Raw genomic sequence first — 286,493 nt, 5'->3', positions numbered from 1 at the left:
GAAGATAACTGTAAATGTCACTTCAGTCCCATCTCAGGCAGGTTCTGGGGGTGCCCTGTCCTGGACATGGGCACAGGAACGGCAGCAGGTGGCTGTGTAGTAGGGGTAGACGCAGAGGCGAGCCTGGACCACGAGGGGGCAGTGTGGGGAGTTGTCCTGGCAATGGTCATCTAGGGAACAGAGGGATAGGCAGTGGGTCTGAGGAGGTCACTGGGATGCTTTCCATTCCTCAATGTTTATTTGTTAATTCTGGTTCCTCTCTGTAGATGCATTGTTTTCCCCTCTTTCTTGTTCCCTCCTCTCCTGTTTTCTTCCTCTCTCAGGTCTATCTACCTCCTTCCCCTTGTCCATCCCCCCCACCCATTCTGGCTTACCTGGGTGCTGAGTACAGGGTTGATTGTTACATGGTCTTTTCCTGGAAGGTCGAAGGCTAAGCGGGCATCGGGTGCTGAGAGTATGGTTAGCACTCAGACACTGAACCTCCCTCATTTGGACACCCCCCAGACAAGTCCTTGAGCACTAGAGCAAGATACATGGGACAGAGAAAGAACAATTAAGACCACTCTTTCTCCTAACAACCCACAGCTCCCCACTCATCCCTTTAAGGACGAAGAGATAGAACCCTGGGAACACTATGAAGGGAGAGTCTGGAGGAAGGGGATTTGCCTTTTCCTTCCTCAAAGATGAGTGAGAGGAAAGACAATGAAATTGAAGGAGTTAAGATCTTTAGAGTTCAATGCGTTGGGGATTTTCCAAACAGCCAAAGAAACAACAGGAGGCGGTGAGCTGGGGTATTGCTTCTTCATAAGAAAATAAGGGCCAATAGACTCAGTGATAGAGACACAGCTAATGGGGGTAGGAAAAGAGGTAAGGTCACTCACGGTACTCCAGGGGGTAGAGAACCATCGGTCTTGACAGCCATCCCCCCTGCAAGGTTGCAGGATAGGTGGCCTGGGCAGATGGGTGCAGTTACCAGGAAAAGTAACATTGAATTCGGTTCCTAGTTTGGTCACACAGATCACATCTCTGCGCTGCGTCCCAGAACCGCATTCTACAGAACACTGGGCCCCCCCAAAAAGGACAGCATGTCCTTAATCAGTCCTAGGATCACCACTGATGATATTTTGTTCACCTCTCCCAAGTTGCTGCCCGATTTCTCAAACTCCCCCATTCACCTCACTCCAGGGCCCCGTGTACCACTGCCAGGTTGGCTCACAGGGCCCCAAGCTGCAGGCCCGCATATCAGGGGGACGGTTTCCTGTGGGGCAGCTTCTTTCTTTGCCCTGGAGCCCTTCCTCCTCTTCACCAATCCCTTGGGACTCTCCACTCCCCAAGCAGATCACAGTGCGCCGCTGAATTCCTGTCCCACACTCAGCTGAGCACTGTTGGGATACAAGGCAAGGCCCTGTGAGACGGGACAGAATTCGGGCAGAATAACAGAGAGTAAGGAGTTTAGGCAAGGAAGGGCCAGATTTGGGACAGATTAAGGAATTTCTGTTGGCCACACTGAGAAAGCTGCCAAGGAATCTTAGAGTTAGGGTTCTTCTGAGGTACCTGGGTTTGGAAAGGTTTTAAAAAGTCTTGGATTTAGAGTAATTGAGGCTGTTAGATTTTAGTGGCCTCTCAGGATTAGCATCTCTACCTTGGAGCTCCAGTCACTGTGGAACCAGGCGATGGTACAGGGCCCCATGTTACAAGCTTCTCTGCTGGGGGGTCTTGGAGGCCCCGAAGTGCATTCCCGTTCACTTACTTCATCACCATGGTTACCCACACATCTTACTTGCCGACTTCGCTGGCCACGACCACATCGAACAGAGCACTGGGAAAGACGGAGAAAATCATCAATGAAGAGATCCATGATTCTCAAGCCTAGACTTCCCCTCCAGTCCTCCAGTTCATCTGGCTTCCCCCTGCAGTTTACCTGCTCCCATTCACTCATCTGTCTATCTCTGTGGCTCACCTGGCTCCAGGCAGAGCGTACTTCCCAGTGGCCACAGAGGCTCAGCTGGCAAGTCTGGGTGACATTGGGTCGAGGGAGATGGCTGCAGCGCTCCAGGGGCACTGAGGAGCCGCCCCCCCCAAACTCTTGTCGACATCGGAGCTGGCGGTGCTGGGTGCCTGGGCCACAGGAGCGGCTACAAGAGGTCCATTCACCTGCCTCCCAGCTATGGTCACAGATGTGGGAAGACAGGGGTAGGACAGGAATGGCAAAGACATGGGAAAGGGGGAAGGGCAGAGTCAGACACAGGTGGAGCAAGAGATGCTTGGGGATGAGGGAGTTCTAATTCAGAGACATGGTAGGAATTTGAAGTCTTGGTATCATTTGTGATACTGCTCTTTGTGGAAGTAAAGATGGATGTGGAAGTGAAGGGGACTCGGGAAAGGATTCAGCTTTTTCCTCTCTATATAGTACCAAGAATCCTGATCTCTTCTCTTCCTACCTTGGGGACCCCTGACCCATGAAGAGTCCAGGTGAGGTCAGAAGATATTGTAGTAGGTGCCCCAGAGATGGTGTGGGCCATCCATACTCACTAAGGGGGACATGGAGGGCCATGACATGGCTCTGGTGGGGTAGGTGGCCGGGCACCTAGGATACAGCTTTCTTCATCCATTTCGTCTCCAGAATCACGGGACACACAGCGGAAAATTGGGCGCCAGACACCTGAAGAAGGAACAAGGGCCTTCTAGGCTGACACACTGAGGAAAGAATAGTTTTGCTAGAATCCTATGGATTGGGTTTCAAGGATGTAAAAAGATCTGGCTCAGTGAGTTTACGAAAACATATGCAAGAGGGCTGGGTTGAAGATCTAGACTAGTTTTCCAGGGTTGGGAAAGCCAGAGAGTGGGCTCTGAGGCTGAGGGATCAGAAGTTGAGGTTTGGATTGTGGAATGGAGGGCTCACCTTTTCCACAGGATGCTGAGCACTCTGAATATCCCATTCGTTTCCAGTATCCCACTGAGGATGCCAAGGGAAGCCTGGGGTGGGGTGGGGCAGGCAGAGGAGGAATCCGTATCTGACGCTGCAGAGTTCCTGGGGTGCGAGCTGATCGGGGAGGTGCTGGGGGCTCCAGTTTTAGACCCTCTGGGGGAAACTGAGTAGGCACATTATAATCTGGTCGTTCTATTGGCCGCCCTAAAATCTCTCCTCTTTGCCTCCTCCCCCATCTATTTCTTTCTTCTCCCCAGGGCTTCACACCCTCACCAGACAGGTGTTGGGGAATAGGAGGTAGGGTTGGGGTAGGGTTTCCAAGGTTCGGAGAAGGTGAAGAGATGAGGTATTGGTAGGAGACACCAGGGTTTTCCTCTTGAAAGATCATCTGGGGGAGTAAAAGAGAAGCAGTGTTTCTACGGGAGAGAGGGATTCTGTTTCAGTCCTCCCCCCAGACACAAAAAGACCCTTAGCACCATTGGTCCTTTCTTTAGATTGTTGGCATCCTTTACCATCTACTTACGTAGACATCCACAGGCTGTGTTGTGGGCCCTTCAGCTGTCAGACTCTCTCCTGTCCCTTCCTCCCGGGGGGGCCGATTATACTGGAAGACAGTGCCGCCAGCAGTATAGGTCCCAGGGGGGTCAACAGCCCAGTTCCCATTAATGATGGACTTGCCCCCAGGACCACGAAGTGCTGTGGGGGAGGGGGGGGTGGTGAAAAGAAGGGAGGACATTTTATTCCTCCCAAATTTCACTTCCCTCACAAGTTCCCCCAAATTTTTTCCACTCTGAGGTTCCGAGGTCAAACCATGCTTCTCTCTTCACCCCCCACCCCTCACCCCGCCTCTGCTATTTCTTCAGTGATGTAGAAATGGATGTGTATGGAGAAACAATGCAAAAATTTAGAGAAGTACAGACAAGGAAGATTAGGCAGGGAGGTGGGCCAAGAGTTCTCACCAAGGTAATTGGAGCTGGGTCGAAATTGAGCAATTTGTAACTGAGAGGCCCCGGCTGGGATGAGCAGAATCTTATGGTAGCCCAGAAGACCCCCTTGGTCAGTGAAATTCCCCGAAACAAAGTGGCAAGTGGAATTATCTCCCCCACAGACACCACAACTATCTGGGTGTCTGCCGGAGCCAAGGATGCCATCGCAGCCAGGGCTCTGAGAAGGAAAACAGATACGTAGGTGAGCTGCTGGGGAAGACCCCTATACACACACACACACATGTTCCCCAGTCTCATCCCACTGAGAACCGACTGCTCTTCACATTCCAGCCTTCACTAGAGTGGATATGAAAACCATATCTTTTTTAGTTCCTTTTGTCTCCCAGGAAAATAAAACCCTTCTCTTTGGGATTCTCATCTCTCCATCTCTGCCCACAGCCTTCCTCTCTGCGGTCTTAGGACTTAGCTGCCTCAGTGAATGGGTGGGTCTGTATAGTGTTAGTTAGGACCTCTGGCTGGCCTCAAAACCCACCCTAGACCCTGGCTAACAGTTTCTCACCAGACACCGTCCAGCCACACAGATGTCTGGGGCTCCAGGCTGGCAGGGAGTGCCATCTTGGACCTTCTCTGTGTGCCGGACGTAGAATCGGAAGCCACGAGGTCGGCAGTTCAGTTCACAACGTTGGGAACCCTGGACTGGAAGAGGAGGATGAAGGGAAACATCATTTGGGGACACATATCCAATAGACTTGACATGGGGGTCAAAAGGGGTTTGCCTAAGTTGGCTAAGAATCTATGAAGGCTATACCTGCATCAGTATGGATCAAAGAAAGCAATTCTGAATTCTGGAGAATCATTGAAAGTTTGGCAAGGAGTTAGGTCGGAGGGACCAATAAGGGGCTTTGGAGAGGGGTGGTCACCTGAGATTAATCACGGTCATTTGAGGTCATATCTCGAGCACTTGGCTTTACTTATGGTCAAATAAGCCTAGAAATGAATTTGGACTTTTTAGAAACACTCAAACGAAATGCTGAGGGCAGCTGAGGTCATCTGAGGACATCTGGGGTCTACAAAGCAAACCCTGACCTGCTGAGATTCCCCCTTGCCATGCCCATTCTCCACCTCTGGATACAGCTGACCTCGCCAGAGGGGACAGTGAAAACCATTCAGTTGTAGGGGGCTAGTTTCCCTCAGCATGATTCCATCGTTTTCTAGTTGCTTTGCTTTTTTGAGAAGATCAGGCATCATACAGACCTAGTTTCCCCTAAAACACACAAGGCACACACACGCACACACACATCCCCTCCCTCTTTCCCTCCTAGGTACTGGCAGAGACCTCTGAAGCACAAAGAGCCATCTATATATACCCCACCTCCCCTCCTGCCCCCTCGCTCGCCCAGCCACTCAGGCTAAGTAAACAGCACAGACTGCCTGATGGGGAGGGAAAGGCGGAAATTAAGGAATTCAGGGAAAATATATCCCCTTTCCCTGTCCTGTAGGGAAGGGGACTCTCCCACATGGGCATATAATGCCTCAAAGAGAGAAACTAAAGAAAAGAGGGGATAACTGAGGCAGGAGATACAGTTAGGAAAATAATGCACAAATGGAAGATTTTCAGGGCTAGAAAGGGGCCAACGTGTAGCCTCCCTAGTCTTGGGGTCCTGGGTTTCAGTTCTCACCCTCTGTGAAGGGCTCCCACTGGTAGAGTCGGCCCATAAATTCCTGAGGATCAAAGGCGGCACACTGCAGGGCCCGTGGATCTGGCTGTTCAGGGGGGCAAGGCTGAAGTTGGGGGAAACAGAATTGTCAGGGCTAAGAAAAAAAACAATAGGAGGGTAGCAGTTGAGGATTGGGATGGAGTGATTTGCAGAGGGGAAAGAAGGAATCAGAAACTAGGAGAGTATGCCCTTTGGCCTCCCGACAAAGATCTAGGAGATGATAACCCAGGGAGAAAATGGAGGCCTACAAAGGAGGGAGCTAGGGCTCAGACATGAGGGTTATCTATCCTCAGGACTAGATAAGATAAATTGGGACCTTAGATCCCAATTTAGATCCCTCACTCTTTTCCAGAACAGTTTCCCCCAAATTATTGGAGCACAGCTTTGGTTTCTATGCAAATTAGGAACATCTAGAAGCCTAGATGATCCAGGATCAAGGCAGAGCTCACCTTCTGGATACAGGCTCTCAGTTGCTCCTTCTCTCCAGGACAGTTCAGGGCAGAGGCACTGGGGGCAAAAAGGCTCCAGAGGGGACCTGAGTTGGAGCCAGAGCTGAGTAAAGGCAGCCAACTCTCTGAATGGTGAGGGGGAGTTTCAACAGCCTGTTGATGGGCATTTCTGGGTGCCCACTGCTCTCTCCTTCTCTGATGACCTTGGCCTCGGCCCTGGCCCCGGGGGGCAGAGGAGGAGGGATGGGGGGATCTTCTCCATTCTGGTCCCATTTGCTGGGAATGATGTGATCTCTGTGGGTGGACCTGATTAAGGGAATTGCCTGTTCTGGGGGATGGGGTGGGGGTGGACTTTGCTTTGAAGTTGGTTGTCTTTGGGGGTATCTGCGACTCTAGAAACTTGGTATTAGGAGGTGTTTCTGTCCCAAGATTCTGGGGACTGTAAAGGTCTTCCTGGGGGGGCAGTACTGTAGAAGAGATCTGGGTTTGGGGGAGCTGAGTATTAACAGGCGGTTCTGTTTTGACAGTCAGAGCTCGGAAATCCTCTGTTTTAGAGTCTTGGAGGAGTTCTGCCTCTGGAAATAGAGTCTGAGGAGCCTCATCACTGGGGAATTCCGTTTTGGGCTGTCCATGTGGGTGCCTCCGGTTCCGATGTAGGGGAAGAGCAAAGGGAACTCTCCCATAGCCAAACATTCCTGGCTTGATAGGATCTCGAACACGTGACCTAGGAAATTGTTATAGTTACAGAGTTATGGTTCTGCTTACTTCTCCCATATAACTAACATTTTGAATCTCTTCTGTTCCTCACTCCTGTAATCAACTTCATTTCCTATCCCAGTTTCTAGTTTCCTCTTGTTCTAAGGCTCACCTATTCCATTCACAATCTTATCTACCTGCTGAGATATATCACCTTCAATTCCCACCTCATTTCCCTTACCTCCTTAAGGCTGAGGTCTCTCTAGCCTCCTCTTGTTCTAGAGGGCCACTTCTCCCCCTTGGCTCCGGCTTGTAGAGAGGGAGGGTCTCCCTAGGGGTTTGGGGTCTGGCGTTCCGGGATCGAGCAGTCAAGGGTTCCGGATGTCGAGGTGGCCTGGGTGGTAGAGGCAACCCGGTTTGGAGTAAAGATGTAGGTGACTGGCAGATTCGACTCCGGCGTTGTATCCCAAGCCCACAGGGCTGGGAGCAAGGGGACCATGGACCCCATGAACCCCAGACACCCTCAGGGATTTTACTTTCTTCAGGATGTGCTTGTCGTGAGTGGCGAGGGGATATCTATTTGGGAGAAAAAGAGACAAATCAAGGAGGGATTGGAGTAACCTGCATGGGAATGGGGGGAATGACTGGGGCATCAAATAGGGAAGGGCCTGGGGAATTAGATGAGGAGGGAGACATGGGGTGAGCAAAGGGCTCTAGGAAATTCTTGGGGAGACAGGGTTCTAGAAGGTTGGTGAGCAGGCAAAACCTTCCAACCTCTTCACTGACCTTCTGGTCTAGGCTGAGTTGAGGAAGGAGCAGGAGCAGCATAAGAGGCGGTCTTAGTCTGAGGAGCCAGAGGCAGTCAGTAATCAAAGTTAATAGCTAGAATTGAGGTCACAATCGTTCTTATACAGGCTGTCCCAGAAGTCTTAGTACAGTTGTAAGCTTTCATATCTATTGCAACTTTAGCTTTATGAAAGCTTAAAATGGCACTAAGATTTCTGGAACAGCTGGTACAAAGCCTGGCCCCCTACATCTGGTCTCACAGCTTGTCAGAAAATAGAAGGGGTTACTTACCCATTCTTCCACCCTTGCCATCTTTCTGCTTTCTTCTCCTGTACCTCCCAGGGATAGATCCCACTACCCCTTCCCATTTTCACCTCTTACCTGCTTCCCCATTTCTCCATCGTTCTCCCTAATCTCCCCAGTCCTCTGGAGATAACACACTACTCAGAAATCTAGAGGGCTTAGGATGTGAAGAAAGACCTGAAAGAAAGGCAGGAATAAAGGTTACCCTGACTCTTCTCTAGACACCTGAAGGGGTTATGTCCCCTCAATAAAAATGTTCAAGGTTAAGGACAGAAGTTAGGACATAACACTACCTAATACCTCCTCCTCTTCTCTGTCCCTATTTTGAGAGACCAGGATTGCTGTCTTCTTTCTTTCCCTTGGAAAGCTGAGGGTCCCAATGCTCTGGTTTTCCCAGTCATCCCTTTTACCTTCTCCTCACTGCCCCCTACCAAATCCCTCAATACCCTAATTAATCTCCCTTTCCTAATCTCTGGTTTCTGGTATTTCTATCCCGGCTCAAGTACCAAGCTCCATCCGTCAGGAGTCCTCTTGCTTCCAGGGCACATTCTACATACCCACCTCAGCAGGTACCAAGAGAGGGTACATACCACTGGGTTCTCTCTTCTCAGGAGGTCTCCTACTTTCATATCCTTTGGTTCAGCTTTTCCTTTGGACTACAGGTCCAAAGATTAGAAATCTCTTGTCTTTTTCTTGCCTCCAGTTCAAACTGTAAATCAAGTAAACTGGCTGATGGTTTAAATAGCAGTAGCACAATTCTGTAGCTGGATGTGAACCACTGGCCCAAGCAATCCAGAAGAAGCCCCTGTCTTAGCTCAGTCACTCATCAATTTGCCCAACTAAGATAATGTGCTAGGTGTTGCAATGAGAAATCCTAAGCAGCAAAGAGCCTTTGGCTCCCCCTTTTTTGGAAAGTAAGGAAGTCCTACTTAAAATCTAGTTCTGATCCTATGTAGACCAACAAGAGCTTTCAACTCCAAGCCCTGGTGAAGCTGTGGATTTGCTACTCCTCTTTCTTGCTCCCTACCTCCCTCCTTTGCCTAGACTCTGAGCCCTGGGCCCCCTCCCCTGTTCTCTGTTCTGCTTTCCAGGAAAAAAAAAGTTGTTTCTGTTGGAGCTAAGAAGCACCCGGGAGAGGAGTCCAAGGGACCAAAACAGAACTGGGCCAACCATGGGGTTAGGGAAAGAATGAAAGAGACAGATTTTGGATGGAGGTGCATAAAAAGGATCTGTGCTCATCTTTACTGTTCCTCCCTGCAATTACCCATTGACTTGAAAATGTGGGGGAGGGAAATGACTGGTCAGATCAGAACTGGCTGGGGTCATCTCTGCCTGGGCCTGGCAGCCCCTTCCTCCCTTCCCCAGGGTTTGGGTTGGCCCTGCTGAGGTCAGCAACAACGCCTATGGGGCAGGGGGCCATGGTGGGGTTCCAGGCAGGGTGGATGAGAGAGGGTTTCATACTTTCACATAAATGTCTACTTGTCTGCTCCTAACCCTTTGCTCACTTAGGGAAGAGATAAAAGCCCTTACCTTGAAGCAGAAAAGAGATGATAACCAAACTAACTTCCAGTTGGAGGAGGAATGGTCTGCTGGCCATTTCTCTATCTCTCCCCCAGATCTATATCCCTGCCACCCCAGGTCTATGCCTATGGCTCCCCAGGTCTCTACTTAGTACACATAATCCCATTCCTAGCTCGATTTGGCTCTGGCTGTTCCCAAGAGAAGTGGGGGCCAGAGGGGTGGGGGTGACGTGAGCTCCTGGGGCTTGGGCCAGGCCTGGCTCCCTCTCTGGAAAAGTCCCCGGCCCCACCCTCCCCAACACAGCTGGGCAGGGGGCCGATACCTTCTCCCCCCTTGCAGGGAGAGACAGAGACAGATATAGAGGCAGTCTGTACTCCCCTCAGTTCTGGCCTCTCTAATCACTTGGTACCTTTCTGCCCAACCTGGGGGTTAGCAGAGGTCATTAGAAGTTTCCCTGATTACAGAATGGGCACTGCTATCTGACCATCCCGAACTGACCTGTTTATGGCCACACCCCCTCCCCAGTCTAGTGGAGATCAAAGAGCAAACCAGAAACTAGAAGAGGAATAGCCCTTTCACCCTTGTACTTCCTCCTAGGGTTTTTTGGAGATGTTGGGATGGAAAATGTGTTGATGGGGGGTGGGGTGCACTTTAATGTCCAATTTTCTTGAATACCCTTCCCCTTTTGCTCCCTTTTCCCTTTATGTTGGAGTCTGAACTGTTATCCAGGATGCCACCCCTATCTCCCACCCTTAGGGGTCTGAGGCAAAAAAAAAAAGGATTGCCAGCCACCTGCATTCCTTTCCCCCCCACCCCCCGTCAGTTCCTCAGAGACAGAATTCCAAGTCGGACCTGGGAAGCCAGCGTTGGGGGAAACAGAACTGTCCTGACTGGAGTGAAGATGGAGAGAAGGGGCGCTGTGCATGTATTGGGGTGGGGACGCTGAATCTGATCATGGATGGGGAGAGGTGGGCTCCCTTTGCCGGAGAAAGTTTGGGGGGGTCCCCAACAGAGTTCGGTTAGGAGCGAGGATACTCGGGGGCGGGGCGCTCCAGGAAAGCGATCTAACGGGATTCCGGGGGAGCGGGCCGGGCAGCGGGGGTCCTACCTGCGCGCGGCTCGTGGCCCCTCCGCTCTCCGGCTCCCCGTCCGAGCTCCGTTCCACTCCTCTCCGGCCGCTCCGGCCCGGCCCCTGAGCCGGGCTCCCGGTCACTGGCGCCTCCAGCTCGGGCTCCGCCCCCGTCCGAGGCTCCTCCCTCGCTCCTCCCTCCGTCTGTCCGTCCGTCCCTCCCGCGTGGGCTCCCGTCCCACCAGATCCCTGCTCGGCTGCTCCAGCCAGCCGGCCCCAGCTGGGACGCCCCGGGTGCCTGGGCAGGGACTCCGACCCTCACCGCCAACCTGGGGTCCTCTGGACTGGACAGAGCGTGGGCGGGGCAGTCCGGCCAGGTGGTCAGGACCCTCGGACGGCTCTGAAAAGGGCGATGCTCTGAGGCGCCTCGCCAATGTCTGGAATGGTGGGACCCGCCCCAACTTCCTTTTTAAGGATAGACGGGACGGGCCTCAGGTCCCCGCCTCCCCTTAGGTGCAGCACCGGCTGCCCATCCCTCCCTTCTTCTGCTGCTTGGGGCTATCCAGGCAAAGACTCCAGGAGGGCGGCTGGCCAGGCTGGGGGAGGCCCCGTCGGGAAACGCGGGGGGAGTGGACAGCTGCCGCACCTGGACTGGAGCCTGGGGCCCTGGTGTCTCTCCCATCCGCGTGTGCGTGGGGAAGATGGGGAGGAGGCTTGTGGAGGGATGCTGAGTTGGGTGGTCAAAACTGTGAGCGCTGTGAGGGCTGGGGACCCTCTCCTCTCCTCCTCCCCACTCCTCTTCCTCCTCTATATTTAGTATCTCTCCACTCCCACTAGCACCTGAAACTGCCCTTTCCTTCCTTTTGCGCGCTCCCTCCTACTTCTCTTCCCTCCCCTCTTCTCCCCTTCCTTTCTTCTTCCCTCCTCCTGTTCTCCCCCCTTTCTCTCCTTCCTTCTCATTCCCTTCCCCTGCCCCGCTCCATTCCTCTCGGATGCCTCTTCTGTACTTTGTCTCTCCCCACTCCCACTATCGCCCCACGCCGTGCTCATCAGTTTTCTTCTGTAAAATAAAGGGGTCGAACTCTCCGGCCTCTCAGCTCCCTTCTGCTTCTAAATCTGTGATTCCATAATCCCAGATAAATTCCATAAAACCCAACATCTCTGTTGAGATGCTTTGCAGAAATGCTTTGAAACCTGTAAAGCCACATCAGAATATATTATTATATTTAAATGTTTGACTGATTGGATATTTTGTATCTCTAGCAGGATGCCACTGTTCTAGTATTCATTGTGTGTTACAGCCCTGCCAAATTGAACTACTTTTAAAATTTACTGTCTCAGGTCCAGCGCAACACCTTTTCGTTCACGTGAAATGTCTCCTTCCATTGATTATCCATTAAAATTTTACCTAATTTTTTGGGGAGAGATTCCAGGTCTCCCTACCCCTGGTCCTATTTCATTGTTTGTCCTTTGTTCTAGAAGAGGACCATGAAATCAGGAAGGTGATATCCTGACTTGCAAGTGAATTGGATTTAAGTGAGGGAGGGCTCTGCTGATGGGGATGGAAGGCTTGATCTGCTCTGCTTCCAGCCTATATTGCTTCACCCTCTTTAAGGAAGCATGGTGGCATTCTGTTACCAGGGGCCTACCAATAGTGCAGACACCCAATCAACTTGAGCCCATTTGCAGTTCAGAACTCCAGAGCTCAAACAATCTACCAGTCTCAGCTTCCCCAGTAGGGAGCTAGGTGGTTCAGTAAATAAAATTCTGAGTCTAGAGTCGGGAAGACCTGAGTTCAAATTTGACCTCAGATACAAATTTGACCCTGGATAAATCACTTAACCTTTGCCTGCCTCAGTTTCCTCAGTTGGAAAACTGGGACAATAACTCCCAGGGTTGTTGTAAAGATTAAATGAGATGCTATTGTACAGTGTTTAACTCAGTCCCTAGCACATACATTCTTAATAAATGCTTGTTTCCTTCCTTCCTTTCCTGACCTCAGCACAGTGCTCTCTGCCTAGAGAGATATCAACTGGAGCTTTGATTGACATAGAGACTTATTTGCACATGGCAGGCCTTAGTAAATGCTGAATTTCATTATCTCCCTAATAAGATGGTAAACTCTTCAAATGTCATTTACTTTTAAAATATTCCCTCTGTCACTTATGACAATGCACTTAGAGATTGTTCATTAATATATGTTACGTTGAAATGGGTAACAGGATTGACGAAGCTTGCCTTTTTACTCGGATACTTACTTTTTGTGTTCAATTTTCTCCTTTGCTTGGTTGCCTCCTGCAAGTGCCCAGTACCAGGGTGCCCCTGATAACAGCATGGAAGTCCTGCATCTAGATCTATTGTACCCAGGGATCCAGGAGGTAGGCCTCCTATGGCCAACAAAGCTTTTATCCTCTGTCCATTGAATTTTGAGCATCTAATCCAACCCTCCCATTTTACAGATGAGGAATAGATTAGGCCCTCAGGTCAAAGAATTAAAAAATAACTTGTCCAGATCATATAGTCATCCTACATCCTGTGGACCTTGCAAGCTCTCTTTTCCAAGGAAAATTAATTACCCAATAAACAGAATTTTCTGATAAATTAACCATCTTAAAGGTGTTCAAATGGCTGGTAGATTAATATTCTCTAAGGATTATTTCTGTTTTAACAGGGAATCTCAGTCTTGTCCCAAAGAACTATTTAAAAATCATAACATTTTAGAGCTAGAAGGGATCATAGAGAAAAGCTAATTCAATTTTAATAGTGAAATGTCAAGCTTCTTGATAGGTCATTGGGGAGATGAGTCAGGGAGCCTTTCAGGGCCCTAAAAGTTAAATCATAGGGACTGATGGGTAAGAATGGAGGCTAGAAAGAGGGAAAATTAATTGTCTGATCAAATTATTTTAAATTGTCTTGAAATGGAGGAGAGGAATAATACTTTAAACTTAAACTTTAAACATGTAAATTTCACTATAGATGACAAGGGAAGTCCTTCAGAATGCTACTCTGCACCAAAGTTAGATTTGTGGATCTTCTCTCAGGGGAAAATAGAACTAAGAAATAATGGATTAGATATATCTTCATGTAGAATGAGGATTCTTGACCTCTTGTGTGTTATGGATCCCTCTGATATTCTGGTGAAGTCTATGGATCTCTTCTCAGCATCATGTTTTTAAATGCATAAAATAAAATACATAGGATTATAAAGGAAACCAATTATATGGAAAATTTCAAAATATCATAACAACAACAACAACTTTACAGATTCCCAGGTAAGAACTGTGGAAATAGAACCTCTTCTAGTATAGATGAGGGAGAAAATGAACAGGGTATATGTTAAGTTGACTTTAGGTTAATCCAAATAAGTGGTGAAAGAACAGTTTAATATGCCTATGTGCAAATCTTTTGATTTTCAGAAAGTTGGATTTAATAATCAAAAAGCATTTAAGTACCTTCTGTGTGCTAGGCTCCGAGGATCATTGTTGTTCAGTTGTGTCTGACTATGACCCATTTGGGCATTTTCTTGGTAAAGATACTGGACTGGTTTGCCATTTACTTCTCCCACTCATTTTACAGATGAGGAAACTGAGGCAGATAAGGTTAAATGACTTCCCAGGGTCATAAATCTAGTAAGCGTCCAAGGACTTTTTTGGACTCTTCCTGACTCCAGGTTCAGTGCTTGACCCACTGTGTCACCTAGCTGCACATTTCTGAGACAAAAATTAGTTCCTGCCCTTATGGAACTTCCCTTCTATCAGGGGAATGTTATATATACACACACATGTACACAATCACAATCAATAAAATACCTACTATGTTCCAGGCAGTATGCTAAGCACTGGGGATACAAAAAGAGGCAAAAGACATCCCCTGCCCTCCAGACACTAGTAACCAAGGACATGAGGAAAAGCCTCATGTAGGTGGTAAGCTGAGCTGAACTTTGAAGGAAACTAGAGATTCTAAGGCGGAGGTGGGGAGCATTTCAAATACAAGGGAATGCTACGTGCAAAAACACGGAGACAGGCAATGGAATGTCCAGTTTGAGGAGCAGCAGGACCTGTTCAGTGGGGGAATGACACTTTGGAAGTTGGGTGGGAGATTGATTAGAGAAGAGAGACTGGAAGGCAGGGAGACCCATTGGGAGGGGGCCACTGCAGGAGTTAGGGCCTGAATTAGAGTGGTGGCTATGGCAGTGGAAAAAAGGAGATGGAGATGAGAAATGTGGTAAAGTGAGATTGACAAGACTTGAAAACTGATTGGATATGCAAGGTGAAGGAAAGTTCAGGAAACCAGGATGACTGTGAAGTTATAAAGTAAGATGACCAGGTTAGTCATCTCCTTGATAGACATAAGCAGATCGAAAGATGAATTCTGTTGAGTTTAAGATGCTTACAGGACATCCAGTCTGAAATGTAGTTGGCAGTCCAGGATGGGAGCACAGACTAGGACTAATCTGATAGATGGCAGATTTGGAGAACTGCTAAGGATCTCAGCACTACCCAGTCCAATCTGTACACTAAAAAAATCCCCATTATAGTATAGCCAACAAGTGACCACCGAGTCTCTGCCTGAAGACCTTCAATGAGGGAAAATCTACCCTTCTCAAGGCGGGATAGCTCTAGTTGTTAGAAAGTAATAGTAGTAACTGTTCTTGAAATCAGGCTTTAAATGACTCTGTAACTTCTAATCACTGTTTCTTGTTCTGCCCTCTAGAGTCAAACACAATAAATCTAGTTCCTCCAGGGGCAGCGGGGTGGCACAGTGGATAGTACTTCTGCCCTGGAGTCAGGAGGACCTGAGTTCAAATTTGACTTCAGATACTTACTGGTGTGTGACCCTGGACAAGTCACTTAACCCTGACTGTCCTCCCCCACAATCTAGTTCTTCCTTAACATGCTTGAAAACAACTAACATGACTGCTCCCCCTGCCCGGTCTTCTTTTCTCTAGCCTAATCCCCAGGTCTTCCATGTAGTCCTCATATGTCTTAGATTCAAAGCCCTCTACCACCCTGATTGCCTTTTTCTGGATATACTCCAGCTCATCAACGTCCTACTAAGTATAATTCTTCAGCTAATGTCTGATGAGGGCAAAATACAGCAGCAGAATATCACCTCCCTGTTCCTGGAATATTCCTTAATTAATATATCTCTTACTATATCCCAAGATCACATTAGCTTTCTGGGCTGTCATACTACTACTGAACTTGCAGTCCATTAAAACCCCTAGATATTTTTCAGAACTGCGGTTCTATCCAAAGCTCTGCCATCTCATACTTTGGAAATTGATTTTTGTACCCAAGTCCATAATCTGACAATGATCACTATTAAATTTCATCTATCAGTCCGTTTCGCTTTTGGATCCCAACTGTCATTTTAGGTCTCAGGTATTCCCAGCTGGTATCATTAGTAAATTTAATTACATGCCATATATCCCTTTATTCAAGGCACTGATAAAAACGTTGAACCCAAGGCCCAATTCGAAATGACTAGGATTCTCCACTGGAAAACGCCTATCTTGACACTGAATTATTAACAGCTACTCTTTGAGTGCAGCCATCTAACTATTTCTGAATCATCTGATTGTATTATTGTCTAATCTAGTCATTCTTGATCACAAAAACCACACTAGTGTTGTTGTTGACATTATTATGCCTTTTGAGAATAGATACTTGACTTTTCAATCAGCCAGAGATGCCAGATTTGGAAAATCCCTGATACTGTGCCAGCATCTGGCACAGGAAGGTTTGTTGTTGTTCAAGCATTTTTTTTTCACTTGTGTCTGACTCTTCATGATCCCATTTGGGATTTTCTTGGCAAAGATATGGAGTGGTTTGTTATTTCCTTCTCCAGTTCGTTTTACAGATGAGGAAAGTGAGGCAAATAGGGTTAAGTGACTTGCTCAAGATCACACTGCTAGTGTCTGAGGTCAGATTTGAATTCAGGAAGATGAGCCTTCCTGACTCCAGGCCCAGGGCTCTCTGCACTATGGCACCATCTAGCGCCCAGAGAGGGTAGGAGAGTTATATAATTACTTCTATGTTACATATATTATATAATAATGCATTGAGGCTGGTGACCTTGCATAGCCCTCCCTCACTCAAAACAAAGTCAAGTGCAAGTCATGTCATCATTTCTTTGATGGTATGGTCTTCTTCAGCAACAAAGGACGAACACATTCCTGTGAGTAGATGCAGCTGGCTGAATGCTAGCTGGGTAACTCACCTCCTCCTCACCTGTCTGCCTCCCCCTACCCTTCCTTCTCCTCTCCAAAGGAAGGTAAACTTGGGTGGCCAAAAGATGCCCAGTTGACTTGGGTTTTACTGGCTCCTTTCCTATTTTCCTTCCACTCCCCTCCGCTGCCCTCTCTTCCCCATCCCTCCCCTCTCCTTTCCTCTCTCCTGTTCTGCCCCCTGTCCTGTCCTCTCCCAAACCCTTAAACCTACTGCACTCAGAAACTGGGACTCCACTGGGGCCTTCTTCTAGCTTGAGAGTGATTATCAATAGTAACTGTTGCTGTTTTCCCCCCCAGCCTGATGTCTTTTTCTTGACTTCATTAAAGGGGCCATGCCCTGGCTACTTCTTAAACAGGCTTGTTCAATGAATGGGCATTGCCTCACCCTAAGTGAGTACCTGCAAAGACCTTGGTATAAAGGGCCCAAGGTCTCCCAGTGTACCCTGGGTCATCTCCAGTCATCCCGAGGAATATCAGGTCTCTGGATTCAGATGACTCTGGAGGAGAAGTGAGGCTGGTGACTTGCACAGCCCTCCCTCACTCAAAACAAAGTCAAGTGCAAGTCATGTCATCATTTTTCTGATGGCATGGTCTTCTTTGGCAATGAAGGACGAACACAATTGATAGTGGGGGGTTTTAGGTTGGGATCTGGTCATTGACTGTATTATTGAAATGGAAAATCAGTCAGAGGTATACAAATCTTATGAGGAAACTAATAGTGTAGGACTTAATCAGGTGGAGTACATCAAACATTACTGGGGTAAGACAGGATACAGAGTAAATATAAATTAAAGATGATGAGTATCTTTTATTTGTTGTTGTTCAGTCATATTTGGGTTTGTTTGTTTTGTTTTGTTTTCTAGCAAAGATACTAGAGGGGTTTGCCATTTCCTTCTCCAGCTCATTTTACAGATGAGAAAACTGAGGGAAACAGAGTTAAGTGACTTGCCCAGGTCACAGTCAGTAAGTATCTAAGGCTAGATTTGAACTCAGAGAAGTGAATCTTCCTGACTCCAGGCCCAGCACTCTTTCCATTGTGACACCTAGCTGCCCATTATTTTTAGCTATCTTATTTTTAGTAGGGCATAAATAACAATCTTCTTTAAATCTGAGAAGTGAGCAATAGATTTCCTTTTATGGGCTCGAGTATAAATTATCTTGCTTGTCTAATCTATATTTCTCTATAAGAATAGTATGAGATGAGCTTTGCTAAAATCTAGATAGAGTCTATCTGTATCATTCCCTTCATCCACTAGTTTAGCACTCATGTCAAAAGAAGGAAATGGGCTTAGCCTGGCAAGAGTTTGATGGCTCTCGCCAATCACTGTTTCCCCTTCTAGATGTTTGCCAGTCTTCTCTTTAATATTTTGTTCTGCGGTTTTCTCTGGAAACAAAGACAAGGACTCCACTTTATAGTTTGCATACTCTGTTCCCTTCCCTTTTTTGAAAATCAAGACAGGATTTACCTTTCTCTCATTTTGTGATACCTCTCCCATTTTTTGTGATACTACCGGTGCTGACTCAGCAGATCCGTGTGCCAGTCCTTTCAGGAGGTAGTACATCTGGACCAGATTGGAATTAATTGAGGGCAGTTAGGCACTCTCTTACTATCAATTTCCTTGCTTATCTTGGGTAGCAATACCCTGTTAGCCATTTCTGTCCTGTCATTTTCAGTTTAAAGATCAAATTCCTTTATAGAGAAATAAAAATCAATTAAGCAGCTCCTCTTTCTTTCCGTGGTCAGTTATCATCGTTCCATCCTCACCAAGCAAAGGTCCTATCCCTTCTTTGAGCTTCCTTTATCTCCCAATAAAAACTAAAACAAAACCCTCTTATGTTAGCCTCATGAGACCAGCCTGACCTCATTCTGAGCTTTAACATTCCTGACATTGATATTGGGGAGGGTGGGGGTGGAAAAGTGAGGTGATTGGAGTTAAGTGACTTGCTCGAGGTCTGACAACTAACAAGTGTCTGAGGTCACATCTGAACTCAAGTCTTCCTGACTCCAGGGCCTCTGCTCTATCCACTGTGATACCTAGTTGCCCCTCCTGACTTTATTTTTACAGAAACATGTCATCCTTTCACTTTCATCTTCTGTTAGCTTGCCTTGCTTCCATCTTCTGTATATTTAAAGCTAAATTGACTGGTGGGTTCCTTTTGCATCCATATTGTTCTTTCAGATGAATTCCATTTGTCTTCCTCATTGGATTTATTTCCCTTTGTGTCTTCAAAATCTAATTCTTGAGCATCTCCTATCCCTCCTGGATTGGCCTTTCCTGAAGTATGAATTTTTTTTCCTCTCTGAATCCTTTGGAAATCAGCTTTCCCCAAATCTAGGGTTCATTTAAGACTATGCGTAAATTTCTTTTGCTCTCTCACAAATGCCTAGCATGATGTGGTCACTTCCCTCCAAGGTTCCCATCATTTCACATCTAGGAGTCATCTGCATTGAGATAATAATTGAACTCATAGTGTAACTGAACTCATTAATTACTAAGAAGTATATTTTCTGTCATTAGACTAGGGAAGTTGGTTGTTATTTGTGTTTTAGGTAAAAGAACACTTTAATGAATAATTTGTATGCTAGATATTGAATGTCAGTGCTTCTGCTCATAAAACTGTGTGTACAGGTGTGGCTCTAGAAACAAATGTGCAGCTATTTTCAGAGAGCCTGATGTTTATCTTTCTGGCTCTCAGAGTATTGTGGTTTGCTCAAATCTTTTATTCCAGAAGAACCACCCCATTCTTGATTGATCCATAACCAGACTGGTCTCCCATGCTGTTGTTTCCTGTAGTCTGTGACTGTGCAGCATTATTTCACATTGTTTCCTTGAAGTATTTATTTCGCTGCCCTGCCTGTGGTTACCCTACCCTCGTGGTTCTCCGAATGTGTTCTTCAGGTCAGGGGCTATGCCTTACACATCTTTGAATCTCCCACAGAACTCAGCACAGTGCTTTGCTCGGTAAATATTTGTCAAATGAACGAATGAATGACTGTCATTGCTGTAGTACCAGTAGACTGGCTACATTCCAGGACCTTGTTGATCCTTCCTGCCATTATCTTGTCTCATAAGTGATGTATGATTGGCCAGGCTGACTGTGATGTCTGTCAAAGGTTTAAGACTCCCAACCATCACTTTATAGACTTTTAGCTTGATTGAAAACCCCACCCCCTATGCACATAGGGCTTCTTGATTTGTTTTCCCACATCTTAATGTACCATTACCTGGAAGCTGATCCATTGATGGCTTTTGGCTCTGTATTGCCTTATGTCAGGTTTTTCTGGTATTAGTGTGAGATTTTAGCCTTTGGGCTTATGGCTAGCCCACAATACTTCAACAGTCATGTTAGGTGGTTTTTAATGTTCTTGTACGTGTGCTTTGAAAACATTCATCAGCATAGTATACCCCTTTGTGACTGTCGTCAGATGATGGTCCTATATGATTGAGTTACAAGAGTTTACAGATAACTGGAAGAAATTTATTCTTCCAAGTCCTTAGTGTTCTTAAGCATGGCTATACAATATAGGTTGAACACTGTACTACTTAACTCATTGGTGATGGAGGATGAATAAGAAAGATACCACTATTTATTCTGTTGTACCCCATACCATTGTAACTTTAGGATCTTGATCAACCTCTCGAGGTAGCCATATTGGTAGGGGTAATCATGCAGTGCAGAGGCTAGAGTACTGAAACTGGTATCAGAAAAACCTGAGTTTAAATCTGACCTCAGATAAATCTGGCCTTACTAGCTGTGTAACTCTGGACAAGTCACTGAACCTTGTTTGTATCAGTTTCCTCATCTATAACATGAGGACAATAATAGCACCTACCTTAGAGTGTTAAAATGAGATAAAAATTGTAAAGCATTTAGCACAGTTCCTGGCACATGGTAAGCATGCTACAAATGTTAACTATTATTAGTGTTAGTGGCTACTAGACCCCAGATCTACCAGTAGAGAAATACAGCATAGGGATGCTGCCAGGACTCTGCTGGAAAGGGTCTCTACAAGTGGAGAATCAGAGTGATAAAGGATTTTATAAGATGGAGGTAAACACCTCTCTAATGGCTGCAGCATCTGGGGAAGCTGACCCCATCTCCCAGCTTCAAGCTCTTCATTTCCTTGATCCTTCCTTAATTGAGTTTCTTAATCTTGAGTCCAGGGAGAGATGGCAATCAGGAAGAACTTTTGTGGTAGTGAGGCTGTGCCTTCTTTCTCTTTCATGGTTCTTGCCCCATTAACCTTGGCTAACTTCTACCACTTGTCTCTGCCAATTCTACAACCACAGAAATATAGGATGTACCACTGCTGTAGGAAGTCATAGGGCTTTAACTTTAATGGAATAAGAGATTCAAAAGAAAGCTCAGAGATCATGTAGCTCAACTTGTATCTAATCAAGATTTCCCTCTATTTCATGTACAATCCTTTTTTTCTGTTCTACGTAATAGGAATGTTCATTTTATTTGGGATGTGTTAAGTTTTGAGTTATTTCAGTCATGTCCAACTCCGTGAGCCCGTTTGGGGTTTTCTTGCCAAAGATGCTGGAGTGGTTTGCTATTTCTTTCTCCAGCTCATTTGACAGATGAAGAAACTGAGGCAAACAGAGTTAAGTGACTTGTCCAGGGTCACACAGCTAGTAAGTGTCTGAAGTTGGACTTGAACTCACAGAGATAAGTCTTCCTTACTTCAGGCCCTGGAGTGCTCTATCCACTCTGCTCTATCCTCTATGGTGCCAACCAACTGCCCATGGGTTTAGTTTAGAATTAAAAAAAAATAAGCAACCAAAGAAGGCCCCCTAGAGAACTTTCAATTAAAGATCATCTTTACTGGAATACCTTTAGTGAGAGAAGACTCATTCCACTTTTGGACAGATCTAATTGTGGGGAAGCTTTCCTTTATAATGAGCCTTTATTTTCCTCTCTGTCTCTTCTACTCATTGCTCCCAGTTGTCCTCTCTGAGTGGAAGTCTGGTACAGTGGAAAGACCAACATCTCTAGATGTTCAAACCTGGGTTCAAATCTCTCCTCTGATGCTTACTACCTGTGTGACCTTGGAGAACTCATTTATCTACATGGGCCTGTTCCCTCAGGTTTATCCACATGACAATCCTTCAGATACTTGAAGGCAGCAATCATGTCTCCCCACCTCTAGTGTGCATCCTTCAAATGACAGGTGCATGACATGATGTCAAAGACCTTTAGCCATCCTAGCCACCCTCCCCTGTATGACATCTAAAATGTGGTCCCCAAACTTGAACACTGTGCTAAGATTGGATCTGATTAGGGCAGAAAACATTCAGACTGTTTCCTTAGTTCTAGACACTCTTCTTCTCAATGCATGTTAAGAAGTAAGGGAAGAGAATAAATACTTATATAGTACCTACTATGTGTCAGGTATTACCTCATTTGATCATCACAACAACCCTAGGAGGTAGGTACTATTATCATGGTTGAGGAAAGTGAGACAAATAGAGGTTAAGTGACTTGTGCCCAGGGTCATACAGGTAGTAATTTGAATTCAAATTTGAACTTTGATCTTCCTGGCTTGAGGCCCAGTTCTCTATCCATTGAGTCACCTAGCTGCATTGGAAAATGGTTTGAGGTTTTTTTGGCTAATGTACTACATGGTTGATCTCTATCGAGCTTCCAATCCACCAAAACCTTCAGATCTTTTTCAGATGAACTGACCAGGTATCCTCTTTAAATCTCATTGGATTAGATTTCACCCAACATTTGCCCATCATTGAGCATGTTGGCTTTGCTTCCCAATTTTGCGCCATTTGCAAATTATATAACCATGCAGTCTATGCCTTTGTGTGGTCGGGGCTGGACAGGCTTTTCGTGAGTGGCAAATGGAGGGTACTGGGGGCTAGTGGTAGAAGTGTCTTTGCCCATCGGAGCCATTTCCTTCTCCTTGCTTTCTTATCTGCTGTCCTTGCTCTTCCCTCCCCTTTTTGATGGCATGGAGCATCCCATGGAATGGGCAGTAGCTCTAGAAACAGGTGAACTATATTGATTCTTAAAGAACCTCTTAAAGAAGGTGCACTGGGTAGTTTTTTTTTTCCTGATTGAAGTATAGAGACTTAAACGAGGGGGAAATTTTATTAGAAGTGATTTGAAGGTTGTCTTCCTGGTAACTATTGAAGGGAGTAGCATTTTACATCTCTCTTACTTTAGAAGTTTTGTTTTTTTTTAATCTAAAAGATAAAGTTGCTTTAAATTCCATTTTATTTGTCTAAGAGTCCAACCTTCAGGCCTGAATCGTCAGACTGGCCCTTCTTAGGTCTGGCCCAGAATAGCTTTTATCCAGAGTCTTGAAAAAAATCTAATCAGCATAGATCTCTGGAACACTCCACTAGAGATCTCCTTCCAAGTTAATACTGAGTCATTAATGACCATTCCAGGCATTCAGCCAATTCAAACGTAGTCCCCTAGGTCCTCAAGTGTGGCCTTTTTATTGAATCCAAACTTCACAGAACAAATTCAAAAGAATTTTGAGGCCGCAGGTTCCCCACTCCTGAACTATACTATTGTCTAGTCCACATCTCTCCAACTTGTCTATAAAGAAAGTTTGAGACACTTTATTGAATGTTTTTCTAAATCTAGGTAAAGTATATTCATAGCATTCCCTTGATCTACCAGTCTGGGAACTCTATTAAAAAGAGAAATGAGATTATCTGGCCTGACCTGTTCTTGAGAAAGGTGCTAGCACTTTTCAATCACTGCTTCCTTTTTTTAAAAAAAATGTTATTGACTAACTTCCCTCTGATAATATGACACAAAGTTTTGCTAGAAATCAGCATCAATCTTATTGGCCTATAGTTGGCACTCTCCACTCTCTTCCCTTTTTGGGAAATTGGGACATTTGCCTTTCAGATTTACAGATGCTTTAATTTTCCACAATTTTTCTGTAGGAAGTCTTCCTTAGCCTCTCTTAATTCTAGTGTCTTCCCTCTGTTAATTATCTCTCATTTATCCCGTATATAGCTTGCTTTGTATATGAGATGGTATGATGCTATACTAAGTACAAAAAACCTCTGTCCTGTTGCGTTCCTTTATAAAATGTGAAAAGGTTTCCCTAATTTAAGGAAAGGGAAACAACCTAGCTCCTAATGAGACTCTAATAGTGGAAGATTAGGAATCTGAAGAAAGGAGGCTGAGGGAAGCCACATGAAATGGAAGCGTGGAAATATGAATGGAGGCAGCTGCTAGGAGAATTGAGCATCAGCATGCTGGGAGCATGGGAGGTCATAAATGACCCCATAGGCATGAGGTCTGTTACGAGAGGTGCTGTGTCACTGAGCCACACCCTCTCCTACACAGGGGGCAATTCTTTATTTCCTTTCCCCCCTTGGATTGCCTCAAGAAAGTCTAAATCCTTTTCCTTCTCAGCACAGGAAAAGTCCGTTTCTTAAATGGTCTTTTTTTGTTGTTGTTTGTTTTTCAAGCCAGCAGTTTTAATAACGTGTTAAAACACAGACATTTACTGGATCTAAGACAACTCCAAAAGACTCACGATGGAAAATGCCAGCCACATCAGAGAAAGAACTTTGGAGTCTAAATGCAGATGGAAGCAGACTATTTGTTCTCTTTTTTATTGTTGTTTTGTTTTGTTTCTTCTTTCTTATGGTTCCTCCCATTGGTTCTAATTCTTCTTTACATCATGACTAATGTGAAAATATGTTTAATATGAATGTATATGTAGAGCCTATATCACATTGCATGGTGTCTTAGGGAGAAGGGAGGGGAGGGGAGGGAGGAGGAGAAAATTTAAACCTCAAAATCTTATGGAAGTAAATGTTGAAAACTAAAAATAAATTAATTTTTAATAATATAGGCATTTGCTAATCAAGATGCATTTATTGGGAATGCAGTTGGGAAGAGGTGATTGAGGGAAGATCTTAGGAGAGGAGAGAGAGAGAGAATGACATAAAACTATGGTATTTTGCCTGAATACTGTCTCTGGATGGAGACTTGGAAGAACTTAAAAAAGAAAGAGGAGAGAGAGAGAGAGAGAGAGAGAGAGAGAGAGAGAGAGAGAGAATGAGAATGAGAATTAGCTTCACTTGTTTCAACTTTTCAGAGCAGAAAGAATGCTAATCCTGGGAAATCTATATAGATAATGAGTTAGTAATGGGAAAATAAGCTCTCAATGGCCCCCTTCCCTCCCCCTTCCTATCATATTCCACTACTTTTAGGTTTCAAAGTTCACTGGGAGAGGCCCAACAACTCAGTTGTCTCCCCTCCCTCCATAACACCCATGACATAACACAGGATCATAGATTTAGAACTGAATGGGATGTTTGCAGTGATCTAGTGCAGTCCAATCAACTGAAGCTCATAGAGTCTGAGTTACTTGCTCAAGGTAACACAGCAAACTTCATTTAAATGGCAATTGAAATGAAGTCTTGTGACTCTGGATCCCTTTCTTTTTCCATGGTGCCATGCTATCTCTCATGCAGTCCTTTTCTTAACCTCTCATTGACTCTCAGTCTCATTCACCACTGCACTTTTATCTTGTAATCCCCAACTTTACTCCCACCTCCTCTCTCATTTAGCATATGACCCTGCTTTACTTTACTGAAAAGCTCTGGAAGGATTCTCGGACGAAGGCAAACATTGAGAGATCAGCATCTCTGTTTGCTTGTATCTAGGAGGCATGACCACTTCTTAGCAGAATGACCCAAAGAGATGCTGCCATGGTCTTGATAGGGCTCTTATTCCTTTGCTTTCCACTTATGTGCTTGAGTGTCCTACCAAACTGCCTCTTTTGGTGTCTCTAATGCTGGGCATTCCGTTTCCTCTTTGTACTGTCTTCACTGACTTGTCTCCTGTGATTAGAATGCTCTCTGTTCTTATTTTGTGTCTTAGAATCCCAGTTTTCCTTGAATATTAAGTTCAAACTCCCAAATGAACTGAGGCAACCTGGTGCTGCCAGATCCAGAGTCAGAATGATCTGAGTCCAAATTCAGCTTCATTTATTTGCTGTGTGATCTTGGACAAGTCCCTTAACTTCTGTCTCCCTCAGTTTCCCCAAGTGATAATAATAGCAGTGCCCAGCACAAAGTAGGCGCTTAATAAATGCTTGTTCTTTTCTCCTGCCTTCTATATGAGATCTTTCCTAATCTTACCAGCTGGTAAGCAAATCACCTTATTTCTGTTTTATGCACACACACACACACACACACACACACACACACACACACACACAGTTGTCTTTCCCATTAGGATACTGAATGGCAGAGACTGTCATTTTTGTCTTTATATCCCTAGTATATTACCTGGCACATAGTGGTTGCTTAATAAGTGTTTATTGATTGATCAACTGATATAAACTTTACTGTTGGTTCTAAATCACTGTGAACCAAAGCAGAAGAAAGAAGGAAACTGCAGCTAGATGGAAGGATGGATCACAATTATTCCCTAGAGGACAAACGGAAGAGTTATTGGAGTTAGCGTTAATGTGAACCAGAAGGAAACAGAAACATTATTTCATGGGACATTTGTTCATTTTACATTGCATTGCCCTCATGACAAATATTTGGAAAAAGACTGCCATAAAAATAATTATAGCTTATAATGATAGAGGTTACAGAGAATGAAGAGGTAGAAAGATTCCATGAAGAGTTCAATATACTAATAATTAGTGATGCCTACATTCTAAGACTCAATGACTGAGGCAAAGGTGGGAATAGGTGATGATAGTGAAAAATACTTTCAAAGGAATGAGTCAGAAAGAAGGAATGAAAGAGATCAAAGACTGACAGTGCACAGAAGCCTCACAATTTTATGTCATACATGTTTTCTTAGAAAAAAAGGATTTGTAGGCTCTGCATGTGGGAGCACCAGATAACAGAAATGACCATATTTCAACAGACAGGAAAAGACTTACTCATGTAGGACTCACTTCTAATTCATCTGTCAGATCATCAGTGTGTTAGAGTTAAAAATAAGAATTAAACAGCTGGAAAAAAATTATAATTTGGGAAGGATATGGCAATGCAATCAAAGCAACTCAATTCTAAATTATTTAAATGAATAGTTTGTAATAACAAATAGGTAGTGGATAGGAGAAACTACATCAACACAGATTGGAATAATTTTATAAAGAAGTTTAACTCATGTAAATCAGTTGCCTCAACAAGGAAATGAAAAAACATAACCGATGTAGGAATTGGTTTTGCTTGACTATGCAATTGTTACAAGAGTTGTCTGTCTCTGTCTCTCTGTCTCTGTCTCTCTCCCTCCCTCCCTCCCTCCCTCCCTCCCTCCCTCCCTCCCTCCCTCCCTCCCTCCCTCTCTCTCTCTCTCTCTCTCTCTCTCTCTCTCTCTCTCTCTCTCTCTCTCTCTCTCTCTTTCTCTTCAATATCATGGGAAAGGAAGGCAGGAGAGAAAGAAGGGATAGGATAGAGTTTCTCTCTCAAAGAGAAGAGAACATAAGAAACAGAAAGAAAGAACATAAGAATCAGAAAGAAATCTCAGACAAGTAGGGCGGCTTTGAAAATTAGATGCTGAATTTATTATATATTTAAAAGAAAAGCAAATTCTATATATTAGAGTTTCACACTTTCATGTACAGTTCTTTCCTTTTGTTCTACTATGGGCAGGGAAATTCTCGTTTTATTTGGTTTTTGTTAAGTTCAGAATATTTTTTTATTAAATGAAAATTTTAAAAAAACCCAAGGAATAAAAAAAGGCTGAAAAAGCTCCTCAGTCAGTCAATACTAAGCTCACTTGCCAAGTGTAGAGACATGGTGGCAAAACTGCTTAGTTTAGAATAGAATAGTTTAAAATAAAACTTGTTTGTAAAAACTTTATGAGGAAAAGTCATGAATGATTCTAAGAAGCTATTGCCTCTTAAGTAACAGAGAAACAATATAGGATAAAATCATTTTAAAGAAAGCTTCACAAGAGATCCAACCAAGCAAAGTCATCTTGATGACACATCAAGATGAAAATGGAAGGACAACACATAAAAGAAAAATGGAAAATATTTGCAAAGATTTTTATTAAAAAATTGTTTTCATCATCAAGGAGAACAGAGCAACCACACTAGGTTTCTAATATTACCACCCCAGACATAGTTATAAAAGAGGTAGAAATAGCACTAAGAGAAGAAATAAGGGGAAAGCAGCTGGCCGATGTATACAGAAGAGATTGTGCTAGAAGTGGCACAAATTTTGAAGGGTCAATTGATGGAACATGAAATGAGAAAAAAAATTCTCACACCTTAACAATGAGAATTAACAACTACCAACCTTTATGCCTACTTTTCCATCTGTAGGCAATCTATTTGAGAATCATCTACATATGCATTGAACACATCCATTAGTTCATTAGTAGGAAGCAGTCAGGATATCAAAAGTAATAGTCCATAATGGACCATATTTTTTTTTTTTTTACCATCATACTGTTGACTGAATGTTGTAGAGATGTAGATGTAGAAAAATGTAGAGAATATAGGCTTCCACTGTGTTGAAAGATTTTTGATCCCTGAAAGACCTTGGTTCAATGTGACCCTGGGCAAATCATGTAATTTCCACAGTGCTCCAGTCAACTCTCCAAAGTTTTAAGTTGTAGAGATAGTACCAACCTACATATATTGGAATTTTCTCCCCTAGGAGTTCCCTATACCAATTAAATCACATATCAAGGTCCTTTCCCTATCCCTCCTTTATGTCTTGTTGCTATTCTGAAGTTACCAAATATTTCAAACAATTGTTTAGTTGAATTTCTAGAATTCTCTAAGTAAACCCTATGTTTATTCTCCTCCTTTTGTTTTTGTCTTGTTGCAAGACCCTAATGGACAATAATTGTCTGTAGCAATAAGATGACATTTCTTTTTTTAGTGGCATTGAAATAAGTGAATTAGGAAACATTTATTAAATGCTTACTATATGCCAGGCATAGGACTAAGCCCTGGAGTTGCAAATATAAAAAATGATAGTCCCTGCCCTCACGGAACTTAACATTCTGAAGACAGGATATATAAGGGAATAGTGTGCCAAGAAGGAGTTTTGGTCAGTGGGATCAGAGAAATGGTGAGCTGATCCATGTAGCCGTCAAGTGATGTGCTCTTTTTCCAGAGCAAGGTCATAACCTTTGACAACTTCTTTATTAGGAGAAGGATTTTGGTCATATATTTCTGTTAGCTGCCCATATATCTTGGTTACCAAATTCTTATCAGAAATATTTTATGCAAAGTTTTTTCTTTTGCAGTCTTTTTCTTCCTTATCCTAGATACATTAATTTTGTAAGTGCAAAAGCTTTTCAATTTCATGTAACCAAAATGATCAGTTGTGTTTCTTGTACTTGCCTCTATCCCTTGTTTAGTTTATAATTCATTTTCTTCCCATAGCTATAGATTGTATATGATTTGCTTTTCTTCCAATTTTTGGTGATATGAACTTTAATACACAGGTTACATATCCATTTTTAATTTCTTCAGGAATATGGTATAAGATATTATTCTAAGCCTAATTTCTGCCAGACTGTTTTCTAGTTTTTCTAGCAGGTCTTATCAAATAAGGAGTGATCCACATATTCTTTAGAACTATGTTATTTAGCCTCCTTTTAAGTTTCGATTGTTTCTTCAAATGCCTTTGTTATAATTTTTATTATATTTTGGTCAATAAAGAATGTATTTACTGTTTGTGTTTTTTTAATTTTTTTAATATGCTGTAGCATAAAATCTGACTATGTGAATAGTCTTTGAAAAGTAACATGAAATGGTGAATTAATAGATGTTTTCTTTTTGATTCCCATTCAGAAATTTCCAGTGATTTATGTCTCACTTTTCTAAAATTCTACTTAGGTCCTTAACTTTTCTTTTTTCTTTTTTTGTTAAATTTGTTTAGGTCTGAAAGGGGCTTATTGAGATCTCTAGATTAATTGTTTTACAAATGTCTATTTTCCCCTGTAATTAGATTATTAAGTGTTTAGATACTGGGCCATTTGATGCATATATATTAAATATTGAATTAGCTATGTATTTAATATCTACATAATTATCTAAATACTTAATTTTCTATGGTGCCCTTAAGGATAGTGTAGTTTCCCTGCTTATCCCTTTTAATTATGCTTATTTTTACATTTTCCTCAACTGAGATCATGACTGCCACTCCTATTTTAAAAACAAATTCCCCCAAGGCATAATCTATTTTGCTTCAACTTCTTATCTTAACTCCATGTAAATCTTTGTTTGGAAGTATGTTTCTCATGTAATGGGAGACTAGCCAATGAACATAATCCCAACAAGCATGCCCAGAGTGCTGCTGATATAGCTCTCCACATGGAAGAGGTACTTAGAGGAATTGCCTTGGAAAGACTCTGGGACATTTGTGGACTTTTTGTAACCATTTAAGGTTGTGTTAACTACAAACCAAGTGCCAGCCAGTCATGCCATCATTTCTCTTATGTCATGGTCTTCTTCAAAAATGAAGGATGAACACAACAACGAGACCCTCCAGACCTGTTGTCACTGAGAAGTTGCATTTGGGGTGGGTGGGTGGCAGGGAGGGCATTCAGAATCTTTCGGTTGGTCTTGAGTCCTCTTACTCATGGTTTGAATTTTCTTTGACTTCTTCCTTTTTGTTGATGTGAGAGAAGGATTGCTGTAGGGAGAGAGGGCTTTGTCACTCCTCTTCATTTGAGGCCATGAGCCTTGGTCCATTTTTTTTAAGCATCTGCTCCTTTGTTATAGGTGAAGGAAGCTGGAGGTTTTGACATTGTGAAATTTGAAAGGTCAGGAGAGTGAACTGTTCAGAAGTCTAGGAGCCTGGGAATTGAGTTCATGTTTTGTAGAATTGATGCCCTGAGGACCAAGGAGTGACCTTGGTCTGACCCAGTAATAGCTAAGGAAGGACTCATCCTGTGGCAATGCTGCAGTTGAACATGAACTTGGTGGGACCAATGTAGAAATTGTGTTAAGTCTAAATCTACTCTCCCTAGAGACAGATGTGGTATAGGGAAGAGACTTCCCCAAAAGGTGTTGGGGAAGGGGTAAATGCTTGAACTTCAGTTCTGGTTATATCTTCTAAGTAAACATCCCATTGTAAAAGCCAATTGCTATTCATTGTTTAAATGGAGCTAGATCACAGATGGCCATCAGTAGGGACACCCCTACCAGAATTAAGGTTTGAACTAATGAGATTAGAGAATTATCACCCCAACCCCAACCCCTCAGGAATACTCTGAGAACCCTGAGAGAAAGATGTAGTTAGCCTCACTTGCTGTACTTGTAAATAATGTATTATTGGGTTTTGCTTTCAAATCCATTATGTTGCCCTTTTCCATTTTATGAGTAACTTCATCCTATTCATATTCATGGTTAGGACTGTTAATTGTATTTTTTCCACTGCTGAATCCTCTTAAAATTTTTTTCTTTTTGGCCCTAATTCCTCTTTATGGAGAAGGTAGGGAAAGGAATGTGATCAACACTAGTAATCCATAATTGAAGAGGTGTGATTCTGCCCCTCTCTTTATGCAGCCTGGACACTGATCACTAGCTCTTGTACTTTCCTTCTTTTTAATCAATCCACCCTCCAAAGTTGAAATCTCTTTTGCTTTAGGTTGAAGTTAAGGTCTGAGGTTATTAAGAATGTGAAATATCTGTTCCGTTGTACCACAAAGTTGTCTTTGCCTTCCAAAGATAGTTTAAGAATAATTTTTTCTTAATGACTTATGTCTTAAGTACTTTCTGTTGCATGAAAGAAAAAACAGTTGCCTTATACCCAATAATACAAATTATAAATCATACATTTTCTAGAACAGACCCTATTACCCAATTTTCGGGAGATAGTAGATGAGCCAAACTTCAGCTTTGCTTTAAAACCACAGATTTGACTCCTGGGTGGAGGTAGAGTCAAAGAAAGAAACCTGATTCCCCTCTCCTCTCCCCTCATTTCTCAGAAGTGACAGGTTGCCCAGGGATGAACTTGACTCCATGGAAGCCTGGAGCTAGTCCCCTTTGGGGGCTACTTGGGCCACAAGGTACACTCACATCAGCTAGCTGACAGGGAAAGAGAGGCTCTCTCAAAGAGAGGGCTCCCATGGCAATTAGACCCAACTCATAACAGGAAATCAAAGAAAAACATATCAAAAAAAACCTGAGACTAGCAAGGACCCCATCCATGAGATAAGGAATGCTTGCTTATTGTGGTTAGGGAGCAGAATAATTTAATATACTCTTGGCTACAGAAATACTGTAGAAGTAGGCAGTAGGCCTCCTCCCATGGTGGGGAATGGGAGGGGAGGTTGCTGTAGCAGGCCTGGGACCTGCCTCCCAAGAATGGCTATTGCCTGTGGATGTATATCACCAAGAGCAAATCCCTATGAACATAGGGATATATATTTAGATAAACATGCAAATCCCCTATAAACTGCCTTAACAGTACTGGTTATAGAGGATTTCTCCTAAACTGCCTTAACTTGCTCCTGTGACCAGAAGTTTTGCTGTTTATCTGAAGAAATCCAGTTTGATTTCAAGGTAAAATAGAATTCCAACATGTTCTTATGGTCCCAAAGAACCCAGAAAAGTAGGCAGGCATAAAGGCTATATACCAGAAGGATAAATAATAGGTACTAGAACTGGAACTGGAACTGGAACTACAGCCAGAGGGAGAAGCAAAAATGTCATGCATACCAAGGACCTGAAGTCAGGGCATGCTGATGGAGAATCACAAATTTAGGCAGCACAGAACACAAGTATGCCCCTTCAACCAGACAGGAGAGGAAGCCCCTGTTCACAATCCCCAGTTATATTAGGCCTGTATTTTCTAAGCCAAAAACTTAGAACATACAATTGGGCAAAGGATAATCTTTTTGTAAAGTCTCATAAAAATGATATATTCAAAAGATGTCCCAGAGAAGAGATAGGAGAAGACACTCCCAACCCACTCCTTTGCAGAAGTAGGAGGTTCACAAGTGTGGAATGTAGCATATATTTTCATACTTTTTGGATGTATAGATTGGTTTGATTGATTTTTTAAAAATCTTTTTCCTTCCTCCCTCCCCACCCCCTTTAAAAATATTTGTAATATGTGATAGTTATCTAGGAGTGGAGGGAAGAGAGAGATACTGGAAAAAATCCTCCTGATGTAAAAAACAAAAGATGTCAATAAATGGAGTTTAGTAGTAGTTTAAAAAGCATGTGTGTAGTAAGGGTAAAGATAGTCTCACTTGTAGAATTATTCCCACATTGAAAACCCAGGAGACTGGTCAGGAATTTCCACATGTGAGGGCTTGAGGCAGATAATTCAGAAGTTTTCCCAAAGGCAGAAGCACTTGGCCCACAAGCCTCTTAGTTCAGTCTAGGGTTAACAGTGTAATATGATTCATATATAATATTTCATCAATTTGTTACAAATTGGCTTGTTATGTCTCTTCCAGCATTCTGGGAAAATTTTCAAATTTAGTTTGTATCTCATTTCTAATTAAGATTCTTATCTCTTTTGTGATTTGATGTGATCCCAAAGGAAAACACATTCATAATTTAGCTTGTACCTCATTTCCCAATAAGATTTTTATCTCCTTTGCAATTTCATGTGATCCCAAAGGAAAACATACTTACTATAGTTTAGAATACATGTGATAAATAAACTGGTTAATAACAGACAGTATTCAAACTCTGAATCTGTTGACTCATTGATGTTTCTAAAAAGGATTGAATTCTCAATTCACAATTTCACTTTTCGCAAGAGAACTTATGCTCCCAGAGGCCTTTGGCTAAGGAGAGCTATTTTGTTCATTCCCCTCTTCTCCCCCAATATCACCATTATGGAGTTGAAGCATATAGTGTCTCACCCTTACCCTGAGTGTCTTGTTATATGTTTCGTCAGAAGCCTGACACCCCATTTCTGCCTTCTTCTCTATAGCCCACACTGGGTTACAGTGTGTCTCAATTTGTATCTCCAGAGTATTTAAGAACATAGACACTGATTTGCCCAAATGCCTGAGAAAGAGACAGAGAGACAAAAAGTACAATTCATTCCATTGTTTTTTAGAAGTTGCAAGTATTTCTATTTTTTTCGTTTTTTAAAACATTTTTATTTAGAGGCATTTCTATTTTTTAAATTTTATTTTTTATTCTGAAATTAAACACCAAAACGAGATCATTTTCATACCCACAGCAGAAATGCAAAGAAATGAAACTGTGAATCTCCATTTCGCCCTGCTTAAAAAAAAAAAAAGTATATAATAAATCCTATACTCCACTTTCAAAGTTTCTGCTTATTGGTGCTTCCTGAATTTACATTCTCTTCTGTACATTTTAAAGTGTGTTTCGATGGCCTTTTTTGGGGATACCAAGGTAATCACTATTGCTAACCCTGCCTCCCCTGCTATGAGTCCTCCAACTAAACAGAAGAAAGAAAAAGAGAAAAAAAACAACAACTCTAGTAACAAATAAACGTAACCAAGCAAAAGGTATCCACATAATGGTCATGCGCAAAAATGTATGACTTGGTACCTTCTGTCTGTCTCCTCTCTGTCGGAATGCGTGTAATGTCCTTCAGTTCGTCCTGGGTCCTATGGAGACATTAGTTGTTGGTTTGATTAGCATTTCTGATGCCTTTGAAATCATTTTTCTTCTTCATGTTGTTGTCCTTGTATAAAGGGGGTTCCTAATCTGAGATTTTTGGGGTCTTTGTCAGGGAATAGATTTCAGAGGGTTCATGACTTTGGATGGGGAAAAAATGTATCTTTATTTTTCATTAATCTCTAACTGAAATTTAGCATTTCCTTCAATTATTTTAAAACATTATCCTGGAGAGGGATCCATAGGCTTCACCACTGCAAAAGGGAAGCCATGATAAAAACCTCTGGTGTATAAAATGTTCTCCTGGCTTTGTTCACTCTACTAGTCAAGAGTTTCTGAAATGATTTGTCATTTCTTATAGCATAATAATATGCCATGACATTCATATACTACAATGTGTTTGACCATCCCTCAACTGAGACAATCTAAGATACCTCTCCACCTTAAGTTCTAGTTCTTTATTTCCCTTTCCCTTCCTCCCCTTTTTCTACTCCATTCAGAATCGGGAACTTTGCTTAGCTTTTGTCTATACCTTCCCAGGTATTATTCTCCCTCTTAGTATAATCCTCTATTCTTTGGTTTCCCTGTTGAATTTGACGTATTTTTATACCGAATTGTGTGTCCAACTTTCTTTTGTCCATTATGAGTGAAGTTCATCAATGTTTACTCCCCCATCCCTTCCTCTCTGTTTTTATGTTATTTCTTTCAAACACCCAATTATGAGAAAAAGCAAGTTCCACTTCCTTTCTTCATTTCTACACAAGTATATTCCCCTTTTATCCTACCTCATATTTTCCCTCTTAAATTCCTCAGAAGATAACTATTTTGCTCCCAGGACCCCTTTTTTTCTTAATACCCTCAATATTCTTTGAGGAACAGTGAGGTTATGAAGGAATACTTGTGTCTTCTCCAGTTAGAATGTCAGCACCACATCATCATAAATGTCCTTTGAATTGCTCAAACAAATTAACCTTTCTAGCTTTCTCTTGTCTCCTAGGCTTACATTTCAAAGATCTTGCTTGGTTCTGGTCCTTTTACTTTATTTTTTAAAATTAAATGATTTTATTTGTTTTCAGTGTTCTACAATCACTTCCATATATCTTAGAATTTTTTCCCCTTTCTCACCCTCCCTAATCTTTCCCTGCAATGGCATACAATTTTATATAGGTTCTACACATACATTCCTATTAAATACTTTTCCACCTTACTCATGTTGCATAGAAGAAATAAAATGAGTGGGAGAAATCATAAAACAAAACAAAACATAATACCAAAGAAAATGGTCTGCTCCATTCTGTGTTCTAATTCCATACTTCTTTCTCTGGACATGGAAGGGATTTTGCCTCAAGAGTCCATTGAAAATTTTAAAGTTCTTGCATTGCAATGAAGTACTAAGTCTACCAGAAAAATTCCTCACACATTGTGGTTGTTGCTGTGTACAAAGTTCTCCTGGTTCTGCTCCCTTCACTCAGCATCACTTCATATAAGTCTTTCCAGCCCTCTCTGAAGTCTTACTGTTCATCATTTCTTATAGCACAAGAGTATTCCATAACATTCATATACCACAATTTATATAACCATTCCCCAATTGATGGGCATGCCCTTGATTTCCAGGTCTTGGCTACTACAAAGAGTGGTGTTATAAATATTTTTGTATATGTGGGACCTTTTTCCATTTTTATGATCTCTTGGGGATATGGTCCTAGAAGTGATATTCCTGGGTCAAAAGGTATGCACATTTTTTTACCCCTTTGGGCATAGTTCCAAATTGCTCTCCAGAATGGTTGGATCAGCTCACAGCTCCACCAACAATGAATTAGTGTTCCAACTCTCCTATATCTTCTCCAGCATTTATCATCTTCCTGTTTTGTCATGTTAGCCAATCTGATAGGTGTGATGTGGTATCTCAGAGTTGTTTTGATTTGTATCTCTCTAATCAATAGTGATTTAGAGCATTTTTTCATATGACTATAGATATCTTTAATTTCTTCCTCTGAAAACTGCCTATTAATATCCTTTAACCATTTATCAGTTGGGGAATGACTTGTATTCTTGTACATTTGACTCAGTTTTCTATATATTTTAGAAATGAATCCTTTATCACAGACACTAGTTGCAAAAATTATTTCCCAGTTTTCTGCTTCCCTCCTAGTTCTGGTCCTTTTATAAGAAATGTTTAAAAAATCCTCTAGTTCACCAAAAAAAAGTTAAGAATATCAAGGTAATCAAAGAAAAAAAAGTGTGAAGGAAGTGGGTCTAGCAGTACCAGGAATCAAACTATACTATAAAACAGTAATCATCAAAGCATATTGGTACTGGATAAGAAATAGAGTGGTTATATACAATATATAAATACAAATGAGGATAGTAACCTAGTGCTTGATAAATTTACAGATCTCAGCTCTTGGGGCAAGAACTCCCTATTTGACAAAAACTATTGGGAAAAATTGAAAGTCTGACAGAAACTAAACATGGACTATCATCTGACACTATATACTAAGATAATCGCCAAATGGGTACATGGTTTAGACACAAAGTGCAATATCATAAGCAAATTAGGGAAACAAGGAAAAATTTACCTCTCAAACTATGGACAAGAGGAGACTTCATGGCCAAATAACAGACAGAGAGGTTTATGGGAGGTAAAATGGATAATTTTCATTATGTAAAATTAAAGTTTTTGCACAAACAAAACTAATGCAGAGAAAGTTAGAAGAAAAGTGGGAATCTGGGGGAAATTTTTACAACTAGTTTCCCTGATAAAAATCTTATTTCTCAAATATATAAGAGACTATCAAATATATAAAAACCAGAGCCATTCCCCAATTGATAAATGGTCAAAGGATACAAACAGTAAAGTTTTCAGCTATCAATAGCCCATATGAAAAAATGTTCCAAATCACTAATAGAGAAATGCAAATTAAAACAGCTCTGAGGTACCACTTCACACCCATCAGACTGCCTGAAAGAAAAGAAAAACGACAAATTCTGGAGGGGATGTGGGAAAATAAGTACAATCATGTACTGCTAGTGGAGCTGTGAATTAGTCCAACTATTCTGGAGAACAATTTGGAACTATTTCCAAAGGGTTATAATATTATGTGTACACTTTGATTCAGCAATGTACCACTACTAGGTCTATACCCGAAAGAGTTCAAATGAAAAAGGAAAAGGATGCACATGTACAAAAATATTTGTAGCAGCTCTTTTTGTGGTGGCAAAGAAATGTAAAATGAGGAGACTCCCATTAATTAGGGAGATAATAAAAAAAACTTGGGAAGACTTATATGAACTGATGGAAAGTGACGTGAGCAAAATCAGGACAATCTTCATAGTGACGGAAATATTGTAGATAATCAACTGTAATTCTGACTTTGTAATCTGAATGATACAATGACTAGTTACAGTTCCAAAGAATTCATAATGAAACATACTATCCATCTCCAGACAAAGAACTGATGAACTCAGACTATACCTTGAAGCATATCTTTTTCCCTTTATCTTTCTTGCTTGGGGAGGGGGGGGGGGAAGAGGGAGAAGAGGGGGAAAGACATGGACAGTGTAGAAATATGTTCTACATGTTTTCATTTGTATAATGGGGATTCTATTTCTTGCTTTCTCAGTGAGTAGGGGAGTGAATGGAAGGAGGGAGGGAATCTGGAAAAAAATTTCAACTTAAAACAACTCGAGACATGTAGCATGGGTCTACTATATAGGAGGTAAACAGCATGAGAGAAGGATTTGAGCCTGTGGAGTCAATTTACAGGCCAGTAATATGCATTCTGCTTTCCCTATAGTGGTAAACCAATTCATCTCTGCTCATTTAAAAATCATACATTAAATATTAAAAAAAATTTTGAGTTCTCTGTTGCAGTTCAGTTCCATCATTTTTGCCTGTAGTATTATACTCATCTCTTCATGATAATAGGAAGTTTTTCTTGATTTTTACATTTTGCCTTTTGGAATATTGTATTCCAAGATCTCCTTTCACTTCTAGTAGAAACTTTCAGAGCTTGTGTAATCCTGTTGGTATTTCCTTAATACTTAAACTGCTTCTTTCTGGATGCCTGCAGTATTTTATCTTTGACGTAGGGTTTTGGGTTTTGGCTATGATATTCCTGGGATTTTTCCTTTTGGGATTCCTTTCAGGAGATGATCAGTGGATTCTTCTTTACTTTGCTCTCTGGTTCTAATAGATGTGAGCAATTTTCACTTATGATTTCTTGAAATGTAGTGTCTAGACTTTTTTGAATCATGGTTTAATATAATTATTTAAAATATTAAATATAATATTAAGTTATGGTAGCATCAACTCTTAGAGTTGTGAGATTAAATGAGATAAAGTTTATAATTAATTTTGCAGAACTTAAAGCACTATATAAATCTTATCTATTATTGTTATTCTCTTTCCTTGACCTGCTCCTCAGATCAGTTGTTTTTGACATAAAGTGTCCTACGTTTTCTCCTATTTTTTCACTTTTTTGATTTTGTTCTAATATTGTTGTTATTTCATGGAGTTATTGAGTTCTGTGTAGTCCATTCCAGTTTTCAGTGATTCCATGTCTTGGGTAAAGTTTATTACTTTCTCTTCTGAGTTAATTATTGTCCTTACAATTCTTTCCTCAAGAGCTTTTATTTCATTTTTTATCTTTTGTTTTATTTCTTCCAGATATTCTTTTAGTCCTTGTGGGAAATCCTTTTCTCCCTCCTTTGATTCTCTGCTTGCAGTTGTTAAGGAAATAGATTTGTAATAGTCCTTGATACTGGCTTTCTTCAATTTATTCATCTATCCAGCTTTAGTTCTACATTGGGGTTTTGTGCCAGGGCCAGGCTTGACTCCAAACTTCACTTTTTGGTGCGAGGTGGTCTGCTTTACTTGGTCTCACCCAGGATTGCCTGGCCTACGCTGATCTTGCACTGACCTCTTCCTCTCAGGTTAGACTTTCCTAGATCTTTGAGCTTCAAAGCACTGCTCTACAGGGTCTCCTCTGAGATCTCAAATTAGGGGGGATCTTCCAAAAGACCCTGACCTCCTGTCTCATAGCTCCTACTAGCTATTAGGCATCTTGAAGCACAAGTCCTGTAGACATCTTAAATTCATCATGTCCAAAACTAACTCATTATCTTTCCCCTAGATATTCTACCCTTCCAAACTTCCCCATTACTGTTGAGGGTACCTCCATCTTCCCAGTTATGCAGTCTTACCACCAGGGTGTTACCTTTGACTCCTCACTCTCTTTAAATTGCATACTCAATTTGTGACCAAGTCCTGTAAATCCTACCTTTGTAACATTTCTCATATACACTCTCTTCTCTTCTCTGACATTGCATCAACCCTAGTGCAAGCCCTCATCACTTTACCCTAGACTATTACAACAGCCTCCAGGTGGATTTCCCTGCCTGAAGTCTCTTCCCATACCAGGACATCTTCCTCTTAGCTATCAAAGCAGCTAAATTGAAGAGGAGATTGGAATTCTGGACCTGGACTCAGGATGACATGAGTTCAGATCTGGCCTTAGACGCTTACTAACTTTGTGGTCCTAGGCAAGTCACTGAAACTGCCTCACTTTCTCAACTACAAAATGGGGATAAAAAAATAGCAGGTGCCAAGGTGGTTGTGAGGATAAAATCAGATAATATTTGAGGTGCATTATGCAAATTTTAAAGCACCACATAAATGCTAGCTGAATTTCTTTTTAAAAAAAGAAATCTTGTAAAGCACAGATCTGACTATGGTACCTCTGAATGTAATAAGCCACAGTGGTTTGTCTGTTTGAGTTTTAAAGCCTGGCATATCAGGTTTCTTCCTACCTTTCTAGTCTTTTTAGACCGTGTTTTCCTCTACAATCCACTGACACTGGCCTCCTCGAAGTTTCTCCTGTAAGAAACTCTACATTTTCATTGGCTGTTTCCCATGCCTAGAATTTTCCTCCTCCTTGTCTCTGCCTCCTGGATTCCTTCAAGTCTCAGCTAAAATTGTACTTCTTGCAACAAGCGTTTCCTAGCCCTCCTCAATCCTAAAGCCTTCCCTCTGACATTATTATCTCCAGCTTATTCTGTATAAATCTTATTTGTGTACAGTTGTTTACAGATTGTCTTCCTCATCAGACTATGAGACCTTAAAAGTAAGGACTGTTTTTTTTTACCTTTCTCTGTATCCCCAGGACTTAGCACAATACCTGACACATAGTAGAAGTTTGATAAATGCTTGTTGACCTGGATGTGAAGTGGCAAATCTCCATTACGTAGAGCTTGCTTTTCAAGAATGTAATAAATAAAACATCTTCATTTTCTTCAAGCCCTGCCTATGTCCCAGAAATATGATAAGACTTGTATTTGATAATTAAGACAATAGAAAATGAAAGATTTTTGATAACATCTCCACCAGGTAGGTATCCAACTCTGATACTCAATTGTGACCTAGGAGTGAATCTGGGCTAATCAAAGATTATGGCAATAGAGAGAAAACTCCAGTCAGTCCTCCTGAGCTGAAAAAGCCTTTAGGATGGGCCTGGAGACAGTCTGTGCAGCAGTTCCCCAAGGTTCAGCATAGATAACTTTAACCAGAAAGGTGGTTACACGTTGCTGAATTGGTTTTTGATCACAAAATCTCTTGAAGGATACTTCTTAAGAGACTGAGGGGATTTGGACTACCTGAACAAAAATTGATAAAATTACAGCTCTGTTGATGTATTGGAGTAAGGAGGACCTTGGGATAGTGGAATGCAAGGGAAGGGCCCTGATAATAAAGATCTCTTGCATCTGTCCAGCACTTTATAGTTTTCAATGTACTTTCCATCATCTCAGTTTTTCCTTAGAGTCCCATGGAAGTTGTGATTCACTCGAGGTCTCAAAATCAATCAATGAGAGCAAATTAAACACAGATCTTCTACTGCCCATTCGGAACTCTCTGTTACATCCCACCGTAGTCTCTACTTCTAGTACATTAGATTTTGATTTTTGTTGCTTCAGTTGCTAGACTTTAAAGAATTAATCTCAACACATATATTACCTACACAAGCAACTGACAGTAGCCCTATGTAGACATTCACTAAAGTGCTTCAAAGAAGTCTACATAATTTTACAACAGGCAGCAACTGGTTTTTGTTGTTGTTTTTCTTAGCAACCTAGGCAGCCACCTACATATCAGGAGGAATCTGTGCACTGTTATTCACTGTGATATGTTGATTTGGACATATAGTGCGTAACTAAATGATCATCCCCCAATGGTAGCCTCACAAAAGTTGTTGGGGATTAAAACATGCAGAGGGAAGGCTGCTGTCTTGTCAAGTGTCTTTGATGACTGCTAGGAACAGGTGGGTCCTTAAGGACAGCCCTGAGTGTACTTGTATGGGCCTGTAAGATATCCAGGTCAAGATCTATGGAATTGTAGGAAACAGAAGAGTATCCATGACCCTACACTCTTTACCCTTTATTTTGTGGCCTTCACGTACTGGGGTGTACCTCAGTGGTAACTGTGTCAAATAGGCTAAAATGCAGTTTGGATGTAGTAGAAAAGGACATTGGGAAGGTGGGGAGTCAGGACACTTGGGGTCCTAGTCTCAGCTCTGCTACTGACTGTTATTGTTGCTCAGTCATATTTGTGACTCTGTGACCCCACTTGGGGTTTTCTTGGCAAAGATACTGGAGTGGTTTGCCATTTCTTTCTCCAGCTCATTTGAGGAAACTAAGCAAACAGGGTTACTTGACTTGCCTAGGGTCACACAGTTAGTATCTGAGGCTGGATTTGAACTCATGAGGATGAGTCTTTCTGATTCCAGGGCTGGCACTCTATCCACTGTATCACCTAGCTGCTCATTTTATGTAGACTATATCTTAAATAATTTTGCCAGATGAACTCGCTGTATCCAGTTCTGAAACAATTTTGATTTGTTAAAGGGAAATATCTGGCGTTTGAAGTATTTGAATGAGAAACACTTCATTGTCTTTACATCAAAGGACAATGTAAATTACTGAAATGTTGAGTGTGAAAGATATTTTCCATGTGGCATACCTGCACTTGATGTTTCTTTTTAATAGGAAGCTGTGTTTGGCTTTTTCCTTAGAAAAAAGTTATTAGAACTTTAGGGTATGCTCATTAATTCAAATGACTGGAAGAAGCTACTTTAGCCTCAAAACAGATCCCAAATTGACTTCTTATTTTAAAATAAAATTTCATTTTTCTTCTGTGAAACTTGACATTGAAGAAATTTCAAATTGTGAGTGCTGAATTTTTTTTGTAAAAAAAGTATCTCTTGAGTGTCTTACAAATCTAATCTAAAGGTCTTTAAAAGTGATGGGGGGTGTCTATCAAGTGCAGAATTGCTGAACAAGTTATAGTATATGATGGAACACTAATGTGCTATAATAAATGAGGAACAGAATGTTTTCAGAAACACCTGGCAAGACTTGAACTGATGCAATGTGAAATGAACAGAACCAGGAAAACATTGCATACGGTAACAGAAGTATTGCACAATGGTCAACTGTGATTGACTTAGTTATTCTTAGTAATATAGTGATCCAAGACAATTCTAAAGGACTTATGGTGAAAAATGCTATCTACCACCAGAGAAAAAACAGATGGAGTTTGGATGCGATTGAAGTACACTTTTAAAACTTTATTTTTGTTGTTTTTTTGGAGGGCAGGAAGGTCCTATGTTTTCTTTTGCAATATGGCTAATATAGAAATATGTTTTGCAGGACTTTACAAGTATAATCTATGTCAAATTGCTTCCCTTCTCAATGCGGAGAATGGGGAGAAAGGGAGGGAGAGAATATGCAACTCAAAATGTTAAAAAAAATGAATGTTAAAATTTTTTTTCATGTAATTGGGGAAAAATAGAATAGTAAATAAAAGTTTTAAAAACGTGATGGGGGAGAGAGGGCAAAGACTACCTGTGCTTATTCTACAAACCAGATACTACACAGAGGAAAGAGAATAGCAGTTGAGACACCCAGAAATCCTCAGGAGACAAAATCCAAGAAAGGAGCCAGTAGTGAAATTTGTGGCCTCAGATGTCTATATACAAATACCAGAAGTTTAGTCAACAAGCAAAAAGAAGTAGAGGTCTTAAAACAAAGAGGCAAATTAGCTGAATGAAATCAGTCAGTGGACTATGGTTCTTGATGGTTATGCCTTCTTCAAAAAAACCCAGATAGTTAAAGGTGGAGTGTGTGGTAGAGATAGTATTGCATATTAAGATATGTTCATGTGAGGCAATCTTAAGAACCAGAGAAGAGGAAGCATGAGAGAATATTGGGGAAAATAAAGGGAGAAATAAAAGTGATTTTATTATTTGATTGTACTACAGATCACCTGAAACAGAGGAACTAGATGAGGAGCCTGGGAAACATCACAAGCTTGGCAGAGAGGCATGACATACCATAGTTGTGGTTACCCAGGAATCCACTGGAGTTATTTTTCTGCCAAAAGCAAAGTAGCTAGTAACCTCTTGACTTGGCTTAATCATAGTTTCATCCTCCAAAAGGTGAAAAACCAACAAGGGGAAATATTATTCTGGATCTGATTCTCATTAATGGGGAGGAACTGGTCTCTGGGGTGGAAGTGATAGGAATCCTGGGGAAAGTAGCCACTCCTTCCTAGAGTTTTTCATAGAGGAGAGAAAATCTGGGCATATCCTGACATATACCCTAGGTTTGGGGAGAGCAAATTTCAAAGTGTTCAGAGAAAAGTTAGGTAGGATCCCAGGGATTAAAATGCTAAAGAAAATGTCAGCCCAAGAGGTTCAGGAGCTGCTAAAGAAAGAAATTCTGAAGACAATTCAAATTAGAAGAAAAAAGAGAGACCAACGTAGAAGCACAGGAATCTCAACAACTGTTTTCTTAATTCAAGACAAGCTTTATGTCACCAATGAAAAAGCATAGAACATACAGGATTCGTGCTTGAACCTGTAAGCAGCCATAATAATTCTCCTTGTCCCTGTGAGTCACACTTCTCCCAGGGACCAAACCTTCAGACTTATATAGGATAATAGTACTCAGTTGCTGCTGTTTGACCTTTGTTTGCCAAGAGGACCATGACATCAGGGAGGTGATGCCATGATAAGCAAGTGAATTGGATTTAAGTGAGACAGGGCTGTGCAAAGTCACCAGCCTCACTTTATCCTCAGGAACCATCTGGGTCCATTGGTCAGATATAGATCAGGATGACTGGAGATGGACCAAAATAAAGTGCTTGGCCCTTTCAAGCTAAAGTCTTTAACAGGTCTCAGTTTGACTGAGTGTCCATGAGGAAGTGCCCACTCAGTGATTAAGGCTTAATAATAAATGAGGTAAAGAATGGCCTCTTTAAAAAAAAAAAATAGATGTGAGAGGGGAGGACCCTCAGGATTTCTGGCCAAAACCGAAACAATTATTTGCATTCATTCTGAGCCAATCATGGGTCAAACAATGACCAAGTTAGCCAATCAATGAGAGCCAGAGTGATTTGGGGTTAAGGTTTTGCTTTTTCTTTTTCTCTTAGGGAAGTATAGAAGGACTACATTAGCTGCCTCACAGCAAATTCAGTTGAATTTATCCTGGACTCAGAACAGTTGATTGATTTTTTCCACCTTCATTCAGGAACAGCATGTGATTCTACGACTTCAGTGGGCATGAAGGCGGCAGATGATGGGAGTGATTCAATTGGTTTTTGATGTTGAGTCATTTCAGTCATGTCTGACTCTTTGTGACCCAATTTGAGATTTTCTTGGCAAAAATACCAGAGTGGTTTGCCATTTCCTTCTCCAGCTCATTTTACAGATGAAGAAACAGTTACGTGACTTGTCCAAGGTGACACAGCTAGTAGACAGACTAGAGAGCACTGGACTAAAGTATAAGATGGGGGTGGGGAAGGGGAGGGAGATGGTTAGAGAACAGATGTTCTTAAAAAGATCTAGGGGCGTGTTTAGTAGACTACGAACTCAATTATGAGTCAGCAGACTAATGCTAATGAGATTTTGGGAAGCATGAAAGAAGGTGAAACTTCCATTAAAAGGGAGGTGATAGTCTCATTGTTCTCTGCCATTTTCAGATGAAGACTCATCTCCAGTGCGGTGTTCAGCTCTGGGTGGGCCCATTTAAGAAGAACATTAATAAATTGGGGAATAGAGGACAACCCTCTAGTAAAGAACAACCAAGGTTTAGGACAGAGGTTCTCAAATTTATTTGGCCTACCACCCTCTTTTCAAATACTTTCATGTTTTTTTTGAAATTTGAGTCATTTCAAAAAAATATAAAATATATTTTAAAAAATGATGCATCTTAAATTTAATAATTAATTGTAAATTTGTGGGATTTTTTTCCTGCATTGAAATATTGGTGCTGCAATACTGCGTCACGTAACCATATAGTGTCGTATTGTAAACAAGTCATTACACGTACATATTCCTGCCAATGCATGCTGGACTTCCCAACAATGTCCCACATACTTGCTTGCCAACACTTGCTTGTTAAGACCTGTTATTGAACTTGACCATTGATTGGTTATATCTTGCCTTTTGCGTGTATATTTGGAAAATAACATAATCACTATTACTTTAACTCTGTTACACAACAGGTGAAACATGTATGAAGGGCTTTTCAAAATGTTCTTCTCTTCTTATGCTTCCACAGCCCCCTTGTTTTTATTCGATGCCCCCCAAGTGCACTTGAGACTACCCCCTTGGGTTGTTCCAGTGCTCCCCAGGGAGTGGTATCACTCACTTTGGAAGCCAGTCCATGTCAGGGAAATTGACAGAAATAACTGAAGATATCTGGCCCCGAAAGGGGAAGACCCAGGGCACATAATAGCTGTCTCTGAAGTATCTGAAGAACTCCCTGGGAAAGAGATTATGCTTGTCTTCTTTCGCCCTAGGCGGCAGAACCTGTAATAATGGGTATAAGTTGGGAAGAGGTCAATTTAGGTTTAAAGCCAGGAAAATTTGCTAACAATTAGAGCTGCCCAAATGTGGAATGCCTGGAGAGGAGGTGGGCTCCCTTTTCTCAAGCAGAGATTAAAGGACCACTTGTGGGGCATGTTATGTTATAATGAATGTTCCTTTCTTATATGAGTTGGACTAGATGGCTGCTGAGGTCCCTTCACACTTTCTAATTTTGTGATTCGTTTGAGCCTCACCACAATTCTGTGAAACAGGTACTACATAGAGGTATCATTAACCCCATTCAACAGATGAGGAAACTGCTGCTCAGGGAGTTAGTTGGCTAGGGTCATAGAGCTAAAATATCTGAGAGGGGATCTGAATCCCAAGCTTTCCTAATGAGATCTAGCACAGAATCCACTAAGCTAGACTTGGCTAGAACTACATAAGTTCTAAAAAACTAAAGACTTCCAACTCTGACATTGTGGGAAGTAAGAAAGTTCTGTTGTCCACATTCCTGGGTGATGGGGGTTGTGACCTAGCATGGACAGATTAGAGGCCAGAGGAGCTGTGTGATGAAGGGCCTATCAGAGAGGAGAACATGGAGTCACATGGCCAGGGGACAGTGTCCTGGGAGATTATGTTCAGAAAGCTGTATAAGAAGCCCCATCTTCCTGTACGTGTTGTAGTCTTCTTGTAACCTTACTGGGGAGGCTACGTATCCGTTCAGGGGGAATGGATGTAAAGATTAATAAAGTATTTACTGATTTCACAACAAATATTGTTCTTTATTTAAGGTGAGCATGTTTCTCACTGTTGGGGGCTTGTTAGACTAACTCACTTCTGTTGACCTGAAAACTTGGTTAAAGAAAAGGCAACAGGCTAAATGCATACATTTTATGATTTAATTAATTAATTGATCAATTCCCTATTAAAGACAACGGTAACATAATGTATTATGGAGCCAGAAATGTTCTGGCTACCCAGTGCAGAAATCTTCTGGCTTATATACATTTTGCTGTGAGAAAGCGGCTCTCCTAGTTGAACAAATCATAAATTTAGTAAGACAAGACAATTAACAAAGTAATGTTGGTCAGGCCTTGGGATTCCAGGCTGGGTAAATGTATGTCTCAGTGATAAGGAAGGAAATCCCACCATTAGTAAGTGGCAGGCTTCCTGCCCTAAATAGATAACTGACATAGGAAAGGGTAAACAACGTTCAATAGAAATTACGACCTAAGATGTCTATATTTTCTTTACCACTAATATGCCATAACATAGTATGTGTCTATAGATAATAAGATATAAAGGAAAGTCCCATTATTCAAGATAGTGTCTTAGGTTAAAGGTCTCCTAAGGAATGTAGAGTCAACCTTGGCTGGCTTTTGCTGACATAGGAAGAGGCACTCTCTGAGTTTGCTTCAGAGAGAACAAAGAGATTATTCCAAAATTTTATATTAAACATTATCACTTCTAACAATTCTTGGGGGCTTGTCCAGGATCCTTAGCATCAGAAAGGTTAGGATGGCATCTTGCTGGTGAGGGATGGGAGCTTGGCTGTTGATTTTTCAATGACCCAAACACCCACAGGCACATTTCACCTCTTTTGACTGCTAACATCTCTAGGATTGTTTGGAATTGTTGTGAACTCAGGAACACAACTAAAACAATGAATTGAATGGGCAGCTTAAGTCAGGGACCTGAGCAGGAAAATCAGTGGCTAAGTACTACCTTGTGTGCCTTGGGATCTTAGGCACAACAGTCTTTTGGGGCTTTCGGAGTATTAAGTCCTCAGAGGGGAGTGAGTGCTTGGTACCAGGGAGGGGATGAATATATCCTCTGACAATTCCTTCAGAAGCCTGTATGAAGGAATGCTGGCTTTATTCTTTCCACTGTCTGCTCTGGAGAGAGAGAGAAGAGAGAAAGAGGGGGGAGGGAGAATCTAGATTCTCTAGATTCTGGGAAGGATCCTTTTGAAATTGGCTTGAAATTAGTAAGAGTAAATTGACATAAATAGTTGGATTTTGACCTGTCTAATCTAAAATTAGTTTATTTCTTAAAAAGAGAGGATGTGTATTGCTCTATCTGTTCTGTGTTTATGTGTTGGTGAAGTGTTTTGTTAAAAACTTTTAAGAAGTTGTTAAAAAAATCTTTCTTTCCACATTCTAAATTCTGGCCATGTTGTGAATATGAAAAGAAAGATTTTGGCTCTTTGCATAGTGTTCAACTTTAAAAACTGTGACTTTATTACTTAAATTGTTAAATTAATTTTTTAGGCTCTTAACCTCTAAGATTTCTTCTTAAGGAACAAAGAAGCTGGAAGAGGTGGTGAGTATTTGTTTCCTTTGAAATATAAAAGGAGGGGAGGAATATAGGTGGGATGTGCTTGGACCTTGTACTCCCTCCTTCCCCCATCCCAGTTAAGGAAATGTTTAGCCTGATTGGGAAACCAATAGACAAAGTTATGAAAGGTTATTACATTTTAAAAATTTTATATTGTTTACTGCGACTTATAATTATTACTATTAGTTATTAAGCTCCCAAGCTTTATGCTTGGAAGTCACACTTTGTCAGTATTACATTATTTAGACCCTTTTGCCTGATCTAGGAGGATCTCTTTTTGTAATGGAAATTAGCAAAGTAAAAGATAGGCAGTGTGGAGTGAAAAGTTGAGTTTGATTTAATGAGATCTCAAAGCTAAAATCTGTACTTTATGTTTAAGTAATTATATCTGATACCAGACTATGTGTGTAAAATTGCAAATTCACTTTATTTCTCTTAGAAACATTAACTCTGTCTGTGTGCTCAGACTACGTGGACAAGGCGAAGGTTACCCTCCCCCATATGATTTAAAGGCTGGAATGAAACTGGGAGAGCTGGTCTGCTGGGCCTGGGAGAGAGAAGGGGAGCTGGAAGAGGGCTTTCCAGCTCTTTAAGGAAGTAGAGTAGAGAGTTTATGGGAAGTTATAAATAAAGTTTTCTTTTAAGTAGCAAGAGTATTTTTTTAAAAAGGAGGGCTAAAATGTTTTTCATTAGTGGTTATAAATCCAGGTTTGATATGAGTCAAGTTAAAATCTGTCCCGAAGGAATAACAAGCAGCATCTGAGAATGCTCTTCCTAGCAGGATTAAGCAGAAAAAGATATTGTTATTTGGCATTTATGATTGTAAAGTGCATAACACAAGGACAGGCATATGATAGGTGTAACATTAATCTCACATAACTGTTACACAATTTTTAAATTTGGAGTTTGTTATATATAGATTGGGGTTTTAAAAAGATGTGATAGAAATTTGATAATTTGAAACTTATATTTGGTTATAAGTAAGCAGTGAAAATGCTGATGTTTGCTATATAATGGTAGAGTTAACTTTTGCTTTGTTTAGGTTAGAAAAGGATTCCAGTGCAGACAGTTATAGTTAAGATGTGGAGGAACTGGATAATCTGAGTAATGGGATTGAGACACTTGGAAAGATAAATGAGGTTTGAAGATATGAAGGGCAAATAAGAAGGTTTGAATAGTTCTGGATGGGTCAGTTTCAGAAGGTTTCAGTAAGTAGTGAGAGCGTGAGGAAGTATTTTAAGAAGAAAAAAAATCATGTAACTTGATTTGATAATTAATAGCTCAATCAAATTTGAAATGACTCTATCTGATCAGGGTGATAGAGTGTGCCCATGTGGTGGTACTATGTAAGGTGATGTGGAAATCCATTCACCTGAATGGGTAATGGCTCATTTAAAGTTTTAAGTAAACTTAAATAGTTTCAAATTTTTAACTAAATCTAAATGTTGTAATATTAGAATTAATGATGTTAAATTAATGATGAATTGGTTAAAAAAAGCTGTTATGAGTTCTGTGTAAGAGTTTCTGTGTTGTAGAATTCCTACTGAGAAAATGAGAATCCTTGGGAAAAAATACATATATATTTTATGGGTGTGATTTTCAAGCCTGTTCCATCTAAGGATGTATTAAGTATGTTAAAAAGTTTATTTCTGCTGTTAAGAAAGAAGTTTTAACTAAAATTGTTTTTGCTACGAATCAAGCATTTACAAAAAAATATATTTGTAAATAGAAGCTTATCAGCAAATGTGAAAAGGCCTTGGTTTTAGATCTTTTGTAATTTTTGCCAGGTAGGTTCATGAGGGTTTTGTGATAAATTATAAACTGTTCTTAGGAGAGGAAAATATTTGTTGTATGAAAAAATGTTTTGTAAAATCTTTTGTATGAAAGGCCTACCTACCAAATTTATATTTTAAAGCTAATTTGTTATAATAACTTCAGGTTTTATGGGGGATTGGAAGATAAGGACAAGATAAGGGAGACCAGGAATTTTATGGCTTCTGGAAGGTTTGTGATAATTTTAAAACAAAAAGTCTCCTGGCCCCATCCCCCTTTCTTTTTGAAGTCCAGTCATTACAGAAGGACTTCTTAAGATCTAATCTGAGCTGGAGATGCTCAGAGGAGAGATATTAATTCTTTCTATTGTGGAAGGAGAGGAGTGACCCCATCCCCACCCAGGGGCAGCTGAGATTTGGAGAGTTTAAAATGATTACCCAAGTGGTATGGCCCTTCACTTTGTTAAAGTTGTAATCTCTATGTAAAGTGTAAACTGTATATGGAATTCCTAAACCAGGAATTTCTTTAGGGGATAAATAATCTCTAGTGAATGGTTTTTAAGACAAATTTAAAATTTAAGATGTGAGTCCTGGTAAAATTTTTGATTAGTGAAACCTACCATCTAATGTACAAGCCTCAGGGGACAATTGTGTCCTCAACCTGTGAGGGGATCCTTCTGGCTCAGTTTCCCCATTGTGTTCCTTTGAAAAGGAACACTTCTTTTAAGGCTTCCCACTTGACTATTTCTGAGTCTGGCTATAAGGTGGAGATGAAACCAAAGTATAAAGGCGATGTTGTTTAAAGTTAACTGTAATTGTATCTTACCTACAGAGGGACTAAGGAAGGAATCTGGGGTGGCCCCAGGTGGTCTGGGGGTTCCAGGCATGGTCTTAATGGGAGTGGCCAGTAAACTGAAGAATTGGATTGATAGGGCATAATGATACGCCTCTATGGGCCTCTAGAGAGCCAGTTCATGTGGGACAAGGTGAGGTTTTCCAGGGCCCTTTTAGACAATTGGGACTAAAACTCTTTGGGGATAATGGACAAAGGTCCCAACTTGGAATAAAGTCTTAACCTGTTACAAAGATCAATTGGGTAAATACTATTGACTGAATAAAGTTACTGAGACTAAATCAGAGATATCTTTAGTTTGGGGAAAAGAATTTCAGTCTAAGTTTCTTAGAGGCAGGTAACCTCTGGTAATGTTTTACATTGATGGAAAAGTTAAATTTTTCTGTTTTGATTTGAATTCATTTCATGAACATAAGTTGAAGTTAGTGTTTGAACTTATCATATGTGTAGCTCATTCTTTTAGATTGAGCAGGGTTAGGAAGGGAAAGAGTAGTTTGAGAAACAGATATAAATCTACTAGAGCAAAAACTTAAGGTTTTAATGGTAAATTTGATTTTAAGATTGTTATTTAATCAGGAACTAGAACATGTATAGGAAGCATGTAGGCCACTTAAGACTTGCTTCAAAAGATGTTCCTTAGCCAATGTGAAATAGTCATATCTGAAACTGATTGTTGGAATTTGCTATTTTAAGATTTTATGGGACTATTAACTGACTATTCTTCTGAATCCAACTCCAGGTGTGGATAGCAAGAGAGATGATCTGAGCCACTAATCCATGATGCCAGGAAACCTGTGAGATGCTGGTATGAACTGCAAAAAGGTGATCTCATGGTAAGGTTGGGAGAATGGCTGTTCAGTCTGCCCTGAGGTAGGATTCTCCTGACTCAATTTCCCCACTGACAACTGGCAGACTTTAAGCTTGTCTGAATGCCATCTGACAAATCTACTCCTACCTGGAATTGACATGAAGTTAGGGAGATGTTGTTTCCTTGAAATGTCACTACTCTTAATGCATTTTCCTATAATTAAAAGCTTTATAAGCATAACACCACATTTATTAAGTAATAGACTGTTGGTAGGGGAACATCTGAGGTTAAGTCTAAAATTAAGCTATTAGGCTTAGAATTTCAGACCAACAACAATTAGTTAATTCTTAGTAATAGCATGGAAACTGTTAGATTGAGGACCTGTGAGGTTAGCATACATAGTTATTATTTTGTCTCAGTTGGTTAATATTAAAAGAGAAATGGTTTGTGCTCTATATTGTAAATGCTTTAGAAGAAGCATCACATGACCAGAAGTTGGAACTGTTTGATGATGTGATATGTGCTGTGTTAAAAATGATTATTTATTGTATTTATGTAAGTACTGGAGCCTGGTATTGACTCTAGTGAAATCTCATTATCCTGATGGGGGAAATGAAGAGTGAATTAATGTAAAATGTAAAAACTGGGTTCTAACGTGAATTTCTTTAACATGACAATTAGCCAAAGTTCCAATTCTGATTGTGTAAGAGTGATAGGAATGGTAATCTAAAATTGTAGTAAGGTCAGTTTTGTAGGAGAGTGGACATCTGGATTTCTACAAAAAGATAAGGGGAAGAAGATGCTGAGAGGCTGTGCTGAAGACAGCTTGAAGGAGCATCCAGACCAGAAAACTACATCAGATGATGTTCCTCCCTAGACTGCTGTATGAGATGGAACCTCTAAATGGACAATTCATTAATTTACCTTTTCCTTTGAATCTCTGTATCTGTACTTATAACAAGGGGACTGCCCCCTTGTAATTTGTCATTGTGTTGGTCAACTTTGCTCCCTTCCCATATTCATATAAAAGGGAGATAGATGAAGAGAAGAATTCATAGGGGAAAGAAAGTGAAGAGGTATTGTTTAGATTTAGGTGTGGAAGAAAAAATTTTAATAAAGAGAAAAGGAGGGAATTTGTGGGAAAACAGGAAGTTTTATTTCCACACTTTGATGAGGGGTTGTGACCTAGCATGGACAGGTTAGAGGTCAGAAACTAATGCACAGGCTCAAGGAGCTATGTGAGGAAGAGCCTATCAGAGGAGAACATGAAGTCACATGGCCAGGGGACAGTGCCATGGAAGATCCAAAGTTCAGAACTCTATAAGGGTCCTGCCTCATCCTGACCTAGTCTTAGTCCTTCTGGTGGCCATGCTGGAAGCTACCCGCTCCTTCAGGGGAAGGAACGGAGGCCTTTCCTCCTCTGAACTCCATTTTTAATAAATTTTTCTTAATACCCTTTTTTGCATGTCAAGTTTGTCTCTAACAGACATTCTATGAATCTACGAGATCCCTGACTTGCAAGAAACGAAACAGCACTAAAGGCAGATTTTCCCAAAGTATTCATTACAAACCTGGATATTTTGAGCAAGTTCCCATATACAAGTCACCCCCTATCACATCTTCGAGATTAGTAATAGATTTGGATGATGAAACCCTGTAAAGGTGTGTCGGGGGTGAGGCCTTAGAGATGAAGCATGAATGACTAAGAGGCTGATCGGGAAGATTGATCTCCAAAACACAAAGTTTCTAAAGGTCGAGGGAACCCAATGAAAGAAAAAAGAGCCGTGGGTGCAGGACTCCAATTAGACGTTGGAGTTGTGGGACTAGGACAGTCTCTGTGCTGATATATAGCAGAAAAGGAAAGGAATCAGTAAGCAGAGTCCTGAATTAAGAACAGAATAAGAAGTATTTATGACAGGAGAACTGAAGCCAGGTGGTGTTTTCTTTGTTTCTAGGCCTGGAAAAGTTGAGTTAAGCTTGTAGAAGAAGGATCGTGTCTCTACAGGCACAACTAAAATGTTAGCGCATTTACCTGGATGTATTTCTCTATAACCAATGATTTTACTTGGCCTTTTCTAGGGGATGTTACAATCAGTTTCTGTAAGGTGGCAGTATAGAGAGAGGAAATAGAGACTGGAAGAGGTTAATTATTCAAGGACATGCAGCTAATTTAATAACAGAACAGGATTTAGACATCCACACTTCGGGACTGCAATAGAGTTCCCTTCTTTTGTCCATACTGTATATGATTCTGACTCTGGGTCAGTCCAGGGGCCCTGTGCCCAGTCTTGCTTCTCTAGAAGGGTCCTTCCTCTCCCTGCACTTCCCGGTCACTATCTGTTGCCATTCTTTTTGCCCATAGACCTCTACTTCCTTTCCCAGAACAGAGCAGCTTCCTTTCCAATCAAAATATAACAAATACCCTTTTGTGATTCAATGCTGCAGGCCTAATCAGACCCAATCCTTTTCTTCACCAATAGCTCAATTCATTCAGTGGGGGCTGATCAGTTTTTCCAGTTTGATGATCCAGGAATCTTCTGTTATTTGAGGCTCCAAGAGCTCAATCCTCTCCCTCTTATCCCTTTCTCCCACCCCCACCCTCAACTGCCACAATCTTCCCCTCATTCTAAAGCCACCCTCTGGACTCTAGCTCTGTGAAAGGACAGCAGTCTCATCTTCCGTTACAATCTTTGCATCTTATCCATGGAAATCTGCAAAAATCTTGAAATAGAGTAGTCTCTCCTTTCAGTTATTTCATTTCATTTACTTATTTGAGAGAGCCTGCTCTGTGCATAGTCACTGTGTGCAGGATAGGATGATCCAATTCCCATCCTCCAAGAGTTTGCATTTTAGTTGGTTGGAGTGAGAAGATAGATGGAGAGATAAAACCTCAAAGAGGTTGTGAAAGAGTACGTTAAATGTAGTTGTTATGAAGGCATGTCATGTGGAAGAGGGATTAAATTTGTTTTGCTTGGCCTGGAGTGCAGAACTCAATATAAAGAAAACGCTTCCTAACAATTAGGTCATTCCAGAAATGGATGGGCTGTTTCACAGATAATGAGTTCCCTGAGACCAGAGGTCTTCAAGTAGAGCCTGGAAGATAATTTGTGTTGAGTATGTCAAGGAGGGAATTAATGATTTGAGTAGGGATTGGGTTAAAGGGGACTGAATATGTTGTCAGAAGACCTGGATTTGAATACCAGCTGATGTGACCTTTAAAATTTTTTTTCAATTAACAAGTCTTTATTTTTACTCTTTCCCACTTATCCTTCCCTTCTCCACTGAGAAAAAATGAAAAACAAAATTCTTTTAACAGTCAATAAACATTTATTATGTGTTTACCATGTGTCAGGCACTGTGCTAAGCACTAGGGATACAAAGAAAGGTAAAAGATAGTCCCTGAACACAGTGTAATGGGAGAGACAACACGTAAACAACTACGTACAAACAAGCTGGTTGGTTGGTTGTTGTCTTTCATGCTTGAAGAGGACCAAAATGGCATTGCTATGTTGGCTTCAAGGTAACAACGGTGGCTCATCAGACTGATATGAGCTCTGTAGTCTCTACCACAGGTTGGCTACAAATAGTCAATGTGAACGTTTGGAGTGGAGATGTCTCTAAATTTGTGCATCTTATGTTTCACTTGAGCTACTGCAATTCTGCTTTGCCCCTAGAAGACAGTGCCTTCTTTGATGTGGGCACGCAATGCTGGGTGGACCTTTGCCAGTGTCTACCATGTCATGCAATTGATTCCAAAGTTCTTCAGAGAGAGCATGTGAATGTCCTTGTATCACTTCGTCTAACCATGTGAGCACGTGCCTTGTGTAAGTTTTCCATAAAATAGTCTTTTAGGAAAATGTACATTTAGCATTTAAATAATGTGGTCAGACAGTTGGAATTGTGCTCTCTGCAACAGAGTTTGAATGCTTGGCAGTTTAGTTCGAGTAAGGACCTCAATGTCTGATATCTTCAGAATATTTCTAAGATCTTCAGAATATTCCTAAGACAAGTCAAGTGGAAATGATTCAGTTTCCTGGCACAGTGCTGGTATACTGTCCAAGTTCACAGGCATACAAGAGGTCAACACAAAGGCACAGTGCTGGTATACTGTCCAAGTTCACAAGCATACAACGAGAGGTCAGCACAAGGGCTCTGCAGACCTTTAGTTTGGTAGGCAATCTAATACCTCTTCTCTTCCATACTTCAGAGTCTCCTAAACACTGAGCTAGCTCTGGCAATGTGTGTGTCAACTTTACCATCTATGTGTACATACCTGGAAAGTATACTGCCAAGGTAAGTGAACTTATCCAAAGCATTCAAAATTCCTCCCTTTACTATAACCGATAGTTCCATGGATGGATGGTGTGGTGCTGGCTGGTGGGGAGCCTGTTTTCTTGGTTGTTGATTGTTAGGCCAAAATTAGTACAAGCAGCAGAGAATTGATCCATACTTTGTTGCATCTCAGTCTCAGAGGTTGCATTGAGTGCACAACCATTTTCAAACAAGCAAAACCATATACCAATTCTTCCTTCACTTTCATCTTGGCTTGTAGCCTTTTCAAGTTAAATAGTTTATCATCAGTGCAGTAACTTTGATGCCCTGTTAGTACTTGTTGAAGGGGTGTGACAACATTGCTGAAAACATGCTAAAAAGCAAAAAGTTATAGACAGGGTAAACAGGAAATCACCCGTTGAGGAAAGGTACTAGGATTAAATGGGAATCCAGAAAGGCTTACCGTATAAAGTAGGATTTTAAGTGAGACTAGCTGGGACAAGGAAGCTTGAAGCTTAGAGGGGGCAGGAGGAGGGAGTAAAGTATAAGACTGGAAAAATGTGTGTCTGGTGGGGGTGAGGACAGGTTATGAAAGGGCATAGTTAAGCTAAACAAATTCCCACTTTGGTCATGTTCAAAAGGGTGTCTCATACTGTCTTTTTAGTCCATCCCCTCTCTGTCAGAAAGTGGATAGCATTCTTCGTTGTCTGAATAGTGGTTAGTCATTGCACTGATCTGAGATCTTAAGTCTTTCAAAGCTGTTATAGTACAAAGTGTTCTCTAGGTTCTGCTCACTTGACTCTACATTAGTTCATACAAGTCTTTCCCGGTTTCTCTGAAACCGTTCCCTTCTTTTCTTATAGTATAACGATATTCCTTTACATTAATGTACCATATTTTGTTCAGTCAGTCCTTTGTTGACAAGCAGCCCTTTAGTTTTTTGTTTTTTGCCACTAGAAAAAGAGCAGCTATAAATATGGTTTTGTACATGTAGATCGTTCTCGTTTTTGAACTCATTGAGAGTATAAGCTCAGTAGTGCTATTGCTGGGTCAATAGTACTTTTGGGGGACATAGCTCCAAATTGCTTTCCAGAATGGCTTGTTCAATTTACAGCACACATTATTTAATATTTCTGAGCCTTTATTTCCACATCTGTAAAATGAATGTGTTGGAATAAATGGTCTTCTCAGGTCTAAAACCTTATGATCCTAATGACTTCTAAGGTCCCTTTTCAAATTTGCAGCGCTTTGATTTCAATCAGCTTTACCTAAGTGTTATTACATATAACTTTATCATTTTTATCTCATTTGATCTTTATGTAAGGGAAAAGGTTCCTTTCCACTTCCATTGAGAAGGCCCAGAATATAATCACAACTAAACAGGGTTAAGCCTCATCTTAAGGCTTATGAGACACATAATCATCTTATGAGATACAAACACCTCTCTAAACCAAGAAAGGAACAACGCTGCTAAGTAAACAAATTGTCCAAACTCCAGACAAATGTCAGAATTCCAAAGGTTTTGGAAGGGTTAGAGACACTGCAAACCAGAAATTGCCTGTGGAGGAGACCCCTTCAAGGTTAGGGGAGAGAATTTCTCTCTTCTTTTCCAAAAAGGAAGCTACTAGTCCATTAGGAGAAACCATATCCAGCCATGAGCCTCAACTCAAGACAAACACTTTGAACTGATGTGGATAAAGAGAGACAGTCACCTGAGGAAGAAAGCAGCCAATGTGAGATTACAAAAGGAAAAAGTCATCCAGGCTCTGTAGCACAGAAGTTAGAATGTACCTTTGTCATACATGTATTGTACCTATGTGACTCTACATTTGAGTCTACTCTTTCCAGGGATACTGTGTGTTCTTGTGAGATAGTGTGCTCCAAATTTATGGGAAAAATGTTTTGTGATTACTGTTTTTCCTCCTCTAAGTGTGAATATCTACTGGCTGATTGCTAATGGAAAGCACATCAGTGGGGGGCTACAGTCGGTCAACTAGCATTTATAAAGCAATAGTGTTAGTAATGCAGACTCACAGGGTTATCACCCCTTGATCTAAACTCACACTCATATGCAATAGTCCCTAGAAGGTGGCTGCTACCTTGGTTCAAGGTCTTTATAACATTCTTGCTTACAAGCTCCCATCAGTGTGTTCTCTAATAATAAGCCAGTAGACGCAATGAACTCCTAGTAAAGGCATTTACTCAAGATCATTAATCATGAAACTTCCCCCACTCTTAACTGAGGATACACTCTCTCACAAATACAACAACACCCATGAGAAGAGTAGGCTTGAACTCAGCATACGATGGTAGTGAAATACACACGTAGAATGTACTTGTAGCAAAAGCAACTCACAATGACTGGTACCTTAGACTTAGAATCCCATTCTCTCTTTGTAGAGTCCTTTAAAAGAGTTCCCCCCCAAAAGAAAGAACATATACAAAAAATATTTATAGCCACTCTTTTTGTGGTGGCAAAGAATTGGAAATTGAGGGGATGTCCGTCAATTGGGAAATGGCTGAACAAGTTGTGTTATATGAATATAATAGAGCACTATTGTGCTATAAGAAATAATGAGCAGGTGGCCTTCAGAAAAACCTGGACTTATATGAACTGATTCTGAGTGAAGTGATCAGAATCAGGAGAACATTGTACATTATACACAGTGATAGCCACATTGTGTGATGACTGACTTTGACAGACTTAGCTCTCCTCAGCAATGCAAGGACCTAAGACAACTCCAAAATACTCGTGGTGGAAAATGCTATTCACGTCCAGAGAACAAACTTTGGAGTCTGAATGCCGATGGAAGCAGACTATTTGTTCTCCTTTTGTTGTTTTGCTTTGTTTCTTCTTTCTCCTTTCTTCTTTCTTTCTTTCCTCCCATTAGTTCTAATTCTTCTTTACATCATGACTAACGTGAAAATGTTTAATATGAATGTATAAGTAGAACCTATATCAGATAGCACACTGTCTTGGGGCAGGTAGAGGGAAAGAGAATTTAACACTCTAAACATTATGGAAGTGAATATTGACAATTAAAACTAAATAAATAATACATATTTTTAAAAAAGCGTTCCCCCTGCTCTCCAGTGTTGCTTAGTTGGGTGAACCTAAGAACGATAGCCATTACTTATCCCCATTTTACAGATGAGGAAACAAGACACAGAGAGGTTAAATAACTTGCTCATGTTCAGACAGCTAGTGGTTAGATTCAAAACTAGATGTCTCCTTACTTCAAGTCCAACCCTTTTTCTACCTCTCTATTTTCTCTTTTCTCATATGAATGATGTAAAGAAGAAAAACAATAAATGCTATGGGAGTTTATGATAGTTGAGGTTTCACTGGGATGATTCCTTTAGGAGGCAGAATCAGAGTTGGGCTTTAAGATGAGTAGAACTCCAATAGAAGGGTCTAGAACATTCCTGGAAAGGTGGGGGGACACATAAAGATAGAGATGGAAAAATGAAAGGTGTTCTTGGCATCTGGTGAGTAGATCAATGCTGCAGATAGATGGTGCAACGGATAGATAGAGCTCTCTGCCTGGAGTCAAGAACACCAGAGTTCAAATTCAGCTTTAGACACTTACTAGTTGTGTGACCCTGGGCAAGTCACTTAACCCTGTTTGCCTCAGTTTCCTCATCTGTCAGATGAGCTGGAGAAGGAACTGGCACGCTTTTCCACTATCTTTGCCAAGAAAACCTCCAATGGAATCACAGAGAATCCAACCAAACTGAAACGACTGAATAATGAGGAGCAGATCTCCTTGGAATGGAATAGAATGGAATGGAATGGAATGTCAGTCAGTCAGTTCAAATTTAATAGGGACTTACTACATGCCAAGAACTGTGTTAAGTGTTGGAGATACAAATATGGAAAAAGAGGGACAGTACCTGCTGTTACAAAGCTTACAATCTAATGGAATGTCAGCATGGCGCAGTATGGACAAATATAGGTGGTTTGTCGATTATCTGTTTTATTTATTAAACTAGATTGTGAAGAGCCTTGAATGTCAGACTAGTTCAGACCTTATCCTGTGTAGGCAGCAATGTTGAAGGACTGAAGGTTTTTGAGCATTTTCCTGGTGATTGCTTTGCCCTTTCAAGCACCAACCACATCTTGGTGAGTGGCCTCACCACAGTCTACTTGTGCACAGACATTTTTTTGCCAATGATTGGAGGGAAGGGGAAGCGGACTCAGCCTACGGGGTTTATACAGGCGGCACTGCCTGTTACAAGGTAACCCTGGGGCTGGGAGGACAAAGCTTTTTCCCAAGTGCGTGGAAGCCGGGACACATCCCCACAAGGTGGCCAGCAGCCGAGCCCAGCTCACAACCTCGCACCTACTCCCAAACGCCAGAAAGCCGCGCAGCCGCACTCCAGCCCCAGAAAGCGAGCCAGACTGAGCGGCCGGGCCCGGGGCCAGGGTCCCTCTCCGAGCCAGGGCTACGGGGCTCCCCTTCCCTTCCAACACGTCCAGCTTCCCGATTGGTTCTCCTCGAGAAAGATGGGCTCTTTCTGCCAATACCGGGCAGCGTGCGTCTATCCTTGCACGCCTGTGGTTTTCCCAGTGTGGGCAGTGGGGCGCGGTTCGGAATATGTGAACACTTAAGGGCGGACCGCAAGTTCTGCAGAATTCGTGCCACGCCCTCGCCCTGGCCCAGGCGCCCCCACCCCCGTCTGAGGCAAGCCTGAGCATCCAGCAGCCCACTTCCACCTCTGTGTCCCAGGGAAGCCCACCCTGCCCCAGAGTCCCGGGCCCCCCACCGCCAACGCCTCCAAGATCCCCCTGGAGCCTGTCCAGCTTCTTTGGACTTGGAGCCCAGGGTACCGAGTGCGGGAGCGGTGGGGGTAGAGGAGCGAGGGCCTTAGGCTCCAGGAGTCCTGCCTGGCCCAGAGCCTCGCTAGAGGAGGAAAAAATGTCTAGGATCTGAACTCCTCCCCATTCTTCTTGAGACTGGGGCAATGGATAGAATTCTGAGGCCACAATCGGGGAAGACGAGTTCAAATCCAGGCTCAGTCACTCACTAGCAACGTGATCATGGGCAAGTCACTTAATTTTATTCTTCAGGGTCCTCAGCTGTAAAATGCGAATAATAATAGTACCAACCTCTCAGGGTTGTTAAGATCAAATGAGATAATTTTGTAAATCCCTTATCACATTTGTTCAAATGTGTCTGATTCTTTGTGACCCTATTTGATGTTTTCTTGGAAAAGATACTGGAGTGGTTTGCCATTTCCTTCTCCAGCTCATCTAACAGATGAGGAAACTGAGGCAAACAGGGTTATGTGATTTGCCCATGGTCACACAACTAGCAAGTGTCTGAAGCTGGATTTGAATTGGGGTCTTCTTGACTCCAGGCTCAGAGCTTTATTCACTGGGCCATCTATCTGCCTGAAGCACATAGTAGGTGCTTAATAAAGCCTTCCTTTCCTCCATCTGTTCCTTCCTTCCTTTTTTCTTTAACTCCCTTCAAGGCAAGTCATAGATTTGGAGTCAGGTACAAGCTGGGTCAACTTCACTTTAAATCACTTCCCTCTAAGCTTCAGTTTGGAAGTTGGCCCAGGTATCTAGGGTCCCTTTCAGCTCTAAATCAAAATGTCTGCAAAAGAAAAATAGCCCTGAAATATTTGGAAAAGATAAAAGCACCGGACACAGGTCAAATGGGATTATCTATAGAATTCTCTTACACATAAGTTTATACTCCTTTCTCTAAAGTCAAGGAAGAGGTGAGTGGATCCACAAGGGCTCGCCTCTGGAGGAAACAGGCACACAGAGCAGTGCAGTGTGGGATGGGGAAGAGATGAGAAATAGACACCAAATCCTAGACCAGTGTATTTATTAGAAAGACAGTTTGTAGGGGATTAAGGGTTTCTTTCCCTTTTCCCCTTTCTAGACCTCACTGAAGTTTAGCCAGGTGTGGTTCATTCTCCTTTATGTTCTGGGACAGGGCTGGCAGGCAGTAATTCAGTTGTCTTTGTCTCTTGCTGGTCCTTGGGTTTCTGGGCCACTCCAGCCACCAAAGCCACATTCCTTAGGTAGTGGGTATTGAAGCAGCTGGTTTGTCCATCCCCAGGGGTTTCATCACAACAGAAATTAATATCCCTCCATGAGTTGCGTCGGGAGCCACAAAGATCCTCGATGAAGGCATATTTCTAGGAGAGGGAGTTGCAGAGAAAAGTGTGGGTTCTGATCATTGGAAAATAAAGACACCTTGGTGCCAGTGCTTGGTTAAAGAAGATACATTTAGCTATGCAAAGATGTTGAAAATGCAGTTTTCCTAGAATTGTTCCTATTTCCCCCTCCTTCTCTCATCCCACACTCCAGGTCCCTGTCATTGTTTCTCCATCTCCCAGTGGTCCTTTGCAACCTCAGACCCTCTTCCTCTTCCATTGGAACTCTCCCTAGGGCCCTTTATGTGAGAAGATGCAAAGCCCCTTTACTCCAAAGCTGAAATTCAGATGACAGACAGCTGTGCAAATCTGGAAATGCTAGACGGGTTGGAGATAGGAGAAGGGGGTCCAGCTTGAGGCCCAGAAGAGGCATGAGAAGAATGGTGGTGGGGAGAATGGAGCTGAAATTTCTGAAGCGGAGAAAATAAATTCTTCCTCTTCCTCCTTTCCCCTAAAAAGGCCTCATCACTTCAGTTTGTGTATTCAGGGTACTAAAGAAGAGAACAACCCATGTGTCCAACCTACCCAGCATGCCCTCTGTCTCCCCCTCCTAGACTTACCTCTTCCTCTGCGCAGAACACTTGTTCTGAGGGCGGCAGCTTGCAGCATCGGGCAGTCACGTTCCGGATAAGCCCAGGAATCTGTTTACTGAATGGGGGAGAAAATGGCGTGCCTTGTGGCAACTTTCTTTTCTCCCACAGAAAATTCTCAGCTCAAATGATAACTCATGCCCTGGAGAGTCCTGCTTCACTTTCTTCATGGGATCATAGGTATTTGGGAGAAGTTAGATGCCTACGTACAAGGGTTTGCTTCTATTTCTCTGTGGGCAGTGTGGAAAGGGAGGGCAGACTTACTGCTTGGTGAGCACCTTTCGGTGTCCACAGAGCTGGTTCATGATATCAGGAGTGATCCGGCTGAGGTCAATGGTCAAGATGTCACGGTCATAGTTGGGGTAGGGAGCATGGCGAGCAAAGCAGTTATCACGGGCTGAGATGGATGAGAAATGGCAACACGTATGCTGATGGGTCTTTACTGCCATTTCCTCATCACAGTAAGTGTCAAGAACATCCTTCCACTGTGGGAGAAGGCAGAGAGAGGTCAGAGTGGTGGTGGTGGGACAGGGAAGGAGATAGGGACAACCCTCCCTCAGACTTTCAGCTTGGTATGTCATCAGAAGCTGGGAGGTTTGGAAGGTTAGCCTCATCTGAAGAAGGGACGGATCCTGGGCAAGGGTAGAGAGGAGCAAGGTTGGAACAGTTTAGGGGGTATATTCTCAGACAACTGTGGAAGGAGATAAAATGGGTCGGTGGACACAGGGTAGGTTAGAGATTGGTGGAATATATCAGAGTTATGGGTGGATAAGGGCCAGAAGTATTTGGGAACAGATGTTGGTGATGTTTGCAGGTTGGAGACAGATGGATGCATGCAGGAGATGGATGGATAGGCAGGATCAGAGGTCGGAGGTGGCTGGACTGATGAACAACAGGATCAGGCTGGAGGTAGATGAGCTGATGGACCGGATCAGAGGTCAGAGTCAGATGGCGGGATCAGAGATTGCAGGGACCTTCACTTACTGCCTGCTGGGCACAGGTGTGGTTGTCTCCGTGTTGGCAGCAACGCCTGAATTTGCTCTCCAACTGCATCAGGGCCTGGAGCTGCCTCTGGATGTTATCTGTTGTTTGGACTCCTTGGGGAATAGATCGGAATCGCCGTAGACCACAGATGTTCTTAACATTGTTCTGTGTGGGGACTCCCGGGGGAAAGGACAACTCCAGGCCAGAGGAAACCTTGGGAGTGTGATTGGGGCAGTGCCTATGGACAGGCTGGTAGTGTGGCAGGGGGGCATTCTCTTGGAAGCAGGAGAGGCGGGCCACTCCCTGAAGCCCACAGCATGAGTAGGCTCTGGTCTTGACTGAGACTTCAGCCTCACAGAACCGAAACAGGGCATCTGCCCACTAAAGCAAAAAGAGTTGGTCAATCCAGGACTCTGATGTCCACATCCCCTTCTCCTTTCAGATTCAGACAGACAGATATCCAGGATATAAACAGAACCTACACTCTCTATCTCCTTACTTGGGAGACCCACAGTAGAGGTACTGAGAAAGAGAACCGAGGAGGTCCATCACTTCCCATCTCAAGCTTCCTGTCTAGGTGTTTAGTTTGGAGCAGCCTCTCTTCCATCCCAACTTGGCCCTTGAGAATGCCAGTCTTACCCGTGTAATACTCACCACAGCCATCGCACAATCCAGTCGGTTTGTCTTGAGGTGACAGCATCGGGTATATCCCGTCTCCAGAAAGTTAAGGGCATGGCCCTGTCGGCTGAGGTGGGAGTAGCCAGTCTGAGGCAGGTTCCAAGGACCATATACCACTAGCTTGCGGTCAGAGAGGCAGATCCGGTTTATGTTGTCTGAGGAAGGGCGCCCAGGTGGGAAGCCATCTAGTCGATGACCCCATCCTCTGTTTTGGGAATCTTGCTGGCAGCGATGGGGGTGGGGATGTGAGGACTGTGGTCCAGGATGTTCGTTGATCACATGGGGAGTTGGCATTTCTGGATCAAGGAGAGGCGGAGTGAGACAGGGGATGGAAGAACAAAGAACAAGGCTACACTTTGAGGACGTGGGGGGTTGATAGGAAGGGGGAGAAGGGGAAGCTCAGGGAGAGGGTTCATTTAGTGGAGGCAGGTTATTGGAAGGAGGGGTTGGATTAGCACAGACCAAGGGATTCATTCTGAGGTCTTACCTTCTCTTTTGACAGTGGGGTGCCCTTCAGGGTGAGAAGTATCAACTGGAGACAGAGAAAAGTGGTCAGAGATGGGGACCCCTGATTTGTAAAGCCCTAGGGATCAACTCTTCTTCCCCTAGTCTCCTTGGACTGAAACAGGAGACTAAATAGGAAGGGGAATCTTATGAGGTAGCTAGCTTTGGAAAGAAGTCTGGAGATCTGGGTTTCAGTCCTAGTTCCACTATTAACTAGCAGGTCTCTCTGAGCATGTTATGGACATCCCTCATTTGTGCAGTGATGAGGGTGGACTAAATGATCTCTCAGATTCCTCCCAAGTCAAAAATGGTATAACTACTTTCTTTCTGCTTATGTTGGGAAAACCCATCATCCTTTGAAGGGTGGGAACGAGACTCCACTGTGGTGGGGAGAGAATGGAGTGAGTGTGAATAACTTCCTGAAGTCGAGAGAGAGTCATCTCCAGAGGAGAGGACGTGTTATTCCCATTCCTTGTGGGTGACAGGAAGAAGGGGTGGTTGTCTGACCCAAGAAGGGAATTTCTTTGAGGTTAGGAAGGCCAATGGATGACCTGTAGAGGCAGGTAGTTAGATAGAATGAAAGGAGTTACCTTCTTTCTGCTCTACAGGTAAATGCTGAGAGGACTGCACTTCCTCTTGAAGAGGTATGGCTTCCTTAGGAATGGGTTCTATTAGGAGAGAAAGAAGATAAACAAAATCCCTTCTCCCTTCACTGCACAGGATCCTAGGCTTAGAAGAGAAGGGGGTTCCCATGGAAAGTTGCTGCCATTCTCCATTCCCAATGAGAGCAGAGCTAGATGATACAACAACTGGACGGATGGGGGACCCTTCCAAAGGGTCAGGCAGTTCAGGCAATACAAGATGGAGCCTAACAGCAATTGTGATATGACTGCTGTCCTATAGAAAGGGGTAAGAGTTGATTTGCTTGACCACAGAGGGGCCAAACTAGAATTAATGAGAAGTTATTATATGGAGGTAATTTCAGTTCAAAGTGAGGAAAACCTTTTTTTAACACGAGTTGTTTAAACTCTAATAATTTAGGATGCTACAGTGAGTTCACCTTCAACGGAGGTCTTCAAGTGGAAATGGTTTGCCCACTTTTGGAGGGTGGGAGGTGGATTGCTAGGGGACCTCTGAGATTGCTTCCAATTCTTGAAATTCTACTACTCTGTGGGACTCTTTGTGCCTGGAGACAATTGGAGACCCTGCCATCTTAGGAGGTGGGAAGAGGGACAGGCTGGGGCATCATTCACCTTTTTCCTCCAGAGGGATCTCTGCGGGGATTTTCTGAGGGCTCTGAGCTTCCTGCAGAGGAAAGTCTTCAAAGAGGTAATCCGCTGTGGGGAAAAAGAGACAGCAAGGGGCTGAGGGGAGCTGAATGGCTCTAGAGGGACAGAGATTTCGCTTCACTTTTAGGTATTGGTCTGGCTACCCAGATCCCACCCAGCCTTTGAAGAAGGGAAGGTAGAACCAGACCTGAGGGTTTGGCAAATAGGCTGTAAGGGAGAGTACCTGCTTTCTGTCCCTCAAAGATATCCTGGGATATGATGGGGTCTTTAAGGATGGCTTTTTGGGGCTGGGAAGGGGCAGGGGGTGCTGCATAGCCAACTAGGAGGAAATAGTCCAGTCAATCATGATTTCCAGAACCCTTCTTTCTCCCCTCCCCCCATCTTCCTCCACACCTCCAAACCCTCCTCACCTTCTTTTTGGCTGAAAATGAAATGCTGTGGAATCACCTGTCTCTGTTCAAAAGGCTTGGGTCCTGAGGACAAGAACAAGCAGAACACTGGTGAAGAGGTTGCGATAGATTCCCATTTCCTTCCCAGCTCTTTGCCAGTGTCTTGTTTTCTAACTATGAGAGGAACAGTGTTCAGGCAAGAGGGAAGGGCACTTACCTCCCTGCCTTGCCTAAACCTGAGATGAAGAGACAGAGACGCTGGAAAGGAGAGAGCTGGCACCAGGAACCAATTCAAGTCAACCCAACTCACTGTTTGACCTGCTGTGAGTTCTATGAGGGCATGGAACCACATCTTAATTCACCTTTGTAGCCCAAAGAGTCTAGCACACAGCCTTGTGTACTGGGCACTCAAATATTAGAAAAAAAAAATCAGACTGAAGTTTTTGAAAGCTACTGACATGCATGGACAAACCCTGAGACTGCCAGAACCTTCCTCCAAGTTACCCTTGCCCTATTACTCGTCTCCTTCCTCTTCCATATGCTTTACTGAGATAGTCATCTGACAATGTGCCAGCGAGTGACCCCTCTATCCTGGCTCAAAACCTCACCCCAGCCTGGCTCGAAGGGAATGTGGCCAAGAGGTCGGGAGGGGTTGCTGAGTCATGAGGCTTTTGGTGGTGGATGGAAGAGGCCTGAGCCTTCCTTTGGGCTTGGAGCCCTGCCACTATCTTTCCTCAATGCCCCCTGGGCTTTCCTAGGTCATCTCCCTGCCCATGCCCATCGGAGTGCCTGCCCTATTTTCAGTGAAAGATGCTGTGGCTCCCTTCAGATCCCATCCCACTGTGAGCAGTGGTGCTCTTCTCCCCACCCCCCAAATTTCTTCTTTCTCTTCCATAATTCCTCAGTCCTTCCCTGATATGCTCAGCCCCACCCACCTAGTCTGCCTCCATTAAATAACCCATCTGGTGACTTGGATTAGTTCCATGACCCCCCCTCCACTTTTCCCCCTTCTTCAGGAAATGAGAGAACACAGAAGGCGGCTGGAGGAAGAGACAATAACCTAAGGGAGGACAGAGATATTTTGGGGAGTTTCTTTATCCCCAACATCAAAGCTAGCTAAAGCAGATGCATGTGAGATAATCCACCTATCCAGGAAAATTATAAAGTGCTTTGCAAACCTCAAGTTAGCTGTTATTATTACCTAGTCTAACTTTCTTAATAGATGAGAAAGACCAGAAAGGTAGATATGCCCAAAGTCACATGGGTAGGAAGTTGCATCACTGGGATTCAAACCCGGGTTCACTGACTTTATATTTAGCTTGCTTCCCACTGTGAGGGCTGTTTAATCCCTTTTGTTGTTTCTTCCTCCCCTAACTTCTCTCCTTTGGCAGAGGGTGTCTGTGGGACCGAAGAAATTGGTTCTGAGCAGCTCCTTCCCTCTCTGTCACTGGGCACCACCTAGATGTCAGTGTGAGCAGATGGCGGGGTGTAGTGGTGGCCTCATCCTTCCGCTTGGTGGTGAAGGAACAGTCTCAATCCTTCTTCACCCCTTTCAGCCAGCCCCACTTTACTCACTGATCGAGGAGGATGTTTGTACACACTGCCAGCCAGCCTCCCAGCCCCTACTCCCCAGTGGTACCCCTTCTTTCTGCAGCACCTCATACATGGTCTTTTCTTCTATGTCTCCAGCCTTTCCCCGGAGAGAAAAGGGCACAAGCCTGAGGGCAGATGGGATAGGAGGAAAGCTGCCTTTAGTCATCCATCAACTGTCAAACTAATCAGTTGGCATTGAAGTACAGAACCGTAGAGTTTATAACATAACTTTTCAGTTTACAGAGCCCTTTACTCATAAAACTTCCAAAATTCATCCAAGTAAAAATGTTGATAACTCCATTTTACAAATGAGCAAACTGAGGCTCTGAATAGCTTATTGGGGTCACAGTTATTGTCAGAGCAGAGTCTGAAGACCCACATACTATACTGTGGTTAGTAACTCAGTTCCAGAAATCTATTAAGCACCTATTGTGTACACAAGCACTGTGCAAGCTGGTGGAGGGGGTGGACCCTGGGACAGCTCCGGAGGGCATCCATTGAGGCATCCAAGGACTGGAACGCTCTCCATCCCCACCTCATCCCAGTCTTTGTCTCTGCCTCCCATTCAGGCTCCCTTCTCCAGCCCTGACTCACCTCCCCGAGAGGCTGAAGCCCCCAAAGCCAAAACCATGAAGACCAAAGCTGGTGCGGATGGGGACCCCATCATGGGGCTGTTCTCGTGAGCAGTTCTCAGGAACCAAGGCCTGTTTCTGTAGTTGCCGTTTCTGCTGTTGTGATTTCTGTGTGCTTCCTTCTCCTTTTATAAGGGCTAGGCCTGTGGAGTTCCCGCCCTCCCCCGGGGCTTCCCGAGGTGACTCATTCTAATCCCTGGCAACTTCCACTCCCCTCCCCCAGCCGAGGCAGAGGTCACAAAGATGCCTGTTCAAATTAGGTGACTCTTAACTAGCAAAATTCCAGGGGGCCCCTGGAGTCAGCTATTTGGGATTCCCTTTCTCTGACTTGGTGGGAAGTTGTGGCTTGGGCTGAAGCTGGATGTCCTTGGACAGAACTGTTTGGTTAACCCTAGTGAGGGGAATAGAGAGGCTGGGGCTGGGGAACAGAGAGCCCAGACACTTGGTGCTTGAGGATGAGTTAATTCACTTGGTATTTTCATGGCTGGGAGAGAACTTTAGACTTGGAACTCCCTCTTCCTTCTTGTACCTTCACTCTATCACTCCTTCCTTATACAGATGTGGGGGGTTCTGGGAGTCTGCTAAGCTGGAGGAGCTGGGGGGCTAAGTTGGGGAGCAGGACATGTTTCTAAGTCCCGAGCACTGTTGCCCTCATTCATAGCAAGCTGAGGATATTGTCTTCCCCTCCAAGGGCCAACAGGAGACTGCAGCCTTTTCCCCATTCCTCTTCCCCAGAAAGCTGATTGGGACCCAGACAGACAAGTGAAGGTTCAAGTTTTTATTGCCGTTTTCATTCTCTTCCACACTCCTCCCTCACTAGACCATCACACATTCCTCCTCCGAGAATAGCAAGCCCAGGCAGTTGGTTTTGTCAGGGGAGAGAAGGGTACCTCTCGGTACCTCTTCCCACCACCTCTAGCAGAGTTCCAAGGAGAATCCTGCCAAGTTTTTCTCTGGGAGGGAGGGCAGTGGCTTAGTCCCAAAGCCCCTCTACTCATACTCATGATGTGGCTCAAAATATTTCTTCAGCATTGTGGACCCTGGCATCCTGCAGCTCTCGAAGCCGCCCGATGGCCTCCGTGACATCTCGCTCTCCAAGTTGGAGACCGTCTCTGGTTCGAATGCTTACTGTCCTCTGACTCTGCTCTCTGGGACCTACCACTATTGGGGAAGGAAAAAGCAAGTTAGGTGCACAGCAGGATAAAGCCACGTTGGTCCACTGGGGGTTCCCAGAGACATCAGGCTCCCTGAACATGCTTGTGGCAGAGGAGGATGAGAGCTATATTTAGCTGTGCCCTGGCTCCCGGGTCCTCAGCTGGGGAGAGAGAAAGACTGAGATAAGAAATAACAGTTCCTTCCCTTTCCTTCCTTCCCAGCTTCTCCGCCACCGCATTATCATTTCCCGTCAGGAATCCAGGGCTAGTGTTAGCAGTCTGCAAGAGACTGACAAAGAGGGACGAGAGAATGTCACAAACAACCAAGGACACAGATCCAGGCAGACTAAAGCAGAAACAGGTTTTCTCTCTCTCTCTCTCTCTCTTCTCTCTGAACAAATGGGGAAGCCAAGGCACTAACAAGACCAATCTCACATATCTATAGCAGACACTTGATATTCATGATCTCAGCCCTGTGAGGGAGCTTAATGTCCCCATTTTGCAGAGATGGAAGCTCTCAGAGACTTTTGGTGACTTGTCCATGGTCACACAATCCTAAGGTTTCAGAGGCAGGATTCAAACCCAGGTCCTCCTGAGTCATGACTCAGCCACTATAGGTAATGTTACCTGCTGCAGAATTCCATCATCTGTGCCATCCATTCCCCAGGGCTGTCCCAGTCCAAGACAAACAAGCAAAGACAATTACTTAATAGCCTCATTAATCTTTCTTGTCCCTTTTTTTTTCTAAAGCTGAAGAAACCAATTAACCCCAAAGGTAAAGGAAGCTGGGTAGTAATAAGATGGGAACAGGCAGGGAAGCCTGGGCATTGGCACCAAACAAGCTGTGTTCCAATGAAATGATGAGCCTCAGAGAGTCTGAATGAGCTGACATGAGTTAATCGGAGAGAATGTCCAAGAACAGCTCTGCTTCCCACGAGGAACCACTCACCGAACTGGAAGTTATACTGGGAAAGCTGGGCACGCCGCACTCTCCGGCCGAGGGTCAGACTAGGGTCCTTATCTAAGTCACCCATCAGGCCTGCAGTTTGCAGGGCTCCCTGCACCTGGGGGAAGATTTGGAAAGAGAGGGCGAGAGTCACTGGAATGCCATGGGCCTGCCACACCACCCAGGGGCCTTGGACCATTCCTCTTCATGAACCTGACTGGAAGACTAGCCTCCACTCCCATCTCCAAGAGTTCACAGAGTCTACTCCTAGTGCCTACAGTCCACTCCCTCATCTCTGACTTGGAAGATTCAGGAAGCCTTCCCCATTCCCCGAGGTAATGCTCTCCCTTTTTGGATTCCCTTTAATTATGCAGATCTGGGTAGATGTTATATTCCCCCAACAGAATGTAAGCTCTCCAAGGGTGGGGACCATTCATTTTTGTCCTTGTAGCTCTACCCTGCACATAGTAGGTGCTTAGAAGATTTAAGATTTTGTTGCCCCTCCCTAGCTCCCTTCAGTCAGGTTCTCAGTCCCGACCCCCAAGCTCCCTCTAGGTCCCCCTCTCACCTCCCGTGCATAACCCTCTTGCTCAACTCCCACAGGGATGACCACAACCTGGAGTGGAGAGAGCCACAGTGGCCTGGGGTTGAGGGGAGAAACAGTGCAAAGAGTTATCCCTCCATGAGAATGGAGTGGGGACAATAAAGCCTGGGGAAGAGAGATGTAAAAGGAAAAGCTGGTGAAACAGTTTAAAGATTGTGGGGCTCTGTGTATCTGAGAGTTTCAAAGGATCACAGATTTAGAGCTAGAAAAGAACTTGGAGGCCCGCACCCCTCACCCCATTTCACAGATGAAGACCCTGATACAAGGTTATTTAACTAGGGTTAACTAGGCTAGGGTCACACAGCCAATAAGTATCTGAAGTGTATTTGAACTCAAGGTTTTCTATCTACCACATCACAGCGCTTCCATCAGGGTAAGGTGATAGAGGTCAGACATTAGGGCTCAGCAGTCTTACCATTTGCCTCCACAGTTCTCAGCCAGCACCCCCAACATTCTTTCCACTGAGCCCAGCACTGCTCGGTGAATGAGGACTGGGTGCTCCAGGACCCCTGACTGCCTGGATGGGTAGGAAGGAGAAGGTCAGAAACTGCAACACCCCAAGATTCCTCCCCTTTTCCAGGCCCAGGAATGCCACAGAATGCCCTACAAGGCAGAGGTAGAGAGAGGAGGGGCAGGTACCTTTAATAGTGGGTACTTAATGAATTTGTGTCAAATTGACCCAAACTGTTTCTCACACACAGTACTGATTTCTGGCAAAAAGGGTCAAGTCTAGGAGGACACAGATACTGTATCCCAGAAGCGAGATGCCCATGAGTACCAAGAAGAGACACGGAGCGAGGAAGCCTCCATACCCCATATACTGGAGGCCAAATCTCAAAGGCAGCTGGAAGTCGAGCTGTATTGTCCCACACTGATGGGGTCTTCCCAGGGCATCCTGGATATGAACATCAATCTGGAGGAAGATGGGCCAATACATGAGCTTGGAAACCAGGGCCCTCAATGACTCCAACCCTTAGATCATGGATCTGAGCTGTGGGGGACCTCAGAGGCCATGTAGTCCAAGCCCTTCATTTTAGAGAGGAGACTGTGACTTGACCAAGGTTGCACAAATTTTGCGGGGAGGGCCTCAGACTCCAGTCTGACCCCATGCTTCTGTCTCTCCCAACTCCCTGGCGTATCCCTCCCTCCATGTGGGCCACTCACCTTGGGTCCATAAAAGGCACCATCTCCAGGGTTCAGTTCCCAGGGCTCCCCAAATTCATCTAGGGCTTGTTGAAGGATCTACAGAATGGCAGAATAAAGTCTCTCTGGGATTCTAGGGGAATCCCCCTTTCCACCTTCAAAGAATCTCACCTAGTTTCCTCTGCCTGGGAAGCAATGCTGTCTCCTCCCAGACAAATGGGGAAGACGCCAGGCCTGTGAATCCTTCCCCAGAAATGCCAGAAGTCTGTGGCTCCTATTCTCATGTTTCCCTCTACTACTAACCTGTTCAGCCTGATCCCAAAGGTAGGACTCCCCTAGGAAAGAAGATGGCTTTGTTGACAGCACCAGATGAAAGGAGAAGCCAAGGACTGTGTAGACAGAGCGAAGGAAATCAAGGCATCCTTGGATCTCAGACTCTAGCTGGGGGACAGAGAGACAAGGGAAGGTGTTAATGTCCAAGGGCCATGTTGAAAAGGAGGGGGGACTGGAGGAGGATTAAGAGTGTGACCTTCAGGGTCATAGAGAATGGACAGGCATATACATAGGTATCTACAAAACTGGGATAATATGGTGCTTCAAAGGGCACATGTGAGAGGGTAAGTGAGTCAATGGTAGGGGTGCTAGAAGCTTATGGAAGCACAGGGTGTCATGCAAAGGAGGCGCAGGGATAACCTGATCTGGAGCACAGAAGATGTGAGCATCGTCCTGCTGGAACCTTTGAAGCCGCGTCAGGCCCCCCAGGCTCCCTGAGGCCTCAGTTCGGTGCAGGGCCCCAAAATCTGCCAGCCGCAGAGGCAGCTCTCGCCAGGATCGGGGGCGGTGTGCAAACATCAGGCTGAGTGTGGGAGAGAAGAGGGGAATGAGTCAGACTCCCTAGGAGACTCAGCTCCTCTCTACCAACCACACATCCTTCAAGACAGAGTTCAAGATGGAGTTCCCCAAGGAAGTGTTACCTAACCCCTCCTGGCTAATGGCTGCATTTTCACTCCACGGCCATCAGTGTTCATTTTGTGTTCTATTAGTTTTCACCTGCTGATGGTTCTGTAACTGTCATGTCATTTAACCAGCTAGCCTGTAGTGCTACCCTACATGCACTGACTACTCTGTGGCCCCCAGTGCAGTGGAGGAGCTCTCTAAATGCTCGCCATTTTGATAGTCATGCAAAGCGAGGGTTGGAAGAGATGTTTGAGAACATCTTGTCTACCTTTTTTTTTTTTTGGTTTACCTTCTTCGTTTTCCCAACGTGGCTTAGCTTGTTAGTGGCAAACCCAGGCCTCCTGACTTTCAGGGCAGATCTCTTTGTGATATCCCATGCGTAGCTACGCCAACTTACCAGTGTGCAGGGCAGTTCATAGGTTTGAGAGCCAGCATGCCTCTGGGCTGTTTAGTGGAATGGTCATACTGGTAATTGGTAGCCCCCTCAGACTCTGGGGGCTGAAGAACAAACATGTCCTCACTATAATGCTCCCAGTGTCCTGACTGCTCCCACAGCTTTGTAGAGAAGAGTGTAGGGGTCCTCACTTCTGAGAATCCTCGACGGGTGTACTCATCCTAGGAGACAGTAGAAGAGATGAGGAGGAAATGAGAACTCCCAGACCTCAGAGCCCTAATCCAACCCCTCCATGATCAAATTCTCAGAGTGTCTCACACCTATGTTCTTTCCCATGCTTCTCTATCCCCCATACACACAACACTGAGGCACCGTCTTGTTTCTCTGTTCTAGCTCCCTCAAGGGGGACCACTCTCTCCTAAGTGATCCCCCCTTTCCCTTGTTCTGCCCTTCAAGGTTCTGGTCCCACATACCCTGATGAAAGTCATCAGCGCATTATATACTCTTGTCCCCCGTGGCAGGAAAAAGCAGCTTCCAGGGCTCAGCTCATGGAAGAAGAAAAGCTCCTGGTCCTGGAGATCCACAAGTTAGGTCAGGGGTGGTCAGGGATCTCAGCTTCTCACAGTTCCCTAGTACTTTTCAGTCCACAGCCAGGCATTCCCTCCCTTCCACTAGATCAGTCCTTTCTTCCCAGTGTCCAGTCAAGCCCCCCTTCACGCTCTGTCCCTGGTGACCAACACTCATACTTTCCCAATGCGTCTGTGGTCCTTTGCTGCTGCCTCTTCCCTCTGCTTCTCCCAGGCTCTCAGCCCCTCAACGCTGGGGAAGGAAATGCCATACACTCTCTGCAATGGCTCTTTAGCCCCTGAAGACCCCACCCATGATGAAGATGAGTTCTGAGGGAGAAACAAGAAAAGAAAGGTAGAAAGGGCCCTAGAGCAACCTCCATTGTGTCCCCATCAGTGATGTGGGGAGCCAGTGGGGTTGCCTCCAATTGCCTATGAAAGCCTGTCTTGCCCCAATTCTTCAATTTTCCCTATCACCATCAGCAGTGGGATACTGTCATTCTGTGGGCTCCCGATGAACAGATCCTTCAAATTCATGTTTAATTCCTTTCTTTCTTGTGCCATCCAAACTTGGGTCTGAATCCCACTCTCCTGTTTTCACTGTCACTGACATGACTTAGATCACCCTTGTCCCCTCCATCTAGGCTTCCTCACGTCTCTCCCAGGCACCGTGCCTACTTGGATTACTGTAAGCTCCGATCAGGAGTCTAACCTTCCTTCCATTTATTTCAGAGTTTTAGTTTTCTAGCAACAACACTCCCTACAACATCACAGGGAAGCTTTTATTTCTATTGCTGGTGAATGTCTTCAACCACTTTAATAGTACTTTTAACAATTGTTCAAAGCACTTTTACAAAGAATTACATGTAAGTCATGCACATTTATATGCGATTGATATATAATCTATTATATGTAGTTTATTTTATCATATCTATACTATCTTTAAGAAGTGATAACATACAGCAGAAAAGAAAAATTTAAGTCACTAAGAGTCAAAGGAATGGTCCCAAGGTCAGGGTGAGCTAGCTGGGCCTAGAATTCCAATTCTGCTTCTGACTCTTGGTCCTGGATTCTTTCTCCATCTGGGGTTATCTGGACCTGGGCTCTATACTAGTTAAAGCTCCAAGTTTTCATTTCCCAACCTGCTGAGCCTTCACCTAGTGCTCTATGCTAAAGCCAGAAGCCCTTCTCCTCCTCTCTGCCAGCTATGTCTAACAGGGGTGGGGAACCTGGGGTCTTGAGCTCATAATGTAGCTCTCTAGGTCCCAAAGTGTGGCCCTTTGATGGAATCCAAAGTTAACAGAACAAATCTTTTATTAAGGGACAGGTTTCCTACCCTTCCTGACCTAACTCCTTATTCTGTCCCTGGCTCAGGAAAGCTTTTCTAGAATATCCCCCTCTAGCTTCTACTCATTTACACCCTAGCCTGTTCCTTCATCACATAACATACAGCAAACAGTCTAGTCTTATTTCTTTTTCCGTTTTGAAACATTTGCATCAATAAATGTCAATACACCCAATGTCACGACTTTCCAGTTTTTCCCTCTTAAATCTCCACTAGAATTGTCTATTTCTATTTTCTTCTGTGGTCATGGAGTGTACTCTGTTCTCATTCTTTTTTTCTCCCTCCCAATCTGCATTACTTCATGTAGGTCTTTCCCTACTTCTCTTATCACAGATATTGATACTAGCTGCACTATAGAATTCCATTCTATCAATACACCACAATTTCTTCAAGCCCTCTCCCACTGCTCAACATTCTCGTTGCTTCCATTCTTTGCAATAGCAAATAATGAAGCCATGAAAATCTTTGAACAGCCTTAAAAAAAGACCCCAACAATCCTCAGAGGATACTGCTATCAATGGGATTATTATTCAATCAAAAGTGCAATTATTAAAAAAAAAGTAACTATTTTTGTAACTTTTACTGTGTACTGCCAAGTTACTTTCTAAAACAATTCTGCAAGTCTGGAATTTACTAAAATGGATGAATATATTTTTGTCCCACTCCCAAGAACACTGATTTTGTCATTTTTCATTATTTTAACCAATTTGATTTAAAAAGAATTTCCAAAATTGGTTTAATTTGCATCTGATTATTAGAAAACATGAACAATGAACATATTTTCAGACTTTATGATATGTTGGTTAGTTCTAAAGCTTTTTTCTTTAAAAATTATTTATTATGAGAGGAAGTATTTTGTAGTGGTTGAGAGATGGCCTTGGAAACAAAAACTGGGTTGGAGTCCTGCTTCTGACACACACACTGTGTGCAGCCCAGGGTAAGTCACCTAATTTTGGACTCTGAGCTGGGGGGGTTTCCTCACATGGAAGCTCTCTATGTCAATGAAATCTAGGCCTAATCTCTATCCTTTCCCTTACCCCTGTTATAAATGGGGAGGACTCTGGACGGGCATGGGGATGAAGGGGGTATCAGTAGGTGACAAAAAAAACAAAGACATCAATGAAGATTTTTCTTAAGTTTATCTAATTTTGGCATGATATGATATCATGTGTATCACATTTCCCCAATTCATTATTGTTCTTTAAGTTACATTGTATAAAAGTTTAATTTTTATGTAATAAGGAAATCCACATTGTCCCCAGGACAATCTCTTCTCCCTTCCCCAATAGAGAGAACAGAAAAAACCCCCTTTCACTGACCGTCAGCAGCTTTAGTACACCGATCTGCCCTGTGTGTCGGAGGTGGGGACCCTTGCAAAGGTCAACTGATGTGCCACATCTGGGAGAAGGAAGGGGGTAAAAGGATCAGCATCCCACATTTCTGAGCCTCTAGTTTTCTTCTTTTCACAGCTTCCAGGCAGCAAGGAAAGGCTGTGTGGTGACTGAGGAAGATATGGGAGACAAGACCAGCCCCTGAACCTACTGCTTTGTCTTTTATTGTGGCACAAGTGGACTTTTCTTCCAATAAGTAGAATAAACTTTTAACTGTTCTTGGTCTCCATGACTTGTGTTCTTCTTACCCATACACTGTAGCAGTTGGCTCCTTTATTTTATCTGCAATCAGTTGAAGCTTAAAAGGATTATCCTGGTGAGAGGAAGTCACAGGGGAAACGTTATTGGGAGGAAGAAGAAATTTCCCTTCGGTCAAATTGATGTGGGAGAGTGCCAGCTTCCTGACCCTTTCTGACCTTAAAGAGCTGACAAAGCTGTTCCCTAGAGGCCTCCAGCCGCCGGAAAGGGTGAGCAGCGGTCACGATCTTCTGACATGTCTGTTCTAGCACAGGTAGCTCTGAGCCCCGCACTGTCCTAGGAAAAGAAAGGGTTAATCTACATAAGAGAAGGAGCTCTGCCAGTGTGCAGAAGCCGCAATGGGCTGTGGGAGGAAGATCCCAGAGGAAAGAAGACATACAGGTACTGCCTTTAAGTGATCTCTTAGAACCACTGAGGGAGACAAGACCCATTAGGAGAAGAGAGAGGGACAAATACAGAGGCTATCATGGGAGAGACAGTAAGAAACTGAGAGAAAGACATAGTACAGACAGTCCAGCTGAGTAAAGTTAAGGACAATTAGCACTGAGGAGAATGGTCAGGAGAGGTTAGGCCTAAAGCAAATTTAGATCAGATAAACTGAGAGGATCATGAATTGTAAGAAGTGAAGGGAAATCTTGAGATCTGGGGACTAGGGAAAACAATACCATTCATTCCCCTCATTCTATGCTTGGCAAATAAAATATTTTTCACTTAAATCCCACTCTCTCAATGAAAAAGAGAAAGCTTGGGAAAGGAGCACAGAGTGCAGAGGAACACAGATTCAAAAGAATCTTAACCTAGTCACTCTGCATTCTCCAAACGGAATGCTAATCTACCTCCAAAAAGTGCTTAGTGGAAAAAAACAACTCCCTTTGCTCTCATCCTCCCCTAACTCTTCTCCACTCACCGATTCCCTCCGAGGGATATGTCATGGTAGAATCCACCAAAGGTGCTGGGGCCACGGCAGAGCAGGGCACCCAGAAGATGTTCAGTAGCTGCCCCTAGAACATGGGCGCTGGAATGCCAGAACAACTGAATTCAAAAGAAAGGAGTAATCAGTATATCCCCTCCAAACCTCCTGATGTTTATCATTCTATATTGGATTAGCTCTTCTCCCTCTTAACTTCAGGTCATTTGGCAGAAGGACTGTAGGAGGAAGGAAGGAGATTAGACTCCAGGAATAAGTTAGATATGTAAAAGGTTAGAGCTAGAAGGCATCTCAGCTCCCTAACTTTACAGTGGAGGACAATAAGTCCCAGAAAAGGCCCGAAGTCAAACAGCTACTCAGTGGAAGAGTGTGGACTACTGGTTCTCTGTCTGCTATTTCTATGATCCACTCTGCTTCCTCCAGTAATCATGGATAAACGAAAAGGGATACGAGGAAAGGAAAGAACTGCATGTTTCCTTCTTTATTCCACAGCAGGAGTTACTCCCATCTATGTAAAATGTTAATTAAAGGGACAACTCCATTTGGCTTTTTGTAACCCCAAAACTTGCTAAATTTGCTTCTTATACTTAGGAAGCCTTTAGGGAGGGCTCTATTTTTTGGCACCAAAAATTCAGAATCCTCTGTCTTCCTCTCCTCAAATATCTCAGTGACAGTGGGTTATATCTGAGGAGAAAGTGAGGTTGGTGATCTTGCACAGCCCTCCCTCACTCAAATCAAAGTCAAGTGAAAGTCATGTTATCATACTGATGTCATGGTCCTCTTCAAGAATGAAGGACAAACACAACCTGTGAGTAAGTATTCTCTCCTCTCCTTGCGTGCTCTACCCAGGAGAGGGTACACTTCCATGGCTAAGTGCTCCCTTTTCTCCTTTGGAGTTATTGGCTACAATTCTTGCTCAAAGAACAAGTCTTAAGTCCAATTCACTCTGGAGCTCATAGATTGGGCAGAGGTCTCCACCCACCTGGCACAAAGGGAATGTAATTACTAAATAGTAACTGTTTTTCTTTCACCCAGGAATCCTGAGGGTCTTTCCCTGTTTGATTTTTTGGTTAGTTTTTTCTTTTATTAAAAGGGGCCATCCGTTGAGTAACTACTTAAAGAGAACTATTCATTGAATGGGCGTATCTCACTCAAAGTGAGAATCTGATAAGACCTTAGCCTAAAATGGCCAAGGTCCCTGTGTTGCATCCTGGGCCACCATCTCCAGCCCTCCTAAAGAGTATCAGGCCACTGGACCCAGATGATTCTGCAGGAGAAAGTGAGGCTAGTGATCTTGCACAGCCCTCCCTCATTCAAATCAAAGTCAACTGCAAGTCATGTCATCATCTTGATGTCATGGTCCTCTTCCAGAACGAAAGAGACAAACACAGCAATCTCAGTGACAAGGAGTTATATTTGCGTTAGATAAAAGTCAAGCTGCATTAGCTGAGCAAACCAGGATGGGGAAGATGTAAGGCAGTCTGGCTACAGGATAGACATGGTATAGAAGAAAGTTCAGAGGACTGGAGTTAGCGCTGAGCTCAAATCCTGGTTCTGCCACTTGCTACCTGTATGATCTCGAGCAAATCACAGGAATGCTGAGCCTTAGTTTCCTCATTTGTAAAAGGAGAGGCCTAGATTACACAACCTCTAAGTTCCTTCCCAGATCTAAGACTCTGATGTTTGGCAGAGAAGGCCAGCACACATTTAAAGATGTATTTCAGATACTCTTCAAAGTAGTTATGCTGGTTTAATGTCTTTACAGTGTTGTGTGCTATCTATCTGTCCTTTCTATCAGTGCAAGTGGATGCTGAAGAGACAGACAGACAGACACACTGGGCTGGAAAGAATACTAGTAGAAGACCTAGATTTTGGGCAAGACACTTGCGCAGTCTGAGGCTTAGTTTTCCCATTGTAATACTTGGCTGTACTCAACATGATGATTGTAGAAATCAAATGAAACAGGGAACTACATAAAGTCTATTTAACTTCCTCTACTCAACGCCCAACATAAACAGGTAAATAATAAATACTAAAGGAGATGGAAAAAGCACTGGATTTAAGGTAAGGAGAAGATTCTGTTGTGAGGATTAAATGAATACATGTAAATCACATTGCAAACTTTAAAGTGCTATACATAGATTTCAGCTCTTAAAATTAACAAACCTCAAGGCTTTATGAACTTAGTGATAGACAAAGCTCAATTCAGCTAAATCTGAAGAGAGTGGGTTAGCTGAACAATGAAGATTTTTTGGGGGTATAGCAATTCGCAAAGTCTCTCTAGAAGGTACAGAAGAGCTTCCATGAGCTTAGTATTGATAATAACGGAACCAAATGCTCGGGGTGGGGGTAAGGTGGTCAGTGGCCATTCCCTTACCCATATGGTGAAACTGAGGCAAATTAAAGCACTAGGATTAGACTTGGAATCCCACTGGAATGTTGTCCAGCTCAGCTGCCAACCTAACCTGGCTGTTGGGGGTCACTCACCGCTTTTCCTTCAGGAGAATCAAAAGTCAGAAAGTCAAGGTCAGCATCTCCCTCCAAGGGACGATCCATATCATAGGTGACTCCGTTTACTCGGGCAGCCACTGCAGTATCTGCCAAGGCAGAACTGGGACGGAGGGAGGGGAGGAGAGGACAGGGTCAGGATTCCCACAGGAGGAAGGGGACAAATATTTTGCTCTATTCTAGAGACTAGGGCATAAGAACACTGAACTCTGGGAGATTGGAACTTGTCATTTCACCTACAGAGAAGAACAATAAGGAAAAGAGACTGAGACGAAGACAGAGGAGTGGAAAATTTAATGGGAAAGGCTTCATTCTATGAGGGAAGAACCCAGGGCTAGATGGATAGGGCGCTGGGCCTGGGGTCGGTGACCCTGGGCCCGTCACTTCAAGCTGCCCGCCTCAGTTTCCTCGTCTGTAAGATGAAGGTGGTAACAGCGGCCACCTGGCGCACGGAGGGCCCTCCCACGCCCCGGGGACGCCGCTCCGCTGGGGGCCCGGGCCGGCCGCCACCTACCTGATCTGCAGGGCTACCTGGTAGGGCGTGGTGCTCCAGGCCTCGCCGTCCACCCTCCGGCCTCCGGGGGCTACGACCCGGATCGGCCGCCGCTCGCTCCGGGCCCGCTCCGCCCACCGCTCGGCCTGCGCCGTCCACAGCTCCTCAAAGAGGCCCGACCTCTCCGCGAGCCAGTGCGGAAGGGCCGGCGCGGGGACCTGGGGGGAGAGCGGGGACGCCACGCTAGGGGGGCGGGGGTCCCCGCAGCGGCTACGACCCCGGCGGGGCGGGGCCGCGTTTGGGGAGGGGGCGGGGGTATCCAGCCAGGGGCCCGCACGCACCGTGTGTAACCCGCAGCCCGGAGCCCTCCGGGTCCCGAGGGTCCGCCACGGCCCACGCATGCTTACGACCCCCGAACAGAAGCTCACGCAGCGCTGTCCCGGAAACAGCTCTTGCCGGTCTCCTTCGTGCCTAGCAGGCTTCCGGTCCTAGAGCGTCCTCGCCTATTGGCTAAGGAGGTCGTCACTCAGCCGTGCTGGGAAGTCTTGAAAAGGCGTACCCCGAGCAGCACAGGCACCGCGGCCGAGGGTTCCGCTTGCCCGGACGGTCCGGGAGGCAGCCCGAGCCTGGGTCCTTCAGGCTTCCCAAGTGCAGCTTCTAGGGGGCCGAGGCTCACCTACCTGACCCCCCGGCACCCTGGGAAGGCGCCTAGAAGTGTGCTCAGCCTTTTCAACCCCCTGTAACTCTAAATGACCATGCAAATGACCATGTGACAGCCAGCCCCTTCCAGACCCTCCCGGTCTGCGGTCTCCGCCTGCCCCACACCACGGACAGCAGCTCTCATCCTACAAAACCCCTTCCCTCCTCCCTCCAACCCCAGCGCCAAACTTCCCTTATCTCCTACTCTTTCCTTCCCACACTAAATCTGGACACGGTGCACTGGGGCTAAATGTGTTTATTGAATTAGTCACAATGAAAATGAGGGTGAAGGGTCGTTTAGGGAGGAATGACCTGAAAGAGACGAGTGTTCGTTCAGAGAAGGTTATTTGTTCTGGGCTGCCACGGAGGTCACAGCTTCCTGAGGAGCAGGGAGGGGGTGCTTGGAGTCTTTGGCCTGAGTCACAGATCCAGGACCCCAGCTCTTGGCTCTGTCTTCTGACCTGCTGAACAGCCTAGAATGAAGAAAGAAGAAGAAACATTGTGGGAAAGGTTACCCAAGAGCGCGAGCATACAGATTCAAGACCACAGGGCTAAAATAACTCATACTGGGCAGAAGTCCTCACCTGTTTCAGCCAGTGGGGAAAATGGGAAAGGGTGTGTAGACAAGCGTGATGCCCTAGACATCATATACCAATCACGCTGTAAGATAATAATGGAGACCCAAGCTGTCTACATGGACAGCTTCTCATCAGTTACCAAATCTTATTGATTCTACTTCCACAGGACCTTTCTTCTGCACTTTATTTTTTAAAACCAATTTTTATTAATCACTTGTTTTTCCATCACCTACGTTTCCCAATGTAGTTCCTCTACTCACCCTTTCCCAGAGAGTAATCCCTTATAACAAAGAACAAGGGGGGTGGGGGGGGGGGGAGGTTTAGCAAAACTAATCAATATTAACAGAAATGTCTGACATTGTACAGCACTATGAGGTGCCTTCTCATCTCTTCTTTGAGGTCAATTTCTGTACCCATCTGTTAATTCAAAAGGCTACAATCCTAATTCAAACCCTGTTCACATTTCACCTGGAAAAATGCAATCCTCCTGTTTCATCTTCCTGCTTCCATTCTATTCCTTTACAATCTGTCCTCTACTTTGCCGCCCAGCCAATAATCCTACAACACATCAGCCCTACTCTCCAAAACTGTCACCCTAGAATACTGTCTTCAGGATAAAATGCAAAATCTTCAGCCTGTCATTTTAAGTTCTCAACAATCTGGCTCCCTCGCATTTTTTCTCAATATCATTTCACATTATTTTCCTTTATGCAAGTTATTCCAAACTGGTGGGCTAGCTGCTCTCCCTACCCCCAACATTTCACCCACTCCATGTCATCGTATAAATGGTTTTCCATGTCGAGCATGTCACTCCTACTTTTACACTAAAGTTATAGAATCCCTAGTTTTCTTCAAAGCTTAACTTTGCTGCTTTCCTCCAGCACTTGGACTTTCCAGATATTAGCACAATCTTTCCCTTCTTACTTCGTATTTATTTGCATACAAGTTGTTTTGATTATACTGTAAGCTCCTTGAGAGTAAGGAAATTGTTTTGTATTCCTTGTGACTGGCACAGTGCCCTGCATATAGTGAACAGTAAAATTCGTTGAACTGAATCATTAAAATTGCTTTTCACAGAGCTTTGAGCCACAAGCAGCTGGGGGAGAAGGTTCTCATGTCAATTCCACCTCTACCAAACTGCCTAAGCTCTGAATCATCTAATTCCACAACCTCTGACTAGTGATTGGGACCAGCCTCAGCCCCAGGAAATTTAACCCCGTTACTCTGGCTGGGATATATCTACCCTCAGAGCTGAGATTTCTTCATTCCTCCTTGTCATTCAACATCTCTGTTTTTCAGTGTCATTTGTTGACACTGAAGAAAAAAGGTCAAATAGGGTTCCTTTTCCTTTCTGAGAGCCAGAGGCCCAAAACCCAAAGTATAAGACAGATAATTGAAAAGATATCTCACAAATGCTCCTAAGACTAAGGTTAGGAAAAAGGAGAGGTATGGTGAATTGAGGTCACGGACAGAAAATTCCTAGTACTTTTATTTTTGGGAGATCACCAGCTTCTTCCCATATTCGAGTGATTAGGCATTATTCCATTGCCAAAACCACCAGCCAGATCCCTCCCATCTAAAGGTTGAGTACATTTCTCATCTTCCAAGTACATGAGAAAAGGAGAGGGCATAGTAGAATCTTTTTAACCAAGAAAAATGATCTCAATCCAGTTTCCACCAGCATATATGCTCAAATTGAGCATAGCTCTTAATGAAGCAATTCATCAAAGAGAAGACAATGATTTGTAAAACTGACATCAATTTCTTCCTAAGATGAAGGAAAAATTAGGAGTAATGAAGATTAAACACCTCAAAGAACTTGGTCAATAGGAATTGAAGACAACAGGGACCAACAAAGTCAATTTTCCTAGAGACCCCTTAGTAGGAAACTCACTTATTTTCCTACAGACTTAAGGAATTTTTTTTCCAGAGAGGGCAGGCAAGTGGATAGATTGATCATTGGCCATCAGAAAGCACTAATTTCCTTTTTCAGGGAAACTCTTTCAGTGTCCTAAGACTTTAAAAGAAGCCAAGATATTAAATGTAATGAACCAAAGATAAAGGGGAAGGAAATGACATGACTGCCAAGAAAGGGATGGTGGGAAGCATATACAAAGAGTTTGCTATGTAGAGGTGGGCAAAACGGGGGCAGGGCAGCGTACTTAGCTTGAATTTGTAGGCTTTGAATATAGAAGGGTCCCTAGCCATCTTGCCCCTCTAGATAAACTGCTTTCTGGTTCTTTAAGAACTTGGACCTTAGAAGCACATTATTTGCCTTACAGGCATGCCACTGATTCTAGTTCCAGAATGACAAGGAGAGCAGACAGCCCTGAGACATTAGTATCATAGGAAAGGGAGAACTAGAGGTTTTCTACTTTTCTGTCTGGACTCAATGGATGAAGTGGGGGGAACCCAGCCTATGTTCCATTCCACAAGGGAAAACTGGATTTGCCAGAAGAGGAATTTAAGAAAATAATGCAGCAGACCCCAGAAGAGACCTTTTATTTAATATGAAGTAGAAGAGTTATGGGGTAGACTGGTTTAACCACTATCTTTTTCAAACAGAAAAAACTGTTTTTGTTTTGTTTACCTTGCTCCCACCACCAGGAACTGTTAGCTCCTCCACCCATTCTATCAACTTTTGACACCTAACTGGTAAACCAAAACAGCAGGAAACTGGACAAGAAGGGATTAGCACACTGCTGTGTGGCAAGGATTAGAAGTGCTTCTTTGTAGGCAAAATTACATTCTCTAACCCAAATAACTACATCCCAAATATGATTCTTCTGATCCCCTTGAAGGTGGGGGTGAGGTGAGAGTAACAAAGGGAGGAGCTAGAGCATTTATTTTATCCTCCCCGCCCCATTTGTTTTCTTCAGAGTCCCACTCAGGGATGAGGGCGGGGAAACCGGGCTGTTTATTTGGCTGCTCATAACTCTGTAATGAGTATTGCTCTCACAGTCCTGTCTATGCAGTCCCAATGAGTTATTACTCAGCTATTGTGAACAATAGCAGCTGACTGGGCTTGTCTATGCAGTTACTCATTAGAAAGTATGAGAAACGCCCCAATACCAAAAGTTTGTTTAAGCCCTTCTAGAATGTGTGTGACTGTAGCACTTCACAAGCTATTGAGCTTAAGCAAAAAGTAAACTGGGACATTTTCCCCCTTTTAGTGCTAAGGTTAGGGGTTGATGTAACAGAAAAACTTAGAAAGGGCAACAAACAGAATAAATTCCCTTTTCCAGGAGAGAAAGATGAACAGAAATTGAAAGAAAAAAAGTGAGGGGATACTTATTTTTGAAGTCCAGTGACACACAAAGGAACCTCAAGTAACCAGGGGGAGTGATAACCTTCCCCAGCCAGTGCCTCCATTGGGATGACCGTAGGTTACTTTTAACATCAAGGAATCATTTAATAGACTACACAGAGTTGGGAGGGAGAAAAGAGTTGAGAATTCTAAATGACAAAGACCATTCAGCAAATAAACAACAAGAAATGTGTGGGGTATGCTGCCCAAAAGGCTTCCACATCTTCCTTCATTAAGCTACTGCTTGCATGTCCAAATAGCTCTCTGGTTGCAAATTGCAGTTTTTCAGAGTTTAAGTAACAATCTAGACAGCCCATGTCTAGACAACCCCCCGTTGAGAATCCTTTGAGAACTACCTTTAACCTTCTACACCTATTATCCCTTCCTCTAAGTCAATTGTAAGAATAAGAAGTAAAAAAATGTCCCTATCTACTTTTCTTCTAAACTTCCTTTCCACCACAGAACTATTACTCTTCCATCAAGGCAAAGGAAAGTCCCAAGAGGGAATAGGAAGAAAGATGATGAGCAAAAAATGTACAAAGGCCCCCTTTGATAAGTAAACAACACTACAGAGGAGAGCATTCTTTATTAAACTGGAAAACAAAAATGATACTCTGAAGGAATTGAAAAATAGGGGAAAGGCCCACAGGAAAGGGATGTGTATGGTGGGAAAAGGGAAGGAGGCAGTGTAGTTTACGACAGAGGTGTCAAACTCAGACCACAAGACTCCAGAGTACAGCCTAAACCAGATTAAAATGTAATTAGGAAATGCTTAACAAAATAAAAATACAACCTAGATAATGCTAATTTGTGTTTTTTTAAAGTATGTATGTGTTTAGGACCTGTTTCTGTTTGAGTCTGACACCACTGGTCTACAACACCTCTTGTGTAGGTCTACAAGTGTGCACAATAACACATCTCTATAGCAAAAGGAAATGTAACCCTGTCTTCAGAGATATATCCCGGTTTCCTTCTTCTGATTTCCTGTTGTTGATTTCACCATTGGTCCTGGGAGTCATATGATGTCTGCTGGAAAAAAATCAGATTTGGATGACAAGCCAGCTCCTGGATAAGGTCGGCTGCTCTCCAGTCTCCTGCTCGCACTCACCACGGGAAACCTGAGGGCTTGCTCAGGGCCCAAAATCTCAAAGAAAAATGTCAAACCTTTAGAACTAGTTATTTTATTAAATGTTATCAATATACATTTCAAAGGATCTGCAGTTTCATTGTTGTTACCTTTAAATGCAGGTACTTTTGTTTTCCACACTGAACACGTGAGACTATATCAATCCAACATATCTATTTTTAAGCTTAACAGGCACCCCACTCCCACCCCTCCCCACCCCCCCAAAAGAAAAAAAGTAAAGCAGTCATTTACAGCAGTTTCAAAACAATAACAGCTGCAGCTTAATTCTGCATAGACCAGCAACTTCAGAATAGGACCAAGTCTTTTGTAATTAGAAAGTAAAGTGTATTCACATTCTCTAGATGCCGTCTTGCCTCCCCATAAATTCACCTCCACACTGCAGGCCTCACTTGGAGGGTAGGCTACCAGGCCTAAGACTAGGACATGGAGAAATGGGCCACGGATGAGCAGGTTTTGCAGTGACAAAAACACCAGACTTGCCAATGTTTAGGACTTCTACATCTGATTCTATTCACAAAGCTTAAAGTGAGGGTGGTGTAATCTCACTCTCTGCCCCCCTCCCTTCCCCCCAGTTCTCTGTCTGTGATTTCAGTGAGCAGTAAGGATTTCAGCAATGACTTTTTTCCTTTCATACTAATCATGTCTGTGTTAAGACACACGATGTATTTTCTTTAAAAATATTTTGTTTATTGTTATTTTTTAAACTGAAAGTAAGATACAAAAGTCAGAGCATGGTCAAGGAGGTTTAAATCACAGACACAGAAAGACTAAAACCTCTCAGTTCATGTTATGTATACCAGAAATGTCTTTTTTTTCTTTTCTTGTTATAACATACATATATACACTGGTATCTTCTGTTACTGTTGTAGATAATTTTTCTTGAAGGTAACAGCTGAGAGTTAAGTATTAACTCCCTTCTCCATCCCAAACACAAGCATGGAATATTTTCTGGCTTAAAAAAAAAAAAAGCCACCAAAAGTCTATCTTTTAAACTGTACAACAAAGTCTTCCTTTTAGGTATTAATCATCATGCTTTAATGGTACCCCCCCCCCCAAAAAACATTCAGGAGTCTACTTTTTGGGCACCTTTCAGGCCATCTTCTGATGAAATCAAATGGTGAGAGCTTTTTCAAGTAAATACTACACATAGTTTAAGCAAAGAGCAGCAGGAATAATTCACATTCTTATATTCCAAAGGGAAATACATCCCTTTTCTCCACTCATCCCCCTCCAAGTCTATTTCAGTATCAAAAATTAAACAAAACCCCAACATACTTTCTATGCCCCCCCAACACTGTCAGGCTCAATGTTACTGAACTGCTTCTTTGCTTACTAATCCAGTCATTCCCACAAGACTGTGCATGAATGTGGGGAGCTCTAGGGGACCTGGGAGAATCAGAAAAACGGAGAAGAGTTGGGCTAAAGACTAGACACACATTAGGGAGATGGATTTTTTTAAGCACCCTAATTGCACAAGACATGAACCCTCTAAAGCTCAAATAAATAATGTGGAATAAGTTACATGAAACACTCTGAAAAGCTTAAACATGGTTTCCTTTCTTTTATACCAATGTAAACTTGCTCTAACAAGACAGAACCATACTTCTGTAAATTTCTCTACTGTTCACCACCCCCTGCAAAACACCGCCCCCCCCCCCCCCCCCCCCCATCCAAGCACACTAGATTGTTCAGTACTCACACTTTTCTTATCTCATCCTTTTTTCCTGGCCTGGAAAGAAGTATAAGAAACCTGATGGAACTATGAAAACCTCAGCAGATCCTATTTCAATTACTCTGCTGGAGATTCTCAAAAGGATATTTCCACATTAGGTATATATTTTGGAGGTAGAGTAGGGGAAAGAAGGGCAGGGAGAGGCACTAAATCACAAAAACAAGGGAAAAAGCAGCAAAGCAAGGGCTGTTTCCCTATGATGCTAAATCTGACAGTGGAAACAAACAAAAATCTCACCCTCCCTCCCCTCCCCCAAGCTCTTAAAGCAATTAGATCACGTTGAGGACAGAAGACCTTTTCTTCCTGCCTGGAGACTGAGACTTCAGCCTTATTAGTGACAACTTACTGTACATGAACCCTAGAAACTGAGATTCATCAGGTCCTCCTGTAGCCACATTCCTCTTAAGAGGTAAGAAACAATACATCCCAAGTAGATATAGCACTTAAAAAATGCTACAGAAATTTTTTTTTTAGAAACCTATGGAATGCAAAATTTTTTTCCATTCTCCTAATTACTGTCATAAATTGCTGACATAGCCCAGAGGAAAATTTTTTTCTAGATATCAGGAACAATAACTACAGGAGACTCTAAATTCTGAGTACAGAAATGTCTAGGGAGGCAGCCTGAAGAACATAAAAACAAAAAAACTTTGGGAGTATTTGTTTACATTATAACTAGATCTCAACTGTAGTGACTTTCACTTTGGCCAAACCAAGAGTAGAGACAAAAGGAAATAGTAAAGACAAAGATAAAGAAGCAGAGGCAAAAATCTAAGTGCAAATGTGCGAATCAGTCACCTATAATCCTGATCCTGTCCCTAAACATGTTTTTGAAGGACAGAAACATGTTACAGCTAACTGCTCTACCTCCCATTTCATATATAATCTATCATCAATCTCTACTTTTACCCAGCTAGAAATGACCTTTCTCTAGCACTCCCAAAAATGAGAAGTTTAGATCCCCCAAAAAGGTGCTCATTCTGTCCCAAAGGTTACCTCTAAAATGACTGAGAAAGGATGTCTGAATTTTTAAATTCGACTTCAGAAGAGGTGAAGAGCAATGATACATATGTGCTCAGAAACTTTAATGTCTTTAAAAAAAAAAGCTCCCAAAACCAAAACTTCCTATTTCTTCCCAAGTTGTTCCCTTCCATTGTCAGCAGGACACAGACGGCCAGTGAAGACAGCTAAGCTGATTCTACATAGCAGTGACAATTATGGAGTGAGGGGAAGAAGGAAAGGGCAGAATACATCAGTTGGCCACATGATAAGTCAAGCCCCAAATAACATCCCAACATCGCACATATGTCATTATCTGTACTATTGGAAGTTTTATTTAAATGGCAATAGTCTTCATAAAATGGGGTCAGAACAGGTTTTGTTTTCCTTTGCTTCTGTTGCTCCATGACCCACAACCAAACTGGATGCTGTGTGTGTGTGTGTATGTATGCATGCATCTATCTATATATACATATACATATACACACACACACGCACACACACCCCCCACAAAAATAAATGAGGGTGGGAGGTTGGTAAGAAAAGATAGAAAATCTAGTAGAGTTGGGAGGTGCAAGCAGAGATCTCTTTTAATTTAGGAAGGTGACATGGGGGGGGCCCTTTATCACAATAATAAAAAAGGGGGAAAAAACAAGACGTTAGGGAAAAGAAAAAAAAACAACAAAAACAAAAGCACAAACAAAAAAAAAACAAAACAGAACAAAAAAACCAAAAAAAACCTACTTCCAACGCTCTCTAGAGTGTTCAAAATGCTTTCCCTTGGTCTCCATCAGTACCTGGGAGGGAAGAATGGGCGTTTTGGTGCAAAGAACGGAGGGCCCCTAGTAAAAGGTGGCCTGGGCCTCTTTAAGCTGTGAAATGGGTCTCTGTTGAGAAAAGATTCCCTAGGCCGAAAGTCTGGCCGGGGGTTCCGTAAGATCATTCCACTCCGGCTGATGGTGTCTCTGTGTGGGGGACCCAAGGCAGGGCCACTGCTGCTGCTGCCCCCCCCACCTCCTCCGTGGGTTGGGCCTAGGTGCTCCCGAGAATGTGTGGGCAGGCTTAGGCCCTCACGAACACGGCTGAGGCCAGGGCCATTGAGGTCCCTCTGTGTGGGGTCCCGGGGTCCTGGGAGCACTCCAAAATGCTCAGCCAGATTCCCTTGGAGGAGGGAGCTATGCTCCTTGGAGAACACTGCGACAGGCCCCGGCACTCCACTGTGCTCTGCCAAAGGTGGGGCTTGGAAGGAGACCACTCCTGAGTGGTCAACAGGGGGAGGAGGAGGGGGAGGGTTAGAAAAAGGGACGCCACTGCCACCACTGCTGCTGTGCTCCCCAGGGGGTGGCGGAGGAGGTGGAGTGGAGAAGGGAACCCCACCATGATCCCCAGGAGGAGGGGGTGGGGCACCATGGGCTAGGGCTGCTTCCTTTGAGAAGGGGTTCGAAAGATCCACAGAAGCCAGGTGGCTGGGAGTATCCCGAGAGAAGAGCCCTCCATGCTCCTTAGAAGGAACAGGTGGGGCAGATGACGGCCCCATAGGCTCTCTCTGGAAAGGTGCCCCATGCTCCAAGGGGGGAGGGGGGAGATGGTGTTCAAAAGTAGAGTTGAAGTTGCTGGAACGAAAGCTGACATTTTCCTGAAATGAGGGTGCCCGCTCCTTGTAGGCCGCTGTTTTGAAGCCAGAAAGCCCCCCTCCACTCCCACCCCCGAGGGGCAGCTCTGAGGCACTCGAGGGGCCATTGTCGAAGGAGCTGCCTGAGGGGCTCAGCTCAAACCAACCCACCCTGGAAGGCTCACGCCCATGTCCTCTAGTCCCTTTCCCCAGCACCCGGATGGACTCTACTGTCTGGATGGGCTCCCCTGACATCCTCCTGTTGGAAGCATTATGGTAACCCAAGGTTTCTATGGGGGCCCCTTTCTCCTCAGTACTATCAGGTAAATCTAAGCAGGAAGAGGAGACTCGTGTTTCTATGCGGTAGTGCTCCTCTGGCTGCTGCTGCTGCTGCTGATCACTGGAACTCAAGCTGGGCTGGACGAGGCTGGCGAGGCTGACCCCATCACTTGTGCTACCCTTGCTGGGGGCCTGGCCAAAATGCTTATCATCGGAGGGCTTTCGTGAGGCATTTTTGAGCATATTCTTAAACTCAATTGTCGAAGTGGTAGAAATGGAGGAGGCCAAGACCTTTTCCACGCCTGAAGTGGGTGCCCGGCCTGTGGGAGTGGCAAGGGTGCTCTGTGGAGAGAAAAGGGAGCGGTGTGGGATTGAGTGAGGAGAGTCTGGGTACTGTTTCTGGGGTAAGCCGAGATGTGCAGTGGCAGACTGAGAAAGGCTACTGTGGTTGGAGTCAGGAGAGAAAAAGGAATCATTCTTACTCGGGGATGGTGATCGGTCTGACCCAGACTCATTCCCTCTTAGGTTATAGGCACCATACAGGCCAGGAGAAGAGGAGAGATGGTCACAACTCTCACTCGGGTCCAGTAGAGCCCTCATTGCTGGAGGGAAGGCAGACTTCACACCAAATTCCTGTGTCCTATGGCTATAGCTGGATAGGATGGGTTGGTAGTCTGTGTCAGAAAGCTTGCTTGCTTTTAGGATAGATTTAGCTGGCTTCTTCTCTAGATTCATCATGGCTGATGGAGGGGGTCCTGAGTATTCAAAATCTCTGTAATCCTCATCCTCCTGGAAAGAGGTATCTGGGTAGAACTTTTCCTGTGGTGAATCCATGAGGGAGGATGGCCTCTCCATTCCATCAGAAGTTTGCTTGTAGGGGGATTCACTGCCTAGTCCAAAAGGCCGATAGGAAGATACAGAGTTAGATAGCTCTTGGGAATAGCTATCATCCCTCCCTGGGGGTGGTGACCTTGTACTGCTGGGTGTGGAAGAGCCAGGACTAATAATTTTAGACAGCAAGGACATAGTATCCACATTACTGGACGTGGGTTTGTCCATCATCTCATCCTGGGTAGGAGTCCCACTCCGTTCATCCCGGACAGGAGTTCCATCAATGTTGTCCATGGAAGTGCTTGTTGGGCCTCGCTGAAAGTCAGATGGATGACTCTCGGCTGGAATACTGGCCCCCAAACTGCTGAGAATTGGGATATTCAGGTTTAACCCACTGAAGCCAGGGTTACCTTTCAAAAAGTTATGGATCTTCATCTCTAGGCTTGGGGAGGTGGGCTCTGACTCTAGCTTTGGCTTAGAGATCTCAGAGGACTGTCCCATAGCAGGTTCGGTGGATGGAATAGCAGGATTTGCACTGTGGGAAGCAGAAAATCCCAGTGAGTTGGATGGTGGCTTAAAACTTGAGGTTGGGAGCCCTGGGTTGTGTCCTACAGGGACCTTGCTAGCTGAAGTTGAAGAAACCTCAGAAGTTGAAGAGTTAGGAGAATAGCTAAAGCTTTTGGGCATAAAGGATTGTGTGTTAGAGGGCAGACTCCTCCCTTTCACGCTGGAGACGCTGGTGTTGGCGGGGGAAGATGAAGTGCTCTGGCACATGGCTTCACTTGAAGCAACTGGGTTCCCAGTAACACTCTGAAGTAAGGATGACAGGCCTAGGGAAAAAAAAATTGGATATCTGAGAAATAAAAAAGACAAAGAATCTCTCCCAAACTCAACAAAAGTCATAGAGACTACTCAGTCACCCTTATCCAGTTTGATGGTACACTAAAAATGTCTGGGGGAAACAAAACAAAACACAAAGCTTTACAAGGAGTAAAGTGGTCAAAAAATGCTTCAATGTAACTTAAAATACTGAAGTTGTTTATAAAATATGAAAGAACAATTATTCATCAGCTGTGTGTAGCATGGTTGGCAACACAGTAGTCAGAAGGTATTTTCTACTGCAAAGTTTCAGATTAAAACGCCTGTTTATCTCTAAAAACTGAAACAAAAAAAGAATGCTTCTCTCTCTCTCTTTCTCTGTCCCTCCCTCCCCCCCCAGACTAAATAGGCACTGATTCCTACAAAGGAAAAAAAAAGGTTTTTGTGACCCTGAGCAAGTGGCATAGCTGAAAGTTCACCCCACTTGCTGAGAAATCAAGTTTTCCAGAATGTCTGAGAGGGCTCCAGGGAGGAGTTGTTTCCCAATTGAAAAGAGCTGCTCCTGTAAACATTTTGAAGAAAAACCCTCAATTACTGATAGCAAAAAATTCTGAAGAAACCAAGAGTTTTTTAACATAGCCTAATGTGTGCTAATCAATTCTCAACCAAACTTTAAATAGCCTTATGGAATTAAAAAAGACTAGCATCTTTTGGCATCAAATACATTAATTTAGGAAACAATTCCTTAGTAACATAGTTGAAGAGGAAATAAACTTCAATGAACTCATACTGATTTGATGACCTTTCTGAAAATTTGTAACCAATTGATAAATCTAAAGTTCTGAGAAGGATTAATGTATGGAGATTGTCCCAGTTATGCTAACCTTCCAACATTTCTAGTAACCATAATCCATTTTTGAACAACTTTTCTATAGCAATAAAAAACATTACCCTTCTGAAAAAAAGCTTCCAGAGAGTCAAACATGAGTCTCAAAAAAAGTATTTCCACAATTTAACTTTGTAAAGCTATTTTTCAACAATGGTATTAAGGCAGGATGAGATGAATTTCTCATGAGCCATACTTCATTTTCAGAAAAACAAAATTAACTGTCAGTAAAAGTTTGAGATGAGCTTCATATCCTCGTATCTGGAGATCTAAGTGCTCTTAGATATATTTGGTTTTGTGTAGAAACAATTCTACAAAAGTTGACAAAATTAATTCTCTTGTTAGAGAGTGAAGGCAGAGATTTTATTTTTACTTTTATTCCTTGAAGTTACCCACCGCTCATTCTATTAGCAAAAGAAACGTTTCAGAATGTCTTTTCTGTATCTGCAGGATACTTCCGCAATGGTTTACTATGGATTTTTGCTGCTGGGGTGTTTCACTTGTGTGTGGCTCTTTGTGACTCCATTTGGGATTTTCTTGGCAAAAGTACTGGAGTAGTTTGCCATTTTCTTCTCCAGTTCACTGGACAGATGAGGAACTAAGGCAAACAATTTAGTGACTTGCCCAGAGTGACATAGTTATTAAGTGTCTGAAGCTGAATTTGAACTTGGGGCTTCCTGGCTCTGGGACTGGGGATCTGTCCACTGTGCGACCTCTTACTGGCTTTAAGCGATAATCTCTTTCAAATGTGCTATTTCATAACACTTAGAATTAAGAAAAAATAAAGGACTCCAATACTATTAGTGTGCAATATGCAAAAAATATAGGTGTATTTCAGGACTTCACAGATAGAGATGAGAAAAGGAGTAAAAGGGAATTCATATCTATGTTAAAACGTCCAAATCATCATCGAAATTAGTACTATGACACGAGGTAACATTATCATTAATTTTACATGTTCTATGCCAGTGGAAAGGAGAGTAATTTGATCTTCATTATTTGGGAATGACCTACACACCCTGATTAACAGGAGCTACTTCTTATTTGGGCAATTGGTCTATTTCAACAGTGCTAACTAAACTGATCTGTTTATAATGAATTCTGTTAAAAGTCCAATCTTAACCAACACCCCATCGATCCTTGATCATGCAGCAATCAGGATAATGAAGACAATACTTTGGTACTTAGCACTGTTGCATAAACATATTACAATGCAATATAATACATTCTAATGTGAAGGGTTTTTACCAAAGGCTATGCTATACATCCTTTTGAGGAGTGATTATTAGCAAAGAGCTGAAGACTCTTCCCTAAAAGTTCTTCTTCTCATTGGACATGGATTCTCAAAAGCTATGTGAGGAGAACTCAAGCTCTGGTAAGTTCAACCAAGTTGTAAAAATCCTGTGAGTCAGGTCTGGGCAACAGATGTCTGCTGTCTGAGGACCAGCCTAGCTAAGTAAAGAAAGGCATGCCACAATAGGCCAGAACTCTTTGGTTGTAGTAAGCCACAAATAGATAAAAATACAAAATGACCTTTGGTCCAGTGTCATTTCTTTCTATTTCTGCAGTGATGGTAGTGATGGTGGTAAAATGGTGGAAAGAGAAGCAATGATGATAAGAAAGATACATTTTAACCTTAATTTAACTGCTTCTACAAAATGTGAAAGCTTTTTCCACCAAATTAATATAATTTTAAAGAAACAGAGCTATTCTAATATTGATGTTTTTGATATAAATAAAACTGGAAGCAAATAAACATAAAGCTGGCATGCCACCCACATAGCAAAAGGAAGATCGAATGCTGCAATGATACATACAAAATGTTAAAATCCCCAGAGGAAGTCCTTCAGCAAGCTGTTCTGTGGAGACGTCCCACAGACTTAAGAGGGCTTGGTGAAAGGAAAACCCACATCAGTGATATGCTGGAACCACTGTAGTATTGAAACAAGATGTAGAGAACTCACAAAGCTAGAGGGGTATAAAGAGGGGCACTAAAAGAAAACAACAGGATTCAACCAGTGTTCTGCCTCATCTGATCAACTACATGTATCTTTGTACCATGTGATGTTTCTATTTATTCAAAATTAGGATACAGTTGAAGTTTTCATGATCAAATTTGATACAACAGGGTTCTACATGTATATGATCTGTTACTAAAAGATTAATCTTTTGAGTTATGTTTTACTTCAGCTATTAGGAAAATCCACGATGGTGTGGTAGACAGACAGCATGCCTCAGAGTCAGGAAGGGCTAGGTTCAAGTGCTGATTCTGACCCTGGGCAAGTCACTTAATTTTTCAGTGATCCCTATGTCACTCTCTAAGATGATAAACTGCAGAATAGATGGAGATTTTCATCCATGGACATAATTTCTTCATCGAGAATTCCTTACATGGGGGTGGAGGGAAGGGAAGAGGAAGGGAATAAACATTTATATGCTTAATAAGAACCTTCTCTGTGGCAGGCACTGTGCCAAGCACCTTTGAAAAAATATTATCTCATTTAATCCTTACATCAACCTCACTGGTAGGTAATATTACAATCCCCAGTTTACAATTTGGGAAATTGAGGCAAACAAGTTAAGTGACTTGCCCTGGGTCACAAAGCTATGAGCCTAGATTTGAACTCAGGTCTCCCTGACTCCAGGCCCAGTTCTAATCATTATATCACCAGAACCATGGATTACATGGATGAAATGACAGATTCTGTAGGAAAAAAATGATTAGATTGAATTTATATTCTTTGAATCCACACTGACCAGAAATGTACATATGCAAATCTAAGTCCTTTGGAGGCCTGCTGTGTTACCTTGCAGTGCAGGGGCTGCTTGTGTCTGGGTTTTGGAAAGGGCAGAGAGAATGCTCTCTGGGGTGATTTCCACCTTTGAGAGGATGTTGGCCAGAGGATTGTGAGATGTTGTCGTAGCAGGAACAGGTGCTTTCAGGTTGCCTGGGAGGTGTGTGGGACTGGTAGGAGTGCCTGGAGATGGTCTTGATGCAGGACTGACCCCTGGTGGAGAAAGATCAAAGTGCAACTAGACATGACTTTCATGATTCATGAAATGCCCAAACTGAAATGGTCCTGAGAGGTAATTTACTCCATTCCCAATATAGCATCTCAAACATCTGCTAATCTAGGCTCTAAGGGAACCTACTATCTCCAAGAACAGCCTATTCCACTTTGGGACAGCTTTAATCGGACATTTAATTTCAAGACTAAAACCGCCTCTTTGAAATTTCCACACAACACTCCAATTCTGCCTTCTGGGCCAAGGAAAAGAAGTTTGATAACTTTTCACTCGATAGCCTTTTAAATACTTAAGAAACAGCCATTATGCCTCCCTAGTCCCTACAACTAATCCTCATATATTCTCCTCTGCTGAATAAATCAAGCATTTTAGAGGCTATCCACAAAAAAGTTCATCTCACTTTAAGCAAGAGACTGCTTAGAAAATAAGGTTCCTGGTAGTTTTCCCTTACTTGGCATCTCCACAGCCCTCTATCCTTAATTCATGATGTATGTATTTCATTTCCCCCCACTAAATTTTGAGTGGGACAAGGGTAAAGTCACTATACTTTCCCAGTGGATATACTGGATCCACACTACAGGGATCCATACATATTGTGCGCTCAATAAATGCTGTCATTTAACAACTAAACAGAAGGAGAGATGTTGCTCACAAGATGGAAAGTGTTTCGCTACTAGAGAGTTTATTATTGAAAAATATTTTTCCCTTTTAAAGACTAGTTAAGCAGTCTCCATTTAAATTATAATTACATTTTAAAAATATTAGCCTAACTTAATACTTGAGAGTGATTTTTTTCCCACCCTCCTCACTGGCACTTACCTGTATTCTTCATGACGGATGTCAGACTGCTAAGGATGGAACTGATCTTTGCCAGATCCACATTGGCTAGATTCGGCAAAGCCAGGGCAGGGGAAGGGGGCAGAACGGATGAGCTCATGGGTTTTGGTGGTGGTGGAGTTGATGTCACAGCCACAGAAGCTGTGGTGCATGGTGCTGCCTTTGGGACACTTTCTGTTAGTTTAGTGGGTGCAGACGTGGGTATAGTTGGCTTCTCAACAGGTTTTTCCTTCCTGTCCTCCACTGTTTAAAAAGAAAAAGGCATCCTGTTGATGGCCTGTTTTACTTCTGATAAAGGGGTACTATGTTTCTTTACTGATTTCTAATTGAATCTGTGACTGAAATTTACAAATGCTACAGAGAAATACTATCATGAGTTGTTTCCCCTTAATTCCTTAAATTCTTGTTCTACCATTTTACAAACTAGATCAAAATTTCATAGAATTTCACCTTTCACAGCACGTTTTCTAATTAAACTATATTCTTCTCTGACTAACAAGAATTTATTAAGCATTTTCCAGTACCAAGTACTCTTCAAGGTGCTAAGGTTAAAGATAAAGGGTCTAGATCTCAAGATTATATTCTAACATGGGAGACAGTCTGTAGCCAGATAAATACTACACAAATAGGAAACAAATAGAAAGCAGTCTTGGGCAGAAAGGCACTAGAGCTGGGAGGTCCAGGAAAGGGGCCATGGAAAAGGTGGTGCTTGAAATGAATCTGGAAGAAAATCAGACTACAAAACTAAAAGCAGAAAGGAAAAACAGGGGAAAACTAACGCAAAGGCAATGATTTAGGAGATAGTGTTACATGTGAGTAACAGCAAGAAATTCAGTATGGTTGAGCTGTGACATTTGTAGGGCACAATGCTTATTAACAAAGTAGGAAGAATTAGGGATGGGACTGGTTTACGAAGAGCATTAAATGACAAAGAGTGGGGTTTATAATTGACCCTGGACTTAACGGGGAAAGCCGGTGGAAGATTTAGAGGATGGTTTTCTGAGGCTTCAGGAAAATCGCTTTGGCAACTGTGATGACAGCCATGTGGGTGGAGAGGGGATGTGTAGGAGAGGAGAGATGTTGTGGGAGAGAAATGACAACACCTGGCAACTGACTGGATACATGAATTAAGAGTGAGGAGTCAAGGAGGACACTGAGATTGTAATCGAGGGTGACTGTTAGAGCTCTTGATAGTAATAAGAAAGACTGAGGAAGCTAAGGTTTTGGGGAAAAGATGAGTTTTGTTTTAGATGTGTTGGGTCTCTGGGACACTCAATTTAAGATGTGTGAGAGAGAGTTGATGATGGCAGACTAAAGATAGTAGGGCTGGATATACAGATCAAGGAGTCACCTGTATCAAAATGATAACTGAACCTATGCAAGCTGATAAAGCCAGCAAGAAAGACAGAAGAGTAGTAAAAAGGTCCCAAGACACAACCCCGAGGTATACCCATAGCTGTATGGGGGGGAATGCTGTGGGTGAATGAGTGAAGAAGACTGAGAAGGAATATTCATATAGGTAGGAGGAATACCAAAAGAAAGCAGTGTCCTAGAAACCCAGAGAAAAGAGAGAAAGAGGGAAAGCTGTTGTCAATAGAATAAGGATAGAAAAATCCATAAGATTAGGCAATTAACAAGCTATTGGTAGCTTGGGAGAGAGCAAGTTTCAGTTGAGCAATGAGCCTGGAAGGCAGACTGCAGGTGGTCTAAGAAAGAATGACAAGGTAGGAAGAGAAGGCAGGGAGGAGTGAATAGAGTCCTTTCTGATTCTTCTACATCCATTTCCTTAAGTACTTTTTACTTTTTAAAACCCTCCTAATTAAACTTAGATTTTAAAATAATTATACTCAGACTTCATTGGGAATATAACATGATATAAAATGTGACCCACTCGTAACAGCAAGAATAAGTGGGACTAGTATAATGTAATAATGGCCCGGCAGTGACATCCCGGCACCTCAAGCCAGTTTAGAAAAAGCTTCAGAAAACAGTCAGTCTATCAGTTCTTAAGAGAGAATCAGGAAGACAGCTCTAGTTAGTATCCTTCCTTTCCCAACTGTAAAGGACTAAGTAAGGTATCCGTAGAGGCTGTCTATGGGCAATCTACCATGAAACAACACCAAACTATTTTCGCTTTTCCTAAGTCCAAATCTGGTGGTAAAAAGAGACCAGCATTTCTTCCTTTGGAATACTAAAGTACAATGATATGCAAGTGTTTGCTTATCCCATACGGACATACCAATGATTTTTGATGTATCATCCTCCACATCTGAGAGTTCCATATCTTCCACATCTCGGTTATCTGTAGCAGGCTCTGGTGTGGCTGACTTCTCACTCTCCACAGCTGGTGACTGGGATTCCTCTCCTCCCATTCCTTGGAAAGGGGACTCAGAACCAGTCGGTGAGGGAGCATCCATGCTTGGTGAAGGGACTGGAGATTCTTCAGGATCAGGCAGGGTTGACTTAAGCTGATCCAGTTTCTTCTTTAAATTGTTCACTCTGTTAGCAAAGGTTTTATATGCCTGATGGAGAGGGACAGAACCATTCATTTTTCTAAGGAAAAAACTAATAGTTATTTTGATTCAGTTCAAATTAACCAAGCATGTCTGTAGTACATAGCACTGTGTACTAGCAATACTGAGTGGGATATAAAGTAAGAAAAGACTTTCCTTTCTGCCAAGAAGTTTTCAATTTTTCTCAGAAAGTAAATTCTAGCCAGTTTGAGACAATCTCTAGAAAGAATCCCAACGGCTAACAGGCAGAGTATTTAGTAGTCACAGGTCATCAGGGCTCTTTCCAAAGTGCAGGTTATCCCATAAGACAAATACCCAATGACCCACAAAGGTATTACCATCAGGATGTTTAATCACTTACATTGGCCACCACTTTGACTTCCTTGTACTGAGCTTCATAGAAAATTCCAGCATTCTCCAGTGCCTCTGTCAGTGAGGGCCCATTCTTCACCTGCTTGTCTAAGCCATTCACAAATTCTTCCAGCTTGGAGCTTGCCTCTTCAAATTCTTTGGAAAACTTTTTCCCACCAGTTTTATCTTAAATGATAGAGGCATTCAGATCAGGAATCTGAAAGCTAAACCTAGAATAAATCGTAAACTCCCAAAGGGCAAAAAATATATTATATCAATCTTTGCATCTTTCTCCGTACCCACCACAATGCACTGCATGGTGTAGTCACTTAAAAGAACCTATGCTAAATAAATGAAAACACTGTTGAGTTAAGTTCTCTCTCAAAAATCCAGGGACCCGCTTTTGTTGCCCCAGAGAATGACCTACTGCATGGTCCACAAGCTAACACCCAAAAGAACGTTCCCAATTCCTACAACCGCCAAATATGATTTAAATGACCTTGCTGGGGGAAGGGACAGAGAAAAGGGGGAAGGAGGCCTAGTGACTCCTTGAAAATAGCTGTAAACGTAACTAAAATGTGGCAACTGCTTCTTTCCTTACTGAACTCGATGTCAATGTGACATAACAAAACAAATTTCAACCCAATTTTTTTATACTCCTACCACAGTTTCACCTATCATATAAGTAGATGATTTTCAAAGATGAATCCTTAAATTCTGTCACATAATACCTGACTTAACAGTATGTGTATAATAAATGTTTGTTAATGCTGGATAGTTAGATCAATACCTCTTTATCCTGTAGAGGAAGAAGAGTAGCATGTTAAGTCTGAAAGAACTTGAATTATTAACAAGCTGTAGAGAGGAGTTCTCTCTGGGTCCTCCCTGGACAAGGTGGCAATTGAGGTCCCTTTTATGCTTCAGAGTACAGAAGAATACAAGCCCTAAGGAGGGTTACTTAGTTTTCTCAGTTCTGGGAAAGACCCATTTTCTGGGATCATTGTGTGCACTGTTTCATCTCAGAATCAGAACCAAAATGAGACACAGATGGCAATGATGTAACCTAGGTACAGCCTTCTCAGCAATCCTGTGCAGCATGTAGGGCAAACATTATTTTCTTTAAAGGTGAGGAAGCCAAGGTTCAAAAGGGTTAAGTAAGAGAAAGTGACCTCTCTGCATCACACTAAAAACATTATATCCTTCATATTTGAAAAAAACAAGCAAACCCCAAACTCTACTAACCTAATCCAGGTAAGGCAAGTACCTTGAACTATTTATTCAGCATATGGATTTACATAATCTCTTCTCCATTACCTTTCTGTGATCAATGACATGCATTTGGGATGAAGGTACATCTTGTAGTCACAGAATAGGGAGAAAACAACTGGATGATATGGGTGTCACTATGTTGTATCACTAGATCCTCACAGAAGTTAATCTCTATTTAGAACTCAGAGGAAAAGCTGATCTAACTGCCCTCATTTATAGAAGTGGAAAATGAGGTCCAGAGACTAAGTGACTTGCATCAAGGTCAAAGGGGGCAGGCAGGAAGTAGCAGAGCTTAGACTTAAAATTTGAGACCTGGCATCTTCTCCACCTCTCTTGTCTGCCACATGAACACATGCCCTAACTAGCTGAACAAAGTCTAACAGACAAAACCAAATAAGCTTAAGAAAGACTGTACTAGAGGAACAGGAAGGCAGGTAAGGTTTTATTTGCCATTTATATTTATTAAATCACAACTTAAGAAATTAATACCACGAACAATCTGTTTTCTAGAACCACAGGAAGAAATTAGTTTGCCTATCTCCTTAAAAATGTTACCTCTATTAAGAAAATGGATCACTCCACTTAAAACAAGGAAATTTTAAGCAAAAATAAATAAAAATGATAAAAACCCAACAGTGGAAAATCTATAGAGAAACAGATGCTTTCACCATGTAATTTGCATTGTCAAAACAGTTTGATGGAGCACCTTAGTAATGTGTTTAGTTATAAACCTGATCATGATCCCCATGATCAAATATTCCCACCACTGAGATAAACTCTAGGAAGGAAAAGAAAAAGCACAAACCTATTGTACAAACATATTTAGATTCTGCCACTTAGACTGACAGATATGAATTCTGTACATAATATGGAAAAATCTATATGAAATATGAAGAAAAATAATACCCCCCCCCAAAAACCCACCAAAGAAAGAAGGATATATACACTGATAATAATTTTCTGTTGGTTATTTCCCTGTTACCTATAAACATGCCCATGTCTACTCCATTCTCAAAAAATCCTCACTTGATTCAACCATCCCTGCAAGTTCTTTCTTCCCTTTAGTGGCTAAATTCCTTGAGAAGGCCACCTGTGAGAGATGCATCCACTTCTTTTCTTGTCACTCGCAATTCTTTGAAGTTTGGCTTCTAACCTCATCACTCAACTGAAACTGCTCTCTCCGAAGTTATCAATGATTGCTTAACTGCCAAATCATATTCTCAATGTTCATCTTTCTTAACCTCTCTGTGGCCTCTGACACTGTTATCACTCTCTTGGTTTTCATGACAGGGCACTCTGTGGGTTCTCTTCCTTCCTAGGTGGCCCCTTCTCTGCTTCTTTAGGCGGATCATCATCCACATCACATCTGCAAACAGTGGGGGTCTCACACAGCTTGTCCTGGCCCTCTTTTTTTCTCCCTCTATACTATTTCCCTTTGTGATCTTTTCAGCTCCCTTGATTAAATTATTAGCAGATGGCTCGAAGACCTACTTGTCCAGCGCCAACCTCTTTCCCTCCAGGTTCAATCTCAAACTGGATGTCCAATAGGCATCTTAAATTCAACATGAACTCATTATCTTTCCCCTCAAAACTATTCCCTCTTCCTGTTGAGGGTACCACCATCCTCCCTGTTGCTCAAGTTCACATTCTAGGGCTCATCTCCTCTGACTCCTTACATTCTCATCCCACATACCCAATTACTGGTCAAGTCCTATAAATTTTACCTTTGTAATATCTCTTATATAGACTCCATTCTCTTTTGACACTGAAAGTACCTGGTACAGGCCAACACCCCATGTCCTGATTATTTTAATAGCCTGCTGGTTGGTGTCTCTGTCTCTTCTCCCCAGTTCATCCACACACTTCAGCTATCAAATTAACCTTCTTAAAACATAGATTGGACAATATCAACCTAGTTCTCCCAATTCAAAACATCAGTGGCTGGTCCCCCATTAACTCCAGTATCAAATATAAAATCCTCTGGCTTATAAAGCTCCTAATAACCTTGCACTGCTCCCTCCCCTCCCATATATCTATGTGTACACACACACACACACACACACACACACACACACACACATACACACACAAACACATGTGCGCAGAGTTGAGTCAATGCACAATAAAAAAGACTTTTTAATTTTACCTTTTAAGCACTTGAGGGTCTCTGTACTGCACACATCTACTCGCATAGTGGCCAGCTGCTTCTCCTTCAGTTCAATCTGGTCCTCAGAACGCTTGTATAGCAGCAGTTCATCAATGAGAGCCTGGGACTGAACACAGCCACCACAGGATTTAGCATATTACAACATACTACAGTAGTGTACACTTCTCTGATTATTCTGTACCATACCTGTTTTCAGTCTAATATGGTCAAGGTTTAATAAAACTTTGAAGGGTAGTAGCTCCAACATTCCTTATCTAAAAATTCAGGGGATTCTATGCACATTATTGACCAAAACAACAATTTTCAAGAGAATATTTTCCTTAAAATTCCTTTAAGATGTTGTTCTCAATAACATTCTATACTTTAATTCCCAGACATACAAATTTGATTTTAACAGATTTTTCATAAAGGAAGGGACCTCCTTAGGATTCTTTTTTGGGGGTGGTGTGGTGGGGTTGGTGGAGGGAGGTGGAAAGGGTTGAAGGGAAAGAGTCAGACCAGAACTATGATTTCATCTCCGCAGAGAATTCCCAGTACGGAAACTTCTTCCACCAGTGCAGAATGGTAACCTCTCTACAACTTACAGAAGGAAAGTTGCCTGGGGCACTTGGAGATTAAGGGACTTGCCAAGAGATCATACAGAGGATCTGCCAGGAGCAGGACTTGGACCGAGATTTTCCTAACTCTTAAACCTGCTCTCTGTTCACTTTTCCATGCTGCCATACTCCTTTAGTTATCAGAACTTTAACATGTTCCTCTCTTGGTACCTTGAATATGTGCCTTAAAAGCATGTTCTCACTCAAATAAAATAATACATTAATAAATATCAAACTGCCTAGTCTGGGGGTGGGATTGGGATAGGGAATCTGCAGCCTTGGGGTCACACATAGTCTTCTAGGTCCTTCAGTGTGGCCTACTGAGTAGAAACTTCACACAACAAATCCCCTTAATAAAAGGGGATTAATAAAAATTCTGTAAAATGGACTCAGTTAAAGGGTTACACTTGAGGATCTACAGGGCCACATGCAGCTTCCCCAACTCTGGCCCTAATCTCACTGATTCTCCCATCTCTCAAAAGACAGACAGAGATATAGCCATGAATCTATATCTATCTATGGAAAATATAAATAAAATATAAGCAAGGAAAATGTTTGTTAAAAGTGACTAGTATACAATATGCTGCTTTGGCAAATTTCACTATTTTGTAACTTACCCGAAATTCGGCGACTATCTTAGACTTGAGAGCAGCTTTAGGGTTGGTGGAGGCTGTTGGAATCAAGCAAACAAATGAATTTAGAAGTCAAGGAAATATAGAGAGTTGCACCTGCAATTAAGAAAAAAACCCTTTTTTCTAAGTTCCATGAGACACGTAGTCTAAAAGTTTTTTCTTTGAATATATGTCAAACATGCATTTGCATATCTGTGTTGTGTCATTATTTTAAACATTAGGGATTTTCTGAAGGCAATGAGGGAAATACTCTTCAGAACAGAAATTTTGGCATTTTTAATGTAGCAAAAGAGAAAAATACATACTCTATTATTCAGTTGGCCTTAGCCCACTTACCTCCAAATATTCCCTGGAAACCCTACAAATTCTGAAATACTAAGTGGCAGGACATAGTTGTCCTATTCTGCTGTGCAGTAGAAGCATTTCAACACCACCTAATATAGAATCTGTCTCTTAAGTCAATTAATTGTGAATAGTGGCTGAAGAACATCCTTTATGGATGTCTCTTTTTCTATCCCTACATCTTTAGCCCAGTGTACCTTTACTAATAGCAGACGCAGGTAGAGAAAGTTCTAAAGATATCTATGGTTGATACTTTGTTGAAATTTTGGCTTTTACTTTTTTTTGCAAATTATGGACAAAATGATGCCAGTGGTCTCCCTAATTCGCAATGAATATTATATGGCTGCTGGAGCAAAACCATCTCAAGTTATCTTGCTCTTAGCTACTGATTTCCACTGTCTATTACCTTGATTCCCTCCATGCTTTCAAGTCTATCTCAATATTTCTCAGTTCTGGCTCACACTGGCTACTCCACGCAGTAGAATCCATTCCCTTGCTCTTTTGTTGGGAAGCTTTCATAAAGTATGGTAAACATAAGGAGAGCTCCAGTTAGAGAATAAGCTTCTGGCCAGGAGGGAGGTCCATGCCTACTCTGGTAGAGGGTGTCCCCCAATCTGATGGATTTCGTGGCTGTCTACAGAAACGCTTCTTATGTCTATTCTCTTCTTCAGCTCTGTTGTTTAATGCCTCTAACTTCATGTATCTTTGAACCTGAAAATAAGCCTGAGAATTACCATAATGAGATTATTTTCTTCTTTTCTTTTTAAAGTATCCCCCAACTACTCTTGAATCTTGGCATATTTAAACCCTTTTGATGTGTTTTCATTGCTTAAAAGTGGTTTTCTAGCAGCAACTCCTTGGTGCCTTCTAAGAGTATGCCAGTGGGAGCTTCCCAGACTTGAACAACAGGCTTGCCCATGGTTTATGCCAGGTGCGTTGCCAAATGGTTAACATTTTCTTCTGCTCCACAAAAAAGGAGGTAATTTTACATTAGTTGAGATAGGTCACTTTTGTTTCCTTACTTTGTGATTTCTTCCACAGCTTATTCGGTTGTTTGTTCAGATTTTCTTTCAGCTGCTTCTGAGTTTTGAAAGTGGTACCTGGAAAACATTTCAGTTGCTGCAGCCTGGCATTACGGGAAGCTGCTCTGACTCTCCACTTCAGTTTTGCCAAAGTTGCAGCATGATAAAAGAAAATCCACGATTGTGTGTGGTTTCTTTCTTTTTGTCCTCTGTCTCTCTCTCTTTCTCAAAAATGCCCACCCAAATCTAAGAAGCTGCCAAACAAAATTTTTCTAAAGTCAATGAATTAATGACCAAGAAGAATGGAGGAAGATGTAAAAAATTCCCTCTTAATGAACTGCAATTAGAAATTCAACAGCTTCTTAGAAAATATTTCTATTTTTAAAAATAAACTTATGTATAATTGCTGGTCAGTGTCAGAAATTACTGGCTCCTTCAGTTTTAATAAGTTATTCAACCAATTCACAGGAAGAAAGTAAATGGAGATTTCTCTGCTTCAAGTCAAGACAGTTTTAATGTAAATACTCATTATTTTAGTATCTAAACAAACCAAAGGTATGTGAAGAACAAGGTGTATGTGCTAACAATGAGAACTAGTACCCTCATTCTTGAATTCAACAATAGGTGACAGAAGAAGAGTAGATTTAGATTAATAATACAAGCACTGAGCAGCAAAAATTCTCTATTTCAGTAGTACCCAAAATGCTCTAACTTGCATTATTCTAGCAAAAGCAGAGGACACATTTGTCATTTTCGTATGTATGCATATCATATACTTGATGTACTCCACTTCAGCTGTATTTTTTCTACAGGCCCTAAGTTAACTTACTTAACAACCAAAAAAAGTATTCTTTGTAGGAAGTCCATCTGGGGGTGTCCTACCCCACCCCTTAAAAAAAGCAAAGACAAAAGGTAAAGAAACTGAGATTCAAAAATTTAAGAAAAACTAGATACTTACTCAAAGCTTCTTTTAGTACCACAATAGTTTCTTCAGGGTATACATTTCTCTCTTCCCAGATTTTAAAAATCCGTTCTACAGACTTAGAGACGGATGGATCCCTAATTGAGAGGAAAAAGATATTATAGTTTAATATTGCAAATTGTTACTCCAAAAATAAAACTCATGCTAGTAATGAAGGAAAGTTAAGTTTCATGATTTAAAAAAATTCATCTGGGAATACTTCTCTATAGTGTCTAGTTGCAGAACTTGCAATCTTAAAAAAATAAAAAACAGTTTTTTAAAAAAATCTTCTTGATGGGCATTGCATACTTTCTTTTCTGACAGATTTTTTTAAACCACTTTTCTCAGCTTCTGTCCTAAATCTTTTCTTCGTCAAGCCACTTCTTCTGCTCTTTTCCCCTCCCCCTCTTAGGAGACCTCACCAAGGATTTCATTGAGAAAACTGATACTATCCATCCTGAGCTTCACTTCATCCCCACTCTATACTTCAAATGGTCTCTAAGATACTTCAGACTCTCCTCCTATGCTCCAGGCTCTGAAGAGGAAGTAGCTCTTCTTATCAATACCAGCCTTTCTATCTGTGCCCTTATTACCATCACTTTTTAGCTCTTTGGTGGACCACCCCCTTTTCTCCCCAATTTTCAATCTCCCTTAATTTCTATTGCTGACAAACACACCAAGATCTCTTCCATCCTTTAAAAAAAAAAATCGGAACTTGATTCTAAAATTCCCTTAAGCTACATGTCCCTTCTCCCACTCATTTTACAGCCAAGCTAGGGAAAGCTGCTTACATTTACTGCCTTCACTTTCTCTCCTACTCACTACTCTATCCTTTGCAATCAGTATTCTTATCTCAGAGAATAAGCATTTATTAAGTGCCTACTACTTGCTACATAAAGTATTAAATACTGCAGAAAGACAAAAACAAAACAAAACCCAGCCCCTGTTCTCAAAAAGCTTAGTCTAATGGGTGGAGAGGGAAACAACATGCAAACAACATATAAACAAGATAAATTGAAGATTTTTATCAAGAGGAAGGCACTAGCATTAAAGGGGATCAGAAGGGGGATTAAAGAATTTAAAGGAACCTCATCACTCAGGATTTACTAAAGATCTTTTAACTGTCAAATCTGATGGATGACCTCAATGGAGCATTAAATATTGTTGACTATCCCCTCCTTCTGGGGTCTTTGTGTTCTCTTCGGCTTCTCTACCTACCTGTCTGGCTGTTCCATTCTCTATCTTCTTTGCTGGAACATTATCCAGTCCTTATATACCTTATGGCTTTGCTCTGGGCTTTCTTCTCTTTTCTCTCTATATCTTCTCTGTTAGGATCTTTTTCAGCAAAAATGTTTTCAACTCTCATCAATATGTACTCAAGCCTCACATCTAGAAATCAAGCCTTATTAGTTTCTTTTGTGATGTTTTGCATTTCCCACTGGCAGCTATCTCTAAATATCCCTTAGTCACCTCAAACTCAGCATGTTCAAAACAGAACTCATGACCTTCTCCCTCAAACCTCCTTCCACTGCAGGTTCACCCCTTATCCTTCACCCCTCATATCTAATCAGCTGCTAAGTCTTGTTGATTCTATTTCTATAATATCTCTCGAATCCATCACTTTATTTCCACTCAGCCAACATCCTGGCTAAAACTCTTATTTTGCCTGAAGATTACTGTAATAACCTTTCAAATGTTCTTGCTGTCCCTAATTTCCCCTCTTTCTAATCCATTCTCCATAAATAAATGTTAGCTGTTGCTGTTGTTGTTGTTGTTAGAGCTGCTAAATTGATATTCCTAAGGCATAGATCTGACCACCTCATTCGTACTTAGGATGATCTATCTCCCTCATTGCCCAGGCAGATCTTAAAAGCTTACTCAAAATTCAAGGAACATTTATTAAGCATCTATCAGGTACAAGGCTTCTTCAAAGAGAGTTGAACCAATCCCTGGCCTCAAAAAGTTTTACATTCTACTATCTACCAAAATAATAATAGATTAAAAAAAGGAATACTGGGCATAGTTTATTGTCTATCCTTGACTGCAAAACAGCAGATTTCAAGGAAAAAGGGATAGGTTGGATTCATAGAGTAATATAAAAGCCAGGTGAAAAGGCTTGGCTGCTCTAAAGAATGAAATCTGGTGAAATAAACACATACGTTTCCAGTGAACAAGAAAAGTAGAAATGATCTAAAAAAAAGATATGGCTACACAATTTTACTAATTCAGATTTTTAAAAGACATACATAGATGAAGGAAGGCTTTTGTGAAAAAAGCAAAAGTAAGTAACTAGGCAAGGAATAAGGACTTGTGAAGTCTTCTGGACAATGCTGAGGACAAGAACATCTTTAAGAAACTTTGTGACACAGAGATATTGGTCAGAAAGGTTCAACTACTCAACTCTCATTTTGTTCATTTTTGTTTTTTAGACTGGGGCACAGAGACCTAAAAGTCGTGAACAAAGATGTAAAATCCAAGATAAGTGAGGAGATGGCTAGGGCTCACCTAGCTCTCCTGAATGTGGTCAGTAAGTCAGCCACTAATTGATGTTGTGGTATTAGAGCTGCAGAAGTTAATGAGATTGTAGCCTACATTTAATAGAAGCATAACAGAATAACAACAGAGGTTATATTCCTGCTATGTTCTAAACTAAGCTAGTGTGTTCTGGCCAGATTACCACATTTTAAGAAGAGTACTGACAGACTTAATTGTGACCAGAGGACTGTGAGGAGAATCATGTCTTCCCAAGGATTTATTCAAGAAAGCGTTAAGACTTGGGAGACAGGAGCTGGGGGGAACAAGACATTTTCAAATATCTGAAGGACTGTCATGGGGAAAATGAATTAGACTTAATTCTACTTAATTCTGGAAGGCAGAGCTGGTATATGGCTATTTAAATGAATTTTAAGTGATAGAGACAGGTTTGTTTGACATGAAGGAAACATCTAACTTTGTCACACTCAAGAGGGAGTAAATTTCCCATTAGAAGAAGTCTTCAAGAGGAGGCTATGCAATCACTGGTCATATATGGAGAAGTCCAGATTCATGCTTTAGGTGAACGGTTGAGCTGCTGACTACATGAGACATCAAAAGAAAACAATGCCAAAAGAATGAAAAAAATAGAAGAAAATGTGAACTATCTCACTGAAAAAAACAAATAACCTGAAAAATAGATCAAGGAGAGACAATTTAAGAAATATTGGATTACCTGAAAGTCATGATAAAAAAAGGGGCTAGACATCAAATTTTAAGAATTGTTGAGGAAACAGTCTATCTAGTCTGTCTGATAGACTAGAATCAGAAGATAAAATAGAAACTGAAAGAATTAACCTATTACTTCCTGAAAAAAATCCCAAAATGAAAACTTCCAGGAATATTATAGCCAAATTCCAGAACTCCCAGGTCAAGGAGAAAATGCTGCAAGCAACTAGGAAAAAAAAGAACAATACAAAACCCCCCAAACAAGTTAAATGTTGAGGATCCAAAGTCAGGATAGTATAAGGTTTAGCAGTTTCCACATTAAAACATCAGAGGGCTTCACACATGATATTTCAAAGGCAAAGGTGCTAGAATTACAGCCAAGAATAACCTACCCAGGAAAACTGAATATAATCTTTCAGGGGGAAAAAATGAACATTTAATGAAACAGGACTTTCAAGTATTCCTGATGAGAAGACCAGAGGGAAAGAGAACATTTGACTTCCAAATATAAGATTCAAGAGCAGCATGAAAAGGCAAACATGGAAGAGAAACCATAAGGGATTCAATAAGGTTAAACTGTTTATATTCCTGTATGGGAGAATGATACTTGTTAACTCCTAAGAATTTTATCATTATTAAGGCAGTTAAAAGGAGTGTATATAGGCAGAGAGCACAGGTCTGAGTTGACTATGATGGGATGATTTAAAAAAATAATAAAAGGGATGAGAAAGAGGGATGCATTGGGAAAGGGAGAAGGGAGAGGAAGAACAGGGAAAATTATCTCACATAAAAGAGGCATGCAATAAAGAGCTTCTACAGTGGAGGGACAAATGAGATAGGTGGTAAGCAACATTTGAATCTTACTCTTATTGGAATTAGCTCAATGAAGGAATAACATACATACTCAGTTGAGTATAGAAATTTATCTTATCCTACAGAGTAGGTGGAGGGGAAGGGGGTTAATAGAAGGGTGGGAGGATAACAGAAAGTAGTGGTCAGAAACAAGACTTTTGAGGAGGGATAAGATAAAAAGAGAGAGAGAAAAGGATAAAAAGGAGAAAAAAGAAGATGGAGGAAAATACACAATTAGTAATAATAATTGTGAATATGAATATGAACTCACCCATAAAATGAAAGAAGATAGCAGAATGGATCAATAAACCAGACTCCAACAATATGTCATTCACAAGAAACACACTTAAAATAGAGACATACACACATAATAAAAATATGGGGCTGGAGCAAAATCTCTTAGGCTTTAAAAGCTGAGATAAAAAAAAAAAGAGGGGTAGCAATCATGATCTTAGACAAAGCAAAAGAAAAACAGACATATAAAACTATACTAGTGGAGAACCTCAACTTTTCCCTGTGAGAACTATATAAATCTAACCATAAAATAAATAAGAAGTAGAATAAAAGAATTTTAGAGATATGATAGCCCTCTGAAAAAAACTGAATGAGAATAGAAAGTCATACACCTTTTCCTCAGCTGCACATACCAGGTGGTTCAGGAGAAGAAAGTGAGGTTGGTGACCTTGCACAGCCCTTCCTCACTCAAATCAAAGTCATCTACAAGTCATGTCATCATCTTGATGTCATGGTCCTCTTTGAGAATGAAGGACAAACACATGGCAGCTACACAAAAACTGACCCCACATTAAGGCATAAAAACCTCACAGCCAAATGAAGAAAAACAGAAATATTAAATTCATGCTTCTTAGACCATAATGCAATTAAAAGTCATATTCCATAAAGGGCTGAGAGAAGACACTAAAAATTAATCAAAGAACAAATCACAGAAACAATTTCACTAAATAGAATGACAATGAGACAACATTCCAAAATTTGTGGGACACAGCCAAAGCAATACTTAAGGGAAAATTTATGTCTCTAAATGCTTATAGCAATAAGTCAAGAATGCTTACAGCAATAAGTAAAGAGCAGATCAATGAACTAGGAATGCAATTAAAAAAACTAGAAAATAAACAAATTAAAACACCTGATTAAATGTCAAAGTGGAAAGATTAACAAAACTGAAAGAAAAATACTGAACTAATTAATAATAAAACTAAGAGCTGGCTTTATGAAGAAATAAAAAAATACATAAACCATAGGTTAATTTGACTAAGAAAAATAAAGAAAATCAAATTACTACTATAGAAAATGAAAAGAGTGAATTCACTACCAATGAAGATGAAATTAAAGTAATTACCAGGAGCTACCTTGCCCAATTATGTCAATAAATCTGACAATCTAAATGAAATGGATGAATACTTATTTACAAAAATATAAATTGCTCAGATTAACAGAAGAAGAAATGTAAGATTTAAATAATCTTATCTTAAAAAAAAGAAATCGAATAAGCCATAAATGAGATCCCTAAGAAAAAGTCCCCAGGACCAGATGGATTCTGAAGTGAATTCTACCAAACATTTAAAGAACAATCAGTTCCAATACTATATAAACTATTTGGAAAAAGATGTGAAGAAGAAGTCCTACTAAATTTCTTTTATGATACAAATATGGTTCAGAAAGAATGAAATCAGAGAAAAAACTACCGGCCAATTTCCCTAAGGAATACAGAAACCAAAGAAATGAAATAAAACACTAGCAAGGAGATTACAGCAAATATATATCACAAAAATGATACATTACAACCAGGTAGGATTTATACCAGAAATACAAGGTTGGTTCAACATCAGGAAAACAATCAGTATAATTGGTCATATCAACTGAAAAAAAAAAGGCCAACAAAAATCATTATGATTTCAGTAGAACTGGAAAAAGCTTTTGACAAAATAAAACACACATTCCTATTAAAAATACTAGAATATGTAGCAATAAATGAAACTTTCCTTAAAATTAAAATTATAAAATTAAAAAAAAAAACTAAAATCATCAGCAAGTATTATCTGTAATGAGGACAAGCTAGAAGACCTCCTAATAATAATTAGGGGTGAAGTAAGTATGCCCCCATTACCATTATTACTCAATACTGTACTAGAAATACTAGCTATAGAAATAAGAGAAAAAGAAATTGAAGTAATAAGAATAGACAATCAGGAAATCAAACTATCTCTCTTAGTAGATGATATGATGGTATACTTAGAGAATCCTAAAGAATGAACTAAAAAATTGGTTAAAATAATTAACAACTTCAGCACAGTTGCAGGATATAAAAAAACCCACATATATCATCAGCATTTCTATATATTACTAACAAAGTCCAGCAGGAAGAGATAGAAGGAGATATTCCATTTAAAATAACTGCAGATAACAAAATACTTGGGAGTCTACCTGCTGAGACAAACCCAGGAATCATATAAACACAATTACAAATCTTACAAATCACTTTCACACAAATAAAGTCAGATCTAAATAAAAGGAGATATTTTTGTCTGTTTTTTTTGCAAGGTAAATGGGGTTAAGTGACTTGCCCAGGGTCATACAGCTAGTAAATGTCAAATGCCTAAGGCTGGATTTTAATTCAGATTCTCCTGACTTCAGGGCGGTACTGTGCCGCCTACTTGTCCCTCAAATGGGGAAATAAATATTCATTGCTCATGGGTAGGCTGAGCCAAAATTTTTAAAAATGACAATTCTACTTAATTTACTTATTCACTGCCATACCAATCAAACTACCAAAAATAATTTTATAGATCTAGAAAAAATATTAAAATTCATCTGGAAGAACAAAAGGTCAAGAAAATCAAGGGAATTAATGAAAAAAATATGTATAGGAAGGTGGCTGAGCCATACTCAATCTCAAAGCATCACAAAGCAGTAATCATTGATACAATTTAGTAATGGCTAAGAAACAGAGTAGCAGATTAGTAAAACAGGTTAGCTACACAATTATGTTTGTCCTTTGTTCTCAAAGAGGAACATGACATCAAGATGATGACATGACTTGTTTTGAGTGAGGGAGGGTGCAAGGTAACCAACCTCACTTTCTTCTCCTGAGCCATTTGGGTCCAATGGCCTGATATTCATCAGGATGACTGGAGATGGCCCAGGATGCAATATGAGACCCTGGTCCTTTCAGGATACGGTCTTATCACATTCTCACTTTGAGCAATAAGCTTCTTTAAGTTACTCAAGGGATGGATCCTTTAATTAAAAAAAAAAGTCAAACTGGGAGGGGAACCTCAGGGTTCCTGGGTAAAAGACAAACAATTACTATTAAGTTATTACACAATACACAGCAGTAAATGATCATAGTAATCTAGTGCTTGATAATCCAAACTTTGGGACAACAGCTCACTATTTCATAAACGTTGCTGGAAAAACTGGAAAGCAGTTTAGCAGAAAACAGGTAACAGACTGACATCTTACATTGTATTTCAAGGTAAGGTCAAAACGATTACATGATTTAGGCATAAATCTTAAGCAATTAGGGGAGCATGGAAAATTGGACCTTTTGGATCTATGGAAAAGCGAAGAATTTATGACCAAACAAGAGACAGAGAGCATTACAGGAAGAAAAACTAGTAATTTTGATTATACTTAATTAAAATGTTTTTGCAGATACTGTAGCAGGATCTCACTAAAGGACTTTTTGGTGCAAAGAAAGGGATGTATGGGTAGAAAGGAAATGGAATATAATTATCAAATGTCCTGGGCCCATTTCAGATTAAAGGAGCTTGAGCTGGACTGGAACTTAAGAGGTCCTCTTGAAAAATGTTATCCACCTCCAGACAGAGAGCTGATTAACTCAGTACAAATTGAAATAAAGTGAGGTGCAGAAAGAAAATTAATTGATTCAGTGCTACTCATCTAGCGAAGAGGAGAATTGATGAGATATTTAAAGATGCCTGTTAGCTGGGCAGGCAAAATCCTCTAGGCCCTTTGCCTATGATTTTCAGCATGGGATGCTTTAAAAGGTTCAAAGCTCTTCGTAAAGGCTCACTTCTTGTAGAAGCTGACCCTGTATGACTGCCAAGAATACTTGGAATAATTTTAAAAGTCAGTACTTTTTGTACGTAGGAAAACAGGTACACTAACGCACTACATCAGTTGTGAGCAGAATCAAATGTTCTGGAAAATAATTTGGAATTATGCAAGAAACGCTTCAAAATTGTTCAACCAGTGATCTGATTGTCGGGTTTACGTACTGCATAGGCTACTGACAAGAAAAGACCTATCTTAAAAAAAATATTAATAAAGGCACTATTTGTTATAGCAAAAAAAAAAGAGAGAAAGAAACAAATTCTATGACAAATGATTGGAGTATAGCTAAACAATCTGTGTTATATGGATGTAATGGAATATTATTAAGGCACAAAAATAAATGCGTGAAGAATTCAAAGAAATAAAGCAAAAATTCATGAAGTGATACAGAATGAACAAAGAACAGTAAAAGTACAGCGTGTGCACTACAACCCTAAAAACAAGAACTTTTAACAGTAACAAATCTCAGATCAAAAACAATGGGAAACAGTTACTAGCTTCAACAGGCAAACTGTTGAAGGTGAAGGTTGCACGTACTCATCAAAATCACCCATATGTTGTCTGATTTAACTGTTTTCAAAGATTTTACACTGTGAAGGATTCAGAGAGCAAGATGGGGCTTATTACATACTGAAACAAAATTTGCCATAAAATTTTTTTAAAATGAAGGTCTCTCAGGAAAACTACTCAAACATCTCACCTTCCTCATATTTAGTAGTCCTTACAGACAATTAAGACCAAGTAATTGCATCTAATTAACAACTGGACACCCCTAAGGTTCTGAATATGGAAAAAAAAGGTGGATGAGAAACCATACCCTGCAAGGAATCCACAATACAATCCCTGTCAAGTCTAACGACCTTTAAGATAACGTGAGTCTCTCCTTTATTTATGGAGGAGTGGGAACTATGTGTTCCACGTTGAATATATTGTCAAGTCCAGGTGAAGTTGTTGGTTAGCCACTTATTCTGGCTCAATGGGTAAGGGAAGGGGGACAAATATATTTAAAACTGACATCAAAACAAAAGATTTAAAATGAAAATTAGGTTTTAAGAAATTAAAATTAAGATTAAGTGATCCTCAGAAATGGAATGAGGTAAATCATATCTCATAAAAGAGGCAAGAAAAAGCTTTTTCAATGGAAGGGAAAAGGGAAGAGGTGAGAGGAGAAAAGTGAAGCTTATTCCCACCACATATGGCTTAAGGAGGGAATAACATGCACACTCAATTTGGTATGAAAATCTATCTTACACTACAGGAAAGTAGGGGAGAAGGGGATAAGTGGGGAGTGGGAAGAAGGATAGAAGGGAGGGCAAATAGAAGGAGAGGGTAATTAGAAGTAAACACTTTTGAGGAGGGACAAGGTCAAAAGAGAGAATAGAATAAATGGGGGGCAGGATAGGATGGAGGGAAATACAGTTAATCTTTCACAACATGACTTTTATGGAAGTCTTTTGCATAACTACACATGTATAACCTCTATTGAATTGCTTGCCTTCTCAGTGGGGATGGGTGGGGAGGGTGGAAGGGAGAAAAGTAAGAACTCAAAGTTTTAAAAAGTGAATGTTAAAAACTGTTTTCACATGCAAGAGAAATAAGAAATACAGGTAATGGGCTATAGAAATCTATCTTGCCATACAAGAAAATAGAGGAGATGGGGAGAAGGAAGGGAGAGGTGTGATAGAAGGAGAGTAGATTGGGGGAAGGGGTAATCAGAATGCACAGTGTCTTGGAGTGGTGGGAGGGGAAAGATGGTGAGAAAATTTGGAACTCAAAATCTTGTGGAAATGTATGTTGAAAACTAAAAATAAATTAGTTAATTAAAAAAGAAAAAAGATTAAGTGATCCTCAATCTCTCTAAGAATACTAATGGAAAATGCAATGTGATTATTATTTAAATGATTAAAATTGTGTAGTATAAGAACTTGAAGTGTAGTATAAGACTTGGATTCAAGAGAAACCAGGGCTCAAACCCTGCCTTTAACACTTACTCCTTGTGTGGTGATGAATAAGTTAATGAATCTTTATGAACCTAGTTTGGTTATTTATAAAATGGGACTAGTAAAAGCCACAGAGCTTACTTTATTGGTATCAAATGATACCATGTTCACAAAGTGCTTTATTAACCTTAAAGTACTCTGAAAATTTCAGCTATTAATATTATTTTCACTCAATAACTCTCAGCAATGAAATAATCAACCGTCATTCATTCCAGAGGAGTAATGATTCATGCTACCTATGTCCTAACAGAGAGGTCATGGACTCAAGATGCAGAATGAAACATGTTTTTTGGGGGGGGGGGGAAGTCGTTGCACAAATAAAACCAATGTAGCTAAGATTAGAAGGAAAACAGAAAACTGAGGGGGAAATTAGAGCAAGTTTCTCTGATAAAAGCCTCATTTCTGAAATTTATAGAGAACTGAGTCAAATTTATAAGAATATAAGTTATTCCCCAATTGATAAATGGTCAAAGGATATGAACAGGTAGTTTTCAGAAGAATCCAAACCTATCCAGTTCTACAAAAAAATGCTCTAAATCACTACTGATTAGAGAAAAACAACTCTGAGGTCCTAACCTATCAGATTGACTAATATTATAGAAAAGGAAAATGACAAATGTTGCAAGGGAGGTGGAAAAACTGGGTGGAGTTGTGAACTGATCCAACCATTTTGGAGAGCAATTTGGAACTATATCTAAAAGGTTATAAAAGTGTGCATAACCTTTGATACAGCAATATCACTTACTACTAGGTCTATATCTCAAAGAGATCAAAGAAAAAAGGAAAAGGACCTGTACATACAAAAATATTCACAGCATTTTTTTTTTGTGGTGGCAAAGAACTGGAAATTGAGAGGATATCCATCAACTGGGAAATATCTGAACAAGTTGTGGTACGTGATTCTGATGTAATACTACTGTGATATAAGAAATGATGACCATGATGGTTTCAGAAAAACCTGGGAAGACTTATATGAACTGATGCAGAGTGAAGTGAGCAGAAACCAAGAAAGCATTGTACAAAACAACAATAATTATTTTAGTGTTAGCAACAATCAACTGTGAATGCCTTAGTTATTCTGAGCAATACAACGATCCAAGGAAATTTCAAAAGACTTATGATGAAAAATGCTATCAACCTCCAAGGAGAGAACTAGTCTCAATGTAGATTGAAGCATACCTTTTAAGCTTTTTTTTTTCTTTCAGTTTGCGTTTCTTTTGCAATATGGCTAATATTGAAATATTTTGTATGACTTTATATGTATAATCTATAGAAAACTGCTTGCTTTCTCAAGTGTGGAGGGGAGAGGAAAAAGTGAGAATCTGGAACTAAAAATAAAAAAGTTAACTCTTTTTACACATAATTGAGAAAAAGTAAAATAAAAAATGACTGGAAGACCAATGGTTGGCACTGTTATAGATTTTCATTCATGTAATTTAGGCAGCAAGGTGGCAGAGGAGATAGAATGCTAGGCTTTTCAAGAAGAACTGAGTTTAAATCTGACATGAAACACTTATTAGCTGTGTGTGACCTAAGTTAAGTCACTTAACCTCTACTTGTCTTTGTTTTTTCAACTGTAAAATAGGTAAAGCAGTACTTACCTTCTAGGGTTTTGTGAAGATCAAATGAGATAAAAGTGTTTAACACACAATAGGTGTACAATTATTCCCTTCCCAGGTATAGGTTGAACTCTGAGGCCCATTCCAAATCAGAGATTCTGTGACTAGGTAGTAAAATGGATCAGAAATCAATCCGGAGGGAAATCTACAGTGTAGTCACTATATAGTCCTATAAAAGGCTCTGTCCTTTCTTTTAGTCTAGTGAACATTTGACATAATCATCATCAGAAGACATGAAGCTGGGGTGGGAAGGATTGCTTATGGAAGTAGAGGAAAGGTTATTATCCAAAATAACGACTCACATTCACATGGCACCTAAGATTTACAAAAGAGCTTCATACCCTCTTATCTAGCCCCCAACACCTCCCAACCAGTTAAGTAAGAGAGAAAGGGGTGGATCTGGAGCCAGGTTTCCTGAATCTAAGGTTTATATTTTCCCCACTATGCTCTGCAAAAATCTCAACAGGCTAGTATGAGGTCAAAATCTCAAAAGATACAATACAAAAGTGATAAATGTAAAGTCCTATACCTGAATTTTAAAAATTAACTGTACAAGTTCAGGATGGTAGACGTGGCTAGACAATGGTTCAGACCCCCAACAAACCCTGAATGTTCTACAGAAATGCAAAGCCAACACATGCTGACATTATAGTATTAGAGCTGAAGAAGTTAATGACATTGTAGATTATATTTAACAGAAGCTTAACAGAATAAAAACAAAGATTATATTCCTGCTGTGCTTTAGAATGTTAGTGTGTTTGTTATGTTAGTGTGTTTTGATCCATATTTTAAGAAGAGTATAGATAGGCTTAATTGTGACCAGAGGATTGTGAAAAGAATCATGCCATCCAAGAATTTCTTCAAGAAAGTGTGAAGACTTGGAGGACAGGAGCAGGGGGAACAAGACATCTGTCTTCAAACATCTGAAGGGCTGTCATGCAGAAAATGAATTAGACTTTTCTGTTTAATTTCAGAAGGCAGTTTTAAGTGATAGAGACAGGTTTCTGTTTGACATGAGGGAACCCTCCCACTTTGTCACACTCAAGAGGGGGTGAATTCCCCATTAAAGGAAGTCTTTAAGAGAAGCCTATGTAATCACTGGTCATATACGGAGAAGTTGGGATTTATGCTTTAGGTGAAGAGTTGATACAAAGGTAAATGACCTGTGAGGTCCCTATGAGGGCTAAGATTTTGTGACTTTATACAAAATGAAAAGACAGTATTCACTGCTTTGCATATTTGAAGTATTATGTCACTGAAGGACATATATGTCCCCATTTGAATAAAAAGATGACTTCCCTCTATAAAATTCCCAACAAATCCCCAGCTTCTGTCTGAACACCTCTAGAGAAAAGGCATTTACTCCCTACTAGGGTGGGCCACGTCATTTTTTCTTGCCCTTCTATAAGAAGGTCTTCCGTATTGAGATGAAATCAGATTTCTTGTAAATCTCACCTACTGTTCTCTGGCATCAAGCAGAGTAACTCTAATCCCTCTTCCACAAGTAAAACTTCAAATATTTAAAACATCCATCACTCATATATGTAACTGCCCTAAATTTAAAAATTCTCCAGGCTAAACATTCTTAGTTTTTCAAGGGACATGACAGTCTGCTAACCATCCTCATCATTCCTCTCTTATTTAGTGAAGTCTCTCATAAAAATGGGAACCAGAACTGAATATAATACTCCAGATAAGGGCATTATAGGCAGAGCATGGTGCTCTATCCACTGTGCCATCTAGCTGGCCCAGCTATTATTGTAGTTACTAATTTAATGCATTTAAAAATATTATTCCAAGAAGGGGTCGACAGGCATCACCACATTGATAAAGGGGTCCATGACATAAAACAGGTTAGGAACCTCAGACTACTCCATCACACTCCTGATCCACACTGAACTTGTACTAAAAACTCTTAGATTTTTTTCCCTGACATGAACTGGTATCTAATCACTTCTCCTCCATTTTGTTTTTCTGAGATTGATCATTTGCCACAGTGTTACGGGAATATTATTTACTGATGACTGGCAATGTATTTGTAATACAAAGTATTTAATAATTTTGCTATAATTAATCAATTTTAATATGAAGGATTTTTGGGGGGGAGAGGAAAGAGTGAAGGATAGTAACATGAGGAGGAAAATGAGTGGGAGAAGCCAAGAAAGGTAGGTAGCTGAGTAAATTTCCTTCTGTGCATTCTACAAACTGTCCAAGTGTGACTAAGAGCCAGGATCTGGGCCTCTTGACAATCATAACAATAACTCATTTCACTAAAACAGAGCAAATTTCCCTTGAAATGAGAACAAGGAAAGGGTTCCTTAAGTTCTTCCATTTAGCTAAGTAAGTTAGCAGAGACTCCAGAAGACCCAAAACTTAGAGACATCAACAGCACATAAATTTATAGGCCATGATCTCAGAGACTCTAGTTCCATTCTTCAACCCCAATTCTTAATCCATCCCCCAAGAATCTCTTAACATTAACACTCAGGTGAAACAAACAGCAACAGGGGAAAAGAGAGAGATTGTGTCAGACCACCCACAAAGCAATAGGAACTTATTTGTAAAGGATTCAAGTCTTAACTACAGGAAATGGTATCAATCTTTTTTTAATTGTCAGGACCCAAATGCTCTCTACAAAGTCCTTAGTAGCTGTTAAATAGTTTATGGCTTAATGTTTGTTGATTGACTGATTGTTGGAATGTCCTTTTGATGAAAAAAATTGTAATTACATATTCAGAAATGGGATAGAACTTAAGACTGATTCTTCTTCTAAAAATCTCAAATTAGGAGCAGCTAGATGGCACAGTGGATGAAGTGCCAGTCCTGGAGTCAGGAGGACCTGAGTTCAACTCTGACCTCAGATACTTACTAGCTTGTGTGACCCTGGGCAAGTCACACTTAATCCTGACTGCCTCAAAAAAAAAACCCCTCATATTGAGAACCTCCAAAGAACTTGATTCTTATTGAAATTTCATTTTATCTTATGGGGAACTGGGGTCATCAAGAATTCAGGAGTGATTCATTGCTTTAGTACAAAACTGATTGTAAAAGTTATAATAATGAAGGACATAATGTGGTAAAGAAACCTGGACTAGTGTCAGAAACCTGGAATCTTGGTCTTACTAGTGGGTCACTAGCCATTTGATGCTAAGTAAGTCACAATCTCTCTGCCTCTGAGTTTTCTCCTCAAGAAAATGAGTGGAATGCCCAAATGGCTACAAAAATATGCATACCCTTTGACGTACCAATATTGCTTCGAGGACTGTATCCCCAAGAGATCATAAAAATGGGAAAGGGTCCCACGTGTACAAAAATATTTATAGCAGTTCTCTTTGTGATGGTTAAAAACTGGAAAGCAAGGGAATGCTCATCAACTGGGGAATGGCTAAATAAATTGTGGTATATAAATGTAATGATGAATATTATTGTGCTATAAGAAATGATAAACAGGAAGACTTCAGCAAGGCCTGAAGAGATTTATATGAACTGATGCTGAGTGAAAAGTGCAGAACCAGGAGAACTTTGTACATAGCAACAACCACAGTGTGCAAGAGTTTTTTCTGGTAGACTTGGAACTTCATTGCAATGCAAGGACTTAAGAAAATTCCCAGTGGTCTTTTAAGGCAAAATGCTTTCCACATCCAGAGAAAGAACTATGGAATTCAATCGCAGAATGTCGCAGAACATTTTCTTTTGTATTACGTTTGGGTTTGTTATATGATTTCTTCCATTCATTTTAATTCTTCTATACAGCATGACTATGGTGAAAATGTATTTAATAGGAAAATATATGTATAGAATCTGTATAAAATTGTATGTTGTCTTGGGGAAGGAGGGGGAAAGTGGGAGGAAGGAAGGGGAAAAAAAAATCTAAGTTATATGGTAATAACTGCAGAACACTGAAAATAAATAAAATTAATATAAAAAAATAAAAAAAAATGAGTGGATCAGGCTAGATGATTTCTGTTCTTTTAGACTCCAAAACTGTTAACTCAAGATTTGCATTTTAACGCTTATAGCTCCATAATGTTCATTTAAAAAATTCTAATAAGAGATAAACGACAATTTAATCAACATTAAATTGTCCTAGCTTTCTGACTACTCTAGTCTTCAATGGACTTACATTATTTTCTATTATGTCTTCTCTAACTTGATTAATGGCAGAGCATCAAACAGATTTAAAGGTAGAAAGGATTTTGATGGTCACCTAGTCCAAATAATTTTACAAATGAGAAAACTGAAACAAAACAAGTGACATGACTTGCCCAAAATCATAAAGCCAGGAAGAAGAGCTTTCCATTTACTGCTCTTGTCCATGAATCACACTGTCTTAGACTTGTAATACACATTTGTTTCTCTGCCTTGCCCCTAACCTCAAAAAAAAAGTTATTTTTTTCAATTGGCAAAAATCTGCCTTCTCCCCCTCCTACTTCACCCCTCCTTCAACTGAGAACAAAAGAAAAATGCTACAAATAAGCAGAGTCAAGGAAAACAAATTTCCCCACTGGGCATGTTCAAAAATATGTGCCTCATCCTGCAATGAGTCCTTCCCTTCATTTATCAGAAGTGGGTAGGATGTTTCATCATCAGTCCCCTGGAATGATGGCTGTTCCATTTCCTGATCAAAGCCCCAAATTCTTTCAAAGTTGTGTCTCACTTCAGTCTATGTCATTTAATGTGAATCCTCCTAAGTTTCAATGAAATTATCCCTTCAATAATTTCTTACAGCCCAATATATTTCATTAAATTATATGCCATAACTCATTCAGCCATTCCCCAACTGATGGACACCCCCCCAGATTCCCATTTTTGCTACCTCAAAAAGAGCTATGAATATTTTTGTGCATCTTCAGAGTTTGTTTTGCTTTGAACCAAATTCCTCTGTATTTCTTCCCTCCTATTTCCCTGTTGAGTGAAATATAGTTCTCTACCCAGCTGTGCATATAGTTTTTTTCCTTTGACCACTCTCGTTTGTATAGACTTCTACTTGTACTTTCTTTTATTTTATAGGAAACTGGGGCTTATGTGAGATAATTTTCTCTAACTTTTCTTTCCCTTCTTTCCTTATCATATTCCTCTTCCCCTTTCTTTCCATTGTTCTCTTAAGACCATCAAAATATAAAAGAATCATTCCAGGTCTCAGTCTAATTAAGAGTCGCTCTGTGACCTCTAATGACAATAAAGTGCGCGTGTGTGTATCATCTCCCCATATTAGAATATAAGCAATTTATCCTTTAGTCCTCTATCACTATTCATTTGTGTTTACTTTTTTACGTTTCTTTTAACTTCTGTTTCCAAACTTTAAAGTTCCTACACAGTTTTATTATTTTCAGCAGGAGTAGATGTTTCATTAAAAGTCCCTGTAGCATTATACTTAAGTTTTGTTGGGTAAGCTATTCTTGGCTGTAAGTGTATATGCTTTGCTTTTTAGAATATCACTGTCCAAGCTCTCTACTACTTTACTGTTGTGGCTGCTTAAATCATGTGTAATCTGATCATTGCTCCTTGGTACTTGAAGGCTCTGTCTGCTTACAATATTTTTTTCTTTGATCTGGAAGCCACGGATTTTGGCTGTGGTGTTTCTAGGAATTTTCATTGAGGATTTTCTTTCAGGAGGTAACCAGTGGATTCCTTCTATTTCTACTTTGCCTAGAGGCTACATAGGATTCTGTGGCACTTCTGGAAGAAAGGTATGAGATGGTTCTGTGGCTGCTTTCTTGAAGATGAGGAGTATTGTGCTATTCTAGGACCTCAGGGACAGGCTGGAGATCTGAAAACTTTCAGTGTTCCTAAAGAGACCTGATCCAGGACAAAATGTGACACCTGTCCTCCTGGTCTGAGCTCTTTAAAGTTCCTGAGTAAAAGTGGATCGCTATTGGACTCCATCCTTTTCATTAAGTTAGAAAGCACAGCTTACCTTTGGTCTGCAGGCTTGAGACTGGCCTAGAATCTTGAACTGAAACCCTTTCCACTGTTTGAATCTGAACTTCCTCTTTCCCTGGAACACAAGCTAGAGCCTGTAACTGTTCCTTAACCCTGGATACCAATTCCTTCTTCAGTCCAACTTGGATGTGTGACTCAGAACCGGGTAACAAGAGACAAAGTTGCCAGGTGGCACCTATTCCTGCCCCCTTCCAGGAGTCCCTACCCAGTATGGGTCTGCAATCTCTTCTTTTTCTGTTGTACAGCCTATCTCTGCATTGGAACGCTCCCCCATAGATCCCTATCCCTCATGTCCACAGACCTCTTTATCTGTCTCTTTGTGCCAACCTGGGCTGACAAATGACTCGCTGAATTGTGTGTGTGTGGGTGCATTTTCTGGATCTATTTAGATGAATCTGGGTGGAGGGAGAGGGACACACCTTGCAGTGTTTCTTCCTGCTACTCTGCTGTGTTGGCTCTGTCCTAAGCCCACATTCACTGGCTATCCTCTTCTCCTGGACATCCTTCCCTTCTTACCTCTGCCTCCTGGCTTCCTTGGTTCTCTTTACTGGTAGTAACTTCCCTTTGAGATCATTTCTAATTTGGCCTGTATATATCTGTTTGCATGTTGTTTCCTTATTATGTTGCGAGTTCCCTGCCTTTCTTTAGATCCCCATAACTTAGCACAGAGGCAAAAAAAAAAATACAGTATTTTCACGGTGTTCACAGTCTAATGGAGGAGATAATATATAAACAATTACAGTCCTCAATAGATAATCATGATTCCAATTCAAATAACTTTATTTTTCAAGAGAATCTTACAGATGATTTAACTTTCCCTAAGATATTTTTTTCTAGTAATATCCATCTTTTATCTCATTCCATGTCTTTTCCAGGCTGGATTCTATAAAAACCATTTCTCCTCCTGCTCTTCTCCAAAGTTAAGTAAAGGCTCTGGGGTCTGAGGAACCCAAACATTCTAGACCTACAGTTCTGGTTAGCATATGTTCTGACCTTTAAAGAAAGCAAGGCACCAGTTTAGACGCTCTACACAGCGTTGAAAACTATTCACTTTCTGATGATCTAGTATGTTTGTTCTCTCCTATTCTTTCCCCCTCCTCCCTTCCCCTACCCCTCCATGGGTGTAGGAGATAGTACCAGAATATTCAGTCCCTGAAATGGTTATTTTGCATACCACTCTACAGAAATTCTTTGGAAAAAAAAAATGGAACTGTAACTTCAGTGAGGATACTTAATATACCAACATAACTATACAAATTAATCATATAAAAACATAATGTTAAACATGTTTCTAACACATTGATACAATCTATGTGGACAGAACAAAGACTTTTTTTTTAAAGACTTGCTCAAGATTACATAGCTAAGAAGTGATGGAGCATGAACTCAAACTTTGGCCTTCTGATTTCCAAGGACTCTTTAATTAATACAACACTGATTCTCAAAATTTCCACATAAAAAAGATGTGGATTTGGTAAATAGAACTGAAAAATGAAGGGGAAAGTGGGGAGGAGAAACTACCTATGCGTACAACCTACCAATCTAGATACAATATGGAGGAAAAATTCATAAAAGAAAATGTCCAAAAAAGAAGCCAATAATAAAATCCAAGGTCTTGTGTGTCTACACAAAAGTACAAAGGGTGCTGAACAAGTAAGGTGAACTAATCACTTTTTTATGTCATAGGCCCTTTTCTTTTTTTTTTAAAGGAAGAATATAAAACTACTAACCACTGTTCACCAGTATTTACAATAAAGTAAACAATATACAATTGTATTACATTTCAATGACTAAAAAGTTATTTTTTTTGCCTGACTCCCATGGAGCCAAGTGACCCAAATACTCAAAAGGCTGGTCCTACATTGAAGAGATGAGTTGGGATAAAGAAGGAAAAACATGCACACCAAGATATAGAAGACTATCTAACATGGGTACATATGCTTCCTCATTTAAGCCCATAGTTAGGAAAACCCACCCCCACCCCCCAGTGCCTCTATGTTTCAGTAGATGGGGATGTTACTACATGATTAAGAGAGGACCCTTTGGTTAGTAAAATAAGATGGGACACCTCTTCTTTCAGAAGCAGGAAATTCAAGTTTTTCTCTTTTTTAAAATCAAGGCCAAAACAGTTCTATTTTAATATTTTAGGTAAACGTACAAACAAGTTTCAGCAGTATTAACCCATGCATGTTTCTAACCTAGGATTGGGCAACATCAAGGATTGAGGTGCTGGACCTATAAGGGGGCTGCCAACAACACAGCTACCCTTCCACAAGTCCCGGCAGGCTGAGCTCCTGTTCAGCCAGATCTGACCAACGAAGTTTTGGTGAGAGGATCCCTTTTGGATAATAAATGTGGAGCTGTCCTTTGCGTCCAGAGCATGTTCACCATCACCTTAATAGGGCCCTCACACTGAGCACTATACTACTGTGAACACTCCAGCAAGGTTGCAAAGTGCTTACAAAATCATTCTCTTTTGTTCAAAAACAAGCTAGTGTTTGGAAAAGTGAAGGCAGCATGTTTTCTGCCACTCGGAGAAACAGGCTCTTTGGCTCCCCAGAACCGAGTAATAATGGGAAATGGCTGCTGACAGCAACATTTCAAGAGATTTACCTCTAGGTGTAAAATGTAGCTTTTATTAGTAAGTTGGGTTTCAAGTAAATGTCAAAATTCTACACAGACACAACACTGTCTCAGACAGCTAACCTTAGGCATACATGGGGGCTAAACATTTCTTAGGATTCAGAGTAGTGACTACAGAAGGTATTTATCAGTATTTATAAAATTTTTTTTCAAATGTGGAGGAAGTTAATAATTCCATAATATCAAATGTTCTCTTCTGTGATAAATGTTAAGTAAATGCAGAAAGTCTGTATTTACTTGTTCAGTTACCAGTGCTGCTGATGAAAAATAAAAACCAGGTCATGGGCCCTTTTCACTTTCTGGTGATACCCACTGACCTCTTCTCAGAATATTTTTAAATGCGTAACAACAACAATAACAATAACAATAATAACACAAAGGATTACACAGGAAATGAATTATACTGAAATACAGTTAACAAAATATTAGAAAAACAAGTTCAAAGGACTCCCAGGCTAAGAATCCCTGGCCTACATCAAGGAAGCAAATTTGTCCTCAAAAACATCACTGAGATTTGATGCAAAAAGATTCATAACCAGAAACAACTGGAATATAGTCCTGGAATGTCATTAAATAAACCAGAGAGTATGAGAAGGGGGCAAGACAAAATGTTTATTATAGTACACTCATTTGAAGAAACCCAGGAATAAGAGGGGAGGAGCATGATGAAGAGCATTTAAATGAAAGCCAACGGAAGCAGAAACAGAAATAACATTGTCAACAAAATATATTACAGACACTTGGACAAAACGAGAAACTAGATGAGCTTGGGAAACAGATTATAAACTGGCACAAAAACATGATATAGTGCTGATTTTAATGGTCAGTCAATCAACTGAGCATTTGTTAAACACCTACTGTATGACAGGTACTGAATAAACAAAGACTGAATTAAAATTCCTGCTGTCAAGGAGCCTATATTTTTGTCCCCTCAAAATTCAATTTTATTTTATTTTCCGTTTTCAATTCTATTCTACATCCCTCCCCCACCCACTGAAAAGGCAAGAAAAACAAAACTCATTACAAATATGTATAGTCTTGCAAAACAAATTTCTACTTTAACCCTGTCAAAAAAAACTAACATAAAAATGAAAAATGAAGAAAAAAGAGAAAAAAGAATTTCAGTCTGAATGCTAAATCCATCAGTTTCTATGTGGAGGCAGACAGCATTTTTCATGACAAGTCCTTTGAATTGTGGTTGGTTATCATGTTGATCAGAGTTCCTAAGTCTTTCAAAGTTGATTATTTTTAATCAATATTGTTATTGTATAAATTATTCTCCTAGTTCTGCTCATTTGCATCAGTTCATATAAGTTCATATAAGTCTTCCCGGGTTTTCTAAAACCACTCCCTTCATCATTTCTTACAATACAATAGTATTCTAACACATTCATAAACCTAAGTTGTTCCACATTTACCAAATGATGGGCAACTCTCCCCACTCCAATTTCCAATTCTTTGCCACCAAAAATACGTTTCTACAATTTTTTTTTTTTTGCATAAGTCCTTTTCTTCTTTCTTTGATCTCTTTGAAACAGACAGTAATGGTATTGCTGGGTCGTTAGATAAGCAAATGTGCTTTAATAATAAATAATTAATAATAGCTTTAATAATAGTTTCTGGGGCACAATTCCAAATTATTTTCCAGAATGGTTAGACTGGGTCACAGAGCCACCAACAATGCATCAGTGCACTGTTTTCCCACATCCCTTCCAGCATTTGTCATTTTTGCCAGTCTAATGGATATGAAGCGGTATCTCAGAGTTTGGTGGTGCAGTGGATAGTTTTGAGTCTGGAATCAGGAAGACATATTTCTAAATTCAAATCTGGACCCAGACACTGACTAGCTGTGTGACCCTGGGCAAGTCACTTAATTCTGTTTGCCTCAGTTTCCTCATGTGTAAAATGATATGGAGAAGAAAAGGGTGGATTCCACTGCAGTACCTTTGTCAAGAAAACCCCAAATGGGGTCAAGAAGACCCAGTCATGACTAAAAAGCGATTCAACAAAAATTATTAGTGATTTAGAGCATTTTGATATGGTTACTGATAATTTAGATTTCTTCTTTTCAGAGGATTTCTTCTGAAAACTGCCTATTCATACACTTTGACCATTTATCAATTGGGAAGTGGCTCTTATTCTGGTAAATTTGACTCAGTATCCTGAAATGAGATCTTTATTAGAGAAAGTTGCTGCAAAGATTTCCTCCAGTTTCCTGCTTTTATTCTAATTTTAGCTGCCGTGTCATTTTTGCAAAAACTTATGTAATCAAAATAATCCATTTTACCTCCTGATGAACCTCTCTTATCTCATGTTTGGTCATGAACTCTTCCTTTATTCATAGATCTGACAGGTAATTTCTATAATGCTCTCCTAATTTGATTATATCATCATACTTCATATTTAAATCATGTACTCATTTGGAGTTTATCTTGGTATATGGTATGAAATGCTGGTCTATGCCTAATTTCTGCCAGACTACTTTTCAGTTTTCCTAATGGTTTTTGTCATGTAGTGGGTTCTTGCCCCAGTAGCTGGGATCTTTGAGTCTATCATACACTAGGTTACTATATTCATTTGTTATTGTTTATCTGATCTGTTCCATTGATCAACCTCTCTATTTCTTACCAAATTGTTTTGATAATTACAGCTTTGTAGTATAGTTTGAAATCTGGCACTACTAAGGCCCCCTTCTTTCCCATTCTTTTTTTTTTTAATCTATCCTCTTGTATTCTTGACCTTTTGTTCCATCAGATAAATTGTTATTTTTTTCTAGCTCTATTAAGTAACTCTTTGATAGTTTGATTGGTAGGATACTGAATAAGCAAATTAATTTAGGTAGTATTGTTATTTTGATTATATTGACTCAACCCACCCATAAGCAATTACTATTTCTCCAATTTTTTAGATTTATCTTTATTTGTGTAAAGAGTATTTTGCATTTGTGTTCATACAGCAGACTCCAAAGGATTTTATGCTGTCTGTAGTTGCTTTAGATAGAATTTATCTATCTCTTTCTGCTGAGCTTTGTTGACAATACTGATATTAATTGGTAATTACTGATATCACAAGTACTGGTGACTTCTAGGGATTTATTTTATATCCTCCAGCTATGCTGAAATATTGAAATGTTTCAATTAGATTTTCAGTTGACTCTCTAGAGTTCTCTAAACCGTCAGGAAAAACTGAGTTTAGTTTCCACACTTCCTGTGCTTATTCCTTCAAATTCCTCATGCAGTATTTGTCTTACTGCATAGCTAGTATTTCTAATACAATATTCAACAGTAATGGAGATAATAGATATCCTTGCTTCATCCCTTATAAGCTTCTAGCTTATCCCCATTATAGATAATGCTTGCTCGTAGTTTTAAACAGATACTACTTATTTCTAGTTTTTTTTGTATCACCACAAGTTTTTGCTACATCTACTGAAACATATGATTTTTGTTGTTTCTGCTATTAATTGTCCTTTTCTAATAACGAACCAGCTCTACAGTTCAGTTATTAATCCAACATAGTCATAATGTGTGGTCTTTTTGATGTACTGTTGTAATTTCATTGCTAGCATTTTATTAAAAGTTTTTGCATCAAATTTCACTGGGAAAGCTATTCCATAGTTTTTTTCTCTGTGTTGACTTTCCTTAGTTTAGGTATCAACATTATATCTGAGTGATAAAAGGAATTTTGTATATTTCCTCTATTTTTTCAGTTCATTTTAGTACTAGATTTAATTGTTCTTTAAATGTTTGGCTGAATTCACTTGTCAATCCATCAGGTCCTGGATTTTTCCTTTGGGAGTTCATTTGTGGCTTGCTTAATTTCTTTTTCCAAGAATAAGAAACTTCAGTATTCAATTTCATGTTCTAATAATCCAGAAAATTTATATTTTTGCAAATATTCATCTATTTCATTTAGATTGTCAGTTTAATTGGCATATGGTTGGGCAAAATACCAAGGAGCTTACATTCTAATAAGAGAGGTTAACAAGTATATACTTGACAGACGGACTTCAGAAAAACCTGGAAAGACTTATATGAACTGATGCTGAGTGAAGTGAGCAGGGCCAGAACATTGTACACAACAACAGCCACACAGGACTGGGTTATTCTCAGCAATGTAAGGACCTAAAACAACTCTGAATGACTCATGATGGAAAATTCAATCCACATCCTGAGAAAGAAATATGGAGTCTGAGTATAGATGGAAGCATACTATTTGCTTTCTTTTTTCTTTCTCCTGGTTGCTCCCATTCGTTCTAATTCTTCTATACAATATGACTAATGTGAAAATGTTTAATAAGAATGCACATGTAAAGCCTATATCAGATTACATGCTGTCTTGGGGAGGGGAGAGAGGAGGGAGGCGGAGAAAATTTAAAACTTATGAAAGTGAAGGTTGAAAACTAAAAATAAATAAATTTTTTTAAAAAGTATATGTTTAAGTATATAAAAAAGTAAATGTAGTACATAAAGAGAAAAAATTACAATGCAGTTAGGAAGGAAGGCTCCCCCCAGGAGTTTGGGGGGAGCAGGAAAAGTTTCATGTAGAAGGTGGTGCTTGAACTGCCATCTCAAGAAAGATAGACATTCCATGAGGCAGATGTGAGGAAAGAGTTCATTCCAGACATGGAGAATAGCCAGGGCAAAGACACAGAGATAGACAGGAGACAGCATGAAAGGAACAGACAGAAAGTCACCTGTACTCTAAATATTAAGAGGGTAGATTTCACAAAGTTCAGACAGGAACCCATGGACTATCATCCCCCAAAACATGAAAACTTTCAAGAAGACATACACAAAAAAGAATTCTGAATAAAAAAGGAGGCAGTAGGCTACAGAGATCAAATATAAATATACAGGAAACCAACCAACAAGGATTTTTTTTTTAAGACAAAGAAGATGGAAACAGGGGGGTAAATCAAGGATGAACATTAAGGCACAGCCCAGTCCAGTAAGAATAGGGTAGGAAGCTCTAAAGCTCAGAATGAGCTGTGTGTGTGTGTGGGGGGGGGGGGGGGGGGTTAAAGACAGGGAGAGGGGATGGGGAGGGTGCAAAGAACAAAAAGTTCTCTTTAGTTATTTTGGAGAAAATAAGTCAAAGAAGCAATAATCTTCCCTTGGGGGTGGGTGGGATAACTGACAACAAAGAAAAGGTAGACCTGCTCAATTCTTATTTGCTTTTGTTTTCATAGATAAGAAGGATGAACTTTGGAATAGAATGAATGAAAATGGCCAATAGGGAGTCATAACCAAGATAAGAAAGAAGATAGTAAGAAAGAACCTAGATGCCTTTTATGAATTCAAGTCCAGGTTAGACAAACTACATTTCTGAGTACTAAAAGTACTGGCAGATATAACTTCTGAAACACAGATAAGTGTCTGAGGACTGGGGAGTGGTAGGGAGTGGAAGAAGGGAAATGTTCTGATTTTAAATTTTTTAAAGGAAGGGAATGAAGTCTGAAAACTATATCTAGAATGTATTTAATAATTAAAGGGATCATTACTGAACATCTAGAAAAGCAAGTGGTGATAACAAAGAGATAATACTGTTCATCAAGTTTGCCAGATTGGTAGATCAGGAAAATGTGATAGACAGTTTGTCTAATCTTTAACAAAACTTTTGATGAAATCTCTCAAGCTTTTTGTGTTAGAAAAGTAAAGGCTAGGCCATATAAAAATACAATTAGATGGATTCAGAATGGTTGAATGGTTATGCTCAAAGAATGGTCATTTACTACTTAAGTCCAACTTGGAAAGAAACATCCAGTGGAATGTCCCAGGGAATAGGCTTGGTACTGTGCTATTCAACCTTTTTGGCAAAAAATTAAATGAGGGGACTGAGGTCATGCTGGTCAACTTTGTACATGACACAAACCATGGAGGGATAGTTAGCACGGTAGATAAAAGTAAAAATTTAAAAAGATGTTGACAGAATAGCACACTATACCAAATATACCAGGATGAAATTTAATAGGAACAAAAGTTAAAAAAAAATTAAGTTGACAAGTATAAGCTACCAGTGATATTCTTAGACATCAGTTAAAAAAACTAAACAAAACCTAGGCAGTTTAGTGGACTATAGGCTCAAAATGAATTAACAATGTCACATGGCAGTTCAGAAAACTAAAGCTATGTTAGGCTGCATTGAAAGCAAAGTATCCACAACATTCAGAATGACTTGCTCAGGATCAAACAGCTAGGAAATGATGGTACTCTGAAAAAGGAGCTAAAAGGACAGACTGACATTTTAGTTGAATGAAATCAAAAGTGGCTTATCACAGAATAAAGCTGGTGAAACTAGTAAGATGCAAAGAGCGGAATCAAAGTTCCTTATAATGAAATCTATGTGAACAAAGCTAAAAATTATCAACACAAAGAAGTGCAGAACAAATGATGAGTCATCTTCCTAGTCTCACTGGACACTAAGCCACTCTCCTAATACACCGTGATTCAGCTCTCTTTTCCTTCCACATAACATTCCAACTCCCACTGCCACCACACCTTTGCACTGGCCATACCATCTAATTGGAATGCTTTCCTTTCTCATTTCTGCCTCAAAGAATGCCTCTCTTGAGGTGTCAGCTTAAGCATCGCCCTCTATGAAGTCTTTCCTTATTCTGATCAACTGCTAGTACCCTCTCCTACGCTGTATTTATACTCTTTTATTTGTAGTCTGTGCATGTGTACTTGTTGCCTCCCCATTAAAAAGTATGCTCCTTGAGATTTGGGATCATTTTATCCTTGGCACATAATGTTTGTTAACTGATTGGTGATGGCAATTCAGGACCAAGTCTTGGTCACCAGAAATTGAAGAAGGGTTAAAGACTAGCCTGAGTGATCAAGGTAGATCGTATAAGGGAACTACGGAGACAATGCAACACTTTGCTGCAGCCTTTAAACATTTAGTACCTATTGAACACCTAGCAAGAAATGACTGGAGGTAAGAATTGAAAGACATGACAAACCTTTCCATATCATAAGTGTAGACACAAATTATCTTGAACAACTAAACCAATAAACTACACTAGAATTAGAGTACCATCACACGCTGAAATATTGCCACAACTGTATCAATTACATATACTGATATAATACCAATTCACAAAAAATTAAGAATAATACTTTAAATAGATGCCATCACCCCAAATGCTTGCTCTCTAAGCTGCACAGAATGAAAAGCTTTCAAGGCATAGACACTTGACCAAGGAAATAAATTTCACAACAGAATGAGGTACAAATCATCTCTGTTGTCCTGTTGGAATTGGTACTGAAATTGTACCAAGGGTGCTTTTAGTAAGCCTACAGAGAATGAGCTTACATACAAATCGATCTGCTCAACTATAAACCAGAGTTTTTTCATCTACCAGTATTGTTGCACATTGAATAAAAAAGGAATACTAGCAGGATCGGGACCTGTCCCATTTCTACATGAACACCATCAAAAAAGATAAGAGTGATATGGCTATAATAATAATTCCCCTAAATTTCAACCCATCTTTCATGCTGTGCAGGAAGGGAGTGGAGATAACAGCACAGTAGGAGAATCCTAGACAAGGTGATAAACAGTAGGTACTTCATGGGCCCTGGGACTGTTACTGTAGCTGTAAGCACCAAGATATTAAGTGGTTTGCTTGCCCAGGGTAATAGAATCTCTCTTGTATCAGAAGTAAAACTTGAGCCTAGATTTTCATGGCTCCTAGGTCACCTGTCTATCTACACAATGCCTCTCATTAAATAGAAATGATATTGAAGAGATACTACAATTCGAAAACAGAAAAGAACTTTGGGCTCTTCAATTTCTTAGTTCTCCAGGCCCATAATCTTCCTCTCACTCACCTTACATATCCAATCCGTTGCCAAATCTTGTGGTTTCTACATTCATGACTCAGTTTCCTTATCTCCACTTATAACCACAATTCTACTTCACCATCTCTCATTTGAACTACTGCAATAGCCTAGTAACTAGTTTCCTTGCCCCAAAACTCTCCCTACTCTGATGCAGCCTCTTCTCATCTGCCAAGGTGGTTCTTCTAAAGTGTATGTTTAATCATGTCACTTTCCTGATTAATGACTTTCAGTGGCTCCCTATGATCTTCAGGATCAAATATCTACTCCTTTGTTTGGCACTGAAAGCTCTTCATAGCCTATAATCTTTACACCTTTCAACTCTACTTACACTTTTCTTTCTTTCCTTTTATGTGTTCTGTGTTCAGCAACACTGGTCTACTTGCAGCTCCTTGAAATAACATTTCATCTCTGGTCTCCATGTCTTTGTATGTCCCTTACCCCAGGAATGCTCTGCCCATTCACCTGCCTTGTAGTTTCCCTGGCTTCTTTTAGAACTTAGCTCAAAGATCTGTTTCCCAAGGTGATGAGGTGAGGCAAGGAAGGGAAGGAACCTATATACTTTAAAATATTTATAGCAGCTCTTTGTGGTGGCAAAGAACTGGAAATGGAGGGAATGCCTGAACAAATTGTGGTACGTGATCATGATGGAGTACTAAAGTGCTGTAACAAATGATGAGAAGGTAGATTTTAGAAAAACATGGAAGGACTTGCATGAAATAATGAAAAATGAAATAAGCAGAACCAAAAGAACATTCACAGTAACAGCAATATTGTTCTAAGGATAACTTTGAACGACTAAGTCATTTTGAGTATTATAAATATTTAAATCAACTCAAAAAGGACCTATGAAGGAAGATGCTATTCACATCCAGAGCAAGAACTGATAAGCAGATGTATAGTATGGTTTTACACACATACACACATCTAATGGTAGTCTTCTCTAGGGCAGGGTGGGTAGAGAGGGAGGAAAAACAGTACACAGCAGGGAACAAAAGAGAACAGAAAGAAGCACAGAAAAGCAGGGTTGCTTTGAAAATGATGTGTAGTATTCATTAAATAGTTAAAAAAAAAGGAAACAGTATGAAATGGAAATTCATGGTTTATACTGAATCCCTTTTTTATATTGTGCTGTGTACATGGAAATGGTCTTTCCTAAAACCATTTCTGCATTCAAGTTCAAAATTTATAAAAATTTTAAAAAGAAATCAGAAAACAAATTTAGCTCAAATCACTCCCCTCCTCCATTCTGCAATAAGCCTTTTCCTGCCCCACCCCCCCAGCTGCTAATGCCCACCCTTCTCAGAATGCCTATGAGGTAGGTATCTCACATCTAGCCATTGGTTTCCTCCATTAGAATATAAATTCCAGGAGGGTAGGGACTGTGTTCTTGCTTTACTTTGCAACCCCAGTGCTGAGCACAGTACCTGGGACATGGTAAGTATTTACCACGTGGCTGCTGACACTGAGGTCGCTGAAAATCTTTTAATGCAAAATCCAAAAATTATAATTGATAATAAAACTAATGACAAAAACAGTACCAATGTCTCAAATGATTCTGAAGAGTAGTTGGGCATACTTAAGGCTGGAATTAGGAAAAGGCCCTATTGGATTTTTTGAGGGCATGAATCTAACTTGCAGACCAATTATGCCAAAACAATAATTTTTACAAGCTGGCATCTGTTATGACCATCATGAGCAAATATGTTCTCCTGTAGACAAAAGAAGTATAAAAGAATTACAAAGTATAATATGCCTGAACATAGCAAAAATCTATCAGAAATTCTGGCTCCCTTTACTCAGCAACTGAAAGTAAAGTCAAAAAGTTAAGATGATACAAATAGCTAAAGTATGTGTGTGCACACACACACACAGAGAATACAAAGAATAACCAAAAACAACTAAAGAGATTTGAGAAATAAAGAAAAAAGTGAGAGACACTGAAGAAAGATGTGAAAAATTTCTGGTCTCTATGGTTACAAGAAGGACAATATAATGAAAATGTAAGTTCAATAAAGTGAGAAACAGAAAGCTTATGAATTGCTAGAAGTAACAGAAACTAGTTTCTTCACAAAAACTGGAAAGTAGCAGGGTCTGCCTTCTCACTGGGTGGGGAAGGGCAAGGGAGGGAGAGATTTTGGAACTCAAAATCCAAAAAGAAAAGAATGCAAAAATAAATAAATAATAAACATTTTAAAGAGTCAAAAGAAAAAGGAAGTTGCAGGGTTATATAATACCACTAATTATTCACTCAAACACTTCAAGGTGGCACATGAAATTACCAGTAAGGCACTTTGCTAGCTTCCTTTTAGATATAAACCTGATCCTACCTTTCTTAGCAGAAAGTAAAACATATCTACAAAAGATGAAAACATCAGAGATCCCATCAAATACAGGCCAATTATGATATATGTATGAATATGGCAATCACAGCTTATATCACTAAAAAAATAATCGTTCACAAGAAAATAATATATTGCCTGAATGTCTGAGGGCATAAAACTTGTTACCAACTTAGTAATTATTAAACAAGCAGTCCAAAAGCACCATAATATTTATACTGCCTGTATTATCACAAAGCTCTAACTCACTTCTGCACTCATGGCTTATTTATTTACTGCAAATAAATAAAACAGACATACGCATAGTGAGAATGTTTGAGTACATAATCTAATTGGAGAACTATTCTCTACTAAAAACCTCTACCAACATAATAATGTGAAGAATTTTTTGAGAAATCCACTTACACTCACTAAGATTCTGCCTAGCTTTTAAGTCAGTTACTTTTTTTCCTAAATAGTGGGCAAAGTAAAAATAGAAGGAATCTACCAGTCACCTCCTGAAAGAAATTCCCAAATTAAAAACGTCCAGAAATCCATGGCTTCCAGGCCAAAGAAAAAAGATGGCAAATATCTAGAAAGAAATATATCAAGTACCAAGAAGTCAGTCGGGATCAACCTATAAGCTACCACTATAAAGGAGCATAGAACTTGGAATACAATAATCCAAAAGACAGAGAATATATATGGGCTTACAGCCAAAAATAACTTATCTAGCAAAACTTAGTATAATGTTCCAGGGGCAAAAATGGACCCTTAATTAAACAGAGGACATCTAAATATTCCTGATGAAAAGACCAGACCCATGCAGAAACTATGAAGTTCAAACACAGGAGTGAAAAGAACCATAAAAAAGGTAAATATAAATGAACAATGATAAAGAACTAAACAAGGACAAACTGCTCACATTCACATATAGGGAAATGATACATATGTCTACTCTGAGCCCCATCCTCATCAGGGATAACAAAGGGGTGCAATTAGGTAAGTGCTAAGAGTAGTTCTGTTATGTCTTGATGAACTGAAGAATAGAAAGGGAAAGAAAGAGAACTACACTACAGGAAAGTGAGAAAGGGGCAAAGAAAGGGAAGAGAGAAAAAGGAAAGGTAGGGAAAATTATGGTAGATTAAAGGAGGGACTAAAACAAATTTTAAGAAGATGCAAAAAAACCTAACACTCTTTGAGGTGGAAAGAATGGGAATCTGAAGAGGTGTTTATAAACTGAGCAACGGACAAACTAGTATAGGATATGTAAATGTGATGGAACACTAATGTGCTGATTTCTTATCAGCATAATGACCAACCATGATCCCGGAAGACTAATGATGAAATATGCTACCCACACCTCCTCATATAGCAGCGAAGGATTCAGAATGAAGAATGAGACAATTTTTTTTCTGGACATGGCCAACATGGAAATTTGTTTTGCTTGTTGTATCTGTTTGCAATGAGTTTTGTTTTTCTTGTGTTTTCAAATGCTGGGAGGGGTGGGGTGAACTGGATTATTAAATAAAATTTAGCTGATTAAAAAAATTAGGATCATCCAATTTAAAGGCATGTTGGGAGATGGGAGCATTGTGCATGAGGAACAGTTAAGTGGGGCAGTGTGACTGCACCAAAAATATCTTTCACTTTCAAAATTTAGTCCTAGCACTAAGTGCACTGTATAATGTTGTTTCACCCAATAGTTTTTAAATTTAAAATGGCATCTGTAGTGCTCCACCTCTCTACAGAGAAGAAGGCTGTTTTGATCATCGTTCCTCTAAAGCCAAGACTGGAGCACACCGTGTTTCTGGGGAACTGACTTATTATGTTGTGGAGGGGATGGAGTGGGGGGAGCGCGTGCTTATATAGATATAGGTGTCATCTGCATCAAGGTAATAATTAGTCATGAGACTGAAGTAGTCTCTAAACAATGACATAATACTTTCCATATCTCAACGTAAATACACTCTGATAGTACAAAATCACTTTTGTATTCAAGACAAAAATGCAAAAATGAAGTTTCCTTATATGTGATAAAATAGGTACAGTGCACATATCTCTCCTAATTCTTTAGTTCACCTTCATGTTAAGTCCAGTTTGCTTGCTTTTAATAACTATTAGGGAAGACTGCTGAGGTAAGGTCAAGTTCACTGACTGGCAGCAAATATGTCTATTTTGTCAGAGAATTATGACAGATTTCAGTCTCAGTCACTACTGGTTTTCTCTTCTGTTTTAATGAGACACTCTCAGAAACAGAAGCCTCAGTTGTTCTGATTATATGCTTCTCTAGTTGAGTTGTCTGTCAACACATGGTCCAGTTTCTGTAATTCAACATTCATTAAATTTGAAAACCTGAAATCTCTATTCACTGTTTCTAATTCTGTTTTTTGTCCATATTTTCTAATGGTGGAACAATACTGTCAGATCTTAAAAATTTTGTTTTGAAAAATTGTGTTTGGATACATTATACAAAATCCATTGTATTTCCAACTGAATATTTCACATTACACAGTTCATGGATGTAATTAAGTAAGACATATTAATATTCATTCCATCACATTTACATACCATAACTGGTTCATCCATTTTCCTGCCTATGGACACCCCTTCAGATTCCCATTCTTTCCACCTCAAAAGAGTGTTTTTTTGGTGCCTTCTTAAGAGAAAGGATGAATGCATATCTAATAAGTTGGTACCAGCACTGTCCAATGCCTATCTGAATTATGCTGTCCTTTAAAATTATCTTCATCTATATAGCTGCTGGAATTGCCAATGTCTATGCAATTATTGGAATTGTCTGTTTGGCTTCACACATCTACTACACTCTCTTAATAGAGATAATGAACACTTACAAATAAAAACTCTGTTCCTGGGTACACCTTTCTAACTTCACAAACTGATCTCAACTTATTTATTCAACCATATCCCCACTTAGGGGCACCTGGGAAGTGGACCTGTCCTGACCCTTAGTATCCTTTCCACCTGGAGGAAGGGAAAATGAGGTAAAATAAACATTAAGTGAAATGAAAAGGAAGATCAATCACAAAAAGCTAATACGGAGAATGAGAAATAAGGGCTTTACCTTGGCAATAATGGAGATGTACATTATGTATTTTATATCATGAAACACAGGTTATCATTGAAACTGCCCCAAAGCACAGCCAATTTCCCCCCAGCCCCGCAACTGCCCTTCCCAATTAAGTGTCTCTTTCCAAAGCACTGTGTTCACTCAACCCTTGAATCCTTGAAAGGTTCATATGATTCAATGGAAAAAAATCCTAGACTTAGGGATTAGAAGATGTCAGTCAAATCCAATCTACGGGTCATAAGAGTTGGGCAAGTCACTTCCCCTGTCTCCCCCACCCCCCCGCCCTTGCCCCAGTACTGTTTTTTTAATTATAAAACAGGATAATACTTGTAGTACCAATCTCACAAAGTTAATTTTCATCCCTGAGAAAGATCTTTCATACATATTAAGCCTAAACTTGCCCCTTTGCAACTTTCACTAACTGAACTGTTTTCTGAGATGAGGAAGAAGTCATTCCAGGTGATAACCCTTTAAATACTTACATGCAGCCTCATTTCTCCCTCCCCTCAAGTCCTCTTCTTCTCCAAGCAAAACATCTTTCCTTAATTGCTGACTATTTTCCCCTTTCCTATAAATGCTCAAGTTGCCCCATCCTCTAAAAAAAAAAAATCATTTTATTTTGATATTTCCTTAAGCTACCTCCTCTATCCCTTTCTTCCTTTCAGTCAAAAACCTAAAAAAGGCTCTTCATACAACTTTGCCTCAAACGTCACATCCCACTCATTTCTTTGTGAGTTGCAAACTTGTGTCCTACTTCATAATTCAACTAAAAAGACACTACAGGTTTTGGCACTGATACCCATTCCCCTACTCCTCAACATTATCTTATCCTTTTGCTTCTGTGATGCTTTTCTAGGACTCCTGGTTCTCTGGCTACCTGTTGATCATACCATTGTGCTCCTGAAGCACGAGTTTCCCCCAAGGTTCTCTCTTCTTCTCTTTTTCTACTTCGATTTTATCTGCATCCACAGTTTCAAGTTATCACTCCTATGCAGATTACTCTAAATCTATACAATAACTAGTACTAATCTCTCCTAAACTCCAGCCTCAAGTTACTAATCAAATATTAGACATCTCCACCTGGATTTCCTACTGAATTGCAAATCAATACATTCCTCTCTAAACATAACTCTTCAAAAAATTCCGTTTCTATTAAGGGTATCACCATCCTTCTACTCTTAAATATTTGCAACCTCATAGTCATCCTTGCGTCTTTCCTAGGCATGAGACCCCAACTACCAGTTGACAAGCAGTGCCTTTTAATTGGTCTTCTTGCTTCTAATTGGTTGTTTTATTGTCTAGTCTCAATCTCTCCACACGGACAAGAAACATTTTATCAAAGGTTTCACTAAAACCTAGGTACGCTACATCCCCAGAATTTTCCTCATCTACTACTTTGGTAATTCTATCAAAAAAGGATCCAATAAAGAAAGAAAAGTATTACTCAACGCATGTGAAAATTATATACAAGTAGATGAGCAACAAATGCATGGCACAACTTAAATACAACATAACAGCAAATTATAAAATATAAGGGGAAAAATATTATTTAAGCAGATCCTCCACTTTTTTTGTCAAGTGCAAAAGGAAAGTAAAATACAATTTTAAAAACTCAAAAGAATACTTACTTCACCAGAGAGGCGGCTTCAGGAAGCACTTCGGCAAATGATTCTCGGAATATGATTGCATTCTTCCGTTTGCAGTTCTGTATAACATCATTGGCCAGGTAAAAGAGATTCAGTCGGTGTGGAAAGGCAGCTAGAGATGAATAAAGATTTTTTAAAAAAAATTAGTACCTGTATGTGATATTACTGCACACGGTGCTTTCAACTGCATTCTAAGTGTGTCTGTCTTCCATTTCATCAGGTTGATCTACTGGCAGTAAGACCCAATAGAGAGGTACTCTGAGAACCTAATACCTGAATGAGCTGTTTTCTGGAGAAATACATGAAATTCTGAATGATTATTATGGTATTTGACGATTTATCTTCTCAAGTAAATTAAAGCTACAATTTACAAAATTACTATCTGAAACGCCAACAATACCTGAATATTTTAAGGTAACTTTAAGCTTTGACTAGTGAATCCAGCAAATGAAAATATCCTATGGCTGACATTATGTAGCTGGCAAAATTACTGAGACCATCCAAGGAATAAGTTTCTTTTCCCCATGGATTTTCTGCCAGTGATATTCATCATGTTAACCTGAGATCTTCCTGAAAGGAATAATCATAATGTCCAAGGCAATACTAAAGCTTAAATGACCTAATAGTAAAGCTTTAATACAAAAAAAATAAATAGCTCAACAAAACACATGTAGCTCATAAGGATACTTTGGTCAGCAGTTTATCTTGTCAGCTGCCATGAATGTAGTAATCTGGACCTAGTTCCTGATATGATGGAGGAAAGAAGGGGATCCAAAAAAGTATAAGACTTGGCTACTAGTTATGCGACTCTGGGCAAGTCACTTAATCTCAGTAATAATTTCCATTGGTGTTTCTTTCGCTGATGAAATTACAGAATAAATCCATTCTTTCAACTCTCATCCAACAATGATGACAATCACCACCATGATCACAACCACTAACCTTGCTGGTGTCCTAAGAAAACTTAAAATCTAGCAGGGAAAATGAGATGTATGCTAAAAAGATCAACCAAAAATGCAAGGCAGGTTGTTATATTACCAAAGGAATGATAGGACGGGGACATAAATGTTATGTATATATACATATGTACGTATGCTAATTAAATTAACAGAATGGGACTAAGGAAATGCAGGTTTTAGTCTACACCTGGTCCCTGACCAGCTGTTGGATAGCAAATTAACCTCAAATTTATTTACCCGTAAAATGAAAGGACTTAGATCAAGATCCCTTCCAACTCTAGTTTGCAAGTATTAATGATCTAAATATTATAGGAATTAAGAGGAAAAAATAACTATTCCTGGAGTGGCCATGAAGGCTTCAGAGAAGAATCGGGATTTGAACATGAAAGGTAGATAGTAATTTAAAAAATGCAAAGAAATGAGAACCATATTCCAATAAAATGAACTGGAGAGCAAAGATGATAATTTAGAAATGTGCAACTAAAATGTAGAGCTTCTGTCTGAAGGAAAACAAGGGAGAATGGAAAAATTAATGACCTATTCTATTTCGAGCAAAGATTTTGCATAGGTGGATGGAGGGATCTAAGCTTAGAAAATCACATGTGCTACTGTGGAAGGTTTGTAAATATGGTGTGTTTTTTTCAAGAAAAATGCCACAGGCATTTTTAAATTATGTTATAAACAGAATTTGTATTAATGACTTGATGACTGCATTTTGATGATACCAAGCTGATAAACTATATATATTTTTTAGTTATTCAATTCAATAAACATGAAGCACTTACTGTGCAAGACACTACTAGATTTTGGGATAAAAGGCAAAAATAAAACTCTCTAGAAATAAATAATTAGTTCATAAACTCTAAGTAAGTATATGTTTTCTTTCCTGACCATTTCCACACTGTCCCTTCAGAATCCCAACTATCATCTCCACCCCACCCCAAATTTGGAAACCAGTGGTGAGCCACTGTCACCAGGCTTACAGACTGCGTCTGTTCACCCCCTTCCCAAGCTCACCTTTGTGTGTTGTAGCTACCCCTTTTGAATATAAACTCTCTGAGGACAGGAACTATCTTGCTTGCTAGTACTTATATGCTTAGCATAGTGCCTGGCACGTAGTAAACACAGATCTTCCTTCCTTTCTTCCTGTCTATCTATCTCTCATACTTGTCAAGGTTTTCATTTATCTTTGGTGTCTATCTGTGGTCACACCCTGTGAATCTCAAGCAAAGACTTGAACAAGTAGTGTTCTGAAGGGTAAGAAGATCATTCACTAAAAAAATGCTGAAATATTTGTATGCTGCCACTCCCTAAAAGTCTCTCCATTTCATGATTAAGGGATACCACAAAATCTTCCCAGTCAACCAACTTCAAAATAGTCATCTTCTGACTACTTATTCTCAGCTCCTTGAATCAAATATCTCACATTTATTTTTTCTTTACATCTTTCATATCATCTCATTTTCTTTCTTTCTATTCCTGTCCTTACCACCCTTATGATCTTATGTATATCTACCTTCGATCTATCTATCCTCCCACCTCTTCCTGCCCCTTCCATGTCACCCAACACAGTAATGCTAGATTAAACTTTTTACAAAACTATTCTGATTACTTAATTCCCCTACTAAAAACTATTTGTATATTTCTCCATTGCAAATATGGTAAAATCCAAGTTTCTTAGTTTGACATACAAATACTTTCACTATTTAGTTCCCACCAACACGTGTTTGTTCCCTCTCACCTTAGCTGTTTTTTTTTCTAATAAAGAAAGCATAAGACTAGTGATTTCATTTGTATAGGAAATCCTTGATAAGGAATCTCTATCAATGCACCTCTAGAAATGATTTATAACTTGTAGTCTTAAGAAAGTTGCTTGGGGCATGGAAGGTTAAATGGTATCTTCAGGGACATTCAGGCAGGGTGTACCAAAGATGGGACTTAAACTTAGCTTCTACTGAGTCCAGGTCAGCTCTTTCTATATAAAGACACACAACCTCTTGCTTTTCCTAATGCCATTTATCCACAGTGTTAAAGTCCCATTCTTGTCCAACTGGTTGTAAATAATATCCATCTCTTCATCTCATTTTGCCCTGGTCTCAGGTCTGGCAACTTCGTCATCTCTATATCATATCTCCCCAACAGCTTTTACCAGGAAAGCAAATTGTAGAACAATTAACTTTTCACTTCAACCTTAAGTCTGGGAAGATCTTTAAATATAAGTGTAGCTCATTTGTCTACACTATTTCCCCTTCTCCCCCCAGCAGACCCAGATTAAGAAAAACATTTACAAAATTATTAACTCAGGCAGCTACCAATAAACATAATCATGAAAAGAGAATTACATATGAAACTATGTCATGCTTCTTTTTTGTTTTTACAAGTATACGGAACAGTTAGAACTGTAACTCCAATACCACCCTGATACTATCTGTTTTGGAACTTCCTTCTGCTCTCTTCGGTATATACTATAAATGTTTCATTAATACATCCACCCCCCCCCCTTTTCTTTTGATATTGCTATTATTACTCCCCTTAAACCAAATGAAACAAAATTAAATGCCTTCCCTTCCAAAAATAATTTGGCTATGTCAGAAAAAGTTTTGCTTCATTCTGCAGTGCTAGTCCCTCAGAGTCATGGTTGTCTAGCAAAATTATGAGTTCTTAAGTCTTTGAAGTTATCTTCTTTCATGATTTAGTAATATCAAAATGTTGGATATAGTGGATATAGTGGATACAGTGTTAGATTTATAGTCAGAAGGAATTGAATTAAAATCCTGTCAGACTTTTACTACCAATGTGATCCTATGTAAGTCACTGTCATTTCAGCCTCAGCTTCCCCACCTGAAAAATGGGGATTATAAATATCACCTAACTCACAGGATTATTTGCAAGGATCAAATGAGATAATATATATGTATATATAAATTAAATTGCTATGTAAATGTTAGCTGCCATTTAACTTGGAAGATCTAATCAAATTCTCAAAAGAATTTTTCTACTTCTTTATACTCTACCAACAAATGTTGGTTCACAATCTGTAATTATTTTCATGGTGATTGGTGGTTTGTTTATCCAATCAAATATTAACCCGTAAGCACTGTAATAGGAAATAACCAAATGTCTCATGAAATGAAGCTTCTCGGTTTTTTGGGATATAAGATGAAACTGCCAACTCCTTTGTTTGCCTCTCCAAGGACAGCCTATAAGCTATCCTCCCAATTAGCTGAAACATCCTTCTATCTTCTTACTTTATAATGAGAATATTAAGATTGATGTGATCCAGCTGTTGCCATAGGATATTTACTCAGTCACTTGACACACAAATTTTACATCTAGAGTACAAGCTGCAAAGCTGATGTTTATAGAAGGTCCTAAAACTGCATGAATCCTAGCATCTTCAGGAGCTTTTCTTTCACTATCATTGTAGATGCAAAGGCCTCTGATCCAGGAACAGGGGCCATTTTGTATTTTTTTCTTTGTTTTATGAGTTGCCATGGTCAAAGAATTCACCACCAAGTGTCTGATAAAGAGTGTCTAGCTACTTAAGCTAGGATGGTCCTTGGGAAGCAGATACAGTCTTCTTATGGTGAGGAACAATGGAAGATTATGAATAATATTGACTCAAAACAGTGAGAAGTGGAAAGAAAAAGGAAGTTTAAAGTTAATGTGGCAAGAGGCTCAACTAAAATCACTCAGAGGGCATAAAAGATGAAAGTGAAAGGAAGACAATAAAGAACGATGGAAAATATTGGAAAAGATTTTAATAAAGCTTTTTCATCATTAAGACCATGAGAGTCACCACATTTGGACTTTATTAACTCAGTCCCCAAAGTGCTTACAAAAGTAAATAGAAATGGTACTGAAGAAAACAAAGATAGGGAAAAATGGGTCTACTTGGCCAAGGTTACACAAAGGATATGCTAGAGGTAACACAATTTTGAAGGTGTTGAGGGATTGAATGTCAAATCATCTGAGAGAATAGAAGGTAACAAAGGCATAGAAAAAAGTGTTGGATTTTGCCATTATCCAAAATAAAGGTTCCTGAGATCATCTTCTTACATCGGTAACTATAGACCCATGCCTACCTTTCCATCCAGATAAAATTTTAACAAAAACAATTATATACATTGAATGCATCCAGGATGAGGATATTGGGAGGGAACAGGAAGATTTTCCTATCTGATACTGTTAAGGAACCCACATCTTTGCCTGAAGGTTATGGGACCTGACCCCCTGACAAAAGAGAAAGAGCCTCAGTTCTAGAACTGTTTTACACATTTCAATTCTGGCATTTCCCTGAGTCATCTGGTCCATCCCAGTATAATCCTTTCAACTGTCCTTTCCTTGTGGCCCTCTGACCCAGTCCAGCCTTTCATTGTCTGCACCTGGCCCATCCCATGCTACTTGTCACTCCTTGATCCCATCCACATTTTCTCACAATCTTTTTCCGTATTAAAAGCACCAACTTTACTCCCCCATTAAACTGCACAGATTTGTTAGGAATTTCACCCACCCAACTGGTGTTATGATAAAACCTCAATACTCTGACTGAAAGAAGGCATGAGCGGTCGAATTCTTTCAAGAGAGACTTGCCCTGTACCTGTGCACTACCCCCAAATGGCAACAACACAACTGACCCAAAGTTACAGAGAATACTAGATCCCCTGTGATTACTGACAACAAAAATGATTTGATTTGATAGAGCAAAATGACACATTAAAGGGCTCTTTTCCAATAAGATGCCTCCTGTGTATACATAAAAATTATGTAAGATTTCTTGAAAGGCATAACAATAAAGATAATCTTGCTCATAGTGCTTGATCAAAGCTGTATTGGCATTAATATCAAATGAAGCACAGAATAGGAAGATACATGTTCGTCAAAGGTATTCTATAAACATCCTAATATGGGAGAGATACATCAAAGTAAGGGTTGAGAAGGCATTCTTAGTAGATGGTGAGTTCCTTATTTGGAACTCTTATCTGTGCTTTTTTCATCAAGTCCAAGTGTAGCTTAACTGTTCAAATGAACAAACAACAGAGCTTGTAACTATCTCTCTATAGGTAACAAACCTGCTCTAATCTTAAATCTTTTCCTCTTCCATTCATTTCAACCTTTGGCTCTCTCTGAGTCCTGGCTTTTCTTGGCTACCCTTTCCCGCACTAGATGAAATTTCACTCATTTTCTTAACTCACTAGTTAAGGTGGGGGGCATTGAAATCCTCTTAGTTTCCTACTACCAATACTCAAAAACTCCTACATTAAGGTTCACTGCATCCCTATTTACCACCCAATCAAAATAATGGTATTTGTCACTGCAATAGCTTTCTGGTTTCATCATCAGATGAAAATCCTCTGGCATTCCAAGTCCTTTATAACCTGCCCCATCCTGCTTTTCCAGTCTTTTTACACCTCACTCACCTCATATATGCAATGATCCAGTGACAGTGGCCCCTTCTGTTCTTCACAAATGCCGTCTACCATGGTTGGAATTCTTTCCCTCCTCATCTCTCCCTCCAAATTCTTTGAGCCTTCTTCAAGTTTTAGCTAAAATCCCAACTTTAAGTTTTTCCTGACCCTTCATACCAGCCTCTTCAATATATTATCTTCAATATAACCTGCATATGGTTGTTTGCATCTCGCTTCTCCAATCAGACTTGAACTCCTTGCCAGAAGGAACTGTCTTTTGCCTTCCTTTGTGTCTTCAGTGCCTAGCATAGTGCCTGGCTCAGAGTATACACGCTTAATAAATGTTTACTGATTAGTGGCTGCCAGGAGGTTGCAGCACATCACAAAAACAAAATTACCAAGAAGTGGAATAAAGTATGTCATCAAAGAAATTTTATGAGCAAAAAAGACAAGCTTCTCAAGTAGTCAGCATGAGGAATGAATGAGCAGCTTTCATGCTTCACTGGAATCCTTGAAACATTAAGCGAAAGTAAAGAATTCTTCTTCCTCCCCTTCCACTGGTTGACCACTGAGACAGAATTGGGGGGTTGTAATCTGCATCGCTGAAAGTCGTTCCCCACATTGATGAGATTACAGATCCATCTGAGTATGTCAAAGACATCAATATTCTTCCAGCTACCCAGGCTGGCAGTTATCCTCCACTTTTCTCTTAACTCCTGCCCCCCACACCCAATCAGTTGCTGAGTTGTGTCAATTCTAGCCGCTTAACAACTGCTCAACAACTCTTCATTCACCCAGTTGCCACCTTGCCTTTTGCAGGCCCTCCTCACCTCTCCCTTGTACCTTCTAATTCATGTTCCACATCTGAGCTCACTTTTTTCTAATTCATTTTCCACACAGCTGCCAATAAGACATTTTCAAAGCACAAATCTGACCACATCACTTTTCTTCTCAAAAGGTCAATTCTTCTATATGGCATTTGAAGCTCTTTACAATTTGTTCCACCCTACCTTTCAAGACTTACTTCAGAAGAACTCCATTTTCTGGCTAAAACTTCCTGCTCACTGTACCTCCTAGACAACACTCCACGGTCCACCTGTCTGTGCCTTGGTACAGGCTCTCTCTTCACCATCACCAGTTTTCTTCAAAGCTGGGCTAAAGTAACATCTTGATGTAAAAGTCTTTCCTGATCCTCTGTACTACTAGCACCCCTCTCCCCAATTACTTTATATTTCCCTTGTATATACATATATGTGAGACAGAGCACACTGGAGTGAAGAGAAAACCTGTCCCTCAAAGCCAGGAAAAGGTGACATGAGTTCTAGCCCTACTTCTGATACACACTGGCTGTGTGACCCTCAGAAAGTCGCTTAAACTTTGGTACTCTAGGCAGCTCCCTAAAGCTAAAAGTTACAGAGAAAGTGGTGACTTGCATAGGTACATGAAGTTTCCTTACATTTAAATCATGGGTCTTTATACCCAAGTGTATATATTGTTTTCCCTAGAGATCACAAATTCTATGAGATCAAGGAAGATTTCTTTTTTTCGTATTTGTATCACCAAACACGTAGATAGTAATGATTAATCCAGGAGTTGGCAGGCTAAAATCTATAGATCAAATCTGACCTGCTACTGAAGACAGTTTCTGTCTTCAAAGTAATTACATACTATTGAGAAAGAAAATATATAAATAAATAGGCACACACAAAAGTAGATGGGAGGTAATCTTAGAAGGAAAAGCAACTTGGAAGGAAGTAGAAAGGCCTTCTGCAGATGGGAGACTTTGAGCTGAGTTTTGAAGGAACCCAGGGATTCTAAGGATGGAAGAGAACAGGTAGAGTAACTCAGACATGGGAACAGTCAGTGTAAAGGAATGAAGAGAGAAGAAAGGGAAGTATGGTATAAAAAGACTGGAAAGGTAGGAAGGGGCCAGATGAAGAAGAGCTTGAAATTGGAGGTCTTTAGAACTGATGTTGGGGGTGATAAGGAACCAGTGAAGTTTACTGAGTAGGGAGATGAAATGGTTAGATCTGTGCTTTAGTAAAATCACTCTGGCACGTGTGTAGAGCAATGATGTCAAGCTCAAATAGAAATATATCCTTGCGACTTAGAAAACCACACATTAACACTATGCTATATTTTTATTTTGTTAAACACTTCCCCATTGCATTTTTGGAGAGTCACAAGTTTGACATGTCTGGTGTAGAGGATGGGCTAGAATGAGGAGAGATTTGAGTCCTTGAGTGAATAGAAGACTACTGCATCAGGCTAGGAAAGAAGTGATGAAGGCTCAAAGTATAGAAGTAGCTGTGTAAGCACAAGAAGGGCACTGAGAAAGGCTGTGAAGGTACTGATTTTTATTTGTGAAGTGAGAAGAAGTGAGGAGTGTAGAAGGGAATTGAGTGTGTGACCCAAAAGAATAAGAGGATGGTGATTCCCTTCATAAGGACAGGGAAGTCTGGAAGATAGCAGGTTGGGGGGCGAAAGGAGTTTTTGAAATGTTGAGTTTCCTACAAAATATCAGTTGGAAATATCTAATTGGCAGTTAGAGATGTGAGCATGGAGCTCAGAAGAGATACTGGGGTTGGTTATACAGGTCTGGGATTCATCTGCATAGAGACAATAACTGAATCCATGTCTGGCAAGACAGTAAAAGGTAGAAGACCCAAGGAAAGAGCCTTAAAGGTCACCCTGTGGGGTCCAAAATAATCCAACCTGCAAGAAAAACCACTAAGGTAGAGCTCTGAGGCGATAGCAATGTATTAGATCCATTCAATGAACGAGACCTCAGATCTTCCTCATAATCTGAGATGCCCCCTTTCCTTGGTGATACCCTGAGATTCAGAAGACGCAAAGTAAAATACAGATTCTTACTGGTTGACAGACCTTGCTTCTGATTTCCCCTTCCAGAAAGTACAGAAATGATGCATCAGCGTAAGTGGTCACAGGATGGGCAAGGCAAGGATCATTTCTGTTGACTAAATGGTCATAAGATGGGCCCCTCATGCTGGCTGAGATAAGGTGGTTCAGAGATAAAAAATAAGTTGGGGGATTTTTCCATATCATGTCAAGGCATTCCACCATGCATGATCATGTACTCATCATTCAAAAAGGTGGAGGTCCTCTAGTCTGAGCACTCATGGTTAGGCAAGTGAACTGTATAACAACCAGTGAGCTTTAAAACAGGTTAGTGAAGAGTGAATTTATAGCTTGTAGTTTAAAGTTTGGGACCAAAGGTAAGAGAGCATCTATCTAACTTTATCTAATTATTTCTGCATCTAAGATATGTAAAACATGTATTAAAATATACAATTCCAATACTCATGTCAGTTGACTAGACTGCCTAAATGTATATTAGGAGACAAGTACAATACTAGCAATTGCCGACAATCACTACCCCTATGGAATCATACTAAAGGTGTGACAAGAATAAAGATCCAGCAAAGGAGAATGAGAAGGCATAGTCAGAAAGGCAGAGAACTGACAGAGCAGTGCCATGAAAATCCAGAGAAGAGAGAGTCTATAAGAAGAGAAGGCAAGCAGCATCAGAAGTACAAGGACTCAGAAGGACCATTAGATCTGGTCATTAAGAAGTCACTGATAACTTTGGGAAGAGGTGTTTCAGTGGAAAATGTGCAGTGCATCGCACATAGCAGATGCGCGATAAACACCTACAGGTTCATTTTTCAGCCTGACAGCTGTCTAGATTGTGGGAAGTAAAGTTCTGTTGTCCACAGGTGATAGGGGTTGTGACCTAGTATGGACAGGTGGGAGGTCAGGGACTGATGCGCAGGCCCAAGGAGCTGTGTGAGGAAGAGCCTATGAGAGAGGAGAACATGGAGTCACATGGCCAGGGGACAGTGCCATGGGAGATCCAAATTTCAGAAAACTATATAAGACGCCCCCATCTTCCTGCACATGTTGCAGTCTTCCTCTAATCTTCTTGTGACCTTACTGGGGAGGCTACCTGTCCATTCAGGGGGAATGGACATAAAGATTAATAAAGGACTTCCTGATTTCACAAGAGGTATTATTCTTTATTTAAGGTGAGCATGTTTCTCACTGTTGGGGGCTTGTTAAACGGGCTCACTTCTAACAACTTAGGGGCTCATCCAGAATCCTTAGCATCAAAAAGATTAGGATGGAATCTTGCTTGTGGGGAATGGGAGCATGCCCACTGATATTTCAGTGGCCCAGACACGTACAGTCATGTTTCCCCTCTTCTGACTGCTAACTTCTCCAGGACTGTTTGGAATTGATGTGAACTCCGGAATACAGCTAAAACAATGGACTGAATGGCCGGGGGGCAGTGTAAATCAGGAACTTGAGCGACGGCAGGAAAATCGGTGGCTAAGTACTGCCTGGTGTGCCTCAGTTATCTTAGGCACGACCAGCCTTTTGGGGGACTTTTGGAGTATTAAGTCCTAAGATGGAGTGTGAGCCGTCAGAAAGGGAGGGGATGAGTGAATATATTCCGAGTATTCCTTCAGAAGCCCATATGAAGGAATGCTGGGTATATTCCTTCCTCTGACTGCTCTGGAGAGTGAGAGAGCAGAGAGAAAGGGGGGGAGGGAGAATCTAGAAATTTAGATTCTGGGAAGGATCCTTTTAGATTAGCTTGAAATCAGTCAGAGTAAAATTACATGAATAATTGGATTTTGACTGGTCTAATCTAAAATTAGTTTATTTCCTAAAAAGAGAACACTTGTATTGCTCTGTCTGTTCTGTGTTTGTCTGTGTGTTTGTGAAGTGCTTTGTTAAATTGTAAATGTAGCCTCAGAGGAGTGAGTGGGCTGGGGAGAGAGAAAAAGGAAAAAAAAAAGCTTTACTGTTGGCTTGAAAATGGTGTTAATAGAAAGTTTGAAAACTTTTGAGAAGTTGCTTTAAAAAAAAACTTTCTTTCTGCATTCTAAACTGTGGCCAGGTTGTGAATGTGAAAAGAAAGATTTTTGGCTCTTTATTCAACTTAAAAAAAAATGTGGCTCTGTTAGTTAAATTGTTAAATTAAATAGTTAGGTTCTTAACCTCTAAGTTTCTTTTTAAGGAATAAAGAAGCTGGAAGAGGTGTTGAGTATTTGATTCCTTTGAAATATAAAAGGAGGGGAGGAATATGGGTGGGATGTGCTTGGACCTTGTACTCCCTCCCTCCTTCCCCCATCCCAATTAAGAAAATGTTTAGCCTGATTGGGAAACCAATAGATAAAGTTATCAAAGGTTATTGGATTTAAAAATTTAAAAGTTGTTTACTGTGATTTGTAATTATTACTATTAATTATTAAGCTCCCAAGTCTCATGCTTGGAAGTCACACTTTGACAGTATTAAATTATTTAGGCCCTTTTGCCTGGGCAAGGAGGTTTTTTAAATTAGTCTGATTTAAAATTTTGAATCTAGGAAGGTCTTTCTGCTTCAGATAAGGGAGTGGCAGACCACTTTCTAAGGAAAGGAGAATCTCTTTTGTAATAGAAATTAGCAGAGTAAAAGGCAGGCAGTCTGGAGTAAAAAGTTGAGTTCTGATTTAATAAGATCTCAAAGCTAAAATCTGTACTTTAGGTTTGAATTGGGTCAATGTATCTGATACCAAAAGACTATGCGTGTAAAACTGCAAATTCACTTTAAAATTTCAGTGATTTCTCTTGGAAGCATTAACTCTGTTCATGTGCTCGGACCATGTGGACAAGGGAAAGGTTACCCCACCACCTCAACATGATTTAAAGGCTAGAATGAGACTGGGAGAGCTGGTCTGCTGGGCCTGGGAGAGAGAAGGGGAGCTGGAAGAGGGCTTTTCAGCTCTTTAAGGAAGTAAAGAAGATTATTATGGGAAGTTATAAATAAAGTTTTCTTTTAAATAGCAAAAGTATTTGATTAAAAAAAAAGAAGGGCTAAAATGTTTATCATTAGTGATTATAAACCCAAGTTTGATATGATTTCAAGTTAAAATCTGTCTTGAAGGGATAAGAAGCAGCATCTGAGAATGCTCTTCCTAGCAGGATTAAGCAGAAAAAGATATTGTTATTTGGCATTCATGATTGTAAAGTGCTTAATACAAGGTCAGGGACTGATGCGCAGGCCCAAGGAGCTGTGTGAGGAAGAGCCTATGAGAGAGGAGAACATGGAGTCACATGGCCAGGGGACAGTGCCATGGGAGATCCAAAGTTCAGAAAACAGTATAAGAAGTCTCCACCTTTCTGCATGTGTGGTAGTCTTCCTGTAATCTTGTAACCTTACTGGGGAGGCTACCTGTCCATTCAGGGGGAATGGACGTAAAGATTAATAAAGGCCTTCCTGATTTCACAAGAGGTATTATTCTTTATTTAAGGTGAGCATGTTTCTCACCGTTGGGGGCTTGTTGAACCGGCTCACTTCTAACATAGATGATGATCACAGTGCCAGGACCAACACCACTCTAATCTGTCTTCTACTCAGAAGTCAAACTGATTTTACTGAAATGCAAGTCAGACCATACCCTCCCCCATTTCCTTCCTTCATTCACCCTAATGGCTTCAACAAGGAAAAGAGGTGGGGTCAACAAACACTTACTAAAGGCTTATTCTATGCCAGGCTCTGTACTGAGTACTGGGAAGTCAAAGAAAGACAGAAAACAGGCTCTATGCTCAGTGAGCTCACAATCTAATGGAGGAAGATAACACATACAAAGGTGAAAATTTGGACGGCTGGGGGGAAGTTGAGGTGCTGCTGGTGCAGGAAGGGTGTATCTGTAATTGGAATCCTAATAAACAAACAAACATAAATAATAAATGATCCTAAGCTATGAGTTACAGAGTTTAATTTTTCTTGCTGAATTATGAGTTTCTGTAGATTATGAAATCTAGGACATCAGTCAAGTTGGAAATAATTAAATATAAAATTCTGTGTCTGGCTTTCAGGATCCTTCATGACCTCACCCATTCCTACCTGTCTAGTCTTCTTGTATCTTACTTTTCTCTTCAAGTAGCAGATAAAATCTTACCCCTTCTGTATGAAGATCCCTATATTTTCCACTCCTTAATCTTAGTTCCTTCCCTCTGAGACGCCTCTCATTCATCTTGTATGTAACTTAGTTGTTTCCATGGTGTCTCCTTTGTTGGACTGTGAGCTCCTTGAGAGTAGGGATGGGTATTTTTGCCTTTCTTTGTAGCTCTAGTGCTTAGCACAGTACCTGGCACATAGTAGGCAGTATATAGCTGATGGACTGTTTAACTTACAGAAAAGTCAACTTGATGGAAATGGTGGGATGTTAAGATTATGTAACATAGTTTTACAAGTTCATATTCTTATGTAAGCCCTAAAAGATGAAAGGTTCACAGAATATCAATTTAGAGGGACCACAGAAAAATCTCAAGAACTGAAAAGGTTTGGACAGCTCTAACTGCAAAGTGGTGAAGTGGATACAGTTCTGGGTGAAGACGAGTTAAAATCCAGCCTCAGACACTTAACAGTTGTGTGACCCTGGGCAAGTCACTAAACCCTGTTTGCCTCAGTTTCCTCATCTGTCAAATGAGCTCGGGAAGGAAATGGCAAACCACTTCAGTATCTTTACTAAAAAACCCCCAAATGGGGTCACAAAGAGTGGAACATGACTGAAATAATTGAACAACAACAGCCTGATAAGTAGTTTTTGCTTAATTACTAAATGGTTTTATTACTTCTTTGCAAATTATACCTATTAACTCTTAGGCCAAGCAGAACAACTTAAATCTTTTTCCATATGATAGTCCTCCATGGTCCCCAAGTCTTTTCTAAGTTTAACACCACCAGATCCTTGTATGGCATAATTTTCAGGGTGTTATTACCATTCTGAAAATGTCTAGATGCATTCTACTTTGTCAATGTTTCTTCTAAAATATGGAACCTAAAACAGATCATAATATTCTAGATGTGGTCCAGAATTGCAAACCAAAAGTGATCATTTGCATAAAAATATGCTTCAAGTAACTGATAACAAGAGGAATGAAAATTAAAATAATTCTGAGGTTTCACTTCACAGTGCAAACTGGCAAATAGAGTAATTTTGTTTCATCATTGTTAAATTTATTTTAATAGACACTTTTAAAAACAAATCATGTAACACAAGATGGTTGATGACAATGACTCCTAATAATAAAGAATTTTTTTAAAAATCCAATGTCAGTCTCTTCCCTTCCCTCTCTACATTGTAAGATGGCAGGTGACTCCTTAATTCTCTTCACTTACCTTTCATCTTTCTACTAGGTTTTATTCCCCTATCTCCAACTGTCTGCTTGATATTTCAATCTGAATGTTCCACGGCCATCTTAAACCTAACATGTCCAAAAGGGAACTCACTAGGTTAAGTCTCTAAACCTATCCTTTCCCATCTTAACTTTCCTCTTTCTTTTGAGAGAACCACAATACTACCACATTCACCAGTATTCACAACCTAGGTGTTATTCTGGATTCTGCATTCTCCATCATGCATGTGTGTGTGTGTGTGTGTGTGTGTGTGTGTGTGTGTGTATCTGTACACACCCACATCCCCTCTCTTATCCATTCACTTGCTGAGTATGGTTGGTTCCATTTCTTAAACATCTCATCATTCCATTTCTTTAACATTGTATAACATGTTACAGAACTTCAACTGGGTCCTCACTGCTATTAGGCAATCTTTCTATACTTATCTTCTCTACTGTGACTTACAAACCTTTTCATTTCTCCTCACATTTCCCATGGTCCTATCTTCACTCACCCACCCGGCCGAGAATCTTATCTCATACTCTACTTTTAAAAAATGAGGTCATTTGCCAAGTTCCCTCTTCCTCATCTCATTTTACTCATAACATTCTGCTACCTCCTCCTTCATCCCTGCTTCACATGACTGAGGTGTCCTTATTCTTTACCAAAGCTAACCCCTCTATCTGCTCAAGCAATCCCATTCCTTCTTGTCTCTTTCAAACAGACTGCCCCCTGTCATTCCCACTATATTAATTATTTTTAGTCTCTTCCTATCTAAAAACATGCTTATGTTTTTCCCATCCTGAAAAAACCTTCACTTCATCCTTCCATCACTGATAACTATGGTCCTATATCTCTTCTGCCCTTTGTGGCTAAGTTTCTAGACAAGGTCATCTACAATCCATTGTTGGAAATTATTATTCCACTTAAACTGCCTTCCTCAACATTTTCAATGATCTCTTAGGTGCCAAATACAATGGTCTTTTTTCTAACCTCATTCTCCTTGACCTTCTGGCAACCTTTGACTCTGTTGATCACCCTTTTGTCCTTGACACTGTCTTTCCTCTAGGTTTTCAAGATGCTCCTCTCCTACTAATCCTCCTACCTATTTGACTGATTCTTCTCTTTCTCCTTTGCTAGATCCTCCTCCAGTTCACATAGGTTTCCCTCAGGATCCAGTCCTGGACCCTCTTATCTTCTCCTTCTATACTGTTTCACTTGGTTTTCTCATCAGCTCTCATGGACTTAATTATCATCTCTATCTATCCCGCTCTTAACCTCTCTGCTGTTCTCCAATCCTGTACCTCCAACTGCCTTTCAGGCTCTTGAACTAGATGTCCAGCAGACGTCTTAAACTAACATGTCTGAAATGGAACTCATTATCTTTTCCCCTAAACTCTTCCACTCCTTTCAGTCCCTCAGGCTCACAACCTGAGAGTCATCCTGGACTCTTCACTGTCTCACCCCCAAATTCAAGGTGTTGCCAAGGTCTGTTAATTTCACCTTTACAATATCTCTCCATTAGATCCCTTTCTCTGCTCTGACACTGCCATGCCACGGCTCTGGTGCAGGCCCCATCACCGCATTCCTGGGTTACTGCAATAGCCTGGAGGTGGTTCTACCAGTTCTCCTCACTCCAATCTATTCTCTATTCAGCCACTAAACAGGTTTTCTTAAAGCACAAATCTGATCGTATCAGGCCTCTACTCAATAAATTCTAGTGGCTCCCTATGGCCTGTGAGATTAATGCAAAATCTCCTCTTGACGTTCAAAGCTCTCAAAGCTCTCTACGTCCCTCCTATCTTCTTACATCTTACTTTCTGCCAAGTAATCTTGGATCCAGTGACCCTGATGCCTTGCTGTTTCATGAACAAGACAGTTCCCTGCTTTGGACATTTTTTCTGGCTATCCCTATGCCTGGAATGTTCTTTCTCTTATTGCCTACCCCTTTCTCTGCCTACCCCCCACAACCCCTCTTAATTCAAGTGCCTTCCCTCTCTTAATTATTTCCTATTTACCTGAATATAGCTTATTTGTATATATTTATTTGCTGTCTCCTCCATTAGAATGTGACCTCATTAAGGCCAGGGACAATCTTTTACCTTTTTGTAATCCCAGTGCTAAGCACAGTGCCTGGCACATAGTAGATACTCAATATTTACTGTTTGATTGATCTTCACCTGTCTTCTATCAACACCACAATCACCTAAATTTAGTCTTTCATTACCTCTTACCTGAACTATTGTAAAAGCCTCCTGATTTGTATTCAGTCTCTCCCTTGCTATGATCCATCCCCTACAAAGGTGCCAAGATAATATTTCTATAGCAATGACCATGTGTCTCCCCAGTTCAAAAAACTAAAGTGGCTCCCCATTCTCCCTAGGAGACAAAATCATCTGATTTGGCATTTAAAGCCTTTTACAATAAGGCTCCAGTTTACCTTTTCAGGTCAACTACACATTATTCCCCTTCATTCACTCTACACTCCAGCCACATAGCATATATGACATTCCACCTTTCAGCTCTACACCTTTGTGTAGATTGTCTCCCATATGTGGAATGCTCTCCCCTCTTTAACTGTGCCTCTCAGAAGCCCTATCTCATTCAAGATTTGGTTCAAGAGGCATCAAGAGACTTGTCCTGATGTACCAAGTTGTCACTGCCCCTCACCAGCACTGTATACTTATTTTGTATACATCTTGTAAGTCTTTATCTATGAACATGGTATCATTTCCCCAACAGAATGCAAATTCCCCAAAGACAGAACCATCAGGGTTTGTCTCTTTAACTCCAGCATCAACAGTACCTAGCATAAGCTAGTGTTTACTATATGCCTGCTGATGATCACATGGGTAAAAAGTTCGGTGGGAAGGAGGAAGAGGTAGTAGAAAGGGATAGGATCAAGGCCAAAATACAATGGGTGGCATGGCAATGAGAAAGATCTACTTCGGAACAAAACTGCGGAAAATCGGAGATGTGATATAGCAATTAGGGAGAAGGTGTTCATGATGAATGACTTCATGAGGTAAACTTGGCTGAGAAGAAGAGAGGAGGCAGTGGTATATTGGCAATCTGAGGAGAGAAGAAAAGGTTTGAAATGTATTACAGAGTCTATTATGTTAGAGTTAAAGGTATGGAATAAAAGGTCCCAGTGAAGGTGCAATGGAGATTAATTACCATTAGTATGTAGTAGCCAGGAACAGAAGGGTTGTGAAAAGTGAGAGTGAACAGGGTAGACACCAAAGAACTAGAGAAGAACAAAGGTGTTCCTTATTTTCAAATAAAAAAAGAAGAGTAGAATCTCCCAGTGACAGAGTGGGAGTCTAATTTTGATCCTGGGGAAAGTTCTAGACCATATTATTAGAGAACTATTTGGTGAATACGTGGAAAAGGAAATGGTAATTACAAAAAGCCTGAATAAGGTTGTCAAAAACATGTCATAACAGATTAATTTCTTTTTCTGACAGATTTACAAGATTGATTTGGTGGACTGATGTCAGGAAAAAGCAAGGAAGGTTGATTCAAGGATAGAACTATTAGGTACATACTCCAAAGAAGTCAAAGCCAAAGATAGAGGATGTGTATCTACAAAATATTTAAAGCAGCACTTTTTTTTGTGGTAGAAAGAAATGGAAACAATGTGGGTGTACATCAGGTGGGAATAACTGAACAGCTGAAGAAATATTGGCATATAAATGTAACATATTACTGTGCTGTAAGAAATGACAACTATTACAAATTCATTTAAACCTGAATCACACTAATGCAAGTGAAGTGAGCAAAACCAGAACAATTTATACAATAATCACAATAAGTAAAGGAAGGCAATTCTGAAAGGCATCAGAATTCTGATCAATGCAATGACCAATCTTTCTTTAACTGATAATGAAACATGAATTTTACCTCTTGGTTCTCCATGTCATGGCTTCAGAAATTCTCTTTGACTGTTTCCCCATGTCTAGAACACTCTCCTTCCTCCCCTCTGACTACTGACCTCGCTGGCCTCCTTTAAGTTCCAACCAAAATATCACCTTCTACAGGAAAGCCTTCCCTAGTGCCTCTTAATTACAGTGCATTCCTTCTGCTGTCTGCTATTAACCCTGTCTGTAGCACACTTTGTAGATACTTGTCTGGAAGTTCTCTTCCCTATTACATTGCAACCCTCTTGAGGGCAGGGATTATCTTTTGCCTCTTTTTGTATCCCTAGCATTTAGCACAGCCCCTGAAACACAGCAGGCATTTAATAAATGTTTATTGACTGACAAAGGTGCAGAATGGGACACTTAAATTTATAGTTTTAGTGGTATAACAAATTTGCAAGGAATTGTTATTCAGTCTTTTTTCAGATGCATCCCAACTTTTCATGACCCCATTTGGGGTTTTTGGTTTCATGTTCTGTTTTGGCAAAGACAATGAGGTGGTTTGTCACTTCCTTCTTCAACTCATCTGACGGATGAGGAAACTGAAGCAAACAGGGTTACATGACTTGCCCAGGATCACATAGCTAATAAGTGTCTGAAGGCAAATTCAGGAAGATGGGCGTTTCTGATTCCAGACCTAGTGCTCTATCCACTGTGCCATCTAGCTGCTCCACGTTAATAAAATTAGAAAAAATAATTTAAAATTTTATTTTTTGGGGAAAAAAAGATTAAGAATTTCAAAGGAAATAATTTTTAAAAAGTAGGACTAAAGAAAAACTGATATGCACAGTCTTCAAACTATATTATAAAGCAAAAATCATGAAACCATTTTGGTATTATTAGTTAAGAAGTAGAGTCATGTGAAATGCCAGGCTGGATGAATCAAAAGTTGGAATTAAGGTTGCTAGAAGAAATACCAACAAGCTCAGATATGCAAAGGGTACTACTCTGGCAGCAGAAAGTGAAGAGGAATTAAGAAACCTCTTGATGAGAGTGAAAGAGGACAGTGTAAAAGCTGCTTCAAGCTTAACATCAAAAAACTAAAATCTTGGCAACTGGTCCCATAACTTCCTGGCAAACAGAGAGAAGAAATAGAAGCAATGTCAGATTTTATATTCCTGAGCTCAAAGATCACTGCAGATGGCAACTACCGCCATGAAATTAAAAGATGCTTGCTCCTTGGAAAGAAAGCTATGGAAAATCTGGACAGTATACTAAAAGTAGAGATATCACCTTGCTGACAAAGCTCCGGTGTATGGCTGTGAGAGTTGTGGTTTGTTCTTCCTTTTTGAAGACGACCATGATGACATGACTTGCAATTGACTTTGATCTGAGTGAGGGAAGGCTTTGCAATTGGACTGTAAGGAAAGCTGGGTGCTGCAAAATTGGCACTTTTGAATCGTGGTGCTAGAGAAAACTTTTGAGAATCCCTTGGACAGCAAGAACAAATCAGTCAGTACTTAAAAAGATTAATTCAGGATATTTACTGAAAGGTCAAATACTAAAGCTTAACTACTTTGGTCACATACTTTGGTCCTATCTTCATAGGACCCATTAGAAAAGATGATGCTGGGAAAGATTAGAGGCAAAAGGAAAAGGAGACAGTAGATGGATAGTGTCATGGAAACAACAAACATGAACCTGATCAGGATAGAAGGGCCTGGTGTGCTATAGTCCATGGGTCACAAAGAGTCAGACATGACTGAATGACTAAACAACAACAACAAAAGTGTAATGATAACTTAGTATAGAAGACTAGATAAGCAGGATTCAGAAGCAAATAAATATAGTAACTTGATAAACCCAAGAACACAAATTAATTAAGGAAGAGCTCCCTATTTGACAAGTACCATATGTTCGTCCTTCATTGCCAAAGAAGACCATGCCATCAGAGAAATAATGACATGACTTACACTTGACTTTGTTTTTGAGTGAGGGAGGGCTGTGCAGGTCACCAGCCTCACTTCTCCTCCAGAGCCATCTGAATCCAGTGACCAAATATTCATCAGGATGGCTGGAGATGACCCAGGATGAGGCAACTGGGGTTAAGTGACTTGCCCAAGCTCACACAGCTAGAGAGTGCCAAGTGTCTAAGGTAAGATTTGAACTCAGGTCCTCCTGACTCCTGCATTGGTGCTCTATCCACTGCACCACCTAGCTGCCCCACAGGGAAAACCTGAAAGTAGTTTGCCAAAATTTAGGTTTAAGCTAATACTTTGTACCATTTAACAACTGGGATTCAGACAGATTTTCCCTTAATATAAAAAGACATCAATACGCTTCCAAGTCCTGTTGAGTTTAACTTTGCAACATCAAACATACACATCTTTTCTCCACTGACACTGTTACCACCCTGGTTGTTTGATATGTTTGTCCTTCATTCTCAAAGAGGGCCATGACATCAAGATGATGACATGACTTACAGTTGACTTTGGTTTGACTGAGGGAGGGCTGTGCAAAGTCACCAACCTCACTTTCTTCTCCTGAGCCATCTGGGTCCAGTGGCCTGATATTCATCAGGCTGGCTGGAAATGGTCCAGGATGCAATGGGAGACCCTGCTCATTTCAGGTAAAGGTCTTATAGCATTCTCACTTTGAGTGAGATATACCCACCCATTCAATGAATAGGTTTCTTTAAGTAGTCGCTCAAGGGATGGCCCTTTTAGGTCTTATCGCCTCAAGGCTAGTCTACTGTAATAGCCTTCTGTTTGGTCTCAGTGCCTCTAGCCTCTCCTCTAGGTCATATTCCACTGGTGACGCTATGGGAGCACAGGTCTAATTATGTCATTTCCCTACTTGATAAACTCCAGTGGCTTCTTATTGCCTACAGAATTAAATATAAAGTCTTCCAGCATGTAAAACTTCATAACCTGGCCCCTTACTACATTTCTAGCCTTCTTATACAATACGATGTAGTTGGCCTCCTTACTATTCCTTTCATATTCCATCTCCAAGTCCATGCAGTTTTACGTGTGGACTTCCTCCTCATTTCTGCCTTCTCTGGTTTCTTTCAACGTCCCCTACTTAAGAGCCATTTCTTGATCCCCCTTAATGTTAGCGCCTTTCCACTGAGATAAACTCCAATTGAAGACTGCATTTATCTTGTTTTACACAGCTGTTTTCAGGTTTTCTCCTTCATTAGATTATAGGCTCCTTGATGACAGGGACTGTTTTTTGCCTTTCTTTGTATGTCCCCAGTGCTTAATACAGTGCCTATTACATAAAAGGTACTTAATAAATGCTTGCTGACTAGCTGACTTTAAGAAAGAAACAAGTCAATAATCAACAATCACATGACAAAGTTCTCCATATCATTATTTGCAAAAGAATGCAAACTAGCCATACTCAGTAAATTGGTAAAGAAAATAAAACATAATAAAAAAAAGTCAGTATTAGAGGGGCTGTGGAAAGGCAGGCACACTAATACAATATAGTATGGTACTAAAGACAAATGCATCTGTAATCAGAGGACCTCGGTTAAAATCTGTATTCTGACAGTTACTGGCTAGTTAGTGACTCAGTGGACAGAACATGAGATTTGGAAGCTTTAGGTTCAGGTCCCATATCTTGACACTCACTAGCTGGCCGATCATGGAAAAATCACTTAACTTCTTTAAGCCTCAGTTTCCTCATTGGCAACATGAGGAAACTGGATTAGATGACCTCTGAGGTCTCTTCTAGCTCTAGATCTATTAGCTTATGAACTTGTGTGATCTTGGGTCAATCACTTAAATTCTCAAGATCCCAGCTACCTCATTTATAAAATGACAGGGGTAAATCAGATGACCTCCAACGTTTCTTTCAGTTCTAAATCTATGGAACTATGAAATAAATAAGTTGCTGATAGAGTTGTGAATTGGTCCAATCATTCTAGAAAATGATTCGGAAGTATATTATTTATGTCATTTGACTTGGTAATATCACGACTGGGTATACACTCCTAAGCACATCATAGAGGGAAAAGTTCTATATACACCAAAATATTTATAGCATCACTTTTCGTGATAGAAAAAAAATTGGAAACTGTGATGTGTCCATGAATTCGACAAAGGCTGGCCAAACTATAAATGTAATATAATTACTGCACTGTAAGAAAAAAACTATAAGAGAAACTTGGGAAATCACATGAACTAATGTAGAGAAGTAAGCAGAAATGAAGTAAGGTTATATACAAAAACCATGGAAAATGTACAGGAGAACACTAAAAAACACCAGTACACAGATCAATGCAATGACCTAACATGATACCAGAAAGATATTGATGAAATACAGACCTAACACGATACCAGAAAGATACTGATGAAACCTCTCTCAGAAGAAAGGTGATAGACCACAAGTACAGAATAAAACATACATTATAAAACATGAACAACAATTGGGTGTGTTTTACTTATGCTTCTTGTTAACAAAAGGAGGGTTCTTTTGTGGAGAGGCAACTGGGAAGTGATATATATTTTCTTAAAAGCAACAGTATAATGAATAAATTTTTTAAAATAGCACACTAAATTGGACTGATTCTAAACAAGTGACAAACTAGCTAGGCAATAAAGCAAGTTTGGATAATACCTGCAAGTAATAATTTCAGGGAATCTAAAAGTTCCACTCATTTCCTTTTTTTCCTAATCCTTTCCCCGTGGACAAAGCTATGTAATCCTGGTTCTCTTATCTTTGACATTTTCTTTTTTTGGTTTCTCGCCTCCAGTTTCCCAAAGCTTACACTCTTACCTGTACAAATTTTGTCTTTGCACTTCCTTGGAGAATCTACTCCTATAGCTTCATAAATTGCTTTTATATAGAAGACTCCTAAATATTTCCCCTCCCTTTTCCTCTCTCTTGCTAATCCTAACTTCTTTCCTTAGGTTCAGCCCCACATTTTCAATTGTTCAACAGATCCTTCCAGTCAGAAATAAACATAGGTAAAACAGATATTTAATTTGACCCATCTAGCTCTGCTCATGGCATTATCATTCTCTCAGTCAGTTTGGAGTCTCTGACTCACCATTACTCACCATCCCATATCCAATCAGCGATAATTCTTGCTTCATAACTTATGATATCAGTTTCTATCTTTCTAGTCCCACAGCAAATAACTTACAGGAGGTTACCTTACCTCTGGACTACAGGATTAGCCACCTAATTGTTTTTCTTGCTCCCAGGTTCTCCTCCATCTAAATCCATCCAAAGAAACATTACCAAATCAATTTTTCTTAAAAGCTCTGCCTCATATTACTTTGCTTAAAAGATTCCAATGGCTCTCACTGCTTGTCAAATGAAGAGCAAACTCCCTAACCTGGCATTAAAGGCCCTCTACAATCTGACCTAAATTATCTTCCTTATCTCTTCACTGTGTGTTCGTCCTTCGTTGCTGAAGAAGACCATGACATCAGAGAAATAATGATATGCCTTGCACTTGACTTTGAGTGAGGGAGGGCTGTGCAAATCACCAGCCTCACTTCTCCTCCAGAGCCATCTGAATCCAGTGACCAGATATTCACCAGGATGACTGGAGATGACCCAGGATGAGGCAATTGGGGTTAAGTGACTTGCCCAAGGTCACACAGCTAGTGAGTGTCAAGTGTCTAAGGTGACATTTGAACTCAGGTCCTCCTGACTCCTGCACTGGTTCTCTATCCACTGTATCCTTCACTAACAACATCATAAAAAGCATCTGATATGTCTATTACACCATACATCATTTACAAAGTACTTTATATCCAGTTATTTCATATAATTTTTGTGACAACTCTGTGAAATAGGTTCTGCAAGTATTATCAGATAAACAAATAGAATCAAAGAAATTAAGAAATTAACTTGTTCACATGGCCAATAAGTGGCAGCTACTGGAGAATACGAATCCATCTCCTGACCATAGATCCAATTCTTTTCAAAACATTACACCACTGGAAAAACTATATTTGAACCTAAGTCCAGTACCCAGGATGTAACACTCAAATCAGAAAGAGTCAATACACATTTAGTGTCTACTATATGCCTGGCACTGTACTAAACACAGGGAATACAAAGAAGGGCATAAGACAGTTTCTGCTCTCAAGGATCTCACAATCTAAAAGGGAAGACCAGAGATTTTTTAAGAAGCTGAAAAGGAGGAGGTTAGAGACGATGAGATCAAAAGCCAGCCTGGGAAATGATCTCAGGAGGTGTGAGTTTTCTAGGTGATTTCATCTGATGAATTTCTGGAGATGATAAAGTCCAGGAAAGTGGCTGGGGTGGGAAATGGGAATTTCCTGGATGCTATTCTTAAATAGTGGAGCATCTGGGAAGAGCTCTCCAAAGACCATCCTGCACTGTCCTCCAATCACACCCTTTATATATTGCTGTTTCCACCTTTACTCATGTTGTTCCTTCTTTTTAGAATCAATTCCCAACCTCCACTTGTGGAATCCTATCCAGCTTTCAAGGACACAGGTCAAAAGTAATTTCCTCTATGAAACCTTTTATTATAATTCAAGCTAAAAGTAACCTCTCACTCAGATTTGATCATATCACTTCCCTACTCAATAAACTCCAGTGGGACTCATCATCCCTAGAATCAAATACAATTATTTTGGCACATAAAGCCCAAATCTAGATCTATTTGTAACAAAGGATAGCTCTCTGGAAAGGAGAAGAAGTTATATTTGTAAATAAAAGTGATTTAAAAACAAAAGCTATTGAAAAAATTTAAAACAAAACAAAAAACCTGTAACTCATTATACTTTGAAATAAAACCAACTTGGATCCACACCTCCTCTGATCATCTCCCAGTCTGATTCATGACCTTATCATTTCTAATCCCCTTTTCACCCCACTGGGTAACCTCTCCTACCCTCAGCTGTTTTTTAAAAACTATGGTCTCCTTCATTAGATTGTGAGCTCCTTGAGGGCAGGAATTACCTTATATCTTTCTTTGTATCCCCTAGTACTTAGTACAGTGCCGTGCACATAGTAGGCACTTAATAAATGTGGACTGACTCTCACTTTTTTATTCCAGTAGTGTATACTGGGAAATAATCTGACTGGTCCAAGGTTCAAATATAGCTTTTCTAGTAGTGTGATGTGAAAAGGACTGTATCTATAGTCAGAAAATGGATTCATATTCTCTTGAATCTGTCACTTACTAAACTATGTTACTCATCAAGGCATCTATGGTCTAGTCAACTCTTGCTTTTCTTCACACACAATATCCTGCCTTCTAAATTTTTATTTCATTATTTCTAAATACATTTATACTCTGTCTTTCCTAAGAGTCTCCTCCTCATCAGGGAAAAAAATAAACACACACACACACAAAAAAGACCCCAAAACAAATAATAAAACTGCCATCATAAATATGTATAGCCCAGCAAAACAAATTCTCACATCAGCTATGGCCAAAAATGTATGCCTCTATACAGTTTATTAATTCTTATTACTGCTTATTACTTCTCTGGCAGAGAAGATGAGATGCATATTTCATCTTTAATCTTCTGGTTTTTCACCACACTGAAAGAGTTTTGAGTTTTCAAATTTTTTTTCTCTCTAATATTGTTGTCATTACATAAATTGTTCTTCTAGTTTTGCTCATTTTGTTTTGCATCATCAGGTCATAAAAGATTTCCCACTTTCCTTGGAAACTGACCACTTAGTCATTTCTTATGGTACAATCATTATGTCCCTATATCATAATTTGCTTAACCATACCCTAAAGGAATATGATCCCCTTAGTCATCCATTTTTGGCTATTACAAAAAAGAATGATTATAAATATTTCTGTATATATATGTTCCTTTTCTCTTTCTTTGAACTTGTCTTGGCCTTTTCACAACTGTTTCCTATGCCTGGAATTCACTCGCTCCTTAAATACCCCTCTTGGAATCCCTAGCTTCTGTTAAAGTTCAGCTCAACTATCAACTTCTTCCAAATGAGTCCTATCCAGATCCTTCTGGTTGCCAGAACCTCTCCCCTCACCTTTATTACCTTGTCCCTAACGTGCCATGTTGTTTCCTCCAATATAATTTAGCAAGCTCATTAGAGGCAGAAACTATCTCATTTCTATCTTTGCATCTTCAGTGCCTAGCATAGTACCTGCATACTTAAGGTGCTTAATAAATGTTTACTGATTGAAATTTTGGATTACTGAGGTATTATTGTTATCCCAGCCTTGACATTTATATACTGATGCTTACAACATGTCTTTTTGCTGCTAAATTTCCTGAAGGCAAAAAAGTTAACTGTACACCTTCAGCACAATGTCTTATACATCTAAGCACTCAAACATATCTTGTGAGCATGAAAGCGTGAATTCTTTAAGATATATTTGGCCATACACACATTTTCAACAAACATTTCTTTAAAAAACCAAAACACCAGGACATTAATATTGATTTACCATTGAGTATGGAGAACTATTGGAACACAATACATATAGCCCTAGAAGATCAATGATAAGAAGTTCCCATATACATCAAAATAGTTACTGCATTTTTTTTGTGTGTGGGAGCAAAGAAGTAGGAACATGGCCAAATTGTGATACATGAATTTAATGGAATATTTTTGTGCTGTAATAAACAGTGAATATGATATATATAAGAAGCACGGAAAGACTTGCATGAACTGATGCAGACTGAAACAAAGAGAGTCAAGAAAATAATGTACACAATAACAAAAATGTAAATGGAAAGAAAGATCACAAAACAATCAAAATCTAAATGATGCAAAAGTATAAAAAATTAACATGACTCCAAAAAAGAGATATGAGAAAGCACTCCCATTCCTCTTCTTTGTAGTGGTCATCATGGTTTAATTAGTTTTGATTTCCCCCCCTTCTTAAAAAAATTCTTTGTTCCATGGGATGGCTCTCTGGAAGTGGAAGGGGAAGTAATGCTGGGAGAAATTTTGGTGATGTAAAAACAAAAGCTATTAATAGCTAACATTTATATACAGCACTCACTAGGTGTTGCGCACTGTGCTAGGCGCTTGCTTTAACATTATGATTTCATTTGATTCTCATAATAACCCTGGCAGGTAGATGCTATTATTACCACAATTTTATAGCTGAGGAAATTGAGGCAGACAGCAGTTAAGTGACTGGCCCAGGGTTATCCAGCTAGTCAGTGTTTGAGGTCTGAGTTCAACTCAGGTCCTCCTGACTCCAGGGCCAGTGCTCTATCTACTATGCCACTCAGCTGCCTTGCATATATTGATGAAAACACATTTTTAAAAACCAAGTTATGGTACATGAATGTAATAGAATATTACTGTGCTGTATAAACTGACAAATATAAATACTGAGAAGCACGGAAAGGCTTGCAAGAACTGATGGAACCAAGAAAACAATATACACACTACAACAATGTAAATGGAAAAAACAAGAAGCAATCCAATTGAATGCTACAAATTAAAATGACCAATCTTGGACCTAAACAATAATGGAAAGTATACCCCTACCTTCATTATGGAATACTACATCTATGTCAGATGTGTTAGTAGTTTTGCTGAACATCTCTTAATATTCTCATCTGTAAAATGAGGGGACTGGTCTCAAATAGTCCAGCTCTAAATCTTATGACCCTAAGATAGGTACAATGGAAATAAGAAATGACAATGTATGCAAACCTTTCCCCCTAAAATTAAAGCACCAAATTCACATTTAAGCTGTTATTCAATTACTCTGTAAGTATTTATGAAGCTGCAGCTAAGGGCTAAGGGAAACAGGTTAAGTTCTGGGAGTGTAAAGTAACACATGTCCCTGCCCTCTAAGAAGCTTAGGTGGGAGGTGGGGGGTGGGGGTGAAGGGGCACAACAAGTGAACATATTAAAAAGTATGCAGAATATATAGTGTGTAGTTTTGGGAAGAAGAGCAGTGGAAGGGGGTGGGGGCCCAGGAGTGGAATAAGGAAGGGCTTCATGTAGAATGCAGTTCTTGAAAGAAACAAGGAATTCCAATAGATGGAAATAAGGACCAAGAGAATTCCAGTCATGGGGGAGCCCTAGTTAATGGCATTATCATGTGTGTATTGTAGACCAGTAAAATTGGAACACAAAGCCAGTGAAGGGGAGTGATGCAGAAGGACACTGAATTTGGGGCCTAGTTATCAAGACTGTCAAGCCAAATAGAGGATTTAAATTTGACCGCAGAAATTAAGAGGGAGGCTCTGGAATTTATGGAGAAGTGACTTATACTTTAGGAAAGTCACAAAGGCAGCTGTATGGAACAACTGATGAGATGTGTGGGGTGAAAGGGAATGAAGGGAGGAAGATAAAATCAAGATTGCAAACCTGGCTGACTGGAAGGTTAGTGATGCCCTTGACAGAAACAGGGAAGTCTGGGAGAAGAATGGGTTTTGGGAGGGAAGATAATAAATTCTGCTTTGAACATTTTGAGCTTGAGATGCCTAAGGGATATCTAACTTTAAATGTTTCATAGGCAACTGCTGATATAGGACTAGAGCTCTGCAGAGAGGGCAGAATTGGAGACACAGTTCTGGGAGTTATTTGGATAAAGATGATAATTGAAACTGTTACACTGTCTCTATAAAAATGAAAGAAAAAAAACCCAATCCAGGAATATAAAATTTCTCCAAACAATTTTAATTATTGTCAGAGTACCTTTTGAAAAACAGAGCAAATTGGAAATTGTTATCTCCTATTATAAGAAGGCACAATTCTCCCTACGCCAAACAGTACATTTTTCATGTTTAATAACAAACACTAATACAACTAAAAACCAACATAATGATCTGATGTCCTAACAAACAAATGTGGAACTCCAAGCCAAGGCAGTGTGAAAATATGCCCTTGTGGTGAATTTTATTGAGATCTCTGAGTTCTTTACACATACTTAACTACTAAACCTCAAATCACCATAGGAACCAGTAACTAAAAGTATTTTTCAGATGGGTGAAAACAGGTAAATTGCATCTTACAAACAACTAACTCAGACTTTTCACCAAAAACAGAAGGCAGGTTGCCCAGCTCTACCATATCTATTATTTCAGTAAAACCTTGAAGTTCCCACCAGACTGAATAATGATCAAGAAATTAATGAGAAACTATGACATCATCCACCCTAGAATTGTACAAAAAGTTGCCAGAAGTCTGTGATCAATAGGAAAAGGGACCACTCAAGGAAAGTGAGCACTGTGTGACTACAGATGGAACAGGTGTGAACTTTGCAAGGTTCTATATCTGGTAGCAGCAAGGGTAGAGGACTCCCCTGACAAAGCCCTGGAGTGGCAACCCTGGAAGCCCCAGGGAGACCAGGGACTCTATGGTCTCTAACACTCTGTCCTAAGATATATACATATGTATATATGTATGTGTGTGTGTGTGTGTGTTTGTGAGTGAGAGAGAAAGACCCTTGAACATCTAGCATGCTGAACCTCAAAGTTGTGGGGGGCCCTGATTCCAGGAGGTGGAGATCAGCCTAAGAACCCAGGGCTAGACCAAGCAGGGCTAAATACCCATTCAAAAGTGTAAGAGGGAGGAAGGGAGGAAAGCCTAAGCCTAGTACAAAGTAAATTATTCAAGAACTAAAGCTGAAGAGGGGACTGCATTTTAAAAAAAAAAAATTACCCAGTATCAAAAATTACTGCAAACCTAGAGCTCTCTAAAAAGGAAGGAGGACAACTGCAAGCAAAGACTCAAAAGGAAAAAAAAATGGATTTTTCAAAAAGAGTGTACAAATACCTAAAAGAAACGAAGCAAAATAGAAAAAAAAATTTTTATTTAAGTTTTGAAGGAAAGAATTGGAAGGACAATGAGAGGCTTAGAAGAGAAAGACCTTGGGTAAAAAAATAACCAAAACCTTACTCAAGAAATGGAGTCCCTGAAACCTAGAAGAAAGCAAATAGAAATCAATGACTCCATTAAACAGCAAAAAAATCCAAAAAAACAAAAACAAAAACAAAACACAACAAAATCAAAAGAATTAAAAGTTAGAAGAAAGTAAAAGATACTTAATACGAAAAAAAGTGACCTGCAAAACAAATCAGGGAGAGAATTTAAGAATCATTGGGCTCTAAAGCAGACTATTTTCTTTTTTGTTTTGTTTTTTTCTTTCTCATGGTTTCTTCCATTTGTTAAAATTCTTCTATGCAAGTGTTGACTAATGTGAAAGTGTTTAATAGGAATGTATGTGTACAGTCATATCAGACTGCATGCCATCTTGAGAAGGGAGGGGGAGAAAATTTAAAACTTATGGACATGAATGCTGAAAACTAAAATAAATAAATAAAATTTTTTAAAAAAAGAATCATTGGGCTCCCTGAAAACAATTATTTTTGTTGTTGTTGTGTTCTGGGATTTTTTAAAAGCCTGGACACTATATTTTGAGACATCAAATGAAAACTGCTCAACTCTATTAGAATCATAGGGCAAACTGAAGATAAAAAGAATCTATCGTCACAAAAACTTTGTATGCTAACAGTCATTATAGAAATTTACTGTTTTCCTTTTATAGATGAAGTAACTGAGGCCGAGAGTTCATTATTGGTAGTTTGTAGTATCAGAGGGAGGACTATTCAATCCAGGTCTTGCTTGTGTTTAAGGTCAGTGTGTTTTCTCCAATGCTCATTTCTTATATGCTCCTTCAAGACTGGGGGGACAAATGGCAGTGGCAGGGTACACATATATGTACAAGTCAAGGTCTTCCTACTGGTACCAAAACAACATTCTTTCTTATAAACTACTGCAATATTCCACAATGGTGAATAACATTACAACAAAGTATTAACGTACTTCCAGGTTCTAGCACATAGAACATGTGAACGGTTAAGCAAGATACATCTCTAGCATTTAGAAAAATGCTTTAGCCAAGAAAAACAGAATACCTTCAGTGAGTCTATAAATTCATGAAATAATAAATGACAGAACTCAAGTATCTGAACGAGAAGTAAAGGACAGTTAGAAATAGAAAGCATTTAAGTTTATGGAAGATGGGAATATGTCAGCTCAGAGTCTGGGAATCTAATCCAGTGTAAGTTTGAGAGTAGGAATTAGGAGACCAGATTTTTTCTTTCTTTCTGTAGTCATGGGGAACAAAAAACTTATCATGCATCCAGAGTAAAACTATAAAGAGAACAAAATTCTCAGAACAGGGATGAATACTAGGTCAAAGACAAGCTGGATATCAGTGGCTGGATAGAAAGAGTCAACAAGCATTTATGAAGCACCTACTCTGTGCTAGGCACTAGATTAAGCTTTGGGGATGCTCTGGTCCCCTCAAGACAGTTTTTACTCTCAAGCAGCTCATAGGCTAATGGGGGAGACAATATGACAATAACTACATACAAACAAGACATGTATTAAATAAATTAGGAAGAGTCAGGAGTGGGAAGACTCACAATGGAGGACTGGAAAAACTTTCTTGCAGACAGTAGGGATTTAGATAAGACTTGAAGGAAGACAGGAGAGGGGAGAGAATTCCAGGTATGGGGATCAGCCAGGAAAAAATGCTAAGTCAGGAAATGGAGTATCATATTGGAGGAATAGCAAGAAGGGCAGTTTCCCTGGATCATAGAATATATATGGAGGGGAGGTAAGAAGGGGCCAAGTTACAAACAGATGTTATATTTGATCCAAAGGTAATAGTCACTGGAGTTTTTTGAATAGGGGGTTCAGGGTGTGATACGGTCAAACATGTTTCAGAAGGATCAATTTGACAGCTGAGTGGAAGATAGAGTGCAGTGAGGACAGCGAGAACTGAGGCAGGGAGAAGCATTTGAAACTGGAGATGTCTAACGAAAATTCATCTAAGCTGAAATGTATACTGCCTCTATCTGCATGATTTATGCCATTATAAATTTTCATTTCTGTAGTAAAGCAGATTTTGTGGCATTGAAGATGGCTAGCCTGATAACGTGTTACTGTTAAGGTCTTGCTATGGGCAAAAGGAAAACTGTGTTACCTGGACCAGTCACACCATTCAAGTGGTAACTAGAAAGGTCTGAAGCTTGGCTTGTCAGTCACCATATTAACGTATTAATACTTCTCTGGTTACAATGTATTTATTATAATAAATAATCCTATATAAAAAATACTCATGGTCTGTGGCTACAATGTAGTCATTATAAAATTAAAGTGCCTAATTTTATTTATAGGAAAAAAGAGATGGAAAGAATTAATAAATATTCTACCATTCAGAACAATTATTTATCAATTTCTCTCTCCCATCCCTACTCCAAACATAATCAAGTTTCAAATCAACACAGCACAGAAAAATTACAAAGTTTGGAGGATACTTAAGGGCAGAGGTGGAATGAGAATGAATGAAAAGCATTTATTTAGCACTCGTAAGTACTACGCCTGTCAGACTTTTCCATTTCCCTCTACTAAGTTGTTTTAGAGCATATGATCATAAAATCTTAGTGCTGGAAGGAACATGAATCTAATCCAACTCCTACCTAAAGCAGAAGTCCCCTTTCCTCAAGCAGTTTATTCAGCCTCTAGTTGGCAGTTCATTCAACTTTTCTGGACACCTCTATCAGAAAGGTCTTCCTTATACTGAGGCAAAATATGCCTCCCTACAACGTCTACTCATTGTTTCTAATTCTACCCTCCAAGGCCACAAAGAACAAATTTATTCCCTCCTTCCAACTGACATAGGCAGACAGATGTGAAGTCAGATGAACTTGATTCAAATCTTGGCTTTTCTACCTATTGCCCAACTTGTGACACTGCCTGGATCTCACTTTCCTCATATATAAAAATCGTATGGGGCAGGGGGGAAGAGTATGGTTTGGAATAGATGTTGTTTAAGAAATATTGTAACTGAATATTTTATGCACCCTTTCAAATCATGCAATCAGGTCCCCAAATTTTTTCTCCAAGCTAGACACATTCAATTATTTTTGCTGTTTCTTATAACCTGGTTTCAAGCCCCCTCATCTCTAGAAACCATGCTCCAATGTGCCTTGAACTCCTATCGACTTTGAATGTGATTTATAGCAGTGAATGCATGATATAAAATGGCTACAATCTGTGTGAATGTCCAGGGCATTTCACAAAAACAATAACCAGTAAAGGTAGAGTTTGTTTATTTGGTTGTCGGAGGAAGGGTTTGGGGTGTGTGGAAGGATTGTTGAAGGATTTAATAAACTTATAGGTAAAGTCCAAGTCAGAGCCAGAGCCTTGGCTCACCAATACCTATCTTAGTCACTTTTCTTACTAGCCTAGATAAATAATCTCGAAATTGGAACAATTCAGTGGTTCTTCCAGCTTGGATGAGTTACTTCCCAAAGTGATCATAAATATAAGCTGCAGATAGGTAAATTAGTGTAGGTGCTCCTGCAGTCTGAAAGAAAGCAGCAATCACCACAGCGAACAATTTGGGCTTCCCTACAACGTGGCTCTTTTCTTCAAAATGCTCTTTCCCTAACTTGCAGAGATGCTCAATTCTTTTAACAGGGAACTCAGCCTTTTATTTCACAACTGGAGATAAGGTTTAAAAATGCAAATGTCCCTGGGAAAGGTAACTGAGTTCATATAGTTTCAGTAAGGGCAGTTAGGTGTCAGGAGAACCTGAGTTCAAATCCAGACCTTGGCCAAGTCACTTCACCCTATTGCCTCAGTTCCTCATCTGTAAAATAAGCTGGAGAAGGAAATGGCAAACCACTCCAGTATCTTTGCCAAAAACACCCCAAATGGGTTCATAGAGTTGGGAGGTGAATGAAAGGACTCAACAACAGCATTAGTAAGGGTAAAATGACTGAAATAGGACAATGGTTGCTAGAAAAAAAGGAACAAGGGAGGTAGTCAGGTCAGAGAGGGAGTATCAAGGCAGAGACAAAGACAGGCTGATGGTGCCAAAAGATAAACTTCACTTGTTCACAGCTTTGTGTAGTTAGCCCCAGAAACTGGGATGAGTTTCAAAGTCTTATGGTGGAGTTAAATCTTTATTATCTCTTTCAAAAGATTTAAAAGGTTAAAAGTTATTCATTAAATTTAAATGAAATGTCACTATATAAATCACTCCTTAAAAAATCATCATTATCTCATAGTTTCTAGGTGGCCCAAAAGTTTATAGGATCACAGAATTATAACTGGAAGAAACCTTAATGATCAGCCTAACCACTCATTTTGCAAAAGAGGAAACTGAGGAAGGAAAGAAACAAGCATTTATTAAGTGTGTACTATGTGCCAGACACTGTACTACTTGCTTTACAAATTATCTCATTTGATCCTCACAACAACCCTGGGAGGTGGGCGTTATTACCTCCATTTTACAGTTGAGGAAGTTGAGGCATAAAGAGGTTAAATGACTTGTTCAAGGTCATACAAGGACTCTGTATGTCTGAGGTAAGAGGAGATGAATTCAGGACTTCTTGACTCGAAGCCCTGAGTTCTATCCATGTTGTCTTCTTTAAGAATGTTAAATATCATTTTACTCCCCTGCCCCAAAAAGAAAAGCTCTTGAAAGAAGTTGAAGCCTGTCTGAATCAATCTTTTTCTACTCTTTAAGATATGCTAGTAGTTCCCTCAGTGACCCGCCATAATGTAAATAACACATTTGGGACAAAAAAAAATAACCTGTAATCACAGAAATATATTTCATCAAAACCACATACAATGCCTTGTGATCCCAAAGTCACAGGTGAGGACCAACTGGTTCTCTAAAATATTCAATCTTCTTACAACTGCAATAAATTTAATGTTTGTGGGGTTTTTTTGCCAATCCCCAGGCCAAATTTAGGAACATTTTGGGCATGTTTTAAATGACATTCATTCATTCAAAAAAATATTTATTAGGCATTCTATGTAATGTACTAAAAACAACAATCTTGAAAATATCATCTACAGACCACGGAGAGTGTTAGAAACTAAAACTGAACTTGATCACTTACAGATACCGTATGTTCTTATCATTTATTACAGTGATTTTTACCACCCAGGAAGGGAATAACTTTTTAAATCTATTTGAGCACACAAATGACTACTCCAGCAATCCTGTACTTTACTGCATGAGGTAACCTGGAAACACTGCTCCCAATAACAAACCTGAAAACAAAGAGGCATAAAGTTTTCAGCCCCTAATTCTGTATGTTTCATCTCTCTACTGAAAGACTATTGGAGCAACCAGAGTAAGGATAAAAAATAACTGAAAATTTTAAAACTGAGTTTCAAGATATTTGTCTTCATTTTGTTACTCAAATTAAAGACTACCCAAGACACTATTCCATGGTGAACTGTGCATCCTTTTATAAATTTATTGACCACATTAACTGAAATAAATACCAAAACCAAAACACACCACACCTAATCTATTTAACTTAAGTAAATGAGCAATGGGGACAAGTCTTAGAAATAATGCAACAAGGAGCACGAAATTCCAACAGGACATTTACAGACGGAGCTTAGATTAAGTCTTCTCTCACAGGGTAACAACTGGCATCGATCATACTCTCCCTTTCTATGAGATTATGACATTCCTGCAAACGCACCACTTATTGACGGTTTCGAAACTCCATTTCAAGCAGTAATATTAATTTCATTTTATAGAAAATTCAAAGAGAAGGTAATAGGATGTTACCCTCGAAAAGATGTATCTTCAGAAAGGTTTGTTTTCTGTATTTGTTCACCTCAAACTATGGACAGGAAATGGGCTTAGATACATTTATAAAAACTAAAAGCTGTAGGAATGAGCCTGAATAAGATATCTTGGGGGATACAAAGTTTAGATTTCCAAGTTCCACCCAGAGTAAAGTAACTGAGTTGATTGATGTCCAAGGCCAGGGCTTGGGAACTCTGGCCGTGGTTGAGGGCTTTCCCTCCCCTCCCCCCCACGCCCCAAGAGGACCCCTCTCCCCGTCCCCCCTCGCAGCCCCCCAGGTGCGAAGTTGGCGGAGCACAAAGAAGTTGGGACGCTCCCGGGGGCGGCCCGTCTCGTCGGGACACCAGCGATCGTAATCGGGCACGCCGAGGCCCAGCAAAGCCCACGGGCATGAAGCCGTTAGTGTCCCGCACGCAGCCCGGGCTGCGGCCAGCTCAGGAAGCGCCGTTCCGAGGCGGGGGCACCTGGAATCCGGGTCGATCCGGGCCCTGCGGCCCAAGGTCACCCACGCCACGGCCGGCCTCACGGGACCCGGAGAGCCCAGGCGCCCATCGCTCCTGGCTGGGCAGAACGCCCGGCCCGGCCCCGGCGGCGCCTCCTTCCGCGTCCTCCCCTCCCCGGCCGGGCCCTCCCGTCGCCCCGAGCCGGCGCCGGGCCACTCACATCTGCGGAGCCACTTCATCCAGTGGTAGACGATGGTGCTGTGGTGCTTCTTGTTCTCGATGCACCAGGACGACAGGCCCTGGATGGATTCCATCGTGTTGGTCACCGACTGGAATTTGCGATCCAGCGAGGATTCCAGGGCCCCAGCCGACGAGGAGGCCTTGCTGCCGCCGCCTCCGCCGCCGCCGCCGGCCGCCATCTTTACCCCTTGCACAAGCGCTGCTGCTCCTCCTGCGGCGGCGGCGGGAGCGGGCAAAACAATCACTGCGGGTGCGTGCAAGCTGGGGGCTGAGAGGGAAAGAGCAAGCGGGTGCACGCGCTCGGCTGGGCTGGCGGAGGGGGCGGGAGGCCCGGCGCCGGAGGCGGCCCCGCGGCGCTCAGGGGGGCGGCCGAAGCGGCTGCGAGTCTTGCACTTTGGTCACTTGGGAAGAGGGGGTAGTGTTTAAACCAGTCCGGGGCCAGCGGAGGTTCGCCCAGGGGACAGGGGCGTACCAGGCCTAGGGCAATGCCCTTCTAAACGCCTGGCCCGAGAGACAAGGGCTTTAGAGCGCAGGACTCCGCTTCCAGCAGGGGCCTGACCGGCACCTTGCACTCATAGCCCCTTTCCCAACAAGAACCAGGGCGTCCCGTGGGACGGGGGATGGGAGTTTGTGTCGGGCACCTAACACCACCCGACTCCTCACCCCCACCCCCTCCCCCCCACAACACTTTCTCAAACCCCTTGCAGCCCTCGCACGAGAGCCACAAGACTAACCAGCCAGGAATTTTTTTGCAACGCAACAGCAACAGCGACGGCAAGACTGCCGCGCATGCGCTAACCAACCCCACCTCCCCTTCCTCTTCAATCTAGAGGGAAGGGGAGGAGTGGAGGCGATGCGTTTTGACCAATCGAGAGAGAAAGACGGAAAGCGCGCGCTGAAGCCCGCACACGCGCGAGAGCAAAGGCCCCCCCCCTCCGTCTCCTTCTGCGCCTGTGCCACAGACTCGCGTGTTGAGCGCTGGGAAAAAAGGGAGGGGGGAGAAAGAGAGTTGGCCGATCTGTGGGGAGGTTTGGGGGAGGGGCCCGCTTTGCCCTCTCTCTCCGGATCTCAGGGCCTCAAGGTCTCTCTTGATGTCGTTCTGCTCACGGAAAAGGGTCAGGGAATTCCCACTGCGAAGCAGCTACTGTTATTCCCGGGTGACTGCAGCCCTCGCTTCCGCTAACTCTCCGGAGCACCGAATCGGGACGAACCGGCCTGCCGCCATCTTGCAGCGCCTCAGAAGACGCGCATGCGCCAACTACAGTAAGACATGCACTGCGCAGACTCCTGGAGGGAACGGTTTTTCTCGCTTCTCTCTCTGCAACTCCACCTCGGGAGAAACCATTCGGGGCCACATGACCTTTCCGACCACGTAGGGGGAATCTGTAAAGGATAGTAGCAAACTCATCCCACTTCACCCGAGACCTTGAAAGGTGTAATTGTGTCCTCGTCCTCGCCAAACCGAAGGAGCTAGCGAGGACTCTAGGTCGGGTCGCCCGGTCACCCGGAGACCGATGCTGAGCCTTGGCCGGAGCAGAGCCTGGATCCGCGGAGCAGCTTGTCGTATGGATTAGTGCCTGCCCGGGTAGAGGTGAATGATTCAGATGGGTGGTGTGCGGTCTCCCTCGGAACACTCGCTGTATTCACGCCTCCCATGGTGCCACAGGAGCTAGTTTACAAGCCGCACGCTCAGAACACCTTTGGCACTCTAGTGGATCCCACCCACTCTGGATTTGTGGTGCTTAACTAGTTTCCTTGTCATTACATGGGGCCCCTTTCTAGCTTCAGTGCTCCAAACTCATTTCCACACTTAGGACAGATGACAGCTAAGGGGAAGGTGGAGGCCATCAGAAGTGAACTTCAGTTCTTCGGCATCATCCCCCACTCGTCCCTGGTAACGTTAGTGGTAACTTGTTAATCAGACTACCCTTCGTCTTTGACCTCGTTCCCCTAGGTGTTTATCAGGAGTTTCCTCCAATCTTTCCCCCTTCTCATTTTTAATCTTTTTTCCATTTTGCCTACAAGCATACCTAGGAAAAACAAAACCTTCCCTTCATCTTAACTTCTTGCTCTCCCACCTCACCTTTATTATAGAACTTACGTGTCGCCAATGACTCCAGTCTCTTGGGAACTTACTTTCAACCTCTTGCAATTTAGCCACAACACTAATAATATTGTGGCGCCCTCTCTCCTCCTCCCCAAACACCTAACAGCCAATCCAGTGGCCTTTTAAAGGAATCTAGATCTCTAAGGTGTATCTGACACCCATCTTGACTCCTACTTGATACTTTCCTTTGGCTTTAGACACACCACCAGTTATTAACAGAGTCATTAGCTCTATAGCTAAAGGGGACTTCAGAGATCATATAGTTCAAGCTTTTTAGTCAAACTGGCATAGAGGGAGAAATTGAGTTTTCACAGTCAGGTGAAACTTAACACCCTTCTTTCCCATTATTATTCCTGTAGTTTATATTAGTTATGGACAGAGTATTTCAAAGCCAGAATGAGGTGGTTTTAAGTCTGACCTCTGACTTGTTTGACCCTGGACAGGGCTTTCATTGCCCTAGACCAGTTTCTAAAATTTTTAAGTTGTGGAGGCTTTTGCATCAGTAAACTGAATTCTTTCTATGGAAGGTGCCATCTCTAACCCAATATACCAGGTTAGAGAAAGGAGTTTTCAAAGTTAGATATTCAAATTATCAACAAAATATGAAAAAAATTTCAAATCACTAATTAAAGTGCAAATTAAAGCAAGGCTGAGGTTCTATTTTATAACCATCATCCTGGCAAAGATAACAAAAATGGAAAATGACAAATTTTGGAACTGCTGCTGAAAAACAGGCACACAATGCACGGTTGTTGGAGCTGTGATTTGGCCTAACCATTGTGGAAAGCAATTTGAAACTATCCCTCCCTAATCACTAAACTGTGCATATCCTTTGACCTAGCAGTACTACCATGTAATAGCAGACAAACTACTATTTTACTCTTCTTTTCTCTACTCCTCTCCCTTCTCCTCAAAACACTCTTAAACTCTCCATGCCTTTGCTCAGGCTGGTGATCTTCATTCCTGAATTGATCTCCCTCCACCTGTTTTAATTCTTACCTCAACTTAAAGCCTAACTAAAATGCCATCTTCCCCACAATGCTTTCCCTATCACCCTCCCCTATAGTTGCTAATATCCCACTCCCTTCTACATTACATATCATTCATATTATCTCCAGTACTTTTACCATGTATTGTCAATGTTTTTACCTATGTGTACTGTCGTACCTCCTTCCTCCCTCCTCCCTCTCTTCCCCATCCCAGGACTTAGAACATCTCATTGATTACCTGTATTATTTGGAAGGCCTATTTCTTTCTCCATTTACAATAACAACTCACATTTATATATTTTGCAGTGATTTACAGTTACAAAGTGATCCTCACAACAACCTTGTGAGGTAGGTAGTAGTAATAGCAGCTCACATTTATATAATGTTTAAACGTTTACAAAATGCTTTCCTCACAACAACCCTGTGAAGTGGGTAATACAAGTATTTTCTCCATTTTTACAAATGAGGACTCAGATTAGTTAAAGAGCTTGCCCAGTATCACAACTAATAAATAATGTGGTAGAGCCAGGGCCTTGAACCCAGGTCTTCTGACTTCAAGTGCCTGTACCACACTGCTTAAAAAAAACCACCTTGGTCCACTTAGAAACTTATACATATATCTTGTAACAAAAAGGTTGCTAAGCTCTTGCTCCAGGACATAAGGGACAATTGGATACACAGTGCTTTTAGTACCTGGAAGAACTTGGGGGGGGGGGGGGGGTAAGGAAAAAGAGGGTGTTAGGAAAACTCCATTTTCCCTGATGACTGAGAATCTGTTTTAAGTTCAAAATATGCACAAGTTGACTGATGGCCCAACTTGGTTAGCATTATTACTTTTAAGACCCTTTTAGGGGAACACCAAAGGTATACATCCTTTCTCTACCTCCACTCCCCAAAAGCATTCCATTAATACCCCTGAGCTAGAAGGAACTTAAGAGATGTTGAATCCCCTGCATTATACAAATGAGGAACTAGAGGCCAAGAGAATTTAAGTGTCTTGCCCAAGATCACACAGCAAATAAGAAGAGCTAGGATTTAAACTCAAGTTCCTAAATCCAAATCCAGAACTCTTTCCATTTGTCTGGTGCAATTTATGCAGCATAAATGGAGGGTACAGATATAATATGAAGGAATCTCAGATCTTAAAGATTATTTCTAGAATGACTTGAGAGGATGTCAGGGTGACTAGACATTAATATCTCCTCAAGCTATCCTAGAGATATCACATATTTCAGAGTAGGATTCTAGTAGTCTCTGAGGGGAAGGGGAAGAGGATTTTTACTTTGTAAAAGAGAGAAACTGCGCTAAATCTCCAAATCCTCCTACTTCATCTATCTACATATTGCATCCTTCTTGATTGTTTCTTTATATCCCACTGCCAGTCTCTCCTCTGCACGAGGAAGTTTCCTGCATAGGAGTATCAAATACCTGCTTGCTGTCTAGATGCTACTGAGGAAATGAGATCTTATCAGGAATATCTCTCCTCTCACTCACTACCCCACTCTGCTCCAAAAAATACTAGTCTTTACTGTTTCAGTCATAAAAATGTCCTTGTATTTGTCAAAAGACTGGAATAAAAAAGTACCCTCAAACACCTATGTGTGAAAAATGCCATACCAGGTTTAAAAATAATTCTTTAATCATATGCACAGAAAGGGAAAGGAAGGCAGCACCAGACTGACTGGGAACAGAGCAGCAATTCTCTCTCAGTCCCACAGCTCTGCCTGGTAATTTCTGGAGATCTCTCTCACACATGTGCACACATATATGCACACACACAGACACAAAGAGAGATTAGGGTGGAGGAATAAAGGAAAGCTGGAGGGACAAAGGCAGTGGAGAGGAATGGGTGGGGACTGTAGTTGTCTCAGTCGGTGGACTCCAACACGGACTCACTCAGTGCAAGGTCCCAGTAATGTTCAGCCCCATGCTTTTTGAAATGTTCCCTGGCCATGTTCTCTGTGGGGCACTGTTTGAACTTCATTTCTCCAAAACTCCGATCTTTGGCTGTACCCTGGGAAAGAGGCAGGGAGCAACAGAGCAGTAAGAAAAGATGTCACTGACTTCAGTTCTTCATCCATATCAGATGGGAGATACCCAGAAAAGGAAATAACCCAAAATACCTCACTTTCCCTTCTTCTGTCCCATGTCTCTTACCTCTGCTGGTGAAGTATAGTCAATTCTTAATTATCTCATTGATGACAGAATACAAAGCCATTTTCAATCCTTGGATAGATTTTCCTACTGAACATACTTATCCTATCTTCTTGTTCCTACATATTTTAATCTCTCAAGGGATCTGTGATCCCATTGATGTGAGTACCCTTCCAATAGTACAAATTGAAACCACTGCATATCAATCTCTTCCTGGGTTATTTATCTAAGTCCTTCCATAAATCCTCCAAAGTGTGTGTGGGGGAGAGAAGGGCAACAGTAGGGTATGGGGATCCACCCAGGGTGTTAGGGTCTTTTCTTCAAGGCTTTTAACTTTAGTCTGAGGTTGTTCAGGTTGTTCACCTGTTAGCCCTTACTCGTTTCATAACAGGACCACTTTTTTTCTGGTCCAGTGTATTTTCATCAATATCTTTTATGCTGCATTTTATATGCAGCTGATCATTGGCAACATTTTGTCGCCTATTTATTTCAAGATGCTTCCTTTTATTGCCTTGTGACTCACAACTTTGATTCTTCAGAGACTGCTGGTGTTCCATGAGTTGTTAACCATATAACAAATGAGATCACATAAAGCACTTTAAAAACTTTGGAATGCTATATAAACATTAATATTATATTGGCATTTAAATTTTTTTTTTGTTTCAGAATATTGCTTGAGATTGTTGAAAGCACTGGGAATTTCCTAAATATAATTCAGTTTTCTCTTTTCCTCTTATTTAATTCTAGACCCAGCTCATTATCCATCTGTAGGATCTGTCCACACATATCTAACAATGAAGCAGCTCAATGGTTTGTTGAATCAAATGCATTTCATGTACTCTAGAAATTAAGCATTCTCCAAACACTTGGTTCTTACTATGTAGATTAGGCCAACCCCCTTGAAAATTCTTGAATCTCATGGATGTTCTGAAGTGTTCTGAATCTTCATGCAATCAGCAAAATATCTTGCAAAAAGAGAAGTAAATGAAAGCCTTTATCATCTCTAGGAGATCTCTCTTCCCTTTAGTCTTTCTTGGACATTTAACATGACAAGAGGTCAATAACTTTGGGAAGCATATTTATTTGTTAAGACCTAAGTGATAATAATAAGAAAATCTTATTGTTGTTGCATACATGAAGGAATCTTGGATGATATTAACATGTATGGGATACATCTTTTTGGAGTAGAGGCCTGGCTAGTATGTATTCAGAGAATTCATTTTAATAGCTTGATACATAACTAAAACAGTGCTGACAAAAAAGCTACTATGCATCTAAAAATAAAATGCAAGCTATTCCTGTACCCTTGTAGTCTTAACTTCCAACCCTGTTAGACCAAAGTGAATCTCTTCAAGGTTACCAACAATGCCTTAACTATTAAATCCAAGACTTTGTCTTTATAACTTCTTGGACTACTCTATAAAAGTTACCATCCCTTCTCTCCTATATCCTCTCTCCTCCATGATTTTTCTTGATACTAGTTTTCTTTCTACCTGTCTTAACTACTCTTTCAGTTTCCTTTGTTGGTAATCATCTTCCACCCAATAAATATGAGTATATACCAAGATTGTCCGGACTTCTCATAATCTCATCAGCTCCCATATTACATCAATATAGATGACTCTCATACCTACATATCCAGCTCTCATCTCTTTTCGGAATTCCAACCTGCACTACCAACTATTTGTTTGATATTTCATATTTAGTATCTTTTCCTTCAAAACTCAACTCTCTTCCTAATTTTCCTATTTCTGTCAATGTCAATTTCAACGACACCCAGATTTGCAACCTCAATCATACCCCAATGCTTTACTCTCCTCTCATTTCCAACCAGATCTAATCTGCTACTCAGTTTTATCTCCAGACAAAGTTATCTCTTCAATCCATCCTCTTCTCTCCAATAAAAAGGCCATCACCCACATTCAGGATCTCATTACCTTTCAAATGGATTACTGTAACAGCCTGCCAATTCATTTCCCTATCTTCCTTCTACAGTGATGCATCCTTTACACAGCTGTCAAATTGATATGCCTAAAGCACAAATCTGACTCCTTTGCTCAAGAAGTGTCAGTGGTCCCCTAATGCCTTTAAGATAAGAATGCAAATTTCTCTGTTTGGCATTTCAAATCCTTCACAATCTGGATCCAATCAATCTTTCTAGAATAATTTCGCATTACTTCCCTTCAGAAACCCTCCAAATTCCAACCAAACTGGCTCATTTGCTTTTCCCCATGTACAACATTCCATCTCCTACTGCCCTGCTTTTGCACAAACAGTCCTCTATGCTTTTCCTTATTTCCACCTCATGAAATGAGAAATGAGGCAAAATGACAAAAAAAGAAAAGGACAAATGCTGAAGGGACTGTGGGGAGAACAGGTATATTAGAACAATCTTGGTGGAGATGTTCAGCCTTCCTGGGAAGCAATTTAGAACTATACCCAGAATCAAACTATGCATACCCTTTGACCCAGCTATACTAAGCCTAGTATATAGCCTAAAGAAATAAAAAGAGGAAAAGACCCTATGTGTACAAAAATATTTTTAGAAGATCTTTTTGTGATAGCCCCAAATTGGAAACTAAGGGACTGTCCTTTTAGGGAATGGCTAAATAAGTTGTGATATATGAATAAAATGGAATATTACTGAACAATTTCAGAGGAAACTGATAAAACCCTTATGAATTGATGCAAAGTGAGGAGAACTAGGAAAACAATTTATAGAATGACAACATAATAGAGAAAAACTTGAAATACTTTAAAACTTGAACACAATAATAAGCCATGAGTCCAAAAAAATTTCATATAAAACACACCATTCACCTCCTGACTGAGCTGATGAACTTAAATGCAGAGACACGTACATTTCTGTACATAGCTAACTGGTTTTGGTATTGAGGGATAAGGGAATTTTCTTCCTTGTTTAATTTTCTTAATTGTGAGTGGTGGGTGAGAAGTAGGAGTAGCAGATAAAAAAATAAAAATACTGTTTGAAAAAAATCAGTAATTACTAACCCATATGCTAAAAACACATTTTCAGAATAATCTATACATAATATCAAAGGATTATTTGATGACAATATGAAAGGAACAGGTTTCCTTTTACAAAGGATGTTTTACAAAAGACCACCTTTAAGTCACAATTGACTGAAAGGTATAGACCAGTAGTGTCAAACTCAAAGAGAAACTGATCCCTGTGTGCTACATATTGACTTAGAAAACCGCAAATTACATATCTATGTTTTGCTGTACTTTTATTTTGCTGAACAGTTCCCAATTATATTTTAATCTGCCAGGCCTATTTAGGAGTTTTTGGTGAAGCGAGTTTGACATCTCTGTTGTCAAGAACATAAGATTCTACTGTATGCATTTCCTGCTAACTATCACCATTTTAAAAGCTCTTTTTAACCAAAGTGTTTCCCATGTATGTATCAAAATCATACAAGATGAAAGATGTAAGAGAGAACTCAAACAATCTGGCAATTATTAGTATCAAACAATGCTTAATATATAAAGTATGCTTGCCAAAAGGTGTTTGTTGCTCTTGTGGAGGTTGTTCAGCACACAGTCCAAATGGAATAGGAATTCTCCAAAGATGGTAACATACTTTCAAATCATCCTCCTTGTAGATGGAATTGTGTGTTATATAAAGCCCCAGAACGTTTTATAGCCTCCTAAATGAAACCCATAATTATTTTAAAGAATTTGACCTTCTCTATATGGAAAAAAAGTGTTTGAATAATGACTAATTTATGCCTATGACAGGTAGATGGACAAGCCACAGACCTGATACATGAGTACAAGATATAAAAATATCTTGGTCAGAGGCTGGAAATGGACAATTAACTAGCCTCAGAATTAAAAAGGATTTATCATTGGGAGATTGAATAGTACTTTTTTAAAGACCAAATGCAATCTCTGAAACAAAGACCCATCTTTTAACACCAAGGTTCTTCCACCAATGCTATAACTGCAAAACATGGACCACAATATCTGAAAAACAAAAATTTCAGATCCTCTCAATGGAAACTGATAGTAGACCTGAGTAAACTATAATATAATCAATTTAAAACTCGTCAGGAAAAATGCTGTAAAACATAATGTTAAAAAAAAAGTACATTATGGGAAATGCAGCTGGGCTAGTCCTGCAGTGACAGCTAGAGATAATGAATGGATACCTGATGTGTGCTACTGATGCCCACACAGTGTAAAGAAATCTAGAAGAGCAATGGAACAATATGGACATAATTCAGCTCTGACCCTGCCATGGAAGGGTTTCCAGAAGGATAATGTATAGTATCCTCATCAACAAAACCAGAGATCCATTGAGGTATCCAATAAGACTGATGACCTCAATGCTCCCTCAATTAGCACAATTTAGAACTGATTGTAATTCTTTATTTCTGACACAAATCTCTTCTGCTTCAATATTTCAGAAAAAACTACTGGAAAAACTACCTACCTCCCAGACCAATGCACACTTGTTGGTTTTTTTCACAGCCTCCTCATCAGATTCATCATCATCTAGAAGAGACAACATGGCTAAGCCTGGCTCCAAACAGACCCAGATGTACAGTTTTACAAACTGCTATTTAAAAACTCTTTACGGCTTTATATCACCTTTTAAAAATATTCAAGACATTCATATTTAAATGCTTCCTCTTCTCTATGTGGCACAGTATGATGAAGCACTAGACCTCGAGTCATGATGACATGAGTTCAAAACCAGTCTAGATACTTACTAATTACATGACACTGGATGAGGCGCTTAATCCCCCCCCTCTGTGTTAGTTTTCTTATCTGTTAAAATGAGGATAAAAACAGCACCTACCTCTCAGGTTTGTGAGGATAAAATGAACTATTTGTAAAGTGCTTTGCAATCCTTAAAGCACTATATAAATGCTAGCTATTGTTATTATCATCAAATGTCACCATAAGTAAGTTATATATTTACTGTTCATAAATTGAATCAAAAGCTCCAAACAAGTAGGGACTTTCAACAAGTCAAATTAAAGGGAATCTTGTACTTGGCAGGAAAAGTAAAAATAGTTGAACATATATATAACTTTAAGATTTACAAAGCACTTTAGACACATTATCTCATTTGATTTTTACAACAACCTTAAGTGTTATTCCCATTTCACAAGGGAAGAGACTGAGGCTGGTTAAGTGCCTTGCTCAGAAATCAGATAGCTGGTGTCTGAGAGGGAATTTGAATCCAGGTCCATCTTGCTTCCAAATCTAGCACTCTTTCAACCGTACCATACTTCCTCTAAGATACAGAAGATATTTTCTACTCTTAGTGAAGCTGTAGTCTAACAGAATACTACCAGGTGATAAAAAAAATTTAAAAACATTTGAAAATGCAACATTAAACAAATTATATACAATGAGAATAATTTAATTCTTTTAAGAGTGCAAAGTAAAGGAGCTATCAAAACATAAGCAGTTAATCAAGTATATTGCTTTGGGTTGCAAGTTTTGGGGCTAGATGGGAAAAAGATATGATGTTGTGGAGAGGTAAAAAGCACTGCAAGGCACAAGAGGCACATGCACAGGCCCATGCATTGATGTCCAGAAAACTGTGTAAACAGTATCCATGTATGGCCAAAGCAGAGTGCCCCGGCAGCTGCAACATAAGAATCAAGTGGTGGAAGATCCTAGAAGACCAGGCAGACAGTTAATTATGTATGTGAAGCAAAATAAATGTCATGTGAATGATTATGACAACAGCAGTAACTCTATTCTATCTGGTATTAGCAGAATAATTCTCCACTCCCACTTCCCCCCCATTTATCCCTCTAACCCCCATTCACCATCTCCTTTCGTGCTGGATGTCTGTTCATCCCACTTTATCCGGTGCAGCATTAGACGCTTGAATTTTTTCTGTGCCTTAGGGCCTAGAAAAAGAGGAGACAGAATTTTTCCCCGCTCTTTACCCTCTAGACTTGGACTAGGAAAGTGGCAATAGAAAGACCCCCCGAGCCCATGTGATGTCCAGAATTTTTAATATGATGATTGGTACAACCCCTGTAGATACTACTATAAGCTTTGGGTCTCAGTCTTCTCCCAGGACGTGAAAAGACAGGATTAGAGGGTCTTACGCCCAGATGTCCCTCTAAAACACCTCCTCCCCATCCCCAATCTAGGTTTCAGTATTCTGGGTTATACTCCTTTGATCTTTCCCCTTAACCCAAACTCACCCCCTTCTACCACCACAACGTTGACATCCTTGTGAAGCACCACTACCCCTGAAAGGTACAGCTGCCCAGCATTGGCCTCAATCTTGAACTTCTTGGCTGGGTTGCTCAAATTTCGTACTCTGGAGACAGGGAAAGTGTGGTTATGTATTTTAACTTGAATGTTAGCAGCTGATTAAATGGAGTGGAAAAATAAACCTACATGTCCAAATACATTATTTTTCCAAAACGCTCAAAAACAAAACACTTTTTTCATCTTTGTAGATGGAAAGCTGCTGAATGTTTGATGGATGTTAATGTTAATGGACTCTAAAAAGTATTTTAGCTATTTTATGTCTCCATCCCCCCACATCACTTAACAGTCCCCAGAAACAGAAGGTACTTCATAAATATTTCTTGTTGAGTCAGAAATAAATTCATTTTGAAGTAGGAGAGTTTAACTGCAATAGCTGAATGGTAGGACATGATAAAAATCAATCTGGAGGTGAGGGAAGGAGGGCTACCAGCACTTTCCTGAGACTTGGTCTAGGTAAAGTGAAACCAGAAATTTTAAGTTCTAAAAAAAGATGAGCAGTTATAGTGTATAATTTGGTTTGAAGAGGTTTGTTCATTCAGCTTAGCAGATCAGTACTGATTAACTGACCCAAAGTCAAAGAAAAAAGACTTTTTTACTACACTGGCAGAAGAATTTTAAATCACAACAGAAATTTTACTTCCCAGGTCAATCCCACTCCTACTAAAGCTCTTAAGCCCCTAACTTTATTTCTCTAACGCTGGAGTTGGTGTTAGGAAAGCTCTGTGGACTGTACCAACTGCCCCAAGCACTGGTTTGTCATATTAGTTCAATATTTATGTGGGCAAAACTGGCCCAACAAAGACACCTACCTATATACAGATATGTGTACCCCCTGTGAAATGTCTTCTTTTAGCTTTTTAATTTTCTTGACCTTTCTCTGTTCTGCTGTTAGTTTTCGGGCAGCATTGGCCTCTTCATGCGCTCTGTCGTGACAGGAAGGACATCCACAAGTAAGAAAGGCATTGAAGACCAGAGGCAGGGCTGAGGGAAAGAGAGAGCAACAGAGGACTCTCCCCTCCTCTGTATACCAGTCCCCCAAGGGAGGCCAAAATCCAACCTGCTATCCCACAGTTTGAAAAAGAACCCTGCCCAACATCCCCACCTTGTTCCAGGGCACTTACTTCTGTCTTTTTGCCATCTGGGCTCTGACATGGGCTTCCACTTTGGTGGGATCTTGAACAGCTTCCGTGCCTAATACTCTCATCAAATTGGAAATTCTTACTGCATGAGAGACAAAATGGTGTTGACCACAAGTCATTTCCTCAGCTGGGACAGCCTTTCCTATCTCTCTTCCTCTAACCTACGTCCCCAATACTATTTAAAACCCTTGGAAAAGTATTGCCTGATAAATGCATCAAAGGGGCATTTCCTCAGTTTATGAAGCAAATTTAACACTTAAGCTAGATTACACTTCAGCTAACTTGTTTCTTTGTTTTGACTAGTAATGAAGACTTTCCTCTGTATACTTAATCTTGAATGAGACTGAAAAATGCTTGATGTCTAAGAGGATGTCTCCATATGGAATGCCCTCTTGTCCTGACAACACACACAAAGATGTTCTCCTTAATGAATTTCTAAAGCACCTTTCCTCCTAAAAGCTCAGTACAACACACAGCATTCCCAAATAACTCATAACAAAGGTTTCTAAATATCTGGAAAATAAATAAAACAACCCATATTGTAGAAACTTAGAAGAGAAGGGAAAAGGAAAAAAGTGAATACAATCTTGCATAATATGACTTCTGTACATACACAGTAGTTCTCTAATAAAAGTCAAGGCAAGGAAGAAGAAATACTGGAAATTACCAAGAAAAAAGAGTTCATGCTGCCATCCTTCCTCCATTACCTTATGAGTTCTTACCTTTGGGCTCAGGAGGAGGCATCAAACCCAGCCTGACTTTCTCTTGTAGCTCCTTCTGAGCTTCCCTCCGGGTCTGCCTCCTCAGTTTTTTCTGTTCCTTTTTGGTGAGGTACACCCCCAATGTCACTGGTGTGTCACTGTCCACTGTTGGAGAAGCATAAAGGGGGAGGCAGATTAGAGGAGCCAGTACTAATCTGAAGCACAGTAAAGTCTATGTGGGGTTGGGGAATGTATCTGAGCTAGAGGATACTGACTGCAGCTGGACAGTTGTAGGGATTGAAAGAAACTCTTCAGCTCCTTTCAGGACAAGAGAAAGAAGGGAGAGGGTACTGGTGCAATGTTCAGTGTTGGACAACTGCACATATCTTATTCTCCCTTAAAAAAACAAAAATTAAAAACCTGTTTTTAAACTCTACATGACTCATGTTAAAAGTAACTGGAAAAAAGTAGATTAAATGAAACGACACCAGATTTTAGTGGATTCACTGAATAACAAAGGACAGGACTCAGGCCTGCAAAGGCCAGTGTACTTGTTTCTTCCACGCAATCAAAATGCTTTCTGGACCTGAGTTTCCTAATCTGTAAAAGGCCAGACTTGATGATTTTTAAGACACTTCTAAGATTTCTCAGACCGATAATACAAAACAAAAAAGAGAGGAGGAAAGAAAAGTACAAAGCTAGAACCAGAGTTCCAGGAAAAGTCCAGCTTGCTATTTAAGACGTAAGGGGTATTTTAAGTGCAAAGGTATGTTCAACAAATGAACTTTTCCCCAGCCAAAGCCATTAAATATAGACAACAGGGTCCCCACCACAATAAGCCACTACATTCAGAGATCTGGAACCAATACAACAATTTCATCTAAAGCAAAGCTAGAAATATTGAATGCAAAGGAATAGGTTAGAGAAGCAATGACTATGGTACCAATTATTTTCTCTTTCTATGCAGTCAGATTATGATTAAATCAGGAAGAAGAGGAAAGGAACAATCCCACTGCTGACTGGGTAAATGATCCACACTTTACCTGGAGGGTTTAGCTGGGCTGGATGCTCTACAAGGTTTGTGATCCCAAAATAGTCCTCTTTCTTGGGAGCTTCCCCTGTACTACAATTAGGGAAAAAAGGAAGAAAACAAGGATATGTGAGTGAAGATGATTTCAAAGAAGTGGGACTCCCAAAGACTTCCCCTACACTCACTCCAACACCTCTTTAGTACTTATGCGCTCATTACATATTATATAGATCACACCATCCTCCCTATAGACTTACAATAACTAATTTTTAGTCACAGTTTGGCTACTACATATCTAAGTGCACTATGTAATTAACTGTATTTGAGAAATATAAATTGACTTTACCATTAGTGTATTAAGAACAGAATTAGAAAAGCAAACAGGTTAGAAACAAGTTATCTTTGATTTACGTGCGTCTTCAGGTCACTAAAACTCATCTCTCCTCCGTAGCCAAAGCGAAGGCTGACTTGTGTAAGACACGCGAACTTGCATGTACATGCTTATTTATCACCCTTAAATGTGTGCTTTGATTCTTTTACGCTTCATCTCCTAGATCACATCTCGGAAGGTGTTAACTAGTAAACTCACGGGTCAAAACCATTGGGGATAATGTAGGAGTCCCACCACTCAATATCAGGAATCTCTCCTTCTTTCAGTTCCTTCTTAGGGGCAATGAGTGCCAGCTTGGTTGAAGTATGAATACCAGTTTTTCGTGCTGCCTGTGAGATCTCCGCCTGCAGCTTCTCTAGCTGAGCCTGGGAATCACAAAACATAGATGCAAGGGGAAGCTGGAGTCGCAGCAGTTTGAGAGGTAAAGGAAGCCTGCCTTTAAAAACATTCCACGTCTTGGGTTGTCTTTTCACTACCATCTGACCACTTCAGAACATTTCAAAGATTCAAGGAAAAAGGCTACCACAACTCACCAGAAGGGGAAGACCAGATACCTACTCCCAGGACTTGGTGACTTCAAGGTTCACCTCCAAACCACATGCCCCAGAAGTAGCTGAATGCCCTAGATAGCACTGCACTATTGTGCTCCATGAAGCATTGTTATTCTAATGAGCCTGGCATCTAACAGACGCTTGATGAAGTAATGTGTAAAGTACTGTACATAAAGCTTGGGAGACAGTGGCATTGACTCTGAAGCATGCATTTCACTGAAGAGAAACAAAATGTATTCTTCTCTGGCACTCTTATTTTAAAGAAGAGTACTGCAGATTTGAGCATGTCAGTGTGAAAAATGGTGGCTGGATCTATACTATGCATTGCACAAGCTACATCTGTCCATGGTTTCAGGACCTTGAAAAATCCTGATGCTTAAGTTGTTTGGGAATTGAGCACCTAAGATACCAGCAAAGACTTGTGTGTGGAAGTGCCTCTAACACTTCATTACCCCCCACCAAAGGAAAACAAAGGCCTGCTTTTGAGTTCCTTAGGTCTTCTATTCTCTTTCCCTGCCCCTAAAGCAGTGATGGGGGAATCACAGATTTAGAACTAGACTTAGAAGTTAATCCAACTTTCTCATTTTACAGATAAGGAAATTGAGGTCTACAGATGAAAGTAGTAAGTGGCAGAACTAGGTTTTGAACCCAGGGTCTCTGACAACAAATCCAACGATTTTTTCCACAGCCTCTATTAATATTCCAACAGTTTAGGAGGAAGGATTTACATAATAGGGAGAGTAGGGGAAAACCTGAGTATCCCAAGATTTAAATAAATGTAAAGCTGCTAAATCACCACCTTCAGGAACACTTCTCTACTAATCCCACTACACTCTGATCATTTCATTCACTTTAGCACACCTTTAGCATTTATATGTATATACAACAGAGCCCCAACCTGGGGAAGATAATCTTCTCAACAAACATGTAAATCCAGGATAGAGCTGACCTGGCTGAGACCGAATACTTAAAGCATGTTTCACTCCTTTTTCTAACCAACTTGATTCTAGGACTCCACTGACCCCAACCTTGACTAGTTAGGAAGGATAGGGAGTGTACATCTTCTCTCCTTGGCCACTGTACACATATACTTCAATTCCCTGTCCCCTCACCTCTACCCTATTCCACCTTTCTCAGGAACTGAAAACCAAATCAATATTACTTTTGCTACTGTGAAGGGTATGACAATTTACTGGTCTAAGGTTCCATTCAGAATCAAGTTGTAGAACAGCTGAAACTCCTTTTCCTATTGCTTATTCCCTGCTCTCCTTCATAGTCACCGTATCAGCCCCATACCTCCTGCCATATCTAACCAACTCTTTTTTTTATCCTGGCAGTGTATCCTCTGGAATGTATTATTAACAAACTGCCCTCTATATTAAGTTGAATCAGTGTTGAACCCCTGGAAATTTCTTTTTATATATTTTGTATTTATTTATCTATATTTGTGTAGGTTGTTTCCCCCTTCCCCAACAGAATGTAAACTCTTTGAGGATAGGAAGTTTTATTTTGTATGTATCCTTGGTGCCAAACACCATGCTCAGTTCCTAATAAACTCTTGTTGAATTAGAGTGATCACATTCAGTTAAAAATTCCAATGAAAATTCACTAAGGGCAGAAAGGGGGAAATAGAACTTTTGCAACTTATAGTCAGTTCAATTATCCATGTCATGCAGATCATCTGAAGCCAATTTTAATCCTAAGTTAGCTTCTCCCACTTGAGTTGTAACCTTGCATCTTAACCTCATCAGGTGGTGTGTTCTCAGAGAGTGCAAGCTCAATTTAATGTTAGCCTAATGAGAACTGAATTAAGATGAATCCAATATGAAACAAATCTATGAAATGTACGGTTGCTGCCCTACAATATACAAAAGACTTTGTAGCAACTCTATTAAAACCTTCCGTCTAATTTCCTTTCTGCTAGCTATCTAAAATTTTTCAAGCTTTGGTCCCAGTTACCTTTGTCCGTAATCTCTGGGCAATTTTTTCAAATTTGCCCTTGTCATGAAATTTAAAGGTACGTCTTTGGCGCTGGGAAGGGGCAATGGAGACTCGGGGATCAAAAAATGTGTTGGATTCCATGTCCTCTGATGGCTTTTCCTTGAGCTGCTGTTTGAACTGTTCCCGCTTCACAGCCCGAATGTTGGCCTTTAGTGTTGGCATTCGGTGTGTCAACTCAATCTCTTTGCCTGTAGCATCTACTGTTCGGCCTTGTTCATCCAGGATTAGGGGTGTAGGCTTCGTCTGGTCTTTCAGCTCCACCTTCCTGGGGGGGGGGGGGGGGGACATGGACAGAGGGATTGGGCAAAAAAGCCCAATTTTCAATTTTATCTGGAACCCTAAGGAAGACCTAGATTAAGAAATTCTAAGATGTTTCATGCCATCTTCAATAAGTAATGTCTCAATTATAAAGTACTAATCAAACTGAGTAATCCAAAAAGGCATAAAACTTAAATTATAATAACAAAAGGATTTATAAATTATAAAACTGGCTATGTAGACTTACAACCATCTTATAAACTGAATTTCTTAAGGCTCATCTCTCCCATTTAATTAGGATCAAACCATGAGGTGAATATTGATTCCTAACACTAATCTAGACCCATTCCAGCTATTAAAAGAGGGTTTAGAACTAGCAGCTTTTCAGATGGTTTAGAACACTGGTCTGGTTTAAAATAGATTAGTTTAATGGAATGAGCCCTGAGCAAGAAGACCTGATTCCTCATTTAATTTGAAAACCTTCTGGGTGACCATAACTTCAGTTATCACATTTGTAAAATAATTCTTGCCCCTTTAGAGATTCAACACAAATTCAATAGATATTTATTCATCACTTACATGGATCTTTGGACATGTTTGAAAAACAACTTAGGTAGTTTTGAAAGGCTCCAAAATGAAACTGAATACTCACGGGGGAGCAATACCCATAGCATGAAGGTTGGCCAATCCAACCATGTTGGCATTGCCAATAAGCCCTGGTTTTAGCGCCAGCTGAGCCTGAATCCGAGCCTGTAGTTCAGCTGCTTTCCGTGCCTTTTCAATGGCATCATTCATAAAGGTGGCAGCCTGAGAAGGCTGAATAGTATTGCCAATTGGCAGCCGTTCTGGTTGAGAGGAGGAAGGAGTCTTTGGCTGTGAGATGTACAGAGAAAAACATAAAGTTTAAAAGGGGAAGGAATAGAGATTCACTGAATTTCAGATGAGATTTATGAGGTTTGGGGTCCAAAAAAATGCCACCATCCCTGGATGTGCACCCAAGTGTCACTGTAGCAGTTATCTAATTCATTTTGCCTCCTCAACACTCTGCTCCCACCAAGCCATCCTTCATACTGCCAGATTAACCTCATTTATACACATGGGTTGTCAAAATCCTTCAATGGTGGTCTACTGACAAAGTTACAACTTCTTAGGTTGGCATTCAGTGTAATGAACAATTGAGCAATGCTCTCTACTTTTTCGAGCTTTCTCATACACCGTCCTTCCCATTCATGGCAATGTAATCCAGCCAAACAGGAGTAGTCACCACATCCTCTATATATCCTGTACCATCCTATCTCCATGCCTTTGCTCATAGTACTATAAAGAATCCACCTCATCTCCACAGATGAAATCCCACTTATTCTTGAAGTCTCTACCAGAAGCCTTTCCCAATGTTCCTTGTCACTAAAGTCCTCCTTTCCAATGACCTTAAAAAGTACTAAGTGAATTCCAGTTCTTTCACACACTATGTATTATCTTTTTTTTGGTTATTTCTGGAACTTTTATTAGACTATAAGCTTCATGAGAACAGAAACTACATCTTATTTAACACTTATTATTACTATGCAAAGAATAGACATGTAACAGATGTTTCTTGGAAATTGTTGGAATGCAGGTTAGTTGGATTGAATACCATACCTGAGGAGTAGGAGGACTGATGAAGCTCAGCTGTTTCTTCCTCTCCTCAATCTGCCTTGTAGCTGCTTCCATCATTTGTTTGATCTGCAGACAAGAGTATAGTGGTTAATACTATCTTCCCTCTCATCATGTCCAGAAGATTCAGTCATAAGGAACTTCAAATATGTAGCTGAGCTTAGACAATCTCAAGCTGTGTTGTGAAAAATTTGGTGAAGGCAAAGATGTGGATGGGATTTTTTTGTACATACTGTTAACACTTGCTAAGTGTGCCTAAACTGCCTTCTTCTGGGATAAGAGCACATCCTTCTGCCTTATCTTCAAAGATTCCCATCCCTCTCTATACTCCATCTTTGAAGTCATCTTCTTGTTCAAAAGAAGCTTGGAACACTAAAGTTTCAGGAATCAAAGACAACTCCTGCTTTTATATTAACATTTTCCATAAAGATAATTCTGGGAGAAATTTCTTTTAAGCCTTTAAAATGTCTTAAATGTTTAAAAAAAAGTGTTTAAAAGAAGCATTTTAAAAGAATAAAATGTTTAGCAGCAAAAGCTTAAAATATTTTATTTTCTGTTAGGTCCTGTTATCTCTTTTTCCACATCACCCAGGACCACAAGTACTAGGTATTTTTTGGCAACTTGACTATAATGTTCCATTCAATAAGAACAACAATGGCAAGCATCACTTCTCTAATTGTGAAACAAAATGTCCCCTCAATCCTCAATTCACAAACGACTTACCTCTCATGTCTGTCACTAACCTGTAATTTGGTCAGCATTCCTGGGCTCTCAGATGGTGGTCCAGGAATTACCTCTGGCTCCTCCTCCACCTCCTCAAACCTTGGTATACGCCTCTTCTTCACCCCCGATGACTCCTTAGATATCTCTGAGTCATCACCAAACACCTCCTGGGAGAACCCAAAATAAGAGGCAGATTTGTTTCTGTTCTTAGTGAAGAAATGTCATCGTCATCATCCCCCCAACCCAATTAATATTTTGTGGCTTTGCCCTGGGGGTTACAACAGAGCCTTGCAAATAGCTACTTGATAAGACCCAGAGGTAAGCCTGGCCTTGAAGGCCCTCCATCAACTGTTGCCTCCATCTTACCACCTTCATTACTCTCCCACACAGATCCTGTTCCATCCAAGCAAATTTCCATCTTTGTCTTTATAAATATCATTGCTCACATGTCCTCCCTCTCTTCCTCTCCAACAACTCAGAGCCAACCACTCCTAAAATCCTATTCAAAACTCACCTCCTTCAGGAAGCCTTCTCTGATTAATAACCTCACCCCATTCTGATTATACCTTTGTTTTATACCCTCAAGCATGTATGTATAATGTTTGGGCTATATTAAGTTGCATTTCTTGACATTCTGCTTGGTATGTGTTCTTTATCATGTGCATGTGTTCTGGTTCCCCGACTAGATCTAAGCTCTTCAAGGGCAAGGACTCTTTCTTCCTCAGTATTCCCCCACAGCACTTAGTTCAAGACCCAGCACACAAAAGACACTTGGTTGTCTACTTTGCAAGGTGAGTTTAACATGGCCAAGAATGGCCAAGTAGAAGGGGCAATGGGAAAAAGCAAATGTACACACCGGTGGTAGGCTTTGGGTGACATCCCCTCTTCACTAGGAGGGCTCGTGTTTTGCAAGGACATATCCTCAGTCAGGGGCGGGCGCTTCCTGGAATTCCTACAGTTCAAGAGAAAGGACTCTCCCATAATATATATAGAGTGTGGGAATAGGGGCCTAAGGCGACCAAAAGTGGGACCTCTGTCCCAAGACTTCTTAAGCATAAAGATGCTAAAACATCTCCTCCAGGAAGACTTCTTCACTAATAGCACTCAACTCTGATCACTTCATTCACTCTAGCATACCTTCAGCAATTATACACATACAGTAGAGCCCCAATATAATGTAAACTACTATTATACAGATTCTGTCAAGTCCCTCTAAACATAGCAAAATTTAAAGTCTGACAGTTAGCCTATAAGGTGGCTATCAGTCCTGTCCCCAAATACCAACATTATAAAAGGGTTCCACTGTACTTTAAAACAGTTAAATATTTTACACCTCTCTTGACATCTCACATCTATGTTCTATCTCCCCATTAAACTATGATTTTTCTCAATATTTTCTCAAGTTTCTCAATATTCCTTATATTTCTTTAGAGCCCTACATATAAAAGGTATGTGGTGTTCACTGACTATTTCTCTCTGTATGCTGGCTGCTGTGGGGCTGGGAGAAAATTCCTTACCCTTCTCTACAACCTGGTAATGCTGGTAGTGTGGCCAAAATAGCAAAATATTAAAATATCTTGGAAGGATGGGGAAGGAGGAGATTCTGTGATGGGAGTTACAGAAATAAGTAAAAAGCAGGAAGAAAAGAACTCTAAGCCAAGTAAGACCAGCAGACTGAATACTGATGATGAAACGAAAGGGGTTACAACCTACATGAAACCCAAATAAAAAGTACTGGAGCAGAAAACTATAGGTTGTCCATGAAACTGGTATCCCTTAGCTACGAGCTCCCCAAAGACAGCATCTCTGGTAGTGTGTTCTATTCAAAACTATGTATGTTCAATGCATATTCAATGGTTATTTTTCAGGAACACCAGCCACAAGTTCTACAAGGAATTCCTTGAAAACTAATAACAATGACAGCTGTATCTCAGGAAAGCAAAGGAATTAACCTCAGAGGCAAGAGGTTAGGACCTAAACAGTGAAAAACCAAAATCATAAAACCCTAGTATGAAACTATTATTTATTAGAGGTAGTGAGGGGAAAAGTGAAGCGATGGACAATAATAATTCCTTATCTTAACTGCACAATTATATTTGTAAAGGATAAAATGGCTGGTTTTCTGGAATGTTTGCCTCATGATGTGTTTCCCAGATTTCACCACCGTAAACTAAGGACTAAGAGTCAAAGGTGATATAAAAACAAACTCACTGTCTGCTCTACACACTAAAGTTTTCTCTAGAATGTTAGAAATTCTCCTGTGTTTATGTGTGTGATCACAGAAAGTTTAGCTGCTAGTGTTCCCACTGACAATATTCCCATGCCATTTAATCAGCCAACCAGAACCTACCTTCAACTCTCGTTTTCTACTCCTGTCACTGCTAGACTTTGAATGTCTGGAACTACGGCCCTCCTCCACTGCCTCAAACAGTTTGTCGACAAACCGCAGGGTAGAATCATCGAGAAAAGGCTTCAAGTGATCTGATGAAAAAAAAGGTAGACACAGAAAGGTCTGAGAGTCTAAAACAGTTCTGTATACACAACAGGCTCTCCAAAACATTGACTAACTGCAGTGAACCTAGTATTAATAATACAAAGTACCTAGATGAAATGAGTTGTTTACAAAAACTGTTCTTCTCCACCCAAAAGAGTGTTCTTGATTTTTTCTGTGGGATTCTATTAAATGCAATGTTTTATGGAGACATTCTGACTATGGTTTGTGAGGCAGAAATGTAGGTTAGTTTTCATGGGGTGGAAAGTGGCAATAGCCTGAGTTCTAAATAAAAACTACCTCATGGCCAAGAATCATGGGAATTTGTCTGGCCTATTTTTAAGAGAGAATTCCATACTATATTAATATAAGGATACGTGGCTTGGGCAAACTAACTCTCCAATGTAAGGGTTTTACTCAATTTAACCCTTCCTATTATTCCCAAGGGCCTATGCAGACAATTTAAACTACAAAATACATGTACTACAAGGAATGTGTCTCAACATCCTAAAAGGAGTAAATGATAATAAACTTAAAATATGACTAAAACAATTTAGAAGTTACTAGGAAACTTAAGGGCCCTGAACACTTCTCCAGACCTTCACTGCTGTTATTACTCTCCTTTACCTTCAAATCCCTTTCAAACCTGGTAGTCATTTTTTTTGAATATCACAGAGAGAAAATATCCAGAGAATGATATGAGATAAATGACATCAAAACAAAAAAAAAGCCTGCAGTTACTAGAGAATAGAATTCAATTATGATTCTTTAAAAGAAAAGAAAAGGCAAAGATACTGATACTAAGTGTTTAAAGAACCAGTTCGAAAACCCAGTCTCATGAAGACACACACAGCAGTGAGGAGACGCATCGTTAGCAAAATCCAATTCTCTCAACTTTTTAATTTCACGCAAGTAACTCTGTAAGGTTTGGCTTTCAACCCGGTTACTTCAGATACATTCGTATTGAAAGTTACTTTGTTTCCCCCTGTTGTATTAAAGGGTTTTCTACACTGTCAAACATTATTGACATAGAAGGGCCAGGGATACAAGGTAAGGCAAAATTTGGGATATGTGATATGGTGTTTTTAATTATAGCTGACTTACTTTTCTAATTATGGAGTTATTAAAAAAATTGTATATGCATGTATACACACACACACACACACACCTGCTTTATGTAAGTAGACCATTCTATAAACCTCTATATAAAGCAATTTTTATGTAATGTGAATTTTCCCACGGATGTGGGGAAGAGAGGGCAAGTAGTGTGCCAGGTACCTGTGGAGGGAGGTGCCCGGACACAAAAGTGCCTGGCCAGAACTGAGAGGGCAGACATGTGGGGGTCACACACGGACAATAACAGGAGAGGATAGGTGACACACAGGCTGAGGACAGACAAATGAAAGAGATACACAGGGCTGGACAAGTGGGCAGAATGGGGCCTTCTCTTGGTGCCACAGGTCTCAAGTACAGCTTTGGATTCAGTGGGAGGGCTATACCTCCATTCTCTGCCTTCATTGGGAGGGTTAAAAAAATTTTTTGGGGGGCGGGGGGAGGAAGTCATGGAGCAGTAAACCAAAGGAATGGAGAAGAGAGAAATCAAAGCATTGTAGTTAACATAGGTGTTTTCTGGAATGGGGATTTCTTTCAGAATTCTTTACAAAAAGTTGAATTTACATAATGCAAATTTACATAAAGCAAGTATTGTCTATAAACATGTTTTGTACATAAAATATATCGTAAGCATACATGACTGAGGCAACTTTGACATATGCAGAAAATCAGCAAGGGATTCAAAAGACACTCAGCAGATAATCCAAAAGCAAACTGACTATTCTCACTACCCAGCACAAGAAAAATAGAGCCTTCTCCCTTCAAAGTTCCAACATCATTTTAACCCTACGAATGCTTCAAATATTTCAGTTCTGAGAGTCAGGCTGAGAGACATATTCAGGAACCAAAAAAAATACATACCAGCTGCTTTCTTCTTATCCATGCCCTTTCCTACACAATTTAACGCTGCTGTGACCACTGTGGGTTCTGAGAAACCCAACACCCTCTTCACTGTCTTCTCGATCCATGGCTTCAGCTCATCCAGCTCCCTCTTGGACAGGGCCATTCTTTAGAAAGGACAACAGACAGTGAGACAACCTTGAATACTCAACACAGCACCTATGAGGGAAAAAGGAGAAAGTGATTGGGAAGGGTAGGAGACTGAAAATAATACAGGTTGACATTTATTTTATCAGAAATGACTTCTCCCCCGGCTACCTCCTGCACCCCTGGGCAAGTTAATTTACTACAATTACAGATAAATTCATCCCCCTGGTAACAATCTTTGTAAAAAATAAATCCAAAAGAGAGCATCTCTTATGCTAACCCAGGGGGAATTGAGCTGAGAACTGTATTCTGGTGCTTCCTTCCTTATACTATTAGATCTACAGAGCCTGACAGATTATACAATATGGAAATATAGCAGAAGTCTTTCAGAAGTCATCAGGCTCATGCATGGCCTCCCCTAACCTCATTCTGACTGACAGAATCCTTTTCTGTGGGATCCTAATACAGGTCAGTGGGTCATGAAGTATTTATGGTAGAGTTAAACACCAATTTTATATTAAGGTTCACAACTTCTAAGCACATTCCTTTACAGATTTTTCTCTTCATGACACCATACCCTAATTTCACATAAAAACTGTATGACTGACCAACCCTCTCATAATGTAAGTTTACATGACAGACCATTCTGACAGGGTGCTTGACAAGGATCACAGAAATGAAGATGCACACCCTCCTCCTCTCCTGACTGACAATTCTTTACTTCTAATCTAATTCTTGAGTTCAGCAAAGAAAAAAGAAACCACTGAAGAGTCTTCTGAACAATAGACCTTCTCACTGAACATTCTATTAAGCAGGACTGTCATTTATATTCACACCTTTACTTGTCTAGCTAAATCAGAAGCTATTCAATGACATAAGCTATTTTCTTAAGTATTCTTCTTATATCATCTGGTATAGTGCTCAGGACACAGGAGAAAATAATTACTCATTGATTTAACCTTTTCAAATCTAAGTAAGCACATACACCAGAGTTTCTGTCCAATTTGTGATTCCAGTTTTCTTCATTTAAAAGTAAATGATCTTCTTTAGGATATCCTAAGACATCTTTTCCCTATGAGAAATATAATGATTAATGTCTTCATTTCAGAACAACATTTCAGTACAGATCTGTACAAGTTCACACTCGGAATTACCACCAAACTATGATTTTGAATTTGGAATAAAGTGGGATAGAGGGGCCTGGAAAAGAACAGATGAAACTAAAGGAAAAAGACCACATACAGGATGTTCTGAAGTATCTGAGTATCCAGCATATGTCTTGCTGAAAGAAAACTCATTAAGAGGTCTATTCACCTATCAGTTAGATGACAAAAGAGCCCAAGAGGGTCTCAATCATTTTAAGGAATCACTGAAAAAGACTATGTTTTCCTAAACTCCTACTCAACCATACATATTCCTGAACTGCGAATACAGAGAATGTTATCATGCATGGTATTAAGAGGGATCCTGGTGTTGTCAAGAGTAGGGAATGAGCAACTTAATTCCTCGGGCTTTCAGTATCCCACTTGTAAAACAGGGACTAAGACAAAAGGGTTTGCCTATGCTCAAAGGATTGTTGTAATGATCAAGTTAAATAGAGAGCTTCTTTTGTAAATACTTAAAAAACGACAAAAGTAAAAACCTTGGTCATCATCACATCCGTAGCGTTTAAAGGACTGGAATATAGCTAGGGCTCTGAACGCTTGTAAACGAAACCCTCACCACCACATGCTAGTTCATTTGATATGAAAACAAAACAAAGGGTGTGGGTGGTACACAAATCAGCTTTGGGGATCACAACTTGACATGTCACTGAGCAGATGACAACATACTAAAGTGGAGCCTCCACTAGGAAGGCCAAATGAGCCCCAGTGAAGACTCAGGGTGGAAGTTTCCACTCGGGATGCTTCCCCAGTCCCGCTCTTTTTTCCCCTTTGACCTAAGCCCCCCACCCCCCGGTTGTCCCGGGGCAGCTCACCTCGGTCCGAGCCTCTTTTGCCCTTCCCGCCCCCGCCCTTTACCTCCCTACAATCCCCGCCACCCCACTCCCCCTCAGAAACCTCTCCTTGGCCACTCTCCCTTGGGCCCATTCGCCTAAGGGATCGCCACCTCCAACTGGGCTCTGACTGCGGCCAGGGCTAGGAGGCTGAGCCCCCAGGCCCCACAGCCAGCCCCACTGGGCCCGAGCCCGCTACTCACCTCACAAACTTCAGCCCCTGAGACGGAGCCCGAACGTTACACCGGAACCGGAAGTCGGCCGACCTTACGGCTTGCCGTCGTTACCGCTGCCTCCGCCACGCGGCTTCCCGCCCGGCGCCCCTGGCACGTGACGGTGGCGAGCCCAAAGGGTGCAGAGAAATGCGAAGAGGTTCGCTCGCCCGCCCACCCGTCTCGGCGCATGCGCACGGTTCTTTCGAAGCCTAGGAGGACTTGAGATGACCAGGACTATCCGCCCACCATTATCCCGTGCGGAAAACCGGAAGTTCATTCTTCCGGAAACGGAAGTAGAGCCGACAGACGTTTCCCCAGTGCAGGAAGCGAGCGCTTTATGCGAAAGTTGGGGATGAAGTCGAAGGCTGGGATGTCTTCCCCGAGCCTTGGCCTTCGCGTGCAAAGTCAGGTTTAGTAAGCGCGGACCCGGTGTGGAGCACCGTGCTAGGATCTGGTAAAGTGTGAATAATCAAGCGGGCTTCCAGTCTTGGTGCCCTTTACTGACACGGCGCGTGGGTTCACTCGGCGGGTGCCCGAGAGGCTTTACGGAGAGCGTCCAGCTATCCCTCCTCGTCTTTAAAGTGGGGATAATGGGGCAAAGACGCTATTTAAGAACACTTCCTAGCACCGCCCCTTCCACAAGCTCGTACAACACTCCGAAACCCTTAGTGAGACAACTTGCCAACCACCATATACAAACGTTCCGTATACAGGCTAAATCAATAGAGGGAAGGCACTGGCATTGAGGAGGTTTGGGAAAGGCTTCTTGAAGAAGGTGGGAGTTTAGTTGGGACTCCAAGGAAGCTTGGCAGAGGTGAGAACATTCTGGGCGAGGGGGAGAGTCAGTGTAAATGCCTAGAGTGGAAGATGGATTACCTTGCTGGAGGAACGGCAAGGAAGCCAGAGGCACCGGATTGCAGAGTACCAGGTTGAAAGGCTGTGGTGTTAAGATGTTAAGAAGACTGGAAAGATAGGAAGGGACCAAGATGTAGAGGACTTTGGATAAAACAAATAGAGGATTTTAAATTTGATCTTGGAGGCAGTCTGGAACCGTGGTCAGATCTGTACATTAGGAAAACCAATTTGACAGCTGAGTGGATGATGGACTGAAAGGGGAAGGGGCAGAGACTTAAGGCAGGCAGACCCACCAGCAGACTATTGCAGTAGTCCAGGTGTGAGTTGATTAAGGCTTGCACCAGCATGATGGCAGTGTCAGAGAGAAGGAGTTGTATCAAGAAATGTAAGAAACAAGACTTAGCAATTGACAGGCTATGGGGAGTGAGAGTTTGGAGTTGAGGATGACGCCTAGGTTGTGAGCCTTGATGACTGGGAAGATGGTGGCATCCTAGAAGTAATAGGGAAGTTAGGAGGAGGAGAAGATTGAGGAAAAGATAAATTCTGTTTTGGACATGTTGAGCTTAAGATGTCACTGAGACATCCAGTTTGAGATGTCCAATAGGTAGCTGAGGATGAAAGAACAGAAGTTAGGAGAGGTTAGGGATAGATAAATAAATGTGAAAGTCATCTATATAGAAATGATAGTTGAATCCTTGGAAATTGATGAAATCAGGAAGTGCAGTAATTGTCCAGAATAGAGCCTTTGGGTTTCCCCATGATTAATAGGCATGCTCTGAATGAAGATCCATCTCGGAGACTGAGAAAAAGCAATCATACAGGAGAACCAGGAGAGAGAAGTGTCATAAAAACCTAGAGAAAAGAGATTATCAAGGAAAAGAAGGTGATTAACTATCAAAGACTGCAGAAAGGATTGAGAAAAGACCATTAGATTTGGCAATTAAAAGATCATTGCTAACTTTGAAAAGTTTCCATTGAATTATGATGTTAGAAGTCAGACTGCTAAGGGCTAAGAAGAGAGTGAGAGGAAAGGAAGTGGAGCCAGTGATCACAGATAGCCTTCTCAGAGAGTTTAGTCATACAAAAAAAAAAAAAAAAAGACATAGAATGATAGCAGGGAAGGGGGTGGGAGATCAAGTGAGGGTTTTTTAAGGATGGAGGAGACATGAACATATTTGTAGGCAGTAGCCAGGAGACAGACTGAAGAAAAGAGAGAGTTGGAATGATAGAGGGGGAGAAGACAGAATGGAATAAAGTTATTAAAAAACAAACTATATAAATGTTAGTTATTATGAAGTTAGTTCAAGGAAGATCATTACCATATGAAAAATCAGATTTATGGCAGAAAGGAACCTCAGAGGTCAACCCCCTTATTTTTCAGGTGAGTAAACTGAAGTTGAGAGTTAAAGTAATTTGCCTAGTAGAAAGAAAAGAAAGAGAAGAGAAGGGATATGAATTAAACTTCAAAAGTTGGAGGGGAGAAATTCCCCTTAGCAAAGTCATTTTTTAAGTACCTGAAATATCCCTCCTCGTTTTCAAAGTTTTTATTTCTCATTTGTCTGTTAATAATAGTAATTGTTTTTTGGCCCTTTTTAGATCTTAGCCCCTTATTGATGTGTTAGAATTCTGTAACAGTGAACTTGTGGCCAGGTTAGAAAAATCACTGCACCATTTGAAATATAACTAACACTGCCCCTCATCTGTGTTCTAGAACCTTAGACAAATCAGCCTTATGCTGGACCATAGAGTTGGGTACCTGTAATTCTTGCTCCTGAGGAGGCAGAGCCTGGTAGATCTCTTAAGCTGGGATGTTCTAAACCAATCAAGTGCATGAACTAAATCCAGCATCAATATGATAAGCCCCCAGGAGCAAAAGCCACCAAACTGCCTAAGAAAGTTCAACTGGCCTAGGTCAGAAATGGAGCAGGTCAAAGCTTCTGTGAAGATGAGAAGTGGGATGGAGCCCAGGAGTGGCCACTGTGCTTCCAGTGTGAGTGAGAAAGAGAGACTCGTTTTCAAAAAAGGAAAAAAAAATTTTTGAATTGGAGAATATAATTTTTAATACAAGTGGCAGTCCTTGACCATGGCGGTGTCTGGGACAATATCCTGTATATAAGGACTCAATATTATTGTTTTTATTTTTCTAAAGATATAATACAGATGTCTAAGATGTTAATTAACACATTTATTAAATATTGCCACAGTTTTAAAATGCACAAGAGTCCTAACCATTAGAAAATGAAGCAGTAATTTCTACCAGTGTTTTTCAAATGGGAAAAAAGTCTTTTTCAGTAAATCCCTTATGGCACAGGCAGCTTTCCTTCAGCATCATTTCTCCATTTCCACCTCTTTGCTTTTGTATGTCCTGGATCAGCTTCCATCTTCCTCACAATAAACCTACGTCAGTTAAATTCCACAGATAGTTATTATTTACGTATTCTGAATGATGCTGGGAATGCGCAAACAAAAGTGCCTGCCCTCAGTGGACCTACATTACATCAAGATACATGTAAAAAGATAAGTAAATCTCACGTGATTTAAGGAGAGATAAAGTACTAACAACAGTCTTGAGAAAATTTTGCAATTAAGAGACACTGAGACACAAGATTCCAAGCATGATCGATTTATTAGCAATGTAAACAGTTGCCAATAAAGTAGGGCAATGGCTCATTAGTAATCAGAAACAGTTCTGACAATCAGAGCAGCTTTTTATACAATTGAAAAGATAGGTTATAAAGAGTACCAAAAATAGTCCAGTGATGCAAAGTAAACTAGGACTGTTGGTTGGTTTAGAAGAAAGGCAAAGGGTATGCTATACATTTTGCTTAATCATACTGACTTGCAAGAGGGAGTTTTCAGAATCTATAGCAACAGGAAAAATACAGAGTTGAACAACATCCTCTGAAAAGTCTCATGCCATATACCACTCAATACCTAAGAGATCCAGTGTTCGGCAAAACATTTGACCAGGTTGAATCATCTTCCATCCATCCTCCTTATCTCATTTGACCAGGTTGAATCATCTTCCATCCATCCTCCTTATCTCCCTCATGAGACAGGTCCAGTTTGTAGCCTTTAGAATTAGGGAACCCAAACTTACAAACTCTACTACTGAGGCCTGTACAAGTAAATCTGAGTCTGACTTATAGATATTAATTCCAGTGGTTTAACTAAAACTCTTAAATATTCATCAGTGATCTAAATCTCTTACAACTTAGACAAATCTTCACAGAGGATGGTTGAGTGAACAGATCATGGACATGAAAAATTAAAAGTTGAAAGGAACCATCTAGAGGTTATCACTCCAACCCACTCACTTCAATTAAGGAAACTGGGACCCGGGAGAATTGAGATGACTTGCCCCAGGTTATAAAGTGTCAGACAGACTTGAAAGTCTGAAGCCTGGTGCCTTTTCTACTTCAGAACCCAGTGATACCTGAGTGAAATAAATATTCAGAAGTGGAGGGAAGAGAATTGAAGTCCAGACACAGGATACATTGGGTAGAAAGGCAGGAGACAGAATGCTAAGTGAGGCAATTGTTGTATTTCATTTCGGCTAGAATTTGAGTATGAAAGGAAGTAGTGTGAGATTAGGCTGGAAAGATAAATTGGAGTCAAACTGGGGAGGACTTGAAATGTCAGGTTGGGTCACTTCCATTTTATCCAGGACAAAATAGTATGCAATAGAGGGAGCTGGTGAGAGAAATGATTATTAATAACCAGTATCTTAGGGAGATTTAGAGCTCTCCTTTTCTTCCAAATTCCTGATTTTAAAAAGTTAAATCTCTTAAAGGACATTACTAATAATGAGACTGAATTAACTCTCCCTAATATTGGTCAGACCCAACCCAACTCTACAAGGAATTTAATTTCAGATGGGGAAGTCCATTGTGTTCTACTCAAACTTGGGCAGAGACGGATCCTTTTATCTAGATCAGGGCTTCTTAAACTTTTTCCACTCTCCACCCATTCGGCTCTCAAACTGTGGGTTGGGACCCCATAGTTTTAAGAAGTACTGGTCTAGATAGTCCAAGTCTGGTATAAAGATATTTTCTCTGTCCAGTGGTGACATGTCACTCTCAACCCCTCACTGAACACTCTTCAAAGGGTATATAAACTGTGAGCCTGCTACCATGTTTGTAGTCTAAGAGGTAAGGCCAAATGACCATCCTTTTATTAATAACCTGGTTGGGGACAGGGACAGGGAAGAGTTGATCCCCGGATGTCTTAGAGGTTGGAGATGCCCTTAGCAGGAATGCCTTTCTTTTTATATTGCAGTCGTAGAAATGCTCTTCTCTATTAAAGAGTAAAGAGTACCAAATATTCACTGCCTGACAATGTATACAACCATCTGTTGTGGTAGCCCTGTGTCTTAGAAGAGGAAGAAAGTATGTTTCATTAACTTCTCTGAGGCCATGATTGGTTTCAGTCACTCAGCATTCAACTTCGTTTTAGAATCATCTTTTCTTATGTTGTTATGGTTGGTGCATATTTATCTTCTGGTTCTCCCTATTTCACTCCATATCAATCATAAAATGTTCCCACAGTTCTCTGAATTTTTGTTCGCAATTTCTTAATGCACAAGCATTTATAAATGTCTACTATGTACAAAGCATTGTAATACAGTAGGAGGTTCAGGTGAAGGAGAAATGCAGTCAGACCTGGAGGTGGGAAATGGAATTATCTGGGCAAGGAGAAGGAAGTGAGAGAAGGCCAGTGGGATTCAGGAACATCCATTAGAATGAGAATTACAAAAATGGACTGAAATGAAATGTCTTAAAAGATTTATTGGAGCCAGAATACAACATACCTATCAGGTTGAGAAGCTTCTATTCTATCCTAGCAACAGTTAAGTGAATGGAAAGAGCTCAGGCTACCTGTGTGTCTTCATTTCTCTCCAGGCTCAAGTCGTGAGTCTGAACTTTTTCCATCATGCCACAGTAGCCTCCTTATCCTCCAACTTCATCCCACCTGCTTTTCTCACACTGGAAGCACACTCTACCCCCTTGGGATTGGCCAGTTCCTTCAAAATCTCCATTTAAAGTAAAGGACCCATATAAGATTGCACACAATCTTAGGGAGCAGGGGTAAGGACAGGGAGAAAAATCTAAGTTATGGAAGTTATTGTAGAAAACTGAAAACAAATAAATTAAAAAAAAAAAAGGACCCAGGCCAGCTTTGTCTTCAGTTCTCCCTGGACTGTACCTACCATGACAACTCATGGGTACCTTCCCCCACCGTGTGATGTTGTCTTTCTCCGTTAAAATATAAGCTCTTTGAGGACAGGGAATGCCCTTTCTGCTTGTATTTATATTACTAGCATTTAGTACAGTGCCTGCCAGGCCCACACTAAATGCTTAATAAATGCTTCTTGATTTTTTGACAGTCACATCTATGTCTTAAGAAGTTAATTTTGGCTGTTGAGGGAGGATGGACTTCAAAGGCAAATTGAAATCACTTCTATTTTAGACATGTTGAATGTCTCTTCCTATAAAGCTTGGTGTTAAATTTAACCAACTCCTCAATTTCTCTATCGACTTCATCAGATAGCACTTTGATACCTAGGAAACCTTTTGTATTCTTTTTATCTGCATTTGTATCTTATCCATCCCCCTTATATTGCAAGTTCATGAAGACAAGGATTAAGGTAGCTCAGCTCTATATTTCTCCTCACCCTTCACAAGGTTATTCTAACAGTGAATACTTAATGTTTGTGGAACACATCCACTCTGAATTTATGTATAATTGATTTCTTGCTTTAATCTACTCCTATTGCTAAATCTTGTTTTGACACAGGAGGCACAGGAAAACACCCACAAAATACATTTCCGTAAAAAAAGACAGTGACTAATTATATATAAACTTGATTTAAAAGCAATTTTTTTCACATGTATATAGTCTACATGTATATAGCTAGATGATCAACTTCTAGGAGCCAAGGATACCTTTTATTTCTCTAGTATCCCTCAAGTGCTCTTAATGTTGACGTTCACGGAAGGGCAGAAACTCAAGAGGCCAAGCACCACATGAGTTACATCCTGTCTTATAACCCCAGCTTAATTAATGAGTGAGGATGTTACTATAAATGGGAATCCTGGGGGAATAAAGTTAAAAAGATAAATGAGAAGGGCTAGAAGCCACTCAAAGCCATCCTTCCTTACCACCAGAGGGAGATGTCTGAACATCAGCAAACTATAAAGGAAGGAAGCTTGGCAGTTTGCACTGTTTATTTCCTTTTTGAAAACCTTGCAGCTACAGAAGGTTTCAGCAGGCTACAGCCTGTGCAAAAGATCAGGATGGGCTGCCCACCTTGGCCTTCCTCACCATCCCCTGCAGGGGCTGGCGCCTACTTGCCTAATATCAGCAACACAGCTATCTGGGGACCATGGCCAGAGCAAACAGACAGCAGGAGAGGAAGCAAAGCAGCTGGCTTTCCCCATAGTGGCCCGATGCCACAAGCTGTCAGTGTCACATACCCAGGAGTCCCTGCTGGGGGAAGAGAATATGGGGGTGGGGTGGAAAACTCCACTTTTGTTTCCTTGATTCACATTTCATCTTCTCATCTTTTCCACTTTTCAGCTGTTCCCCATTCATCTTTATGCCTATTATCAATAATCCCATCTCAGCCTCCTGTCTGGTCTTGCTGCTGCCCTGCTCAGCCCCATAACCCCTCCCCACCACATACCCTCACAGAACAAGAGAAAACAAGAATGAAATTAAAGTTGGATTGTCTTCCAGGAATTCCCATGGGGAAAGATTTCAGCATAATCATTTGATTGGATGCTTCAGAAGTAGAATTTATTACAATTACATGAGCCTTACTCTTCTTCATTTTAGGAAATTACTCAGGAAAGAAAAGGAATGACTTTTAAAACAACACTAGGGGACCTTTCTTATGTGTAGTCCTTAGTTTTCCTTACTGGGAACTATTAGGGGTCAAGGAATGGAATAAAAGTGTTATATTCCACTGAGTCACTTTTGAAGTCTCTGCCCCCCGGTTTCTTCAGAATGGCAAAGACACAGTCCTGTAGGGTTTTCCATTCATCAAGGAGACATTTAATGATATTTTCACTGGCAGGGGGATAAATGGGCGTGAATACCTGGTATGCATGCATGCACATATGTATCTAAATATATTGGGACTGAAAAGATGCCAAGAAAAACTAGGGCTGGGAAAAGAGGGAAGCAAATGCCCCCGTGGTTATGTTCTTAGAAGAAACCTGTGGAGACACAGCTATTGCCTACTAAGGAATTTTCATGCTGGTTCTCTTTTTCCCCACTGGCTTCAGCAACCCTGCCATGGATCCAACCGATTCTTGCGCATCAAGAAGTTAATTTTTCGTGCCATTTCCATGTTGTAGATGCGCCGACAAGTCTCATAGCTCTCCCTCTGTCGTCGGCGACATGGCTTCTCATAATATCTCCGCCGCTTGATGTCATCAATGAGCCCATCCATGGTAAGAATTCTTCATAGAGACAAAACAAATTGGTTAGATGCCTTGGACAACTCCTAACACTCCCCCAGCAATGTGTAAAACTCAGTGCTGCAACCTATGGAGAAATCCAAAGGAAGGGGAGGATAATGTTCCTGCTCTCTGGAACTATGGTCTAATTATCCCTGGGCTCTGCAAAGACCTATCCTACTACCAAGCAGTGATATAAATAGGATTATTGGTGATTTTTGTCCTCTATACCCCCAAGCTCTTAGCAAGATAGGCTAGGGGAAAATCTATTTTTTCCTTGAGCCTATGATCTATCTCCTATCTTTCCCTTCTCACTGGGCTTGGTGAAAAATGAAACACTGAATGTGAATCTCATGACAAGTTAGGCCAGCCAATAACTTTCTGTAATTCCCAGAAAGCTTCCCCTTGGAGGCACTGATCCCAATATCCATATCTGAATATCTCCCTAAACCCTTCCTCAGCTGGTGCTCTGGAGCAGTGAAGGCACCATTCTTCTGCTGCCCTCTCTAACTGGGTTGGTTTGCCTAGCCCAATTCCTAGCTCACCTTATCACTTCACTGTTATCTCATAAGTAAGGATTGAGGATTTGGGGCCTGAAACATAGAAGATGGGGTAGGACTTAGGCTGGATAAAGCAGCAGAAGTACAGACTGCCAGCCAATTCTTATCAGTGGGAAGTCCTATTTATTGATGCTATTCCACATCAACATTATAAAGTTCTGGAAAGTAGTTATTTGAACGCACAGAAGCCAGACAAAAATTCTACTAGTTAAAATTACAAATGTGAATGTATATGTGAAACCTTACCCAGTGTCTCCTGACCCACCCAAGCTCCTGCTGCTTAATTATCAAACAGAATTGGTAATTTGGAGAATCATTTTTTAATAGAGCTGGGTAAAAGTGGGGTACTTCAAACTTCCAAGATAGTGGGAAAGTGATTAACCTGAAGTAGGGAGAAAATAAACACTCAAAGGTCATGAAAGGACTTTGTCAAAGGACTTTAGACAAATTCCCCCAGGTTTATAAGGGATTCCATACATTCTCACTTGCTCAAGTAGTCTAAGAGCCTAGCTTGGGGAACTAACATTCCTTTCTACTCTAAAAAGGTCCTATCTCACAGAGATCTCACTTCACTTTTTAGATTTTCTTGAGAACCACAATCCCATTCCAATGGGACCAAGGACCCCAGGACAACAGATCTAAAGCTAGAAGAAATCTCACAGACCATCCAATACAGTCCACTCTTTTTTTAAAGGTTAGGGGGCCCCAGAAGGTTCAATGACTTGCCAGAAGTCACACATCAAAGGCAGGATCTGAATCCAAGTTCTCTGCCTCCAAGGCTAATATTCTTTCCACTGTATTATGATGCTCTCCTCTCCATAGCAGGATCTTTATTAGGGCATATGCACATTATTTAGAACCCAGAAAGATGCTGGCAGCATCATGGTGACAATTATAGTATTCATATCTCAGCATGGCATAAATTGTGTCTTGGGGGTAAGGGTGCTTCTAGAGTTGTGTTTCTCAGAGATGGGGTCTACCACTATTCAGGGTTCTCAAGTACAATACTGGGGTCCAGTGTTTTGTAAGATCAGATAGAGAGAAAGGAGTGTAAGTAATTTAAGAGAACAAACTCTTGAAGAGATTATGAAGTAACAGATCTCTAAGGTCCCCTTCAGCTCTGAAATTCTATGATTCCAGAAACCCTATCAGTGAACAGGCAGGAAGAGGAATTTGAGAGAGAATAACAGAAGAGTGTAAGAGAGAGATTACGAAAAAGTCTGTCCTCCAACACATAGGGTTATGTACTACTTTAAGGTATGCAAGTGCTTTACATTTATCTCACTGGATCATCAGACTGTAAGAAACTGTCTAATAGGTGAATGAACACATGGTACAAGGGTGAGAGAAAGAAAAGTTGAATACAATGTGGATGAGATGTGCAGATGGGATTCCCTCACAGGAAACAATTGCCTACGATTCAATTCAACTTTTATGGAACTTAAAACCTAGTAAAAGATAAGACAAAGATAACTATAATGCATAATTATACTTAATTACAGAGGCAGACCGTATAGTAGAAGAAGTATCAGATTAGGAGTCAAGAGCCTTGAATTCAAATCCCAACTCTGGTGCTGTGTGACTCTGGGCAAGTAACAAACTCTCTGGACCTCATCATAACAAAAAGGCACAAGATCATTTCCAAGGTCTTTAGCAGATTTAGCCACGTAAAGGTGTAAAGCAAAGCCCGGTGTGAAGTCTATGCAGAAATAGGTCATTAGAAGAAGTAGTGACTGAGCTGGCCTTTTGAAAATGGTTAGAAATAGAATAAGAGGAGAAGAGAGATTCTTCCAGGTCACAGACATAGGCAAGCCGAGCCAACTGTTAAATTTTCATTGGGAGCATTTACACCTGGTACATCAGTAAATGCTCCAGATCAGGGCTTGATTTATTGTTTATCTAAATTTAAGGAAGCAACAGAGGAAATGTTAATAATGCAGATTAAACTTAAAAGTGTTGTGTCTGCTTTTGGAGGAAATGTCAGTTGTTAAATATTTACCAGTACACCCTCAATGACATGGAAAAGTATGGAGTTTGAGAAACAGAGTAATTCAATTTCACTAGAAGGGTATCATACAAGATAAGGTAGGAAAGACAAACTCTTGATTGTCCTACAAAAGAAATCTGTACAAACTACACCTTTACAGTAACTAGCTGAAAAGTACATAGACTACAAAATACACACACATACACATACGTATACATACGTACATACATACATACATTTAAACAAAGGCATTTGATTTGGTAGAGGAAAACCCTGCCTTAAAGTTGTGTCTCCCATGCACATGCTGAAATTCTATAAAAGTCCTTTAAAGAAAAAACAACAGAGACACTTTGTTTGATGACCCTCTAATTCTTATTATCAAAAAAGGGCACAAAACAGGAAGCTCTATGTACACCAAGGGTGTCTGCCAATATCATAGAGAATGTCCAACGCAGGATCCAAATGGAGAAGAAATTATATAAGGATGAATCTTCTAGATGCTGTTTGCTGATGACACTGTGGTGACTGCATCAACTGGAGAATACTGAAGAGCCTCTTAAATGAGATTCATAATCCTTCAAAAATGTGTGGTATAATTATCCACACTGAAAAAATCTGGATGATGATCAATGTCTAGACTCTAGACCATGTTATGTAACTGGATGGACAACTAACCCACAGAGTCCATCCATCAGTCCATATTCTCTTGGACAGACATTGAGCTGTGCCCAGGACAGAAAAAATGTAGGCAAGCAGATTGCACTGTCTTTAGAAAACTATACAGTACTCTTATGAAACAAAGGCCCATCTTTTTAAACATCATTGAGCAAAGAGCAAAGAAGAGGCATGGTAGGTATGAGCAAGAAGCAATACGTTACCAATAAAGAAATACACAAAAGAAGTGACATCACAGATGTCAGAGAAAGACGGCTCTTAAAATAAAGGGGTCTTGGCATGGTGGCATATGCCCATAATCCTAGCTAACAAGGAGGCTGAGGCTGGGCATATCTCTTCAGTTTGGAAGTTCCGTCTGCAGGGGTGTGTGCCAACTGGGTTTCTGCATTAAATCTGGCATTAAAATGGTGAGCCACTGGGACCAGGGAAGAAGGACCACCAGTTAGGAACTAGAATACATCAAAATGCCTGCGCCAATTGGTAGTGGCACCTGACTTGTGAGTTGCCTGGGCAAGATGGGGTAACCAAAAGATGGGGTAACCCAATCTTTTTTAAAAAAGGAAAAAAAAAATGGGCTGGTCACATGGAATAGCTGATGGACAGATGACACCTTTCAGCAGCAACGCAATGTCAGAAGTACTAGAAAATGATCCCCAGCAGATTGGGTGGCCTCCCCATGGCAGGTTTATTGGAGGGCAAAGACAAGAATCTCACATAATGAAATACCATGGGTGGGCTATGATCCACCTCATCAGAAGAAGTACCCATTAAACCTTCATTTCTATCCTTCAGATCTACTGATAAAGATTAACCTGATAACCATATAAAAAAATACTGGGGAAAAGAAGTGGAGGTAGACCTCTAAAGAAGCTACTACAGTAGCATCTAACACTTGCAGTATTTCTGATGGGAGATAACTACGGTCTATGCTACAGAAGGGACAGAGAAAATATTCTGGAGAAGTATAAATTACTGGTTAGGAGGCAAATACACCACACTCCTACTGACATGCCTGCCTACAGAGGTGCTGAAGGTGCTTAAGGACTAGCCCCATGAGCTTTTCTATAAACAGATAGGAACTTGTACTGCAGATACTTGGCAACCAACGCCTGAAGGAACCAGTCACCAGTTTTAATGAATTCAGCAGATTATGTAAAAGGTGCTGAGCTGCCTGAGTGAGAAGGAGAGCAGGCTCACATATCAACACAGCCAGCTCATATAAAGTCAAATGTGTGCACAAGATACTCAATGAGCCACTAAGGGAAAGGAGGCCAAATGGGCACACTCCCAGTTCTCCCTCTTTTCATTTGCTTAATGGCCAGTCATTCAGTCAGGGCTCTCAACTCAGACTACCTCATCTGTCCCCTCCAAAAACACCCATCACAGGCACATGTACTTCTCCCCTGCAGCTCAGCTGACCAATAAGGGCCTATGGTTATATAATACATGCAGGTTTTGTGACAACACCCCCTGAAAACACATTTTGTCTAGTTATCAGTATGCTCCAAAAGTGCTAGGAATTTAGCCCATCCCTTCTCTCACTCCCTCACCTTTCTCAACCACTTTGATTACTGAGCTAACACCAAATGCCTATGTAATTAGAACACAGAACAAGTAACTAATTTTTAAAATGCCATCTATAAGACCAGAGAAACCTAAGGAGGAAAGAAACTGGCCATGGAGTTAGACATGAAGTTAAAGGGTCTTTTCAAATCTGATGCAGAACTAAAAAGGTACTTCAGAAGACAAACATATAAAGAACATGAAAAATAGAAAGAATCCCCTAAAATGTGCAAAGATGTTGAGATCCCAACATGCCAGAATACTAACTGCTAACATTACATGCTCAATACATCTTCATTATGAAAGAACCTTTAACAGGACTGATTCCATTCAATTTTTCTTGGAGGGCTTGAAATTGGTGTTAAGAGCACTCTCTGACAACCCAAGATAGAGCTGGGGGGAGAAGATTCCAAAACAAGGTTCACCTAAAGAGTGCTACCTTAAAAATAGATCTCTGTAAGAGCTTCTCCGTAAAAAACAAAAGAGAATAAGTCATTTCTTTAGCACTTTCCTTGATGCCCCAAAGACAACTGCTCTCAGTCTTTTAGCCTAAGCTTTTAAGATTATCTAAGGAAAGTAACTGCAACATTAGAAGCAGATAAAGAAGGCTACTCAGGGCTCACCATAACCAATTTTTCTTGATGTTCATGGCATATCTTCTCAAAATTAGCTGTCGTGACCAACAAAATTCCAAGATACTCTTTAAAACAAGAGATTAAATAAAAGGTAAACTAGGGTAAAGGGCCAAATGCCATTTGCCTTAACTTCTGTTTTGTCAGTAATCAGTAACAACTGACAGTTATATACCACTTCAATGCCATGGATATCTGGATTGCCACTGATCAGATAAGGAAACAGGTTGAGGGCTTTGTCCATGGTGACATGACTAATAATTGTCAGAGGTAAAAAAAAAAAAAGAAAACATCAAGCCCAAGTCTTCCCTGCCTCCAAATTCAGCATTTTGTATTTTGTCACACTGTCTCACCTATAGAGACTGAAGGGTACGAAATATCCTTGGACTCCTCCAGCCCCTCTGCTGCTTCCTGAGATTGAGGATAAAGTGGAAGGTGCCAGGATAAAGAAACAGGGAGACTAGGCAGAGTGGCAGGAATTGTCCAAATGTTATTCTATCCATCGCCAACCCCTCACTCTTTCTTCCCCATCCCTCCCAGAGTGAAGAATATTTTAAGCTAAATTTAAAACACTATAGCTGGCAGAGGAATCAGAAAAACAAATGTTATGGGTAATATGGAAATGTGTTTTACATGACCCCATATATAAAAAATCAAATTCAAACTGCTTGCCTTCTCAAAGGGGAGGGAAGGGACACAAGAGAATTTGGAATGCAAAATTTTAAGGAATGATTGTTAAAAAAAAATTTACATGTAATTAGAAAATATTTAATGAAATACATAAAAATAATGTAAAAAAGAAAAATGTTCATTAAATGGAAATTAGATCAGAGAGAAGCAGGAAGGTGGTTAAAAAAAATAAGAGGACTGCCCTATTCATCATTAAATGATACTTTATAATCATACTTCATATTTCAATTAGGAAGTCCTGAGATAACAATCAAGAGTACAAGAAATGTGTGTGCCCCCCAAACCCATCTTGGCTTCATGCTTTTTACATATCTGACTATCAGTAAAGAGATCAGAAACACACTACAACGGGTTGGAGATGAATAATTTTCCACAAGGAATATGGCTCCTCTCAAGTGACAGAAGTATAAAGAACAGGAAGTTCCATTGCAAGGTAAAATGATTACCGATTATATGGAAAAATCCTAGTAACGCCTCTAACTTCTCCAACTTCAGGCCACCAGGGGTCAGGGTCACCTGAGGACAAGGCAGATTCAATCCAACCACTATTCACCAAGAACAGCGGATTGTTGTTGGTGCTGTTCCGTTGTTTTTCAATCATATTTCAGTTGTATCTGATTCCTCTTGACCCCATTTGTAGTTTCCTTGGCAAAGATTCTGGAAGGGTTTGCCATTTCCTTCTCCAGCTCATTTTACAGATGATGAACAGAGGCAAACACGGTTAAGTGACTTGCCCAGGGTCACACAGCTACTAAGTGTCTCAGGCTAGATTTGAACTCAAGAAGATGAGTATCCCTGACTCTAGGCAAGATAGAATGTAATGGATACAGTAACGATCCAAACAAAGTGCCCTTGAAAAATTTTTGGAAGGAAAGAATACTTTCTGCTGAGGGGATCATGAGGAGGACAAACTAACTTAGAGTCAACTTCTAGTCAATCTGATTATGACAATTCTACGCAACAAATAAGCCTGTACAACAAACTGTTTTCTCTGGTCTTTTATCTAATATGTCACTCCCCATAACAAAGGTAACTCCCACTCCCAAGTTCTACAAACAGGAAAGTCTTAACAATATCTTTGTTATAACAAAATATATTACAAAAAAACTATTTGGAGTTTTTCTGGAATGGGGATTAGTCAATTAACATTTAATAAGCATCTACCAAGTGCAAGGCCCCAAGGACACAAATGCAAAAACACAATACTTTGTATCCAGGAAACTTCCATTTTACTAAGAAGATACAATGTATATATAAATATATACAAATTTTGAGGGTGGGGAACACTTTAACAATTGGAGGAATAATCAGAGAAGGCTTGATAGACGAGATGGTCCATAAGTTAATAAATTTTGGAAGATAAGGGTTCAAAGGGGTAGAGATGAGGTAAGAGTAAGGGAGAGGAAGAGAAGAAAAGGGAGGAAGGAAGAGAGGAAAGGGGAGAAGAGAGGGGGAAGGGAGAGGAAGAGAGGGAGAGGGAGAAAGAGAGGGAGGAAGGGGGAGAGAGAAACAGACAGACAGGGAGAGAGAGGCAGACAGACAGAGAAAGACTGAGTTAAGTTAGTTTCAGGTAGGGAGGATGGTCCAAACAAATGCATAGAGGCAGGAGATGGAATATTGAATTCTGGAAACATCTAAAAGTCCCATCTGGCTGAAACTTTAAAGTATGTGAAGTGAAGAAATATGAGAAAAAGTTGGAAAAGTAGGCTTGAAGGCAGATTGTATAGGGCTTTAAATGCCAGGCTGTTTGTATTTGATTTTAGCAGCAACAGGGAGTCAATAATGACTTTTCAACAGAAAAGTTACAGAATTAGCCCTCTGCCTTAGGAAGATTAGCTGAATAGATAAACAGGATAAAATTCAAAGCAAGGAGATCAATTAGTACACTGTTACAACAATCCAAGAAAAAGGTAACAAGGGCTTAAACTATGTTTGCAGCTGAGTGAAAGAAGGGGACAGATATGAACAGCTAAAATCTGTAAGATTTGTGTGTGCTAGTCCTTCGTTGCCAAAGAAGGCCATGCCATCAGAGAAATGATGACATGACTTGCACTTGACTTAGTTTTGAGTGAGGGAGGGCTATGCAGGTCACCAGCCTCCCTTCTCCTCCAGAGTCATCTGAATCCAGAGACCAGATATTCATCAGGATGACTGGAGATGACCCAGGATGTAAGATTTAGCAACTAACTGAATGAAGTAGAGGGAGAGGAAGGAAATCAAGAGGAAAGGCTCAATCAACTAATACATATATTAAGCACTTACTACAAACCTAGTACATGGAAGGATGGTAATGCCATCTACAGAAATAGAAAAATTTAAAGAAGGAAAGAACTAAAGGGAAAAATTCCATTTAGGAAATCTGGAGTTTCAGATGCTAGTGGGACATCAAGCTGGATTAGGTTTAAAAGGCTTAAAAGTCTTAAGCCTAGAGTTCAGAAGAAAGATTAGTTCCAGATGCACTAATCTGGAAATCATCTGCATAGATGAGAAATGAAACCACAGAAGATCACTGAGGGAGAGACTGAAAATGAAAATAAAGATCCAGAACAGAGCCTCAAGAGACACCCATGCTTAAAAGGGAGCAAATGCTGGATGATAAGCCTGCAAAAGAGACTGAAAAGGAGGTTGTCAGGTAAGTAGAACTAGGATAGGTAGTGTGCTGGAAGTCAAAGAAGGAGGATTTCCAGGAGTGAGCACTCAGAACTTGCACCCAAGGCTGATAATGAACTTGGCTCTCAGTCACGGAACCATCATTTCTCTTCTTCGTCACAAGCCTGTAAACAGTGTGACGAGCCAACTGTGCCTTAAAAATTTTTTACATCAATTCCCTCGTTTTTAAAACTTTAATTTTTTTTTCAATGAGTGTGTGGATCACAGAAAAATGTGGCGAGTCCTAGGGGAACAGAGATCATCCTACTTATCTCCTAAGGATCCTGTATGTGGGCCAAGAACCAACAGTTAGAACTGAATATGGAACAACTGACTGGTTTAAGATGGGAAAAGGAGTACAACAAGGTTGTATATTTTTACCTTATTTATCTAACTTATACGTAGAATACATCTTGCAAAATGACAGGCTAGATGTAAGTAAAAGGTTAGAATTAAGGTGGCTGAGAGAAAGAAACATCAACAATCCTAGATATATAGAGGACACTACTCTGATGGAAGAAAGTGAAGAGGAATTAAGATGCCTCTTGATGAGAGTGAAAGAGGAGCTGGCCTGAAGATGAACATCAATAAACTAAGACCTTAGCAACTCCATTCCTGACAGAGGAAGAAGAAATGGAAGCAGTGTTGAGATTTTATATTCTTCAGTTCAAATATCACTGCAGATAGCTGCAGCCATGAAATTAAAAGACACTTCCTCCTTGGAAGGAAAGCTACAGCAAATCTGAACAACATACTAAAAAGCAGAGACATCATCTTGCTGACAATGGTGTGAATCATCAAAGCTATGGTTTTTCCAGTAAAGTATGGCTGTGAGAGTTGGACTATAAGTAAAGCTGAGCGCTGCAAAATCAAGACTTTTGAATTGTGGTGCTAGAGAAAACTTTTGAGAACCCCTTGGACAGCAAGAACGAATCAGTCAGTACTTAAAGAAATTAATTCAGGCTATTCACTATAAAGCCAATACTGAAGCTTAAATATTTGGCCACATAATGAAAAGATGCAGCTCACTGGAAAAGACCCTTCTGTTAGGAAAGACTGAAGGCAAAAGGAGAACGGGATGACAGAGAAAGAGATGGATAGTGTCATGGAAACAATGAACATGAATACAGATAGACTTTAAGAGAAAGTGGAGGACAGCAGAGCCTGTGGTAATGTGATCTGCTGGGTAAGTGCTGGTGCAAGGGAGTGTGCCAGTGCAGGGATGTGCACACACACTCCCAACACAGCAAATGTTAGGTAACCCTGATTGGTGGACATTCTAACAAGGAGATAGGTTAATAGTTCTCAGCTCTTTGCTATTACTCCATCATTAGGTGGGAGAACTAGCTGGACTAAAGATTTTGTAAAGGGGAGTAAAATATAATAAGTCTGGAAAGACAGGCAAGAGCTAGGTTGTGAAGGGCTTAAAATGCCAAAGAAAAGATTTTGTATTTTATCCTAGAGGCAATAGGGAGCCACTAGAACTTATTAAAGGGAGTGTCCACATCACACCTGTGCTTTAGGAATATCACTTCAGTATCTGTGTGAATGACAGACCAAAGTGAAGTGAGTCTCTGAGACCAGGAGTTCAATTAGAAGGTTACTGCAATTATAAAGGGAGAGGTGAGGACCAGAATAACAGTAGTGGGCTGTAAAACAGAGAAGGGGACAGAGCCAAGAAGTGCTGTGGAGGTGGAATTGAGACTTGGTGATTAAGTGAATAGGTATAGCATGGGAGACAGGAATCAAGGTGACAACTTTCAAACTTAAGCGAATAGAAACATAGCAGTACCGCAACAGAAATAAGGAAATTTGGAAGTGGAGTTGGTTTGAGGAGAAAGATGAGTTCTGTTTTAAATATGTTGAATTTGAGATGCTATGTGACTCCTAAGTCAAAATGATCAAAAAGCAGTTGGTGAGGCAGGGCTAGAGCTTAAGAAAGAGGCCATGGCTAGTTATATAGATCTGGAGTCATCTGTGTTGGAATGATGAAGTTACAGAGAGAAAAGTATAGAGAAGAGAGTCCAGGAAAGAACCCTGAATCTAACTATCCTGGAGGCAATAAGGAATTTGGTTTTTGTTGTTTTTCAGTTGCATCTGACTCTCCATGACCCCATTTGGGGTTTTCTCGGGAAAGATACTGGATAGTGGTTTGCCATTTCCTTTTCCAGCTCATTTGACAGATGAGGAAACTTGAGGCAAATAGTGTAAAGTGACTTGCTCAGAGACATAGCTAGTAAGTATCTGAGGCCACATTTGAACTCAGGTCCTCCTGACTCCAGGGCTGGCACTCTATCCACTGCGTGTGTGTGTTCGTCCTTCATTGCCAAAGAAGACCATGCCATCAGAGAAATAATGACATGCCTTGCACTTGACTTTGAGTGAGGGAGGGCTGTGCAGGTCACCAGCCTCACTTCTCCTCCACAGCCACCTGAATCCAGTGACCAGATATTCATCAGGATGACTGGAGATGACCCAAGATGAGGCAATTGGGGTTAAGTGACTTGCCCAAAGTCACACAGCTAGTGAATGTCAAGTGTCTGAGGTGAGATTTGAACTCAGGTCCTCCTGACTCCTGCACTGGTGTTCTATCCACTGCAGCACCTAGCTGTAGGGAGTGGAAGACAACAATAGTTATGGGGTAGGATATGGATGCTTTCCAGCAAAGTCAATTAAGAAGGAGCACAATAAAACTCAAGAGAGAAACCTAGTAAGCACAAGGTAGTCAACAGTGTCAATGCTACAGAGAGAGCAAGAAGGATAAGAATGGAGAAAAGACCACTGAATAAAGCTGTTTAGAAAGAAAGCAATTTCACTAAAATGAGATGAAGTCACTCTTATAACTCAGTGTACTTAGAAGCTCATAAATCACAACCTCTCTGCTGACCTCTAACCTTGTATCTTCCAATTGCCTTTCAGACATCTCTAATAAGATGTCCTGAATGATGTCCAATAGGTATCACCATATCCATAACTACACTCATTCCTGTTAAATCTTCCCACACTCCTTACTTCCCTATCACTGTAGAGGGCAACACCAACCTCCCAGGCCCTCAGGATCACAAGCTAGAGGTCTGTCCTCCATTTCCTTGGCTGTTGCCAAGGTCAATCAATTTCACTTTTACAATGATCCCTTCTCTCCTCTGACCCTGCCACCTCTCTACCGCAGGCCTTCATCTATTCCCATTTGTACTACTACAGCAGTCTGCTGGAAGGTCAGCCTGCCTCAAGTTTCTCCCCATTCCAATCTATCCTCCACTCAGCTACCAATGACATTCCTAAAGCACAAGTCCATATCACTCTCCTACTCAGTAAACTCCAGGAGTTCCCTATTACCCCCAGAATAAAATACCAAATCCTCTATTTGGTATCCAAAGCCCTTCAAAACCTAGCCCCGCTTACTTTTCAAGTCTTCTTAAACCTTTCTCATAAATACATTCTCTTCATTCCAGTGACATATCCCTCCACTAGATTCATTTTCTCTGGCTGCCACTCATGCCTGGAAAGGCTCTCCCTCCTCAATTCTGAGTACTGACTTCCCTAGCTTAAGACCCAACTAAAACCCCATCTTCTATGGGAAGTTTTTCCTAATCCCTCTTAATTCTAGTGCCTTCCTTTGTTTAATTATTTCCTATTTATCCTACATATAGCTTGTTTGTATATATTTCTTTGCTAACTGTCTCCCCCATTAGCTTGTAAGCTCCTTTAGGTCAGGGACTTTCTTTGGACTCTTTCTGTCTTCTCAGTGCTTAGCCCAGTGCGTGGCACCCAGTAGGCATTTGTAAATGTTTACTAACAGTTCCTTGTACCTGTAATGCCATTTCTCCCAAACCCTTAACCTTGATGAGTTTATTTTTCAAAGTTCAGAGCAAACTCATTTCTCCCAAGTTGAACAAGTCAATGAATCTCACCTTTTAGGTATGACCCAGGTAGGAGCAAAAGGGAGTGAGGCAGCAGGACATCTGACCAATCATTTGCTATAAATAAGCTTCCCTTCAACAGATGTCTCACTACAAAGAGGGCAAGGGATAGCAATAAAAAGTGTGTTAAAAGACATATCCATAGTCCTCAACTGCTTCATGAAAACATACATTAATCTTCTCTCATTTTCATAGCCTCTGGTAATACTTTTGTCAATGCCATCCTCTTTTTTCTCCATTGTTACATTTCTCTTGCTGTCACCCTCCAACCTGGCACTCCCTCCTTCTCCAGTTCTAACTCCCTATTTTTTTTTATTCTGAGCTTAACACCAAATGAGTATTTCCATATACATAGGAGAACAAAAAGAGAAATGTACATGAAACCAAAAATCTCTGTGATGTGTAGCTTATTTTTCTTTAAAAATATAAACTCAACATGTAACTTTCAAAGCTTCCCTACCTGTTTGTGATTCCTTCTGGCTCTGTTTTTCTCTTTTGTGCATTTAAGAAAAAGTCACTGACCCTCTTTTTGGGGAGGAGGAGGGGGGACAATGCTGTCCCTATATTCCTCTCCCTCTGACCAGACTCCCTCATTTGGGGGAAAAAAGGTAAAAAATCCTCTTCCAAATACAAATCTCCCTTTCTGAAAGGGAGAGTCCAAGAAACTCTCTAATATTTAAACACTATCATATAAGAATTCTTAACTGGAGATCTGGGGAATAAGCATAGTATAGTTTTAAGGACCTGGAACCTGGACTTGAGAGCCAGAAGATCTGAATTCAAGCTCCAACTCTGCCACTTACTAGCTATGAGCAAGTCACTTCAATCCTCGTATTTTCTTCATCTATAAAAGGGAGCTGAATGAGATAATCTTTAAGACTTTTTTTTCAAGCTCTAACATTCTATAATTATGTAAGTACTACTGAATGCTTTTCTGTTTGAGATAAGAAAGCAGTTTTAATCAGAATTATGGAAAGCAATCCACCAGAAGGCAAAAGACCTGGCTTTACTCCACTCTTTGCTCCTTCTAGTCACCAGCTTCACAGTGTTGAGCAGATTCCCTATCCCTGGTCTTGGGCATCATTTAAGCTAACATTCATTTGATCGTATAAAATGGATATAATGTCAGATAACTATATTAAAGTCTATTCCAGCTCCAAAACTTAAGATTTTATGACTAGTATAGCAGAAGTTGTTCAAAATGCTTTAGTCATAAACACTATATAAACATAAGCATTTATTAACAGATCCAAGTCGTCATGTCTGTCATTTAAGACTTTTCATCAGTTGCCCCTATACTTATCCAATTTTATTCTCAATGCCACCAAAGGCCTTCCACTTATTAATCTAACTTCACCACCTCCCATTTCATTCCCACCTCTTTACTTTGGTCTGTTGTGTCTCTTTACTTCAACCTCAAATGTCTGCCCATATCCTTTACTAATGACAATGCCTATTTTTATAGCACCTCAATGTCTGCAAACTGCTTTCCTCACTTATCTTCATTTTACATATTAGGAAATCAAATCTCTTTGGTGAAGTGACTTGCCTTTGGTCAAACAACTAGGAGGCGTCTGGGCAGGATCTGAATGCAGGTCCTGCCTGACTGGAAGTCCAATCTTATCTTTTATACCAGGCTCACTTACCTTAAGACCCACGTTAAGATTTATCATCTTTAAAAAAACAGAACAAAAAAACCTCTCCATGACTAATTTCACCTTTTATTAATCACTTCCTTGGCATTTAGGGATATATTTAGAAACTAATATTGGTGCAGCTAGGTGGTGCAGCAGATAGAGGATGAATACATTCCCCGCCCCCCCTTCTCAAAATCACTCTTCAAAACACAGTTCAGATGTGATCTTCTATAAGAGGCCTTTCCTGATTCTCCCCAGATATTAATGTTCTCCCTTTTCAAATTACTTTTAAATTTGTATTTGTTTACAATGCTATGTCTTCCCCAGCAGAAAGTTACCTTTTTTTCAGGTCTGATTTTGTTTTTGTATGTCCAAGCATCTAGGTGCTTAATAAAAATGTTGGATTATTAGTATGAATAATATTTCTTCATGGAGTGTTTAAGAATTAAGAATATATGTTGTTTTAATTGTTGAAGTGCATATACCATCTTGTCAATAGGAACTCCTTCCACTAAAGCAGATCACACATCAGCAGTTAAGCTACTTGCCCATGGTAACACAACAAGCAAGCATCAGAGGCCAGATTTGGAAAGGAATCTTCCTGACTCCAAGTCAGGCAGAGTACCCACTAAGACAGGCCATGCCATTCATATTCTCAAACTGTTTTTTAAGGTTATGTCTTAATTCTCCAATTACACTGTAAGATCCATGAGGCCAGAATCGCATGTCTGAGTTATTTTATATCACATACAACTGGGCTGTACTTAAAACCAATAAACATTATTCACAGCTGAACTCTGGATGAACTTTTCCTCAACCTCTTTAGGATCAGGGGTACTGATCCTAACAGGGGTTAGAAATTATCCAGATACGTGTTAGGGTCAAAGAAAAGACTCCTACTGTATCCTCAAGTTTCCGATAAACTGAGAGCGGTTACTGATCTCCCCGCAGTTACCTGTTCAGGGTCCTGTATGCACCTTCCACATTCCCTTCCTGCACCATCACAGTCCTGGCAAGGAACTTCAGGTGATTTGCCATGATCTTGGGACAAAGTTGTCTTTGTAAGGATAGGAGTTTTCGACTAAAGCAGCTGAAGAGTGGGTGTGTGGGGCGGGGGCGGGGAGAGACGACGGCCAGCTAGAGAAATGGAAATGAAATCCAGTCAATGTTCCTGAGGCCTTTGGGGGGCTGGAATAGACGGAAAGGGTAACAAAAGTAAAGGCACAATCACACGAGGAGCGAAAAGCGTTCTAAACATGGGTGTCTGCGGGCTGGGCCGGAGCACGTGGGGGCCCGCCTGTGCCGGGGAACGCCGGAGACCTGAGCTCTTTAAAGACTCAGAGTTCGGCCGAGCTTAGTAACCGGGCAACAAGAGAAAAGCGGAAGAAATGGGTTTCCGCGGGCACGGAATTTCACCCCCGGCCCAAACGCGCACTTGGGATCGCTCCGGGAGCCCGCCCTCCTCCCTGGACCCGGTCTGCTTTTGTAAGGGGAAAGGGAGGGGCTCTCGGGGCCCCCTTCGTGCTCCCCATCTTTTTCCAACCCAGACCCATAACTCCTCAACCCGCGTCCTCAGGGACTGACTGACCTCTAGCCTGCGTCGCAACCGGAAGCGGAAACTGGAATTCCCCTAGCAGAGTGAGACGGAAGAAACGAACCTGCGGGAGCGCGAGGGGCCAGGAGCGGGGCGGGGCTGCGCACGCGCACGCGCACACGCGCCTGGCGAAACCATGGCAACCTTCTGGTACCGCGGTCTCTGAGGCCCTAGCCCACCGAGAGCGCAGAAGAAATGTCGCCCTTGGCCTGCGGCCCTGGCCTAGTCCTGGCCCGCGTCTTCAAGAAGGCTACCTGCCCTCTCTACTGTCTCTCCCCATTTCTTTGCCCCTTTCAAGGGAGATGACAGGACCAGGGAAGGAGGAGGGACCTCCTCTGTCACCCTCCTTAGCCACAGGAGCCAGAGATCAAGACTAATGGTGCCTGCCCTGCCCCCAACTTCTGTAGAGCATTTATTAGGCGCCCAATTTGTGTGCCAGGGTTGCAAGGACAAAGAAACAGGTCGTCTTTCAAGGACTGCAGTGTAATAGGCCCACGATGAGCCTGTTCTCGGCAATTTTCCCAAAACAGGGATATTTTGAACCAAATAATCAGTTCTGACAGTTTTCTTTTCCCCTTCCATCTGACTTCTAGTTCTTGGACAATCTTCGGGTTCCTCCTCCTCCCTCTCTCTTCCCCCCTTCCCCCAACAAAACTTTCCCTCTATGACATTCAAACTCCACCTCTACATATCCAGCACAGGTTACTGGGTCACAAAGGGGCCCTCCAAAGTCAATGGAAGAAGGGAAGATAAAAAAGAAAATTCCCTCCCTAAAGCAACCACTTAATTACAAGGATTATTATCTCGCCCAAGGCATAAACACAATGTACCTACTAAGGCAGAGATCTGTACTGCACAGATGTAGACAAACATACCAGGGGTGTCTCAAGATGGCTAATGGTGGAAGCAAAATGGCCAAGTTCCTCCACTATTCTAGCAAGAATTTTTAAAAAATACCATCAGGGCAGAGTAATGATTTTTCTAAAAATCCAAAGAGAAACTACAGTTAAGTTCATTTTTGCCAGCCCAGGTTCATAAAAACAGCCAGCGTATTATGGATACAAAGGAAAGGTCAGTACAGAAAGGCTCTGCCTATGTGCTCATCTCACAGAAGCCTTCCATTTCAGGGACCAGGAAGGAGCAAGCCAAGAAATCCTGGAGCTTGAAGCTATGTACTAGACACAAAGAGATGAGACGTCAGGACAGGGTCTTAGCCAGGACTCCTGGCCCGCTGTTGTGTTAACTTAGAACCCCAAACTAGGACTCAGAAACAGAAACCTGCAGAGATCAGATCACTCCAGCCCTGTGTGGCAGGATGGCCAGTGCTCTATGAACATAGCACTCATAAGCCTAAGTAACACAGATAAGAACCAGAGAAAGCCCTACAAATTCCAAAAGTTACCAGAGCCTGGAGCAAAGTAACAATTCAGGAAAGGAAAGCTGGAATAATGAGTATCTCTAAGAAAACACTAACCCTAGACAAACATGCCAGAAAGAACATACACAAATTTTGACTCTCCAAAGAAAGCCAGGCCCCAAACACAAAGAGATCCCAATAAGTGTTAATGAACACTTATTGGACATTTACTCTTCAAGGTATCATGCTAGCTACTAAAGACTTTATGATATATGACAGATCTTGTCCAGGCAAGTCTTATACATAAAAAAGATAAATAATAAAAGATAGTGCCAAGTGCCATCTTGGGGCTATTAATGACAACTAGGTAATACAGTAGAAAAGGCTGGACTTGAAGTCAAGATAGATTCTGGTTTTAGTTTCACCATGTTACCTGGACAAGTCATTTCTTTGTAATTGGTTCCTTCAGCTATAAAATACCAACATTGAATTAGATGAACTTAAAAGTCCCTTACAGTTCTAAAATAATGTACTTTTATTTGAGTTTCAGGGGAAGGGAAGATAACCTACTATCAGCAGTCAGAAATGTGGGATCAGCATTTAGCAAAAAGATCAGATAAAGATCTGAGATTCATCTGAGCAGAGGTGAGAGTTGAAAGTATAAAAGTGAGTATCTGAGGTGATTTAGAAAATGAGCCTTGAGATGTCCCTATTTTGGGGAGAAGGGAGGAGAATCATGAAACAAAACAAGAATCATCAGAGAGCTAAGAACCAAACTATCACCACCTTGTAGATGTCAAGAAGTTAAAACTGTATTAAATTAAAAATGAATGAAAAGAAGTGGTCAATAGAAATGGAATAGTAGCAATAAAGAAAAATAATTTTTTTAAAAAGTTATTGAATGAACAAGCTTGATTAAAGGATTTCTGAGGTCTTTTCCAACTCCATGAATCTATGAGGACACCACCTTGCCTGAAAGGGTAGAGAGAGAGTAAAGGGTAAGAGTCTTCCTGCCTTCCAAGAAAAGCAATCCTTGAGCCCCTTGGCTCAGGCAGAGAGGGAGGAGCAAATGAAAGCAAACTGAAAATCCAGGAAAGACAAAGAGGGAATAACAGGATGGACCAAGGTATCCCAAGGTAAAGAGGAATGGAAAAAAACCCCACCATTCTCAGAGAGGATGAGGCATTCTTATTCTGCCCTTGATTTTCAATCGAATAGTTGTTAGTCATCTACAACAAAGAGAAGATAGACAAGAAGGGCAGGAGGAATGTTTACCCAGGGTAGCCTTCAACAGGAGGCCAAACCTGATATAAGAACTCAGGGTAAGAAAAGTAGACGTATAGTTGTTCATAACTACATTTCTGCTTCTAAGTTGAAAGGGATCATAAGCTAGGTGGTTCAATAGAAAGAGTGCTGAGCCTGGAGTCAGGAAAACCTGACTTCAAATTGGGCCTCAGACATTCCTTAAGCTGTGTGACCCTGAGCAAGTCACTTAACCTCTGTTTGCCTTAATCCACTGGAGAAGGAAATGGCAAATCACTGCAGTGTCTTTGTCAAGAAAACCTCACGGACAGCACTGGTATAATCAGGTCCATGGGGTCACCAAGTGTTGGACACAACTGAACAAAATAGGGATCCTCTCTCTCTTCCCACATCTAGCACTTAAAGTCCATGTCCGAGGGAACCCCAGCCCTGACAACTGAAGATTACACACACACACACACACACACACACACACACACACACGCACTCCAAAACATCAACAGCCTGCTGTAAAATGGCCAGCCCACAGTACAAGCTGCTGTTGATCTGGGTCAGTGGAGGACAACAAAAATAAATTAGAAACAAACCAAACTGTGAAACACAATTTAACTGAGAATTGTCCCAAGAAGATGCCTCTGAAGGGAGTGGTAATATAGAAAGAAGTACCTCAACCTAAACTCTTGTTGCTTCTACTTTCCAGTTAAGAATTAAAGGTTGGTTGGAGGTAGTGTGTGTGTGTGCGCATGTATGTTCAGTAAGGAACCTTTGCACAAGGTAGCAAAGAAAGGTACAAGGATGTTCTGCCTCCTCAAATGAACAAATAATTTAGGCGTAAAATTACTTTAATCAGAGAGGGTTTCTCAGCACAAATATACACACTTCAAGAAAATGAAATAAAAAACACACATAAAATAGAAACCAGACCAGAGAGGATAGTCCTATAGTTGGGATGGGGAGAATGGGACATCAGCAGAAATGAAGGGCCTGTTTCTCATCCATTCTAGTTGTCTTCTCTCTGGTCACAGTGGGTAAACAGGGTGAGGATGGAGTATTGCTCCATTCTGAGGTCAGCGGGATGGACGCTAGAGAAACTGGCAAACTGTAGCAACGAGGCCCTTCTTCAGAGAGATTCTTAGCACCATCACAGACAACAGGAGATGCTGTAGGATCAGGGACAGGAGTAGTAGGTGCTGAATATGGAAAAGATTGTGCTCCATGCTGAAGGAAGAGGATAACCCCAAAGCTGGCCCCAGGACTCAAAAGACCATGGCTGAAGGCAGATGAGCCAAGGGAACTGAGAGGTGGATTGCAAATGGGGGATGTGTGGATCCATGTCAAGTTCATGGCTGGCCATTCTGGGAGTAGTTGGGGCAACTCTTGTTCTTGAGAATGCAACTTCTTTTTTCCTTGATCCTGGAGTCTTAGCTGAATCTGCTTTATCTCCTTTCTGGGAAGATCAGCTGAGGGACCAGTTGGGTAGGTCTGGCTGCTGGCCAAACGCTGTGAATCAGAAGGATTGAGGAGAAAGTAGTAAGTGACTAAGCCATAAAGAGCTGATTTTTCTCTGGAGATGGAAAGAGGCAACAGGAGACCCTAAAGCTAGGTCCCCAACTCTCTAAAGGGCAACATAGCTTCCCCAACCTCCCACCCCCATCAAAAAATTTAGATATGGAAGGAACTTCACTAATCCAAGCCCCTCATTTTACAGACGAGGAAAGTGAGACCCAAAGAAGTTAAGATGGCTTGTCCACGGTCACACAGAGTGATAAACCAAATTTTTGCAATCTAAGTCTTATTTTTAAATGTACTATGTAATCATACTATTTAAAGGAATTCTGTGGTAAATTCACTTATTTTAATTAAAACCACAACCCTTAATCTGATCTTAAGCAAAATCAGATTAGAGGAAAAAAAGAATATCTTATCTTTTTGTCAGGACTTCTGACCAGGGAAAAGACCCTTTCTATCTACTACCTACTCAAGAGACAAGATCAGCAGTTATAGTGGGAAGGAGAAGAATGAACATCAGAAAACTTCCCAGTGGTAAATATCAACCAATGTATAAAGTACGGGTAAGGACGCAAAGAAGCAACTCTCTTCCTGAAGATGCTTGTATCAATAAGGAAAGGTTCAGGGATAAAAAGGAAAACAGGGACCCCACTCTACGTACAGTCCTCCCATCCTAGCCTATAGCTTTTAAGTTCTCACCTTGGATAGAAACCTGTGCTTCCCATCCTCTGAAGGCAACTTCTGGGAAGCTACGTGAGGGAACCAGGTCTTTAACATACCCTCTACTTGTAGCAAGGTCCCTAGGTAACGCTCACTGCAAAGGCAAAAAGAAAAAAATAAAGGAGAGCGCATTTGGAGATTTCAGAAGTAGAAGGAAAAAGAAAACAATAGGGAGACATCTCATTTTTATTTGGGTCAGAGAAAGAAAAAGCAGGGCAACTTACCCCATTTCAGGCTTCTGTAGGACACCTACAATACGCTGAATCCTATCCATTGCCACACTCTGTTGAAAACTGCTTAAACCTAAATGTAAATGAGAGAGAGGCAAAGAGATACTAAAGGTTAAAAAACTCCAGGCTAGAGGAGAAGAAGGGAATATATTTCTGGTTTGTTGGGAGAAAATAAGGAAGGAGAAAAGGGGGGGGGGAGCATTTCCATTCATAACAAAGCCTTTAGAGGACTAAGAAATTCAGGCTTCCAGGCCTTTAAACTAGTGAAGCTAAAGTACTTAAGGATAGGATGGGGTAGGGTTACTTTCAGGTATTGCAATTATTGCAGCAACAAAAAGGAAGAAGTCACACTAGCCTAATTTCATTCTAGCAAAGATGGATACAGCCTGAATGAGTTACACAGTGGAACAGATGGACAAAAGTAGATAATCACCTCTCTCGTAGCGGCCCATCTTCAGTCCATTCAACAGGTGTGTGAGGGGGCGAATGAATCCTTGGAGTTCTTTACACTACAAAGAAAAAGATCAGAGATTGTAAGCACACCCTGCCACAATACAAATTCTTCTTTCAAATCTAGGGGCTATGACCTAAGGTAGTCAGTAACACAACCCAGGTAGAATCACTAAATCACTTTAGAACATACACAAATAATAGGCCTTCAGTTTTACCAGTCGTCCCCCGCCCCTTTTTTTTTTTTTTTACCTTCTGGGCAAAGAGTCGATCTCCTTCTGTACCAGGGTTTGGACAGGTCTCCTCCTCACTATCTCTTGATCTTTTCATTCCTGAACCTGCCACGGAAGAAGTTAAACCAGGTCCTTCTAGGCAAGATGGAGCCTGAAGTCCACTGGAACTCAGGGGGCGTCGGCAACATCGAAGAGGACCCAGTCGTTGACTTCCCCTCTGCCAAACAGTCTCAGACCTGAGCCCATGAGCTCCCCTGCACTCCCCCTCACTATCTGAGGGAAAGCCAAAGTCGCTGAGGGCACTGTCCACCCCCGAGGGGGAAGAGGACGAAGAAAGGGGGGAAGAGGAGCAGAAGGAAACACTAGATGGAGACTCCATGCTTCCAAGAACGCTGGGGATGGACGTTAGTGTTGAATCGGGAGCAGAAGCTGTAGTGCATCTGAACCTGCAACTTAAGAACAAAGCAACAGTCTGCATCTCAGGTCTGGGGAATCGATAGAGTGAAATAGGGTGAAAGAAACAGAATTAGGACACAGCTCCTCCCCCCCCAACTCAAAATTATCCGTGAGGCAACAGAAAAGTCACCCTGTCATCCACGCTAGACAGGGCTGGGAGTGACTCAAAAGCTCCCGCGTAGAAGCCGCCTACAAAACGATGGAAGCTTCTCTATCCTTTTTCCAAAGTCAAAAGGAAAATCTTTGATCAGATCCACTCCCACATTCTGTCCTCCCATGTCTCCTGGGGCTGTCACTCCTACTCCAACTCTTGGTCAAGTCTGTGCCAGCCTCGCCAGGTGCAGACCAGGGGCAGGGCAGTGTAAGCAGCTGTGATCCGAAGACCTGTGCTCAGTGCCTTCCACTCACCACCCTCCTCTTCCTCCTCCTCCTCCTCCTCCTCCTCCCCTCCCCCACGGCGGTCCTTCCGAAGTAAAAGGAGGGTCAAGACTAGCCTCCGGCCCCCCCCCCTACCGTAAATCTCTTCCAAAATCGGGATTCTTATCACTGACCTCTTCAGTCCGTCTCAGCCTCCTAACGCATCCCCACCCAGTGTCATCTGATTGCTCCCTTTCCGTCCAAGACCACCCCAAAACAGTCTGTTCTAGGGCCCGCGAGTTACTCACCAAGCCGCCAGCTCAGTCCCAGACTCTCACTAGCGCACCTGGTCCACTCTTCCCTCCTCCGCCTCTCCTTAGCCAGGTCCCGCCCCTACCCCCATCCCGACACGTGCGGCTCCGCACGTGCCTTCCCCTGCGCACCGGATTGCTATCCTCCTATTGGCCGGAGAGCCGGGAACACGTGACTTCTGTTCTCCGGCTCATGACGACATCCATTGTTCATTGGATAAACTTACAGGGGCTTGGCCAATGGAGGAACGGCCCGGCGTCAATTGGCCTGGAGAGACTAACACCGTGCTCCGCCCCTACATGCGGCTCAGAAAGAGGACCCGGTGGCCGAAAAGGGAGGGGGGAATAGGAAACACCGAAAAAGAGGACAGGGAGGAGTTGGACTGGCTAAACCTAGGTGGGGAGGTGAGGGGCCCGAGAGTCTCTGCGTGTGTGGAGCCTGAAGAAAAAGAGCATGCACACGGCCGGGGGCGAAAAGAGGGCGGCTTGGAGAGTGGAGGTTGCCGAGGGTGGGCGAAGGAGGGGATTCCGTAGCTTAGGTGAGGCTCCCGGAGTTCCAGGCTCCGCCCACGGAATTGTTTCCCTTTCTCTCCCCCCACTCCCCGCAGGGTGCATGTCAGATGTGCACGTGGAGCCCAGACATCCCAGAGTTTGCAACGTGTGGGACCGGCAGACTGTGTAGGACACTGTGTGCTGGGCGTATATAGTCACACTCTCAGGCCTGGGACTCGTGACTCCCCACGTCTCCTTAACCCGCCCCCCGCCTCCAAGCTGGGTGTCTTGGTGCTCCGCGGGCAGAGCAGGGCGGGGACTAGCGCCGGGAACACCGCGTTCTCTCGCAGGCCCCAGACAGAGAGGCAGTTCTAGCGCTTTCCTTACATAACCCGAGAGAGCACACGTTACACACACTGGTGCCTTGTCGGCCCCACCTCGGACCCTTTGTCAGAGCCCCAGAAGGCCTCTCCCCGCTCCCGGTTTTACTCATCCGCCCATTACCTGGACTAGATCCCTTCCCCACTCCCACACTCACCCCTTCCCCGCCTCCTCCACCAAATCTGGATGCTTTCCCCTGGTGGGGGAGAGGGGCATTGGTCCTCCCTTCCCTCCTCTGGGTCCTGAGCATGTGCATGACTTTGGGATGTGCGTTTAGAGAGGCAGTTGGAGGCGAGATGGCCTGTTTGGCCGTGCGCAGCTACCTGGAGCGGCGAAGTTTAGAGGATGCTTAATATCAGCATCTCTCCATTCCTCCACTGCTGCGCGTAGAGTGCTGCACTTGAAGTCGGGAGTCGGCTTCATATCCTGCCCGCGACACTCAATAGATGTGTGACCCTGGGCAAGTCACTTAACCTCTCTTGGCCTCAGTTGTTCACCAGTAGAAAGAAGCTGGGCTAGAAGATCTCGAAAGGCTCTTTTGGCTTATATGATATGAACCTTGTGTTCTCACTGGTGGGTTCAGAGTTGGAAGTCGAGTGGGGTGACAGTTTCTGAAGCAGCCACAAGGGGGAAGCACGATTCCCCGTAGCGTACATAAAGAGGTTAAAAAGAAATAGAAAATTTTGCAAGGCCAGGAGAGTGGACCAGGGTCTTCTGTCATGTTGGCAATCCACTTCTCAATGTTTTGTGTTTTTTTAAATAACCAAACACTTTGCAGGGAGCAATATGGGAAAAGGGAATTGGTTTGCGTTTTAAAGCCATTTCCCTCTCTCCAACCCAGACACAAACCTTCTAACCTCTGATGAAATAAATTGCCTATGGCCCTGAGGCCACAGGTTCCCCACCCATGACTTAGTAACCAAATTGGAAGCAAAGGGAGAGTGAAAAACTTTATATAGAGAAGTGTAACATGTTATTTTGCAGGCAAGCAAGTTGAAAGAAATGTGTCCTCGATTTATTTGAGGATAGTGAGTAGCATACAGAATGGGGGTGGGGACAGTTCACTTTGGGTGCTACTGATGGGGAGGAAGGCAGCACCTGGTAGCTCAATATTTTTGCTAAATAGATACTAACCTCGTTGTTTCTCAACTGCTGGATTAAAAGTGCTGTCAGTATACCTCTAAATTTCAGTGCCTGCATATAAAGCTTTAGTGGCCTGCCCTAGTTAGAGTTCTGTATACTTAAACTTCAAAATATGGAAAAGAATAGAGATTGTAACAGACAGACAATACACATTGTTTTCAATTCCAAAGAGAAAGGGATGCAAAAAAATCACAGCTCACTTTCCTACCCTTCCCAAAATCCATTCCAATGGTCCAAGAAGCAATACTGTGATTCCCCAAGGGAAGATCCTATGGAAGGACAATCAGATGTTTGTAGTTCAGTAATTCTTTATTTCTTCTTCCAGTTTCTGTACTACCACCACCCCCTAGACCCCTTTTTCAAAGAAGTCACGGCAGCCTTCTCTCTCCTAGGAAAGGAAAGAAGGAAAAGTTCTTAGAGTTCATCTAGTCATTTTACAGGTGGGAAAATTTAAGCCTAGAGAGTTTCATAGGTAATAAGAATCAAGAGGGAAATTTGAACCCTGGTCCTTGGAACAGGATTAAGAGCCCAGGCACCCTTTCCTCACTCCAAAATACACATCTGACATGCAACGTTCTTTTCCCTCATTCTGGACAGAATTTCTCCTGTAAGAGGAAGTCCACAGAGATGCCTTGTCCTCACCTCTCATTTCCATGATTTCCTTATATTCTTCAGCTTAACTCCCATCACCTCCAACTCCCTAGCTGTAGTTTCCTCTTCTGTAATATGTTTTCTCACCTCTTTCTTTTTCTACCTCCCTCAACCCTACTTTAACCAATAGGGAAACTCTTTTGCTACTGAACTTTGCCCTTTGACTCTCCAACTCATTAGGAACCTCACCCACTGCTTATTTGCACCTGTAATGTCTGGGCCAGAACCAACTGGAAATTAACTCAACTCTCCAAGCTGACAAAGGACACTCAAGAGATTATTTTGTCCAATTTCCTGCATTTGAACCAGGAAGTCCTAAAGTCATGTGAGCCTCATTTTAAGTTTCATTTCATGACACTTTCCCAGGACTGTCCCACTATCTCCTTGAAAGGAGAAATTTTTCCTGTTTTCAAAACACGGTTCCTCCTGTTGTTAGCCTGCTCCTCCCATTCACCCCTTCTCTCCAGGTTCCAGTTCCCCCTCCCATACTCCCTTCCTCCCCAGAGATGTTATGTTGAGAACATTGGAAGAGCTATTTTAACCTACCCTGTTTTCTCCCAAGCAGGTGGTTGAGCATAATTATCTTGACCTCTCACCTTCTAAAGTAGCAATATCCACCTCAGCAGAACCCAGGGAAGAAGGAGGAGTGGGAGGTAATGCTGCAGAGTGGGCACAGCAACATCCTTAGCTGAAGGCTCCTAAAACACACATATACAATCCCTCCACACTCTACCCTACCTGGCTACTGGCCTGGGAGGCTGGCCACCCCTGGGAGAAGAGCTTCACCTCAACATGCCTCATTCTCTATACTCATCCTCTCCTTTCTTCTGGGCACAGAGGAAGATGTCTCTTTGCATAATAGGCTTCAGCACCCCACCCAACTCCTCAGAAACCTCACTTCTACATCTCCCTTTTCTCTCTACTAATTCCTCCCCCTTCAGCTTTCAAATGCACACAGATTCCTTCTTGTTTGAGCCTGTTCCAGACACTGTCCCTTTACTTTTCTCTCTCCTTTCACTACTGTATTTCTTAAATGAGCAGTTTATATATGCTACCTATATGACTTCACAACCTACTTCTTCAGTGACCCACAGTCTAGCTTCCTCCACTATCTCCAATCTTCAATGACTTCCTTCCACTCAAATCCAGTCAAACCAATGGCCTTTTATCTGTTCTTAATCTCAGTCTTTTTAATAGCATCTGACACTACTGAACATTTCTTTTTTTCTGGGATGCATCATTTTCTTAGTTCTCCTACCTTTGTGGTAGATCTTTCTCTGTCTTTGGGACCATCTTTTCCTTCTTGCCCCCAGTTCTTCTTTGTGTATGATGTCTCCTTTGGTATGGTGGACAGAGTACTGGCCTGGGACATAGAAGATATGAATTTAACCCCTGGCTCTACTGCTTAATCTCTATGTGATAGGTAGGTCATTCCTTAGCTGCTCTAAACCTCTCTAAACATCTAAAGGATGCTTCCATATTCATAAAATGGAAATCATAATCATCATACCCCTTACCTTATAAGATTGTAGAAAGGCCCAAATGACATAAGATATATGAAACACTATATAAATATAAGCTATTATTGGCAAGCTCATTTCATGCCTTTAACTTAAACTCATGCTTTAATTATCACCCCATACTTACAACTTCCAGATCTCTATCTATACTATGACTTCTGTTCCCATTGTTCTTAGGAAATTTCCACTTAAATATTCCCCTCTCATTAGTAGTCATTCACCTGGTCCAAAATCAAACTCATCAGCTACCTCTCTAAAGTAACCCCACTCCCACCCTCCCCAACTTTGTCAGTTCAAAGCTGTCAGCACTTATTTTGGTGTTTCTCCTAATCACTCTGAGACAAAATGTACAAGTCATCTTTAACTCTCTCTCTACCTCACTTGATCCCTATATAAGATCTCCAAATCCTGTCATTTTTTCCTTTGAACCCTCTCTTAAATTTATCCAGTCTCCATTCCCACGGCTATCACCTTAATTCATGCTTTATGATTCAGTCAGTCAATAAGCATTTATTAAGCACTTGCTAAGCACAAGGGATACAAAGAAAGGCAAGAATGTCTTTGCTGTTGAGGAGTCCACAAAGGAAAGGGGGAAGCAACATGCAAACAACCGTGTACAAACAAACCATGTACAAGATAAATAAGAAGTGATCAACAGAAGGAAGGTACTAAATTAAGAGAGATTGGGAAAGACTTCCTCTAAAAAGTAAGATTTTAACTAGGACTTGAAGGAAGCAAGTAGGCAGAGATGAGGAGAATATTCCATGCATGAGGGACAGCCAGTGAAAAGACATGAAGTCCAGAAATGGAGTTACTTGTTTTAGGAATAGCAAGGAGACCAGTGTCACTGTATTGAAAAATATGTGGTCTGGTGTAAGATGTAAGAAGACTGGAAAAGTGGGAGGGATATGAGGAGGGGTAAGATGATGAAGAGCTCTGAACACCAAACAGGATTTTTGAGTTGATCTTAGAGATGACAGGGAGTCACTGAACATCATTGAGTACAGAGGTGACACAGTCAGACCTGAACTTTAGGAAAATTACTTTGACAGCTGAGTGAAGGAAGGACTGGAGTGATGAGAGACTTAGGGCAGGCAGGTCAACCAGCAGGCTATTGTAGTAGTCCAGGCATACAAAGATCAGGGCCTATACTTCAGGGTGATCATGTGGAAGGAGAGAAAGGGGCATACACTAGAGAAGGGAAAGGAACTGGTGTTTATTAAGTACATATTAATGTAGCAGACATTGTGCTAAGTGCTTTAGATATATCTCATGTGATAAGAGGACTTGGTTCCTTCAGTATCCCCAAATTGCCTACAAGCCCTCCTCTGTCTTCATGCCCCAACCCCAAACAGTCTGTAATGTATCCAGGAGAGGCAAATACTTCTATGAGGTCTGTGTCCCTATCCTTACTCACTTTTTCTGTTGTCTTCAGTATGCCATTGTCTGGAAGTTCTTTCTCGGGATTAACCTTCTTGTCTCCTGCTTCAGTTATAGTTTCTTTCTGCATGTTCTGTCATCAGTACAATTGGAAAACAAGGTTAACTCCTCCATTCACCCCCCACTCATACAATCCCCTCAAAGATTATTTTCAGTACCCTCTAAGATTTAGGTTCAAAACCACCCTTTTCCTCAACCTCTCAATGAAATACAAAATTGCCTGTTCTCTACCATTAACATATGTTTTGAGTTCCCTAGATCCTTTGGATAAGAGACTAAATCTTTCTCAGAGTATTTGTAGCAAACTAATTGAATTCTGACTTCCTCTTAACTAATTCCCCATAGGTTCCGTATTCCTTTTTGGCCAACTGCCCAGTTTCTCTTTATCCTGATTCATTTTAGGCCTACCAACTAGTTTTATTTTAACACAATTACTAGTTATGTTTGGGGTTTTTTAAAGCTACATTCCATCCAAACCCCTCTATAGAGCTTTCCCAGGTCAGTGGGTCACTCACCATTCTATCCTCTGCCTCAAATTGGGAATAGTCAAAGGTAAAGTTGATTCCCATGTCATCTGAGAAAGAGAAAAGATGGTCAGTTATTTATTAGTGCTTACTATGGAGTAAATACTCTCTAAGGGCGAGGAATTCATAAAAAAGAGAAAATAGTCCCTGACTTCAAGGAGCTCACAATCTAATGAACAGAGGAGGAGTATAACATAGGACCCAGAAATCAGAGATAAAAGAACTAAGATGGGAATTTTCCAAGTGTTTTTGGCCATGTGCCATGGGCAATGTAAGAGGACATTGTATAATTTATATTCACTTTAATTTTAAAAGCATGCAGATAAGCAAAAACATAGAAATGTGCAGTAATATCCTCCTAAAAGCAATTGCATCCATATTTTAATTTAAAAATCTGCCTCTAATGCTCTTAACCAGCCTCTCCTCAGATCAGCCCTAACTACTTTCCTTCTTCCCTCTCAACTTGACAGATGATTGAATTTTCACAAGTTTTCTACTCTTTGTAAGCTGGAAAGGAAAGGAAAGGAAAAAAGGAAAAAGGAAAGAAAAAAAGACACATGTATGTGTGCATATAGATATGTGTGTATATACATACACTTACATAGCTATTGCATATCGATGTGTGTCGATGTAATATCTATGTGTCTGTATACATTGATGCGCGATAGATATTCCATATATCGTTAAGAAGGGGAGAATGATGTCACAGCTCCCAAAAGATTAATCATTACAGGCTTAGAAGATTATTAAGCAATTGAACTAAGTCAGATCTTGTTTCAGAGTTTGGAAATGAGAATGGGAAATGGGGTGGGTTAGGTTAATGGTCTTGGTTCTCCCCCAAAAGAAATAATATTACTCATCTTATTTGTCTACTGCTTAATTCCTCTTTGGCCTGGCCACTGCACTGAAGGCAGTCAGAGCTCTAGCCCAGATTGTGTCCCTCTGTATTTTGAGGTCCCCATGCTCACCATAATATGGAGTGACTGTATAATAGACCACCTGATAATTTTCATAGATTTCTTCGTATGTTTGTTCTTCCTCATATTCTTGTCCTAAAATGGGTAAAAGTGAGCAGGTCATGGGATATATCCACAATCCACTGAGATTCTGAAGTCAGCAGGAAATAATACTCAGCCCATGAAGTTCCCATTTTGCTGCCTTCCCTAAGGATCAATCGTCAAAAGACAGTTATAATCCCTTCTCCATGTTCGCCCCCCGTAGAATTAAAAACCATAGGATCCCTCTCCCCCTTATTTCACCAAGGACTCTTTCTTCAGAGTCCTCCTCCCAAGCTTCCTATTCTGCATCCCCAGCTCAAACTGTCCCAGGTTTGAGATGTAAGGACAGAGGACTTGTGATACTCTTTCCTAGCTATGTGGTGCCTTGGATAAAGTGCTGGACCTGGAGTCAGAAAGGTCTAAGTTCAATGTGACTTCAGACATTTATAAACTGTATGAATCTGAACAACTCACTTCTCTTTGACTCAGTTTCCTTATCTGTAAAATAGGAATAATAATAGCATTTACCTCTCAAGATTGTTTAGAGGAAAAATGAGATAATAAATGCTAGAGGTAAAATTGAAATCCAAGTCTTCCTGACTTTTAAGTCCAGCATTCTATTTACTCTGCCACACTTCCTTTTTAGAACTGCTGTTTAACTGAGACACACACAGAACAACAGATAGCCAAGGAAGGTTTAGGGAATGGACATTGGGAGACTTGAGTTCTGCCATTAACTATCTGTGTGGCGTAAGCCACCTAACCTCATGGGACTCAGTTTCCTCAACTCTAAAATGAGAAAACTGAATTAGTTGATCTCTAAGATGTCTTTCAGCTCTAACTTCTATGACTTAGTCTGCAGATCCATGTCTTTTGCTATCCACCCTCATCCCCACATTCTAGCCAAGTTAATAACACAGAAATCTGGAGGAAGAGGAAAGGAAACATTGAGACACACCTGGCTGACTAGGGAACAAAGAAGGGAAGGAGACAGCTGTTCTCTTAACAGTGCCCCGATGGCTGCTAGTGTTCTCTAGGAGTTCCCAGTCCTGCTTAGTCTTTCTCTTACTCTCTAGCAACGAAGTTACTTCAGCCCATCTAATGTCATCCAGCTCCTAGTTTTCCCCAATCATAAAATGGAGTTTCTTCTTACCACGCAGTTTTAGCTGCGTTTTCTTGCTGTGCTTTCCTTGGACTTAGAGAACAGTGATTTCTTTTTCTTTTTTCTTTTTCTGAAATCTCCCCATGTCTGTAATTTCAACCTTTCTCAGCCTATTCTTTTCTAGGTTGGATCTCCTACTTTCTCTATTCCCATGTCCTTCACCTAGATTCTGGACCCAGAACAAACACCAGTTAGTGATGAGAACTGGAATTGCTCCTCTTGTCTTACTTTTTTCTTCCCTCCTCCTTATCCTCTCCTCATTTTTCATCCTCTTCCCTGCCTTGTTTCCTGACTACTAAGACACAGAATTCTAGTGAGGGCTAGAGAATGGAATGATCTTACCCAAGATGAGCGGCACAGCAGCTATGACTACAAGTAGAACATCCATTCTGGCTTCTGACTCAAAGCAGTGAAGTTAAAAAAAAAAAGCAAAGGAAATTACATCTGTATTTCTCTTCCCCCTTCTCAACCTCCCCTCCCCCCAGTCCCCTCAAGCAGGAAGCAATCAAAACTGAAGCTACTTTTCCTTGCTATGGTCCTAGCTCCTTGGCCCATCACAAACTAACTAAATCTTCAAATAAGGCTGTCCAAGCTATATGGGGGTAAAATAAAGACTCCTGGTTTTGAGTAGGGGTACATCGATTAGTCCTAGAATGAACTCACCCAGAGTTATCTCTTCACCCCCACCCCACTATCCAAACCCCCAAGTCAGCATGGATCCAAATTAGAGTAAATCACAACTGTCAATAGTCTATTTGTTAAAAGCTTCATCAATCCTAGCCAAAATATACACATTACAAATATACCTGGAGATGCTCATTAAAAAAAAACAAACAAATTTAATTGTTCTTACATGTAATTGGGAAAAATAAAATATTATTAAAAATACTAATTCACACATTTTTGCATACAATAGCATTCACAGCTATCGGAGATTTGGGGCACGCAAACTTTAGTGATATCCTTGAGAAATCACAGGTCTTCCCAGAATTCATCAATTCCTGTTGGTATTTCAAGGAATCCTTTGTCACCAAAGTAATGTTTTAGGTTGTTTTTACTGGTTCCATTTATAGAAATAGTCCAAGGATGTTGCTCGATGCCCCCCACCTTGAAATTTATTTCACCTTCTTTGATGGAATGCCAAAATTTGGTGGGTGTTTTTTTTGGGGGGAGGTATTTTCAGCCTTGATTTTCTTTTAGTGTAATATTTTGGGTAAAGTCTGGAATATCCTTCCCAGAGCTTGAACTCTGTATAGGTTTTATGGAAATTTGTTGAATTTTCCCCCGTGCAACATTAGCAATTAATTTATACACAACCTCTATATTTTACATTTTACTTCAGTGTAACTAGATGAGACCTTTAGATTAACTCATTCTTTTAACACAGTAAACCATGTCAATTATATGACAGCTACTATAATTAATATCTACTCACATTTACATGGTGCTTTAAGGTTTGCAATGTACTTTTCTTAAATCAACAACCTTTCAAGGTAGGTAGAAAAAGCATTTTTATCCTCATTTTAAAAATGAAGAAGCAGACTTTCAGTTGTTAAGTGATTTATCCATTATCATACAGCTAAGTCAGGTTACAAATCCAAATTTTTGGCTCCAAGACTGTCCTTCCAATTATGAAAAAGAATTCAACGAAAATCAACAAGCCATTATTTGTTCATTAACACATTTATTTTTACTATACCTTTAATAATCATTGACAAAAACAAATTAAAACAAGATAGAATAAAATATTACAGACAACCCTTAGCATTTAATGACCAGATAAATTAACAAACAATAAGCAAACAAAATGAGAGTTCTTGGAAGTTGAGAGAAATTAGTTTACTATCATAATAATAACCAATTATTAAACTGGAAACCAGGCTCTTTTGTTTCCTCACTTAAGGTCCAGCCCCTGTAAACATTCAGTCCCTGACCTGATTGATGAAATTGTTCTTAGCCCTCAAGGACCGTGGTCTTTAACCTTGGGCAGGATCCCACCCAACTAGGAGACCTAATTTCTGTTTGGAGTGTAAACAGAATCGAGTCTAGGTGAATTCTTACTCCAGGGAAAGGAACCCTGTTTTTATATTCCTCCATTAGAGTTTAGGGTGATCCAGCTCATGAAGGAGAAAACCAACCAGAGTGGTCTGGTTGGAGATGGAATCCCTAGTCCAGACTGCTGGAGGTGGCTCAGTCTCAAGACCAAACCATATTGACAGCAGGAGGAGCTGAAGACTTCTAGCACACCTCCTCATTAAATATCCACCAATCAGGATTGACTTTCTGTTGACACAGGCATTCCCTTATACAAAAGATATAAGGTGTTCAGTGTCTCCATTTAATCTTTGGTTATTGAGAGAACCCATTGACCATCAATTTATTGATTGCTGGCTAAGCCTAATAAATTTATTATTAATTACCCAGAAACTCTTGGGTTTTTTTATTCATAACAATCCATCTAAATTTTTGCTCCCTGGTATGACTTTTGATTTTGTTCAGGAGCCAAAAGAAGAGTAGCACTGCAATTTGTATATACATTTCTTGTTCTACAGACTTACTCTACTATTTGTCCATCACAATATGGATTTTTTCCTATCCTCTTGCCTCACTGTTGCAAAGAATGGGGATATTTCCTTCCTTTATTTGACCATCAATTTAGAGTCCCTGCCATTGAAGGTAACCTCAATTCCTTCCAGAAAAAGTGAAGTTCTTCCCTTCTTACAAACAGATAAGGAGCAGGGTAAGATGAGGGAGGCTGAGAGAGGAAGAGATTTCCTAGGTTGAAGACTGAGTCTCTCTTCGACCTTATTTACCCATCATGTGATGATGGTACCACTGTTTAGATCCCAAAGCATTTCCCATAAAAGTTCCTGGGCACAGTTGTAATTTCCTTCCTGGCTCTCTGGTTAATTATTACCTCACTGTAACTCTGCTTCAAGTTCCCGTTCACAGACGGGAAGAAGGAAGAAAGAACAGGTCAGTCTCCCTCTCTTTCTGCAGACACGGGACCTCTCACTCCCAAAGTTATTTGGTTCAACCCCCTGAAACTTTATGTTCCTGTCCTGTACAGACTGGAGTTAATCTCCTCATCCTATATCCTCATTTACACTTTGTATTCACTGGAAATAGTCCTTCACATGAATTCCAGGAACAATGACACCCTCGGTTCTCCCTTCCTCCCTAGGTTTCTTTAAACATCTGAAAAATCCCCCAGAAGATCTTAAATGTCTCCAATCAGACAATAAACATTTGTTTGCCAGGCAAATATGTTTGTGAAGGCTGACTGAACTAGATTCCTAATTCTCTGTTCTTCCTTCAGTCAGTCTGCAGAACAAGATATCACATAAATACATCTTCAGAAACTAAATAAAGGAAGTGTGACACAAAAGGGGAGGTGGGGGAAGGAAGGGGGCTGAGTTTCTTTGTTAGCTGTCAACCAAAAGACAGCACAGTACAGTAGTTCTGAAAACTTTCTTGTTCTTCATAAGAGCCATTTCTTTTGAAGTCAGTCCCTTCAAGGAGCATTCTTTCCTCTTTCTCTATGTCTGCTACCCATTCACAGATCGAGGTCTTTCTGATGCTTTCCTGGGTTCCACGGCTCATGTGAGACAGTAAATTCCCACTGGAGCTTTTAAGTTTCATCTTTTCTGCTGTATCCCCGACCCATTTCCTTCCATTCAACTAAAAACAATGCGCCCCCCCCCCCCCCCTTCCAGCCCTTGGTATTTTTTCAAGCTTTCTCTCCCTCCCTCTCCCCGCCTTTTCCACAGCCCACCAGGAGGCAGTGAAAGTCTCACCTCTCTTTGCTACAGATCGCAATTGCAAATCAAGAGGGCTTGGGGACAGGAGAGAAAAGCGGGGTTGGAGGCGGAACCTAGTTGTCCTGGCTCCAAGCCCAGTTCAAGTTCAACTCCGTTCCTTTTGTCGGTACCTGGCGTAAATGACTAAACCACACCCCAGGGAGGGGTAGAGACTGGAGGCATTAGGAACTACAACTCCCAGGATGCAACGTACGACATCCCCTCCTAAAAAAAAACCATCTCCAACCGTAGCCACACCTCCCACAATCTCACCATTGGCCTTGGGGGTGGGGACAAGAAGGGAGGGCGATGGGGCTGGGCTGGGGCCTGGGGATGTCCCCAACTCGGCCTCCGTAGGGGAAGTCGCGCGGACCTGCTGCTGGGGCGTCAGCGCCCCCCCTTCCCCGCCCCCCCCGCCCCTTCCCCCCTCTCCGGGGCCTGGGGGTGACATCGCACCGTGCCCCTACTGGGGCAGAAATCGATCCCCCCCACCCCCTTCCCTTGTAAGTTCCTGTCCTCCCCTTGTGCCCTTGTGCCCCTCCCCACCTTCCCCAACCCCCCCCCCCCCCCCAGGCCCAGCCATGGGGGCCGCGGTCTTTTTCGGATGTACTTTCGTGGCCTTCGGCCCGGCCTTCTCGCTCTTTCTGGTCACGGTGGCCGGGGACCCCCTTCGGGTCATCATCCTGGTGGCCGGGTGAGTGGGCGTGGGGAATGGGGGGGGGAGAGCGGCTAGAGAGGAAAGGGAGCCCTGGATGATGGGATGGGGTGGAAGATGGGGAGCGGGGGGGAGGGGACGTGACCCCCTGGTCTGGGGGCCGGGGGTTATCCCTTCCCTCTGTGTTCCCTTGCGAGGTTCCCAGCTCCCAGTATATTGACTTCGGCCTTGGGAGGCTGAAGGCCCCCGAACCTTCCGTGGACAGGACCCCCTTCCCCCCAGGCCGAGATGACTCTGGGAATAGGGGCGCTGACCCCAGAGGAGCCACGCCTCAAGGGAGGGTCCAGGAATCCAGCTGTTCCTGTCTTTCTGTTTCTCCTTCCCTCCCCTAAAAGGGGCACACCCACACCCACTTCTGCCTCCTCTTTGGTCCTGCCAGACCTTTGTCACTCGCCTAAGGTCCATGCTCTTACAAATGAGGGCTTTACCTGCAAAGAAAAGCCACCTTTATTCCGTCCACAATTCATTCTCCTGATACCTAGATGACTCCTGCCATATGAAAATCCTGCTTAAAATCTAACTTCCACTTCCCTTGTGGTTCCCTTTGTTAAGCCTTCTGACGGTCCATACCTTCTCCCCTTTCTTCTGATTTCCCCCCGGCCTTCCCTCAGGGCATTTTTTTGGCTGGTCTCCCTACTTTTGGCCTCTGTGGTCTGGTTCATCTTGGTCCATGTGACTGATCAGTCAGACACCCGACTCCAATATGGCCTCCTCATCTTTGGTGCTGCAGTTTCTGTCCTGCTTCAGGAGGTTTTCAGATTTGCCTACTACAAGCTACTTAAGTAAGGGAGTAGGACACTGGGGGATGGGGAGGAGGGGTTGAGGCATGGGAGGGAGCATTGAAGGGGCTGGAGTCATTTGTGGGGGGACAGGAACAGGCGTTGGGGTGGGACTTTGAAGGGAGAGGGCTGTGGGAGGGCCCTGGGGGAAAGGAGGCCCCCCACCCTCCCTCATATCCCCACCAGGAAGGCAGATGAGGGGTTAGCATCGCTGAGTGAGGACGGAAGATCTCCCATCTCCATCCGACAGATGGCCTATGGTGAGCCAGGGAGGGGTGACCAGCTGAGTCATTTGGGCCCCCAGCTGAGAAAGTCTCAATGGCTTCTTATCCCTCCCCTTTCCCTACCAGACCTTCCCACATAAAGTCTGGGGCAGGGGACTTGAGAGGATGAATGTCTAGGGGGGGAGGAATAAGTAGGACATCAGGTGAGTGGTCTTTGCCCCTCCTAACCTTGCTGATTGCCCATCTCCCCAGTTTCTGGTCTATCTTTTGGCATCATCAGTGGCGTCTTTTCTGTTATCAACATCTTGGCTGATGCACTTGGTCCAGGTGTGGTTGGTATTCATGGAGATTCACCCTATTATTTCTTAACCTCAGGTAAGACCCGTTCCCTAAATCTCCATCCCAGACCATAGCATCTCAGTACTTGGCTGAGCCTGGTAATCTTGTCCAACCTGAAGGGGGAAATGCCTTATTAAGTTCTCCCTGGAAAATTCTCTAAGATTGCTTCCCCCAGGGATGAGGGTTGGAGAGGTACTTCAGGTAATCCTCTTCTCTTTCTCCAGCATTTCTGACAGCAGCCATCATTTTGCTTCATACCTTTTGGGGGATTGTGTTTTTTGATGCCTGTGAGAGGAGACGATATTGGGCCTTGGGCTTGGTTGTTGGTAGTCATCTACTGACATCAGGACTGGTGAGTCAGGAATGGGGTTCTTTGGGAGAAAAGAATCAGGGACTTGAGGGCCTAGGTAGGAGGGAAAGCATCATTTAGAGTGGGAAGAGAGAGGCATAGTACCAATACTTGAGTTTTGTTGGGGAAGACCTGGGGGATTTAAGTGAAAGTTCTGGAGAAGTTTTTGTTACAGGCTCAGAGGGTAGCAGAGGTTGGAATGGAGAGGACATTTTCTCCTCTTCAATCACTATTCCCTCTTCCTAGACATTTCTGAATCCTTGGTATGAAGCCAGCCTGTTGCCCATCTATGCAGTTACTCTATCCATGGGGATCTGGGCATTCATCACAGCTGGAGGCACCCTCCGAAGTATCCAGCAAAGCCTCTCGTGTAAGGACTGAGCACTTGGATTGATCGCCTGCCTGACCACCACCTGCCTGCCCACTATCCAAGACTGAGTCCTGCCCCACTTCCACCTTAGTGCCCCCACTACTCTTCTCTGTATAATTCCCTTCCATCTACTTCCCCTTCCCCATCCTCAGGGGCTTCACTTTGTCCCCTCTTGACCTTTGCTCTATAGGCCACAGCGGGAGCTGCCAGGGGCCAGCCAGTCAATGGTTAGAGGGTTTGAAACTCCTTCTGTCCCCACCCTTTGAGGACCCCTTGTTGCCCTGGGTCCTTCTACTTCCCCATCCTGTCCAAGACTCACGTCCCTTCCCCTCTGCAGGCCGACGGCAGGAGGACAGTCGGGTGATGGTGTATTCTGCCCTGCGCATCCCACCCGAGGACTGAGGGGACCTGGGGGAAACCCTGAGGGACAGGGCACCCTCTTTTCTCCTCTCTTTCTCTCCATCTCCAACTATGGACAGCTGCTAAGGGAGGTGGCCTAGCTTAGTCATTGCCCAGGAGATAAAATTGGGGTTCCGAAGGGTAAAGAGGTTACTGGGGTTTTCAGGGAGCTGAGAAGTTCCCTGTCATCTGTCCCTTTTGTCCTCTTCCCTCCCCCCACCCCAACTGGATATCTCTCTTTTTCTCAGGTCTGAGGGAAATCTTTTTTGGTTTGACAAAGTCTCCAAACTGCCTTTTGGGGGGAGGGAGTTTGGAGTTGCTTCCTCCAAAATTCCTTAGCCTATTTTCCTACTTCTTCTGTTCCCTCTGTTCACCATCTTTTCCCTTTTCTCCCATTGGCCAGAGATCCTAGGGAGTAGAATGAGGAGTGTGTTAGGGATAGTAATCCCTGCTCCACATCTCTCTCTCTCACTCTTTCTCTCTGTTCCCAGAAACTGGGATGACTGGAACTTAATAATTTTTATCCTACATTGAGAGAGCTGAGGTGGCCCAGAGTACTATAGGGCCATAGTGCCCCTGAAGGTTATGGCCTATAAGAGTTTGTGGAGGGACAGCAGGAATTTTTTTCTAGTTTTTAATGGGGTGGGAGGGACAATGGGGAGGGAGAAAGAGGGAATGACTTTTCTATAAAATGTATTATTTTCTGCTGGGGATGGCATATCCCATCCTTTTAATCAAAGTAAGTGTGATTTTTGACTAATAAAAGGATTTTATAACTATGTATGGGGACTTGGCTTTTGGGAGTAGGTGAGATATTACAAAGTGTTTTTGACCTCTGTGGGGGTCCCTCCAACCCAGGGGTTCTGAACTGTTTTTGTGCCATGGATCCCTTTGGCAGTCTGGTGAAGCCTATGAACTCCTTCCTAGAATAATGTTTTTGATTACATGAAAATGAAGTTATCAAAAAATTTTTTAAAAGTTCATAGACCCTAGGTGAAGAATTCTTGCTCTAAACATTTCCCTTCTCTCCCTCTACCCCTCCTTGCCATGCTCCCAACATTCTCAGATACCTGGTATAACCCAGGTTTAATAGGGGTCCTCTGTCACTTAATACTTACTAAAAATAGAAGAGGGTTTGGGGAAATCTATGTATGTGCAATTCCTCTCTTTCAGTCAGTCAGCAACCATTAAGCACTATGGGCCAGGCAGGTTTCCTTCATCTCCACCCATCCCAATAGCCAAAAAGGCAAGAGTTATGGTATGGTCAAAAATGTTTTATTTCCAAAACATTCAGAATGTGGATTCTCCTACAGCAACCCTCTTTCCAAGGGCTGCCTGTACTGTCCAGGGAAGATACTGAAAGGTGAGAGGAAATTCTTGAGTACAACTAATCTCCCCTTCTCAGAGAAAAACATTGTCCTATCCACAAAAACAAATCCTCTGACTTTTCCCATCTTTCCTCTGGTGATAGGAACTTTCCAAGCCATTTTCCTTAGAGTCCAGGTTTGCTCCCCAAGGAGGAGTCAGGAGGAAGGAGGGACATTCAACTGTTAGTGCTACAGCTATTGTCTGTCAAGTCCCAGCACTGAATCCTCCAGGTTTGCTGAGAAGTGATGGAGAAGGGATATCTGGGAAAGTCTCTACTCATCTGTGGTAGCACGTCGGGATGAAGTGAAAACGACATTCTTCTGTTCCCCTAGCCGATTCCTCCTGGGGGAGAAGTCAATGAATTATGAGGGAAGGGGGTGAGCCAGAGGATCAGGCAACAGCTTAGAGCCTTAGGAGGCCCTTCATCAGGGAAAAGGATTGTGATAAGGGGCCGTTAAGCAGGTTGGAAGGTAGAGTCTCACCGAATTTTCCTGGCAATGAAGTAACCAGCAAGCAAGAGGAAGAGACAGCCAAACAAGATTCCCAGGCCTAGACCCACCATTTCACCTGAGAAAGCCAAAGATCTGTTAGACCATGGACTGAACTGGGCATAGGGGCTATCCATGTGAAGGTGGGTCGGGCCTTACACACACACACACGCACGCACGCACACACACGCGCATGTGCATAGGGGTTATCCCTTTGAAGGTGGGTCAGAGTTACCTTACCTGTGGAATAAAAGGCTCCTTCTGCAACAGAAGAGCAGACAGATCAGATCCTCTTTTCACCAATGTGATTTCATCTTTCAGCACTCTGTAGTCTCAGAACTAGTGGCAATCATTACTTCCCCAACTGCCTTTCATTCTCCAGTGATTTCCCTGTTCCTACCCTTCAGGCCCCTTCCCTTTTCCTTACCCTCTGCACCCTCACCTGGGATGAAGGAGGCAACAACCAGTCGATGGTTGAGGGGCTGAGGGGCTCTGTAGTTCTGGACCAGTAACTGGGAGGGGCTGTCCTTCTCTGTGGAGAACAGAGTCTCCTGTAGCTTCTCCAACTGAGGGAAAAGGAGTATGGGCTAAGGGTGATGGAATATACGGTAAAGGGCTGGGAAAGAGGGAGAAGGGTTGAGGGGTCACTGGTGGGGAGGATTATGGGACAGGTACTGGCCAAATCTTACACCCCTTCTAAACTACCTCTTCATCTCACCTGTCCCATAGAAATCTGAGCCTTTCTGTGGAAGACAGTCCAGAGGACACTCTGATAGCAGGGAGGGGTAGTGAGTGATCCGTTGTACCTATAGTACTCCCCCAGCTCTGGAGGAAGCAACCCCCTCACATCAAAGGGTGGCACCAACGTGGTCTGACCTAAGGAAGGTAGAGAGTAAAGGAGGGAATTGTTCAGTTATTTCAATCGACTCTTTGTGATCCCATTTGTGGGTTTCTTGGCAGAGATACTGGACTGGTTTGCTGTTTTTCTCCAACTCATTTGACAGATGAGGAAACTAAGGCAAATAGGGTTAAGTGACTTGCCCAAGGTTCTACAGCTAGTAAGTGTCTGAGGCCAGATTTGGACGTAGAAAGTTAAGTCTTCCAGATTCCAAACCCAGCAGCACTCTTCACTTCACCATCTAGCTGCCCCAAGGAAAGGGGGAAGGGCACCAGCCAAAAGTCATCTCTCTTAGTGTTTTCCTGCCTTAACCAAATGTGAGTTTTCTGTGCTTTCCAAGTAGTGAGACAACTCAGTCCCACTTAGTCTTCCCTGATCCCAAGCTGCTCTTACCATTAGGAACTAGAATCAAAGGTAGAAGTTGGGGGAGGGAGGGAGATATTTTGGCTCAACCCAGGAAAGAATTTATAATTAAAGGTGTCTAAAACTAGAATGAGTTGCCTCATGTTGATAATGAGTTCCCTGTCCCTGGAGGTATTCAAAGCTAGATACCTACTTGTGAGGATACCTATTTATGCATCAGAAAGAAGTTGCTTTACTAATTTCTAAGATCCTTTCCAAATCTGAAATTCTTTAATTCTACAATTCTAAGTCTTTCTGAGATCTAACCTTGTTCCATCCTACAACAATTTCTTTGGGGCTTACCTCTATACCTGATTGTTTCCAAGTGACTCAAGATGTGTTCATAAGCTGGGCTCTGGTTCTCACCCACCTAGGATGGAGAGATTATAGTTTGAGGATACAGAGTCTAGGATCATGAACATTCCAGGGATAATTCCAGGATATTCTGGGTTGACTTATTTTTTTATCTCTTCCTTGAAGAGAATGGTGATCACTGTATGCCCACCACCCTCTCCTCCCCACACTGTGGAAGGAGAAGAGCTGACATAGGAAATGAAATAAATGAAAGCTTAAGACTGAGGGGAGAATATTGTGGGAGGCAAGAGGGAAGGGAGAACAGTATGGGAGGCAAGAGGGAGGGGAGAACAGTATGAGAGGTAAGAGGGAGGGAGAACAGTATGGGAGGCAAGAGGGAGGGGACTTAGGGGACCACTGACCTCAATGAGGATGCCCAGAACAGCTAGTCCCTGAGGCTTTTGAGCAGCTTCATTCAGGTTGTTAAAGGAATCAGCATCATAGTGGACAATGTGGAGCTATTGGAAGAGGGGATTGATATTCCCCTCCTCTAATAAAGTTTCTGTCTCCTGAGCTCCCAGAACCCCTAGTTCCCTGGCTTCACCCTTCCAATGTTTCCCCAGTCCTATCTCCCAGCAATCCCCAGTCTTTGGTTTCATCCCCTCCAGCGCTCCCCAACCCTGTCCCTTCAGCAGCCCAAGTCCATACGTCTTGGCTCCCAGTACCTCTGCAGCTGTGGCTTCGCTGTTGACCTGGTGCTCTGACCCCCCTGGCTGCCCTTTTCGGCCCCAGTGCAGGTGTAGCTGGGCTGCTACGTAATTTCGAGGGAGTCCCCCCAGGTATAAAGTGGGGGGCAGGGACAGTTGCACTGTGAGAATAAGGGGAACATCTAGAGTTGGAATAGATTCTTCTCCTCCCTGGCTATTCCCATAATTTCCTGGGAGTCCTGGCCAATCTGTTCTTCCCTTCTCATTTTGACGTCCAGTTCTGGTTAGCTAATTCATTTTCCAGCACCTTTCTGCCTTTCCCAGATCTGGATAGAAGTTGACACCATGAGAGATGATGAACAAATCTGTAGAAACTAATCCTATCTTGACTGAAAGGTGCAGGGTCCTATTCCCACCCTCATTTCCTCAATGTAAGGATGAAATTTCCAGAGAACCCAGGAATACTGGACACTTTAGTGATTCCTGCTTTTTATGTAACCACCATGACTAGATCTAAAGCCTCAGTACTCTGTCTTCTCTTTTACCTGTATGTCCATTGTTGTGCAGAGATAGGGGCTCTGTGCCGGGCTGGTCATAGCCATGGGGCTTCAGGACAGGCAGTTCTGAATCAAATGGCACTCTTTCAGTTTGTATGTCGATAGGAGACTGGGCATTGCCCCCACATTCGGGGTAAGTGGCTGGCCAATGGTCCTGACCATGTGGGCCTAATAAAGAATTACCAAGAATATTTACCCTATCTTTCTGTCCTCACCTGCCATTTCCAGTTTCCAGACCCCATAGCCCATCCAGGGAATAGTGTTGAGGAATGTGCCTTCTGCATGACCTCCCGCCCATAATGAATCTGTATTATACAAAGATTGAAAGGCAAACTGTCTTCTACCCTTTATGCCCCATTTCCTCTCCTTCAAGTATGTGGTGGGTTCAGTTCTGGGGAATAGAAATGGTGGCTGCTCTTCTTGATTTAACAGTGACCTAGGACTAGGATCACTGTAATGGGGAACAAAAAGGAAAAGAAAGCCCATGGGTGCATTGGGATAGGAGTGATGGGGCAAGATAAGGAATAGACTGTAGGCCCTAGAAAGATGGGGTGAACCAAGCCTTTCATGTCTCCCCACCACATGGAAATGGGATTCTGGCATCCCTTTTCCTAGTCCTGTTTCTCTTCCACTCACCAGAGCCCTTGACATTTGCTCTGGATTTCTGTCAACGACAGAGTCAACAAGCAGAAAAGTTCAAAGAGTAGCCAGAGTTAGATTCTGCCTACCCCAGGGTTCATGTGATGACTGGCTTCCAAGCCTGGCCACCTTTTCTCTCTATTGTTGCTCATATACTACCTCAATTCAGGTTAAGGAATGGGGTTGGTTTGGGTAGAAGATCTGTGGTAGAATGGGGAGTTAGAAGTCTGGGTGTCTCCACCAACTTCTCTCTGTCCTACTCTCCTGGATACCACAGTACCCTCTATCTCGTCTCTCTTTGAAAGAATAAGTTTTGAGCCTTTTGATGAGCCAGAGGGTGAAGGTTTAATTGGTTATCTCTAAGATTCTGGGTTTTTTGAGAGTTGGGGGCGGGGAGAGTTAGTGTATAATGGAGACATTCACTTAGTCCACAAAGATGTTCTCTTGAGGCAAACTGACCATGAGACCATGAGAGAGGTAGACTGAAAGGAGAAGAAAGGTGGTGGGGGCAGGAGAGGAGAGTGGGAAAGGAGCTGTAGGGGGAGGATTTGGGCTTTCCTGAAGTCTGGAGGGTCTACCCATTTCCCACAAGAAACAAAGCTGTGAAGTAGTAGGAAAACTGAATGTTGATCTTACCTTCATATGTCCAATGTGACCCTGCAAGAGGAAGAACATGCCCCTTTGACAATGCCCCTGTTCAGTGCTCCAAGCCTCTGCTTGTCTCAGTGCGCTTTCTTTTCCCACATCCTCCCTTGTCCTCTATTTCTTTCATCCCCTTCCACTTCAACCTTTCCCAGGGAAGTCTTGAAACCAGAGACCTCAGCAGGGAAAGGTCGGGGTAGGGGAAAGGAACCTATTTAAAAACCCTGCAGAGTGAATGTGTTGGATGGGATGGGGGTGGAAACAGGGGAAAGCTGAAGGCTAAAATTAATCTAGATGTAAATGTGCAGTAAGTCCAGCCCTCTTTTCCCCAGCCTGGTGGAGGGGGACAGGGATATGGGGGCAAGATGAAGTATCTGGTTGTGAGGCAGAAAAGCACGCAAAGATACTGGGCTAGAAAGGCAGAGGTTGAAGGGATTCCTTGGCTATGGGACAGGATATGAATAAAATGCTAATGAGATGCAAATCAACATCTGTGAATTTTAGCTCAGCAACACTTGGTCCCTGGGCTGCAACTCAATAGGAAACTCCATAATCTCAAGGCCACAATCCTTATTCTCCTACTTTCCAGATCTCCAGATGGTAAAGGGAAAGAGCGAATTGGTGCAGGGTCTAGGGTGAGGGTGGGCGGGCAGGGGGAGCCAGGGCAGGCAAGAACAGGATGAAAGTGGCATTGTGTGTAGAGATGAGAGCTGCCAGCTGAGTCACATGAAGGAATCATACCCAGCCTGTCTTTGCAGTGGAGAGAGTCACAGGGGACCCTCCTCGCCTGGCTTCTAAGTTTTCACCTAGGGCTAGGTGAAACCCCTTATGTTGGGAGTTTTAGGGGGTGATTCTTCCTGTGGAATGTCTCTGATAATTGATTCTTCATTTTCCAGACTGATATAAATTTTAAATAGCTCAGGCCCCCATTTCCTCTGCTATTTCCCCATACTCCGCAAACATCCAACAATCTTGTAATTCATCCTGCCTCTGTCTCCAACCCCTACACCTGAGATTTAGGGATCTCTAAAGAACAACCAGAAAGGCAGTGGACTGTCTTCTTGTGGTTCTCTGAAAGACACTAAGGACTACGATTCCTTGATAATATTGATTAATCTGGTTTAGTTTCCTATCCCACTCCAACCTTCATATCTCTAGACGCCCTTCTCTCCCAAACACCTTAAATTCCCTCAAATGATTCCCTTTTTTCCTCCCCTCATCACATTTCCCCTTTTTCTTTCTTGTAGGACTCAGAAAATTCGAGGACCCCTCTGTTCCTGAACACCACCACTAAGAATTTGCTTGGCTTTTTTTCTCCTCCAATTCAGTCCTTCCTGACCTTGGGAAGATAGATCTGGAGACCCTGTCTACTTCTTTCCAGCTTATTTCCCTATCCTCTAGCGGGTTCCTTATCAGAGGGAATACATTGCCGGATTTCATCCCTAGTTGAGATCTCTGGGGCAGGATTCAGGGACAGAATTGGGCAGGTGCTGGTTTTTTCTGTCTACAGTAAGAAACTCAATCCCTATTCATTCATTTCTTAACACTTCCCCATCCCCCTCCAAAGCAGCTGTTTTCTATTAATTGAAAGACTTCTTAAATAAGGAAAGCTTGGGAGGCTAGAGCTACAGTAGTGGTGGAATCTATTACTAACCTTTCCCTGCCACCCCTGACCTTTTACTCTCTACCGCCCCCCCCCCAAAACCCCACATGGAATAGAAGGGGAGAGCTGTAGATGATCAGAAATAGGGGAAGAAAACCTGGGGAGGGATCAGGGTCTTCCTTTGTCCCTTCTCTAGAATACTGTCACCTCAGCCCCTTTGCCCCTCCTCCTCCTCAGAGCACCTGCAAACATGCAGACACAGACATGGACACAAATAAACACAAATGTACATACCCTCCCATCTGCAGCCAGAATCCGGATCAGCCCTAGCAAGAAGTTAAGAAATAGCAGCATGTTCTCCTGGAAGGGGGCACAGAAGGTTAGACAGAAGCTTGTTGCGGGGACAGGTAGAATCTGTGGAGAGAGAGAGAGAGAGAGAGAGAGAGAGAGATGAGAGGAGAGAGAGAGAGAGAGAGAGAGAGAGAGAGAGAGAGAGAGAGGAGAGAGAGAAGACAGAGAGAGAGAGGAGACAGAGAGAGAGAGAGACAGTGAGAGAGAGAGAGACAGTGAGAGAGAGAGAGAGAGAGAGAAACACACACAGGAAAAATTCTATTAGTGCCCTGTATAGATCTATCCTTCCAACTATTTTTTTGTGTCTCTCTGGGGACTCTCCAGGGGACTCTATTTCTACGTGTGTGTGTGCATGTGTGTTTCTGACCCCCCATGTAACAACTCTTTCTGTCTCTCTCTTGCCCTCTGTCTTTATCTCATTACCCAGTCCCAACCTCCACTTACTGTGCCAGATACTTCACAATTGCCTCCCCCGCTTTTAAGGTGGCTCTGGATGGGTGTGAGTATATGTGAGGAGAGGGAGGAGAAGGAGGAAAAGGGGGGGGTGCCCTGGATGTCAACAGCCAGGTTCCTTAAATAGCCTATTAGGCATGCAGGATGGACCCTGTTTGGTATATACAGTGAGTTACACAGGGATCCCTGGCTCTAGCTCAGGATTCCAGCTGCTAGGAGTTCTTCCTTTCTTTCTCCTATTCACGTAGCTTACCCCTTAAACTGGGGTCACACTAAGATCCTCTTTCTTCTTCAATTTAGTTAGCTCTAGACATGCATTTAGATCCTCATCTCACTCCTCTGGCTTTTCTCTGGCCTAAGAAGATGAAGAGATGTGATATTTAAAACAAAACACTTGTTTTGGGGATAGACTTCTACAGGTTAATTTGGAGTTTGGCCAGAAAAAACTAAGAAGGAAAAAAAAATGAAGATAGAATGGCATTGTAGGATATACGCCTAGGCTCGGAAACGGAGAAAGCAAAGAGAGCTGAAGGTTAAGGTGGATCAAGAGCTGGAAACTCAGATGGCAAAATTAAAGTTGAGACCAAGAAAGGGAAACTGAGGCACATATAACATGTTTGGAATTGGCTTTGGCTTCTGTCACTGGTGCCCCCTCTCCCCCTCCCACTCTGGGGGCCAAGGGCCACGTGCTTGCTTAGCTGGGGGGTGTGATGGGGGGGCGGTGTTTGTTTGCAGGGATAAACCCGTTTGTATACTCAGTGGGGGAGGGACTGTAGCACCAAGAGAGACAGCGTCTCTCACTGCCAGACCCAGCCACCCCCCTCCTCCCCCAGGGAACCCAGATCTAGGGCGGCTTTTGTCAGAGGAAAAGACACTGACTGATGATGGCAGGAGAGCCTGAACAGGGGGGAGACATGGAGAGATTCAGAGAGAAATAGACAGAGACAGAGACAGAGACAGACGCAGCCTCAACAATTGAGTAAACTCTTAAGAGAAATAGAGAGGGTGGGGAATAAAAACCACTCCAAATTCAGAGAAAGGAAGGTCCTTGTCTAGAGGATCTTAAAGGGGATTGGGCATCATCAAGTGCCAGACTCTTCTAGATTGCTGGGGGTGGGCAAAGGAGCCAGCAAGGTTGGAAAAAGGAAAGAAAAGTGCTCATGTGCTAGGATGTGGGTTGAAGTCTAATCCATCACGAGACTAGAAATCCGGAGATCAGACAAGTTCTAAATTCTTCACATTGGAAACCTCTCAAGGAATAGAGGCCTGGAGAAGGAAATATTAAGAGTAAAATCTCTTCCCATCAAACCTTTTGCTAGAAAACAAAATCCACCCATTTCAGTTTAAAGTCCTCCCTTTGCTTCTGCTCACCCCCCAGTGTTGTCAGTGCAATGAGCTATGGAATGGCTCCAACATTTTGAGGAGGCAAACTGTCCAGGATAATAGATATGCTGCATCATCATTCCCTGGAGAGGGACTTTGTGGATCAGCTGCAAAACCAAACTATTTTGGAAATAAAAAAATTAAAACTCCTCTTCTCTGGACACATTATTTTCCAGAAGAGTTTCTTTTTATTCCATTAGGAGAGAAAGCAAGCATGGTGTATGTAGTCAGTTGGAAAAAGATCCCTGGAGCCTAGGATTCTTGTCCAAACCTTCTTATAAAGTAGCTTTGTGATCCCAAGTCAATTACACTCTCTGAATCTCAGTTTCCTAATATACAAAAATAGAGTGATAACATTTGGACAGATTTGTCTTGAGGATCAAATGAGATCATATGCATGAAGACACTTTAGAAACATAATCATTATTTTTTTAATGAACAAAAATCTTTTCCGCCAAACTCCCTCTCCCATAAAAGAAAAAGAAAACACTTACAATAAATATACAGTCAGACAAAACAGTTCCTGCATTTGTCATATAAAAAAAAAAAGTCTCGATCTCGTGCCCTGAGTCCATCACCTTTTTATTAGGAGACAGGCCAAGTGCTCACAAGCACACTTTGTAAACTGTAAAATTCTATATTATTGTACTCATCAAAGAAAAGCTTCCTGAGTTTCAGGATGGTTAAAACACAGCAACATAATCGAGAAAAAAGACAACTCCTTTCCAAAAGAAAAAAAAAGACAGATGGACAAGAAGACATCCAAGGTGGCTCTGGGTCAGGATCCCAGGGGAGACCTTATACTGAAATTAGACTTTGTATTCCTCTGAGTTTCAAGAACACGCAGGGCGCCATCTTCTGGCGATTTCTAATAATTTCTTGAGACTCCCTAAAATTAATGTTTAGTGCAGGGATTTTTGGACTTGATTTTTGCAAATTGTTATTGAAAGATCTTTTACGAAGGCATCTTTTTTCAGGCATCTGGTCCTCATCATTTCTGGAGGTTTCCTCAAAATTCTGGGCATCACAAGAGTGACAAAGAATGGGAAGGGAAGGACAAACTCCTTCTTCAAGTATCTTTAGAATGCCTTCCACATTCCGTTGTTTCTCTGTTTTAAAGTCAGTTTAATTTGAAGGAACTGACAAATGGGAGGGTCTTCTTTCTTTGGGATCATAAAACAAAAGTGTCTCCTTCCCCTTCTCCTCCCTTCTACAGTTTTTCATGTGAACTTCTTTCTCCATTTCTTTCTCATCTGTCTTTTCTCGATCTCCCATCTTTTCTTCTGTTGGGAGAGAAACCCAATCCAAGGCATATGCTACCTTCTAGCGCCATCTCCTGTCAATTTAGATAAAACTAGTCATTTATTCTGAAGTATAAAGACAAGGTGTGATAGGCCAGGATTCAGAGGGGGCCACAGGTTTCCCACCTCTGGGCCAGGAGTTGTTCAGTCCATTTCATTCAATCATGTCTGATTCTTCATGATTCCCTTTGGGATTTTCTTGGCAGAGATACTGGAATAGTTTGCCATGTCCTTCTCTAACTCATTTTACAGATGAGGCAACTGAGGGTTAAGTGACTTGCCCAGGGTCACACAGCTAGGAACTATCTGAGGTAGGATTTGAACTCAGAAATATGTCTTCCTGACTCCAGGCCTGGCTTTCTATACACTATGGTGCCACCTAGCAGTCCAGGCCAGAACTTAGGTTATGCTATATAGTACAGATGTCAGACAGCTGTAATTAGTGAAGAACTCCCCTTATTTAGGTAGATGACTTGGGACAAAGGTGCAGGTCTCTGGGTGGGGCCCAGAGGGCCAATAAGGAAGACCCTCTCAAAGAACATACAAGGGCTATTTTAACTAACCCTTCCAGACTTCTTAGACTTTATGGCACTTCTAGCAACTTCTTGCTCTGGGCCTTCAACTTGGAGCTCACTGAAGAGTCTTTATAGGGTAATAGGAAGACAGTGGGAAGCTATGTTTACTCTTCCTTCCCTCCCCTCCTCCCCATCCTTCTCTCCCCCATACCACTGGCCACGTGCCGAAATGGACACTTGCATTGGCAGATGAAAACTCCCAAGGGTAGCTTACTTCTACTATCTCTCAGTGTTCTAGGGGTCCGGTACTGTTGTTCCTGATGCCCCACCAATGTGATTCCCATCAACAATAACTAATACTAAACATTTTTCCCAAAACATGGGGATGAACTCTCTTACAAATAAAATGTCCATGAGGAGAATGAGCTTAAGCATAAAGTACAGTAGCAGTGAGATGAATGTGTAGGTAGCATGAATGGTAAAGGGACACTTTCTGCCCATGAGAGTCCTTTTCTCTCTTCAGAGTCCTCATGAAATTGTAACTCTCAGCTGTGCTTGGAGGATAGGTGCCATAGATTCTAACATTGTACTTTCTGTTTGCACCCCTCCGCATAAGTCTGTATCTGTGGGAGAGTGCATCTCTGGTTTTGGAGGAAGAAATAGTTTGTACTACTACTTTAGCATAGTAGTTAAAATAGTTAAAAATAAATGTTTATTGATATTCAGAGGTCAAGTCACTGGCTGGGAAAATGCCCAGAAAAGGGAAAAGAAATAAGACTATAGAAGGCTACTTTCTTGGTGAACAGGCATTTCCTCCCTTCCTTTCTGATGAAGAAGAACAATGCTTACCATCAGGCAAAGACACAGAAATCAAGGCTTCTGTGTCCCAGCCCACCCAGTGGGCTCAGGCCATGGAAGAGCTCAAAAAGAATTTTGAAAATCAAGTTAGAGAGGTGGAGGAAAAGCTGGGAAGAGAAATGAGAGACATGAAGTTAAAGCATGAACAGCAAATCAGCTCCCTGCTAAAGGAGACCCATAAAAATGTTGAAGAAAATAACACCTTGAAAACTAGCCTAACTCAATTGGCAAAAGAGGTTCAAAAAGCCAATGAGGAGAAGAATGCTTTCAAAAGCAGAATTAGCCAAATGGAAAAGGAGATTCAAAAGCTCACTGAAGAAAATAGTTCTTTCAAAATTAGAATGGCACAGATGGACGCTAAGGACTTTATGAGAAAGCAAGAAATCACAGAACAAAGCCAGAAGAATGGAAAAATGGAAGATAATGTGAAATATCTCACTGGAAAAACAACAGACCTGGAAAATAGATCCAGGAGAGACAATTTAAAAATTATGGGACTACCTGAAAGCCATGATTAAAAGAAGAGCCTAGACATCATCTTTCATGAAATTATCAAGAAAACTGCCCTGAGATTCTAGAACCAGAGGGCAAAATAAATATTCAAGGAATCCACAGAACACCGCCTGAAAGAGATCCAAAAAGAGAAACTCCTAGGAACATTGTGGCCAAATTCCAGAGTTCCCAGGTCAAGGAGAAAATATTGCAAGCAGCTAGAAAGAAACAATTCAAGTATTGTGGAAATACAATCAGGATAACACAAGATCTAGCAGCTTCTACATTAAGGGATCGAAGGGCATGGAATAGGATATTCCAGAAGTCAAAGGAACTAGGACTAAAACCAAGAATCACCCACCCAGCAAAACTGAGTATAATACTTCAGGGGGAAAATTGGTCTTTCAATGAAATAGAGGATTTTCAAGCATTCTTGATGAAAAGACCAGAGCTGAAAAGAAAATTTGACTTCCAAACACAAGAATGAAGAGAACCATGAAAAAGTGAACAGCAAGGAGAAGTCATAAGGGACTTACTAAAGTTGAACTGTTTACATTCCTACATGGAAAGACAATATTTGTAACTCTTGAAACATTTCAGTATCTGGGTACTGGGTGGGATTACACACACACACACACACACACACACATGCACACACGCACACATACATAGAGACAGAGTGCACAGAGTGAATTGAAGAGGATGGGATCATATCTTTAAAAAAAATGAAATCAAGCAGTGAGAGAGAAATATATTGGGAGGAGAAAGGGAGAAATTGAATGGGGCAAATTATCTCTCATAAAAGAGGCAAGCAAAAGACTCATTAGTGGAGGGATAAAGAGGGGAGGTGAGAGAAAAACATGAAGTCTACTCTCATCACATTCCACTAAAGGAAAGAATAAAATGCACACTCATTTTGGTATGAAAACTTATCTTACAATACAGGAAAGTGGGGGATAAGGGGATAAGCAGGGTGGGGGGGATGATAGAAGGGAGGGCATGGGGAGGAGAGTGCAATTCGAGGTCGACACTCATGGGGAGGGATAGGATCAAAAGAGAATAGAAGTAATGGGGGACAGGATAGGATGGAGGGAAATATAGTTAGTCCTATACAACACAACTATTATGGAAGTCATTTGCAAAACTACACAGATTTGGCCAATATTGAATTGCTTGCCTTCCAAAGGGAAGGGGTGGAGAGGGAGGGAGGTAAAGAAGTTGGAACTCAAAGTGTTAGGATCAACTGTCGAGTAATGTTCTTGCCAATAGGAAATAAGAAATACAGGTAAAGGGGTATAGAAAGCTATCTGGCCCTACAGGACAAAAGAGAAGACGGAGACAAGGGCAGAGAGGGATGATAGAAGAGAGAGCAGATTGGTCATAGGAGCAATTAGAATGCTTGGTGTTTGGGGGGGGGAGGGGAGAAAAGGGGAGAAAATTTGTAACCCAAAATTTTGTGAAAATGAATGTTAAAAGTTAAATTAAAAAAAGTTTATTGACTAAACTGTTATCCTCCCCCCATTAGTAACTTTTATTTATACCTCAAAATATAGATTTTTCTAATTAATTAATTAATATTCTAATATTAAAAAATATTAGAACAATTTCTTCTACAACCTCAACCTTGTTTTCTTTGTCACCATCAATTCCACTTTTGGACAACTCTAATGCTTAGCAAGCTTTTCTTGTCATAAAGCCTAAATTAGTCTCTTAGCAACTTAATACACATCATTCCTGGTTACGTCTGAGTCTAGCTAGAACAAGTCTGATCCTTCCTCCTCATGGCAGACTTTCAAATACTTGAAGACAACTCTCATAGCACCAAGTCTTCTTTTTTCCGAGCTAAATATGCCCATTTCCAATGGATCATCATATCACATGAACTCAAGGCCCTTTGCTATGCTTTCCAGTTGTTTGTTAAACATGGTTCCCAGAATTGAACCCTACCATCCAAATACATTCTGATAAGGGCAGAGAACCATGGGATTATCCCCTCCCTGTTCTTAGAGGGCTCTCTTAATGCAAACCAAGATCACATTGTCTGTTTTGATTGCCACATTATATTGTTGATTCAAACTGATATTGTTTTCACTTTTTTTTTGCCTGGCATATTGCAAGTGCTTATAAATGCTTATTGATTGACTGTTGATTGTCTTTTGCTTAAATCTTTTCTTTGTAATAATGGAAGATTAAATGGGATTTTGTGATTACATAAATTTGTCCTGTCTGTGGGGATTCACATCTCATTCTATTTTGTAGCTGCCATCTTCCCTTCACCCCCTTCTCCTTACTCACAGCTATTTATATGATATGGCTGTCTTTCTCTCAACAAGATGTACTAACATTATCAGTAACCACTCCCTTCCAATGACCATAAACTTTAATTTTAAAGATTTCCTTATTTTGTCTTAGAAGGAAATGGATATCTGTTTCCCTAAAGGAACTAGAACGTAGTGGACTTTACAACAGACCCATGTCCAAGGTAGGTTTATTTGTTAGAAATATAATCTTATTCTAGATAGCAACGAATGGCAGCACAGGAAAAAATTTGAACATCAATATCTCTGGCATCTTTCTTTCTTCCAGAGAACTGAACTTGCCTTCATAAATTATCTTGAGATAATGTGTGTAAGGTGATTTTCAAACCTTAAAGTGCTATTTAAATGTTTTCTATCTTCTTTGGCCTTAAAAGATTTTATATTTTACAGAGGAGGAAACTGAGGCCTAATTAGGTTAAGTGACACATTCATGTCCACATAGTTATGATATTAGGACTAGAAATAAGATTTCTGTTCTGAATACTGAAGCACTATTCTAAGAATATGTATCTTGGTAACTGCAGCGTTATTATGCTACGGTCGAAACCAGATTAAATCTAAGTCCAATTTCTGCTGGGATTGAGGTGGTATAGAGGAGAGGGTGCCCGCGGGTGTTAGAAGGAAATGCCTGTAACTTCTGCTTTTGCTTTATCTTCACAGCAACTATTCCTTGGTTTTAGCTAAATGATTTTAATTGGTTAAATGGATATGGAGCCTAAACACTTTTGGTTAACTATGAGAAAAAGATACTATAATAGGGGCTTGAACCATTAGCATAAGAGAAAGACTTCCCTAACTTCTGAGGGGTAGCCCTAGGACTCTAATGAAGAGATGCTGATGGCCTAGCTTTGGGGAGATTAAGTCCAGAATCTAGCTCCATGAGCCACTGTACACTGAATACATAACACATGATACACTGAATCATACTCATACACATCACGTTCTGTTGTCCTTTGAGGGATTCTCAACTGTGATTCTACTGGGAATCGCATGATGTTCCATGAAGTCACCATGTTACTAGATAAAAGGAGAATGGTCCAGACTTATTAGTTCGTTAGTTTAGAGAACTCTCAGTGTAATATCTCTCTTCAGTGATGATTAGGGATTCCTCTCAAATTTGCCAGCTTAGAGAAGTGCCTAGAGTTTAACAATTTCCTCCCTGATCACATCGCCTGTATTTCTTTCCTTTATTCCACACTGCTGCTTGCTGGGAGAATATCAGTATTACAATGTGTGTTTCCATTCCTCTTCTAGCTTGGAGATTGTAACTGCTAGGGATGATTTACTTGCTATAAATTCATGGTCTATAGAGTCAGTTAAACGCTTGTTGCTTTCAACTATTTTTCAACTTTACTCTTATCGACTCCTCATCTCGTTCACCACAGCTAATCTTCCTCTTACATGGAGCTGCACATCTGCCTCTCAGTTTTGCAGGGTCATTTCTTGAACCCTTAATGTGACTGTTTCCCAAAGGTCTGTCATTGTCGTTGTTATCCTCCTCCTCCGTCTTCCTCTTCCCTCTTCCTCCTCCTTCTCCTCCTCCCCCTTCCTTCTCCTCCTTCACTGAGAAAATTCATGGAGTCATGGCAATGGAGGCCATCTCTAAATGATCTCCTTTAGTATACCTCCTCCAAATTCACTAGATCTCAGCACTCTTACCTGCTCTGTCCTCCCTCCCATTGGTCCCAGAAGAGGTATTTGTCCCTCTTTTTTTGTGATATAGGGAATATCCAGATGCAGAAAAATCTATCTACCAATGGTTATCAGTACCTTTCCTGCAATTTATGGAAGACAGGAAGGGAAAAGGCATTTATTAAAAGTTTACTATGTGTTAAGTACAGAGGATACAAATTAAGCAAAAAGAAATACAGTTTCTGTCCTCGAGAAGCTTACATTCTAATGGGGGAAGAAACTACTCAAAAGGGAGCTGAAAATAGTAGTGGGATGGAAAGTGAATGGTGAACTGGCAATCCTGGCCAAGGATATGGTTTTGAAAAGCTTTGAAAAACTTAGAGAAAGTTTCTAGAGCATTGGGAGGTTAAATAATTTGGTCAGGATCATATAGCCAATATGTATCAGAGATAGGACTCTTCTTAGCTCCCAGACTGGTTTTCTATTCCCTATGCAATCCTGCATAAAGATATCCTTGAATAAGGATAAATCCTTCTACCCGCACCTTTGATTCCCTTCCTCCCTAATCTCTCTGGGATCTTGCTCCTAGTAGTCATCGCCTTTCTCTCATGTAACTTTAATCTCTCCCTTACCACTTATTTCTCCTTGCCTACTATAAACATTCAGCTCTCCTGAGAAGAAAAGTTTTCCTTTGTCCTCTGTCTCATCTTTCCATCTTTCCATCACTTTCCTCCCCTTTCCTGTTGAAGGTCTTGAAAAGGTTATCTAATGTTCCCCAAGTGCTTCTTATTTGTTTCTTTGATCTCTTACAATTTGACTTTTGTCCCCATGCTAATGAAATTTCTCTCTCCAAGTGATTTTCTCATCATACACTTCAATGGCCCCTTTTATGTACTCATCATCTTTGACCTCTGCAATTTTTGATACAGCTTTTTAAGTTTCAGTTTTCAGCTCTTTAATATAATTCAAATATTCATTACATATACATACTATTGTGGAATTATATTAGTTTAAAATGATGATACATTGGTTTAAATTAATAGTCTTATTGAGATGTAGGTCTTGTTGTATCTTCTTATCAGAGAATTACAATTATCTTCAATATCTGAATAATAGTTCTTCCTATTTCTTTTGTCTTAAACACTGAAGAAATTTTAATTTTAAATGTTCTCAGTGTTATACTTGTGCTGTAATCAGTAATGAAATTATATCCTAACTGTCTGGAATGTTCTCCCTCTGCTCCTCTTACTCTTTTAGTTTCCTTGTCTTCCTTTGAGACTCAATACTTATGAACAAAGGACTATAAAACTGCAAATTCTTTGATCCAGAAATACCAATACCAGGTGTATATCCCAAAGAGATTTTTTAAGAAGGAGAAAGGATCTATTTGTACAATGATTTTTATAGCAGCTCTTTTTGTGGTGACTAGGAATTGGAAATTGAGGGGAAGTACATCAATTGAGGAATGGCTGAACAAGGTATAGTATATAATTGTAATAGAATGTTATGTACTATAAGAAATAATAAGGATGATTTCAGGAAAATCTGGAATGAACTGAGGCAGAGTGAAGTGAGCAGAACCAGGGGAACATTGTACACAGTAATAGAAATATTGTATGATGAACAACTGAATAACTTAGCTATTTTCAGCAATACAGTAATCCAAGACAATTACAAAGGACTCATGATGAATGCCTTCAGAGCATTTTTCAGAGCAAATTTTCTTCAGAGAAAGAACTGATGGAGTGGGAATATAGAGAGAAGCATATATTTTTCTTCTTTCTTTCTTTTCTTCACTTCAGCTAAATAGAATTCTCTGCCCCCCTCAGTATGCACTGATCTCTCATGACTCCATACTTGTGTTCAGGCTGTGCCTTATACCTAGAATTCCCTTCCTCCCCATCCTTTTTTTTTTTGCCTATTGATTTCCTACCTATTTAACTTAAATACCACATCCTCCTTGGAACCTTCCTTCTCAAGGTGCCCATCAGCTGGGGAATATATGAACCAGATGTGATATATGATCATGATTGATTGCTATTGTGCTATTAGAAATGACAAGCAAGGTGATTTCAGAAAAACCTGGGAAGACTTACATGAACTGATACAAATGACTCACTCAGTAGGCTCTAAAAGAAGTTGAATCTTCTTTCTTTTCTCTCTTTAGAATGTGTTACTTTTAACTTTGTCTACTCTAGGGACTTCCTGTGAGAGGTAGGGGGAGGACACACCCCAGCAGAAATGGCCAGTGTTCATGGCAACTAGAGAAGGGGCTCTGTTATTAGGAATTGAGCCTGAATCCCTGGTTGTCTCTTTACTTTGTGTTTCATTTCCTGAGCATAGATTACTGAATAGCAATGCTGAGATAGATTCTTTTAGCCTTGGAGGTAATCTTGTGAATTTCAGAGCTCCTGGTTCCCTCCACTGGTGTGGGCTGCACCACCATCTCATCGTCCTGATCTGTATCTCACCACTGGACCCAGAAGAATCCAGAGGTGATTTTGCATAGCCCTTCCTTACTTAAAACCAATTCATTTGCAAGTCATGACATCACCTCCTTGATGTCATGGTCCTGTTTGAGAATGAAGGAGAAACAATACCAACTACAGGAAGTAGGCCCCTACAGCTCCTACACCAAAACTTGGAAGAAAAAAATACCTGTGGACAGAAGGAGCCTAAAGCCTATCTTCACTTAACAGAAGCTACGGACCTTGAGTGACACAGCAAAAAGCCAAGGTTAATGTGAAATGCCCATTCAGTGCTTCATATTTTAATGTTTCATGTATCACCTACTCAGAGAGTATAGCAGTAGTTAAAAGTTACTGTTGCTTGTTTAAGTCTTTGCCAATGCATGCTTGTGAGTCTTTTATGCTAAGCCTTTCTTTTGTGTAGAAGAAATAAATAGCTATTCTGTTCTAGATTTACATTGCTCCTCTAGTGCTTTTCTACTCTCTTTTTGGGGAGATTCTAGACTTGAGCCAAATCTAACCTCCTTTAACTCTCCAAACAACTGGAGAGTTCTAGAAAAAGAGTCAATCTCTCTCTTTAGAGGTCAGTTCCCCCCAGGATTGAATTCCCCCAGAATTGTGTATGACCAAAGCAAAGAGAAGGGCCCTTAGTGGGTGAAAGAGACAGTGAGTACTCCACCCCCCCCTTCCCTAAGCTGAGCAGTCCTTTTATGTGGTGGTAGATTGCTTAATATATATTTTTGTTTCAAAGTGACATAACTAATAGGATTTTAAATATTATATTTTCCTTTTAATTGAGGACAACAAATGAATATTTAATGATCACATCCTGGATCTCACTATTGTCCATAAATATTCTACTTCATCGGTCATAATCCCTGTGGGTTGCATATTGACTTAGAAAATCACAAACTAACATTATCTACAGTGTATTGTATTTTTATTTATTTTGTTAAACATTTCCCAATTACATTTTAATCTAGTTCAAGGTATTTAGGAGTTTTGCCACCATGAGTCTGATGTGTCTGCTCTATATGACCATGGTCTTTTACTATATCTCTTTTTTATGTTTCATCCTTCTTAAGCATATTATTCACCCTCATAGAACTTCTAGTCTCTATCTCTCTGTTCTTTCTTGGGTCATCATGCCTGCTATAACTTCAATTTTCCCCTTCCCAAAAACTCCTATACTTAACCAGCTCCAATCTACACTATTATCAACTCAAATCCCTTACCTCCCTTTCCAAAGTGTTACTTATCCCTTTCCAAATCACAATCCTGGATTATTCCCACCACCTGCCTCACAGGCTGCTGAACAGTCAGAGAATATCACACAACTGTACTGAGTGACTTAAGTGTAGTGTGATCTTAACTTAGAGAGGTGATTTCCTGAATTCCTGAATCCCAGCTTTCTGAAAGTGCACTGATTCCCCCCCTGAGCCCTAACTTTAGGAATATAGAAGGAAGGAATTCCCGTACAATGTTGTTTCTGAACCCCAGCCTCCCAGTTAGAAGAAGGGAGATTTCCTAAACAGAATAATCTTGGAATTTAGCTTTCTATCCTGAATTTGAGTGGGGTAATTTTTGGAGGTTGGATAGGTAATCACTCTCCTGCTCATTCTCCAACATTTATCAGTAAATGCTCTTTAAATAGATGGATACAGGGTAAATGTTACCAATATGCCACTAAAAAACCAAAAAAGAGCCCAATACAGATTATATATCTAAGTGGAGTGTATTAAAGAATATAGCACAGTTGACTAGTCCCAATTTGAGGGATCAGGGTGCTACATGGCTGCCTCTGATATACTTCCTAGATCTCTGATGAGACATTATTTCTTGTAGGCTTTCCTATACCCATGGGAGCTATATCAGCTTCTTTGTCTGTGGATGGAAGACAGAAATAAATGCTCAAGAAGCCATATTTTCAGCTGAAGTGTGATTTGAAACTGGATTACTCTACTCATGTAGAGAAAAAGCTTTGCTTCTGATATGGTTATCAGGAAAGTCTCATTTTGATTTTGCCTTGAAGATTTTAGGAATCTAGACTGACAAAATTATTACAGGGCTTACCTTGTAGACAGCCTTTTTGAACGTTTTGATTGATCTTTTGGTCAGCTTATCTTTGGTTCACTTTCAACACCGTCATAGGACTTAGACAGAAATAACTATTATATTAGTGAAAGGCTTGTACTGGGCAGTTTCTCATAATTCCCTAAAGGATGACACACGACCCTAGGAGGCAGCTGTTATCTCAGGGTGACTGCTCGCTCAGTCTAGGTACTAATAATTATCCTGAGAATGACCTTAGATAAACTAACATTATCTTAGAGTGAGGGTGGGGATACTAATAAAACTTGTATGGTAAGATTTTTTTGTTTTCTTTCTGTGAAAATTGTAAAGAAAATATACATTTCAAAAATATTATTAACTCTCACTATGCAAACAAAAAGTTCTAGCACACTATGCTTAGTATGTATATTTCTTATATAGGAGAAATAGGTTGGCAATGTTGGTTTCAGGGTATGATTAGTAATAAATGTATTCAATTCTACACAAGGACTTGGTCCATCACTTAAAGTTACTTCCACCAACAGAAATTTCTACATCACTGGCACCTTGAGTCATGAGGTGGGCGGTAGTAATATAATAGTCATAAAAGATATTGATTGGCAAAGAAAGCTACCATATTTTAGAAAAAGAAGTAGGGTTAGGGTTAGGGTCTTCAAACCACAGGGTGGCATTGAGTCCAGGGGGACAGTGTAGGAATCTGCAAGAAAGTGGGGGTCAGCAAGATGGCGGAGTATAAAGACACACATATACTAGCTCCGAATCCACAGCCCATAAAATATCTGTAAAGAAGAACTCTCAACAAATTCTGGAGCAGCAGAAGCCACAGAACAATGGAGCAGATGAGATTTCTGTTCCAGAGAGACCTGAAAACCTGATGCGAAAGATCCCCTCGTGCACCAGACCTGGAGCAGAGCCCAGCCCTGCCTTGGCCACGCGGCACCAAGAGGAGCAGATCCAAGTGAGCTTCAGGGACAGAATCTCCAGCAGCTGCGCAGGTCTCTCCACCCACAGGTGACAAGGGTCAGTGAGAGGGTCTCTTTGGCTGGTCGAGAGGGGAATGGGGTGTCCCCATAAGTCAGGCCCCCTCGGGAAGCAGCAGTGGGGGTGGCAGTGGACAGAGGCTCCCAGAGAAGGCTGGAGCTCGGATCCATTGTTGAAGGTCTCTGCATAAACCCCCTGAGGGAACTGAGTCCCGTGTGGCGGCCCTGCCCCCACCTGAGCACCTGAACTTAATCTCACACTGAATAGCAGCCCTGACCCCGCCCAAAGCCCTGAGGCTGGGAAGCAGCATTTGAATCTCAGACCCCAAGTGCTGGCTGGGTGGATCTGGAGGCAAAGTGGGTGTGGAAAGAAAGCTCAGAAGTCAAGTCACTAGCTGGGAAAATGCCCAGAAAAGGGAAAAAAAATAAGACCATAGAAGGTTACTTTCTTGGTGAACAGATATTTCCTCCCTTCCTTTCTGATGAGGAAGAACAATGCTTACCATCAGGGAAAGACACAGAAGTCAAGGCTTCTATATCCCACACATCCAAAATAAATATACCATGGGCTCAGGCCATGGAAGAGCTCAAAAAGGATTTTGAAAATCAAGTTAGAGAGGTGGAGGAAAAACTGGGAAGAGAAATGAGAGAGATGAAAGAAAAGCATGAAAAGCAGGTCAACACCTTGCTAAAGGAGACCCAAAAAAATGCTGAAGAAAATAACACCTTGAAAAATAGGTTAACTCAACTGGCAAAAGAGGTTCAAAAAGCCAATGAGGAGAAGAATGCTTTCAAAAGCAGAATTAGCCAAATGGAAAAGGAGGTTCAAAAGCTCACTGAAGAAAATAGTTCTTTCAAAATTAGAATGGAACAGATGGAGGCTAATGACTTTATGAGAAACCAAGAAATCACAAAACAAAACCAAAAGAATGAAAAAATGGAAGATAATGTGAAATATCTCATTGGAAAAACAACAGACCTGGAAAATAGATCCAGGAGAGACAATTTAAAAATTATGGGACTACCTGAAAGCCATGATCAAAAGAAGAGCCTAGACATCATCTTTCATGAAATTATCAAGGAAAACTGCCCTGAGATTCTAGAACCAGAGGGCAAAATAAATATTCAAGGAATCCACAGATCACTGCCTGAAAGAGATCCAAAAAGAGAAACTCCTAGGAACATTGTGGCCAAATTCCAGAGTTCCCTGGTCAAGGAGAAAATATTGCAAGCAGCTAGAAAGAAACAATTCAAGTATTGTGGAAATACAATCAGGATAACACAAGATCTAGCAGCTTCTACATTAAAGGATTGAAGGGCATGGAATAGGATATTCCAGAAGTCAAAGGAACTAGGACTAAAACCAAGAATCACCCACCCAGCAAAACTGAGTATAATACTTCAGGGAAAAAAATGGTCTTTCAATGAAATAGAGGACTTTCAAGCATTCTTGATGAAAAGACCAGAGCTGAAAAGAAAATTTGACTTTCAAACACAAGAATGAAGAGAAGCATGAAAAGGTAAACAGCAAAGAGAAGTCATAGGGGACTTACTAAAGTTGAACTGTTTACATTCCTACATGGAAAGAAAATATTTGTAACTCTTGAAACTTTTCAGTATCTGGGTACTGGGTGGGATTACACACACACACACATACACACACACACAGAGACAGAGAGCACAGAGTGAATTGAATAGGATGGCATCATATCTTAAAAAAATGAAATTAAGCAGTGAGAGAGAAATATATTGGGAAGAGAAAGGGAGAAATGGAATGGGGCAAATTATCTCCCATAAAAGAGGCAAGCAAAAGACTTTTTAGTGGAGGGAAAAAGAAGGGAGGTGAGAGGAAAACATGAAGTCTACTCTCATCACATTCCACTAAAGGAAGGAATAAAATACACACTCATTTTGGTATGAAAACCTATCTTACAATACAGGAAAGTGGGGAAGAAGGGGATAAGCAGGGTGGGGGGGAGGAAGGAAGGGAGGGCAATAGGAGGAGGGAGCAATTTGAAGTCAACACTCTTGGGGAGGAACAGGATCAAAAGAGAGAATAGAAGCAATAGGGGGCAGGATAGGATAGAGGGAAATATAGTTAGTCTTACATAACATGACTATTATGGAAGTCATTTGCAAAAGTACACAGATATGGCCTATATTGAATTGCTTGCCTTCCAAAGGGAATGGGTGGGGAGGGAGGGATGAAGAGAAGTTGGAACTCAAAGTATTAGGAACAACTGTCAAGAACTGTTCTTGCTACTAGGAAATAAGAAATACAGGTAAAGGGGTGTAGAAAGTTATCTGGCCCTACAGGACAAAAGAGAAGATGGGGACAAGGGAAGGGAGGGATGATAGAAGAGAGGGCAGATTGGTGATAGGGGCAATTAGAATGCTCAGTGTTTTGGGGTGGGGGGAGGGGACAAATGGGGAGAAAATTTGGAACCCAAAATTTTGTGAAAATGAATGTTAAAAGTTAAATAAATTAATTAAATTTAAAAAAATAAACAAAGAGAAAAAAAAGAAAGTGGGGGTCATTGGAATATAGGGAGGCTACCCCACTTACAACCCTAAGTTTGATCACCGTCTGAGGAGTGTAAAACAGGGGAAAGCTATTAGGCTAGAGGACTTGGGGAAGGGAGAGAATTTTATTGATTGTTCACGGGTTTCAATGAGCACTTTGCATTTTCAGTGGGGTGAAATAAAGGTTTTCCTATATCCAATAAATGCTTTGTTATTGTTAGGGCTTGTATAGGAATCTAAGGGATACTTTTATCCATATCCATAGAGATCTAGATATGAGCTATGTTCAGGAACTTCCCCAAGTAAACTTTGTGTGTGGGCAATACAATCCTAAAAGCCGAGTTTTTGGGGGCGTTCTCCCCAAGATTGTACCTGCTCATGAAAGCCCAGAGTCTAGGGAACTAGACCATGAATCATTCATATGATTAATACTTCATATTATTATCATCACCACCAGTAATTATTTAATTAATATTAAGAAATAATTAGTAATATTAACATTAATGTAACATTGTTATTAATGTTTATAACATTATTGTTTCATATTATTATCATGACCAGTAATTATTTGATTAACATTAATAAATAATTCACATTAACATTAATATAATATTGATGTTAATGTTTATTACTTGAATATTAATGCTTCATATTGCTATCATCACCAGTAGTTATTTAATTAATATTAAGAAATAATTAGTAATTTAAGTATTAATATAATGCCATTATTAATGTTTATATAATTAATATATTTAATTTAATAATACTTTATATGATTAATACTTTATATTATTCTTATTGTTGTTGTAAGGGAAACAGAGACTTGGGAGCAGAAATATAGGAGAAAAGTTACCAACTCTACCCTTCCCCTTCCAGCAATGCTATTTCCTTGAGGCTTATTGAGGTCTTAAGGCAATTTGCATGGCCTGGGAGCTGGCTAGATACAACAATCCCTACAGATCCTCCTTTACCCTTAATGGCAACTATCAGAAATTTTGTCACAGACATATCTCTTCTCTTTCTAAGCATAGATCGCCAATCTGATGATGTTATAAACCCTGACCAGAACTCAGTTCTCCCTCTGCTAGATTTCCCACTGCTTAACCTCCTTCTCCTGCTGAAGCTACATGCCTATTCCTCAAGGAAAATTTTGGGTTCCATAATCTTTTCTCTTATATTATGTATGATTGAGATCCTGAGTTTATGTCTCATTTTTGAACTGTACTATTCATGGTCTTCCAGGTAAAGAGTCACTTTTCCACCAGTATATCAGCTCTATTATTTAAAAAAATTTCTTTTCTTTTTAAAAAATATTTATGTAAGTTTTCTACATTCAGTTCCACAAGCTTTTGAGTTTTAAATTTTCTCTCCCTCCTTCCCCTCCCCCCAAAAGACACAAACATGTAATCTGATATAGGCTTTCTATATACATTCATATTAAACATATTTTTACATTAGTCATGATGTAAAAAAGCATTATAACCAATGGAATGAGCCATGAGAAAGAAGAAACAAAACAAAACAAAACAAAAAAAGAGAGAGAGAGCAAATAGTCTGCTTTGATCTGCATTCAGACTGCATAGCTCTTTCTCTGGATGTGGACAGCTTTTTCCATCATGAGGCTCTTGGAGTGGTATTAGAACTCTGCATTTCTGAGAAGAGCTAAGTCTATCAAAGTTAGTCATTATTGTGACTGTAACTGTGTACACTGTTCTTCTTGCTCTGCTCATCTCACAACATCCGTTCATATGTCTTTCCAGGTTTTCTATCAGTCCTATTTTAATACACCAGTGGTATCAAACTTAAATAAAAATAGATCCCTGTGAGCTGCATATTGACTTGGAAAACCACAAATTGAAATTATCTGTGTTGTATTGTATTTTAATTCATTTTGTTAAATATTTTCCAATTACATTTTAATCTGGTTTAGGCAACACTCTTAGGCTCTGAGTTTTATCCCTCTGGTGTACATACATATAAACCAGACCCTTGAACAGTAAGTTAGTTGCCTAGTTGTCTTGTTGTCATAAAGATGACTGGTTGTCCCATTGCCTACTGTTAAAATAATGCAGAAGGGTTATGGGTATATCTGAGTTATATCTCCCAGAAACCTGTGAGTGAGTCAGCAGCTTTCAAGCATGTCTTTTTTGAAAAGAGGACATGATTTTCACGAGAAGGCTAGTGAATAAGATACAAGATCGAGACTGACAAGATAATATTGGGTAGGTGGGGGGAAGGCAGAAGAAAATGGGGAACTGCATCTAGTCTATGTCAGAGTTCTCATCATGACATGAGACATCATTGTATCTGGCTCAGTTGGTAGTGATGTTCCCAGTATTAGAAGCAGCAGGAAATCTTTCCCATCTTTGGTTTCTGAGAGGAAGCAATAAGGCCGTTTGCAAGGTTTCAGCGTTTCTATAGGTTTCCCAGACATTGAAGCTACAGTGTTTTTCTGAGTGGAAAATTGTTAAAATGTCTTTTCTATTTCCCAGCCTTTGATGCCATCCTGAAAAGCAGCATAGAAATAGAATTGGGTTTAATCACAACCTTCAGTTTCTAGAAGTTTGTGTAACGCTATATTGGAATTTCCATGGAGATGAAATGCTTCCTTAGCATTGGTGTTTTGGAACTGGGGGATTGCAGAACTTTGCTCAGTTAATTCTAGGAGAAATGTTAGAAAGAGAACGAGGAAGCAGATTTAGTGTTCATGCAGTGTCCTCCATCTTGGCTTCACCTGGGGAGAGGCCAAGCACTCAGACACTTTGGCCTACCTATCCCCAGCTTTTCCCTTTGGAAAGATAATGACAAACTGCAGAATTGTTGCCACTGAGGCTGATGAAGGTATTTGTTGTGCTAATGAGGACAATGGTTTTAGTGTAATAAGCTGAGTGTCCCTTAAAGTCATTATCCATCTTCCTTACCTCTCAGTTCAGAAACTGTTTTAACTGAGTACCTCCTCCAAGGTCTATCTCTCCCTCCTTCCCATGATGGGGAAGTGATTTGAGTGGAAAAAAACATTTTCTGCTCTGAGATTCATAAGTGCTTGATTCTGATCACCGTCGATCAGATGAATTTCCTCCTGTTTACTCTTTTCTCAGTCAGTAAGCATTTATTATGTTATTTATTCCTTTTTATATAAATTAATGATCACTAATCCTTTTTGTATAATCAGTAATAGCTCCATGAATAGAGGACAGGGAAATTGGTTAGTCGGGGAAAGGTGAAAGGCATGTCTAGCTTCCAGTGAGAGGTTCGTCAAGTGAGACAAAATGGAGTACTGGTTTTTCTTTCTGGGAGATCACAAATCTTTTCAGTTACTGTGATATTAATAGCTAACTCTAAGTAGATTTGCAGGAAAGAGTATAAACTGGGAGATATTAAATGAAGTCAAATAAAAAACCTCTTAGACTAGAGAAGGAGATAAAAGCCAACCTGGAATGAAGGGAGAGAGGGGAACCAAATGAATGCCAATTTGCAATCCTTTGCTGGTGGAAATGTTGCTGCTTCCTTACACCTATCTCCACTTTCAGCAGCTTGCCAGTGGGTGAGGATTATTTACAGAGAGAACAACTATCCTTAGCCCCCTCAGTCATCCCTGCCTACTTACTCCCCTGTGCTGCCATTTCCTTACTTTGTATCTCTGTTGTATACAGAGGTTATTTCTTTCAAGTGAGAGTCTTAAGCCTTAAACCTCACTACCTGCAGGACATTGTATCTTTTACTTGGGAGGTTGTAATATGCCATGAGTGTTGAGTTGATTACTGCTTGACTTAAATCTGTGTTATCTTATATTGTGTTTTAAGTAAAAGCTCTTTGATTTATTATATTACATATTTCATTCTGGATTGAAATTCCATGGAAATGGGGATTCACAAGCTTAGATTTGGGGTTCAGAGTACCCCAAATAATAAATAAAATAAATAAATAAAACATTCCCTTTTATACAAATGAAGGGTTCTAGAACTGATTTTTCTCTACACTCAAGTGGAATACCATAATCTTTATGAACAATGATTAATTAAGTAAGTTGGTGGTTGCCTCTGCTGCTTTGCAGGCCTCCAAAGTGGCAAAAAAAATGGGAAGTTGACTGCCATTGTACCTCAAGGAACCTTTGGGTACAGGAAATCAAATCTGAGTTTCCTCCTATAGACCAATAAATATTCTTGGACACTGTGGGACAACAGAATTAGACCCTTTCCCATAACTCAGGTGAGGAGGCCTGTGGCCTATAAAGCCTATAGAGCTAGAATAACCTTTTATGACACTAATCAACCTTGTCATCCACTGGTCCTTATTGTGAGACATCAAATCTTTGCCTGTCCCCATTCATTGGACAATCAAGTACAATACTCAGTAAAGGAGCTCTAGTGCTCCTGGGAAAGATGGTTCTTTTACCAGTATCTAGTTGGCTGCTAGGTGGGGCAGTGGATAAAGCACTGGGCCTAGAGTCAAGATTTCCTGAGTTCAAATATGGCCTCAGACACTTACTAGCTGTGTGGCACTGGCAAGTCACTTAATGCTGCTTGCTTCAAGTTCATCATTTATCAAATGAGCTGGAGAAGGAAATGGCAAACTACTTTTGCCAAGAAAACCCCAAATAGGGTAATGAAGAGTTGGACACAACTGAAAACAACTGAATGACAAGTTGACAGATAGGATATGAGCCCCATGCAAGAGAAGCCACACAAATGTGCATCCTGGATTTGGTAAAGGTCTCCCACCAATGCTATTTCATCAAAGCACTAACAAGGACTTCTCCAGTCAGTCCTCTAGGGACAAGATCATGCCACTTACCTTCTGGCTTCTGTTTTAGCCCCAGAGACTTCTGAGGGTCTATCTCTTGAGGGAGAATTTTGAACAGTCTACTTACCTTTCTTTCTTCAACAGATCACACTACAGATACTGATACTCTGCGTTGACTTACTCTTCAGTGGTTAGCATACTGCTACCTTCTAATATTCTGCTCAACTCAGTGATTTTGAGCCCCCAGCTAACAATCTTGGTCCTCATCTTCCTCTAACCATTCTCTTACTCTCCCCATCCCTAAGCTGTACTATGAATTTACCTACTCCTATCTTCCTCTGTACCCCCTGTAATGCTTGCTCTATAATTAACAAACTTCCTTTCATCTTAAACTTCTTTTTTTCTCACTCCTTTCATCTTCTGGCACTCACTGAGATTTGACTTTCACCTGATGACACTGCTTCCTTGATTTCCTTTTCTAGTACTGCCTACATGGTAGAGGAGTTGGAATATTCCCTACTTCATCATGGTCATTTCCAGATTGTCCTTTTATAATCATCACTCAGTAACCTCTTCTCTTTTAAAGTTCATGCTTTCCAAATTTATCACACAATCCAGATCCTAGAAGGCATTAACCATCAACTCCCAGGATATCCTTCTTCCTTCCTCAATGAGTTGAATGTCTGACTTGGTCTCTCTCAACCACAACTCCTGAATTCATACTAGGGAACTTCAACATACATAGAAATACCCTAATATCCAGGTTCCTTAATCTACTTAATCCCCATCATCTTCCATTCTCCCTCAGATACACAGCGAGAAAATCATAGCCTTGAACTTGATCTTGCCCCAACATGTTCCACATCTGTGTTCTTGGACTATAAAATTCCTTTATCTGATCATAATATTTTATCACTCTATCTTTCCCTCTGACTTATGATCCTTACCCTTGTTCTTCACCATAACCTCCATTTTCTCCATCCATCACTTTCTTCCAAGGCCATACATTAGATATACTCTTCTCTCTTGCTTATTTGACAAGTTGGTGAACCAGTTCAACTCTATACTAATTTCTGTTCTCAAATCTCTACCTCTTGCTCTATCATGGATCCTGTGTGGCCAAACCCTATCCTGCATTATTTCCTCTATTTTTCTCCTTTATTCTTATACATGCTAATGAATGGAACTGGAGGGGGAAAAAACCCACACAGTGATTGGGTCTACTATAAATTTAAGTTAACTTCAGTAGGGTTCTTTTTGCTCCTAGGTAATCAGTCTGCTCCTTCCTAATCAATTCAGTACTTTCCACAGAAGCCATTTCAAACTATCTTGTCTCTCAATCCTCACACTGCAGCCCTCCACTACTCTATGGAGGACTTCACCTCATAATTCACTGAAGAAATTGGAGCCATCTGCTGAGGGCCCTCTTTCCACCCCCCTCATCTGACTCAGATACCTTCTCTTTCTATATTGTCCATTATTGCTGTATAGGATAAAGAGGTGATCTTTCTCCTTTCCTAGACCAACCCGTTTGCATCCACCCTTAATCCCATACTTTCCTGTTTTCTCTAGCAGATTGTATCTATTGCTGCCTCTATTATTTAATCTTCAATCTCTCCCTATCTACTAGTTCCTTTCTTGCTGTCTACAAATATGCTCGTTTTTCCTTGATCCAACCATCCAGATTATTGTCCAATATTTCCTTTTCTCAGCTTAATTTCCAATAGTCATCTGTACTAAAATGTTTCCACTTCTCTTCTCAATCTCTTCTAAACTCTCTGCAGTTGGACTTTTTGCTTTAGCATTCAAATGAAGCTTCTCTCTTCAAAGTCACCAGTGCTCTCCCAGATGCTGAATCTAATGGTCTTTTCTCAAACCCTATCCTTCTTGACCTCTCTGAAACCTTTGACATAGTTGATGATCCTCTCTTCTTGGACGCTGTTTTCTCTCTGGGTTTTCATCATATCATTTTCTATTACTTGTTCTCCTACTTAAGTGACCTATTCTTCTTAGTCTCCTCTGCTGGATCTTCATCTATGCCATACCTAATAAATGTAAGCATTCCCCAAGGCTCTGTCCTTGGACTTCTTCTCTTTTCCCTTAGTACTGTCACTTGGAGGTTTTATCAGATCTCAGGGGTTCAATTATCATCTCTATACAAATGATTCCCAAGTCAAGTCAACAAACATTTATTAAAGGTTTACTATATGCCAGATACTGTGCCAAATACTGGTGATACAAAGAAAGGCAAAAGCATGACCTCAGAGCTATATATACAGCTTTGGTCTCCCTCATGAGTTCTACTTATAACTCACCAGGTACTTTTTGGATTCCTTGAACTGGGGTGTTCAGGGAGGGTATGAGGACTTGCTGAGCCCTTTTCAGGGCTGTTTTCCACCTTTGGTGGCCACCTGATTCATCGAGTTCTCACCTGTGGCTCCAAAGAAACTGTAGCACATGTAGGGGCACACCCTAGTAAAGCCATCTTGGCAGACAGGCCAAACCAGGTTAAGGGTAATCAATGAGCCACAAACCCATTTGTGATTTAGGGGAATGTCTACCCCAAGTATGTGAAGACTTCCTCTGATGGAATGGGCAAATGAGAACAATTTGTTCCAATATCCATGAAGGCAACTGAAGCAGGCACTGTGAAGCACTTGGAGCTTGGTTAGACATCAAAGACACCAAAGACATCAAAGACACCAAAGGCACTGCATCCTGGGTCATCACCAATCATTTTAACTTTTGTGCTGCCTCCAGACTCCAGTGACTCTAGAAGAGAAAGTGAGGTCGATGAATTTGTGTAACTCTGCCTCACTTAAATTCAATTCACATTCAAGTCAAGACATCACTTTGTGATGTCATTGGTCCTTTTAGAAGTGAAGGACAAACAATCATCTTAAACTAGATGTCCTGAAGGCATCTCAAACTCAACATGGCTACAATAGAATTCATTATCTTCCCCCAGCCCCTCTTCCTTCAAATATCAAGGATACCACCATTCTCCCCCTTACCAAATCTGGTAACTTTGGTATCATCCTTGATTCCTCATTTCCACTCGCTTCACATATCCAACCCATTGCTGAATCTTATTTCTACCATCACAACATCTATATATATATCCTCCTTTCCCCATTCACACAGCCACCACCCTAGTTTAGGTTCTCACCGCATCTCACCTGGACTTTTGCAATAGCTTTCTGATTGGTCTCCCTGCTTCATGTTTCTCCCCACTCTAATCCATTCTCTACTTAGCTGACAAAGCACAGATCTAACCATTTTTATACCTTCCCACTTAATAAATTCCAGTAGATCCCTTTTACCTCTAATATCAGATATAAAATTCTCTGACATTTAAAGTTCTTTACAACCTGGTCCCCTCTTACCTTTCTAATATTTTTACACTTTACTCTCTTCCACATATCTAGTCCACACATCTAGGCCTAGTAATGGTATTCCTGGGTCATGG

General features: G+C 41.1%; 10 protein-coding genes and 2 long non-coding RNA genes across 31 annotated transcripts in view; 3 read left to right on the top strand and 9 right to left on the bottom strand.

The window, feature by feature from the left end:
* ADAMTSL4 (ADAMTS like 4) overlaps positions 1–8,005 on the bottom strand; it is an 8,728-nt gene extending 723 nt beyond the window's left edge. The window contains exons 1-16 of the mRNA XM_072644716.1: positions 7,907–8,005; positions 7,526–7,583; positions 6,981–7,315; positions 6,044–6,767; positions 5,556–5,658; positions 4,436–4,572; positions 3,889–4,093; positions 3,453–3,625; positions 2,903–3,317; positions 2,533–2,662; positions 1,961–2,165; positions 1,643–1,819; positions 1,176–1,382; positions 882–1,061; positions 375–519; positions 1–170 (exon numbers count right to left, since the gene is read on the bottom strand). The exon at positions 1–170 is cut by the window's left edge and continues 723 nt beyond it. Of these exons, the coding sequence (XP_072500817.1) occupies positions 34–170; positions 375–519; positions 882–1,061; positions 1,176–1,382; positions 1,643–1,819; positions 1,961–2,165; positions 2,533–2,662; positions 2,903–3,317; positions 3,453–3,625; positions 3,889–4,093; positions 4,436–4,572; positions 5,556–5,658; positions 6,044–6,767; positions 6,981–7,315; positions 7,526–7,583; positions 7,907–7,926 (3,351 nt within the window). The 5' untranslated portion in view covers positions 7,927–8,005 and the 3' untranslated portion in view covers positions 1–33. The remainder of the gene's footprint in view (positions 171–374; positions 520–881; positions 1,062–1,175; positions 1,383–1,642; positions 1,820–1,960; positions 2,166–2,532; positions 2,663–2,902; positions 3,318–3,452; positions 3,626–3,888; positions 4,094–4,435; positions 4,573–5,555; positions 5,659–6,043; positions 6,768–6,980; positions 7,316–7,525; positions 7,584–7,906) is intronic.
* A 53,916-nt stretch (positions 8,006–61,921) lies between these two features.
* On the bottom strand, positions 61,922–69,304 carry ECM1 (extracellular matrix protein 1). 3 transcript variants are annotated; one of them, XM_072644705.1, is made up of 11 exons: positions 68,894–69,304; positions 66,728–66,790; positions 66,541–66,636; positions 66,282–66,365; positions 65,619–65,696; positions 65,012–65,056; positions 64,501–64,820; positions 63,847–64,227; positions 63,127–63,347; positions 62,833–62,920; positions 61,922–62,254 (listed from the first exon to the last, which is right to left on the bottom strand). In XM_072644705.1, exons 1-11 carry the CDS (start codon positions 68,964–68,966, stop codon positions 62,024–62,026), a joined length of 1,680 nt encoding a protein of 559 aa, XP_072500806.1. In that variant the 5' UTR covers positions 68,967–69,304; the 3' UTR covers positions 61,922–62,023. The 3 variants fall into 3 exon arrangements, with proteins under 3 accessions (XP_072500806.1, XP_072500808.1, XP_072500807.1); XM_072644707.1 differs by lacking the exon at positions 63,847–64,227 and having other exon boundaries at positions 68,894–69,274; XM_072644706.1 differs by lacking the exon at positions 66,541–66,636 and having other exon boundaries at positions 68,894–69,256.
* A 390-nt stretch (positions 69,305–69,694) lies between these two features.
* TARS2 (threonyl-tRNA synthetase 2, mitochondrial) lies at positions 69,695–82,380 on the bottom strand. Of its 5 annotated transcripts, none has more exons than XR_011974879.1 (18): positions 81,960–82,380; positions 81,640–81,836; positions 81,105–81,228; positions 78,597–78,721; positions 77,848–77,965; positions 77,680–77,744; positions 77,360–77,438; positions 74,876–75,025; positions 74,603–74,701; positions 74,133–74,350; positions 73,472–73,634; positions 73,082–73,219; positions 72,800–72,877; positions 72,448–72,548; positions 72,051–72,152; positions 71,600–71,740; positions 71,035–71,149; positions 69,695–70,092 (listed from the first exon to the last, which is right to left on the bottom strand). XR_011974879.1 is itself a non-coding variant. In XM_072644699.1 (18 exons), exons 1-18 carry the CDS (start codon positions 82,017–82,019, stop codon positions 69,944–69,946), a joined length of 2,154 nt encoding a protein of 717 aa, XP_072500800.1. In that variant the 5' UTR covers positions 82,020–82,380; the 3' UTR covers positions 69,695–69,943. The 5 variants fall into 5 exon arrangements, 3 of the variants coding, with proteins under 3 accessions (XP_072500800.1, XP_072500802.1, XP_072500801.1); XM_072644699.1 differs by having other exon boundaries at positions 71,600–71,672; XM_072644701.1 differs by having other exon boundaries at positions 71,600–71,672; positions 81,657–81,836; positions 81,960–82,036.
* Positions 71,278–77,649, top strand: LOC140527645 (uncharacterized). Its single transcript, XR_011974884.1, has 2 exons — positions 71,278–71,366; positions 77,510–77,649. It is a non-coding gene; the product is annotated as an uncharacterized lncRNA (long non-coding RNA).
* A 176-nt stretch (positions 82,381–82,556) lies between the features above and the next one.
* RPRD2 (regulation of nuclear pre-mRNA domain containing 2) lies at positions 82,557–181,400 on the bottom strand. 7 transcript variants are annotated; one of them, XR_011974878.1, is made up of 13 exons: positions 180,148–181,400; positions 143,465–143,594; positions 108,222–108,322; positions 107,264–107,341; positions 105,885–105,937; positions 104,651–104,777; positions 101,246–101,421; positions 100,611–100,893; positions 98,354–98,614; positions 97,315–97,515; positions 92,454–93,632; positions 90,878–92,313; positions 82,557–82,790 (listed from the first exon to the last, which is right to left on the bottom strand). XR_011974878.1 is itself a non-coding variant. In XM_072644695.1 (12 exons), exons 1-11 carry the CDS (start codon positions 180,344–180,346, stop codon positions 90,871–90,873), a joined length of 4,371 nt encoding a protein of 1,456 aa, XP_072500796.1. In that variant the 5' UTR covers positions 180,347–181,400; the 3' UTR covers positions 82,557–82,790; positions 90,825–90,870. The 7 variants fall into 7 exon arrangements, 6 of the variants coding, with proteins under 6 accessions (XP_072500796.1, XP_072500794.1, XP_072500798.1 ...); XM_072644695.1 differs by having other exon boundaries at positions 90,825–93,632; XM_072644693.1 differs by having other exon boundaries at positions 90,878–93,632.
* Positions 181,381–191,141, top strand: LOC140527644 (uncharacterized). Of its 2 annotated transcripts, XR_011974882.1 has the most exons (4): positions 181,442–182,061; positions 183,570–183,611; positions 186,165–186,227; positions 189,851–190,804. It is a non-coding gene; the product is annotated as an uncharacterized lncRNA (long non-coding RNA). The 2 variants fall into 2 exon arrangements; XR_011974883.1 differs by lacking the exons at positions 183,570–183,611; positions 186,165–186,227 and having other exon boundaries at positions 181,381–182,061; positions 189,851–191,141.
* PRPF3 (pre-mRNA processing factor 3) lies at positions 184,885–207,219 on the bottom strand. Of its 3 annotated transcripts, XM_072644703.1 has the most exons (17): positions 206,928–207,219; positions 205,714–205,800; positions 204,603–204,800; positions 202,488–202,618; positions 200,158–200,304; positions 199,400–199,483; positions 198,414–198,634; positions 197,462–197,768; positions 195,150–195,316; positions 194,574–194,653; positions 193,552–193,695; positions 192,812–192,911; positions 192,500–192,613; positions 191,618–191,736; positions 191,231–191,314; positions 189,877–189,938; positions 184,885–185,277 (listed from the first exon to the last, which is right to left on the bottom strand). In XM_072644703.1, exons 3-17 carry the CDS (start codon positions 204,745–204,747, stop codon positions 185,131–185,133), a joined length of 2,052 nt encoding a protein of 683 aa, XP_072500804.1. In that variant the 5' UTR covers positions 204,748–204,800; positions 205,714–205,800; positions 206,928–207,219; the 3' UTR covers positions 184,885–185,130. The 3 variants fall into 3 exon arrangements, with proteins under 3 accessions (XP_072500804.1, XP_072500803.1, XP_072500805.1); XM_072644702.1 differs by lacking the exon at positions 205,714–205,800 and having other exon boundaries at positions 206,928–207,203; XM_072644704.1 differs by lacking the exons at positions 184,885–185,277; positions 189,877–189,938; positions 205,714–205,800; positions 206,928–207,219 and adding an exon at positions 190,804–191,074 and having other exon boundaries at positions 204,603–204,748.
* A 7,351-nt stretch (positions 207,220–214,570) lies between these two features.
* On the bottom strand, positions 214,571–231,581 carry MRPS21 (mitochondrial ribosomal protein S21). The gene is made up of 3 exons (XM_072644715.1): positions 231,159–231,581; positions 230,526–230,707; positions 214,571–215,260 (listed from the first exon to the last, which is right to left on the bottom strand). The coding sequence occupies exons 2-3, from the start codon at positions 230,606–230,608 to the stop codon at positions 215,080–215,082; spliced, it is 264 nt and encodes an 87-aa protein (XP_072500816.1). The 5' UTR covers positions 230,609–230,707; positions 231,159–231,581; the 3' UTR covers positions 214,571–215,079.
* A 3,027-nt stretch (positions 231,582–234,608) lies between these two features.
* Positions 234,609–238,199, bottom strand: CIART (circadian associated repressor of transcription). 3 transcript variants are annotated; one of them, XM_072644709.1, is made up of 6 exons: positions 238,048–238,199; positions 236,946–237,378; positions 236,677–236,752; positions 236,238–236,316; positions 235,993–236,107; positions 234,609–235,284 (listed from the first exon to the last, which is right to left on the bottom strand). In XM_072644709.1, the coding sequence occupies exons 2-6, from the start codon at positions 237,303–237,305 to the stop codon at positions 234,751–234,753; spliced, it is 1,164 nt and encodes a 387-aa protein (XP_072500810.1). In that variant the 5' UTR covers positions 237,306–237,378; positions 238,048–238,199; the 3' UTR covers positions 234,609–234,750. The 3 variants fall into 3 exon arrangements, with proteins under 3 accessions (XP_072500810.1, XP_072500811.1, XP_072500812.1); XM_072644710.1 differs by having other exon boundaries at positions 236,946–237,372; positions 238,048–238,162; XM_072644711.1 differs by having other exon boundaries at positions 237,934–238,049.
* Positions 238,200–240,195: 1,996 nt separating this feature from the next.
* On the bottom strand, positions 240,196–246,757 carry C2H1orf54 (chromosome 2 C1orf54 homolog). Of its 2 annotated transcripts, none has more exons than XM_072644714.1 (7): positions 246,704–246,757; positions 245,170–245,253; positions 244,193–244,251; positions 243,655–243,750; positions 241,976–242,080; positions 241,314–241,415; positions 240,196–240,454 (listed from the first exon to the last, which is right to left on the bottom strand). In XM_072644714.1, exons 1-6 carry the CDS (start codon positions 246,747–246,749, stop codon positions 241,317–241,319), a joined length of 489 nt encoding a protein of 162 aa, XP_072500815.1. In that variant the 5' UTR covers positions 246,750–246,757; the 3' UTR covers positions 240,196–240,454; positions 241,314–241,316. The 2 variants fall into 2 exon arrangements, 1 of the variants encoding a protein (XP_072500815.1); XR_011974881.1 differs by having other exon boundaries at positions 240,357–240,454; positions 241,264–241,415.
* Positions 246,758–250,451: 3,694 nt separating this feature from the next.
* Positions 250,452–254,115, top strand: APH1A (aph-1 homolog A, gamma-secretase subunit). The gene is made up of 7 exons (XM_072644708.1): positions 250,452–250,855; positions 251,488–251,658; positions 251,842–251,915; positions 252,132–252,254; positions 252,443–252,570; positions 252,814–252,937; positions 253,275–254,115. The coding sequence occupies exons 1-7, from the start codon at positions 250,743–250,745 to the stop codon at positions 253,337–253,339; spliced, it is 798 nt and encodes a 265-aa protein (XP_072500809.1). The 5' UTR covers positions 250,452–250,742; the 3' UTR covers positions 253,340–254,115.
* A 480-nt stretch (positions 254,116–254,595) lies between these two features.
* CA14 (carbonic anhydrase 14) lies at positions 254,596–261,379 on the bottom strand. 2 transcript variants are annotated; one of them, XM_072644713.1, is made up of 11 exons: positions 261,232–261,379; positions 259,326–259,347; positions 258,039–258,218; positions 257,512–257,654; positions 257,209–257,304; positions 256,796–256,862; positions 255,911–256,068; positions 255,635–255,758; positions 255,433–255,453; positions 255,187–255,271; positions 254,596–255,046 (listed from the first exon to the last, which is right to left on the bottom strand). In XM_072644713.1, exons 1-11 carry the CDS (start codon positions 261,286–261,288, stop codon positions 254,977–254,979), a joined length of 1,023 nt encoding a protein of 340 aa, XP_072500814.1. In that variant the 5' UTR covers positions 261,289–261,379; the 3' UTR covers positions 254,596–254,976. The 2 variants fall into 2 exon arrangements, with proteins under 2 accessions (XP_072500814.1, XP_072500813.1); XM_072644712.1 differs by lacking the exon at positions 257,209–257,304 and having other exon boundaries at positions 261,232–261,375.
* Positions 261,380–286,493: the final 25,114 nt, after the last annotated feature.

This window comes from Notamacropus eugenii, chromosome 2 (genome assembly GCF_028372415.1).
Source record: "Notamacropus eugenii isolate mMacEug1 chromosome 2, mMacEug1.pri_v2, whole genome shotgun sequence".
Taxonomy (NCBI): Eukaryota; Metazoa; Chordata; class Mammalia; order Diprotodontia; family Macropodidae; genus Notamacropus; species Notamacropus eugenii.
The sequence above is the reverse complement of the archived record's forward strand: the minus strand, read 5'-3'. Positions and strand labels throughout refer to the sequence as shown.

What these genes read in the sequence shown, in the direction of transcription:
- ECM1 (XM_072644705.1), bottom strand. Translation starts at nt 68,966, where the DNA reads ATGATGGGGTCCCCATCCGCACCAGCTTTGGTCTTCATGGTTTTGGCT. An exon ending in TGGATTGTGCGATGGCTGTG is followed by an intron (nt 64,228 to 64,500) that starts GTGAGTATTACA and finishes TTTTTGCTTTAG; the next exon opens with TGGGCAGATGCCCTGTTTCG. An exon ending in CGAAAGGTGCTCACCAAGCA is followed by an intron (nt 62,921 to 63,126) that starts GTAAGTCTGCCC and finishes TCCCCCATTCAG; the next exon opens with TAAACAGATTCCTGGGCTTA.
- TARS2 (XM_072644699.1), bottom strand. Translation starts at nt 82,019, where the DNA reads ATGCGTGGGCCGTGGCGGACCCTCGGGACCCGGAGGGCTCCGGGCTGC. An exon ending in ATATCCCTCGGAGGGAATCG is followed by an intron (nt 77,966 to 78,596) that starts GTGAGTGGAGAA and finishes TTCTTTTCCTAG; the next exon opens with GACAGTGCGGGGCTCAGAGC. An exon ending in TTTGGGATCAGGCTGAACAG is followed by an intron (nt 72,878 to 73,081) that starts GTTAGTAGTAGA and finishes GCCATTCTGTAG; the next exon opens with ATCCTTCAACAAGCCCTAGA.
- RPRD2 (XM_072644693.1), bottom strand. Translation starts at nt 180,346, where the DNA reads ATGGCGGCCGGCGGCGGCGGCGGAGGCGGCGGCAGCAAGGCCTCCTCG. An exon ending in AAGTCAAAGTGGTGGCCAAT is followed by an intron (nt 100,894 to 101,245) that starts GTAAGTGATTAA and finishes CCTCTCCATCAG; the next exon opens with GCATATAAAACCTTTGCTAA. An exon ending in CGCCCATTCTTCCCTCCCAG is followed by an intron (nt 82,791 to 90,877) that starts GTACTGATGGAG and finishes TCTTCATTCTAG; the next exon opens with GCTGTTCAGCAGGTCAGAAG.
- PRPF3 (XM_072644703.1), bottom strand. Translation starts at nt 204,747, where the DNA reads ATGGCCCTGTCCAAGAGGGAGCTGGATGAGCTGAAGCCATGGATCGAG. An exon ending in GTACACATATCTGTATATAG is followed by an intron (nt 191,737 to 192,499) that starts GTAGGTGTCTTT and finishes CCCTGTCTCCAG; the next exon opens with AGTACGAAATTTGAGCAACC. An exon ending in ATCCAGCACGAAAGGAGATG is followed by an intron (nt 189,939 to 191,230) that starts GTGAATGGGGGT and finishes TGTCTCTTCTAG; the next exon opens with ATGATGATGAATCTGATGAG.
- MRPS21 (XM_072644715.1), bottom strand. Translation starts at nt 230,608, where the DNA reads ATGGCAAATCACCTGAAGTTCCTTGCCAGGACTGTGATGGTGCAGGAA. An exon ending in GCATACAGGACCCTGAACAG is followed by an intron (nt 215,261 to 230,525) that starts GTAACTGCGGGG and finishes GTCTCTATGAAG; the next exon opens with AATTCTTACCATGGATGGGC.
- CIART (XM_072644709.1), bottom strand. Translation starts at nt 237,305, where the DNA reads ATGGAGTCTCCATCTAGTGTTTCCTTCTGCTCCTCTTCCCCCCTTTCT. An exon ending in GATGGGCCGCTACGAGAGAG is followed by an intron (nt 236,317 to 236,676) that starts GTGATTATCTAC and finishes ATTTACATTTAG; the next exon opens with GTTTAAGCAGTTTTCAACAG. An exon ending in AGCACAGGTTTCTATCCAAG is followed by an intron (nt 235,285 to 235,992) that starts GTGAGAACTTAA and finishes TCTGATTCACAG; the next exon opens with CGTTTGGCCAGCAGCCAGAC.
- C2H1orf54 (XM_072644714.1), bottom strand. Translation starts at nt 246,749, where the DNA reads ATGGATGTTCTACTTGTAGTCATAGCTGCTGTGCCGCTCATCTTGG. An exon ending in TACAGTCACTCCATATTATG is followed by an intron (nt 244,252 to 245,169) that starts GTGAGCATGGGG and finishes TCTCTTTCTCAG; the next exon opens with ATGACATGGGAATCAACTTT. An exon ending in GAGAAAGATCTACCACAAAG is followed by an intron (nt 241,416 to 241,975) that starts GTAGGAGAACTA and finishes TGTGTGTTTTAG; the next exon opens with GAGCCTTCAGCTAAGGATGT.
- APH1A (XM_072644708.1), top strand. Translation starts at nt 250,743, where the DNA reads ATGGGGGCCGCGGTCTTTTTCGGATGTACTTTCGTGGCCTTCGGCCCG. An exon ending in ATCTACTGACATCAGGACTG is followed by an intron (nt 252,571 to 252,813) that starts GTGAGTCAGGAA and finishes CCCTCTTCCTAG; the next exon opens with ACATTTCTGAATCCTTGGTA. An exon ending in TATCCAGCAAAGCCTCTCGT is followed by an intron (nt 252,938 to 253,274) that starts GTAAGGACTGAG and finishes TCCCCTCTGCAG; the next exon opens with GCCGACGGCAGGAGGACAGT.
- CA14 (XM_072644713.1), bottom strand. Translation starts at nt 261,288, where the DNA reads ATGCTGCTATTTCTTAACTTCTTGCTAGGGCTGATCCGGATTCTGGCT. An exon ending in GGATTCTGGCTGCAGATGGG is followed by an intron (nt 259,348 to 261,231) that starts AGGGTATGTACA and finishes CTTCCTCTTGCA; the next exon opens with GGGTCACATTGGACATATGA. An exon ending in TTCATTGCCAGGAAAATTCG is followed by an intron (nt 255,047 to 255,186) that starts GTGAGACTCTAC and finishes CTTCTCCCCCAG; the next exon opens with GAGGAATCGGCTAGGGGAAC.